A 269,739-nucleotide genomic window follows, 5' to 3' on the forward strand; every position below is an offset into this window, starting at 1 on the left:
ATGTAGGGTCTATTGATTGGAGTTACAGTTTTTCAACGTTAGAGTTATCGTGTCTCGCTTACATATTTCATATGGAGATTAGAAAAAACATGGGCTGTTAAAAACACACTCACGTCAACATCTTATAGAATGAGATATGACGTACTGTTTAGCTGAGTGCCAAGTTGAAAACATGTTATTAAGAGCTCTAAAATAACAGGGAAAACATACTACGCCATCTTTAGTGTGTCCGCCATTTTGGAGTACGGTAACTGCAGTTACCTTTCACACTGGTCCTCGTGTGAATTAAAGGACCTCTATGACATCAACATCTTATAGAATGAGATATGACGTACTGTTTGGCTGAGTGCCAAGTGGAAAATATATTACCGTATTCGACGTAATAAGCGCCCAGGGTGCTCTCAAAATTAGAAATAGGGGGCTCTTATTAGAATATTATTTTGGTGAAAAACAACAGAGTTGAAAGATAAATTTCGTGGTTTATGCTGACAGCCTGAAATGTTTATATACGACATATATATTTTTCCAGAATTTAATTGCCTATAATTAAGGGTGCACATAACACACGAGTGCGTATTATACGCGAATAAATAAGTCTTGTGTACATTGATCAATCCGAAGGGGTGCTAATTAATTGGGATTGTTCACTAGTCAATATATTAGCAAATATATTAGAGCGGGGCGCTTATTACGTCGAATACGGTATTAAGAGCTCTGAAATAGCAGAAAAAGAAGACTAAACTCTCGCTATCTTTCCTGTGCCTGTCATTTTGGAGTACTGCTGTTCTCACTGCCCCCCGTGTGCAGCTGATATCGACATTTTATTTATGACCCCCCCCCCCCCCCCCCCCCATGATTCAGTCCTGATACTACAGGTACATATTACGCTTTATTGCATCCATGTATTCGATGTGTTTACATATGTAGCATATGTTCACTTGTATCGTTTCAGTGTTTTTATGTCACGCCAGCTGGGCAGCCTGGCACTCATCACGTGTGGGAGCATGTGACGTCGAACTCTCCTCAGCGCTCATAATAACTGAGGGTCAATCGACCAATCAAAACATACCACATGACAGTCATATGACACAAAAGTGTGACCCATTTTCCTTGTATATAAAGATCCGCTATCTCAGGGCTGAAGATCAGAAGTGAGGATCAGATTGAAAGGTTGTGTGAAGTTTACTTAACATATTAAGAATTTAACACTTATATTGGTGCACATTTCGTTGTACAAACACGCTTGCCAGTTACTAAATAACACTTATAGCTTAGTTTTACTTCCGCCTTTTGCTTACTACGTATATATCAACATTTAGGAATGTTTTCGTTCTTTTTACGCTGCACTCAACAATATTCCAGCTATATGACGGTGATCTGTTAATAATCGGGTCCCGGCCAGACAATCCAGTGATTTACAACATGTGCATCGATCCACGCATTTGCCTGACCACTCGATCCATTTTGTTGCCTCTACCTGGAAACCCCGCGGTTGTTTAAGCGTTACATAACACATCGCTAGATAACAGTCGATACCGCTGTCCGTCTCAAGATTCGCTGTTAGGAATTGCCGATTAAGTAATCAGTGCTTTGTTTCCGATTGGGCGAATATATGAAACGCGTCTCGCGTATATGCTAATATCACATTGTGAAAAGGGTGTCTTTCTGTAAAAACGATTTTAGCGAATAAACATTAATCTTATAGTTTAGGTGTTAAATCGAATATTTTCTGGGAATATATTCTTAAGTGAGTCGGGCCGTTTCTCCCTAACAAAATATTATTATTATATCATGTGGTCGTTTTAGGATCTGATTCTTGACAAAAGCTGATATTGTATATGTGGCTTGTTTATTATTAATTTACTATTGCCAAGAGAAAAGGAAAATATATCTCATAGTAAAAGAATCTTCTCAATTTTGACAAAAATTAAGAAAAAAATAGTAAATACTGTTTTGGATCCGCACCTGTGTAACATTCAACACTTGCTTCACGTCTAAATTCCATATTGTTCTAAGATTACAAGAAACAGTGTAAATCTATACTAATTGACTGAGTCTTTCAATAGTAAGAAGAAATGTCTTCAGATTTGATCAGTAATGTTGGAGTACACAGTGTTGTCTTCAGCTGGTCGTGGAGTGTATTATCTCAGTGATGGTGTGGTACAGTCTTTGGCCTCAATAGGCTGTCAGATAGACAGGTTATGCAGGACATGTATTATCATAGATAATGTGGGACTATATCACAAGACAGACACTATCTACATGATGCAAACCTTAACATATGACCAACCTCATGGCCACACCAATGACCGATTTTAGGGTCTGGTATTAAACTCGGACACTTTAGGGTAAAGTGGTGTCCAGGTTTTAACTCATTAACACACACCCCGTGGAGTCTCTTGTGGGGATGCCATGGAGTCTCCTGTGGGGATGCCATGGAGTCTCCTGTGGGGATGCCATGGAGTCTCCTGTGGGGATGTCATGGGGTCTCCTGTGGGGATGCCATGGGGTCTCCTGTGGGGATGCCATGGAGTCTCCTGTGGGGATGCCATTGAGTTACTTGTGGGGATGCCATGGAGTCTCCTGTTGGGATGCTATGGGGTCACAACAAACACACATCTCAAGCAGTTTCTTCACAACAAACACATCTCAAGCAGTTTCCTTACAACAAAGACACATCTCAATCAGTTCCTTCAGAACAAAAACATCTCAAGCAGTTTCCTAAAAAAAACCACATCTCAATCAATTCCCTTAAGGTACAAACACGAGATAACTTTCCCACCGGATTGAGATAATGAATTTCCTCACAACAAACACACATTTCATAATAAATACTTGTCAGAACCTTAACAAAGAATCTGTTACAGTTGAACTGAAACAGACGTTTTGAACACCAAAGGTAAGAAATAAAATCTACTCTGTATCCTGGATTTGGATATTATTTTATTTTGGAAAGCAAGACTTCATCCAATCGAAGATACTGCCTCCGTAGCGAGTCGATAGAGCGACTGTCCGGAGATCGGAAGGTCGGTGGTTCGATATCCGGTCTCGTCATGCCAACTTGTTAGAGTTGTTGTTACCCTGCCTTGTGCTCAGCGGGGGAAAAAACAAGGACTTTTCGTCTCAGTCAGTATACTGTGTGGGGTATCCATGTAAAACTGCGCCATGGTAACCCGGTGGGCAAGCACTCTAAAAACGACATTAGTCTGGACTGGTACAAACATTTCAACCCCCATACACATGTTAAACGCCAATTTCACCCCACCTCTAGTCAAAGCTGAGTTGACGGACACCATCCTTGATAATGTGAACTATCCTGTATGTTTCAGATGAAGGTTTTCCTGGTTGTGTGTTGTTTGGCTGTGGCTGCCATGGCGGCACCTGAATACTATCAGATAAACACAGAAGAGGTCATGATTGAAAGAATCAACACAATGCAGAGGACATGGAAGGTCGGTTTTTAATGGTGCAGCTGGCCGTTAATTTCAGACACTATCTCGATACATCAGGGCCAAGTTCCACAAAGCGATCTTTACGCTTAAATGATCGTAACTCCCAATACCCTAACATATATTTATGATAGTCGTAGCACTAAGATAGCTCCGTGGAACGGGTCCAGAGTACCATCACAAAGGCCACAGACAAGTGAAATATTGGCAACGAACTGATTCTGGTGTGGTTGACAGTTCGGAGTCCATCACAAAACAATAACAGGGAAGCCCGACTGATTCCAAACAGCTGGCGTGTAGGGCAAGGGCGGCCTTTCGGGATCACGCTTATTCCTATTTAAATAAGAATAACAAATCTGCATTTTATATCGTCATGTATCAAGATACAGGTCCATATGTATCATGTATCAGACCGAAGGCCACTGTTTGTGGCGCATCGGAGTTTCAGTGTATTGTTTCACCCTTAGCTGACATCTGAGAATCAGGATTCACGTCATCGCATCCCAATTGCGTGGATCGATGCTAATGATGTAAATCACTGGATTGTCTGGTCCAGACTCGATTATTTACATACCGCCGTCATATAGCTGGAATTTTGCTGGGTGCGGCGTTAAACAACAACCATATCAAACCAAGGTGGAATCCTTTATGGAAAAAAACATTTATTTGATTATGAGTGAACTGATACCATGCAGTTTTATCTTATAACATATTCTCATTTTAACAAGGGATAGTGGGCCATCTCAGCTATTTCAGCGCAGCTTGACTATATTTATTTCAGGCTGGTAGAAACTTCCATCCCTCCCTGCCCCAGTCCTACTTCAAGCGTCTGTTGGGCGTGTACGACATCAATGGTGAGAGTCAGAGACTGAACAATATCCTGCCCAAAAAGACACACGACCTGTCCGTGATCAGCCTGCCAGAGAACTTTGATGCTCGTACCCAGTGGGCCAACTGCCCGTCCCTGAAGGAAGTCCGTGATCAGTCCAACTGTGGGTCTTGCTGGGTAAGACTTAGTAATTGCTCAGTGTAGCAATTGTCTGAACTGTTGGTCAAACTTGCTGGGTAATACATCTGTGTTGTGGTAAAAGATCAACATGCTACATTTCAGAAACATATTTTCCTCAAGTATAGCCAGGCAAGTGAAATAAAGAATGTTTGTTTTGAAAGATAAAGTCAAGAATTATTTCCATTACCATGATGACCTTCCAAACACCAAAGGCTGTTTACTTTTTTGTTTACTATGGTCAATGTTCTCGCATGAGCTATATACTTAAGGCAGATGTGTGGTGTTTTTGGAAACCTGCAGTATATCAATGCAAGAGATACGAATGTGATTAGTTTCCCCCTCATGTTCATCTATCAGCTAGATTTTTTAAATGGTATCTATACGAATTCCTACCAAGGCATGATGGCATAACCTGTTGTCATCTTTGTTATAACGATTTTCTTTTGGCTACAATTTTAATTTACCCATGATGCAGGCTTTTGGTGCTGTGGAGGCAATGACCGACAGAATCTGTATCTTGTCTAAAGGAGCTAAGAATTTCCACATCTCAGCAGAGAACCTGCTGACCTGCTGCAAGACATGTGGAAATGGGTAGGTACCAGGAGCAGTAGCCAAATTTCAACACTTTTATCAAAATATACATCTCCTTTCTTAATTTTTGTCATTTTCCAAGGACTGATAAGAGTCATTTGTCTGGATTGAAGATGTAGGTCGCCTTGACCAATAGGAATGTCATCATTTGTTGATAGATGTGACGGTGGTTTCCCAACAGCAGCATGGAAGTACTATGAGGAAGAAGGCATCGTCACTGGCGGTCAGTTCGATTCCAAGGAGGTCAGTGAAGCTTCAAAGCATTTTCTCAATTGAACTTAAGTTCTTCTTAGCAATTTCCATGAACTGATGTACATTCAATCAATGAGAGAATATCTTAGCATTGAAGAGTGTTGTGAACAAAAAAGGGACTACCGTGAAAACATTCTTGCTGCAATAAAATCGTCATAATATCTCTGCAATGTCTGTAAGATTTATGACTGAATATTTTCACAGGTGTGTGTGTGTGTGTGTGTGTGTGTGTGTGTGTGTGTGTGTTTGTGTGTGTTTGTGTGTGTGATGTAAATAAACATCTCTGTACTTTGCAAAGAGTGATCAGTAACATTGCTGTGTGTCAGGGATGCCAACCCTACCTGCTGGCCAAGTGCGACCACCATGTTCCCGGCAAGTACAAGCCTTGCACCGGAGACTCCAAGACCCCCAAGTGTGAAAAGAAGTGTGAGGCGGGCTACAATATCACCTATGAAAATGACAAACACTATGGTAAGTTATTATTAAAAAAAAACAAAACAATACAGAAATTAATAATTGGTGTAGTGGTGAAGTTACACTGTGTGGACCTGGGTTGGTCCTAAGCTTTTTACTTGTAAAGGATTCACCGAATTTTGATTGGGTGGTCAGGTGACTTTGGTTGATTGCGTGTCATCGGCAATGGTTTGTCTGGCCCAGACTCAATTATTTACAGGCCACCATGATAAAGCCTTCATACAGTTGGAATATGGCTGACAGCAGCATAAAACAAAAACAAACAAACAAGTCATGTAGGGACAGTGTCCTTTGTCGCAGTCAATGTTGACACCTGCACTGTTCTACAAATAGGTAAAAATCCCTCACGGTTAATTCATTGTGTCATCAGAAAATGTGAGAAAATGCTCAGTGGTTGTCTCCCTTCTGCAGGGTCCCGATCCTACTCTGTGCGTGGCGTGGACCAGATCATGGCAGAGATCTACAAGAACGGACCAGTGGAAGCAGCCTTCACTGTGTACAGCGACTTCCCCACATACAAATCTGGTGGGTGGATATACCAATTCATCATATAGATCCATCATTTCATAACATGGAATTGTAGTTGACTGAGGTTTGAGCCATGTTGTGGGCTTGATGATGTGTGGTTGCCTGGTGGTGGTATTGTTGTCTGGTGGTGGTGTGGTTACCTGGTGGTGGTGTGGTTACCTGGTGGTGGTGTGTTTGCCTAGTGGTGGTGTGGTTGCCTGGTGGTGGGTTGGTTACCTGTTGGTTGTGTGGTTGCCTAGTGGTGGTATGGTTGCCAAGTGGGGTTGTGGTTGCCTGGTGGTGGTGTGGTTGCCTAGTGGTGGTATGGTTGCCAAGTGGGGTTGTGGTTGCCTGGTGGTGGTGTGGTTGCCTAGTGGTGGTTCGGTTGCCAGTTGGTGGTGCGGTTGCCTGTTGGTGGTGCGGTTGCCTGTTGGTGGTATGGTTGCCAAGTGGTGGTGTGGTTGCATGGTGGTGGTGTGATGGTATGGTGGCAGTGTGGTTGCCTAGTGGTGGTGTGGTTGCCTGTTGGTGGTGCGGTTGCCTGTTGGTGGTGTGGTTGCATGGTGGTGGTGTGGGTGTATGGTGGCAGTGTGGTTGCCTAGTGGTGGTGCGGTTGCCTGTTGGTGGTGCGGTTGCCTGTTGGTGGTGTGGTTGCCTGGTGGTGGTATGGTTGCCAAGTGGTGGTGTGGTTGCATGTTGGTGGTGTGGGTGTATGGTGGCAGTGTGGTTGCCAAGTGGTGGTGTGGTTGCCTGGTAGCAGTGTGGTTGCCTTGTGGTTGTGCACCAGTAGATTGCAAAGTGGGCTTGTGTGTTGTGTATGTTTTTCTTATTCAGATATGTGTTCAACGTCTGCCTTAATACGTCCACAATTTGGACTCCCTCATGACCCTGTCACTCTGTCCCTATCCTGCTGCAGTATGGACTCCCTTGTGATCATGTTACTCTGTGATGCAGGCGTGTACAGCCACACCTCCGGCCAGGCTCTTGGAGGACATGCTGTGAAGATCCTTGGCTGGGGCGTCGAGAACGGAGAACAGTACTGGCTGGTAGCCAACTCCTGGAACGCCGACTGGGGCATGGGAGGTAGTGTACATTCTATGTGTTTCAGTGATAATGAAGTGGCCTTAACTTGCTGTCATTGCATTGCACCACCTGTTTCCACCCCCTCACGAGCAGTCAACAATGGCTGGCCTTAACTTGCAGTTATTGGACTGCACCACCTGTGTCCACACCCTCACGAGCACACAGTCAACAATGGCTGATCTGAACTTGCTGTTATTGCATGCAACTTGAGATGTACTGTCTGTTTAATAATAACAATAATACTTTTTTCTGTTCCAGGATTCTTTAAGATCAAGAGAGGCAATGGTGAATGTGGCATCGAGTCACAGATTGTCGCTGGAGACCCCAAACTGTAAATTCAAACCTGTATTCTGTATTACATAAACCCTTTGGCCTTACATCTGAACATATCTTGATGCTGTTTCATTGTTATTCAACGACTAACGTACTTACATCAAAACTGTATACAGAGCTTGTCTTTCTTATTTTCATACTGTCCAGTTGACACCCTTTTTTATTGAGTTTAAATTTTGATGTTCAATTTACATGAACCAAGCATTTAAATGTAATAAAACATATTTTAAATAATGTGTTGATATTTGTCTTGTATGACTATACAGTAAATCTTCTTAGATTCAGGACCGCCTCCGTGGTCTTGTGGTAGAGCGTCCGCCCGGAGAGCCGAAGGTCCAGGGTTCGATCCCGGGCCGCGTCATACAAAAAGACGTTAAAAGATTGTACTTGTTGTTACCCTGTCTGGCGCTCGGCATTAAGGGGCTAAAACAAGGACTGGTCGGCTCGGAGTCAGTATACTGTGTCTGAGTGGGGTATTCATGTTAAACTGCGGCATGGTATCTCAGTGTGCTAGCACTATAAATCGGCATCAGTCCGGACTAGTACAAGCAGCCACACACACACATACACGTGCATGCACGTCGCTATATAAGTGCAATAATCTTGGACGCGACGTTAAACTCAATTTCACCTCTTAGATTCAGACATGTTTTGAAACCACGCCTACAATTATACACATATATACATATATACATACTCCATAGCAGTGATTTCGTGAATCAAGAATTATTTTCACCCAGGAGATTGCACTGGGAACTGTATGTCCCAGGATCCCGATACGCAAAGAGATCTTAGCGCTACGCCTGGAATAATTATGTCATAGTCTACACACTGAGGAGTGACGGATACCGGAAGGCGGAAAGCCATCATATCATGTGAGGTTCTATTTTGTTTGGCTTCAACTGGTGCCACACATAATGTTGCGTAAGCTTACACAGACCTAATATCCAGATAAAGTATTTTATCAAAACCATATGTGAACCAATCAGATCCCATCATTCTGACATGGAGGTTTGATAAGATGTTTTTTGTGTCCAACTGTTTTACAATTAGGTGAAATGGAAAACAAACAATGTTTTGACCGTCGTCCATAAGAAATGGTGAACAATACGTACAAAGTTATTTATTCTGACAAAACCAAACCTCATCTATCTTTCAGTATCTTGCATTGTTAAAATGTGTTTGTTTTCCATTCATTAGCAGCACTACTAATCTGGAACGTGAAAATATGCTCTTCTTATTCGACCACCTTTATTGAACTTTTGGCTAATTGTTTTGTGAATCAACTCATGAGAGGGAAAAGAAACAATATTGCATCAATTGTTCTTGCAACTTAGGATATCACTGGATATCTGCATTAAGATTGTGTCTTCCAGGAACACACCATTCGACCACTGAGCATTCCTTCTGTGATTTTACTTGTAAAGTTTTGTTTGTTTGTTGTTTACCGCCGCACTCAGCAATATCCCAACTTAGTTACGGCTGTCTGTAAATAATCATGTTTCGACCAGACATGTGACCTCGAGCTCTCTTCAGCGCACGTGATGACTGTGAGTCAAGGGACCAATCAAAACATATCACATGACAGTCACATGACACAAAAGTGTGACCTATTTTCCGTATTGTATATATAAAGGAAGATTGGGGTAAATCGTCCATCTCAGGGCTGAAGATCAGATTCAAAGGTCAGTGTATTCCTGTTGTCCGTAATATTATGAACTGTTATTTTGTGGTGGCTAGTTTAGTTGACGTCTTGTGAACATAATACATTTCATTGTACATAAACGCTTCGGCTGAGCGTAACTCGGCCTTAGACAAAAACAATTATTTTTCTTCTTTGCTGATAGCTATCTAGGCCTACAGTGACATGACAGCCAATCGTAGTTAATATCAGTCATAGGTTGTTATGCTGTTGCATGCTGACCGACCTGCCACTTGTCGCTTATCCGCAAAATATCGGCCCGGGTCCACCATCGGTCTTCATAACACAGTAACCACTGTCAACAATGGTCATCGGAAGTTTCGAGCCGAAGCACACATGAGCTTGGGGTCAAATCAAGGGAAGCTGGGGTGGGTGTTCAGATTGCCGATAAAAACAAAATTCCCGAGAAAATATAATGTTTAATCTTTCATTTAAGCTATCACAAGTTATTTTAAAGAAAATAGACACAGGCCGAACAGCCCATTTGAACATTATTTAGAGGCTTTTATATGGCAGTTTTCATATCATATCCCATATCAACCCGAGACCTCCATATCAGCCCTAGAGGGTTCATATGGGGGTATGACATGAACACTTCCCTATAATAACCTTTTTATCATATACCATAACACCAATTGTAAAGTGTTTCTATACCTAAAACATTTCTAAATGCCGGTTATGCCGTAAACCCATGTTCACCTTGATGCAAGCCGAGCAGACGACGCACCAAGGGACGTAACGCTAATTTCTTACCACCGGCTTGGTATCGATCGCCCAATCAGCCATATCAGCTCGGCCGGGGTTGTAATACGGGTCTGGTTACTACACCCCCCTGTCATATGACCGTCTCCATGTTGGCTCTACAGCACATGCAAAATATCATTGAGGTTGTTTGGAGAATTTTTTAAAATTAAAACTATATGAATGATCCTTAATATGTTTTTTAAGTTAAACACAAGTTCTTTTTTTTTCAACAGTCTGATGCAGAATTAGTATTTTCAAGAATTTTCTGGGGCAATTTTTTATCTATAAAATCCCATTATTGCTAAATATTGATAAAAGTGTCATTAAAATTTACAGTCTCACTCACTCAAGACTTGACAGTTTTCCAGTTAGATTCACAGTAAGGAGTTGCTGATTAAGTGAGTGAGTGGGGTTTTACGCCGCTTTTAGCAATATTCCAGCAATATCACGGCGGGGGACACCAGAAATGGGCTTCACACATTGTACCCATGTCGGGAATCGAACCCGGCTTGTCTTCGGTGTGACAAGCGAACGCTTTAACCACTAGGCTACCCGACCGCCCTGCTGATTAAGTAATCCATGCTTGTTTCAAGTAGGTGACTAGCCACATGAAACTGCCAATTATGTCCTTCTGTCACAAGGATGTGTTTCAGTGAAAATGATTTTATCAAATAGACATTATATCTGATAATTTAAAATGAATGAAGCATTACAGATGAACCTGATCATTGATTGTTAATGGGAATTATCTCTATTTTAGCTATGTTTATAATGTTGTGTTTGTGACATGTATGACCGCTGATTTAATTATCAATGATATTTAATAAATGATTGAAATATAGAGTGGTAAGGTTAAACTCATAATTTTCAATTCAAAAACAGATCTCATAGTAAAAATATCTATCTCGATATTTGACAAAATTTCAGAAACCAATAGTAAATAATTTGTTGCATCCTCACCTGTTTAACATTCAACACTTGCTTCACGTCTTACAGTCCATACTGTTCTAAGATTACAAGAAACAGTGTAAATCTATACTAACTGACTGGGTCTTTCAATGGTAAGAAGAAATGCCTTCAGATTTGATCAGTAATGTTGGAGTACACAGTGTTGTCTTCAGCTGGTCCTGGAGTGTATTATCTCAGTGATGGTGTGGTACAGTCTTTGGCCTCAATAGGCTGTCAGATAGACAGGTTATGCAGGACATGTATTATCATAGATAATGTGGGACTATATCACAAGGCAGACACTATCTACAGATGACCGACCTCGTGACAGATAACAAACCTCGTGGCCATATTCTGCCCTACTTCAGGGGCTGGTATTTAACTCGATCACATTAGGGTTTGGGAAAGTGGGGTTGTCCAGCTTAACTCATTAACCTCCCTGCCAGAAAGGGATACCTTGATAGTGACCCACATTAGGCTGTTCTGTTTGACTTTGTAATATTGATACAGCCATAGGGTCTCCTTTTGGGATGCCATGGAGTCACTGGTGGGGGTGCCATGGAGTCTACTGTGGGGATGCCATGGAGTCTCCTGTGGGGTTGTCATGGGGTCTCCTGTGGGGATGCCATGGAGTCTCCTGTGGGGTTGCCATGGAACCCCAGTGGGGATGCCATGGAGTCTCCTGTGGGGTTGCCATGTAGTCTCCTGTGGGGATGCCATGGAGTCTCCTGTGGGGATGCCATGGAGTCTCCAGTGGGGATGCCATGGAGTCTCTTGTGGGGATGCCATGGAGTCTCCTGTGGGGTTGCCATGGAGTCTCCATTGGGGATGCCATGGAGTCTCTTGTGGGGATGCCATGGAGTCTCCTGTGGGGATGCCATGGAGTCTCCTGTGGGGATGCCATGGAATCTCCTGTGGGGTTGCCATGGAGTCTCCTCGCCACAAACACACATCGCAAGCAGTTTCCTCACCACAAACACACATCCACAAGCAGTTTCCTCGCCACAAACACACATCACAATCCGTTTCCTCACCACAAACACACATCACAATCCATTTCCTCGCCACAAACACACATCACAAGCAGTTTCCTCGCCACAAACACACATCACAAGCAGGTTCCTCACCACAAACACACATCACAATCCCTTTCCTCGCCACAAACACACATCACAAGCCCTTTCCTCGCCACAAACACACATCCATAAGCAGTTTCCTCGCCACAAACACACATACACAAGCAGTTTCCTCTCAACAAACACATCACAAGCAGTTTCCTCGCCACAAACACACATCACAAGCAGTTTCCTCGCCACAAACACACATACACAAGCAGTTTCCTCTCAACAAACACATCACAAGCAGTTTCCTCGCCACAAACACACATCACAAGCAGTTTCCTCGCCACAAACACACATCCACAAGCAGTTTCCTCGCCACAAACACACATCCACAAGCAGTTTCCTCGCCACAAACACACATACACAAGCAGTTTCCTCTCAACAAACACATCACAAGCAGTTTCCTCGCCACAAACACACATCACAAGCAGTTTCATTGCCACAAACACACATCACAAGCAGTTTCCTCGCCACAAACACATATCACAAGCAGTTTCCTCACCACAAACACACATCACAAGCAGTTTCCTCGCCACAAACACATATCACAAGCAGTTTCCTCGCCACAAACACACATCACAAGCAGTTTCCTCGCCACAAACACACATTACAAGCAGTTTCCTCACCACAAACACACATCACAAGCAGTTTCCTCGCCACAAACACACATCACAAGCAGTTTCCTCGCCACAAACACACATCACAAGCAGTTTCCTCACCACAAACACACATCACAAGCAGTTTCATTGCCACAAACACACATCCACAAGCAGTTTCCTCACCACAAACACACATCACAAGCAGTTTCCTCGCCACAAACACACATTACAAGCAGTTTCCTCTCAACAAACACACATCACAAGTAGTTTCCTCTCAACAAATAGTATTTACCCTAAAAATGTATTTGATTACAGTGAAATGTGACAAATATAATACCAACAAAAATAAGGGAACTGATGAGGTGATAGTGAAGATGTACTGACATCAATGCTTGTAAAATTAATTTTGGGTGTGAAGATCAATATCTGGTGTGTCACCCACGTTGGCACGACACCTTGATGGTCTACTGATGGCCATTTTGTCTTTTCATTGAGATGCCGTCTTGAAGGCATTTTTAAACACATGCTTAACTGAATTGCATTGGAGATTGTGAGTTCCCTGTAGGCACACACTTTGGCTTTTGTGTGCACCTGTGGGGCAGTCGGGTAGCCTAGTGGTTAAAGCATTCGCTTGTCACACCGGTACAATGTGTGAAGCCCATTTTTGGTGTCCCCCGCCGTGATATTTCTGGAATATTGCTAAAAGCAGCGAAAAATCAAACTTACTCACTCACTGTGTGCACGTACATCACATGCTGTTCATGCATGATGAAAATTTTCATTGTAATTAGATGTTGGGTTCAGATGCAAAGTATACCCCTTGACAATAAATACGTTCAAAGAATAAAATACGTTGTTATTTGTCGGTAGTTTATTTGTCAGAACCTCAACAAAGAAACTGCTACAACGGAAACAGGGCTTTTGAACACCAAAGACGGGAAATAAAACCAAGACATCTCCCAGTCAAAGTTGAGTTGATGGACACCATCTTTGATTATATGAACTATCCTGTATGTTTCAGATGAAGGTTTTCCTGGTTGTGTGTTGTTTGGCTGTGGCTGCCATGGCGGCACCTGAATACTATCAGATGAACACAGATGCCATGATTGACAAAATCAACTCTATGCAGAGGACATGGAAGGTCAGTTATAAATGTTGAAGCCGACCGTTAATTGCAGACACTAGGAGTGCAACAATATGGAAGGCCTCAATACAATATGTATCTTGATACACCAAGGCCAAGTTCCACAAAGTGATCCGTGCACTAAAATTATCGTAACTCCCAAATACTTTAGCATATTCTTATGAAAGTCGTAGCACTAAGATATAGCTTTGTGGAACAGGTCCAGAATCCCATCACAAAAAGTACCACTGATCCGAAACTCCTGCCTGATGTGGAGGACATTGGTGGCCTTTCAAGCTCACATTTATCCCTATTTAGATATATATATTCTCTTGTTAAGCAAGATAAAACTGTCCAGAAAAGTAAATTGTCCCATAAAATAATAAATAAATAATTCTGCTTCATACTTTTGAAAATAAACAACCCAACTGTCTGCCACAAAAAAGTCATTGTTCCAAGATGTTGGTTTTTTTTGTTAAAAATATTTAGGCTCATAGTTTTAAGTAAAAAGATATCTGGTTTTGTAGCTTTCGCTGAATAAAATACCTATTCTCGATACAGGATCCCAGGCACCTTGTAAGGTATTCTCAGTTTAACAAGGGATAGTTGGACATTTCTGCTATTTCAGCGCAGCTTGACTATATTTATTTCAGGCTGGTAGAAACTTCCATCCCTCCCTGCCCCAGTCCTACTTCAAGCGTCTGTTGGGCGTGTACGACATCAATGGTGAGAGTCAGAGACTGAACAATATCCTGCCCAAAAAGACACACGACCTGTCCGTGATCAGCCTGCCAGAGAACTTTGATGCTCGTACCCAGTGGGCCAACTGCCCGTCCCTGAAGGAAGTCCGTGATCAGTCCAACTGTGGGTCTTGCTGGGTAAGACTTTGTTAATTGCTCAGTGTAGCAATTGTCTGAACTGTTGGTCAGTCTCATTAAATCAGATCCTAGTTCTCTCTACCACTATTCAAAGATCTGAGGACATCCCATTACGCATAATGTCAGAACAACCTTTCATCCAACCAATCAGAGTGTTGATTACCAGATCAGCAAAGTGACAGTTGGAATGTGTTTTCTGATCATGCAAACTTCTGATCAATATATACGGTCAGTACGATTCAATCCTACAGCCTCTCGCTTCACTGTGATGAACATTTGAACGGAAGAGACTGTGCATTGCCCTTGGAAAGTACTGCCATATGATCTAGGCCATCTAATAGACATTCCAGTGTGTACTTTTGTTCTGTTTTCCAATTTTTGAATCGAGAACTATATTTCAAAGCGTAGTCTGGAATGGAAGTTGTCAGTTTGAAACTAGTGCTGTTTAGCTTGATGTCAGCTTTTTGTTAGTCATTTCATTGGTTAGTCAAAGTTCATGCAACATTATTCTGACATGACGTGTAATGGGATGTCCTCAAATCTTTGTTCAGCGGTAGTGAGAACTGAAGTCTGATTTTAATGAGATTGAACTGTTGGTCCGACTGTGGGTCTTGTTCGGTAATACATATGGTTTGTGGTCAAAACATAGATATAACATTTCAGAAACATGTTTCCAAAGACTATAGTCAGCCAAGTGAAATAAAGAAAGTTTGTTTTTCAAAGATTAAGTCAAGGATTAATTCCAATACCATGTTGACCTTCCAAACACTGAGGAGAAAACGACTGTTCTCATTTTAAAATTTTTGCCTCATTTATATAAAAACGTGTGTTGGTGGATCCCAAGCCAAATGCCCAAAATTAAAACTGAAACACCTACCGGGATGTTTATATGATCAGTTTTATGGTCAATGTTCTTGCATGTGCTATATACTTAAGGCAGATGTGAGGTGTTTTTGGAAACCTGCAGTATGTAAATTCAGAGATACAAATGATTATCTTTCAGCAAGACGTTTGACTTTTGAAGTGTTCTCTGTACGAATTCTAACCTTGTGTGACCCTTGGCTTGTCACAATATCCAAACTCAATTTAGTATATTGATACAAAGCAATTCCGTCTTTGGCTACAATTTTAATTTACCCATGATGCAGGCTTTTGGTGCTGCGGAGGCAATGACCGACAGAATCTGTATCTTGTCTAAAGGAGCTAAGAATTTCCACATCTCAGCAGAGAACCTGATGACCTGCTGCAAGACATGTGGATTTGGGTAGGTACCATCGCATACCATCACATACTTCACAGAGAACTACAAGTAGCAGGAGAAGTGGCCAAATTTCAACACTTGTATCATTATTATTTTACTTTTTGTATGGACTGATGGAGAAAATACTCTGGATTGAAGGTGTAGGTCATCTTGACTGACAGGAATGTCATCATTTGTTGATAGATGTAATGGTGGCTTCCCAGCAGCAGCATGGAAGTTCTTTGAGGAAGAGGGCCTTGTCACCGGCGGTCAGTACGGCTCCAAGCAGGTAAATGAAACTTCTAATCACTTTTTAGATTAAAGTGTAGTTTCTATACGTAATCTCCATAATTCTTACCTGAGTAATGAAGGAATATTTATCCTTGAACGGCGTTATGAACAAAACTAGTGATGGTGGAAAGTCTGCATCCGAAAACATTACAAACTACAGTAAACTACGGTTATAACGAACACGCTTATAATGAACTGACGGATATAAAGAACTTACTTTTTTGGTCCCGACTATTTGCTGTAATTATGCTGTATATATGCTTATAACAAACTACGGTTATAACGAACTAAAATTAGTAGTCCCTTTGAGTTCGTTATAACCGTACTTTACTGTACTGTGAAAACCTTCCTATAACACAATTGTCATAATATCTTTGCAATGTCTATAAGATTTTTGACAAAATATTTTCACTGAAAGGTGTATAAATACGATGTTAAAAACACCTCAAGCTCTGTACTTTGCAAAGAGTGATCAGTAACATTGCTGTGTGTCAGGGATGCCAACCCTACCTGCTGGCCAAGTGCGACCACCATGTTCCCGGCAAGTACGGGCCTTGCACTGGAGACTCCAAGACCCCCAAGTGTGAGAAGAAGTGTGAGGCAGGTTACAATATCACCTATGAAAAGGACAAACACTATGGTAAGTGTGTCATTAAAAATTAATATTTAAAAAAACAATACAGAAATTATGAATTGGTGTAGTGGTGAAGTTACACCGTGTGGACCTGGGTTGGTCCCAAGAACTCTATTACCCCTGTCAGTGAAGATTTTGTTGTTGTAAGGTTTCACCTAAATTGGACAGGGTGTTCGGTGACTTGGCTGATTGCATGAAATCGTACCTTGACACTGTGGGACCTTGCCAGTAATTTCAACCAATGTATTTTTATGGCCCAGACTCAATGTGGGACCTTAGGACTCAATTATTTACAGGTCACCATAATATGGCCTTCATACAGACAAACAAACACATGACACCTGCACTGTTCAACAGATAGGACAAAAATCCCTCAAGGTTAATTCATTGTGTCATCAGAAAATTTGAGAAAATGCTCAGTGGTTGGCTCCCTTCTGCAGGGTCCCGATCCTACTCTGTGCGTGGCGTGGACCAGATCATGGCAGAGATCTACAAGAACGGACCAGTGGAAGCAGCCTTCACTGTGTACAGCGACTTCCCCACATACAAATCTGGTGGGTGGATATACCAATTCATCATATAGATCCATCATTTCATAACATGGAATTGTAGTTGACTGAGGTTTGAGCCATGTTGTGGGCTTGATGATGTGTGGTTGCCTGGTGGTGGTATGGTTGTCTGGTGGATGTGTGGTTACCTGGTGGTGGTGTGGTTACCTGTTGGTGGTGTGATTGCCTAGTGGGGGTGTGGTTGCCTAGTGGTGTTGTGGTTGCCTGGTGGTGGTGTGGTTGCCTAGTGGGGGTGTGGTTACCTGTTGGTGGTGTGATTGCCTAGTGGGGGTGTGGTTACCTGTTGGTGGTGTGATTGCCTAGTGGGGGTGTGGTTACCTGTTGGTTGTGTGGTTGCCTAGTGGGGGTGTGGTTGCCTAGTGGTGTTGTGGTTACCTGTTGGTGGTGTGGTTGCCTAGTGGTGGTGTGGTTACCTGTTAGTGGTGTGGTTGCCTAGTGGGGGTGTGGTTGCCTAGTGGTGGTGTGGTTGCCTAGTGGTGGTGTGGTTGCCAAGTGAATGTATGATTGCCTGGTGGTGGTGTGGTTACCCAGTTAAGGTGTGGTTGCCTGGTGGTGGTGTGGTTGCCTAGTGGTGGTGTGGTTGCCTAGTGGTGGTGTGGTTGCCTAGTGGTGGTGTGGTTACCTGTTGGTGGTGTGGTTTCCAAGTGAATGTATGATTGCCTGGTGGTGGTGTGGTTACCAAGTTAAGGTGTGGTTGCCTGGTGGTGGTGTGGTTGCCTAGTGGTGGTGTGGTTACCTGTTAGTGGTGTGGTTGCCTAGTGGGGGTGTGGTTGCCTAGTGGTGGTGTGGTTGCCTAGTGGTGGTGTGGTTACCTGTTGGTGGTGTGGTTGCCAAGTGAATGTATGATTGCCTGGTGGTGGTGTGGTTACCCAGTTAAGGTGTGGTTGCCTGGTGGTGGTGTGGTTGCCTAGTGGTGGTGTGGTTGCCTAGTGGTGGTGTGGTTGCCTGGTGGTAGTGTGGTTACCTGTTGGTGGTGTGGTTGCCTAGTGGTAGTGTGGTTACCTGTTAGTGGTGTGGTTGCCTAGTGGGGGTGTGGTTGCCTAGTGGTGGTGTGGTTGCCTAGTGGTGGTGTGGTTGCCTAGTGGTGGTGTGGTTGCCTGGTGGTGGTGTGGTTACCTGTTGGTGGTGTGGTTGCCAAGTGGTAGTGTGGTTACCTGTTAGTGGTGTGGTTGCCTAGTGGGGGTGTGGTTGCCTAGTGGGGGTGTGGTTGCCTACTGGTGGTGCCTAGTGGGGGTGTGGTTGCCTAGTGGTGGTGTGGTTGCCTAGTGGTGGTGTGGTTGCCAAGTGAATGTATGATTGCCTGGTGGTGGTGTGGTTACCCAGTTAAGGTGTGGTTGCCTGGTGGTGGTGTGGTTGCCTGGTGGTGGTGTGGTTGCCTGGAGGTGGTGTGGTTGCCTAGTGATTGTGTGGTTGCCTAGTGGTGGTGTGGTTCCCTGGTGGTGGTGTGGTTGGCTCGTGGTGGTGTGGTTGTCTGATAGACTTGTGAGCTATTCATTCATCTGGTGGTGGAATGAGAGACTTGTCAGTAGTGTTGTGCACCAGTAGATTGTAGAGTGAGCTTGTCAGCTGTGTAATAATTCCTTATATTTAGATATTATGTGTTGTGACCTCTGCCATGATACAATTTGGACTCCCTCAAGACCTTGTCACTCTGTCCCTATCCTGCTGCAGTATGGACTCCCTTGTGATCATGTTACTCTGTAATGCAGGCGTGTACAGCCACACCTCCGGCCAGGCTCTTGGAGGACATGCTGTGAAGATCCTTGGCTGGGGCGTTGAGAGCGGAGAACAGTACTGGCTGGTAGCCAACTCCTGGAACGCCGACTGGGGCATGGAAGGTAGTGTACCACCACTGTGTATAAGTGATAGCAAAGTAGGTGGATGAATGTTGTTTTACACTTCCACAACAATTTTCCAGCTCTATCATTGCAGCAGTATACACTGTGGACCAGGGAAACCAGTGACTGAGAGCATGGCCAACAACCCTTGCCATCAGAACACAGTGACTGAAAAGCATGGCCAACAACCCTTGCCATCAGAACAGTGTGACTGAGAGCATGGCCAACAATCCTTGCCATCAGAACACAGTAACTGAGAGCATGGCTAACAATCCTTGCCATCAGAACACAGTGACTGAAAGCATGGCCAACAACCCTTGCCATCAGAACAGTGTGACTGAGAGCATGGCCAACAATCCTTGCCATCAGAACACAGTGACTGAAAAGCATGGCCAACAACCCTTGCCATCAGAACAGTGTGACTGAGAGCATGGCCAACAATCCTTGCCATCAGAACACAGTAACTGAGAGCATGGCTAACAATCCTTGCCATCAGAACACACTGACTGAGAGCATGGCCAACAATCCTTGCCATCAGAACACACTGACTGAGAGCATGGCCAACAATCCTTGCCATCAGAACACTGTGACTGAAAGCATGGCCAACAACCCTTGCCATCAGAACAGTGTGACTGAGAGCATGGCCAACAATCCTTGCCATCAGAACACAGTGACTGAGAGCATGGCCAACAACCCTTGCCATCAGAACACATTGACTGAAAGCATGGCCAACAACCCTTGCCATCAGAACAGTGTGACTGAGAGCATGGCCAACAATCCTTGCCATCAGAACACATTGACTGAAAGCATGGCCAACAATCCTTGCCATCAGAACACAGGGACTGAAAGCATGGCCAACAACCCTTGCCATCAGAACACATTGACTGAAAGCATGGCCAACAACCCTTGCCATCAGAACACATTGACTGAAAGCATGGCCAACAACCCTTGCCATCAGAACACAGTGACTGAAAGCATGGCCAACAATCCTTGCCATCAGAACACAGTGACTGAAAGCATGGCCAACAACCCTTGCCATCAGAACACATTGACTGAAAGCATGGCCAACAACCCTTGCCATCAGAACACATTGACTGAAAGCATGGCCAACAATCCTTGCCATCAGAACACAGTGACTGAAAGCATGGCCAACAACCCTTGTCATCAGAACACAGTGACTGAAAGCATGGCCAACAATCCTTGTCATCAGAACACAGTGACTGAAAGCATGGCCAACAATCCTTGCCATCCGAACACAGTGACTGAAAGCATGGCCAACAATCCTTGCCATCAGAACACAGTGACTGAAAGCATGGCCAACAACCCTTGCCATCTGAACACAGTGACTGAAAGCATGGCCAACAACCCTTGCCATCTGAACACAGTGACTGAGAGCATGGCCAACAATCCTTGCCATCAGAACACAGTGACTGAAAGCATGGCCAACAATGCTTGCCATCAGAACACAGTGACTGAAAGCATTAGTGTTAATGTAAGGGAGGCCCTACCTGGTGATGCTGACACTTTGATGCCATCACTGCAGTACAGTGTGTGAGTTGTTTTCATGCCACTTTTCATATGATTCATCATTCATGTATATCTTCGTGTGGCCACAGGATCACTTGGATCACAGATAGTATATAATTGGTGGTTCATGTATGGTCCTGAGAAACCAGGGACCATCATCAAATGAAATATCTGGGATGCAGATCAAGGATCAGTGGGCTGAAAGGGATGCAAACCTTCACTGTGAATTTCAGCCTATGAGACCACTGAGCTATCTTGTGTCCAACCCCTCACTAGCACAGTCAAATATGTCCGGCCATAACTTGCTGTTATTGCACTGTACCACCTGTGTCCACACCCTCATGAGAACAGTCAACATCTGGCCATAACTCGCTGTTATTGCATGCAACTTGAGATGTACTGTCTGTTTCATAATAACAAAAATACTTTTTTTCTGTTCCAGGATTCTTTAAGATCAAGAGAGGCACTGATGAATGTGGCATCGAGTCACAGATTGTCGCTGGAGACCCCAAACTGTAAATTCGAACCTGTGCTGTAATTTAGCATTACATAAACCGTCTGGCCTTACATCAAAACAAATCTTGATGCTACTGCAGGGTGAACAACAACTGACATACTTACATCAAAACTGTATAGTAATATCTTTAATAACCAAGCTGTCTTTCCTATTTTTGATACTGTTTGTAATCTGACACCCTTTGTATATTGAGATTGAATTTTGAATGTTCAGTTTACATGAACCAAGCATTTACGTGCAATAAAAGTATTTTACATAATCTGTTGATATTCGTCTTGCATGTCTGTACAGTAAATCCTCTTAGACCAGGGGTCATGGGTGGCTTAGTCGTCTTAGGCGCAGCAATTCGCTTTGCAGAGTTCTGTCCATTGGGCATGCAACCCTATAATTCTGGGTTTGAATACCGGTTTGCCCATGCGACAAACTCCCCAGTGCATCAATTCGGGCTTGCCTTCCACATCAAGGTGACACAACGTGATATGACTGGAATACTGTTAAAAGCCTGTGAAGATCAGGGGTAGAATAGGTCTTCGGCAACCCAAAAGGCGACTATCCTTTTTGTAAGAGATGACTAACGGGATCGGGTGGTCAGACTCGCTGACTTGGTTGCGTTGATCGATGCTCATGTCAATCACTGGATTGTCTTGTCCAGACTCCATTATTTACAGACCACCGTCATATGGCTGGAATATTGCTGAGTGCGGCGTTAAACAACAAACAAACAAAAAATGTTGAAAGTGGGGTCAACACTACACTCACACACTTTTAAGTCCAGGCCATGTTTGTAGGAAATCACACCTACAATTTTACACTTATGACATATAAGGTACTATACGGTACTACTCAATTTTATATACTATTCAAAAGAAGTTAAAGATGACCTGATTCTTTTATGGCGTGACAGATTGACGGTGGTAATATGAAATAATTGGGTGGTCTTTAACTTCTCTTGAGTTGCATGCATTACTCCAGAGCAGTGATTTCATAAACCTAGAAACTTGTTAGTCCCGGAGAGAGATTAGATCAGGTTAGTCAACAAAGTTAAGTCAGTGAGATCTTGGTGAGATGATGAGTTTGAGGCAAGTTGGCAATATCATAGCTATCATGACTTAATTCAATCGGGATCTGACTATTTTGGATGACTTGTTCAATTACACACAATAAACCACTTCAAAAATTGCCAAATAATCTCAATTAATTGTCAAATAATCTTCTATAGTATGTATCATAATCTACATACTGAGCGGGCGTGACATAAATGAAAACCAAAAAATACAATGTATGTCAAGTTATGTGTAATTTAAATTGATGGTACCACTCATAATGTTACGAAAGTTGATAAATATAAATATTTTTAGTTTGTTTAGGAGACTGACCGAAGAATACTTTTGGACATTATTTCTTGGGCTCGATTCTGCTTTATGACAAGGTGTAATACAAAACACAATGTAACACGGCTGTTTGTGACAAAAAATATATTATACCGTGTTCGAGGTAATAAGCTCCCGTGGCAATATTTGCTAATGTATTGGCTCGTGGTTTGCACAAAAATATTTATTATAACAAAATAAATCATTTATTTTTCTGTATCTTGCCCTATGAAAACTAGATTGTTTTTCATTCATTTGTAGCAGTCCTAATATGGAAGCCATTACTTTTGTAAATTAACTTATAAACAAAATGAGAAGGCATAATGTTGGGTGTGTCTCTACATGTACAGCAGTACAATTTCTGTTACATATTATCCATATAGAAGACAACGCTGTGATGATTATGATGAGAAGTGAGGTTGGGGAGGAAGAATATTGGATCAATTGGTTGTTGCAATAGATGACTGAAACCGCACTGGATACCTGAATTGAGATTGTGCCTTTCAGAAAACACACGAGTATGCAACTAAGCATTTCTTCTGTAATTTTGCTTGAAAGGAAATGGTTCAGTTTGATTATACTTGTTTTACGCAGTTAGCTATATTTGTGTTACACAAAATGATCTCTTCTGAGCCAGACAAACCAGTGATGGATAATATCATTAACATTCAAAACCATTTAATAGGGTATAAAGATGACATGCATCAATCACGTCACGAGTCCCATCCATTTAGTCGCCTCGTACCACAAGCATGGGTCGAAAAGGATTGTAATTGAATGTAAATCCTTTCGAGACCTACGTTAAGGATCTAATTAAATCTATTTTATGCCAGAAACTTATCACTTCATCAACTACTGTGACATATAACACAGATACTAAGTAGGCCTTGTTCAGAAAGGTGCTTTCGACATTAATATTGAACTTCATAATGAGTCTGAAACTCAAAATAGTTTAGTTTTTTGCACAGTACTTCAGTTGGTAGCCTAATGGTTACAGTGTTCACTCGTTGGGTCGAAGGCCAGGGTTTTATTCCCAGTATTGGCAAATTTAGTATTCTGGCGTTCCTCACCTTACTGTTGATGATATATGTTAAAAGTGGCATGAAACAAGCTCACTCGCACATTGGTGTGTGTTTCAATATTATTTCTGTTCGTTTGGACGAGGTATGGAAAAAGAGGTCAACATGACTTTAGAAATAAGGAAACAGGAAGTCATTCTGAATGTTTCACTCTGGTGGTCATATCAATGAAAGTTAAAGTTAGATCCTGTATACGTTTTCAACACTTGTATGTTTTGGATTATCTTGGTAAAGTTAAATACGTCAAAAATAGAAACAAACTCCGACTTCCATTGACCACAATGGCATGCCTGTCCACCCCTTTTGCCAAACACAGTCTGTGACACTAGATTCTTCCCATTCCCATTCCACTCAAAACAAAAGCAACTCCAAATGTCTGGTGTAATATCAAAGAAACAATTATTAGTTCAAAAGTCAATTACTTCAAAAGTGGAATAGAACTTCCCAGAACAATGTCGAAGCAAACGGGTGGAAGTTCTACATGTTTAACGGAACAGAACACAGGCTTCAAAGACGATACTTCAACCAATTGCCACGTTGAAGACTCAACAACCAATTAGGTCATTTCTGAGACTGAACAGCAGATGAGGCCCTGTCTGGGTCTCAACAGCCCATAAGGCCATGTCTTGGGCTCAACAGCCCATAAGGCCACGTCTGGGTCTCAACAGCCCATAAGACCTTGTCTAAAACTGCATAGCGAATAAGGCTGCGACTGCCACTAAACAACCCCAAAAGCCGTGTATGTCACTAGATAGGCAGTACTGTTATCAGGACACAACAACACACGGGTGTAAAGGAAACGCTAACTCTCCATGCACTAGTAAGCAATGCCATGCATACATATCTCTATCTGGGTGTGTAGACTTTGTACGTATCATTGTGCAGAACAAGTTATCTGTGGGCAAATATAGAGCCCATGACTATAGGACGTGATTGCTGTGTGAAAGGCCTTATAAGGACGTCAAGCAAACTTGGTAAGGGAGCAAATAAACGTCAGATATTAATTCCTTTATTTTCAGACCACCGCCCCCCCCCCCCCCCCCCCCTTCTCTCTACAAACACGCGCACGCGAGCACGCACGCACGCACGCACAAACACACACACACACACACACACACACACACACACACACACACACACTAAAACTTTGATTGTGAAAATGTTGACACCCTCAAAGAGATTCTTACGATATTGATACTCTGCAGTGTAGCGATTTTGACTAATGTGAACTATACAATCCCTGATTTTGTCTTTTGGAATACTTGAAATACGGCTACCTCTCAAGCTCTCACCACCTCCAAACTTACCAAAGGGCCTAAGAATTGTATCCGACACAGAACGTTTGAACTGGCCCCTCTGGCGTTAAGTGAGTGAGTATGGTTTTACGCCGCTTTTAGCACTATTCCAGCAATATCACGGCGGGGGACACCAGAAATGGGCTTCACACATTGTACCCATGTCGGGAATCGAACCCGGGTCTTCGGCGTGACGAGCGAACGATTTAACCACCAGGCTACCCGACCGACCCTCTGGCGTTATGAAGTAACTTCATCGCCATCAAGACACCAACATGTACTGAATTTAGTTTACATAATATTTATGAAGGAGATTAAATATTTTGTGTTAGCATTTACAGATATCTGCAGAAAACAAATAAAACAATCAAACAAAAGGTAACTCTACACTTTCTTAATAATAATTGATCATATGTCTCTGGTCATAGCAATCAAATAGAATTCTGAAATAAGTTTTGTAAAACATCAGTAATACATTCCCACCCAATAGGAAGCTGTACAGCACGAACAGGCTGATGCGGAGCTGTTTTGCTGTATTCCCATCCTTATGTATTGCTGACGTGGAGCATTTTCAAAGAACATGGTATGAACATGACAGGGGACAAAAAATGACACAATCTTTATGACTGAAACCTAATATACATCGTTGCAAGATGCTTATCTTCATATATTTACATAATATTATATAAGCCACATAAGCCATTGTCTAAGATGCAGGCTTCAGTTGGAACTGTATTGCCTGTTGTCACTGGCCGACTGACAAATCATGATTAGGAAATGCTTGGGAGATACAGAGACCATATAATAGATTATCTATTATATGGTCTCTGGGATAGATGAGAACAGGTTTTTCGACGACAGAATTTAGGTATGACATTATACGATTAAGAGGTTATAACGTTTGTGTTTGTTTTGGAGGATGATATCCCGGATTAGAAATACTAGTGCAGCTGTTTTGTGACAAATCGTGCACTTTGTGATAAAAAACATGAAACTTGGCACAGTTGTAGGTAACGACATTCCAAATATTTTCAGATATGAGACCATCCAAAAACAACCAATATGGCAGCCAATCCGATATGGCTTCCACGGAGCAATGACATTCTAGTATGAACAGTATCTCGTGTGAACATGACCCATAACCTGAATATATACTGAACAACAAAAGTTCCTGTGACATTGAATAAGATTTAATGCAAAGTTATGTTTTTTACCAAATCTGAAACAATTTCGGTTTGCAACAGATAAAAGACTCCTGTAAGTGTTCAAATGGTTTAATTCTAAATGCCTATCAAAGAAGTAATGGTTTAATTTGCCATACTGACTTAAGAAAATGCGTGATTTCATAAAAAAAACCCCATGAACATGCCAAAATGTCAATGTACAAATCAATAGCGTGTGTGTCCACCTCTGGTTGCAATGCAAGCAACACATCTTCGTCTCATGGAATGGACCAGGCGTCGCACAAAGTCCTGTGGGATATCTGTCCACATCTGCTGGAGCATGTTTCGAAGTTCCTGGAGTGTCTGTGGAACACGTGGTTGACGTCGAAGGCGCAGATCCATCTCTTCCCAAATGTGCTCGATTGGTGAGAGATCAGGGGAGCGAGCCGGCCAGGGGATGACAATCACGTTGTTTTGTTGAAGAGAATCCTGAACAAGTCAAGTAATATGAGGCCGCGCGTTGTCATGTTGAAAGGTAATGCCTGGGCCATGACGACGCAAAAACGGTAGAACAACTGGGCCGATGATCTCGTCGCGGTAGCGCTGCCCATTGAGATTTCCCTCTTCCACTATCAAACGGGTCCTCTGTCTTGCTGTAAGCCCACCCCATACCATAACGCTGCAGCCCCCGATACGATCTTCTCCCATGACACAATGATTGACGTAACGTTCACCTCGACGTCGGTACACTCGAATCCGTCCATCGCTGTGGCTGAGGTGAAAACGAGACTCGTCAGTGAATAGAACTTGTCCCCACTGCATGGCCGTCCAGCGTAGACGCTATCTGCACCACTGTAGACGTGCTTGACGGTGGTTTCCTGTCAAAATGGGACGTCTGGTGGGTTTTCTGGCGACAACCCTTGCACATCTGAGGCGGCGACGTGCGGTTTGTGAAGATATTCGTCGAAGGCTTCTTGCAGTCATTGTTGCTGGCTGGAATCGATTTCGTAGGTGTGTTGTTCGAATCCAGTTGTCTTGTCGATTATTGGTTACGCGTGGCCTGCCACTCCGAGGATGGTCTCTGACTGCATTCGTCTGTTGCCAACGTTGCCATAAACACCAAATGGTGTTTCTGTGGACGTTAAATTGTCTTGCAACATCACGTTGACTCGATTTTGCTCCAAGCATACCAATGGCTCGCAGACGCCCATTTTCGGACAGGCTTGGCATTTCTTAATGTTGAATAATTGCGTAATTTTGTTGTTTTTTCTGAGTGGTTGTTGTCAGCACGATGCTAAACAGTGCATATGGAATCCCGTTAATGCATGGGGTTTGCATAAAAGTCAACTTTTGCATGGAATGCATGCTTTTCTGAAGCAGTTGCATTTTTGTGACTTGATTCCATACATGTACTACAATATTGAAAACCAAACTTCACTTGCTTGAAAAATACACTAAAATATTGGTGTCACAGGAACTTTTGTTGTTGAGTTTATTATAAAAAAGGATAATTTTGGAAAGTATTAACCTAACACTACACCTGTAAAGACAAAAACTATATTTTAGTAGAATACTTGTTTTGAGTTGGTGTAAAAAAATGAAAAATGTGTGCATTTCTTTCTTCTACGGCACATCTTTTAGTTATACACCATACAAGCCAATTAATTATACCAATATTGTAAACTCATATCGTAAATAACAGATTATTTAAAGTACAAAATTTGTATTTCTTGGATTATGCTTGTACATGACTGACGGTTTGGTTGCTTGTGTATATGATCACATTTACAAAGTGGTGCACTGATCCAATGTGGCGCACCACAGCCACACCTTGATCTGCACCCCCTCTCAGGCTTACAACTACATCTCAGAAGCTCTTTGCGTGACTCAGACGCTTGTGTTGGTGTAATCCACAAAGGCTCGTAGCCGTGTGGTACTCATGTTACCCATCCTCTCTCAGTTGGTGTAGAAAGGTCTGTTTCGGCCTCTAGATTTAGTCCCCAACAATGGCCACCTTGAAATGGGCTCTTCTGACATGTTGGTACAAAGAAGCTGATGTGGAAGGAAAGGAATTAATTTCTCTACCTTTCTTAGTGTATTATTCTTTACGTGTCTCATCAACTCATGTACATATACTGGCCCATACACGAAGACGCAGAATGACTGGCATCATGTTCTTCACATTCTGTTCGGTTTGTACATCTACTATGAGATTTAACGCCCCGGTTGCTTCATCATACAAACTCCATGTTTCCCACACTATCTTTTTGCATTTCCCCTCCAGAAGGATGTCTGGTCACGGCCAGTAATTGCTAGAAATGCTCGAAGTGAACAGGCTTTCTCTGGTCCAAGGAGTCCGACAAGGACATTAACAGCCAAATATGTGAATTGTTTGCCAGTTCCAAAAGCTACCCAGAGGTGAGACATATCTATTCTGTCAAACAATGCAATGGTCAGGGCAATGACATCAGTATCAACTATTTGAATCAAAATCCTATCATGACTCTGTCTGGCAGCATTTGACGTGTGCAAAAAGAGTCTTTCTGTGACGGATGCCGATCATTGACAACATCTGACCCTTTGTTGCACAGAACCTGTTTGCTGAAAGTGCTTATAATTTGTTCATCCCCGTGCACATTCTAATGGAATAACATTTTCAGCCAAGAACTTAAACAATTCTATCTTGTTCTCAGCAATTCTCAGCAATGCCTCCCATTTCTGTTTGGCTGAATGCGACATTGACTTCTTTTCCTCGTTTGCTTCTTGCTGTTGATTGGAGACGTACTCAGAGGTGTACTCATCCCAAACAATGTCAACTGTGAACACCTGTCATGCCTGTTCTACAAGGCCTCTGCATGTTCACTATTGCCGCGCCATCTAAGGGTAGTGCTTAACCTCTGGCCGTATTCGTACATCTTGAGAATGTTTCTAAACATGTTGTGAAATCACTTTTATTGCCAGAAGAAATTTTGCCAACTTTGAGAGTTATGGGGGAAAGGTTTAGCTTTCATGGGTTTACAGCCCTCAAGCTTGACACTGCTTGCTTGACGGCCTATTTCTTGTTTTGTTTTAGCAGTGACTCTTGGATGTGGGCAAGAAAACAGAGAAAGTTTGTTCTTTGAGATTGGTTCATAAGGGCTCCTTGTTTTCTGATGGAGATGTTCCTCTCCAAAGTTGTTTAACTGTGTTGCTCCACATTTGTCTACCTTTGAATTGTGTCTACTGTAGTATTGGTAACGATGTCTTACATATCTAACACCAGTAGCTTATGGCTTTCCTCCAGAGATGGGCTACTCATATCCTCAAATACATCACAAAGTAATTGGACCTGTATTTTGGAAGTTTGTTGAACACTTTTGCTCTGTTCATGATGCCTGACATTTGGTTCTGATTTCTTTCTCAGTCAGTCTCCCAACATCTCTGGGCTTATTCAACGGCATTGCGTGTAGAGATGTTAGATCATTGAGAGGAGCTTTCGCTCGTCAGATACCACAACTATTTACTCGTTTCATAAAAGTGGTATTACACGGGAGGTTATTGAACGGCGTGTCGTGCCTTATGTGTTATTGGTTTGAGAAAAGGATATGGGGATGAATTATCGTTGAAAAGACGTAAACAAAATTATAAAAGAAACATTTTCTTTGTCTCATATGTCTCGTATGTCTTCACGAGTTATTACCATGCAAGAACTGATACTCATCACTTTGTCTTGTAATCTGTTTTGTCAGCGATCATTTCGGGAACGATTTTATGATTTTTAAAACTAGTAGGCGCTAATCAATAAGAATCCGAAATTGACTTTGTAAAGGGAAATTACTCTTCCTACATTACGGATTGAATCACTCATAAAATCCTGATGTGACCGATCGCCCCATTGACCCCTATGATATGTACTTATTCCCCCCCAAAATCCCCCCCCCCCCCCCCCCCCCCCCACACACACACACACGCACAATTTGTACTCGTAACCACTGCTGAAGAAACCCTGATGGGTAGAAAATGAACTACTTAACGGGTTTTCTGGTTAACCAACTACCCTCGCCGCCTATGATTTAATCATCTACTTCCCACGTTCTTTATGCATTGTTACACACACGTACACTGATATGCGACACACATAAAAACTTAAATAATAGACATGAAGTTTACAATCTGTACTTCATGTTTACAATTAATCCTGCATAAACATTAAATAAGTTTAATCATCTCCTCTCCTGAACACATGTTTATTACCTCGTTACGCTGACGACAACTCATTATGGACTCAATGTCAACTCATGATGTCAATCACTGGATTGTCTGGTCCAGACTTGATTATTTACAGACCGCCATCATATAGCTGGAACATTGCTGAGTACGACGTTAAGCAAAAAACAAACCAACATTTACTGTGTAATATGTCTCTGGCCAAGTAAATATATCCAGATGACCTGTTTGTCAATGTAACAGTGTGTTCTACTTAGCGAGAATACACTGTGAACAACAAACAAACATACTTCTGTGGTCTACATGACTTATCATCGATGTTTATTATTTATATAAAGATCCGGGGTTATCTTGCATTTCATGCAGCCGAGTGATTGATCAGTGAAGATAGGTTATAACTAATTCCATTTGTTGAGATGTTAAATACAGACGGATACTTTCAATGTTTATTTATCAAGAATACAATATATATTTGTGGCTATATTTGATTACATTTTTACATTTTGAATTAAAAATTTGGCATCACAGTCACTAACTGTTTTTAACAATAAAAGAATCGAATATTGTAGTTTGATTGTGTTAGGATTAATTTCTAACGCCTAGATCTAGTATCTCTAACAAATACTGTTACCTTTATAAGGGACATAACCGAGTCTCTGCAAAGGAACTTTAGCGCGCGACTGCCAGTTCTAAAAATAACTACTACGAGCCTCGTTTTGACGATAAAGGGATTCCCCTTTCTGGACAGGCGGGAGTGATATCATACATGTCGGTCGATTAAGTCTGAATCGAAAGTGTATATATTTCACAACAAGGCAGTGTCGGCACCAAAGAAGCGCTTGAAGTAAACAACTCCTTGTCAATTACACATTAGCCTATGTCAGGGGCGTATTGCATGTTTTAATCGTAGGTAAGTTTAGATGTTTCCAAGTAGATCTATTCATGTTTGATTAGGCCTTGTCATTTTAATAGTGGTCCATGAGTGCAGAGATAGCCATGACGGTAGTTTAATGCTAGTAACGAGGCAGTAGAGTTAGAATTGTTGACAATGTTGATATGTGAACGTGGAGCATACACGTAGCATGCCCGCATGTACTACTTTTGTACATTAGATCTAAATGGCAGTACACAAACACAAGTTAGGTAGGCTAGCCTACTTGTCAAATCTTGGACAGTCGGCAGTAAGGACATATCTCTATCCCTATTGACCGAAACTAACAGCTGATGACAGGTCGAAAATATATGGTGTTGTAAAGTTCACATTGGAACCATCTCAACACAATAAACATTTCAATATTCCCAGTATTATTATTCAGGGTTGATCATGGTTTAGACAAACAGAAGAGACAGAAACTAAAAAGCTTCAAAAGCCCTTAGATATCCTAGCTTATCCCATCCTATAGAGTTGGTGAGTTAATGGATTCTTTTTTACATCATTAGCATAGTCAGCAAAGTGTCACAGTTGTGTCTGGACCAGAAAACCAGTGGTTGATAACATAAGCATAGATTCACTGTATTATGGGTATTATGACACACAGTCAGTGTGTGCCCACACTTTGGACTAGCACAGAGATGTGGGATCCCTGTGTCCATGGAGGTTTCATGCCACTGTCTGAAATACACTCACTCACGTTAATCACATATTCACAAAATCGGTGTCAGTTAATAATTAAGATCCTGCTTTACATTTCTGACATAATTATAACAGCCCCAGAGGTAGATCCCAGTAGTGCCTGGGTAAACCACCAAAGCAGCACCTTTGGGTACTTTCAGCAGCTCCTTGAGTGGATCTCAACACTACTGGGTAGATCTCCCCAGCAGCCGCAGGAGTAGATCCCAGGATGTCTGACAGTGAGGCTGACAGTGATGTGGATGAGAAGAATCTCCCTTCCAGGGAGGAGTGCGAGGAGAGATGTCAGATGTTCGCCCAAGTGACCGGCACCGACACTGCTCTAGCCATGTTCTTTCTTCAAGATAGGGAATGGAACGTAGAGGTTGGTTAAACAACTGTTCTGTGCTGTTGGTGTCAATTTGCTGACAGTACAATTCTGATTTCTGATTTTAAGCCAATATTTATATATCAATAATTATGTTAATATGGAGTATGTCTGTCATGTATATTTAGTATGATACCTATTTGAATATTTCATGCTGTTATTATGTGAATCTTTGGATGTCTTATGTCTCCTTTAGAACTACACCATTTAAGAAGCTGAAATTTTGTGTTGGCGAACCTAGCTGTTATAAAGCTTGTACTCTTACCAAGATTTATTTATATGGCCATTTTGTTTAAAAGTTTCATTTGGGTCTATATTTGTTTGTTTGTTTTGACTAATGCACTGTTTGACATGAAGTCAGTGTGTCTTATGTGTGTAAGCTTATCTAAATACAGTGTTGTTTGTGTGTCTGTGTTTTTATTCCTGTTTGACCATCACATTACCCTTTTGGTCCAGTTTTAATCATGGCCACCATGACAGCCATATTGGAAGTATGATTTTACCTATTTTCACAGAGCTTTTTCACATGAACTGTTATGAAATAGTAGTTATGAATGACTTATTTACAATTTGATGTTCATTTACAATATATCTAAAAAAGAGCAGCGTTTCATGTAGCTTTTTGCTTGTTTCAGACGGCACTGAATGCTTATTTCGCAGAGACAGGGGGTGAACCAGTGGGGTCAGGTCAGAGCACCATCGTTGGCACCAACACACATAGCAGAACACAAACAGTGAGAGCTGGACCGTAAGTGACTGTCATTATATCTCTTTCCGATAAACTTGTTCTCATTAAAACTTTCGGGATCCTGGGTGAGACTGGACCTCAGTACCTCATGCTTGCACTAAGAGTGTACTACCAAGGCTAGGTAATTAAGCCCAGGATTTGTCTAGGAAACAAGTTAAATGCCATTAGCAGGCAAATTGGGAAGACAATGGGTTTGGGGGCAATCTCATTAAAATCAGGTATTGGTTCTTGCTACTGCAAAACAAATATCTTAGGACATTCTAGTACAGGTTACGTCAGAATGACCTTTCATCCGACCAATCAGATGGTCTCTTACCAGATTGGGAAAGTGACAGTCAGAATGTGCTTTCAAATCATGCAACCTCGAAAAGATTGACACCGGGTATTCCAAACGACTGTTACGGGCTGTACGGCTGAATCTATCAAAATCATCTTTATCTCTCTCTTCAATTACTTAAGCATTTCAATGGCAGAGACTTTGCATACCGGTAACCCATTGAAAGTTGCCATACAAATTCGGCCATCCATTATAAAACTCCAGGATGTACTTTTTTCGGTTTTTAAATCGAGATGTTTGTGAAAATATTTTTCAAAGCATAGTCTGGAATGGAAGTCGCCAGTTTGAAACTAGTGATTTAAATCTTGAGATAGCTGCTTTCTGATTGCTCATCTTCTTAATTGTCATTTCTTTGGTCAGTCAAAGTTCATGAAAGGTCGTTCTGATGTGACCTGTTAAGCAATAGCGAGAACTAACTTTAGAAGTATGTTAGCATTGCATTAAAGCTTCTTCCTGTAGAAAACACCTCTACATTAACATAGCTATGACCATATCAACATCAGTTGGAACATTTTAAGGGAGTACTGGGATAGGGCTTTCTGCCAGCTGGGGCTTATCACCTGTTGTGAGTCAGTTTACTTGGGACATGCAGGTCTAGTTATGAAAACGTGTGAGGTGGATGGTGATGATGATAACTTCCATTTGGGCTACAGAGCCTTGTGGCTCTCTTTCTCTTTGACTGCTCCATGAGGCATGTGTTTTGTGAAGTGTTTTCTACAATGTTTCAGACAGGTGTTTCCTACAGTGTTTCAGTAAGGTGTTTCCTACAATGTTTCAGACAGGTGTTTCCTACAATGTTTCTGACAGGTGTTTCCTACAACGTTTCAGTCAGGTGTTTTCTAGAATGTTTCAGTCAGGTGTTTGCTACAATGTTTCAGACAGGTGTTTCCTACAATATTTCCGTAAGGTGTTTCCTACAATGTTTTAGACAGGTGTTTCCTACAATGTTTCAGTGAGATGTTATCTACAATGTTTCAGACAGGTGTTTCCTACAATGTTTCAGACAGGTGTTTTCTACAATGTTTTAGTAAGGTGTTTCCTACAATGTTTCAGACAGGTGTTTCCTACAATGTTTCAGTAAGGTGTTTCCTACAATGTTTCAGACAGGTGTTTCCTACAATGTTTATGAAAGGTGTTTTCTACATTGTTTCAGACAGATGGTTTCTTCAATATTTCAGATAAGTGTTTTCTACTGTGTTTCAGTCAGATGTGTTCTGCATTGTTTCAGTGAGATGTTATCTACAATGTTTCAGACAAGTGTTTTCTACAAAATTTCAGGGAAGGACCTGATCCAGAGCCTCACCGTATCCGCCTCTTGTCCTGGAACCTGGATGGCCTTGACCCTGGGAGCATCAAGTCCAGGATGCAAGCTGTTTGTGACATCATTAACAAGTAAATAATTATTTATTCAAAAAGGCAAGATTATTGATTTGTTAGCTCACCTGAGCAAAGTACTTGCTGTCCCATTGCAAACCTTCAACAGCAATGCTGGCATACATGATGTTAAGTCAAATCATATCACATACATTTGAAAGTGAATATTGTTCCAGGGAGAAGCCCCATGTAGTGTTCCTCCAGGAAGTGACCCCCCTCACCCTCCCTATCCTGGAGGATGGGTGTGGCATGTACCAGGTGATCCCAGGGGGAGACAACCACTACTTCACTGCTGTCATGCTGCGGGTTGGACATGTACAGTTTGAAGATGCTGTGGTTACATCCTTCCCAACCAGCAAGATGTTGAGAAACATTATAACAATCAAAGTAAGGCTGATGTTAGCTTAATTGAGTCCTTCATCAGAAGTCCTCAGCAGTGTGTGTCTGTAATACCCCATGTTTGTTGTGGGAGCTGACTAAATGTGGGAACTGAATTGCATCACCCTCGATTATCCAGGGTCTGGTATCGCCATTCTATGATGGTAAATCAGGTTTCTAGACAGGCTCATGCTTACCAATTGTCCCCAAGTATGTAGCAAATTTCAGTAAAATTTCAAAGTTGAAATAAAACATTCCCAGTTACTGTTATTATAGTGAAATAGAAATATAAAATGCCCAGTTACTGTTTTTCTAGTTAACTTGTATTTCAAAGATTACAGGATCAAGGAAGAGGAAGTGACTATACTACATGCCCACACATTAGTGCATTGAATGCAGTGTTAAAACCCATGAAGATCCGGGGTAGAATAGGTCTTCAGCAACCCATGCTTGCAGTAAAAGGCGACTGTGCTTGTTGTATGAGATGACTAACGGGATCGGGTGGTCAGACTCGCTGACTTGGTTGATGCAAGTCATCGATCTTAATTGCGTGGATTGATGTTCTTGATGTCAGTCACTGGATTGTCTGGTCCAGACTCGATTATTTACAGACCGCTCTCATATAGCTGGAATATAGCTAACAACAAACAAACAAACATCACTCTGACACTGAGTCAATCCCATCAATGCGGTCATTCAACATGTAAAGTATGTTACCTATTACAAGTTAAGGCTTTAAATAGTGGAGACATCCCACACGTTTCATTACTGATGAAAGTTTATTGTATTTTTTTAAATTAATGAAATAGAGCAAACAAATAGAAACTAACACTATGTATGAGTTATACTTATAGCTACGGCAAACAAACAAAAGCGATGTTCGCCCCTATAGTCTGGAAGGTAATTTAAGGTACTGACGTTTACTACAATATCTGAAAAACTATCGGACCTACTCCAGACAAAGTTGGTATGAGATTATTAAACAGTCATACATAACTGGATATTACATTTAAAGACAATCGGTGCATGAATAAAAAAATCAGTCAGTATGGTTTTACGCCGCTTTTAGCAATATTCCAGCAATATCACGGCGGGGGACACCAGAAATGGGCTTCACACATTATACCCATGTCGGGAATCGAACCCGGGTCTTCGGCGTGACGAGCTAACGCTTTAACCACTAGGCTACCCGACCGCCCCTTTTCAGTGATAAACATTGGACACCTTCATAACTCTTCCACCCACATCAAGCTTACAGACCGCATCTGTGGAACAGTGGATAGAGCATCTGCCTGGAGATCACGCAATGATCATGCGCACACACATCGTCATATAATTACAATAATGCAATGTTATGCCACATTTCACCTCACCTGAAGCTTACATGCTGTTATATCACTGAACGTGGAGTTAATCCCATCTCCCTGTTTCCATCTCTCGTCATTCAGCAGTTGCATGATGAGATCCCGAGTAACCATGGTGACTATTTTTGCAGTGTCATGTGAAGGGCATCAGCTTCCAGGTGATGACGTCCCACCTGGAGAGTACGGCTGCGCACAGTGATGAAAGGAAGAGGCAGCTGGTACGGGCATTCGAGGCGATGAAACACGCAGATCCTGACAGAACTGTCATATTTGGTGGTGATACTAACCTGAGAGACAAGGAGGTAACTTGAGACTTAGGTTATAGAAGCGGTAGAAACTAACAGTTTTCGTCCACTGGCCCTTATAATGATAACATATAGCAAAACCCTTAAAAAAGGCAAATTTCTAATAGTCCTTATGATACCTTAACTATTGGGCAGTTTGTCAAGGGCTACAGGACTACAGGAGTATATCATGTTGGCATCCCTAGCTTTTCAGTGTATCATGTTGGCACCCCTAGCTTTTCAGTGTATCATGTTGGCATCACTAGTGTTTCTGTATATCATGTTGGCATCCCTAGTGCTTTGGTGTATCATGTTGGCATCCCTAGTGCTTTGGTGTATCATGTTGGCATCCCTAGTGCTTTAGTGTATCATGTTGGCATCACTAGTGTTTCTGTATATCATGTTGGCATCACTAGTGTTTCAGTATATCATGTTGGCATCCCTAGTGTTTCAGTGTATCATGTTGGCATCACTAGTGTTTCAGTATATCATGTTGGCATCACTAGTGTTTCAGTATATCATGTTTGCATCCCTAGTGCTTTAGTGTATCATATTGGCATCACTAGTGTTTCTGTATATCATGTTGGCATCACTAGTGTTTCAGTATATCATGTTGGCATCCCTAGTGTTTCAGTGTATCATGTTGGCATCACTAGTGTTTCAGTATATCATGTTGGCATCACTAGTGTTTCAGTATATCATGTTGGCATCCCTAGTGCCTTAGTGTATCATGTTGGCATCACTAGTGTTTCTGTATATCATGTTGGCATCACTAGTGTTTCAGTATATCATGTTGGCATCCCTAGTGTTTCAGTGTATCATGTTGGCATCACTAGTGTTTCAGTATATCATGTTGGCATCACTAGTGTTTCAGTATATCATGGTGGCATCACTTGTGTTTCAGTCTATCATGGTGGCATCACTTGTGTTTCAGTCTATCATGGTGGCATCACTAGTGTTTCTGTATATCATGTTGGCATCCCTAGTGCTTTCGTGTATCATGTTGGCATCACTAGTGTTTCTGTATATCATGTTGGCATCACTAGTGTTTCAGTATATCATGTTGGCATCACTAGTGTTTCAGTGTATCATGTTGGCATCACTAGTGTTTCAGTATATCATGTTGGCATCACTAGTGTTTCAGTATATCATGTTGGCATCCCTAGTGCTTTAGTGTATCATGTTGGCATCACTAGTGTTTCAGTATATCATGTTGGCATCACTAGTGTTTCAGTATATCATGTTGGCATCACTAGTGTTTCAGTGTATCATGTTGGCATCACTAGTGTTTCAGTATATCATGTTGGCATCCCTAGTGTTTCAGTATATCATGTTTGTGTCACTGTAGTGTTTCAGTATATCATGTTGGCATCACTAGTGTTTCAGTATTATCATGTTGGCATCACTGGTGTTTCAGAATATCATGTTGGCATCCCTAGTGTTTCAGTGTATCATGTTGGTGTCACTAGTGTTTCAGTATATCATGTTGGCATCACTAGTGTTTCAGTATATCATGTTGGTGTCACTGTAGTATTTTAGTATATCATGTTGGCATCACTAGTGTTTCAGTATATCATGTTGGCATCCCTAGTGTTTCAGTATATCATGTTGGTGTCACTGTAGTGTTTTAGTATAACATGTTGGCATCCCTAGTGTTTCAGTGTATCATGTTGGTGTCACTAGTGTTTGAGTATATCATGTTGGCATCACTTGTGTTTCAGTATATCATGTTGGCATCACTAGTGTTTCTGTATATCATGTTGGCATCACTAGTGTTTCAGTATATCGTGTTGGCATCACTAGTGTTTCAGTGTATCATGTTGGTGTCACTGTAGTGTTTTAGTATATCATGTTGGCATCACTAGTGTTTCAGTATATCATGTTGGCATCCCTAATGTTTCAGTATATCATGTTGGCATCACTAGTGTTTCTGTATATCATGCTGGCATCACTAGTGTGTCAGTATATCATGTTGGCATCACTAGTGTTTCAGTATATCATGTTGGCATCCCTAGTGTTTCAGTGTATCATGTTGGTGTCACTGTAGTGTTTTAGTATATCATGTTGGCATCACTAGTGTTTCAGTATATCATGTTGGCATCACTAGTGTTTCAGTATATCATGTTGGCATCACTAGTGTTTCAGTATTTCATGTTGGTGCCACTGTAGTGTTTCAGTATATCATGTTGGCATCACTAGTGTTTCAGTATATCATGTTGGCATCACTAGTGTTTCAGTGTATCATGTTGGCATCACTAGTGTTTCAGTATATCATGTTGGCATCACTGGTGTTTCAGTGTTTCATGTTGGTGCCACTGTAGTGTTTCAGTATATCATGTTGGCATCACTAGTGTTTCAGTATATCATGTTGGCATCACTAGTGTTTCAGTGTATCATGTTGGCATCACTAGTGTTTCAGTATATCTTGTTGGCATCACTGGTGTTTCAGTGTTTCATGTTGGTGCCACTGTAGTGTTTTAGTATATCATGTTGGCATCACTAGTGTTTCAGTTTATAAAGTTGAAACTGAGTTGTGTTTTTCTTCAGGTTGCTCAGGTTGGAGGTATCCCGGAAGCTATCTACGACATATGGGAGATGACGGGCCAGCGTCCAGAGGCCAAGTTCACCTGGGACATGAGGAGAAATGACAACCATGAATACCCAGGATACAAATCATTCCTGAGACTGGACCGACTTTACATCCGCCATTGTAAGCCCAGATCCCAAGTGACCCCCGTGTACTTCGAACTGGCTGGCCTCGCTCGTCTCCCCAGCCACAAGTTCCCCAGCGATCACTGGGGGCTTCTGGCACACTTTGACATCAATGGCGTTTCCAAGCCAACCTGTGCGTCAGTCTAGCCATTCACATCACACACCTTGGCGTCCTTGTTGATTATCATTGTCTATGTGTGAAAAGTAATCAGCATTTCCAAATTAGATTAATTGTTATGTCAAGCATTTGATCAGAATGTATCATTGCCTCCAGGATAGAAATGTTTAAAGATCATTGGATTGATCAGAGAATCATTTTTGCAAAATATTTGTTTGTTGAAAAAGTGGACAGTTCATTTGCCATGTGGAGATATAGTCTTGTTTCTGCTGTTGAGATTTCAACATTGTCTACTTACTTTCGCTGAGAGTAAAACACCTGATTTGATTGTTGTCAATGATATTCATGACTGGGATATTTACCCTTTCATAAGAAAATGAATCTCATTGACAGATTGTATGATTATTGTGCTATCATCAGGGGTGAGAATCTTCCGCGGATCCTTGAATTTCCGTGAATTTTAGTGACCACAAATTTTGTTAAAATCTGATGGCTTGAAGGTCAAAGCCCCCTTATGCCCCATAAACACCCCAAAATTATGGACCATGCTTCATTGAATTTTCAGCTGAAAAGGAAAATATCCATTCTCATCCCTGTATCTTAGAGAAGGAAAATAGGGTTGGAAAACAAGCACTTGTTTCTGTGGCAACCTATGACTGTAAGTTGCTTTGTGTGCGTAGAAGGGAGGTTGTCACAATGCTAAAATTTATGCTGCATTGTTGACAGAAGTTTATCAATTTTTATCTTCAAATGCAAACACAACAGTGTGTTCAATCATTGTCACATTCATACCATATACCAGTGTCATTTATTGTCAAATTGTAATTCACAGTTTTCATGTCACATAAACTATATTCATATTCCATTGTCTTCTCGTCTCACTTAGAAAATATGTTATGAATCTTGAACAGAACAAGACTTACATGACTAATAGGCTGGTAATAAATCTGCACTTGTATTGAACGTGTGCAACATATAAGATAACGCTGAGCAGCATACCTGTGGGTGTCCTGGCTGAATAATGTCTGTTCGCCTTTTGGGTGTCCTGGCTGGATAAATGTCTGTCACCTTTGGGTGTCCTGGCTGAATAATGTCTGTCGTCTGTTGGGTGTCCTGGCTGGATAAATGTCTGTCACCTTTGGGTGTCCTGGCTGAATAATGTCTGTCGTCTGTTGGGTGTCCTGGCTGAATAAATGTCTGTTGCCTTTTGGGTGTCCTGGCTGGATAATGTCTCTTGCCTGTTGGGTGTCCTGGCTGGATAAATGTCTGTTGCCTTTGGGTGTCCTGGCTGGATAAATGTCTGTTGCCTGTTGGGTGTCCTGGCTGGATAAATGTCTGTTGCCTTTGGGTGTCCTGGTTGGATAAATGTCTGTCGCCTGTTGGGTGTCCTGGCTGGATAAATGTCTGTTGCCTTTTGGGTGTCCTGGATGGATAAATGTCTGTTGCCCTTTGGGTGTCCTGGCTGGATAAATGTCTGTTGCCCTTTGGGTGTCCTGGATGGATAAATGTCTGTTGCCGTTGGGTGTCCTGGATGGATAAATGTTTATTGCCTTTGGGTGTCCTGGATGGATAAATGTCTGTCGTCTTTGGGTGTCCTGGTGAATAAATGTCTGTCGCTGTTGGGTGTCCTGGCGGGATGAATGTCTTTTGCCTTTCGGGTGTCCTGAATGGATAAATGTCTGCCGCCTGTTGGATGTCCTGGCTTGATGAATGTCTGTCGCGCTTTGGGTGTCCTGATTGATAATGTCTGTCGCCTGTTGGGTGTCCTGGTGGATAAATGTCTGTCGTCTTTGGGTGTCCTGGTGGATAAATGTCTGTCACCTTTGGGTGTCCTGGCTTGATAATGTCTGTCGCCTTTTTGGGTGTCCTAGCTGAATAATGTCTGTTGCCTTTTGGTTGTCCTGGTTGGATAAATGTCTGTTGCCTTTGGGGGTATTGGTTTAATAAATGTCTGTCGCCTGTGGGTGTCCTGGCTGAATTAATGTCTGTCAACTTTGGGAGTCCTGACTAAATAAATGTCTGTCGCCTTTGGGTGTCCTGGCTGGATAATGTCTGTCGCCTTTTGGGTTGTCCTGGCTGGATAATGTCTGTCGCCTGTTGGGTGTCCTGGCTGGATAAATGTCTGTCGCCTTTGGGTGTCCTGGTGAATAAATGTCTGTCGCCTTTGGGTGTCCTGGTTTAATAAATGTCTGTCGACTTTGGGTGTCCTGACTAAATAAATGTCTGTCGCCTTTGGGTGTCCTTGCTGGATACATCTTCCCGAGGCAAGTGAGTTAACTGACTATAAAAGTCCAGTTTCCACCCTTGCCGAACTAGGCTAGTATTATGGAGTTACAATTTGGCTGGACTAACGAGTCTATGCATAGTCCAATCCAAATCGCGCACCGAAATCGAATTCCGGTTCGTTAACTGTCGTGCAGATTTCGGTCGATTGCAGGATTTGCAAAACATGTGCACCGCCAACTCGTTGTCAGCAGATATTTTCCAAATCATTTCATGTTTTTAATCAAGGTGCTCACGTGATTTGATGTATTTTGCGATGTAAGACCTGTTTTATCACAATATAGATCTTGATTATCGATCAGATCGTCCTGACTGGGCGCCACCATTTTGGGTGAAAAAAACGCAAGTGATACGAGAGGTGGAATCTCATTGGTCCATCAGAGAGGCTTAGAGGGGACATAACTGGTAATAGCCACTGGTGGCGATATGATCGAGTCCAGTAATTCTAGCCTCGTTCGGCAAGGGTGGAAACTGGAAGTTAGTTTACTCTCTTGCTTCGGGAAGATGGGCTGGATAATGTCTGTCGCCTTTGGGTGTCCTGGCCGGATAAATGTCTGTCGCCTTTGGGTGTCCTGGTTGATAAATGTCTGTCGCCTTTGGGTATCCTGGTTGATAAATGTCTGTCGCCTTTGGGTGTCCTGGCTGAGTAATATCTGTCGCCCTTCGGTGTCCTGGTGGATATATCCTGACTGGATGTATGTGTGTAGCCTACTGGAAATATTAGTGTAGAGCTGCTACATATTTAATAGCTTATTTTGTTATTATCCTGTTTTCCATACATTAGACACTATTTACAAAGGTGGGGGATATAATACAGTTCTCAGACCCATCTCATCGTCGGGCGACGATACATAAGGAAGACTTCCTGCTAGTTCACACGAAGATATATTATTCTGGTTAGATTCTATTTCTATGAACGTATTACAGTTCAACGCATTTTAATGGTGATGGATACAATGCAACTGCAGGCTTTTGCAGCGTGCCCTCGTGCTATGGTCTTACCTGGAGTTTAAGCTAGGAAGCAATAACGATCTTTAAACTTAAGAACACTCAACTACTCATATACGAGACTAACAAGCTCCTCACCTTGGTTCTCAACCTAGGCATGTTTATGTACCCATCACGACCCGTGAACATCATGGTCGGAATCGGACTTCAGCAATCCATGCTTGCCGTGACTATGCTTGTCGTGAGAGGCGACTAACGGGATCAGGTGGTCGCTGACTTGGTTGATGCATGTCATCGTATCCAATTTGCGTGGATCGATGTTCATGATGTCAGTCGCTGGATTGTCTGGTCCAGACTCGAATATTTACAGACCGCCGTCATATAACTTGAATATTGCTGAATTCGGCGTTAAACAACAAACAAACAAACAAACATCACTGTGACAATCAATAGTCAACCAACACGTGCAGCATGCGATTACCTATTACAAATTAAAGCTTTAAATAGTGAAGACATTCCACACGTTTACTGATCAAAGTTTTTTTGAATTATTGAAATAAATAGAGCAAACAATTTTTTATATAAATCATACATAGTGTTAGTTTCTTAACACTATGTATGATTTATATTTGTAGTTGTTTCATGTCCTTTTGATGTTTTCATGTGGCTCTATTGGGTTTTGGGGCACAGGGGCTTAAAACGCAAGAAATATATCCAGTGTCAGTATACTATATACTGACACTGGGTGTGACCATATATCTTGTAGCTGCTATGTTTTTGCGTTACAAGCCCCAGTGTTTTCGGGTGTGGTCCCTGAGGGTGTCTTTGGCTCTGTAATGATCGAGAGTGTATTGACGTATGGCTCTTTTGACTCGTTTCCCTTCAGCACGACCTCTGACATCAAATTTATTTCGTTTTGTTTGTTTGTATAGGGCCCCGTTATGACCAATGTGATTGTCGGGGTATACAAGCGGCTATTTCCTTTTGGAGTTTAAACTGTCACCGGGTAATCCCGTTGTGCGTGGTATGGAAGGTAACTGCGACGAGGATCTCTAAAAATAGTCACTTCTAAAAATAACTTTTGTGAGCCTCGTTTTGGCGACAAAGGAATTTCTCAGAAGTATACGAGGCGTGGCGATCTATCCTTCGAATAGTCTGAATAAAACGACGGTGTCATGTCACAACAATATATTAGTGTCTGCACAACACTCACACTTGCAGTAAGCAACGTCTGTCCACGGACCTACTACGTACCAGAGACCATATACCGATCTCTGTACGTACATAACAGTAAACATCTGGATTGTCGGTGAGTTTCGAGATTTTCAGTTGGTAGTTTAACATTCTCGCCAGAGAATTTAACATTGTACAAAACGTAAAAGGTTTCTTCTTTAAACGACCGACCGAAATGTTGTCTAAGATAGTAAGAAAACTAGGTGTGAACTCATAGCTGTGTACTGCTCTGTAGGCCCCGATCGTCGCTGCGACACAGCAATGACTCGTCCAATGTTCAGTCACTCGCGGGAGGATTTGGTTTAAACCGCCTCGGCTGCTGTCACTCAGCTCAGCTGTTGTCGTATTTCTTCAATTAAACGCCCGGGTGTATTTTTCTTTCAGACCGTCTTTACCCCCTGGCGTTTAATCACAAAATAGTATTAGGGGGAATTCCGAGCATTAAAACTACCTGGCGTCTAATCGAGGCCCCGTATTAAATCGAAACCATCCATGTTTTTATTCGGGGTACGGCGTTTATTCGAGGAAATACGGTACTATGTTTCGGGCACACAGACAGTTCTTCACGCCCCCTTCATGTTTGCAGGTTCATAACGTTTGACAAAATACATTTGACATTTTAAACGAACTGCAAAATGCCACCGACTGACGAGTATATGCCCCACTCGGTTTGCCATTGCTGCGAACTACGAATGTAGTGTAATATAATTTACAACCAGGAAATGAATTCTGATGATAGACCGGAAAACTCAATCTCTTCTTCGTTTTAAATAAGACACCATCGGTACAAATGGCTCAGCATCTTTGATATTAAACCATACTTTACCACATTCACGTTGCAGCATGTAAACACGAGTAATGATGATATATATTAGGGGAAATAACAGCCATTGTCAGTTTTGTTTGTTTGTTTGTTTGTTTGTTTGTTTGTTGTTTAACGCCTCACTCAGCAATATTCCAGCTATATGACCGCGCTCTGTAAATAATCGAGTCTAGACTAGACATTCCAGTGATTGACATGAGCATCGATCCTCGCAAATGGGATATGATGACGTACATCTACCAAGTCAGCGAGCCTGACCACCCGATTCCGTTAGTCGCCTCTTACGACAAGCATAATCGCCTTTTACGGCAAGCATTGGTTGCTGAAGACCTCTTCTACTACCCCGGGTCGTCAATGGTCAGTAAGGTATATTAAGTATAAAATACTTTTGTAAATTCGGGTTTAATTGTGTTAATGCTGAGGGAAACACTTTGTTATAGTCATAGTTGAAAACGAAACATATGCGTAAAACGTATTCAATAAATGTTAGATATACGAGGGGTGGGCGAAAAGTCAAGTGCCTAACTACAATGGACTGTGCGGGTGGAGTGGCTTGCTTGTCGTTTTCAACATTATACCCTCTGAGATATACGCACTTCGGTTAATGACGCTCGAGTGTCAGGGTTCCTCCTGGTGGTGTAGACGGGCCTCCACAGCGGAAGTGACTTCATAATCGTGCTTGCCTCCTGGTGGTGTAGACGGGCCTCCACAGCGGAAGTGACTTCATCATCATGCTTGCCCAAACAGTTCTTTCTTGAAGTTTGGGAAGAGGTCGAAATCTCACGATGCCAAATCTGGTGAATATAGGGTTCAATGAGTTCATGTATTGTAGCGCTAAAGCCATGGTACCAACAGACTGGTGCGCAGGTGAATGTCATGGTGGATCAACGCACCTTGAGTGAATTTTCCACGATATTTAGATTCGATATTCATATTGTTTGTTTTTGACTGCTGTTCAGTCTCTGTCTGACAGTGGGGAACTGTGTCTGCTGCAAAACGGTGTAGATTCTAACGAGAGTTAGAATCTGATCAGAAGTTAGAAGCATTGAACCCAGCGTGTGTGTGTGTGTCTCTCTCTCTCTCTCTCTCTCTCTCTCTCTCTCTCTCTCTCTCTCTCTCTCTCTCTCTCTCTGTGTCTCTCTCTGTGTCTCTCTCTCTCTCTTTCTCAGGTGGAACACGGTAGCCTAATCTGTCCATTTTCATTAACAGAGAATACCAGGTCTCTTACACAGTGCCGACCACAATCGCGTTAATTCAAAATGTCATGGCGTACCCTATTTTCAAACAATTGAGATAGCATAGTTAATGTCTTAAACACAAGAATTCAGTTACATTCCCAAAAGAAAAAAAACTCGATAAAAGGCGGGACTTCCATTATCTTGTTGTAACTCGAGAGAGTTTTGGCGCACAGTTCATAACATATGTTTTGGGCAAGACGGCATTAAAGCTCAAAATTTCATTGAAAATTTGAATCCTATTTACAAAATGTGAATGTTTGTCAGTGATAGTGTTCACACTATTTTACTCTTCCTGGACATCATGACACGGGCCTTTGATGACGTGACATCTCTCGTTTCAACGAGGCAAATCATTATCAATGTGGCTGTTCGAAAATACACCGTCGGGGTACTAACAACACAGCCTGGCATCCAACACATGTATTTCCACCGATCCTCGGAAGGCTCCTTTTGTCTAGAGTCCATTTTCTGTCTAGGTCTGTAATAGACATCTAATTAATGACGTGTGCATCTCAGACATAATGTATAGATAATGGAGATGAACTGCTAGTAGGCATATACCCAAAGTGGTGTTTGAACGAACTGAATAGAATTTGCTTGGACTGCCAATTTGCCCAGACTAAGTCTCCCTTTAAGCCTGGCAACTGTACAATCTCATTAAAATAAGATCTTAGTTCTCGTTATCGCTAAACAAAGATCTGAGGACATCCGATTACGGGTCACGTCAGAACGACCTTTCACCCGACCAATCAAAGCGTCGCTTACCAGATCATGAAAGTGACGGTCGGAATGAGTTGTCTAATCATGCAACCTCGAAAACGTTAATACGGGGTATTCCGAACGACAGTTACGGCCCGTACGACTGATTCCGTCAAAATAATCGTCTATCTCCCTCTTCCGTGGGATAAACATTTGAACGGAGGAGGCGTTGCACAGTACGTGGGAAGCACTGCCATACAATGTCTACCATTTATTAGACATTCCGGAATGTTCGTTTGTTCAGTTTTCAAAATTTTAATCGAGAACTTTGTCAACATATTTCTCAAGCGTAGTCTGAAATGGAAGTCCCCAGGTTGAACGGGTGCCGTAAAGCTCGAGAAAGCTGCTTTCTAATTGGCTGATGCCGACTTCTTGTTATTCGTTTCAGTGGTCGGTCTAAGTTCGCGAAAGGTCGTTCTGCCGTGACCCGTAATGGGATGTCCTCAGATCTTTGTTAAGCGGTAGCGAGAACTCAGATCTGATTTTAATGAGATTGGGCAACTGTAATGACTGTTTGCTTACAGGGTGAGGATCATACGCTAGAGTCTATGTTTCAGACCGCTGAATCTCAGAGACAACGGCTGAGCCAATGGGAGCGAAACAAAGCAACAGAGCTGACACAAAGGACCACAGACCGCAGCAAGCCAGACGTGAAGTCAAGTCGTACAGCAGAACAAAAGCAGTCAGAGCGGAGATGTAGGTAGAAAGGACTCTGTATATATGACGGAACCTTCCACTTGAGTGAGTGAGTGAGTGAGTTAGGTTTAACGCCGCTTTTAACAGTATTCCAGTTATATCACGGCGTGTCAGCTTAATGTGGGAGGAAAGCCCGAAGTGATGCAGGTCACAGACGTTTACCACTTCAGTGAAACCCACGAGCACGGGTATGGTGCTGACAAACCTAGAAACATAATCGGGGCGAACCGGGATTCGAACCCACAATCATAGGTTTCTGGCGTGCCCAAGGGACGCAACTCTGCACAGCAAATCGCGGCGCCTTAGACGACTTGGCCACCCGTGCCCCCACCTTCCACTTGAAGGAGAGCTCGTCCTGAATCCACGTCCAGGTACCCCCATAGCTGTGGTACAGTCGGCTCGAATCTGAACACCTTTTGCAGATTGTTAGTTGTCCAGTTAGACCATATTTTAAACGTTATAATCACCCTGGCATTCGCGCCTGTTAGCACTCTACAGGTTACTAAATCGAATACTGTATGTATCATTAACGATAGTTTACCTTGAATTCAAGATTTTCTAATGTGCGTATTTAATACATTATCATATAAACTGACACAACTGGATATTACTGAAACGCTTTTCAATGTGGTGGCGTTGAACCCAGCTCACTCACTGCAGACTCCTAGAGAGGCACCTTAAACTGCTTTGTTGATAACAAAGTATAAATATTAATATGGGTGGTTTTTTATTTGTTTCAGACAGGTGTATTGTGAGGTGAGGTGAGGTGAAATTAGGTTTAACGTCGCGTCCAAGACGTGCATGCACGTGTGTGTGTATGTGTGTGAGAGAGAGAGTGTGTGTGTGCGTGCGTGCGTGCGCGTGTGTTTGTGTGTGTGCCTTACTAGACTGGACTGATGCCGATTTATAGTGCTAGCTCATTGAGATACCATGCCGCAGTTTAACATGAATTCCCCCTTTGAGACACAGTATATTGACTCCGAGCCGACCAGTCCTTGTTTTATCCCCTTATTGCCGAGCGCCAGACAGGGTATCAACAAGTACCATCCTTGAACGTCTATGACGCGGCCGGGGATCGAACCCCGGGGTGTATTGTGAAGTGTTTCAGACAGGTGTTTTCAGTAATGTTTCAGGGAAGGTCATGACTGTGTTTCCTGTAATGTTTCAGGGAAGGTCCTGACTCTGAGCCTCACCGCATCCGCCTTCTGTGCTGGAACCTTGATGGCCTAGACCGGCGAAGTATCGAGGACAGGATGCATGCTGTTTGTGACACCATTAATAAGTGAGCAGTTTCGCTTTGTAACAAAAGAGGTCGTCTAAGGCTCCGCAATTAGCCATGAAGAGTTGCGTCCCTTGGACACACCAGAAACCTATGATCGCGGGTTCAAATCTCGGTTCGATCCATTAATATTTCTAGGTTTGTCAACATCATGCTCGTTGGTTTCACCAAAGAGGTAAACGTTGAAAGACCTGCATCACCACAGGCTTTCCTCCCACATCAGGGGCGGTCGGGTAGCCTAGTGGTTAAAGCGTTCGCTCGTTAAGCCGAAGACCCGGGTTCGATTCCCGACATGGGTACAATGTGTGAAGCCCATTTCTGGTGACCCCCGCCGTGATATTGCTGGAATATTGCTAAAGGCGGCGTAAAACCATACTCACTCACTCACTCCTCCCACATCAAGCTGTCACGCAGTGATACATACTCGAAAACTGATCAAAGGGGGACCCAACTTACTCACTCTTTAAATTGATCATCATTTAAGGCATTGTTTGCCTAAAACTATATAAATCAACACTGAATCAAAGACAGGCATAGAGAATAGACGTACTATTACAGCGAAATGGAACAAAATCAAAATCTCAACTCAGTAAAATAGCTCTTAATGTTTAAAAAAAATGATATTTATTTGTAAAGTGTATGTAAAATTCTCACTTCAGGGAGAAGCCCCACGTAGTGTTCCTCCAGGAAGTGATACCCCTCACCCTCCCTATCCTGTCGGAGGGGTGCGGCATGTACCAGGTGATCCCAGGGGGAGACAACCACTACTTCACTGCTATCATGCTGCGGGTTGGGCATGTACAGTTTGAGGAAAGCTCTGTGACTCCTTTCCCCACTAGCATGATGCTGAGGAACCTTTTGTCAGTCAAGGTAAGACATGTTGGTGCAGCATTGAAAAGTCGTCTTCTGATTTCAGCAACATTTAAGACTGATTCATCTTCGTATTTCTTTTGAAACAAAACTACAAAGACACATTGCCAACCTGCTTGTACAAATCATGGTGTAATTACAGAGGTGCCAAATTTGGCAGCAAATAAGTTGTTCTAAAAACAACCAGAGAAAAATGACGACAGGTTCTACCTCCGAAAATATATTTTTCGGTCGACATATTTCATGTCGTTCACCAAATATGTGTTATGGAACTTGTTTGGCATCTTCCCGAGGCAAGGGCGTTAACTGACTATAAAACTCCAGTTTCCACCCTTGCCGAACTAGCCTGGAATTTCCAGGCTCGATCGTAGCGCCATCAGTGGCTATTACGAGTTATGTCCCTTCTAAGTCCCTCCTACATACCAATCAGATTCCATCTCTCATATCACTTGCATTTGTTTCAAACGAAATGGCGACGCCCAGTCAAGTCGATCTGATTGATAATCAAGATCTTAATTGAAGTAAAACCGGTCTTTCCCCGCGAAGTGAATCAAATCACTTGAGCACCTTGATTAAAAACAAGAAAAAAATTGCAAAATATCTGTCGACGCCCAGTTGGATGTACACTTGCTTTGCAAATCCTGCAATCGACCGAAATCTGCACGTTGAAATCCATGTTGTTCGTTACGCGATTTGGATTGGACTATGCATAGACTCGTTACTCCAGCCAAAATGCAACTCCACAATCTCAGCCTAGTTCGGCAAGGGTGGAAACTGGACTTTTATAGTCAGTTAACGCCTTTGCCCAGGGACGATGCTTGTTTGGCTGCTTCCTACTCAGAAATAAATATGTGTTTCAAACACGTACACCCTACTATATAGAAAATTGAATGGTTGCGCTAGAAGAACGTATCTTCTTTATTCCGGGATACACTGTGTTATGAACGGAAGTCTTGCTGAAGCATTTATAAAAAAAAATCCCTCTTAGAGAGATGGCTCTACGATTTGATGATGGATAATAATAGACCTTTATGTTGTGTCTCTGCAGTGTCGTGTGAAGGGCATCAGGTTTCAGATGATGACGTCCCACCTGGAGAGTCCAGTTGGTGCGTCCAACTACAATGACGAGAGGAAGAGCCAGCAGGTGAAAGCATTTGAGGCGATGAAAGAAGCAGATCACGACAGAACTGTACTATTTGGCGGGGATACAAACATGATAGATGAGGAGGTAAAGGCATTACATACACATTTCTCTAATAAGTGCAATTGCCCATTGACATTTTTGGAGTAAGTGCGAAAGGTAAATCACATTGTGTCACCGCCCTCAACATTATTCCATGTATATGACGGCGTTCTGGAAATAATCGAGTCTGGACCAGAAAAATAACCAGTCATTACTATTGTGGGCAACGACCCCTGCAATCGAGATACGATTTCACAGTCAAACAATTCGAACCACTCGATCCTGTAAGTCGCCTCTTCACGTGTGCTTTTTCGTACTCGAAATTTTTAGGTTTTTTTAACAGACTTTAACCCATAGAGTGAACCCACGACAAGAGGCCGATCTGTCTGTATAAAGTGATACAGTGTTGCAAAATGGATATTCTTTTGGTACAGACAGACAGATATTTTAGTTTCGTCTCACCGCTGTACATCATTAAAAACCTACATAAAATAGACGTTAATGAATAAAAATAAAAATAATAATACAGCGCCACTTATGAGAGACGATAGTTATGAGAGACGATACACAAAACTGGATGATGTATACATATACAAATGTTTTACCCATTTAGCAATAGCTTGCTGCGTTGTGATATTAAAAAAAGCAGGTTTGGCAGTACACCTTCACCAACCATGTGTATCGCTTGCTGTCCTCAACGGTTCAGTACTCTCCACACACTGTCCACAGATGGTCATTGTGTCTCGATTATTACCTTCGGTCGTTTATACTTTGAAATACTCTTTAGTCCAGGGGCTTGGTAAATGGCCACCTCAAAGACCTTGAGATTGACCCAAGCATTGTATTCTTCAAAGGTCAGGTGTGAAGTAATTAACAATGTTAATTGGTGAATACAATTATCGTGCAGAATATTTCAGATTTTTACACATTTTAAGAGTGACCCTGTATGTTACTGAAACCCATCTTCCCAAGAGGGAAGAGACGTAACTGACTAGAAAAGTCCAGTTTCCACTTTTAAAGTCTCTTGCTTCGTGAAGATGCTGAAACCCTAACCAAACCTCAATGTATTGTCGTTTACCACATGTTTTCTTTGTCCGAGTACAACCATCCAATGACTGTAAATAAGTTCTCTCTTGTCTGTGATCCAGGTTGGTACCTTGCCAGAAGATATCTTCGACTTGTGGGAGACAACTGGCCAACGTGCAGATGCCAAGTACACCTATGACAAGAGGACAAATGACAACCGAGCGATTCCAGGATACAAACAGTTCATGAGGCTAGACCGACTTTACATACGGCATAGTACGCCCATGTCACAAGTAACACAAGTAGATTTTGAACTCGCTGGTACTGATAGACTACCATGTAACAGGTTCCCAAGTGACCACTGGGGGATTCAGGCCCATTTCAACATCAACGGTGTTCCCAAGCCGACATGAGTGCCATAGTGCTCAACAACTGCTGAACTTGTAAACATTCCAAAAATGTGTATTGACTTGTGCGACTGTACTTACATTTATTTTACAAAAAAATAAGTTAGAGAAAAAGGTTGTCTTTACTCATCAAATTGTTGACAATTGATGCCCGTTTTCACACAATTGTTAGATAAACGCATATATTTTACATGTGCGTATACATTATTTTTTGTGTTTGGCAAAGCGAGCGCCTATGTATTATGTTTACTTCAAGTGTTAAGGGAAACATTACTAAAGGATACACAGTCTTTGGACTTTTGCACACGGCACTTCCTACTCATATGGGACTGTGGGTAGCCTAGTGGTTAAAGCGTTCGCTCGTCACGCCGAAGGCCTTGGTTCGATTCCCCACATGGATGCAAAATTTGAAGCCCATTGCTAGTGTCCCGCGCTGGAATATTGCTTAAAGCGGCGTCTCACTCACTCACCCACTCACTCGCTGCACATGGCACCACCTACTCACATAATAATTATGACGCCGAGTAGGACAAATTTCTTGAGTATAGAAGCCGTGATTGTTTATGCTATACTGTAATTAGCAGAATCATTGTCCAGTACAAGATATCAGTTTGAATGAACCTGTTTCTCAATAAGCCCATGTTTAACAGTTTTCCACTCATTTTTTAAGTTGGGTAACGAGTGAATCCTTACATATATATTATATGCATATCTGACACTATTTAACATATAACAAGGCATGCACTTCGTGAACCAGGAAGGTCTACTTGTGTACACTACATCCCGTGTTATTGACAGCATGCATGATATAAGCCTGTCTACCCAACCGTAGAGGGAACTTGAAGTTGAGTATAGATGCATGTATTTTTATAAGATTTTACAGATTAAAATAAATAAACACACAAAAAGGTTTGGGTGATCCTGGCACAGTCAGGCTGATAAGGTTCGTCAGCTCAAGGCCCTTGCCCCCTACACGCAGCCACGACAGCGAATGGGACTTCTCCAAAGTAGCGCTGCCTAAACTAACCTACCAAGAGATTCTTGGAGAATGTGAAGATACCTTAACGCTTCAGCCTTCTGCATTATCCATATTGTCAGAAGGGCTGTGTTCCTGGCAGCAAACCCCCAATGTCAGTCAACAGATTGGGAGGTACCAAACTGAATGCTCCGAGAGTCGGACAACTTGGAGCTTGGGATGCAAGTAGCTGTGGTGACCGTGTCTTTGTGTTGTTCCCTATAAACGCTTTCATATCAACTTGTCGCCACACAGAGCTACGGACTGCCCACAGTGTTGCCTCAATAGACTCTCGATCCAAATCTGCATCTGACGACAAATGCAACATGATTGAAACTTCCTAAGAACGTTGCCTTCAAATACGAATACATGCATTTTAGAATGCTCAACAATATATCTACATTTTGGAAACCGGACAGTTAGGATGTTTCGCGCGTTATTGCGCTTAGCAATGGCACCCAATATCTGTACCATCTTGATGTTTCGAATCCTATCAGTACACATAAAGTTGCATTATCGAAAATATAAGTATACACATTTGAAGGCAATTGTTTTAGGAAGCGAATCTTTTTGCCGTTTTCGTTGGATTACGATTCATAATAGCAGGGCTTTTAGCGCGGTATGTTCTGAATCGGGAATCTGTTGGGAAAACACAAACCGCAGCTCTGTGAAGCGATAAGTAAAAATCAAAGTCGTTTATACGTTGGGAGCAGCACAGGGATAGCCGCAGCTAGGCTGGGGGCCAACAAACAGTGGTGTTAGGATTGGCCAGTAGAAAGATTGTTATTTACATGTAGTTGTCTGAAGTCAATACAAAGAATCTGAAAAGATGATGAACTTTTCTAATTTTCTCGTTTGGTTTGACAGATGAAAGCCAGTTAAAAAAACAAACAACTTTGGCCCCGGGGGTGAGAAATTACCTACTATAGGGATTTGGGAGTGAATGAAACTTGGAATAATACTTGGGGGATTATATTCTTGTTTTTTAAACAAGTGAATGTGTGTCTGACTGTTTTAAGTGAGTGAGAATGGGATCTACTTTTGGCATTCAGCAAGAAGACAGAAGCTGATATTTTGATATGACCGTGCGAGCAATTGTAGTTGAAGTGGCGGAACCATAGTATGCCACATTGTTTCATACGGCGTGTATATGGGAGGTTTCACCAGCCTACACTGACACTTACACCGACACTGACACTTCAATGACACTTGTACTGAAACTGACACTGACAATGACAGTTGCACTGGCACTGGCACTTGCACTTGCTATTGGACTTGTACTGACACTTGTACTTGCACTTGTACTTGCATTTGCACTTGCACTCGCACTCGCACTCGCACTCGCACTCGCACTTGCACTGACACTGACACTGACACTTGAACTGACACTTGCACTGACACTGACACTGACACTTACACTTGCACTGACACTTTCACTTGCACTGACACTTGCACTGACACTTACACTGACACTGACACTTGCACTGACACTTACACTTGCACTGACACTTACACTGACACTTACACTGACACTTGCACTGACACTTGCACTGACACTGACACTGACACTTATTGTCTACAGAAAGGTCTCTTTAAGCTCCCAGGGGGTCCCTGTCGTTTATAAGGCGACAGTAGCCTGGAGTCAGGAGCCAGTAGCCTGGAGTCAGGAGCCAGGAGCCAGGAGCCAGGAGCCAGTAGCCAGGAGCCTGGAGCCAGGAGCCAGGAGCCAGTAGCCAGGAGCCAGGAGCCAGGAGCCAGTAGCCAGGAGCCAGTAGCCAGGAGCCAGGAGCCAGTAGCCAGGAGCCAGGAGCCAGTAGCCAGGAGCCAGGAGTCAGGAGCCAGGAGTCAGGAGCCAGGAGCCAGGAGTCAGGAGCCAGGAGCCAGGAGCCAGTAGCCAGGAGCCAGGAGCCAGTAGCCAGGAGCCAGGAATTTCATTTGACCTCTGTCTCACATATACTGAACCGCAAAAGAAACGTCACCCTAAGTAACATTCCATGAAAAGTTCTTAGTTCGGTAAACCAGAGCTCTAGCCACGAGTTCATGGATATCAGTCTCAGTAGAACAAGTGGGTCTCACAGAAAACCTTTACCAGTTTTTACTTGCGTGACGTCCAACCGGACCTAGAGGGCATATATTTCCTTAGTCCCATTGTCGCAGCGCAAACTATCATCCACCAATAGTTTTCCTACTTCTGTTGAAGGCGAGGATACGACACCAGCAGCATCAGAGGGTACCCTTGATTATGCTGTCTTTTAGAATTAGGATGGATTAGAACATATTGAGTATCAACTGCCTCCAGTGGACCGGAATTGAGATCATAACCGGAAGTGACGTCGGCACCGGAAATAGCAGTACAAGGTTCATCTTATCAGGAAATGACGGTAGAAATAGACATTGAGAGCCTAATAAAAGGGAAGTGACAAACCGGAAGTGACGTCATTACCGGAAGTGAGTCAGCACCGGCAGAAGTGTCACAAATCCAAATTTAACAAGAAATGACGTCATTAAGCAGGAATAGATTAGAAATGACATCATTATTACGAACAAGATCAGCAAATATAACGGTAATTCTATTGAAAGTATCACATATTTGACTAATTGTTTATACATTTATGAATTTCAAGTCCTCAGGGGGAATTTCAGAGGAAATTATCTCGAGTTAGGATTAGAATAAGTTAATACACTCTTCAAAAAAAGAAAGGCACAGGTATTTTTTGTAAATTTATTGTACCTAGAAAAGTCGATATATTTAATATCATAGATACAAATATGAAATTTTGGAACTCGATAGTCACACGTTGTCGTTGTACAGATGCATTGAAAACTGTTTATTGTCATGTCACATAAGGCCACAAGGTTGCGCTGAACTCATTACGGCTCTGCGTCTCCTTGGTACTGACTGGATAAGTGTACGAATTTTGTCCTGCGGATTTCTGCGCCATTCCGCTTGTAACGCGTTGGCCAGTTGTGGGAGTGTCTGTGGCGTGTTCTGACATTGACGTACACGTCGATCGAGTTGCTGTCAAATTTCCCTGAACCACAACCAAGTCAGATCACGTGGTGTAGGATATGACCCCCCACACCATGACACTACCGCCACCGAAATTGTCGAATTCACGTAGACAATGTGGGGTGAAACGCTCATTTCGACGACGATAAACACGTTGTCTTCAATCTCCCCGGTGAAGAAGAAATCGGTATTCATCGCTAAAACACACTCGTCTACAGTTTATCAAATTCCAAGGCTGTAAGGTAAGGCACCAACGCAAGCGTCGATAACTGGCCTTGACAGTCTGGTCCGATATCCTCCTCAAACCAGGGATGCGTCCTGCAGTCTCCATAGCTGTGGCATTGCGATGACGTAGGTGGAGCAGTCGAATGTAATGATCCTGTGCAGGGGTGGAAACTCTTGGTCGGCCGGTTCCCGGACGGTCTGCAGTGGAATTGAACTGCGTGTATCGGTCACAAAGGCGGCAAATGGTGCTGTGGTGGACGTTGAAGAGGCGTGCAACAGAAGACTGTGATTCCCCTCTTTGGATACGATCCTATGGCAATAACTTGCACGTGCACTTTGCCTTACTGTTTTCCTCCATGACATTTTTGAATGTGAGAAAAAATGCCGTTTAAGACATTGCAAATCGACAATGGCTGCGTTTTGACGCATCGTTTGTCGAATATCAGGCCACCAACATTTTCCAAAAACATACATTAAATTTATATACCGGATGTTTTGTGAAGTCAAATCAATGAACTACATACTACCTGTGCGTTTCGTTTTTGGAAGAGTGTAATGGTGTCCAGAAGAGGCTTACAGTCAGTTACACAGGGAGTTACTAGAGGCACCGGGTCCCTCTGGTATATTCTAGCAGAGATGTAATAGAGTTAGAGATTTCGTAAGAATGATCGAACATTAGTTATCATTGTTAATAATTCTAAGAATGCTACCTCTATTACACCCGAAGTACTCCCACCCACCTCCCCAATGCATCTACCTCTAGTAGTTAGATGTGGGGAAAAAGTGAGGTTCCCACCATTGCATACGTCATAGCCTGGGTGGTTACGATGCTACTTGGGAACAACTAATTGTGTGTGATTAACAGTGAAGAGGACGTCTGTTGAAAAATACAGGATTTATGGCAGAAATGTAATAGAGGTAGTATTCTTAGAATTATTAACAATGATAACTATTGTTCGATAATTCACTGAATTTACGAATGCATTGATAATCCCCTGAGGATGGTCGTAGATGATGAGTCCGGGTGTGGCTTTATGATGAAGGGACGGTCGGGTAGCCTAGTGGTTGGAGCGTTTGATCGTCACCCCGAAGACCCGGGTTCGATTCCAGACATGGGTACAATGTGTGAGGCCCATTTCTGGTGTCCCCCGCTGTGATATTGCTGGAATATTGCTAAAAGCGGCGTTAAACCACACTCACTCACTCACTCACTTAATGATGAACGATTTGAAAATAGCGTCCGTGGGTGGTCCTATCATCATAAATGTCTCTTGTTCAAATTTCCTCCATCCAAAGTTTAACTGGATTTATTTCCATGGCAACGGTTTTGGCGTTGGTTCTCTACCTACGCAGGATATTTGGCGATATGCATGGATGTGTAGCCAAAGTGCAATGTTGCTTAGCATATAGCTAACGCACTGTTATCGTTACAGTGACACTCTGAGCTGTTGGTTATGTCCTGAGAAATGTGGTTGAGTGATAGTTGTTTGCCTTCCCCGTCAGCAATATATCAGCTACTTTAGGGAGATTGCAAATAATATGATCTTGTTGACAGCCTGAGAGACGATCCTGTTCATTTTGGCAAAATGTCACAATCAGACAGACAAATTGTAACCACACTTTTCCAAATTGTGTGGTATCTTACCTTAAGGTTATAACCGGAGAGGCCTTTTGACTCATACTTCCGGTAGATCATGAGAACAAAGCTCACGGCTCATTTTATTCTATCTACTTTTGAGTTATTTCGTGCTGTATGGTCTCTGTTCATGAGTCATCATTACCAATTTATATTTAAAGAATATGACTTCATAAAAACAATCAAACTTGTTATTTCAGAAATGATACATAAAATCATATTGCCATGGTATTGTTTCGCTTTACTTCGGGAAATAATGGTTTATTTCAAACAAACACGTATAATCAAAGGATTACTATCGATATAGATGTGTTTCCTTTTCGCATTGTCGTTGAATTCTATAATATCGTTTTAAGATACTTCTTTCAGAGTCCTTGTTCAGAGTGTATAACGACACACCGTTCGCATCAAAGGTCACAGTTTCGCCCCTTCGCTCAAGGAAATAAGATAGCTCACAAGGCGGCGTCGATAGTGCTTGACCATACTTCCCCTTTGTGACACGCCAATAAAACATTCTATCAATCGTCTTGATGATCATTTCGCTGCCATCGGGTGATATGTCCCCAGAGACGGGCCCATCACTCAATGAGGTAAAGTTGAATTCCCCAACAATAACAGTGAGTGAAAGACTTCCACTTGTTTCAATTTTATGCAGCCTTGCGACGCGCGTATTATCGACGTAGAGTCCGTATTCAATTAGAAAGATGTCCCTGAAAGGGGACACCATAATTGTTCTAGACTCCGGTGAATCTGTTCTGCAATAGAGATAATTGTCTCTGTTATAAGTCATACATTGAACGAACAACATGATGTGTCAAGTGCTATTTTATAAGGGCATCCTTTTACATTCGTTCTTAGTAAGACTAGGGGCGGTCGGGTAGCCTAGTGGTTAAAGCGTTCGCTCGTCACGCCGAAGACCCGGGTTCGATTCCCGACATGGGTACAATGTGTGAAGCCCATTTCTGGTGTCCCCCGCCGTGATATTGCTGGAATATTGCTAAAAGCGGCGTAAAACCATACTCACTCACTCACTCACACACTTAGTAAGACTCCTACCATAACATGTTGGTCACAATACGATATGAATATATTGTTTATAACCATACTCAAAATGACACGGTACCTGATTGATAATTTAATAGATAATATAATATGTTTGTGAGTTTAGCTAAAGTTTGAACTATTTTCTATCTGGTATGTGAAACCGCATGGAAGTGGCTTTGTCCTGAACGGGTTCTTAACAATTTGTTTGTGGTTCAACGCCACACTCAGCATTAGTCTCAATTGTATGATGGCGGTCTGTAAATAGTCGTGTGTAGACCATACATTCCAGTGATTGACATCACAAGCATCGATATACGCAATTGGGATACGATTAAGTGCATCAGCGAAGCCACCGATCCTGTGACTCGCCTCTTACAAGGTCAAGGACGGAAGTGAGGGACGTTATTCTTTGATCGAACTGCATACATTCAGCATTCAAGATAAGCGAACAAGTCTTATGTATATTTGGATAGTTTGACAATACTGCTTATTTTGTGGACACCAAAAGTCACGTTACTTGTGAAGACACCAACAATACACCTTGAGACACAATAAATTAAAGTTATTCAGGAAAGGGCGCACTCTTTGATGTGTGATAACGTACGTGTTAATTTTATTTTTGTTATTTCATATCCAGTTTTTTATATGTTGCAGCTGTTTGTCATGAACTTAAAAATTGGCCAGTTGTATTATCCATATCGCGACCGTATACATAGTTTTATCCCTTTTATTATTGTTTTAAATAAAGCATAGCTTTTAAATCGATGTGGTTTAAATTTTGTTGAAGAGCGACATAACTACGTCTTCACCCGAACGCTGTTTAATGAAGGTCGGCAGTCGAACATCATTCCAACGGGTCATTTTCTTGGCCCAAAGTATAGATATTTGGCTGGAAACCCCTAAATGGTCTTAAGTTTGAAGTCTTGAGTAAATCTAATTATTTAACATAAAACTTAATATCTTAATTAGACATCAATTAATCTTTTAAATATTGAATACAAAATGTAATGATAATTTTGATAATAAAAAAGTATTTTTATTTCATAATTGATGAGAAAATTTCACTCAAGTATAAATTACTACGAGAAAAGTGGAATTTAAAAACAAAACAATTTTAGGCAAATTGGAAAATATATTATTTTGTAACGACCAATGCAATCCCAAACGAGCAAGGGGGTCAACCTTATTGTTTTTTCATTTTTGAAATCGCTTTAATCATAAATAATTGTAATTTCTTTTAGAGAATTCAAATGCATGCATAGGATCTGTCCTTCACGTGAAATATTAAACTGGACACCTTTCAATACCGTAAATAACTCACATATATGTCACAACATCTGCAGAGGGCACTTCATATGTAGAAATGGAGAGAGGGTCTTCAGGCTCGGGCACCTTGATGTACTGGTGTGCCCCATATCCGTCATCCTGTATGTAGATACAGTAGTCAGCAGACCCGGAGTCACAGGGTCCCACGGCCAGATCCTCCCATTCATCGTTGGTTACGCCACTCAGGTAAAGTTCTCCGACGTTCAAGCCGTTTTTTGAGTCAATGATGTAAACCGTGGTGTCGCCGTAACTGTCAACAACATACAGTAATCCTGGGTACCTTCTACTTGCAGCCATGGCTCCTGATTGCAGATATAAGTCTGAAACATCCCCAATTACCTGTCCATAGGTAAATATTTGATCTGTAAAAGAAAGTTGTAGTAATTATAAAAATAGATAAGTATGACATTTCTGACCTCTTTCATGCTTTTGATACTTACATAAGTGTCGTTGTCTTTAATAAATGTTTGGTTCGTGTGTTTTATCCTTTAACCAAGAGTGAGTGAGTGAGTGAGTGGGGTTTAACGCCGCTTTTAACAGTATTCCAGTTATATCACGGCGTGTCAGCTTAATGTGGGAGGGAAGGCCGAAGTGATGCAGGTCTCAGACGTTTACCACTTCGGTGAAACCCACGACCACGGGTATGGTGCTGACAAACCTAGAAACATAATCAGGGCGAACCGGGATTCATATTCTACATATTCTACATACACTACATTGACACCATTTCTATTGTAGGATAAAGTGTTATTTCAAAATATATCATGTGTGATAACATGGACAAAAAACTCTAGCCTTTAGCCTTTTGATTCCTTGCACTGAACTGCAGACGGGCAGGTTGTAACTCCTCAGAAATAAAAAAGCCAGATCCATCAGCCGCCCACGTGATGCTTGTTCCATCGAATTGAGGTTTTGAAGGTAGTATTATCTGTTCTTTCAGGAGAGAATTCCTAAAATCACCATCTTCAATCAGAAAGTAGTAAATGTTGTCGTCCATCTTAACAAGAAGTTCGCATCCATCCTTTGATAAATCTGCGGCACCAGGTCCTGTAGAGCGACTTGTAAGATCTAGTGCCACAACTGCCTCGGCAATGCGTCTGTCACTTCCGTCATCAATTATCCTGAACAGTTTTACACTTAAACCAGAGGATTCATCGTTGAATAGATATAGATCTCCTTGTGGGGTTACAAATATAGCATCGGAGTTATCAGATTCACCCACAAAGCTGAAAAAGAAAGGTTGATGTTACGCTCATGATAGTGTTTGGGTGTAAATAGCAATGCGTAGATTCAATATTAAAGGGTTTGCCTCATGGAGATAATCATTAAGAGGCCAACGTGATATAACTGGATTATTGCTGACCCCATCGTTAACAACATTCACTCAGGTTGCTTTCCTGTAAACAGAGGAATAGCGTTTTGGTTGAAGCATTTGAACAATTAAAAGCAACAAATGCCTTTCCATAATCATAATCTTCTAAGAGCAGACTATCATGAACACGTGTTTATGAATTGCTATGAAATAGTGATGAAACCAGGTGTTTGCGAAAAGCTGAGCGTGTCCTGCCCTACAGGTGGCACCCATTACAAATACATGCAAAGGCAAATCAATTATTCACCTGAAAAAACAACAACCCGGGGAACGTATGGCGCAAATCAAAATTGGTTATTGCATCGGATATCCACATATTTATCATAAAACCTTTCAGAAGCTTTACTAAGGCCTTGAACGTTGTAACCCTGATCAAACATCTGTTGAGCAAGAGTGGTGTGACGCTCTTTGAATTCGTCGTAGAAAGAGCATGTTCGATTGTACCTCAAAAGTTGTGAAATGTAGACACCAATAGCTGAAGCTGCTGAAATACTGATCGACAAATAGGTAACGTTAACTGTTGGAAATTTGAAGTCATTCCTCTTGTGGAGAGTGTGTTGTCACTCTGAATGCATAGATCTAAATATGATACAGACGAGGCGGTCTCACTGGTCTTCTTTTTTCCAGTTCCGGTGGGTAAGGGAATTGGCTATTTGATTATTATTGGACATATATCAGATCATCGATATACCTGAAGCCTGTTTTAACTTTGCCAATCCGAGCAGGAATTTCGATTCATATGCATAATAAAAAAAACAGATCCACAAGAAGAGGAGGACAATTGGTGCCCATGGGGATGCCTACTTCTTGCCTAAATGTCTCACACTCAAATTGTACGTAGATGTTATCAAATACACAGAAACTGTTCAATGTATATATGAGTTTTCAACATTCTGTAATATAAAAAAATGTTCGATAATATCAACGAAAATGGCCATGATAGCAGATAAATATCTTTTAACCTCTGTGGATAAAAAATTACCAATACACTTTCAGATTTGACAGATTGTTCATACCAAACATTTCCAAAGATACTTTTGAATAGCATTTTTTTCACATCAGTTACCCAGGTGTTCTTTCTATTCGTATCATATAACATCATCATATTGTAACATTTCTTAGGGTATCTCGATAAATTCATTTTAAGGAGTTTCAGTCAATACATTTTAACCCATAGCTGTGAATATATAAATAGAGGCAATATTCGCCATAAACCATTGCGCTAGATGTGTCGGTGTTTACACCAAGAAACATTTTACATGTATACAAATGAACCTTTTCGATATCATTGAATTGTTTTAAACACCGAAAAAGAAAGTAAAGTAAAGTAAAAATTGGGTTAATAGTAAGATATATTTAAACGTCGCGTCCAAGATTATTGCACTTATATAGCGAGTTTATAGACATCATATGCATTATGACGCCTTAAATACTACTGTTGTGCGTCGCCTAGGACTACAATGTAAGTATAAGTTTTCATTACACCTGAAGAGCCGTTGAACGGCGGAAGATCTTGTGTACATAAAGGAGTTTTGACAGGCACGAATATCTGGACTCTGTTTTTGTGAATATTTAATACTTATACACCTGATGAAATCACATATATTATATATAATGTATATATACTGAACCGCAAAAAAACCCGTCACCCCAAGTAACATTGCATGAAAAGTAGTCATGTAAATACCTGGGTATTTTGTGTCTAAGTTTTTAAATGTAACATTACCTTCGCCGGAAAAATGAAATTTGATGATAAAAAAACAAAGCAGATGACAATAAAACCGATCGCCCAAACGCATCACGGCAACGGCCATCGTAATCCGATGCACGTGAGTTCCGTGCAAATTGAAATGCACATGCGTTCCCCCATTTCTTGCCCTATAAAAATCCACCCAGATCGGATAACATTCATTCGTTATTGAATTGCTACCACATGCCAAGATTGACAAGAAATCGGCGACAGCAAGCCCTTGGACGATTGCAAGCTGGGCATACCGCCCAGCAAGTAGCCAATGCATTTCAAGTCCACGTAAGGACCATATACAGGCTCCAGCAACGCTACCAGACCACCAACACTACAATTGACCGACCATGTAGTGTAAGACCAAGGATCACCACCCGACGTCATGATCGTCAGATTGTGCGACAGTATCTTCCAGATCGCTTTGTTACTGCTGCGGAAACTGCTCGCCAGAACATGGGGACACACCAGCGACCCATTAGTGCGGACACCGTGCGTCGACGATGGACGAGCAGACACCTCCACTGTCACAGGTCACACCGAGGAACCCATCTGACACCACTTCATCGCCGGGACCGTCTTCAGTGGGCAACACAGCACCAGCATTGGCGCCACCAGCAGTGGAGAGACGCTGTGGGAAACTTTATTCGGATGCTTGTGTTGTTGAGAGAGACTTGTGGGGTGGTCCAAGCATCACGTTGTGGGGTGGAATTGGTCTTGCACAGATTGTCGGCCCTGTGGTCTTCCAGAACATCGGTCCAGGGAGAAGCAACAAGAGACTTCCTCCATCAGAATGGTATCAGAACAATGCAGTGGCCTGACCTCAGTCCCGATTTAAATCCCACTGAGCACCTGTGGGACGAGATTCAAAGGCGGCTGAATGACGTCCGACCAAGGCCGACAACTGCAGCTGAACTGCGTCAGGCGTTCCTCAGAGTGTCGGCTCAAGTGGCTATGGCCTTCATCAACCGCCGGGGCGGTCGGGTAGCCTAGTGGTAAAGCGTTCGCTCGTCACGCCGAAGACCCGGGTTCGATTCCCGACATGGGCACAATGTGTGAAGCCCATTTCTGGTGTCCCCGCCGTGATATTGCAGGAATATCGCTAAAAGCGGCACAAAATCATACTCACTCACTCACTCACTCATCAACCGCCTCATTCATTCCATGTATCGACGTTGCACGGCAGTCATCAATGCAAATGGCGGACACACGAGATACTGACTTGTGATGCCATTTTCTAAGAGACTAGTGTTGTGTTTCACTTTTAGAACATTTGACACTATAATTTTAAACTTGATGATCAGTTTTGCCAAGTTTCATCTATTTAATATGTATCAAAGTATGTTTACAAGTGTTTGGACAAATAAGGTTTCTCATATACCTATCCATGGTGACGTTTCTTTTGCGGTTCAGTATATATATATATCAGACAGATGTGACATCGATAAATCGATACTTCGAGTATTGACCCTCATCGAACTTTTAGACTAACTCATAGGCGTATTGATCAACTGTTGAAGTTGTAGTCTGTTTCCTGGGGTCGGTTGGTTCCTCTATGATGTACACACGTTCGGTTCCGCTACGATCTACTATGTAGAGACAGGACTTGCTGGAGTCACCTGGGCACACACCACCCGCCATGTCCTCCCAGTCTCTATTCGTGGCATCCGTAATGGTGACGGAGCCTTTGAAAAGAAAATATATGAACAGTTCTTTTAATTGGCACATTTTCAGATCACCAAATTTCAATTAAACCAACTTAATACGTTTCCTACGTAAACGTATACCTAAAATAAATATCGACATGGCATTGAATATTTCTTTACGGACCAATGAATGGCACACTTAATATTTGTTTCAAAACTAAATATAGTCACTGCAGTTACCCGAAAAGGATGTTTTCTCATGATAACTTGAGTGATTGCTTAACGACACATTATATGATATTCAAACGCCCTGTAAATAATTGGCTCAGTCAAGCGAGTGACTGAATGCATGGGTGAGTGAGTGAGTGAGTGAGTGAGTTTGGGTTAACGCCGCTTTTAACAGTATTCCAGTTATACCACGGCGTGTCAGCTTAATGTGGGAGGAAAGCCTGAAGTGATGCAGGTCTCAGACGTTTACCACTTCGGTGAAACCCACGACCACGGGTATGGTGCTGACAAACCTAGAAACATAATCGGGGCGAACCGGGATTCGAACCCACAACCATAGGTTTCTGGCATGCCCAAGGGACGCAACTCTGCACAGCGAATCGCGGCGCCTTAGACGACTGGGCCACCCGTGCCCCCCTGAATGCATGGGCGTACATTCACATCGTCGGACACGTTGAAAGCAATCTGCAACTTAACTAACTGCAAAATCGTAGCTATGTACTGTTCCGACTTTACAGTCTGCCATTGTAATACATAGCTACCAGTCCTTCCTGAATGAACGTTCTCATCAGGTCTGAATCTGATATTGCACTGTGGTGGTAGAATCGGTTTTTTTATCACCCAAAACTGGCTCACACAGGAGATATCGCTTGGTTGAGATTCTCCAGCTCCTTTTGTGACCAACTATTTCAGTTGAATATGTATATCAATGATCAGTGACGTTATCTCACGGTCGCTGTATTCTTCAATTAACCGCAACAGAGGCAAACAATGATTAATTTACTTTTTTTAATAAGTGAAAAGATATAACCAACCTCCTTAAAGTATGAAATTAACTGAATTTTGTAAAGTCTATGATGAGGAGAGTGGAAACTCTTTGCAAATGATAAAGTCAGTAACTTGTTGAATGTCACAAAGGATAAAGGTAAAAGTCATTAGATATAAGATGCCCACAAACGTATGCAATTTCTCAAAATCCAATCGTATCATATAACTTCTTCAGAATTGGGTTTTACTGTGAAAACGATCAAGATCTCTATTCAGGTTAATATAAAGCATTAATGTGGACATTCAGCAACATCTGCAGATGGTGCGTATTTGAAATTCAGGAATAACGTATTGAGAGGCAAACCTATGCATGACGTCATGGGTAAAAAAAGATTCAGGCCACAACCTTTGTTATTTTGCAAAGAAGCAATTAGACGTTCGACCAAGGACCATTTCTAAAGGTTGAAGTGGAATATTGGGAAAAGGAACACTCTTTCTGGAACCAGTGCCCTCAACCACCAGACTCCGGTTCTCCATCGACACAGGGTCGCAACCCATGGACTACAGGAGGCCCAAGTCGGTCACCCTTGATTACCCTTTCTACTTCGGGAGCGAAGCTGGCTCGCTTAGCTAACAGACTTGACCCTTGTGTGGACAGTGAGTGAGTGAGTGAGTGAGTGAGGGAGGGAGGGAGGGAGGGAGGGAGGGAGGTTTTACGCTGCTTTTAGCAATATTCCACCAATATCACGGCGGGAATAATGTTAAAATTACAAGTGCCAGCGCATGACATGCTTATAAACAAAAGTGCCAATCTTGGAGGAACTATGTCTCCAAAATTAATTCACGCACACCCATATCCTAGGTGTGGAACGCAGTTGAAATAATATAAGGCAAAGGTTCACAATCGTCTGTACACCATCTTTAAGATGATGATAAATTAAGAACGGTTAAAACTGACAAGGCAAATAAACTTGGCGAAACTCTTGCCTAAAATTCTTCAGCATCAGGTTATGTTCCTAAGTGTCCGAGATATCAGATACAACAAGAACAGAAAAAAGTTTATTTTGATTCTAATAATGGTGAAGATTACAATGAAGCACTTTCATTGCATGAGCTACATATTACTCCTGGGCATGTTCGTGATACTGCAGCAGAGGATGATAATATCTAGTATAAGTTATTGAAACATTTGCCTGAATAATTTCTTGCGACATTTTTAGATATTTTGACCAAATATGGACTTCAGGAACGTTTCCTCCCTCGTGGCATAATTCCATTGTAGTCCCTATACCAAAACCTGGTCGGGATCATACAGATCCCTACAATGACCGTCCTATCTCTTTAACCAGTTGTGTTTGCCAAACCATGGAACAAATGATAAATAATAGATTACTTTGGAAACCAATAATTTTATTACAAATATTCAATGCAAAAATAGTATTGATCATTTACTACGATTTTAATCCTGTGTCAAAAATGCTATCGTTAGTAACAACACTTAATATGAGTTTTCAAGCATACTACCTGGAAGGGTGTAATTGTAAAGGTTTTACATGATGTTGGTTTTAGAGGTGTGTAGTTTTAACAGAGAGGCAATTTCATGCCCGTGTGGGTTCCACCATGCCTGATCATTATAACCTGGATCAGGTTGTCCAGCAAGGCAGTATTTTTTCCGTCACTTTATTCATTTTACAAATAAATACTCTTTTAAAGGTTTTTAGTTATTCAGTTGATGGTTCACTTTTTCGTGGATGATTTAAATATTTCTTGATGTTAAAAAATGCATATAATAGAGAGCAAGTTGCAAATCTAGACCTAGAACTATTATTGAATGACACCCCTTGGGGACTTATCTTCGATAGCTATGTAACCTTTTAACTGCAGTTTAAATAACTTAAAGCTAAATGCCTGAAGGCTTTTCATTTGTTGAAAGTTGTTTCAAATTCAAAATGGGGAGGGGATCTGAAGACCTTCTTGCAGTTGTACAGGTAACCGGTCCGCTGTAAACTTGATTACACCTACATCGTCTATGGTGGAGCCTGTAAAAGTATTTCACAAAAACTAGATACTGTCCATCATCTCGGGCTGAGGCTTTGCTTAAGCGTTGGAGCTTTCAGAACATCTCCCATTAATAATCTGTATGTGGAGTCCCTTAAGCAACACTGTCTAAAATTGTCCGAACAATATATTACAAAACTATTTTCAAATCAATCCAATTCAACTTTTGACTGTGTTTCGGCAGCAAATCTAGGCAGGTTATTCTCTAACGTTGACTATTTATATTTAACCCTCATAGTGAAGAACACTAACAATAAAAATTCATCTCTTATTCCACCTCTTGGAATAAGAATACAATCATATATTTCTGCTGCTAAAATATATCTAGCCCCATCTCAGCTTTTGTCTTCACCACCAGGACAGGTAGTAAAACCAGAGGTGGACCTAGCCTTAACTAAATTATAGAAACAAGTCAACTAATTTATCAACACGAATGTAATCAATTAAGACCCTTATACAGTACCTACAAATCTATATTTACAGATGGATCCAAGAATGGTGACGCTGTTGCTAGCGCCACTGCCATACGGTCCAGGACTATATCACAACGACTCTTCTGCCAGTGGCATGTTAATCCATTATCAATCAAAGTATATATGATGATTTTGTGTCTATTTAAAATCGGTAGCATAACGTACATCCACAAAGTGATGGCATACATCTTGCTGGGGAATCATGCAGGAAATCACACTAGAATCTAGATACAGTAACTTCCTCACCACTGCTTACATTAAATAAAACCACATTCCAGACAACTAATCATTGTCCAAATACAAAGTAATGAGCTTCTACTGAATCTGAACAGGAACACTGTATACAACAAATTACACTGCCATATAGCACTATGATCATCAAGTTTACTGGCAAATGCCCAATGGATGAAAGAATGAAGTTGAGCCTTATGTTTGTCGTCTGGGATAGTGGGGTACAAAGTGGAAAAATAAAATGTTTTGACTTAATTTAAAATGGTTCTTTTCTGATATTACAAGAGCTTTTGAGAAACCACATGACATTATCAAGGTCTAGTGTGGAGCGTCCGCCCGGAGAGGGTTCCAAAAACCGTCAAAAGAGGGGACTTGTTGCTCCGCTGGCGCTTGACATTAAGGGGCTAAAACAAGGACTGGTTGGCTTGGAGTCAGTATACTGTGTCCGAGTGGGGTATTCATGTTAAACTGCCGCATGGTATCTAAGTGAGCGAGCACTGTGACATTGGCATCAGTCCGGACTAGTACAAGCAGCCCCTCCACCACCGACACACCCACACGCGATATAGAAGTGCGATGCATATGTAAAGAGAGTTTAGACAAAACACCCTCAAGGCACAACTACATGAAAGTTTGTACAGCTGTAAATGTGCGAACATGTCATAATATAAATAGCGGTGGCGGTTAATTTTAGTGAACGACCTTTTAATAAGATTTGGTGGCCTGGGATGTTTGTTACAGACCGACATAGAAATTTCGTTCGATGATTTAGGGCGAAGACGGACAATGTTGTAATTGGATACAGCATAGCGAGCATGATCAGCGACCTAATCCTATAACTTTATAAAGCCTGAGACCAAATTGTTTTGTGCAAAACTCCAGAATATCAAATGATCTATCCCTTAGTAGAAATACTTACCAACAATATCAGCAGTAGAGGTGTCGACACAGAAGACTACCGGTTCATTGGATCCATCGCCGTCAGACACAAAGTAGAGAATACCCTCGTGTATTGCGCTGGAAGCAATTCCGGCGGGGCTTATGTCCCCAAAAGGAGGATTTGTTATAAGGCCAACTTGCTTGGGTACATCAAATCCAAGGACGCCTGAAATAAACTGAGAAACTAGAAAACATATTAAGACATAATCCCCAACAGGACGACTTATTTCAATAACTACAGAGCTGCTTCACTTTGTAAGGAAGACATGCCCAGGAATATGTTTGGTAAAGCATATGTATGTTCTGTTTCATGAACTAGGGTTTGTAATGGCCACTCTAATCCTGACCTAATAGGCCATTCATTGTGACCGTGGCATTTATGGTACTTTCTGAAAAGTGAGGACCTCGGTTTCTATTGGTCTGATGTTTTAGGTCCCAGGTTCATGCTGATCTGCAATGATCGTGTCTGTTACTGGCAAACCAGTTTGTAATGGAGCTAATGTATAATACCGTCACGTCGAAGACCCGGGTTCTATTTCCGACATGGGTACAATGTGTGAATCCCATTTCTGGTGTCCCCCGCCGTGATATTGCTGGAATATTGCTAAAATCGGCGTAAAACCACACTCACTCACTGTTGATCAAAACTAATGCTGTATCCATTTCGCCGAATCGCACGTTTTATTCAAGTGTGTAACTGAGAAAAATATATTCTTCAAGACAAATACTGACACGCAATGAAAAGTTCGAAGCATTTTTTAATCCACCTTGACTCCCATTAACAACGTTGTGTTGCAACTAATTGCACTCCCATTAATTTTACATTGTGATGAATGACGAATTAATGTGCATGTAATCCAAGGTACTCTCTGAATCGACGTGTGGTTAGTTCAAGTATATTATTCCTTTTCAATTGTTCTGGAGAATAAGTTGTTCACGAAATCAAATAAACATTACAGATGTTGTGGACATAGTTACCTTTATAACTCCTCCGGTACAAGTTGGTACCTAGAAATAAAGAACATATACATTCATGTATACAGTCACAGTTTGAAAAGGGTTGTCACATAGCGCAAGGAAGAAGCTCCTTAAGATCCATGGGTATATCTGTCAAACGAGTTTACAGGCGAGCAAGCACTCATGTCGTGATGCAATCTCATTAAAATCAGATTTAGTTTTCGCTACCGCTAAACAAAGATCTGAGGACATCCCATTACGGGTCACGTCAGAACGACCTTTCGCGAATTTTGACCGACCAATGAAATGACTGACAAGAAATCGACATGAGCCAATCAGAAGGCAGCTTTCTCGAACTTTACGACACTAGTTTCAAACTGGCGACTACTCTTCGAAACATATTTTGACGTATTCTCGATTAAAAATTTAAAGCTGATAAGAATAACATTCTGGAATGGCTTATAAATGGCCTAAATTGTAATGGATATAATCATAAAACCCGTAACTGTCGTTCGGAATACCCCATGTTAAATATTATTTGGTTGCATGATTTGAAAAGACATTCCGACTGTTACTTTCATGATCTGGTAAGCGACGCTCTGATTGGTTAGATGAAAGGTCGTTCTGACGTGACCCGTAATGGGATGTCCTCAGATCTTTGCTTAGAGATAGCGAGAACTAAGATCTGATTTTAATGAGATTGGTCGTTACATACCCATTCCTGTTCAATGTCTTGGTTATATACAATTAGAAAGTTCTAAGATTAACAGAAATACTACATGTTGTAGTATGCATACTTTTATAAATATTTGTTTAATATATTTTAAAGCATCAACATTTTTTGAGGTACAGGAAAGTCCGACTTTGGAAAGAACACTGAGAACTAGTGGATGGGTTAATATTTGATGTCGCATCAGCAATATCTCAGCCACATGAGGACATCCCATTACGGGTCACGTCAGAACGACCTTTCATCTAACCAATCAGAGCGTCGGCGGTGATAAAATCAATCAATAAACGATGTAAACGAATCATGTGTTGCACGGTATATCAAATATTTTAGTTTAGGGAAACTGCACCAAATGTCAAACGCTGAAGGCTGTAAAAAGGTTAAAGCTGCGACAAATAGCATTGACATAATGAAAGGCTTAACACACAAAAAGACCTACTCTCCTCGTATTTGAGTTGTTTCCAGAGAAGATCAATAGCCCGAAATGAAGCAACAAATTTAATTTCCCTTTAATCTTTATATAAACACCTGCACCAAACAGCCATGTCAACCAATATTAAATGACAAAACATCAGGGAAACAGCTCTCTGATAAAAATTAACGCATCGCTTAAATAAACGCCGAAGCAAAAGATCTTCTGTAACAAATACACGCACGATGACTCAAGGAGAGGCTGTCTGAACAACCACTGCATCGCCTTTATGTTTATGCAGTGTGTTGAGAAGTTCAGCAACCCTGAAGAATCCTTCGCTTGGATGAAGTCGGCTGGCCTAAAATGTCACTTTCCACTCGAAACCGTCAATGTGTGAATTTGCATCAAAATGTAAATTTGAAATGTAGATTATGTAAGAATTTAATGACACTGTCCAACACATTGTCAGTGAATGCCCAGCTTAGAGCTTCAGGCTAAGCAAAGCCAACAAATCTAATCTTATTCTTTTTGATAAATCCAATGAAATAATTTATATCATTGAATTTTCTTTCCCTTTTGACACTTATGTGATTGACAAAATTCAGGAACAACATGGCAAATATGCGGAACTCGCTTTCGAAATGTCACGCTTGCATCCCAAATTCCCACTTGTCCGACTCCTCATTGTTCTCCCAGAAACACAGCCCTTCTGAAAATCTGGGTAATGCAGAAGGCTTCAGTATTGGGGAGTCTTCACATTCTCCGAGACATTCTTGGGTGGGTTTGACTAGACAGTGCTGAGCTGATGGTCGGCCGAACCAGCTGACTGTGCCAGGACCACCCTCTTTGTCGCATTTGTATTTTAATCTGTACATAATAATACATTCCTTAATGGCTAGCAAAGCACACTAGTTTACACGCGGACTTGCAGAGCATACCAAGTTTCTAAAATCAATATCGACCGGTATATTACTCATGTTAAGGAAACGAAACATGGACTTCTAATGTACATTTAGTTCCTTGCGGCATATACGTCCCTGTCAATATACTCCATGTTTGGAAACACGGGTGGCCGCGACTCGCTGTACACAGTTGCGTCCATTCGGCACGCAAGAAACCTATGATTGTGGGTTCGAATCCCGGTTCGCCCCGATTATGTTTCTAGGTTTGTCAGCACAATACCCGTGCTCGTGGGTTTTACCGAAGTGGTAAACGTCTGAGACCTGCATCACTTCGGCCTTTCCTCCCACATTAAGCTGACACGCCGCGATATAACTGGAATACTGTTAGAAGCGGCGTTAAACCCAACTCACTCACCCACTATTCCATATCTGGAACCGCTATCATCGCGAAACTTTTAACTAAATTATTGAAATAAATCAATGCTGCAAGCGTCTCTATTTCCAAGTAGAATGTTTATATCCATGAAATAATGCGCCTATAAATCATTCGACCCTGCCTCTATCGTCAAAGTGATTGTTGCTGTGGCTTATACGTAAAAATGTTAGAAGATTGAGTCCTGCTAAACCTTTTTGCGCTATTTTCCCCTTAACGGTGAACGAATGTGAAAGTTTGCACGAATCATACCTTCGATAGTGTCTATCAATGTTGTTACAAGTAAATACCTGGCTTGTCTGGTCCAGACTCAATTATTTACAGACCACCGTCATATAGCTGTAATATTGCTGAGTGCGGCGTTTAACAACAAATAATAGAATACAATACAAAATAAAGTTAGCCTTTTCTCTTAGTGGAATCCGTTTCGGCGGATAATCGAGACAGGTTACCTAACGAAATCTAAAAAAAAAGATCGTAAGTCGAATCCAAAATGGCCGCCCCCAAAAGACACTTTTGAACAATTTAAGAGATAGCCTTGGTGTTCTGATATAATTTGCAGAGTGGGAGGGTATATTTTGATTTGTACTTTCAGAGGAGAAGAGTTGGGAAGACATGTCTCTAAAAAACTCAAAATAAACGTATATGGTTGCAAAAGTATACTACCTATGACCTTAATCAAAGAACAAAAATACTGGCAGTTACTGGCTTAAGAGCTGAGAAGCAGGCGGGTAAACTGTAAATGAAATTTAATTTTGAATTATCCGTCCTTAGTTTCGAGACCTATGAGTCGTTTGTGAAGATTATGCTTTTCAGGGACGCTCAATTTCAACCAATCACATGTTTAAATACACTCTTAAAAAAAGAAACGCATAGTTAAAAAATAAGGATATTTATTAAGCGGGTGTAAAAGTGTCTACACAGAATATGCGCGAACACAATCAAATGAAATTAGACACAATTGTCGTCATTGTCAGCATTAATTCAGTTCAGTCATTGCACATGTGTAGCCACATGGGGCGTCATGGTCAGTACCTGGTCACACCACATCCTGCAGGCGTCACTGCTCGACCCCTTCCTTGGCACAGATTACGCAAGTCTTCGGATTTTTTCGTGGGGAATTCTTCGCCATTCCTCCTGTAAGGCGTTGGCGAGTTGTGCCAGTGTGTGGGGAGCAGCTCCCTCTGGCGGTCCAAAGTTGGGAGGAGGTGAGGACGCTGAATTTGGTCGATGTATCGGTTTGCTGTTAGGCTGCCCTGGACAACCACTAACTGTGATCTACCCGTGTAGGATATGGCTCCCCACACTATGACACTCCCTCCACCAAAACGGTCCACCTGTCGAACGCAGTTCGGCGCAAAACGTTCATGTCGACGTCGGTATACACGTTGTCTTCCATCCCGTCGTTGAAGAAGAAAACGTGGACAGTGTCTCTACTCTTGTTTCCAACACTTTGCACGTTGGTGAAAATTGGTCTGCATTGTGCTGAAAACTTTTTCTGTAAGCAATTTCCGTGCATCCTTTGCATTTTTGCTGATAAACGTTTACAAAACACATTTTGAGATGTGTTTGCGCGCAATGCACAACAAACATGACATGATTAACGGGAATCAAACATAAGAATTGTCTTTATGACGATTGCTGGGGGAAAAAATCTAATTGGAATTCTCAAAACACCTATGCGTTTCTTTTTTTGAAGAGTGTATTTCTAGCTAAATCATGGTTCACTTAATCAAGTTATGCGAACACAGGGACCTGGATCAGTACAAGAAAATGAACTGTCTTATGAATTACCATAATATCAGACCATAAGCACTTCTTGGATTATCATGAAATGAACGTATTTTGATTCTGAGAGAGAATGAATTTCATATCATTATGCTTCTTTCTCATAGCAATTCGGTCATTGTGTTCTATTTATGCAAACATAAGGCTGCCATCAATATCCATACATAAGTATTAAAAATATAACCACGCTATATTTTAAAATATCTATGAAAAATTGCTATCTAAATGACAAAAATACTTTTGTCACTCACGCCGTTTTCCGACCTCGACCCCGCCCTAAGGATGACTAGTACCAAGTTCCTTTGGCATACAAGAAATATTTCTACACTTTTGCCTCAAACAAACTATTATAAAACGCAGAGGAAGGCCATGGCCCTTGACAGACATGTAAATGTATCAAAAACATTTCCAAGTGCTGATAAATAGAAATTGATGATATCATTGCGCAGAAATGTCAAGCACCGCGTGGATATATAAACGGAGATGTTTTGATGTCAAAATCTGACATATCCCTAAAGCATTCCCCATTCGTATGGGGCTGATTAATAACCAAAAATACTCACCCTGGATTCCCGTCACCAGAGCCAAAAACAATACTAAACGAAACTCTCTCATCCTGACGGTTTCACAACCTGCTCGCAAGTAGGTGGTAATTGCCTAACTATTTGCTTTATTTGTCATTTGGCCACGCCTTCTTATCATGAAGGCCACAATACACGGCACATTTGTTCTTCGGATTTCGTACCTACTCTAGTCGTCCCTGGGGCGTCCTATGTTTTTCAAATGATGTCAATGGTTGAGTAACTTGCTACGTTTCTTTTGGTAAACGCAAATGCTTCAAAATTGATGGGACGCAAATGATTCAATTATTTCTTTCATGTTTTTTTGTTTTGTTCAACGCAACAGAAGCTGAAAACTGAAAAAAGCATAACATCTACTTGACACCAGTGTGTTTGCAACGTAGTAATGTATGTGAGTGAGTGAGTATGGTTTTGCGCCGCTTTTAGCAATATTCCAGCAATATCACGGCAGGGGACACAAGAAATGTGCTTCACACATTGTACCCATGTCGGGAATCGAACCCGGGTCTTCGGCGTGAGGAGCGAACGCTTTAACCACTAGGCTAAACGACCGCCCCGTAATGTATGTATGTGCCTATATGTGGTAACATATCGTGGTCAGAAAATCCTTGTTTTAATATTTTAGAAGATTTCGAAGTTTCAACTTGGTATTACCTTAAGGAGTTTAGTAGATCTACTCAGGCGTTCATCTGTCAATCATGTCCACACATAGACTAATTAAAAACGCTTCATACATTTCCATGTTTGTTCGAAATTGTAAATGGTGAACTCTCCTACTTATTGTTTTCATAAAGTTTAGAATTAACCAGCATTGCCTAGAATTGTTTAGAATTAAACCAGGTACGATGTTTAACCAACACCAACATGATGTTTATATTTAGTGTGGTAGCCAGCAATTCTTAGAACTAAATTTCAGGCGTTTCTACATCAATGATAACAGAAAACTTGTACAGATTAATCGTAATCGACATGATTTATGATTCATATGTATTAATGGTTATGGTATTATTAGGGAAAATATTGTAAAAAGTCGGCACCCTAAATTTAAGACCTTCAGTAAATGTTCAATATCGTACCCCTGCAATATTCCACTGAGTCAAACGGCCCGGTTTCATATGGCTGACTGAAACAAAATGTGAGAAGTCAAATATATTGTCTATAATTACAAGAGATGATAGATCATGTATCAAAGCGAAGTACTTCCTCCTGAGCCTTACGTCATCTGATATGTCGATACGTCCTACTAATGGGGTACAATGGTGCCACACACCGAAGTGTTTTGCTGCAACATTCATGTATGTCCCACTTCGTCGGATGCCAGGTAACAATAGTCTGCAATTAAAAAGAAATCAGGCAACAATAACCAATTGCCTTCAGTTAACATTGATAATGTTACGTCATTTGCATCATGACATGTATCGCATATGTACAAACGTGTAAACGCTGTGTTGAGAACAGCCATTCCTATATTGCAATTTCACAGAAACAGACCGATAAAAAATCACGTCAAAGCATAATTTTGAATTGTTAATAAATTTTTGTAAGTCGCCTTTCCGTATGTTTTAAGAAGCTGTACCATAATATGGAGCAGATAAAGAAATATCTACATGTACCTTAAGTTATTTCCTCTTGACATCGAGTATTTATTGATTGAACGTACTGCGCAAGGCAAAGCAATTAATCCAATAAACACTGGAGTTAAACAATAACCATCCTAAGATCATTCGTGTATTTCGCAGCGTATTAGTTCACCAGAATCGAAGATGTCCTTGTCCGTCGTCCTTGGAGTTTCCGTGCTTGAAATACGTGAATGATGTCCTGCACCAAAATGAAACTGAGATTTGTCGTTAAATTATAGTTTCCTTTTATATACCTATAAGAACCAAATGTGATTAAGGTTATTACGTTTGAGTTAAATAAATCCAAAATATTTTTATAAAACGAACACAATGTAAAGATGATAAGATCATTATGTTATTTGAATATGTAGTACTGCTCTGAGGCGTCTGGCAGCAAACGGGGCGGTCGGGTAGCCTGGTGGTTAAAGCGTTCGCTCGTCACGCCGAAGACCCGGGTTCGATTCCCGACATGGGTACAATGTGTGAAGCCCATTTCTGGTGTCCCCCGCCGTGATATTGCTGGAATATTGCTAAAAGCGGCGTAAAACTATACTCACTCACTCACTCACTCTGGCAGCAAACGCTTACTTGGTTCTGCACATTGTGGCGGGTGCTACCGGTAGGGTAGGACATGCTTGCCCTTTTCGCGAACACCTGGTGTCATCACTGATTTTCAGTGATCAGTTCATATAATTGTCACCGCAGTTTTGTCTTTTGCGGTCGGTGGAATCAGTTTCGTCGGACGACTGTGGCTGGTTGGTCTCTGGCTTTGACGTTTTACATTTACATGGCGTGGAATCTATTATTGTTGATGCTGCTAAATAGTCATAATTGTGGACGTTGGGTTTCATTCTTCACACAAAATAAAAGGTTCAGAGAGCTGAAATGCTGCTGGAATGTGTATCACTATAATGGGTTTCACATTTAATAATAACACTTAGTGTTTTTTAAAACTCAGCTATTAAGCTTAAACTTGAGTTTCTTCTAAGCACGGTTATCTAACAATAGAATTCAGTATTAAACGTATCTGACCTTTGGATTTCCTCCCACACTCATGTGATACTCTGTAATATTCTACCAAGTTATGTTAAACTCCATTCTACCCTACTACAAACATAACAACCGCTGTTTTAAGTGTAAACATCTCTAACTTTGTTTGTTTGTTTGTTGTTTTACGCAGCACTCAGCAATAGTCCAGCTATATGACGGCGGTGTGTAAATAATCGAGTCTGGACCAGACATTCCAGTGATTGATGTCATGAGCATCAATCCACGCAATTGGGATCGATGACATGCTTCAACCAAGTCAGCGAGCCTGACCACCCGATCCCGTTAGTCGCCTCCTACAACAAGCATAGTCGCCTTTTACGGCAAGCATGGGTTGCTGAAGACCTATTCTACCCCCGGGTCTTCACGGGTCAAACATCTTTCAGGATCCCTTCAGGCTTCAGTATACCATACGCGTGATAAGGTCCAAACAGTAATATGTCTTGTTTATTGAATATGATATTAAAACACAATACAGCTGAAATATTGTCGATATGAATTAAATCTTAACTCACTATTAACGCCCTTTTCATTTACGCATTTGGAAAAATGAAAAAGGCCGTTGGTTTCTGTATGATATAAGCATATAATGGTATCATCTTTCATTGTATCAACCTTTCTTCACTGTAAATACTCCCGGGCGTAAGACATAATGTCTTTGTTATCATGATGGATAATGGGAATAACAAACAATGATTTTTCTATTTTGGATGGTCATAAAAACTTTTCATAGGCCATGCGTAAGTGAAGATAAGAAAACTTTAGGATGTTGCTCTTAGGCATATTTGATACTAAACGTCGACATTATTTTGTCGAATGGTGTTCCTGAAGGTCTTTATCAGTTGCTGAAACAGAGAAGATGATGGGGAGAGAATTTTTGCTTTTTCTCTCAATGCTGTCATTAGTCCAAGGTAAGTCCCCGCAAAACCCGACAGGGACAGACATAATAACAAGTCACGCTGCAGGAACATGGTACTGAGTTCGTAAGAATGGTTTATCTGTCCTGAATGAGTGCTGGTGGTCGTGGTTGTGCAAACATCTATTCTCTATACGTATATCTGATGACATTTAAATAATTGATCCCCATTGCAATTCCGGGATGGAATGGATCCTGGTAACCAATACATACCCAAAGAGTTCTCGAAACTTTATCTGGAGACCAGGCGCTGCTTATGGCTTGTCTGGTAGAGCAAAACAGTTTGCCGTATTATAGTTGGACTATTTCTGACTTCAATTTTTCAATAGTCAACTTCATCTTTATGTCGAGCAATAGTCCTGCAGCTCCAGCCCTCAGTGGCTACATTTCCGACGTGCTCGTTCAAACAAGATTTCAAAGACCACCATAAGACTCTTGCTGTTTGGTCAAGTTTAAAACCTTCAAGGCCATGGCAACGTTTCATGGTAACATGTTGAGGACATTTCCAAATTTGACGCATCAGTGACAAAAATGATGTCCGATGTAATTCGGAATCCCTATTTTGTCTTGTACCATATGAACAATTGCCTTGCCTTTGCATGCGTTTGTGATGGGTGCCACCAGTGGGGCAGGATACGCTCACCTGTTCGCGAACACCTGGTATCATCACTTTTGATAGTGACCAATAAACACTTGGTCGGAATCGTAAAATCGACTCTGATCTTGGCAGAGATTTCTTTTGAATATCGAAAGGATTTTGTCGGTTTTTTAATTGTGAATATTTTATTCATAATAAGCCTTTGCTACAAGCACAACTGTATACAGTATGACTCACTCTGTGACAATGCCTGCAAGAACAGAACTTCTAAACTCATTTTTCATGTTCTCACTTTCTCGCTTTCGGTCTCCTCATGTAAGGCAGAGAACCCCAGTGCTTAAGATGTTGGCTTCTTGTTATTATATTACAAGCATCCTTAAACTGTGCCTTTCACCTAGTTTTCTCTTGAGGTGCAAGTTGTCTACTTTTATGTGCTTTATGTCATCATGACTAGTCTGTTATATAGTTTTGAGTGAGTGAATGAGTGTGAGTGAGTGAGTGAGTGAGTGAGTGAGTGAGTGAGTGAGTGAGTTTGTTTAACGCCTCTTTAAACAATACTCCATTTATATCACGGCGCGTCAGCTCAATGTTGAAGGAAACTGTAAGACGTTTACCACTTTTGGTGAAACCCACGAACACGAGTATCATGCTGACAAGCCTAGAAGCATAATTAGGCGCACCGGGATTCGAACCCACAATAATATGTTTCTGGAAGGTCCAAGATGCGTAACTCTGCACAGCGAATTTCGGCGTCTAAGACGACTGGGACACCTGTGTCCCAATATAGTTTTGAACTATTAACCGTAGAGCGGTCACCCTGCATAGCAAACCAGTAATAAACCGCATGATACAATAGAGGAAATAGGTGAACATTATCTCATAGACCTCCTGAACCCTATACCACATGTATATATAGTAATTGTAATTTTGATGTAAAATGTTCACATGTGACTTTTCTTGCTTGTGTAATGATGTCTGTATACTTCCCAGGTATTTCCCCGAGATTGAAGATAAAAGACTATTTCGACCCAACGTATCCAAGTAAGTAAAATGAGTGATGTTTCTAAATCCAAGTTGCAGACGGGAAGAAGGATAATATGAACAAGGTGAAATCTGTGTTGAGATCGTAGTTTGTTTGTTTGTTGTTTAACGCAGCACTCAGCAATATTCCAGCTATATGACGGCGGTCTGTAAATATTCGAGTCTGGACCAGGCAATCCAGTGATTAAAATCATGAGCATCGATCCACGCAATTGGGATCGATGACATGCATCAACCAGGTCAGCGAGCCTGACCACCCGATCCCGTTAGTCGCCTGTTACGACAAGCATAGTCACCTTTTACGTCAAGCATAGTCGCCTTTTACGTTAAGCATGGGTTGCTGAAGACCTATTCTACTCCGGATCGTCACGGGTCTTGAGATCGTAGTATACTGTAGCACCTATTGACTGACAAGCATATAAAAGAAATAAGATGTTGGCTTAGTCGGAGACCACCATCATCTGCTTACAATTGCACTTATACCGGTTGCTTTTGCATTGGTAATTAAATACGCTGACAATAAAACACATACTTGGTGGTGGTGTTTTGTAATTCATAAAGTGCTATATTCTCTCACATTTGGATTTCGCGGGGATTCCGCTGAAAGCTTAACGCATACTTGGTGTTTTCGGTTGTTGTAATTCCTAAAATGTTCTCCTATTCTCTGACGGTTGTTTCGTGGAGATTAGGTGTTGGAATCGGTCCCCTACGCCTACGCTTGTCGTGCCAGGCATCCAAATGGATCGGGCGGTCAGACACGGTGACTTGATAATGTGTCAATGTACATCGACGACGTGGGCGTTACCGTTTTGTGGAATCTGTCCAAACTCGATCAATAACGGCCATCGTGATATATCTGGAATATTGCCTAATACGGTGTTAAACCACAAACTTAACCCATCCCTCTTGAAATGGGATGTAAATATTATAAGCAGGAAAAGCGACGTAAGGCATATTCAAATGCGATAGATCACAGCAACTGACGACATTTTTTGTCTGAAGGTTTGAAGTGTTGTTACACGATATTTTGAATGTAAATATGCCATCATAGTATTTATTCACGGATCATCACCATATCTGCTATTTTAGTACTGGGTGGATGTGCTGTGTCTTGTCTTTAATTGTAAGATTAGTTGACAAGTTGCAAACAACAAAGATGCCACGCCTCTACGTCATAAACCTATGGAAACAAACGGTGACCAGAATTGAAGAACGGTGAAAAATTCAAGTCTCGTGGCATAAGCCTAACATGATTATTTATAAGTAAATCTTTTCCATTTCATAAACATTCACACACTTGATATATTGTTACATGTGACCATTGTTTTGATTTTACAGTAGTTACACTCGACAGTCTACATGTCGATCCGACGATTATGCTTGTCGTAAGAGGCGACTAACGGGATCGGGTGGTCAGGCTCGCTGACTTGGTTGATGCATGTCATCGATCCCAATTGCCATGCTCATGGTGTCAGTCACTGGATTGTCTGGTTCAGACTCGATTATTTACAGACCGCCGTCATATAACTGGAATATTGCTGAGTCTGGCGTTAAACAACAAACAAACAAAAACATGTGGATCCATAAATGCATGGCTGCCGATAACCCATCAGAACTGCATACGTTGTCCTTAACCCTGATTGGGCTGATTGGACTCTTAACGAAGGCAAATCGTTTGCATACAGATGATAATGTTCATAAAACATATTGGGACGGTTACGGTGATTCACTCATTGAAACAAACGATAAAAAATGTAAATTAAAACATAAGAATATTTAAAAAACAAACTTTATTCATGACGTTTGATTGTTAACAAACATTTTTGTGACCGATAGTTATCAGCATCTCCGTCAACCGATAACGCTAGGATTTGGCAGAAGGGAATTTGAAAGTGAACGTCATTCTTCTCGTGTCCAGGTCGAGTGTGTTTGGTGGGAGTTTGGCACACAGTGATGTCCAAAATATACTGCGTTGATATTCATGATTCAAATCAGACGAAACCAAGCATATTTCCTCTTTAAAAAGATGGGACACTCGGAAATAACTTAAAATTTCCACAATTGTAATAGAATTTTTTTTCTAGTAATAGTTGTATGATACTGATTTACGCACACATTACAACCGGAAGAGAAATATGACAGTATATGTTATGATCGCCAACGATCCTGAAGGACAATATGGGTAAGATGGAAAATGTCGACGTTTTTGGATCCGTGGTGTGTAATAGCGCCACGATTTGTCAAACATTCATTCACTCGACGAGGCAGCCTGTGTCTGAGACTCCCAATGGCGATCTTGGGAGAGTCACTCATCCACTCATCCTGCAGCGCCTGACCAAGTTCAGCCCACGTGGTTGGGTCCTGTGACGTTGATGTAAACGGCTCCCTATCATGTCTCAGAGGTGAGACCCGTGAAGATCCGGAGTAGAATAGGTCTTCAGCAACCCATGCTTGTCGTAAAAGGCGACTAACGGGATCGGGTGGTCAGGCTCGGCGACTTGGTTGATGCATGTCATCAATCCCAATTGCGTGGATCGATGCTTATGATGTCAGTCACTGGATTGTCTGGTCCAGACTCAATTATTTACAGACCGCCGTCATATAGCTGGAATATTGCTGAGTGTGGCGTTAAACAACCAAACAACCAACCAACCAACCCAGAGGTGTTAAAGGGGAAATACGTCTGGGCTCATTGCTGGTCATGGAATACTATGTATATTGTTGCTGCTGGTGGTGCCCGATTCGAACACGGGCGTTGTCGTCCTGAAATACCAAACGTCGACCCACACGCTAAACGGGACAACAAAGGGTGTCAGTTTGTTGCCCCGATAGTACTGTCCAGTGACCCTTCCTTGCACAATATGGAGTAGGGTTCGGTCAGTCACAACCTTGGACCAAAATTCTGTACGGCATTATGGAAAACGAATGTTGACCTATTTCCAGTAAACGTATTGCTAGGTAATCCCACTTAATGGTTTGGCATTGTGACAAGTGCCACGGGAGGGGCAGGATACGCTCACCTTTACTCGAACACCTGGTATCATCGCTATTTGATGGTGATTCATGTTCGGAGTTGTACGATCGATATAGAATAGGGTTGGTCGTTTTTGTTTGGTTAAGAGAACTTGAAATGCATACATTAAGATCATTGTCAAGTTAGGGAATGAGTGCTGTGGCCATCGAACCCCACACTGATATGACCATGATGAGATGTCAAACAACAGACCGCCTCCGTGGTCTAGTGGTAGAGCGTCCGCCCGGAGAGCGGAAGGTCCGGGGTTCGATCCCCGACCGCGTCATACCAAAAGACGTTAAAAGATGGTACTTGTTGTTACCCTGTCTGGTGCTCGGCATTAAGGGGCTAAAACAAGGACTTGTCGCCTCGTAGTCAGTATACTGTGTCTGAGTTGGGTATTCATGTTAAACTGCGGCATGGTATCTCAGTGAGCTAGCACTATAAATCGGCATCAGTCCGGACTAGTACAAACAACCACACAAACACACACACGTAATTGCACGTCGCTATATAAGTGCAATAATCTTGGACGCGACGTTAAACCCCATTTCACCTCACCTCACCTCAAACAACAAGGATATGTTTTTTTCTGAAGTCTAACCTTTCTTCCTGTAGGGTTCGGTTTGCTAAAGCAGATTGCTACAGTAGACGTCGACGCGGCAGTCGGCGGAGCATTCGAAGTCACCGGTATCGCTGCAAGTAGACTCCATGACAATGTTCTCTACTACATCGGCCGTAACATTAACGTGGTTCTGGCTGCTGACAGCACGACGGGCACCATTTTAGCCAAGTTCACTCTCACCGATGCTGTCAATGATGACTGGGAAGGTATTGCCGTAGGACCCTGCGACGAGGGGAGTACAGACACATGCGTCTACGTTCAGGACGCAGGGGTGGGAGGAGATACCAGTCAGACCGAAGTGTACAAGTTCAGGGAGCCCACTGATGTTACGACTGATGCCTCTTTCACATCTGATCTCACCATCCAGTACTCGTAAGTTACTAAGTCATTACACAAATATATATTTTACAGTACATCTCAGTACAAACTAATTATGTTAGGGGCATAAACATTTTAGGTACATATACTGACACAATGATTGGTTGGTGTGTTGTTTTACGCCGCTCTCAGCTATATTCCAGCTATATATGACGGCGGTCTGTAAATAATCGAGTCTGGACCAGACAATCCAGTAATTAATATCATGAGCATCGATCCACGCTTTTGGGATTGATGACATGCTTCAACCAAGTCAGTGAGCCTGACCACCCGATCCCGTTAGTCGCCTCTTACGACAAGCATAGTCGCCTTTTACGGTAAGCATGGGATGCTGAAGACCTATTCTACCCCGGATCGTCACGGGTCCACTGACACAATAAAAACGAATGATCAACTTTAACTCGGAATGTATGAAACGAAAACGATTTTAGCTGTAAATATGTATTCGCATGACAAAGAATGATGACAGAATTAGTGCACAGGAGGCACTGGACGATGGCAATTCCAGCAGAAAAATGCAGGAGTTTTATAACCCAAGATCAATAGGTCTGTATCTGAAGTCACAAAGATGGGTTGTTCCTTTATTCATGAATCTGGACGGAACGTCATGGACTTGACGTTGACGTCAGCGCTTACGCTGTCCTAGCTCCTCCAACATGTGTTCTGTCGGATTTAGATCAGGGGAAAATAAGGGCCATGCCATCACATTAATGCCGGCCTATTGAAGGAATTGCAGTGTATCGGGGAACGTTATGACTACATTGTCCACATTACGTTGTGCAAGTTGCCGTTCATGACAACGCGATCACTCCTTGAAATGTACATTAATTACGCCTCAAACCTTCTCCAATACGGCCACGGTACGAACACAAGCGTCAACAAGTCTCAAGTGTCGTCTTCTGTGTATGCGTTCTGTTCCATCCATCAACCCAGAAGCTAAAAACGATCCTTCCAAAGAATTGCATTTGTCTGCGGCCATACTGATGACAAAACTAAATTCTCTGCAACCAATGGTGATGACGCATGATGTTACCCTGATAAAGTCGACGGCGACCTGGTCCACAAGGTCAGGTCAGGTCAGGTCAGGTCAGGTTTTCCCGAAGGTGGTTTGGGTTACATTGTAAAAGCCAAAAGATCTAAAACATGGACATAATAGTTGGATCAATATTTAAATGTTTTATTTATCTTCTAGCGTTGACCTCAGAATCTAGGAGACACTAATTCTGACACATGACCAAGAGACGCGCGGGTTCCGTTCACTGTGACTGTGGTCGGTTTACAAAGAAATCAGCCACCCATTTAATTAGGTTGGAGTTTACGCTGACATTTTGAAGTTTTTGACTCAGCAGATGAGGCTGAATGGTATTAAATGCCGAGGAAAAAATAAACAAAAACTAGGACTCCTAAATGTGTCAGGATATTATGTTACAGTTAGTGTTGCATCTTCGACACTGTCAAATGACATAGCCTGGTCTTTCATGGACGCTACCTGTTTTCCGATAACGTGTCAAAAGTCGAGCAATGGTCATTTGATACACTGTAAATGGGTGTAACATCTGTCTGCGTGAAACCAGCCAGTGAGATTACTCTCTTCTAAGCGGGGCATGTTTATGAAGCGGGGCATGTTTATGACGTGTGGTGTTAACCTTGCTATTTATGTATCCACATTCAAGGCACGACGTGCAAAACGAGACGTATGAAATGTCACGTTCTTCATCACGTATAACATCGGATGAGATTCGAACCCGAACGACTATAGTGCTGTGTTTTTTATCTCAAGCCCAAATACCCCAAACACATTAATTAGACATTTGTGGCAATTTTGCCAAATATAATTACAAAATATAATCGAATATGCGTTGCCAAATTGTGTCAGTATAGTTTAATGACTTGGTTGATGCATGTCATCGAACCCAATTGCGTGGATTGATGTTCATGATATTAATCACTGGATTGTCTGGTCCAGACTCGATTATTTACAGAACGCCGTCATATAACTGGCACATTGCTAATTGTGGCGTAAACAACAAACAAACAAACAGTATAGTTTCGAAATCGCTGAATATTTATTGGAACCCAAAACAGCCAATGTAATATTAATTGGACTGTAGCGTATTTGCAGATATGTTGCGTTTATTAAATCACAACACGCAATATAGTCAAACTTTTAATTTTGCTAAAATAACACGGTCCTGTGCATTATCTGTTCAAAAGTCAATTTATGACTTGCTTTAAACCCCTTTTTTAAGACAATATGATCTCTGCATGTCAATATCTGGACCAGCCAAACCAATGATATGAATTATGAGTACGCCTTTCTGGTACGACACGCAACCAATCAAGGTATCACGCCAGACTACCCGCTCCATATTGCTGCACATTACGAAGTGCATTGGTTGGAGGGGACCTGTTCTAATCCCTAATCACCACATGGTACCATACATTGTGCCCGCAATGGTGTTGCTTCATTTATAAATGTTGAAGTGTCTCAAGTGATGGTTCTCTGTCAGCGAAAGAATGAAAAATAAAGCGAAGAATTTCATTGCCGTTTATAACTGACTTAAAACCCCACGTGCACGGGTATGAGTCAACCACACAAAGGATCAGAATATTGGTTTCGAACTTGCCATCAGTGCATCTTCGCAGCTAAAGGACGCAGCTCGGAACAGTACCAAATTGTTCCTAATAAACCGTTGCAAATGTTCATTTGTTTGGCGTTACAATCCTTTTCCGGTTCTTTGCTACACTAAGCTGATTCGTATTTTTATTGACTGGTTTGTAATGCGTATTGTTTCTGAAGTTTTATTCTCGCAACTCATTTTAATGGTTTAAACATTTTCTTTTAGATCGCCAAAATCGCGTGGGTCGTCAGCAATTATTGTAAACAGTCATGCAGAGATATTCTTCTTCTCCTCCGGCTCTCCTCCCGGTTCGTCGGAGTTGAGAAAACTGGTGATGGACGGTGATTCAGTCACAACAAAGAAGCTGAAGCAGTTCCATGTTCCATCCATTGCCTTTGGTCAAACGGTCATTCTGGCTGCAGACATTTCATGTGACGACTCAAAGATTCTTATTCAAACGGTTGACCACATATATCTTTTCCGCATAAACGGTACTGATTTCGACAGCCTAGACTGCCCTATTCCCCTTCCGTTCATCGCTGGCAACCAAGTCCGCGGAATCACGTGGATTCCAAATGGAGAAGGTTTCTATGTGTCACTCCAAGAGAGCCCATCACCTTTAATGCTTAGTATGATGTGGACACGTGTTCCAGGTAGGACCTAAGTTCCACGACTGCCATTGGTGTATGTTAAGGTGTGACACTTATAATTGCGACCATCAGCAAAACAGGCCCACCAATAAAAACCAGAAGAGAACAACCAAACTATGGAACACAATTTGAATAGACATAGCCACACACATTCTAAACAGGACACAAGCTCCATAATGTGTGCATACCTTCAACGGAGACCGCGACAAACCGAACGCGTGCGGTCTGCTAATTTAGTGTGTTTGTTTCCAATTGCAGGTTTTAATCATTACGATGCACACTTTATGGGGATTGTGTTTTGTTTGGAATTTGTGTGGCTATTTCTATTCAAAGTATGTACATATTCCATAGTTTGGTTGCTCTCAGCTGGTTTCCATTGGTAGACCTGCAAAAGCTTAAAGATAATGAACGCATGGTGTATATTTTGCCATACTCGATCTTAGTAATGGTATTTATACACAACAAATATAATGATACTTTACATATTACAAATTGGCTTCAATTCTAATTAACATAATCTTTTGTCAACGCAACGATCACAACTATCTGTACACACAGCAAATATATACTCTTTTAGAAATGGAATTCATAATACCATCGCATGTTAATGCGAATAATCCTTCCAGAGCCAATTTCATGCTAATCAAGAGTTGAGTTTATTCCTTTGCTAATGTATATTTAAATACTAGTATAATGATACACATAAATGTAATTATTACAAGAAATATACCCCTGTTTGGCCATTGCAAAGGTGAAAAACATTTTTCTAAAAATAGAACATATTCCATGAGGTTTACAGGACGAATGTTGAAACTACTCTTACCACTCAAATTGTAATATGTTTTAACAAAGATACGTACGTACTCGTCTCCCTGGATGTTTATGTTGTTTGAGAAACTTTGTAACAACCTGAAAAAAATAGTAGAAAACGTGCATAGGAGACCTTTAGAAAGTCATACGTTGCCCCCAGCACAATATTCCCCCAGTTCCTCCCGATGGCATTTTCAAATTGCCGCCATTATTTTATAATATGATATGGAATTTTCTAGTTTTATATTCAAGAAATCATGCAAAACATCAAATGAAAGCTCTTCGTATGATCTTTCCAAAAAAACTGGCTTATTAGCATTTAAGAAACAATTTTTTATAATTTTATTTAGTTTTACTGTAAGGTTGGTTTGAAACCTTTATTACTCACTGCTTTACATCTTAACTATAATTTGCATTTTTATCCACCTCCACAAAGTGGGTCGGGGGATATAGGAAAGGAGTCCGTCCGTCAGCTTCTCAAATGGGACAAATCTTATACATTGATGAAGATGGTCATGATCTTAAATGAAGTCGAAAATTGGTGAATTAAATTCCTTTTTTACAAGGTTATTGTCCTTGCTCCATGCTTTTAAACTTTTCTGCTGCACATAGTATGTGCAATGGGGACACGTTTGCTTAGAACCTACTGTAGTTACATGAAGGAAAGTTTGCATGCTTAACTAAACTAAACCTGTCCAGGCAACTGAACAAGATTTAAAGCGATTGCTGGAGATCTCTAGATGTATTGCATGTGATGAATAACAGACAGCACAATCGCCAAGTGGGTGCATGCCATGCCCCGATGCATTCCAATATGTGATTCCGTGGAAAAGACCACAGGGAAAGCAAGACTGACTAGTATGTATAACGAGCGGTGTTGTTGCTGGCAAATGTGCTAATGTGCAAGCAATTTCACTTGGTATCCAGTCAGCTACAGCTATGACTAGTCACACATATGCAGATATAAAGTTGAAGAGGAACGTTCGAATGACCAGCATCAGTTGTGAAAAGAACCAGATCACTTTGCGTGGGGTAGAGGTAGAAGTGAACTCAACTGTATTATCCATGAAGGTCACATGTATGGTAAAGGGTATCTCTGAAATGGAATTCCATCTTCTTCACGAGTTTGCCAAACTACCACCCTCCTCATGTCCACGATCCACGATCTTCTTACTCATGCTTCATCCTTGACGATGATTCATGCTTCATCCTTGACAATGGTTCATGCTTCATCCTTGACGATGGTTCATGCTTCATCCTTGACGATGGTTCATGCTTCATCCTTGACGATGGTTCATGATTCATCCTTGACGGTGGTTCATGCTTCATCCTTGACGATGGTTCATGCTTCAACCTTGACGATGGTTCATGATTCATCCTTGACGGTGGTTCATGCTTTATCCTTGACGGTGGTTCATTCTTCATCCTCGACGATGGTTCATGCTTCATCCTTGACGATGGTTCATGCTTCATCCGTGACGATGGTTCATGCTTCATCCTTGACGATGGTTCATTCTTCATCCTTGACGATGGTTCATGCTTCATCCTTGACAATGGTTCATGTTTCATCCTTGACGGTGGTTCATGCTTCATCCTTGACGATGGTTCATGCTTCATCCATGACGGTGGTTCATGCTTCATCCTTGACGATGGTTCATGCTTCATCCATGACGGTGGTTCATGCTTCATCTTTGACGATGGTTCATGCTTCATCCATGACGGTGGTTCATGCTTCATCCTTGACGATGGTTCATGCTTCATCTTTGACGATGGTTCATGCTTCATCCTTGACGGTGGTTCATGCTTCATTCTTGACGATGGTTCATGCTTCATCCTTGACGATGGTTCATGCTTCATCTTTGACGATGGTTCATGCTTCATCCATGACGGTGGTTCATGCTTCATCCTTGACGATGGTTCATGTTTCATCTTTGACGATGGTTCATGCTTCTACCTTGACGGTGGTTCATGCTTCATTCTTGACGATGGTTCATGCTTCATCCTTGACCGTGGCCACCTGCTCCGAAGCTTGCCCTGGCCTGTTGATGCCACCTACGGCCAGTTGTGTGACCACAATGTGTCCTATGTTCGTGATCACTACTGACCAGAGACCCTTGTGGTGTTGGATAATATGACAATACTTCCTCAACAAAAGCTGCTGAACAGTGGGGAAGGGCACAGAAATTGTCTGCTTGTGCCAAACCGATGTTGCTTTTGACATGAAACCACTACATCATGGACGTTATTTCTGGCAAATTTTCAAAAATAAGGATAGACCAATTAAATAACTCAACAAATTTGAAATCGGAGGACTGACTAGCAAGCAAAGCACTGCAGATGGGGACTGGTCAGTAGCACCAACTGCAATGGATACTGTACAAACACAGCACTTGTTGTTGTTTTTGATACAGGCATATATTTGCTGGTACTGGTCACACAAGCCACTCCTAGAACGTATCTCCATATGATGTTTGTACGGAACCCATTACAAAGTGTACAGTATCTCTGAAATCCAGGTACCTTTTCACATCATCAAGCTGCACCTCCTGTTTGTACATGCAATCACTGGATGTGCTATTGTCGCTCTACAATAAAGGGAATTGGCACTGTTTGATGGAACCAACAAATGGGACTGCTTGAATGTCGTCCTTCGATCTGATAGTTCCCACTATGAGATCATACAAGTTGGAGAGATGTTTCTTCTGAAGCTGTATTGAACTGTTGGGTCAAAGTCACTGTTCAAACATCGCTAAAAGATATACTTCAAATCAATACATTGAGCATCGTAATCTTCATCTGGATTTGATTATCTGTAAAATGTATTTTCTTTACATCACTGCGTTATTTTTGAGAAATAAACACTGTTCACCATGGCGGATAGGAGCTTCCGTAGCGGATGGACAGTGGAAAATGTGGACGCTCTTAGTTCCCTTGAAACTGATAACATATCATACAAGATAACTTTGAGCTAGAGGATCAACACGGCGCAAATAGTTTTTACTAAATACCTATTGATGCAAACACATATACTGCCATAAAGCGCACATAAGTAAACCAAAAGATAAAAAATGTAAATTGCATGTTGTACCTTCAGAATTAGGAATGAGAAAATGGCACATTTGAGTTTAGATATTTATGTAATATGAAAGTAGAAGACAAACATATTATGAAAACAATCTAGTGTTATTGTTTCTAAGGAAGAAAAGGTATGAAGGTGACACAATCATTGTGTTATACATGATACAGTTGACATTAATATACATAAAATGGTAAAGTTATTATTATCTGTTCATAATTCATCTCCTCATAGTAATAGCTATAGTAATATTATTTTATAATGTGAGTGAGTTATTATTTAACGTCACATGGGCAATATTTCAGCCATATCGTGACGAGTATTTTATAATGAACTAGATGAGTGGAGACATGGAGATATTGTTAAAACTGAAACCCACAATGCTGTGAGCGCGTTTCTTATATTTGACTATTGACCAGACGACCTCCCAAATTATTACCTCATGAATGGTAATATGTTTTCGCCTGTAGCCTGACACGTCAGTTATTCATACTGTCCAAAAGTGCTAACATCTCGCTACACGGAAACTGGGTCATCATTTCCCGCGTAGCGATATGCTATAGGATTGTCCCCGTCCCCTCTCGACAGACAGATCTTGAACGCGACGTTAAATCCAATTTCACCTAACCTCACCTCGACAGGCAGACCCGCTTCATGGAAACACGTCAACGTTTCACCGCAGTGAAATCCCTGCCCTTCACTCCTTAGCGGCTGCAGGCGAGGAGCGCAAGCGCGCTAGGGCAGATAAACTAGTCTAGGACAGGGTATGCCTCACTCCTATATTGCCAAATAACATAATCATGTTTAGTGTAATAATTTAAAGTTAGGAATGTTTATTTTTATGTATTTCCTATGTACGCATCTCATAGCACATATTCGAGACAAATATATAGTTTATTTTACAAATGTGGTTACATCTTTCCAAATATCACTTATCCCCATGTAACATTCTCGAACCAAAAACAGACATGATCTAGTTTGGAAATTGAAAAAGTTATTTCCTTGAATTGATCTGTATTATACTTTTCAGATGCGAAGTTTACGTTTGGTAGGACTGTTGGTTTGAATGATAATGTATACAGTTCGGGCTTTGCCGCTAGCCGGGACACCCCCGGCCTTCTTTATACAGCCCAAGAAGATTCTACCTTCATCAATGTCATACAAACTCAAAATGCAAAGCGTATTTCCAACCTGAGGATACGTGATGTTTCGACTACTGTGTGGAACGACGTAGCTGTTGGGCGGTGTAATATAGGCTCGACCAACAACTGCGTCTACCTACTTGATGGTGGCGAGGGCTACAACAGGTTCCCAGAGCCAGCTGATGCAAGGCAAATTGACTCAGTGCCGGCCGACGTCTTTACGTTCAGGTAAGATGTACACACGGGTAATTACCATATGACATGACACCTTGTTTGTTTGTTTGTTGTTTAACGCCGCACTCAGCAATATTCCAGCTATATGACCGCGGTCTGTAAAGAATCGAGTCTGGACCAGACAATCCAGTGATTTACATCATGAGCATCGATCCACGTAATTGGGATCGATGACATGTATCAATCAAGTCAGCGAGCCTGACCACCTGATCCCGTTAATCGCCTTTTACGACAAGCATAGTCACCTTTTACGGCAAGTATGGCTTGCTGAAGACCTATTCTACCCCGGAATCTTCATGGGTCCATGACACCTTGACTCACCAATGTCATAACCTCACAACAATTCGTGAGTGCGGGTTCTTCAAATGTCATTTCTATTACCCGGGTCAGGTAAACATTGTCACATTATTATATGTTACGCTTTAATTTGGGTAGGGATGGTGTGGTGTTGGACCTGATACCCTATTTTCTTTGGGTTTATGAAAATGAATAACGATAAGGCGTAGACGGCGTTGAGTCAATGACAGTAAACGAAAGTCATCTTTGAGCGTAGTTCATGATATATAGAAGTGTATTGTATAAGAACTGAATTCTTTTCCGTTTATGTAGGTATAATCGTAAAAACAACGTAGCGGGTTTACGCAAAGTATGCATACCGGTGTCTACGTTGATACATTCATAAACGCAAAAAACATATTTAAGTGCCATCGATATTCTCTGCACAAAATGTGACATTCCAATCAGAAACCGTGTACGTTTTCCGTAAATGTAGAGTAAGCATGTTTAACTTTACAGTTTACCAGGTGGTGTTCCCGCAACTAGCATCATGGTGGACCCCGAGGCCAATGTCTACGTGATCAGCAGCGGGCTCGGCGGTGTACTGTACCGTCTAGATGGCGCATCGGCCGCAAAAACCCCTGTTGCACTAGGAGCGTTTAATTCTTTACACTTACCGTTACCAATAACGTCAGCAGATATATCAGCAGATGGTTCGGAACTACTGGTTAAAACGATCACGAATATACTTCTCTACAAGTGAGTGTTCTATATTTTCAATTGTTGATCGATTTTTGTCGATGGTGTAAGATATTTTGGGAAACCACGTCTATTTACACATGTTTTTAAGGAAATATAAAACCTCAACGCAAGGGAACGACAGTTTCCGTTGAAACAGATTCCATTGGGCGTAAAAGGCAAAACAAAATAGCAGTGAAAGAATGGAACTCATCTTGGTAATATGTTTATATCTTCCCCTTGATCCGCTTAATGTTAGTCGACCGCCTCCGTGGTCTAGTGGTAGAGCGTCCGCCCGGAGAGCGGAAGGTCCGGGGTTCGATCCCCGGCCGCGTCATGCCAAAAGACGTTAAAAGATGGTACTTGTTGTTACCCTGTCTGGCGCTCGGCATTAAGGGGCTTAAACAAGAACTGGTTAGCTCGGAGTCAGTATACTGTGTCTGAGTGGGGTATTCATGTTAAACTGCGGCGTGGTATTTCAGTGTGCTAGCACTATAAATCGGCATCAGTCCGGACTAGTACAAGCAGCCACACACACACACATACACGTGCATGCACGTCGCTACATAAGTTCAATAATACTGGACGCGACGTTAAACCCAATTTCACCTCGCCTCACCTTGACATTGAGATACACCGTCCCACATGGCATGCAGGTGTTCACTCTCTCAGCTCGACGCTCACATATCCCGATCCACGACACATGCAGGCTTTGCATAGAACTTTGTACCTCACCTCACCTCACCATAATGTTAGTCAATAAAATATTCCCATTAACATCTGGCATGAGACCACAAAAGTGAATAGACGGGTTATCCAAGTTTTTGGAGAATCGAATCTCCATCAAGTTTGTACGTTCTTGGTGTGATACTTAAAGAGGGAGTTGACCCTCACTTACACTGGACGAATGTTTAGCACCCCCGTAGATTGAAACATTCCTTGGTTTAAAAAGACAACAGTAAGTGCGTTATCGTGCTGTTGAATTTTCTGGTCATTAAGTTGACTGGTTTGATTACACGCCGCCCTCACGTGGCTTTAGTATTGCTATGTAGCGTCAGGCGACACTTACTTGTTTACCAAGTGTGTGGTAGGGCTGGACATTCTTACCATTTTTGCGAACACTTTCTCCGCAAGTTAGACTCTGTTTCGGTGGATTATCGTGACTGGTTATTCTCTGGGGTAGACTTTTATATTTGAGTCCAAACGAAAACATCCAAATTTCTAGTTATTACTTCTCTTCTGTTGGAGTGAGTGAGGGAGTTGTGTTTAACGCCGCTATATCACGGCGTGTCAGCTTAATGTGGGAGGAAAGCCCAAAGTGATGTAGGTCTCAGACGTTTACCATTTCAAAACCAACGAGCATGGGTATGGTGCTGACAAACCTAGAAACATAATCGGGGCGAACCGGGATTCGAACCCACAATCATAGGTTTCTGGCGAATACAAGGGACGCAACTCTGCACAGCGAATTACGGCGACTTTGACGACTTGGCCACCCGTGCCCCCTCTTCTGTTGGAGCAAAAGAACGTCCACATTCACAACCAAACATCGGTCGTTTCATTGATGACGGCATATCATGAATACGTCACACAACCAGGCAACAGCGTTGTGGCATGTTTCTTTAAGAAGGGTTTAGTCGTTGATCAAACTATTGTTCCTTATTGGTAAACCGATGACAATACGTCGATATCATAAATGTAAACTGTGAAAGTTGAAAATAGGCAACGGAAATAGGTTATAGATAATTTCAAGCTAAAGAAGTAAATGCCAAAAATACGCTAAAACAACAGGGCTTGCTGCAGTATATATAGTTTATGATTCCTTTTACATATAAAAATGACCAGCTTCTTGTTTAACGTCGTAGACAATCCAGGTTGACACCAAGAACATCGATCTATGCGACCCGTGAAGATCCGGGGTAGAATAGGTCTTCAGCAACCCATGCTTGCCATAAAAGGCGACTATGCTGGCCGTAAGAGGCGTCTAACGGGATCGGGTGGTCAGGCTCGCTGACTTGGTTGATGCAAGTCATCGATCTCGATTGCGTGGATCGATGCTCGTGATGTCAATCACAGGATTGTCTGGTCAAGACTCGATTTTTTACAGACCGCCGTCATATAGCTGACATATTGCTGAGTGCGGCGTTAAACAAAAAAAACCAAACAAACAAAAATTAATTACATTAAATCAACCAAGACACCGAGCCTGACCACTCTATCTATTTAGTCGTCTTTCGACAAGCATAATTTGCAGGGGACATATTCTTTTACCCGGAATCTCTACTGGGGTCGGGGTCTTTGGCCTCATGTCGAATAAAGGCAGAATATTATGAGAAGGTAAATCTGACAGCCATACTTTCTCAGTGCTACTGCATGCGATGTATATTATAACATTTTTATCATTTCAGCGTAGACAATTTCAACTACGGAGCAGCTATTTTGGGAGAGCCATGTGTTATTCCTTTTGTCGAGACCCGAGCACCTGCAGCGTCTATTGCGTTTGGGCCTGAAGGAAAGTGCTTCTTCACCCTATCTGGAACTGGATATGCGCCTCTCCGTCGACACGACAGAATACCTGAGTGTCAAGATGGATGTGTACAGCGACATCAGTACTGGCAATGAACAGCATGTACAAACGTATGCCGAGAAATAAAGAAATAAAGCTAGAAATACTCGTTGCCTATGTTTTATTTGGTTTTTGTAAACCCAAGTATGACTTATATGTCAGCCCCGTAATTGTGGCCTTCCAAAGTCTTCCGTACTGATGAACCCGAACTATGACCAGTCCTGAGTGAGTGAGTACGGTTTTACGCCGCTTTTAGCAATATTCCAGCAATATCACGGCGGGGGACACCAGAATTTGGCTTCACACATTGTACCGGGAATCGAACCCGGGTCTTCGGCGTGACGAGCGAACGCTTTAACCACTAGGCTACCCGAACGCCCCTGATCAGCCCTGAAACGTGTTATTACAAGGGTCGTGATAGACAATGCATCAACTCTTCATAATAAGACTACACCAAATAATTCTTTCTATTTTGGAAATACATCTTCTATACCTTCCAAACAAGTGAATTAGCAATGCTATTTTTGAATAGACTCTTTTGAGTGAGTGAGTTGGTATCAGCCTAATGTGCGAGGAAAGACCGAAGTGATGCAGGTCTCAGACGTTTTCCACTTTGGTGAAACCCACGAGCACGTGTATGGTGCTGATAAAACTAGAAACATAATCTGGGCAAACCGGGATTCGAACCCACAAGTTTCTAGGGTGGACAAGGGACGCAACTTTGCACAGCAAATCATCAACCAGGCCACATACGTCGCTAATGTTAACCTTAGACGGGTTTCGTCAACCAGGCCACAGACCTCGCTGATGTCAACCTTATACGGGTTTCGTCAACCAGGACTCAGACCTCGCTGATGTCAACCTTAGACGGGTTCCGTCAATCAGGACATAGACCTCGCTGATGTCAACCTTAGACGGGTTCCGTCAACCAAGACACAGACCTCGCTGATGTCAACCTAAGACGGGTTCCGTCAACCAGGCCACAGACCTCGCTGATGTCAACCTTAGACGGGTTCCGTCAACCAGGCCACAGACCTCGCTGATGTCAACCTTAGACGGGGTCCGTCAACCAGGACACATACCTTGCTGATGTCAACCTTAGACGGGTTTCGTCAACCAGGACACAGACCTCGCTGATGTCAACCTTAGACGGGTTTCGTCAAGCAAGACACAGACCTCGCTGATGTCAACCATAGACGTGTTTCGTCAACCAGGACACAGACCTCGCTGATTTCAACCTTAGACGGGTTTCGTCAACCAGGACACAGACCTCGCTGATGTCAACCTTAGACGGGTTTCGTCAACCAGGACACAGACCTTGCTGATGTCAACCTTAGACGTGTTTCGTCAACCAGGACACCGACCTCGCTGATGTCAACCTTAGACGGGTTTCGTCAACCAGGACACAGACCTCGCTGATGTCAACCTTAGACGGGTTTCGTCAACCAGGACACAGACCTTGCTGATGTCAACCTTAGACGGGTTTCGTCAATCAGGACACCGACCTTGCTGATGTCAACCTTAGACGGGTTTCGTCAACCAGGACACAGACCTCGCTGATGTCAACCTTAGACGGGTTTCGTCAACCAGGACACAGACCTCGCTGATGTCAACCTTAGACGGGTTCCGTCAACCAGGACACAGACCTCGCTGATGTCAACCTTAGACGGGTTTCGTCAACCAGGACACAGACCTTGCTGATGTCAACCTTAGACGTGTTTCGTCAACCAGGACACAGACCTCGCTGATGTCAACCTTAGACGTGTTTCGTCAACCAGGACACAGACCTCGCTGATGTCAACCTTAGACGGTTTTGTCAACCAGGACACAGACCTCGCTGATGTCAACCTTAGACGGGTTTCGTCAACCAGGACACAGACCTCGCTGATGTCAACCTTAGACGGGTTCCGTCAACCAGGACACCGACCTCGCTGATGTTACTGGTTATTACACATATTTCACTTGTTACATAACTAATAATGCCAATTGTAACTCCTCATTGAAGTTACAATTCCTGCTTGTTCCAGTCACAACTTCACGATTGTTAGTTATCTTGTTTCGAGTGAATCGTGAACAAAGGAACTTAGGATATCAAGTTCCTCTCAGCAGTAGATCAACTGATAGTTACGAATGTAGTATGCACTGCAAGTGAACTTGGCAGCAATAGGGACAAGGTCAGTGTTCTTCAGTTGGAAAAATATTTCTGGTTCTTCATTTTGGAAATCTTTTTGTAAATGCTTTGATCATTTTATACATGTTTTCAAGCATTTACTGTAACATGATCAATTGATTATTAATGTGACTTGAATGGATTAAGGTCCCTGCCATCACAATGAAAGCTATCTCTGTAGAAGACAAGTAACACAGTGTGTGACAGGGAGTAGGCTGACTGTAAACAACATATATCCTTACGTTGGTCATTTACCTGACACCTACATATACCCCACGATTTCTAAATATTTGTGTCGAAAGGACGGTTAACTTTGTAATTATTAGGAGTGTTTTTCATAGTATGTGCATTTATCGAAGGATACCCAATCTTATACAATTTGTGACTGTTATGTTTCGATACAACCACCCCCACCCCCCAAAAAAAATAAAAATAAAAAAATAATAAAAATAAAATTAAAATAAAAAATGAAATAAAATAAGATTAAATAAAAAAAAAAAAATAAAAAAATAAATAAATGAATATATATATAGTTAAAATAATCCTGAAGAACAGCGTGATCATGGTTGTATGCGGTTATAACTATAAACAATCAATTGCTTCGCCTTTTTGTCGGTTTACCAGCCTCAAATTTAAACGTGGAAGCAATCATTTCTGCGCATGATAAAAGTAACAAACTTGCTACCGAAATGTAATGCCCTCCTTATCGAACCACACCAAACAGTTAAACCTTCAGAGCGCTTATGAACGCTACTGATATGGAATCATAGAAGGGATATTGTCACATTGCCATTCTAACAGACATGGCTTTACTCCTTTTTCAACTCCAATAGCCCAAGACACGAGTGATTCCAAAACATTTAACGTATCAATGACAAAATGGATAGCTTTTCTTAAAATGTTATCATTTCATATATCTTTATTGTCTGTTTCGTTTTCATGACACCAGGAAACAATATGGAATATGTATTTCTACTTCATATAATGGGATCCGCCGTCTCTTTGTACTCACTTGCCAAACATATCAAACATGCCATGACCCTGAGAGGCAGAATACGCTAACCGTTTCGCGAACACCTGGTATCATCACTATATGATAGTGATTCATAAACACATGCTCAGGATATGGTTGCCAAGTTGTCTAAGGCGCAGCAATTTGCGTCCCTTAAGCCTTCAGAAACCTATGATCGTTGGTTCGAATCCTGGTTCGCCCCGATGGTTTCTCTATGTTTGTTAGCACCACATCCGTGCTCGTGGGCTTCACCAAAGTGGTAAACGTCTAAGACCCGCATCACTTCGGGCGATCCTCCCACATTACGCTGGTATGCCGTGATATAACTGGAGTACTGTTGAAAGCGGCGATAAACTCACTCACTAAATCCGATGTTACTTTCTGCAGGTCAAATGGTGGGAAAGGTTATAGTTGTGACTGGCTTTGGGCGTCTTTCTTTGAGGTTGAAGGTCCTGCAGCCATCAAGACGGCCCGAAGATAAGAAACATAGTCAGAAGAGAAAGACGAGAGCTTTGTCTATAATTTTAAAGACCCTCACAGGTGGGGAAAAATCGAATAATTATTATTTTTACAATATGTTCCGGTTTAATTCAGAGGAAAATTGGAAAATCTCAATGTCCTGAAAATCACAAAGCTCGCTACCCTCTGTCAAATAATCTGGTACCATAGAAACACTGTTTATCATGAAAAATTACCACATTTCTAAATTTATACTCATACATATTTTTATGTGTAAACAATATGTTACGAAAAATGTTAAAATCATATTGGTTTGATGGAGTTAATATATCTATTCTTGATTCTTTTCACTATATATTTTTACACTTTGTGTTGATACTGTAAATTATTGCATTAAATTAAGTTGAATTAACTTCAAAATGATGTAAACATATTATATTGCTTACGAGATGCCATGCCTGACACTGTTCAAAAGTATAAACAAAGTATCATTTTAATTTTTTTAATATTAAATGGGAGCAATTTGAAAGGTGATCCAGTGACAGATGGCAGCGAATACCGAATACCAGCTAGTGGAAATGAATCGAGATATTTTGCAGACAGAAGCTGTCGACAACCACGACTACTCCGACATACACACATTGTGGTTAGAATCTTGGGGAAGTATTCCATTTACCCTTTGAGTACTTTATTATTTACAGTAATACTCATGATGGTATCAATTCAAAATGCTGCACGTATAATCACTTCTCGTGGACACCATTGTCCCGATTACTTGGAACAGTGAGTGAGTGAGTTGGGTTTAACGCCGCTTTTGAAAGTATTCCAGTTATATCGCGGCGTGTCAGCTTCATGTGGGAGGAAAGCCCGAAGTGATGCAGGTCCCAGACGTTTACACTTCGGTGAAACCCACGAGCACGGGTAGGGTGCTGACAAACCTAGAAACATAATCGGGGCGAACCGGGATTCGAACTCACAATCATAGGTTTCTGGCGTGCCCAAGGGACGCAAGTCTGTACAGCGAATCGCGGCGCCTTAGACGACGTTGGTTTTAGCAGTGAGGTCAAGCTCTGGGAGCATTCATCTATAGTTTGTTACATTTTGAGAATGTACGATAAGATATATAAGTGAGATAATGCGATAACGCGACAGTTTGACATATCAGACATGAAATATCGAAGTTCAGGTCCTAACGATAAAACACTCCAGTCGTTAATGCACTTCGTAGTTTACGTCTCAAGAAAGTGGGAGAGATATGTCTTACACTGCGTGTTCCACCAGTGCCACGATACCCATAGATTGTACCCTTTGAAATTAAACCCACACACCAACCCCCAACCCCTGATCATGTGTGCAAAGCTGTTTAGGGACCGACCAGTTTATATTCTGGGATGGAGCTGGAATTTTATCGAAAGAAATTGTTCCCGAAGATTCTAGAATAATACGACTATGCTTCAGACTTTTGAAAACAGTTATTGCCTGAGACAAATATGAAATTGTTGCAACGTGTATTTCTTAAAATAAAATCCATGCTCCCAGGTTTAAATAAAAAGAATATGATACAATACCCCAGCCCCGTCGCCACCCGCATCTCCCCCGGCGTCTTCGTTGAAGTTTAATGACAATATTTGCAGGCAAGAGGCCGCTTTAGGTAGCTTTCATTAATGATCTATATCTTATCGTGATTCACGGGTCATTATCTCGGAGCAACGCTAATTGAAGCTCCAAAACTTAAGAATCCAGTCTACAAAAATACACAAAAGGAACACCCATTAAATTACTGACAGCTCAGCACCTTCGATATTTGCACCACTCAACAAGCAACGTATCACAAAATGAAATATTATGTGACTTACATCATGTAACATTAAACTATAATAAGAACCATTTCTTTCTTCATATCAATGTTGATATTAGTTTCACTGACAGTAAGAATAATATATATTTGCCAAAAATGTGACATAAACATTATGTCTTATTGACCATACATAATGTCTAAATCACTGCAAGTTTTCCCCCTACACGGAGCAGGCACACGCCATGATATAACTGTACATACGGTTGAAGCTGTTAATCTTTAAACCCCGTGCCTAGAGGCCTACCACATGGAACGTCTAATTATGTTGAAAGTACACAGTTCTGTTACCGAAAACCTACTCAAAACATTGGCTCCAAACTGTGGTACGTTTCAAATTAACTAAATGTAACACTTGACACATTGAACGTTCACAACAGCACTATCCTAACAATAAAAACCGCCTCCGTTGTGTAGTGGATAGAAAATCTACCCAGAGAGCGGAAGATCGGCGGTTCGATCATTCCTAAAGACGTTAAAGATGGTGATTGTTGTTACCCTGCCTGGCGCTCGGCATGAAGGGGATAAAACAAGGACCGGTATACTGTGTCTTACTGAAAAGTCACTCATGTTAAGGCTGCGGCATGATATATCAGTGGGCTAGCTCTTTAATTAAACCCTTTCCATATTCATAAGAAATCGTCAAAAGTCGGCATTAGTCAAGACTAGTACAAGCATCGTCCTATGTAAGGGCAATACTATTGAACACGAAGTTAAACCACCTTTCACCTCATCTCACCTGACATTAACAACAATCTTTGCAAGCACACCGCCTCCATAATCTAATCCTCTTCTTAAATATGCTGAACAGCATTGAAAACGCACCAGCAATAAATCTTGAAATATTACAAAAACAACTTGAGCAATGACCGATGTTGATTAGAACAGACATAGACGGATTATTAAGAAAGACGACAAAGGAAACAGGAATACCACTCAGTAATTAACCATTCAAACCTGTATCATATCCTGCGGGTAGAGACAGCACGCAGTCCGTATAGCGGCACACCGCGAACTAGATCAAGGATCAGTGTGAATAAACGTATGTCATGAACTTTAAAATACAATATAAAATATAATAAACGGTGGGGTATCAAAACATGTCTTCATTGGAGTTAAAGCTTGGTATGTTATAGTTTGAAAACGGTAAGACTTGAATCTGAGGCAGAGAAACCGCTTCGGTAATGAAAGGTTCTGAGAAATTTTGTTGGACTTGAATTTGCCATCTTCTGCTTAAATGGGCAAGCAAAACATGACCCCCCAAAAAATGTCCCCGAAAATTATCGAAAAAAAATAATTTTGATTCAGACTTTTGAAACAAAAGAAATCGCTTGCCACGATAATTACATTGTTGCAAAGCGTATTTATTTAAAAGAAATTCAAGCTCGTGGTTTTAAATTTAAAAAAGTATCCAGTTTTTTAGCTGTAGCTGAAGATATATCTAATCTAGCCCTTAGACTTACCAACGAATGCTATTTTCAATTTAAAACACCGAAACTTCACACAACACGGGCTCATTCCATAAAACATCACCCGTCGATCTTTCTCACACACCTTCAAAACCATCTACCATTATAGGATTTGTGATGTGAGAGGGTCTTCGTGACCGTGGGCCCCCTTAGGGGTACTCTCTCCTATGCTTAGACTCACACAGTCGTGTAACGAGGGGCATCATTCATCATGACTTTGATAATTCAATCGTGTATATCTTTCGCTGTACATCTTTCCTTGACATACTACTACTACTACTACTACTACTACTACTACTACTACTGCTACTAAGCCTTTCACATGGATAAAGTCGGCTGGCCTGAAAAGTCATACAGAACGCTTTCGATTGCCAACTCGAACCTGGCAATGTGTGATTTTGCATCAAAATGTAAATATGAAATGTAGATTATTCGATTTAATGAGACGACCAGCCTTGGCACAAACACAGTACACCTATCTCGGCCCAAAAACTGATCTTGTCCTGTTTTGATAATTCCAATGAAATCATATATATCATTGGATTTTCTGTCCCTTTTGACACTAATGTGATTGACAGGATTCGAGAAAAACACGGCAAATATGCGGACCTCGTTTCCAAATGTCTTGCTTGCATCCCAAGTACCAAGTTGACCGACTCGCCATTGTTTTCCGGTGCCGGATTTTCATCGGGTTCTGCGGCAGGCTGAAGTGTTAGGGAGTCTTCAATTCTCCGAAAGGTTCTGGGTGGGTTTGACTATGCAGCGCTTCCTGGGAGAAGTCCCATTCGCTGTCTGTGCTGCCTACCGAGGGAGCAAAGGCCCCGAGCTGATGGTGAGCCTAGCCAGCCTGACTGTGCCAGGATCACACAAACCCTCTTTGCTGAATTTATTATCTATAATATCTATAAATACTAATAACAAATATAGCTGGACGAAGCAGTGGCGGGCTCTAAATGATATGCACGCACAAACGTACGCAAAAACGTTTCAAAAACCGTACGCATGGCCGTGGAATTTTTTTGGTATCAGGAACTCAACGGTCAACATACGCATACTAAATTTGAACATAATTGGGCAACTGAGAAGCGGTGCTTTCACAATGGTTTGACAGTTCCATCACCACTAGCGCCAAGCGAATGAGCTTCAGTGACTGACTGAATGAATGGAGTAAACTGTCGTACCTGCGGAAACTGCTGTGCTCAGGACGGTTGTGCCGACTCGGCTTGGGTTAAGTTCGGTGCACTGAGTGAGTGAGTTAAAAATTAACGTCCATAAGACGCATGGACAGGCTTGGTTTGTTTGTTCGAACGCCGTCAAAGGTGATCGGAGTGTCCCAGGGTGTTCCAAACCATTTCCGGACGTCAGGACGACCTTTCATCCAACCAATCAGAGCGTCGCTTACCAGATCATGAAAGTGACAGTCGGAATGTGATTTCGAATCATGCAACCTCGAAAACTTTAACACGGGATATTCAGAACGATATTTTAACGACTGAATCCGTACAATCTAGACTATCTATTAGCCATTCCACAATGTTCTTTTGTTCAGGTTTCAAATTTTAAATCGAGAATTTGTCAAAATGTTTCGAAGCGTAGTCGCCAATTTGAAATTAGTGCCGTAAAGCACGAGAAAGCTGTCTTCTGATTGGTCATACCATTGGTCGGTCAAAGTTCGCGCAAGGTCGGTCTGACATGACCCGTAATAGGATGTCCTCAGATCTTTGTTTAGCGGTAGCGAGAACTAAGACCTGGTTTTAATGAGATTAATATATTGTGTGTGTACTAGAGGTTATGCTCTATGGTAGTTCCGAGAATCATTTAGCGCGAATTACAAGTAGGGCCGTAGCCAAATTTATCTAAAAGTTAAAAAAGTGATATTAAGTATTTGAATGGATCACTGAAAAACAGTGATTGCACCAGGTGTTCGTCAAAAGGATAAGCATCTCTTGCTATATCGCCAGCTCCCGCTACTCACTCAATTTGCACGAAAAAGCGATCTGACCAGACAATCCAGCGACACAATAACACGTTGACTGATTTTATCAAAACCAAAAACAATGTTAACTTTGAATGATACTATTTCTTTTGCAGAGTTTAAGCAATGTATTACTCTATTTACATGACAAAAGCTCAACATGCTGACAGCTTGACTGTAAAGAATGAAAATTACTTCTTAACTAGCCTTAGGCTATGAGATGACCCAGGTATAATTTGTATATCTCTACAAAATCGTAATTCCCTCTATCCTTAATCTCTACTGGGACTTCATCGCACTTCTCTACCCTTAATCAGAAAACTAACTATGGCTTTAGGGTTAAGGTGTGATATAAAACGGCGTGAACGTTATCAGACCCAGTGACTGAGTAAGTACAGTGTGCCAAGATGTTTTCAATGGCCATTGCACTTGGCCTGCTGGCTACCTGCGCTTGTAAGTATTGAAATCAGATATTCAATTGTATATTTTGGTGATCTTTCAACTTGTGACTGGTTACCAACATTGGTGCCAGCTAAAGACAAGTTTGTTGGCTATATTTTGCTACACATATTCCTATAATCATAGTATTTGAGACCCGAAAGAATTTGGGGTTAGAATAACTAATGCAGGCGAAAGAGGCGACTGAATAGAAGGGGTGGTCAGGCTCAGTGACGTGACTGATTGTATATTATCGTACACCGATGGCGTTGGTCTTTGCTCTTTAATTATTAACTGGCTTGTCTGGTACAAATTCGATTATTTACAGGCCGTTGTCACATAACAAAATGTGTAAGGTTTCTAGTATCTCTTCTTGCGCAGATGTTTCTGATGTCGAGGTAGGATTGACACAACGCCAACGCAGGCTTGAAATAGGGCACATGAACCAAGAACATAATGAAGGAACATGATATATTCCATAGAATTAATTAGAGGATCGTTCGAGTTATCATTTGAATTCTCATTCAGAGACATTGGTCATTTGATAATCCAACGCATTTTTCACATTTGAACTTAAGACATATTTACTTGCATTTGTATTACTATGCTTCGTACATATCACCCTGGAGATATAGAAAAGAAACACTTGCATGTTTTAGATGGATCTCAGAAGCCCGAAACCTGTGCAAGAGTAGGTAAGTAATATTTCAGGGCTACTTTAAAGGCAGTTCTTAAACAGGTACTGGAACAGCATAACATAAAGAATGTGCACAATGGAAAATTGTTAGTTCGTGAATAAATATATTGCATGCCGCCGCATGAGCAATATTGCAACTATTAACATATGCGATTAACAAACCCTGTGACCAAGCCCTTGTTCTGCGGCAATGTGTGAAACTGAAATATTGCTAAAAGCGGCGTAAAATCATACTCACTCACTCACTGTTCTACAGCGTGATGTGCTGGGAATTTCCCGAGCGACGAAGCAATATATGGATGAAAGTAGAGAAAATTGCGACCGTGATTAAGTATAAAAACGTCACTGGAAGAGAACAGCCCGTCTCGATTATCTGCCGAAACAGATTCCATTTGGTGTAAAAGCAAAAATAGCGAATATTATAATAAATGGATCAAATCAAGCGAAAATATATTATGATTATGTGTGTGAGATACACAGTAGTTTAATATTCTGTAATTTTTTTGCCGTAAGAAATAAATATCTCAACACGATTCTTTTCTTTTGTCATGATGTGACTTGCTATGCTAAATGGATCAAACATTCGTTTGACGCCTTGACAGGAGTAAATGTGATTGTCCAACTGTATAGCTGCCCAATCTCATTAAAATCAGATCTTAGTTTTCGCTACCGCTAAACAACAGATGTGACAACAGATGGCTGTATCTCTACTGGCTGCTGAACAACCGCATCACCTTACTTTCTGTCTGTGAAGCGCATATTTCATCATTTTACACTAAGGTTAATGTTTCAGGATTTTTATCTACCCTTGAAGATCCGGGTTAGAATTGGCCTTCAGCAACCCATGCTTGGAGTAAGAAGCGACTAACGTGATCGGGTGGTCAGGCTCGCTGACTTGCTCCATGCATGTCATCATATCCCAATTGCGTAGACAGATGCGCATGCTATCAATCACTGGACAGTCTGGTCCAAGCGCGATTATTTACTGACCATCGACCTAGAGCTGGAAAATGGCTGAGTGCGGCGTTTAGCAACAAAAAAATAATTTTTTATTTATTTTTTAAATGCAATTTTGGCAGACGTTTCATTTCTAAATTCATTTGACCTAATCGGTGACTTAATCGGCCCTATAGTGAGATTCCCGAAAAAGACTTTGATATCTCACAAATTTGCAATATTTATTTTGAAAATAAAAACAATTCTGTGACATAAAATACACTTCATAAATACTGATGTATACATTTTTGTTCATACTTCAAACTTAGTTATTGGTATAGCAAGTATTGACCCAGTGTGAAAAGAATCTATGCAGTGGTTTTCAAGTTGCACGTCGTACACAATATGTCCTCGAAAGGACGGGTGGAAAAGCATGAAAATAGCGATATGATTGTCAGGGAAAAAAAACACTTATCGAAATCAAACTTTGCTCTGCTCCTCTTCTATTAGTATGAAAAAAGTTTGAAAATTTTGAAAAGGTTCGCTAAATACTATGTTTATTCATAATACAGGATATATTATGTTCCCAAACACTCTCCTACTGGTATTGAAACTGTACCCCTAATTGGAAAAGAATCCATAAAGCCGTTTTCAAGTAAAAGGTCTCACAAATGTTGAAGTAAACAATAATAAGTTCAAAACATGACATAAATCACATCTTTTCGGAAACTACACCCATCACATATCAAACTTTGCATTGCATTATTAGTATAGAAAGTGTTCCTTAAATTTGAAAAGTATGCATGTTGTAGTTGTGCGTAGGATAAGTATTGAAGTAAAAAAAAAATAAACGCAACAAAAATAATTGAACATGAAAAAAATCTTGGATGGCGTAAGACGTTTGGTAAACCTTTTTTAAATTCAAAACTTGCATGCAGAGCTACAAAGCGGTTGGTTTATGTACGGTATTCGTCTTTAAATCACCAGTTAAAGTTTGTAAAGCATTTAACATTGAAAAAGTAATTAAATTCGTAACCAAGTTCCAATGCTGTTTTTATGACAAAATGTTCTACAACGATTGTTCCCTGAAACCACAACGATGGTAAAGACGATGACGAACATCATATTCCACTAATACGATCTGGTCCCTTGACACAAAATACTAGTCTGTACATGTTAAAGTTAAATGCAGTACGTTCAACAACTAGAGTTTGATAAAAAAAAAACCTGTTTACTATAATTACTTCAACATATGAAAAAGGCACTGGCCATTTCCACTGATATTGTATATTCATTATTTAATTTATTAATGAATATTTGCATCTGCATTTCCAGCTTGTTGCAAATTGGTTCTGTTAACAGGTTCTGCTTCATTTGCCACATAAATAAAAGAGTAGGTCAGTAAAAATTGTCGTAGATTTTTACCATGTAGTTGTAATATTTTACTTGTCTCAAGAAAGAAAGCAAAACACGAAGCGGAAGCCTGGTTCAAGTGATAATGAATAACAGTGTTAATCTTGCCGAAAAAATTAAATGTGTACTGAATATTTAGATGAGTATTATTGCTTTAAGCAACTCAAACCCAAATATAAAAATATAAACCCTGATATGCCAGTCCACGTGGCAATGTACAGGGACATGTAAAATCGTGGACAATCAACATGAATAAATGAAGTCAAAAAAAAAGAAAAAAGAAAAAAAGAAAATTGATAATGACAGATACCGTAGTTTGAAATGCATTGATGTATGAACAGTGACTATTGTGTGGCACCTATCATTTTACTTATTAGAGAAGTTAAGTGAGAAATGCTATATAACACACATATTATATCTGTTAAAGGTAAAGTACAATTTTTTACTCTATTACTCCTAATAGGTAAACCAGCGTTTGGCGGCCCGCGCGATATTGCTACGATAAGCAGCTCTGACGAGAACGTTCTTGTAGCTCCAACTGGATTAGCTTCAAGCGGGGTCTATGTGGATGTCCTCTACTACATCAATGCCGACACAGAAACCGAATACTACAACAGGGTGTATGCCATTAACGCGCATACAGGGGAGGTAGTTGGAGCTATCACCATTACAAATGCTATGACAGGCTCTAGTCAGAATTGGCAGGGCTTGGCAGTCCAAGTCTGTCCGGAGCCAATGGATGGATCTTGTATCTTCGTCCATGATGTTGGACTTAACATCGTCTACATCGTACAAGAAGAATCTAATCCGGCTTCTTTCACCATGAAAGATGCTGCTAAGATAATCATGTATACCTACAAGTGAGTATCCATGCGATGCTTGAACATAAGGCTAATTTGCATTCTAGTTCAGTCGCGAAATCTAAGCATTTCCTAGCTCTCGGAACAAAGTCTCAACAACTTCGCTACAAACAATTCAACAGTATTGTTTACGTGACGCTTTTTAATGGATAGCAACCTCTTTTATTCGTTGTACGACGTTTCAGAGCTACTTCTTGCTCCTTCGTCAGGTGAACGATGAATGATAAAGGGGCAAGAAGTAGCTCTGAAACGTCGTACAAAGATTAAAAGAGGTTTCTATCTATAAAAAGGCGGCATGCATTCATGTTCTCCCAACTTCTAAATGCTTATCAAAGACTTAACTGCATTGTTTATTTTACATATTATATTTTTCTAACAATATCCAATGTTTCAAAAGGGATGAAGGCACCGTACCTACTACCAGCAGAAGCATCTTCGTCGACTGTCAGGGTGGCATCTATTTCTTAAGCGCTGCTTTTCGGGGACGTGGTGTGCGACTTTACCGCATTATTGAAAACGATGACAGTACGTACACCGCAGAGCCTAAATTACAGCTCGATATCCCAACGGCATCCTTTGGTCCAACGGCTGCTAGTCTGTCCCGGGACTGTTGCGAGCTGGTTGTGAGGACGGAGGATAAGATTTACTATTACCCCTGGGTCGACATGATGCTCCAACAGGATGATGCACGCCTTCTGCCTGCTGTAATCAACCCTTATGGTTCATCCATTGCTTGGGCGTTAGACGGGAGTGGATTCTACACAGCTTTGGAATCTGCACCTATGACGCTTGCCTTCAGTCCAAGAAACAAACAGGTTCCAGGTAAAAAGAACTTAAAATTCTTTTATGGTTGACTTAAATGGTTGCCCAGTCATCTAAGGCGCCGCAATTCGCTGTGCACGGTTGCGTCCTTTTGATGTATAAAAAATATACCTGAAACCTATGATTGCGGATACCAATGCCAGATGATCGCCTACATGTTGTTGTAGTTTGTAGCGTCCTCCTGGAGATCGGAAGGCTTGTAATACGATCCCTGACCGCGTCATATCCAAAGACGTTAAAATAAAGTACTTGTTGTTACCCTACCTGCCGCTCGGCATCAAGGGGAGATAACGTCTCTATACATCCGTCTTACCCCGGACTAGTAAAGTCACGCAGACCCACGCATATTAATGCTACCACGGAACGTATGGCCCTGTCATACTACAACGGTTTAGAGTAACTTGCACCTAGCGTGTAAAAGACAGTTAGTACGCTGTCATACGTCGAGCTTTCATCGAAAAACCATGATTTTGGCGTATCCATAGCGTATACATAACGACAGTTTAGCGTATATGTAACACATGTCTAACGTATTAGTAGCGTATCACTGACTTATACATAACTTATGACAGCGTATAAAAGCGTATTGTCAGCGTGTACCTGGCGTGTTCAACGTATGGTCAGCGTATGCCTAGCGTATGAGTATGACTAGCGCTTAGCGTAGGAGAAAGGTGCCTAAAACGGGCCGTATGGGTAACGTATATCTGGCGTATGTAAACTAGTGTAGAGCGTACCTCTAACGTATGACTAACGTATAATTCATACCTTCATACGTTCCCATACGCCGAAAATGTTTTTTATGCCTCGGCGTACTACAACGTATACCAGCGTGCTTTTAACGTATACAACTTACACCTAACGTATCCATAGCGTGTTTCAGCGTTGCCGGCGTTGTGGCAAAACAATCTCAAACGTCGCCATACGTTACTGCTATACTTTGTAGTGTGACAGAGCCATTAGGTGAATTTTGCACTTGATGTTGAAAGCAAGTTCGTGATGACAACCTTATCTCACTGTCAAGCATGAGCAAGTGTTAGTCAACATCAGCTAGTGTCGGTATATGTAAAGCTAGATTAGATTTCTAAGATTAGGATATTGTTTAATGCCGACAAAGAATAGGATGTATGTATCCACTTAAAAAGAGAAAATCGATCCCCGGGCGCGTCATACCAAAAGACGTTAAAATATGGTGCTTATTGTTATCTTGCCAGGCGGATACAATATAAGTATACTGCGCCTGAGCGAGATATTCATGTTATACTGCGGCATGGTATATCCGTGTAAGCGCAATAATCTTAACAACACGCGAAACCTCTTTTCACCTCAACTCACATCTTCACGACATGCCACATGGGGTAATTACGAATGATCACAATATACAAACACACCTACTTACTCTCGGTATATCAGATATGCCGTATTCGACGTAATAAGCGCCCCGCTCTATTAAGCGCCCACGGCGATATTTGCTAATATTTTGCCATTGAACAATCCCAATTAGCCCCCCTTCCGATTTATCAATGTACACAAGACTTATTTATTCGTGTATAATACGCACTCGTGTGTTATATGCACCCTTAATTATGGGCAATTAAATGCTGGAAAAATGTATCTGTCGTAAATAAACAGTTCAGACTGTCAGCATAAACCACGAAATTTATCTTTCAACTCTGTTTTTTCCACCAAAGTAATATTCTGATAAGAGCCCCCTATTTCTAATTTTCGTATTACGTCGAATACGTCAGCAACAGTATTATTTGTCAAGTCGGCCTGAAGCACCCAGGCTCGCTGACTTGGTTGATGCATGTCACCGATCCCAATTGCGTTGATCAATTCTTATGATATTAATCACTGGATTGTCTGGTCCAGACTCGATTACAGACTGCCGTCACATATCTGGAATATTGCTGAGTGCGGCGTTTAACAGCCAACCAACCTGAAACACCGTTCCTCCAATTTATACGTTACGTCCTGTCGCTTTCAATTAAAGGGAACTACATGTATTTCAGTTGCGGTAAAAGTATTTATCTGGTTTTATGTTACTTTGATAACATGAAGTCACACTTCTCTTGAACATTCTCTCTTGAGTGGCACATTATATAGTACAATAAAATGATTTTGGCTGCCCGTTCCACTTTCTCCATCTTCCCGAGGCAAGAGAGTTAACTGACTCTAAAAGTCCAGTTTCCATCCACAGGCAGGATAGTGATATAACTGAAACAGTGGACCCATATATATAAATAGACAAGGTACGTCACTCGCCATCTTGTCCGTAGTTGAAATCGGCTGTATCGTTTAAATTAAATGGAAATGTGTGCATGTCATGTTCACAATACCTCCCCACAGCCCTCCAAATACGACCTGCATGCCACAAACCTTCATTTTTGACAATTTATTACCTATATCGGGTGATTTTATCGAAATATTGGCTCAGTCGCGGCTGTGGGTCACGGAAGTATACAAAAATCTCCGCACTCAATGTCCCTGAGCGCTCTGATTGGTAAATATTCCCATGTGTGTTTGTTATGGTTGGAGCGCGGACAAATCACAGCACTCGACGCCATTGAGCGCGGAGATTTTTTTTTTACTTCTGTGACGTTCCGTGACGTACCTGTGTTTCCACCCTTGCCGAACAAAGCTGGTATTATGGAGTTACATTTTGGCTGAACTAATGAGTCAATGCCTAGTCCAATCAAAATCGCTCACCGAAATCGAAATCCGGTTCGTAAACGGTCGTGCAGATTTCGGTCGATTGCAGGATTTGCAAAGCATGGGCACAGCCAACAGATATTTTCCATTTTTTTCATGTTTTTAATCAAAGTACTCACGTGGTTTGATACATTTCACGATGTAAGACCCGTTTTATCACAATATAGATCTTGATTATCGATCACATCGTCCCGATTGGGCGCAACCATTTTGTGTGAAGCAAACGCAAGTGATACGAGAGGTGGAATCTGATTGGTCCACAGGAGAGGCTTAGAAGGGACAGAACTGGTAATAGCCACTGGTGGCGCTACGATCGAGCCCAGTAATAGCAGCCTAGTTCGGCAAGGGTGGAAACTGGACTTTTAAAGGCAGTTAACTCTCTTGCCTCGGGAAGATGGGATGGTAGCAATATGAACACACATCACAGTTCTCTTATTGTAACTGTCATACGTTATTTTTACAGAATCCAAGTTTACTCTGGGTAGAGTTATAGGAGGCGTTGCCAAGGAACCATTTGTGGAAATAGCGGGTATTGCTGCAAGCAGAGAACATCCGGGCATCCTCTATATGATGTCGGACGAGCAAACAACTGATATCCTAGTTGTGCAGATGAATGAGGTAAACCGAAACGTTTTCCAAATAGACCTATAAACCTATACATATATCTATAAACGGCATGTTTAATAACGCTTTACACAATAACAATTCCTCAGCAGCATTTGGAAAGGTTTCCGGAACATTTGTCATCGTTTATAACTGGGAGAAGAATACTTAGGTCTGATTCGCGAAGATGTCGAAAGGGAAACGTAATCGAGAAAGGATCTAAAAGCAGTAAGAATTGTCAGAACTTTGTTGGATGTAACGCACATGAATTACGTTGCCAGCATTGTCAGCATTTCGATGTAGTGATTTTAAAGCGAGTGTGCATGATCGCAGTAAATATTTTAAAGTCTTTGCAGGGCTTTTATAAGTAGTAAGACAATGAATACATGGAACTTATTATGGATAGGAACTCCTTTTATATTTTGTCACAACGTTCCAGATTGAATGCACTGACTCAGCACATAATATGTGATAATGTCAGGTGTTCGCTGAAAGTTATCTTGCCCTGGTGGCACCCGTCACAAACACATCCAATGGCAAGTCAAGCGTACACTTAAACAAACACTGAAAAAATATGGTACAAGTCTAAAAATGAAATTGCGTCGGACATATTTTGGTCATCGATGCGTCACTTCGAAAATGTCGAAAACAAGTGACCGATTCAAACAACTTCGGGTTCAAGATGATTCCATGAATCACATATATAGCAAAATGTGTGTGTCTATCTGATTGTACTAGTCCGGACTGATGGCGATTTTATAGTGTTAGCAAACTGAGATACCTTGCCGCAGTGTAATGGGATACTCCAATCAGACAGAATCCGATCCGACCAGTCCTTGTTTTATCCGACAGGCTAGGAAATAACAAGTACCCTTTCTTTTAATGGAAACACTCTAGTGGCAGACTTAGTTTTCATATTCTCTAGACCATGTAGGCGGGACCGACATAAAGGGAAAGTTGACTGATGGAAAGTTGATGTAACCTCTCTTGTAGATACTGTATTGCCACTGTATGCATACATCTAACTTTGGAACAGATGAGGTGGTTTTACTGGTGTCTTTTACCTCCAGTTCAGGTAGGTTAATCAGTGGAAGGAAATGGTTTATTTGATCGTTCTTGAACACCATCAAATCATCGACATACCTTAAGCTCAAGTTAAGGACGAAGTTAAACAGCAAGGAGGGCACAGTTAGTGCCAATGCAAACGCCGGAAAGGAATAGCCAAAATAAGAAATGAAAGGCAAAGCCAAAACCAGGATCGATGATCACCTTTGACGTTCAAAACACATCAATATACTGTGCGAACTTGCTCATAAATAATATAGGTTTCGGTAGTAGCATTGGAATATCAACAATTTAGAATTAGACCGCAAATATGTTGTGACAAAGGGGGAAACTATTTGCAAACCGATCATGTGATGTGTGATATCAATCATTAACATGGATAATATATTCTTTAAAACAGTTGGAGATCCTTAAAATTTGTTGTAAAGCTGAAAGAGATATTATTTCTTGCATAGGATGTTTGTCGTCAACACTCATCTTGGTTCAATATTTTGTACATATAACAGCATTGGAATATAGGCAACTTAGACGTAAAATACGTCGTGACAAAGTCCTTGTCATGTGTGATATCAATCATTAATATGGATAATATTTTTTAACCTCACTCCATAAGCCTTAAAGTCTAACAATGATGACTATATGATGACAGCAACCCATTACAGTTGTCGAAAGAAGTATATAATCAATTCCTGGAACTAATTTGTGTCCACGTGTGTTCCTCAGGGTCAAGTTGTCTCGACCTATTCATCAGGATTTTCCTTCCCGACTATAGACTGGGAAGACGTTGCTGTTGGACCTTCTTTTGATGGGACGCCGGGCAGAAGCAGTATCTACATCAACGATGGTGGTGCAGATTTTGGTGGTCCTGTGAATCGTATCTACGTCATCCCCGAGACTGAAACGCCCTACGTTAACACTGCTTATGAAACGTTCAACCTTTTACTTTACAGGTATATAGGAAACTTAGGGACTTAGTTGTCTTAAATAACACAAGAAAATTGTGCGAATATGTATATATATATAAGTATGCTGGAACATTAGGACTTTAAATACGCAAAACAATTAAGACACAAAATAAAGTTGGATACGTAATTTAATCTCATGAAGCATGTGTACGTGAAAGGTATCAGGAAAATGTTGAGTTATTGTGAACTATGATATTATCTGGAATTGTTAAATATTAGCCTCCTCACGTGTTGACGGCTATACCTCCGTCCCGATGGTCCAGTATCCTTCTAATGCCTTCTCGTTCATGTTAGTTGAACCATATATGAATTTCATTACCCAACTGGTTAGGACTGTCAATTCAAGCTCGTGGAGAATCTGTTTACGAAAATAGATTCCAGCCTTCTCTAATTGCCGTACGAGGTGACCAAATGATGTCATGCGCTCTGACATTATACCAATTGCATGGATCAGTGAACATGATCTTAATGACTGGATTGTCTGCTTCAGATTCTGTTATGTACAAGCTTCCGTCATATAGCAAGAATAACAAACAACAGTTAATTCAAAGCATGAACTTTTCTCTGTTTTTCTCTAACTATTAATTATCAAACACATTTAGAAATAATATGCATTCTTTTTCACCAGCTATCTCGGTAACAATATCGAAACACACGCTTTGATGGTGGGCTGTGATGGAGAAATCTACGTGTTTGGCTATGCGCAGAACTTTGGTGATCCTATCAATGTCTACAAACTGATAAAAACAAGTGTCTCCGTCTACGCCGCCGTAGTGATTGCTACCATCCCAAATCCGTCGCTTAGAGCTGGTCCAGAAGCGGCTGACATCTCAGCATGTTGTGACGAGATTCTCGTGAAGTACACTGATGGCGTTTTCAAATACAGTTTGACAAACAACGACGTTGCAAGTGCCTTCCTTAGAGATCCGACCAGTCTACCCTACATCCCAGAGACAAAAGGAGCTTCTATTGCCATCACGGCTGACTGCAAGGCATACCTTACCACTGAAGATCAGGACACTTCGTTCCCAGCTCCTCTCAAGAAGTACGAGAGGATTTCTTGCTGCAAGAATGAAATATATAATTATTAAATGCTCATTAATGTTGGTGATCTGCTGATATGCTTGTGTTATCATTTACTTTATATTGAGGGTTATCCATATGTTTTATAAAAGCACGACCAATACAGTGAGGTGAGGTGAGGTGAGGTGAGGTGAGGTGAAATTGGGTTTAACGTGTGTGTGTGTGTGTGTGTGTGTGTGTGTGTGTGTGGCTGCTTGTACTAGTTCGGAATGATGCCGATTTATAGTGCTAGCACACTGAGATATCATGCCGCAGTTTAACATGAATACCCCACTCAGACACAGCATACTGACTCCGAGCCGACCAGTCCTTGTTTTAGCCCCTTAATGCAGAGCGCCAGACAGGGTAACATCAAGTACCATCTTTTAACGTCTTTTGGTATGACGCTCTCCGGGCGGACGCTCTACCACTAGACCACGGAGGCGGTCCCCAAATACAGTGATGATCACCAACGACGTCAGTAGAAAACGCGCAATAATGCTGAACCCAGTGTCCTACTCAATCATGTCCCTTGTGTCTTCAGTTATGACTCTTAGTCTTCGTACATGGAATGCACATTGTCTATTATATGGTATACATGATACAAAATAGTGTAAATCCAAACTCAGTGGACACACTGGCTATTCAGGAACATTGACTTTCGCCAAATTGTGATTATATATTTAATGATTTGTCAGATTTTTTACTTATTATCTATTCATACAATTCACAATAACGTTCGGCTAGAGGCTCTGGTCGCACGGCTATTCTATGTAATGATACATCCATGTGGAGTGCTTAGTCGCAACAAACTAACTCTCGTTTTTTTTGTAGCTGCTACTATTAATGCTTAGGGTTATAATGATGTCTTCGTTATATGTTGCCGTCTTCCCTCAACTAACGTCTTACATTCAGTGTTAACGTATTAGGTGAACTCATTGACATGTATGATACTTTAAGTGCCAACGGTGACACTGTCATATCAAGTTATTTGAATTCTGATATTCACAGAATAAACATGTCTCCTCGTGATAAACTGCTTTAAAAGGTAATAGATCATAGGCACCTAGTTAGTGTAACTCATAACTTATGCAACACAGGTCCCGGATATACGTACAGAAGGAAAGACAATGTTAATACATCACTTATTGACTATGCCCTCATACCATCCAACATGAGTAACTGCATCATCCACTGTAGCATAATGTCAGTACGATACTTAGGACCACTTGCCTGGCCTTGTCTGCTTACAATGTACTCATCAAACTCGCCCCAATGTGGAAAAAACACATGTTCTAAAGTGGCACACAACATACGAATTATAAATCGTTTGATAGGCATTACTTAGAAGTTGACGGATGACAAGGTAGACACAATTTTTATGGATAACAACTTCTTTAATACTGAGAAAAGCGACGTTTCGGTATAGATCCTTATACCGTTGTCAAGCAAGACTGAATGAGGGACATAGTTTATTGGCTTCATGTCCCTATTGGCTTCCACCTATGTGTTCTCTGTCCATCGTGTTGTGACAGCATCATCCCTTTGTTGTCAACACCTACCAATGTTATCCCACTCATGTATACTATTGTTGTTACTGTTAATCTTCTACTGTTAATCCTCCACCTACTATATATATTCTGCACTATGTCCCTCATTCAGTCTTGCTTCACTGACGAGTCTCGTTTTCACCTCAGCCACAGCGATAGACGGATTCGAGTGTACCGACGTCGAGGTGAACGTTACGTCAATCATTTTGTCATGGAATAAGAACGGTTCGGGTGCGGCCGCGTTATGGTATGGGGTGGGATTACAGCAAGACAGAGGACTCGTTTGATAGTGGTAGAGGGAAATCTCAGTCGACAGCGCTACCGCGACGAGATCATCGGCCCTGTTGTTCTACCGTTTTTTGCGTCGTCATGGCCCAGGCATTACCTTTCAACATGACAACGCCCGGCCTCATATTGCTCGACTTGTTCAGGATCGGCGGCGCCTTCGACGGCAACCACGTGTTCCACAGACAGTCCAGGAACTTCGAAATATGCTTCAGCAGATATGGACAGATATCCCACAGGACTTTGTGCGACGCCGGGTCGATTCCATGAGACGAAGATGTGTTGCTTGCATCGCAACCAGAGGTGGACACACACGCTATTGATTTGTAAATTGACATTTTGGCATGTTCATGATTTTTATAAAATCACGCATTTTCTGAAGTAAGTATGGCAATTTAAAGCATTTGAACACTTACAGGAATCTTTTATCTGTTGCAAACCAAAATTGTTTCAGATTTGGTAAAAAACATAACTTTGCATATTAAATCTTATTCAATGTCACAGGATTTTTTGTTGTTCAGTATATGTAAACTGTGGGGTGACTATTATTCATGTGGCAGAGTAATATTTTGTACATACAAGTTAGGTTTTAATTCTATTTTAGCTATAGTTTTATACACATTCTATTTCATATTTGAATTAAGTAGTACAGAGTTTATTTACCTGTCTTACTTTTGCCATATAATTTTATTTCAGTTTAAACATTAATACCACAGCTTATCTGTTTCATTCAGTCTATTATTTATCCAGCCTTGACTAACCATACCACTGCATGCTTTTCACCCACAGCACTTAGTATCCCACCCCGCGCATAGAGTACTCTATTGTTCTCTGTGGTCACTCACAGCTGACCACAGGTATACCTTTGTTTGCTTGTTATCTGAGGCAGTTGCCAGATTACACTTGACATATGTACTCCATAGTCATTTTGTATATATTTTGAATGGATCTTGTATTCATGGATCGAATAGATGTGATTATTTCATGGATTTGAAGGTTAGTCATAGTATATTTCTTGTGTGATACCTTATATGTATTTGTGTATTTCTAATTCTTAAAGTTAGAAATAAGTTGTGCTTGGTTTATTGCTAATCAGGTTGTGTATTGAATCCACAGTTAGTGTATTCTGATCATGATTATTTTATATGATAAAGTATTATAAAGCAGTTTCTTTAATTGATAAATAGCTAATATATCCTAGGCTATTATCATTTTAACTTGAACATTAACTAAATAAAACTAAACCCTAAATAAACTGTAGTAATTCTATACCTCATATCACATTAAGGTAATTGTGTTAATTGTGTATAAGAATGTATGCGTATGTGTGAAAGTGCATTATTTAAGTAATTTGATCAATCCTTATTTTAAATACCTATTTTACTTACGTGTTGTGTATAATTAAAGTGTAAATAGTATCTGCATTAGTTTATACCTTGTCAATGCAGATGTAACTGGCACTATCTTAGAAGCTTTGGTGACACGGCACAGGTTTCACCAGTCTGGTATGTATTGTTTATGTGTTACTCATGAATGTATAAATGTATGTATCTATATATATGCTGACGTATATCTTTGTAATTATCATGTAGTATTGTACTTGTCTAGTGTTATGACAGTAGACATGGTTTATGTTTAGTTTAAACTGATTATAGAGTCATAAGCAGATATAATATATATATCATTGTACAGGTTACTTCCTACATGAGTAACATTGGTTTCTTGCTAATTGAATGTCCCTTAGATGTAAGGCCATTATGTATATTATATCAATGTCAAGGTTCTATGTCTTGTATGCAGTATGTATTATTATTTATACATTGTTGCAGGCCGTATTTATTCACCATTCTCTTCTAAGAGAATAAACAGCCATCAGCTCACACCCTGTAGCCGTTTGTTGTGTTTACCACCCCGACAACTACCGCTACTACATTGGAGCCCCCAGTGAGGATTTGATGGGACCATGAGGAAACTGATGTACACATGAGACCAACCACGGCGTTATGTGACGTCACACTTGAGGATCGTTCCGCCATTATGACATCATGTGATCTGCGATGTGTGTTGACACAAGACCGGTAGATATGTGATTACATGTGACTTGAGTATTGATGAGACATTGAACATTATTATTGTTGTAATCATATATACTCTTACTCAACGTTGAGCATTTCTGAATTGATCATGATCATGACACTCTACGCTTGTGATAATTGTGACACTTTGTGTGTATATTAACCTGGATCCAGCAGTGAAAGTAATTGACAATTTATCATCATAAACTTTTTACACACAGCCGAGTTGAACTGACAACTGCGAGTGTGTGAAACTTCTGGATATTGCTTCACTTATCTCTTGTGAATACCATGTCGTATTTCTGTGTTCTTTTGTATACCATAGTGATGGCAATGCTATGCTGTACTTGTCATGTGACATATTTGACATGTTGTCTTCCGGAATGACTTCTCACTTACATGTTTTGCCATGCAATGAATTATATGTATGATTCATGCTATATTTGTGTTGGATGTGTATGATTAAAATCTGTCCTATAATCTGTGTGTTTATGCATATGTTGTTTGCAATATACATGTATTATACTATGGCCATTTTCAGGAGCGCTCCGACCATACCTATTATTCATGCCAGTCTTATGCTTCATGTATTTTTGTTTGGTATCTAAGCACTGTATGATTGGTCTGTGTGTGTTTGTGGCTAGGTAGTTAGTAAAATCAACTACTTAACTAACATAAATCATATAGCTATTACTTTAATTCCTAAATAGAGTGATAGGTTCATTTTGAGGTTAGCTCACTACATGTAGTTCATTAGCAGTTGTTGTCTTGCTAGTTTGCTACACTCAGGGAATTGTTGCTTGCTTTTCTAGTGTTGTCTTTGGTGTTGGTTTGCACTTGGTGTTCACTTAGTTTTGTACTCGGTTACATTCAGTGTTCTACATCGTGCAACTAAGGGTCATTGTCTTTGCTTAATCATGTAGAATCAGTTGTTTATACTTGACCCAATATCTGCGCGCGCAATAGTACACTCTGCACTGATGCACATTGCATTCTAATACTTAGATAGTATTACGTGATGTGGTAAGTCATCATAAGCATGTACTGAAGACAAGCTTTAGTAAGTAGCTTGTGGGGTACCTGTGCACTACTTATCAACATACTTAGATTACATAGCAATTCCATTGACCTTGCCAATTATTTCTTATAATACACATGTAATGGGTATATTATCGTAGAATTCCTACACTGCGTGACATCATTGTACTTTGATTTTACGTGTGTGCAGTTAAGCACATTCATTTAGCTAACTGTGTAGTTTCTCTCCTGTGTGATTACATTGCACTCCAAGATCACACATCCCAATTTTTTTGGTTAGTTTATTTAAGTCTCTTTCAGCCTTTTGTTTTTTTGTTTTGTTTTTCACTTTGCATTTCGCCCACACGTCACAATGGCAGAAGGAGGACTTTCTGAGGAAGAGGTGCAGAAATTAATTTCTTCTTTTCAAAAACTAAAACTTCACCCTAAAGCTGACACACCAGAAGACTTGTTGAAGTGGATATCCGAAGTCGGTCAGGTAAAGCAGGAACATGGTCAACATGGTCAAGCACAAGCAGGTTCAGAAGGTTCTTTCGTGCCTACTACTGTCACCCTGGCCCACACTCCACAGCTTCCATACTTTTCTGGTGACAGGAAGGGGGATGCCGATTTCGATCAATGGAGACACGAGTATACTTGTATGTCTACTCGTTACTCTTCAAAGATCGTTGCTGAAGCTGTTCGGCGCTCGTTACGTGGTAGAGCTGCTAGAGTGGCTATGCATGTAGACAAGGATGCCCCATTGAAGACAATCATCTCCAAGCTTGCTAGCGTGTTTGGTGATGTTCACACGGAACACAACATTATGTCACAGTTCTACACAGCCAAGCAAGGGGATGAAGAAAGTGTAGCAGAGTGGTCATGCCGACTAGAGGATATTTTGAGCCAAGGAGTCACACTTGGAAAAGTACAGCCTGGACAAACAGAAGATTTACTAAGGACTACCTTGTGGACTGGACTTAGATCACAACTGAGGGACCTCACAAGTCACAAGTTTGATCAAGGTGGACCATTTGAAGACTTTCTTCGTTACCTCAGGCAGGTGGAAGCCGACTTAAAGGAGAGGAACCCAGTGTCTAAGAAGAGGCCTGATGCCACCAGTAAGGCCACATTCACTCAGGATTCAGAGCTTAAAGAAATCCGGGGAATCCTGAAGTCCATGTCAACAGAGATTGCTGCTCTCAAGAAACAGAATAAGGACGCCAAGGAATCAGACTCTTCACAGGCAAACACAGGAGCAGCAAGGTATAACCAAGGTCAAGGTCAATCATGGCAGATACCACCTAGACAGTGGATACGTCCACAACAGCCTAGAGAAAATCCGCAGTTTGGACGTGGTGGCCAACATAGATTCCAAGGACCACAGACCTTTTCTGATATTCCGGTTTGTTACCGATGCGGACAACCTGGACACATTAGGAGAGGATGTAGAGCCAGGATAGACAATGGTCCTTTAAACTTCAATCGGCCTATGGGGAGAGGCGGACCATGGGCCTAGACACACAGCATGTCAGCAGTCAACAGCAGTTGGTTGCAGAATTAGTTGGTAAGCCTACTGAGACTAATATCATGGTCAATGGTGTTAGTTCCAGGGCTTTACTTGACACAGGAGCGACCATTTCTTCTATTTCCGAGTCTTACTACCAACAGAATTTCAGTGAGATTCCTATTGAGCCACTTAAACACATCCTTAACATCGAGTGTGCAGATGGAGAGTTTTTACAGTATAGTGGATACATTGTTGTGGACATTCAGGGAACAGGAAGTGCTCTATCCAAAGTCCGATGTTTACTTCTTGTAGTTCCTGACAGTTGTTACAACCAGACAGTTCCAATTACTCTAGGTACCAACGTTCTCTCTGTCTACATGCTCCAGTGCAAGGAGGAGTTCGGGGAAAGATTCCTTCAGAAAGCAGACCTCCATACTCCTTGGTATTTGGCTCTTCGTTCCATGTCCCTTCAGGAGAGAGAACTTGTCAAGAACAATTATTCCATAGGACGAATTAGAAGTTCAGAGCCAGGTCGCAAGATAATTCCAGCTAATTCTGAAATTGTTATTCGTGGACATGTGATACAGCCCCTACCTTACAGATCCACTTGCGCCATTATTCAGCCTACAAGAGGATCAGTCATCCCAGACGACCTTGACATTGAACCAACTTTAGTATCATATGATGGAAGAGGACAGAAGATGTTTGTGGACATACATGTATCAAACCTCACAACTCGTTCTGTTTCCATTCCAAGTCGTGCTCTCTTATGCGAACTACAAGTTGTTAGCACAGAAGATGTACCCGAGATTCATCTTTTTACTCCAAGTAAGGACACAGATATTATGAATCTTATGGACTTTAAGGAAGCCAGTGTAACAGACAAGGAACTTCAACAAGGGAAACAAGTTATTTCCGACTACATCGACATCTTTTCAACAGGAGACACAGATGTTGGTCACACTTCTTCAGTGCAACATAGGATCGACTTAGTAGATGACACGCCATTTAAACAGCGACATCGTCGAGTCCCACCAGCCATGTATCAGGAAGTTAAGGATCACTTGCATCATCTACTCCTTGCTGGTGTCATAAGACGTTCTCACTCTCCATGGTCATCCAATGTTGTGCTTGTGCGCAAGAAGTCAGGAAAATTAAGGCTATGTGTAGATTTTCGACAACTGAACCAGAAGACGATCCGAGACAACTACGCAATTCCGAGGATAGAAGAGATGTTCGAAGCCCTCTCAGGAACAAGACTTTACAGTACCTTGGACAGGAAGAGTGGTTATCACCAAGTAGAGATAGAGGAAACACACAAGGAAAGAACAGCCTTCACCGTTGGACCCTTGGGATTTTACGAATACAACCGTATGCCCTTCGGATTATGTAACAGCCCAGCGACATACCAACGGCTTATGAATGAATGTTTTGAAGGTCTTCACTTGAAGATATGTCTCATCTACTTGGATGACATCATCGTCTACTCCCAGTCAGTCAGCGAACATCTCATCAGGCTCAGTCAAGTATTCCAGAGGATCAGAGATACAGGTCTTAAATTATCTCCAGAGAAGTGTTCCTTCTTCAAGAAGAAAATCAAGTTCCTTGGCCATGTGGTGACTGAAGAAGGAATTACAACTGATCCTGATAAAGTGGACAAGATATTGAACTGGCCTCAACCAACCAACCCAAGTGATGTCAGAAAGTTCCTCGGTTTCGCCGGATATTACCGCAAGTTTGTTAAGGACTTTGCCAAGATTGCTAAGCCTCTGTCATCACTGATGCCCCATGGTAAATCTGGAAAGTCCAAGAAGAAGGTAATGGAACAGCCTTGGACTTGGGGAGCTGAACAAGAACACGCCTTTGAGAAACTGAAGACACTGCTAGCTTCACCACCCATCCTTGGATATCCAAACTATGGAACACCATTTGAGCTCCACACCGATGCCAGCGGTCAAGGACTTGGTGCAGTATTATATCAGGAACAGGATGGTGTGAAGAGAGTCATCAGCTATGCCAGTAGAGCACTCACCAAGTCAGAAGCAAACTATTCAGCTCATCGTTTGGAATTCCTTGCACTCAAGTGGGCGGTTTGTGAGAAATTCCATGACTACCTGTATGGAGCAAAGTTTACAGTTCTCACAGACAACAACCCCTTGACATACGTGCTCACCAGTGCAAAGTTGGATGCCACAGGTCACAGGTGGTTGGCAGCCCTTGCAGCATATGACTTTGATGTTCAGTACCGGCCAGGATTGAAGAATACAGACGCGGACACCTTGTCAAGGCTTCCGGAACTAAGTAGCAACGCCCCCACAGAACAACTTTCCATGGAATCTGTGAAAGCCATTTGTGGAGTTCTACACACTCAGCCATACGTAGAGTCTTTGTGCCTTTCTACAGCTGCAGTTGATGAGGAATTGCACCAAGAAGGGAAGGATCTGCAAGGAATGACAGACCGGGATTGGCGTATGACACAGGCTGCTGACGCAACCCTGTACCCATGGATCCAAGCAGTAAGAGCCAAGAGGAAACCCAGGAGACAAGACTATCCGCATACCCCCGCTGACACATCATTACATCGATGCTTCGACAACCTCACTCTCCAGCGTGGGATTCTATATCGCCAGATCAAGTCTGAAGGAGAGACAAAGTATCAGCTGGTGTTGCCATCCCGATTTATCTCTGATGCATTACAAGGCTTGCACAACGAGATTGGACATCCAGGACGTGACCGAACACTATCACTCCTACGTGACAGGTTCTATTGGCCAGGGATGCAAGCTGACACAGAAGACTGGATCAGGAATTGCAACAGATGTTTGAAAAGGAAGACACCAACAAATGCACGTGCTCCTCTCGTTAGTATCACAAGTACCCAGCCTTTGGAATTAGTCTGTATGGACTTCCTTACTCTGGAGACTTCAAAGGGAGGATACCAACATCTGCTTGTGATAACTGACCACTTCACACGATACGCCCAGGCAATACCTACTCGGAACTTAACTGCCAAGACAACAGCAGAGGCGTTCTACAACAATTTTGTTATGCATTATGGGATGCCCATGCGGATCCACAGTGACCAGGGTGCAAACTTTGAAAGTAGACTTATGAAGGAGGTTTGTGACATTCTAGGCCTATCTAAGTCAAGGACCACACCGTACCATCCAATGGGGAATGGCATGACAGAAAGGTTTAACCGGACACTGCTTGACATGCTTGGTACTCTGCAGCCAAGTCAGAAGAAGGATTGGAAATCACACGTGAGACCCTTAGTTCATGCCTACAATGCTACCAGGCACGAGTCGACTGGCTACACTCCTTTCTACTTGATGTATGGAAGAGAGCCTCGCCTACCTATTGATCTTGCATTTGGAATCGAAACGACCAGGGACAAGCACACTCTTACATCTTATGCTGAAGCCCTTAGACAGCGACTAGAACAGTCTTACAAGATTGCTTCTAAAGCATCAAGAACAGCCCAAGGTCAACAGAAAGCAGGCTATGACTTGAAGATCAGAGGTGCTATTGTGCAACCCGGAGAGAGAGTCCTTGTCAAGATTCTAGCCTTTGAAGGCAAGCATAAGCTTTCGGACAAATGGGAGGAGGACCCTTACATCGTTACTTCTCAGCCAAACATGGGCATTCCAGTGTTTGTTGTGCAGAAGGAAAACGGAGAAGGCAGAACACGTACTCTGCACAGGAATCACCTCCTTCCTATAGGATCTTTGCCAAGGACAGATGAGCCAGACAAGCCAGCCAGACCAATTCCAACTCCGAGACCACGTCGCAGGAAAGGACAAACATTGCCAGCCAAGGAGACAACAGAAGTGTCGGACCAGGATGAAATCAAGTCGGTTAGTACAGAGAGCTTGACAGCTGGAGTACCCATAGTGGCTGATGACATCACAATCATCAGTGAAGATTTTATGGAAGATGGCGCTATCTCACAGTCTGAAGGTGACGACCCGACGACTGGAGGGGTAGACAGTGCAACTTCTGATGGTGACGGCCATACACTGCAGGACGGAGATCCCCTCAGTACAGAAGTTGATGCTGGAGATGTAAGAACTGAAGAACAGGATCAGGAACCAGACTTACCTAGAGGAGCTCCCACCTCTTTGACACCTGATGTCCGACCAAAATCAAAACCACCACCAAGAACCTCTACCCGACAGAGAAGACCACCGGAATGGCAGCGCTCAGGGGACTATGTCATGAACCAGGCTACTGCAGAGGATTGGAGACGAAAGGCCAAACTCCTAGAGCAACTGGCAGAGGTTGGAGTCTTCCAGCAACTTGGTGGAGCCATGTCACAAATGATTGTATCCCTACTGGATAAACCCGGCAAATGACGGGACGTCATTTGTGTGGAGGGGGAAGTATGTGGCAGAGTAATATTTTGTACATACAAGTTAGGTTTTAATTCTATTTTAGCTATAGTTTTATACACATTCTATTTCATATTTGAATTAAGTAGTACAGAGTTTATTTACCTGTCTTACTTTTGCCATATAATTTTATTTCAGTTTAAACATTAATACCACAGCTTATCTGTTTCATTCAGTCTATTATTTATCCAGCCTTGACTAACCATACCACTGCATGCTTTTCACCCACAGCACTTAGTATCCCACCCCGCGCATAGAGTACTCTATTGTTCTCTGTGGTCACTCACAGCTGACCACAGGTATACCTTTGTTTGCTTGTTATCTGAGGCAGTTGCCAGATTACACTTGACATATGTACTCCATAGTCATTTTGTATATATTTTGAATGGATCTTGTATTCATGGATCGAATAGATGTGATTATTTCATGGATTTGAAGGTTAGTCATAGTATATTTCTTGTGTGATACCTTATATGTATTTGTGTATTTCTAATTCTTAAAGTTAGAAATAAGTTGTGCTTGGTTTATTGCTAATCAGGTTGTGTATTGAATCCACAGTTAGTGTATTCTGATCATGATTATTTTATATGATAAAGTATTATAAAGCAGTTTCTTTAATTGATAAATAGCTAATATATCCTAGGCTATTATCATTTTAACTTGAACATTAACTAAATAAAACTAAACCCTAAATAAACTGTAGTAATTCTATACCTCATATCACATTAAGGTAATTGTGTTAATTGTGTATAAGAATGTATGCGTATGTGTGAAAGTGCATTATTTAAGTAATTTGATCAATCCTTATTTTAAATACCTATTTTACTTACGTGTTGTGTATAATTAAAGTGTAAATAGTATCTGCATTAGTTTATACCTTGTCAATGCAGATGTAACTGGCACTATCTTAGAAGCTTTGGTGACACGGCACAGGTTTCACCAGTCTGGTATGTATTGTTTATGTGTTACTCATGAATGTATAAATGTATGTATCTATATATATGCTGACGTATATCTTTGTAATTATCATGTAGTATTGTACTTGTCTAGTGTTATGACAGTAGACATGGTTTATGTTTAGTTTAAACTGATTATAGAGTCATAAGCAGATATAATATATATATCATTGTACAGGTTACTTCCTACATGAGTAACATTGGTTTCTTGCTAATTGAATGTCCCTTAGATGTAAGGCCATTATGTATATTATATCAATGTCAATGTTCTATGTCTTGTATGCAGTATGTATTATTATTTATACATTGTTGCAGGCCGTATTTATTCACCATTCTCTTCTAAGAGAATAAACAGCCATCAGCTCACACCCTGTAGCCGTTTGTTGTGTTTACCACCCCGACAACTACCGCTACTACATTCAGAATTGGCAAAACCTCACCACTCTGATGATTATGACGAAAACTTTAATCTGCACCCAGTTGCGTGTGTCAATATGTTGAAAAGAATGATGTACAAGCTTTTATGGATGTGACTTGTTACCAGCCTTATACGGTAAAGAACTTGAAATGGTTGATTGTACACAACGCTAATTTTCTCGCCATACACAAGGGTTTGGTAAAAGACATCCAACCGATTCGTCTATTTCTTACTTGGGAATGTGGTCAATGAATGGTTACATTGATAAATGTAGACTACAATTATTACGAAGGTTCTATATTAACGATTGTAACAATAACAAAAAATCAAAATTGTGCTCACATTGCTACCAATGCTATTGTCAATATTAGCCGTCCAGTAAGCATATGCCGCATCATTCTATAACCTGCTACAAAACATCATTTAGATAATTATACTGAACCGCAAGAGAAACGTCACCCCAAGTAACATTGCATGAAAATTTGTCATTTAAATATCTGGGTAATTTTTGTCTAAGTGTCTAAAATTTAACATCACCTTGTTCGTAAAAATGAAATTTGATGATAGAAAAACAAAGCAGATGACAATAAAACCAATCGCCCAAATGCATCACGGCAACGGCAATGGTTACCCAATGCACGTGAGTTCCGTGCAAATTGAAATGCACAAGCGTTCCTGTAATGGATCCTGTTTCGTTTACAGATTCGAGTTTTGTATGTATTGTTGATTTGAGATTGCCGGACCAAGTTTTTGGTACTGACCGTCACATGGCTGAAGTAAAGTTGGCTCGTATTGAGCTCGAGTTGTGTCATTAATACAGAGGTATTACATGGTGTCAGAAGTCATGGCAGGTCGAATTGACATTTCGCCCATGAATTTCGATGCCGCTAATGTGGCAGAAAGTTGGAAAAAGTGGAAACAGACGATAGAATTGCTGTTCAGTGGACCACTAGCGGCGAAAGATTAAAAGGAAAAGTGTAGCTATTTTCTGTTGTACATTGGTCAGGAGGGCCGAGATGTATTTAATACTTGGACATTGACAAATGAAGAAAAGGATAAATTGCAACCTCTGTACACAAAATTTGAAAACTATTGTATTCCTAAAACGAATGTGACAATCATGCGCTTTCGCTTTAATACACGTGTTCAGGGCCAAAATGAGACAGTGGATTCATATGTGACAGAAATCAAAACCCTCGCGAAAGATTGTGCCTTTGGTGCGATTGCTGATGACATGGTTCGTGATAGAATAGTTTGTGGAACGAGTAACAAACAAGTACAAGAAAGACTGTTACAAGAAGCAGATTTGACAGTAAATAAGGCCCTTGAAATAGCGAGAAGTTTTGAAGTGAGTAAAAAACAGATGAAAGAAATTCAGTCAGAGGCAGTTTGTAGCATTCAGAAGAGAAGTGGTGGTTATACTCATCAGAGAAAGTTAGGGGACAGTAGTCAGAAGCGATCAGCAAGTGCACAGGCTAGTGTGAAAACAAGTAGTGATATGTGTGAAAGATGTGGAAAATCACATTCAAAGAATGACATGTGTCCTGCAAGAAGTGCTGAGTGTTTGAAGTGTCACAAATTTGGACATTATGCATCAGTTTGTAGGTCCAGAACAGTAGCGAGGAATCCACCTAAAACACAGAACTCAAGAGGGTCCGGAAGATGGAAACAAGGTCAAAGCAACTCAAAAGTCCACAGTTTAGAGACTGATGAACTCTTTATTGGGACAATAGAGGATAGAAAGGGTGAAAGTGGTGAAGACTATTCAGAACAATATGCAGATATCCTAGTGAACAAGAAGTTCATAGTAGCTATGAAGATAGATACAGGAGCACAAGTTAATGCTATGTCAGAGAGAGACTTTCTAAAAGTCTGCAAGTTTGCAGGTCCTCTTGAGAAACCGGACACAAGGCTTTACGGCTATGGACAGAAGTGGTTGAAAATTGCAGGTATGACTTACCTGGATTGTAGTTACAGAAATGTGTCTGTACGCCTAAAGTTCTATATAGTGCAAGAAGAGGCACCCTCAGTGTTAGGACTTCGAGCCTGTGAGGACTTAAACCTGATAAAAGTCCTGTTGAACATTGAACGCCTGATTACTGATGCAAGTAGTTCTGAGAAAATACTCAGGATGTTTCCAGATATCTTCCAAGGCTTAGGATGTCTTGAAGACAAGTACAGTATTCAGCTTGACCCAGAAGTGAAACCAGTAGTACATGCTCCACGGAAAGTTCCGATTGCCCTACATGAGAAAGTTCAAGTGGAACTTCAGCGAATGGAGGACTTGGGAGTGATCATGAAAGTGGAAGAGCCCACTGAGAGGGTAAATTCTATGGTGGTCGTCCCTAAAGCCAGTGGTGAAATTAGGTTGTGCCTTGACCCAGCTGACCTAAATAAGGCGATACAACGTGAGCACTACAGAATGCCCACGATACAAGATGTGACCTCAAAGATTGCTGACCACAAGTACTTCACAGTTCTAGATGCGAAATCGTCATACTGGCAAGTACAACTTGACCACGACTCCTCCATGTTAACCACGTTCAACACTCCATGTGGTAGATATAGGTTCTTACGTCTTCCATTTGGAATTAAAAGTGCCAGTGAAGTGTTCCAAAAGCGCATGGACAAAATCTTCGAAAAACTGAACTATACTCACCCAATAGTAGATGATATTCTCATCAGTGGCAGAACCATTGAGGAACATAACAAGAACCTCATGGACACTCTTGAGACTGCAAAAGGAAGTGGTATCAAGTTAAATGCAGACAAGACTCAACTGTGTTCGCAGGAAGTGAAATTCTTTGGTGAAATACTTACCTCTGATGGCATGAAACCAGACCCGGATAAAGTTGAAGCAGTACGCACAATGACAACTCCAACAAGCAAGAAGGAGCTTGAAGGTTATCTGGGAATGTTCACTTATCTTGCACAGTATTCCCCTTGTCTTTCTGAGAGAACTCACATCCTGCGTGATCTGATTAAGTAAGACAGTCAGTGGAATTGGACTCCAAACCATGAACAAACGTTCCAAGAGATCAAGGATCTCATCGCAAGATCACCAGGTCCTGTTCTGCGATATTTTGATTCCCAGAAAGAAGTCGTTCTGCAAGTGGATGCATCCCAGAATGGTGTTGGGGCTGTTCTGTTACAGGAAGGACACCCTGTAGCATTTGCATCCAAGTCTATGACGTCATGTCAGCGCAAAGACTGCAAAGGTATGATGTTGTTGTCAAGTACATTCCAGGAAAAGACATTCCTGTGGCTGATATGCTGTCCAGACACTTTATAGAAGAAAAGCTGACAGACTTGAACTCATTTGATGAGGAAGTTAGCGCATATGTTCATATGGTGACAACAGACTTACCTATTTCAGATAGGAAGATGTCTGAGATAAAATCCGCTACAGTTGAAGATGAACAGCTGCAGGCAGTGATTAGTGCAGTGCAAAATGGTTGGGCAGCTACACACGTAGACTGTTCCGCTCAAGTCAAGGACTTTTGGACATTTCGAGAGGAAATCTCCTGTGTTGATGGAATTGTGTACAAGGGGAGTAAAGTAGTCATTCCCTCGAAACTCAGAGTTGAAATGCTTCAATGCATTCATAGTGGTCATCAAGGCATGACCAAGTCGAAAGAAAGAGCTAGAGAGATTCTCTTTTGGCCGTGTATGAACAAAGATATTGAGAGAACAGTAGAGCAGTGTGCAGTATGTCAAGAGCACAGGAAAAGTCCTTGCAAGGAACCCATGATCTCCAGTGAAGTACCTACCCTCCCGTGGCAAGTAGTAGCCACAGATCTATTCCATATGGATGGAAGAGAGTATTTAGTAGTAGTAGACTACTACAGCAGGTATTTTGAAGTAGCCCTGTTAACCAACACAAAGGCTTCTACAGTCATCACACATATCAAGTCCATCTTTGGACGACATGGCGTGCCTATGCGTGTTGTCTCTGATAATGGGCCACAGTATGCCTGCGCTGAGTTTAAGACCTTTAGTGACAAGTGGAAGTTTGAACACATAACGTCGTCACCACTGTATCCACAGGCCAATGGTCTTGCTGAAAAGACAGTCCAAACTCTCAAACAGCTGTTACGAAAGTCTAGGCAGAGTCATGCAGATCCATATCTGGCAATGTTGGCTTATAGGAATACGCCTATAAATGGACTCGCCTCACCAGCGCAACTGCTGATGGGACGCAGGTTGAGAAGTGACTTACCGGTGCAATGTGCAATGCTCAGACCTGAAGTTGTTGACTGTGATGTAGTGAAACAAGCAATCTCACAGTCACGAGAGACCCAGAAAGTCTACTATGATCAGAGAGCTCATCCAAGACCACCAATACAGGTGAATGACAGTGTGCGATTGAGGCAAGGGAAGGACTGGATCCCAGCTAAATATGCAAGCACTCCACGTTCTTTGGTAGTAAGAACTCAAGGTGGCTCAGAGTACCGACGGAACAAGCATAACCTGATTCCAACAAAGGAAAATCTTCCTGACGACTGCAGTATTATCCAAAGTCCTGATGGAACCACTCAAGGAGCAACTAATGCTACTCCAGAGAATGTTCCTGTACAGTCTCCAGACACTCCTCCAGACATGAATGTGTCGCAAAGCCTTGTTCCATCGAGGAACCCCATTGCATTCTCATCCAGTGGTCGACCAATCTTCAGACCACAGCGATTCTCTGAGTGACTCTAAAATTGCAATAATGGTTTTATTTGTGATAAAGTTATTGTGCTCAGAGAGACAGACATTTCATTTAACAGTGTGACACTTAAAGTAGTGTTATCTTTATTTTTAGCTTATGGAAAAAAGGGGATGTAATGGATCCTGTTTCGTTTACAGATTCGAGTTTTGTATGTATTGTTGATTTGAGATTGCCGGACCAAGTTTTTGGTACTGACCGTCACATGGCTGAAGTAAAGTTGGCTCGTATTGAGCTCGAGTTGTGTCATTAATACAAAGGTATTACAGTTCCCCCATTTCTTGCCCTATAAAATCCACCCAGATCGGATAATATTCGTTATTGAATTGCTACCACATGCCAAGATTGACAAGAAATCAGCGACACCAAGCCCTTGGACGATTGCAAGCTAGACAAACCGCCCGGCAAGTAGCCAATGCATTTAAACTCCACGTAAGGACAGTATGCAGGCTCCAGCAACGGTACCAGGCCACCAACACTGCAGATGACCGACCATGTAGTGTAAGACCAAGGGTCACCGCCAAACGTCAGGATCGTCAGATTGTGCGACAGCATCTTCAAGATCACTTTGTTACTGCTGCGGAAACTGCTCGACATACCATGGGGACACACCAGCGACACATAGTGCGGACACCGTGCGTCGACGATTGATGAAAAGACACCTCCACTGTCACAGGTCCCACAGGTGGAATTGGTCTTGCACAGAGGATCGCCCCTGTGGTCTTCAAGAACATCGGTCCAGGGAGAGGCAATGGTGTCAAAGCAGCTCGGTACATTGATCAAGTCTTGAGACCACACGCCATACCTCATTGTGCACGTCGTCGCAACCACGAGTTTCAGCATGATAACGCCCGTGCCCACACTGCGAGAGCAACAAGAGACAAGAGTCAGAATGGTATCAGAACCATGCAGTGGCCTGCCCTCAGTCCCGATTTAAATCCCACTGAGCACCTGTGGGACGAGATTCAAAGACGGCTGAATGACGTCCGACCAAGGCCGAAAACTGCAGCTGAACTGCGTCAGGCTTTCCTCAGAATGTGGGCGCAAGTGCCTATGGCCTTCATCAACCACCTCATCCATTCCATGTATCGACGTTGCACGGCAGTCATCAATGCACATGGCGGACACACGAGATACTGTCTTGTGATGCCATTTTCTCAGAGACTAGTGTTGTGTTTCATTTTAAGAACATTTGACACTTTCATTTCAACCTTGATGATCAGTTTTGCCAAGTTTCATCTTTTTAAAATGTCTCAAAGTATGTTTACAGGCGAGCTCTTGTAATCAGACGTCTATCAGAGAATGAACAGTACAATTGGAGAGGGAGGCAAGCACATAGGCCAGATCTTCCAGGTTACCATTAAATTCATAAACGGTTACAAATGCATGTTCTTTACAATGTGATGCATCTCTATCCACATTTAAAACAACCCCTGCACAATCGGATCATGAGCAAAAGTGTCGAAAGAATGTAACCATTGTAAAAGAAATTGGCGGCTTGCTATGACTATGAATGCCATTTATTTTGCACTGTGATTTTTTTATGCCTGACAGAAATCATGTCTTCTCATGCCTGATTGAGAAACTTGATGTAGATGTATATGTGAAAATAGATATGCTTAACGACGATGATATGCTTTCATTCTTTTTCGGTGCAGATGTTCATGACTTGACTGACGAACTTGATTACGATACTTACAAAGCATCATACTGTCCTACTGCCACTTTTTATGGCATTTGAAAAAATACCTTATGTATATCAACTAAATATCCTTCTGCTCACAAAAAATGCACATTGTAATTTGTTTATTCATAGCACTGTATGACATGATTCCATTGTATATAGTCAAGTAATCTCATTGATATATTGTAAATAAGGTATTTGACTGTGTAACATCTTAGGATTCATCTCCGGAGGAAATAAAGAAATACATTCATTCATTCATTCTATCGATAGGACGCCGGGCAGAAGCAGAATCTACATCAATGACGATGGTGCAGATTTTGGTGGTCCTGTGAATTTTATCTACGTCATGCACGAGACTGAAAAACCCACGTTAACACTGCTTATGGAACGTTCAACCTTTTAGTTTACAGGTATATTAGGGAACTTAGCTATCTTTAATCACACAAGAAAATTTATATTATAAGTATGCTGGAACATTAGGACTTTAAACACAAAACAAAGTTAGATACGTATTTTAATCTCATGAAGCATGTGTACGTGAAAGGTATCAGGAAAATGTTGAGTTATTGTAAACTATGAAATTATCTGGAATTGTTAAATGTTAACTGTACCCCCGTCCCGATGGTCCAGTGTCCTTTTGATGCCTTCTCGTTCATGTTAGTTGAACCATATATGATATTCATTACCAAACCGTTTAGAACTGTCAGTTCAAACCCGTGAAACTGATAAAAACAGATGTCTCCATCTACACCGTAGTGATTGCTACCATCCCAAATCCGTCCCTTAGAGCTGGTCCAGAAGCTGCTGATTTCTCAGCATGTTGTGACGAGATTCTTGTGAAGTACACTGATGACGTTTTCCAATACAGTTTGACAAACAACGACGTTGCAAGTGCCATCTTAGAGTGAGTGAGTGAGTATGATTTTACGCCGCTTTTATTCCAGCAATATCACGGCGGGAGACACCGGAAAATGGGCTTCACACATTGTACCCATGTAGGGGACTTACTTAGAGATCCGGCCAGTCTACCCTACATCCCAGGGACAGAAGGAGCTTCTATTGCCATCACGGCTGACTGCAAGGCATACCTTACCATTAAACATCAGGGCCCACTTGCACAAAGCGATCTTATCGCTACAACTATTGCAAGCCTATGTTAACGAATGGCAGTAACGATCATCTTAGTGCAAAGATCGCTTTGAGCAAGTGGGCCCTGGACACTTTCTCCCCAGCTCCCCTCAAGAAGTACGAGAGGATTTCTTGCTGCAAGAATGAAACATATTATTATTAAATACTCAATAAAAATTGGTGATCTGCTGATATGTATGTGTTATCATTTAATATAATTTGAGTGTGTCCTTTTTTACGGTTGAAATTGGCCTGCAAGCCAACAGTTTACTCTCTCCACGAATGAAGATTTTACAACCTATAATTGATTTCGTTTGGGTTGTGTGTTGTTTAAGGTCGCATATTTCAGGTTCGTGGTGATGGCCTAGAAATAATCGAGTCTGGACCAGACAAACCGGTGATTGAGCGATCCAGGCAGTCAGGGTCCGACGACACACAATCAGCCAAGGATGACCACCGATCACCTATTACGATAAACATAATGGGGACCTATTCTAACCCGGCAACCCCATAAAGAGTCTATGACCCACAAGCATCTAGGACCAGAAATGTCTCAACAGACCATGACGACGGACCACTTTCGAAGTGGTGCATCAACTGAACTCGTCGTCTGACAGAACTATCAATAGATTAAACCTTTTTAAAATATTCTGCAGAGTCAAGACCTAACCTAACAACGGATATTATCTAATTGACCGAACTTATAAGTTTCAAATTTCCTTTTCACACACGATAAATCAATAGATAGCTTGTATACTGAACAACAAAAGTTCCTGTGACATTGAATAAGATTTAATATGCAAAGTTATGTTTTTTATTGTTCTAAAACAATTTCGGTTTGCAACAGATAAAAGACTCCTGTCAGTGTTTAAATGGTTTAATTGGCCATACTGACTTCAGAAAATGCGTGATTTCATAAAAAAAACATGAACATGCCAAAATGTCAATTTACAAATCAATAGCGTGTGTGTCCACCTCTGGTTGCGATGCAAGCAACACATCTTCGTCTCATGGAATGGACCAGGCGTCGCACAAAGTCCTGTGGGATATCTGTCCATATCTGCTGGAGCATGTTTCGAAGTTCCTCGAGTGCCTGTTGAACACGTGGTTGACGTCGAAGGCGCCGATCCATCTCATCTCACATGTGCTCGATTGGTGAGAGATCAGGGGAGCGAGCCGGCCAGGGGATGATATTCACGTTGTTTTGTTGAAGAGAATCCTGAACAAGTCGAGCAATATGAGGCCGGGCGTTGTCATGTTGAAAGGTAATGCCTGGGCCATGACGACGCAAAAACGGTAGAACAATAGGGCCGATGATCTCGTCGCGGTAGCGCTGTCCATTAAGATTTCCCATCACTGTAGAAGTGCTTGACGGTGGTTTCCTGTCAAAATGGGACGTCTGGCGGGTCTTCTTTCGACAATCCCTGCACATCTGAGGTTTGTGAAGATATTCGTCGAAGTCCAGGGATGCTTCTTGCAGTCACTGTTTGCTGGAATCGATTTCGTAGGTGTGTTGTTCGAATCCAGTTGTCTTGTCGATTATTGGTGACGCGTGGCTTGCCACTCCGAGGATGGTCTCTGATGGCTCGCAGACGCTCATTTTCGGACATGCGTGGCATTTCGTAATGTTGAATAATTGCGTAATTTTGTTGTTTTTCTGAGTGGTTGTTGTCAGCACGTTGCTAAACAATGCATATGGAATCCCGTCAACGCACATGTTTTTATACCCATTCTTGGGTAGTGAAATGCATGGGGCTTGCATAAAAGTCAACTTTTGTATTATGGAATGCATGCTTTTCTGTAGCAGTTGCGTTTTTGTGACTTGATTCCATACATGTACTACAATATTGAAAACCAAACTTGTTTGAAAAATACACTAAAATATTGGTGTCGCAGGAACTTTTGTTGTTGAGTATATTTACTTTCATGAATTGTCTAGGACTTTGTTGGGTATATTATAATAGCCTGATGGTTGATTACACTCACTCCTTGTGCCACGTGTGTCGCATGTGATGAGTAATTGTGACACTGTAAACACAGTCTCTTGCACAGTCGATTCTAATGCACTCATGCTGGTTCACAAAGGAAATCTCCCTACAAAAAGGTGCCCCCCAAGGCATCTCGTCAAGTATCTGGTCTGTCACAGACGGGTGGCCCAGTCGTCTAAGGCGCCCTAGACTATGAATACCGGTTCGCCCCGAATATGTTTTTTGGTGTGTCTGCACCAAACCCATGCACAAGGGTTTCATCAAAGAGAAAAAACCCCGTCTAAAACGTGCATCACTTCGGGCTTTTCTTCCACACAAGGCTGACACGACGTGATATAACTAGAATTATTACTTGCCCGTGAAGAGAGCACCCGTTTAATAAACATACAGCTTTATTACACATTGTGTAATACCAAAACGCGTGCTTATGTACTCTCGGAACACGTTTCACGAACAAATATTGAAAGCTCTCAACATCCCTTGGCTTATTCAACGACATTGCGTGTGGAGTTGATAGATCACTGAGAGGAGCTTATGCACACTCGATGACCCCAGCAACCTTGTTGCTAGGCTGACGTCACATGGCATTGTTTCGCCGATGGATCTTGCATCAAAATTCCACAAATTACGTCATCGGGTATTGTGACGTTATTGAAAACTTTGAGGTGCAAGGCCCGTTCCACAAGGCGATCGTATTGTAGCCCAACGACAGTCGTTGGTCTAAGTTAAAGTATGTGAGATGCGACCCGTTGTATGGTATAAAATTCATACGTTTCAACTTTTGACGTGTTTGAAGTATTATTCTGTTAAACTCAATTGGACTATGTCGTGGATCATGTAGGTGTCAGCCTATTCATACTCAACAGTATAATTCAAAAAACGTTATAAATTGCAAGTAATAAATAAAATACTAAACTCGCTCCCCTGTAAAACCAATTTTATGAAACTCGTGAATAGTTGTGGTATCTGACTCGCTTTCGCTCGTCAGATACCACAACTATTCACTCGTTTCATAAAATTGGTATTACACGGGAGCTCGTTTAGTATTCTATATTGCTCTTAAAAGCGGCGTTTAACCCAACTCACTCACTCTAAAAAAATAACTATATTCGGGAAAACAAGTTCTTCCTAAACGGTCCTTTTCATCAATGGTGTCACATTAAAAAAAGTGTGTTTGATTTAAAAGATGGCAGTGGAATATATAAAGGAGAAATAACCAAAGCATATGTGACCAACTTTTTATATTAGACATATATCAACGGTAGGGCCATCGCTAACTAGAGAGATGGGAGAAACAACCCGCTGGAGCATCATAAACTCGTGACTAGCTTGGTTCGTTTGTAGCCTACAGACCCATGTCACTTTGTGCATATAATGATTAGTTCCTCTCGTTACTAGTTTCATATCGACATTTTCTGACTTTGTTTAATTGCACATAGTTCTTTTCTCTCCTAAAAGAATTACAGATAGCTGGAAGGTTTAAAGCATGCAGTATAAAGGCATGCATGGCATGCGCTGTGAGTTACATCACTAGTGGGCTCCATGATGCTGTCAGCACTCTGTGCATTTGGCCTTATTGCAGTGTGTGTGTGTAAGTATTGAGAGCTAATTGTACCATGCCTATTTTGCTTACAAACTGTACATATCGTAGTTGTTGGTACCTCGGTACCATCTGTTTTCTGGATACCTAAATTTTTCTGTCAGGATGTGTATCACCGTGTGTATCGTTGTATATATGTACAGTATCTACAGTTCTAGAGTCGCCAAATAGCCGGAATATTGCTAAGCGTTACACAACAAGCACACAAATCATAGGGACATCATTTTTAACTATTGTAATAAACTTGACATATCATGCACTGTCGTTTCCCCGCAATTTCCTCAACCAGACGGAAACCTTAACTGATGATTACTCATATATATCATACATACAATTATAAATTCTGTTATTCTTATGTAAAAGACCGCCTCCGTGGTCTAGCGGTAGAGCGTCCTCCCGGAGAGCGGAAGGTCCGGGGTTCGATCCCCGGCCGCGTCATACCAAAAGACGTTAAAAGATGGTACTTGTTGTTACCCTGTCTGGCGCTCGGCATTAAGGGGCTAAAACAAGGACTGGTCGGCTCGGAGTCAGTATACTGTGTCTGAGTGGGGTATCCATGTTAAACTGCGGCATGGTATCTCAGTGAGCTAGCACTATAAATCGGCATCAGTCCGGACTAGTACAAACAGCCACACACCACATACACGTACATGCACGTCGCTATATAAGTGCAATAATCTTGGACGCGACGTTAAACCCAATTTCACCTCACCTCTTATGTAAAAATAGGTATCTTAACACTTAACACTTAATACTTAAAGCTAAAACCATGGACCCTTTTGTCTTTGACCGTGCATTAACTGACTGAACTGTCAGCTCCACACAACTTGGCAGTGACACAAGTTCTATTTCCGTCTATCATATCCCTTGATGGTCAACAATTTCACGAAACATTGTGTGTCACCAGCGGGATTCGATCCCGTGGAGTCAGCATCGAAGACTTGTAGTCTTCTGTCACGGCAACATGGAAGACACTTTACTAACAACTCAATATTTACTTACTAATAGTTTGTCCGTTTATGAACGGTGAAATGTGTTTCATGCAGTAAGTTTTCAGGGTTTTCTTTGCATTGTACGAACGTGTGATTTGGCAGTTTTTCGTTCAAAGAAAACGTTGAAAATATCTGTTAAAATACTGTTTTCAAAACAATGTTGTTAAAACATTTTAGGTGTTAGGGTTCTTTGAATGTCGGCAATGCTTTAAGCAGGTTAGGTCACTCGGACCCTGGTTTTAAATCGATTAAATGGTTGTTCACTACACAGCGCACGTGGTCAAACTAACCTTTTCAACGATTATACTACGTGTCCTCGTGATCCAATCCACACATAATTCATGTTCACTAAAACTTTGCATTCCTGAATATCATCCTTGGGGTAGAGTAAAAATGTGCTTGTATGTTTATTTCAGACGGAATTCCAAAGACCGAACAATGTTCACTTCGTAAGTAGATCACTAAGTGCAGTCTAATGCGTGACTTTATATTGGGACATCATAGAATGCAGTATGTACAAAATGGAGTGAAGCTCCCTGGATATTCTATTTGGCCTTTTGATGTGCAAAACGATGAATAACATTTACATTTTCATCTTTTGGACACATCTTACACTCCTTTCATGGTAGGCCTGTTGCATGTTTCAACACACAACACAATGTTGAGCTCTTGTTTGTTTGCATTGACAATTACATTCGATAAAAGTACATGATAAATACATAGGCAAATAGTTTTATAACCTACCCGCCTCTACATTTTAAACTTTTTAAGCGCTGTTACTATACTATTTTGTCGTTTTGGCGCCGGATTCCAACCTTGCGTTCACCAATGTCATTGATAAAATTTCAAATTCAAAGGGGAAATTAGCAGCTGTCACCATTGCCTCGCAAACTTCTCTTTTTTATTGTTCAACATTTATGACCTATTAAAGAAATGAATTAATAAATATAAGCATCACTCTTCCCAGTAAGTTTTGAATCAAAATATTGAAAACTATTTTACAAAGAATAGTCTTAGAGTGACATATATACGTTTAGTCCATTTTGGCAGAGTGAGTGAGTATGGTTTTACGCCGTTTTTTAGCATCATTCCAGCAATATGACGGCGGGGAATACCAGAAATGGGCTTCACACATTGTACCCATGTCGGGAATGGAACCCGGGTCTTCGGCGTGACGAGCGAACGCTTTAACCTCCAGGTTACCCGACCGCCCCTCATTTTGACAGAAACAGCATGTGAATGACACGATCAAATATGTAAAATTGGGCATTTTAGACACCCGTAAGGTTAAAAATATGACCTGCTACCAATCCCATCCATTGCTGTTCAAATCTGTGATGTTGTGTTCTAAATATGTTCCCTTGTCTTGGTGATGATGTAATCATCTCAATAGATGCAGCATGACTTGTTCGGAAGTGCCTGTAGAAGGATTAACATAAAGTTATTTAGAATACATTTATGTACGAACAGTAAACATCCTTCTGGGTCATTTGTTGTTACAACATAAAAAAATAATTATTCAAAAATACATTTAATATATTGGAAAAGGAAACCTTCAATTTTCTCCTATTTTCTTTTGAAAGGTAAACCATCGTTTGGCCGCCCACGCGACATTGCTACGATAAAGGATTTTGACGTGACTCCAGCTGGAATAACGTCCAGTGGAATCTATGTAGACGTCCTATACGCCAGTAATGCCGGAGGCGCCGTTGCCAGCAACATAATCTATGCCATTAACGCCTGTACAGGCGACGTTATTGGGGGTATCACCATCACAGGTGCAACGAATGGTGCCTGGGATGATCTGGCTGTCCAAGCCTGTCCTCATCCAATGAGTGGAACCTGTATTTTCGTCCATGATGTTATCACTCAGACTGTGTATATCGTTCAAGAAGAATCCAATCCAGCTTCTTTCATCAGCAAACCAGCTGATAAAACAATTGTGTACACCTACAAGTAAGTGTATATGGGATGAATGTCAGGTGATAAATCCGTGTTGTCAAACTGAGTTTAAGTAATATCAAACAATAGTTTCCTGGGTTCCACAAAATATAAATCAATTTAGCAATTAACTAATTTGATGTACTCATATCACTTATTATATATTCATCAGGGCCGGAGACCCAGGAACTACTGAAAGCAGAAGCATCTTCGTTGATTGTCAGTGCGACATCTACTTCTTTAGCAGGAATAAATTGGGAAATGCTGTGAGACTTTACCGCATTGTTGAAAATGATGACGGTACATACACAGCAAAGCCACAACTACAGCTTGATATCCCGACCGCAGGCACAGGTCCTAAGGGTGCTAGTCTGTCCCGGGACTGTTGCGAGCTGCTTGTGAAGATGGAGGATAAGATTTACTATTACCCCTGGGTCAACAACGAGCTCCAGAAGAACCATGCACTCCTTCTGCCTTCTATAACGTCACCTGTTAGTGACTCCATTGCTTGGGCGTTAGACGGGAGTGGATTCTACACAGCCTTAGAATCTGCACCTTCGACTCTTGCTTTCAGTCCAAGAAATGAACATGTTCCAGGTAAGGCGAACTGACGAACAGTTGCTTGACTTAACCGTTACCATGATAGGAAATGCCATGAATCCATTATTCCAAAAGGCAGCTCTTTTCCAACTGTTGTTTAGGAAGTAGGGAAGCTAGCATTTAAAGGGGTAGCATAGGTAACTTGGAACATTTAAAGGGGTAGTAACAGGTAACTTGGAACCACCACACAAGGTATACCAGATATTGATGGTATTGATTTTCCTTAATGCTGTTACGGAATATGAAATGGTTGGTTAACTAATAAACGTCTTACATCTTACGTATTTAGGATATCAACTGATTTTATTTCAGTCATATATCAATTATAGTTTGACTGTCATTCCGCCTTTGCGAACTGATGCAAAGGTAATTTGGGAAGCAAAATCGAAGGATGTCTTCTTTTATATCAGCTATAAGTTTACAATGCATATATTATTTTGGATACTGGATGAATGAATGAATCCCAAAGATAATTTGCGAAACAACTGACTTCATTTAGTCGATTCGTTGAAATCATATAAAAAAACTGATCATGATATATTATATGTTTCGTCGCTTCAAAAATGGGGCTGCGCATCTCTCTCCATCAGCCCATCCCCCTTTTGGAACCGCGCAAACACATGCCAATCACCATTAATGACATTTCTAACGTGAACCTGTCTTTCCAGACTCCAAGTTCAGCCTTGGGAAAGTTATTGGTGGAGTTGCCAAAGCTGGCTTTTCTGAAATATCTGGTATTGCAGCAAGCAGAGACAACCCTGGCTTCCTGTATATCATCTCGGACACGTCATGCACGGATATTCTAGTTGTGCAGAAGTGGCAGGTAAACTGAAACGTTTTTAAATGGACGTATCCAGGAACGAAAGTTCAATTACACCTTATGCAGTAACAATTAATCAGCTCTATTTAGGAAGTTTTTCAGAACATGTGTTATCGTTCATATCTGGATAGACAGGGATGACATTCGCGACGATTTCAAAAGCAAAATATAAATGAGAACTCAAAACAGTCAACATTGTCCGGTATAACGCGCATGAATGTCGTTGCTAGTAGTGCCAGCAGAAACAAAGATTTTGTTAGATTATTTCAATGTAGTTATACTTAAAATGCAGCTTTTTGGAAAATGGATTAACAATCTTGTATAATTCTCAGTAGACACTGACATCCTCGTGCATGTTTTTGAACAACCTGACTTTGTAATTTGAGAATTCCAAAATGATTCTCATCCGTCAGATATCAAAAAGGTTATATTTTGACGTTTGTTCCGACCCCTTCTCCTTTCCAAAGTCACAACAAAATGTGACCGCCTCCGTGGTCTTGTGGTAGAGCGTCCGCCCGGAGAGCGGAAGGTCCAGGGTTCGATCCCGGGCCGCGTCATACAAAAAGACGTTAAAAGATTGTACTTGTTGTTACCCTGTCTGGCGCTCGGCATTAAGGGGCTAAAACAAGGACTGGTCGGCTCGGAGTCAGTATACTGTGTCTGAGTGGGGTATTCATGTTAAACTGCGGCATGGTATCTCAGTGAGCTAGCACTATAAATCGGCATCAGTCCGGACTAGTACAAGCAGCCACACACACACATACACGTGCATGCACGTCGCTATATAAGTGCAATAATCTTGGACGCGACGTTAAACCCAATTTCACCTCACCTCACCTCACAACAAAATGTCGCTTCATTTAGTACTTATCGATCGCAAAATCATGTGTTCATCCAAAGAATAACTAGAAATGATATACCAGTATGTTACCCTATTCAGGGTCAAGTCGTCTCCACCTATGATGGTAGTAGAAGGCATGTGGTCAACGTAGACTGGGAAGATGTTGCTGTTGGACCCGGTGTGCGCATGCCCGGCGACAAGGGCATGCCTGGAAACGCGATCTTCATTAATGATGGTGGTGCAGACAATGGCGGTCCTGCTAATAACATCTACGTCTTTCCCGAGGTGGAACATCCGTTTGTAAACAGAACCGCTACTTCGGTAAAGAGGCTGCCGTACAGGTATGTATGCTTCATTGATGCCGGTGTCACCCCAAAACATACACTGCAGTTGTATCGGAGTTTTTCCAAATCGGATTGGTCATAAGGGGATTACGTGTGGTTGAGTTAACATCGATTTGAACTGTAAGTAAGCTTATTTATTTGTTTGTTGTTTAACGACGCACTCAGCAATATTCCAGCTATATGACGGCGGTCTGTAAATAATCGAGTCCGGACCAGACAATACAGTGATTGACATCATGCGCATCGATCCACGCAATTGGGATACGATGACATGCATCAACCAAGTCAGCGAACCTGACCACCCGATCCCGTTAGTCGCCTTTTACGACAAGCATAGTCGCCTTTTACGGCAAGCATGGGTTGCTGAAGACCTATTCTACCCCGGATCTTCACGGGTCATGTAAGTAAGTAATGTCCGAGCCTGGTCGTAAAAGAAACAATCCTGCACATATATTCATTTACCTTTCTTTCTTGGCATAGGTATCTTGGAAAAAAGTTTGTGTCACATGCTGTGATGGTAGCCTGTGATGGCACAATCTACGTGTTCGACTATGTACAGAACTTTGGTGATCCCGTCAATGTCTACCGACTGATAAGTACGGGTCGATACAGGTACGCCGCCGTAGTGGTTGCTACCTTCCCAAGTCCGTCTCTGGTAGCTGGTCCAGAGGCTGCCGACATCTCGGCATGTTGTGACGAGATTCTCGTGAAGTTCCGTGATGATGTTTACCTTTACACTATGAAAAACAACGACGTTTCTGCTGCCTTTCTGAACGACCCGTGCCCTTTGCCCTACATCCCAGAGGACGATGGAGCTTCTGTTGCCTTCACGGTCGACTGCAAGGCATACCTTACAATCGAAGACCAGGACTCCTCCCCCGCTCCCTTGAAGGAGTACGCAAGGCTACAATGCTGCAGGAGGAGAGAATACTACTATTAATTATTCAATAAAGTTAGTGATCTGCAGACATATTCGTGTCATCATTTACCTGTATTGTTTATTGGATTACGTAATTACGGAATAAGTATATAGATTATATCTATTTCACGGGCAACATATTTCTAAATATCAAGCATGGATTGAATATCTGTATAACAATAAATTAAAATACACAAGTAATGGATACTGGTCGACAGAGTCTGTCCCGAGCCGAGAAAGAGGAAACGGAGACAATAAGTTGAAGAATAACCAGAGATTAATCAATCAATGTAACAGTGTGGGTGTAACGACTATCTGAATGGCAGATATCGAGCACCACTTTAGATTTCTAAAGGTGTCTTTTCACCTGGGTGACACTTCGGACAAGTTGACTTCTGTGAGTCGCTCTTAGTCACACCCAGTGGATGTTTTGGTTAGGCTATAAAACACGAGGTGGCGCATCGCATATCCATATTTTTTAGATGGCATGTTTGGTTGTCTGAGGAACGAGAAGCGTAAGGTTCACTAAAGACTTAGTGGGATCATAGCAATTAGCAACATAATCGGAATCCATTGTCAAAGTATGCGTGAATACATTTATCGTGTATTGGACCGTTTACTTACCCTGCACAAAGATATGAGCTAATTATATTGCAGAATAGCCGACCCTCTCTTCCAACTAATTGTCTTAGAATGAATGTCAAATCGACATATACCAGATGAAGTTGTAAACGAAAATGGGAGTTATTAACTTATGGATTTGGTTTAGAAACCCATCAAGAACGTTTAAAAACAGACCAAACCGTTTGCGATTATTTCTAAATATTAACCCTGATGAATATATGTATTTAGAACAATTAGACAAATACACTGACGTCATCAGCTGGAACTTGTTCATGCTCTACAATGACGTCATAATCTATACCTGCTACATCCGTTACACTGTCGACCTCGCCTACATCTGGTTCATCCCCTCCATGTACACTTACGATTTCCCCTACATCTGGTTCATCCCTGACACAGACGATCTCACCTACGACTGGTTCATCCCTTAGACAGACGTTCTCCCCTACATCTGGTTCATCCCTTAAACAGACGATCTCACCTACATCTGGTTCATCCCTAAGACAGACGATCTCACCTACGTCTGGTTCATCCCTTACACAGATGATTTCACCTACGTCTGGTTCATCCCTTACACAGATGATCTCACCTACGTCTGGTTCCTGCCTTAAACAGACGATCTCACCTATATCTGGTTCATCCCTTACACAGATGATCTCACCTACATCTGGTTCCTCCCTTAGACAGACGTTCTCCCCTACATCTGGTTCATCCCTTAAACAGACGATCTCACCTACATCTGGTTCATCCCTAAGACAGACGATCTCACCTACGTCTGGTTCATCCCTTACACAGATGATTTCACCTACGTCTGGTTCATCCCTTACACAGATGATCTCACCTACGTCTGGTTCCTGCCTTAAACAGACGATCTCACCTATATCTGGTTCATCCCTTACACAGATGATCTCACCTACATCTGGTTCCTCCCTTAAACAGACGATCTCACCTACATCTGGTTCCTCCCTTACACAGATGATCTCACCTACATCTGGTTCATCCCTTACACAGATGATCTCACCTACGTCTGGTTCATCCCTTACACAGACGATCTAACCTACATCTGGTTCATCCCTTAAACAGATGATCTGACCTACGTCTGGTTCCTCCCTTACACAGATGATCTCACCTACATCTGGTTCCTCCCTTAAACAGACGATCTCACCTACATCTGGTTCCTCCCTCACACAGATGATCTCACCTACGTCTGGTTCATCCCTTACACAGATGATCTCACCTACGACTGGTTCATCCCTTACACAGACGATCTCACCTATGTCTGGTTCATCCCTTACACAGACGATCTCACCTACATCTGGTTCATCCCTTAAACAGACAATCTCACCTACATCAGGTTCCTCCCTTACACAGACGATCTCACCTACGTCTGGTTCCTCCCTTAAACAAACGATCTCCCCTACATAGGGTTCATCCCTAAGACAGACGATCTCCCCTACATCTGGTTCCTCCCTTACACAGATGATCTCACCTACATCTGGTTCATCCCTTACACAGACGATCTCACCTACATCTGGTTCATCCCTTACACAGACGATCTGACCTATGTCTGGTTCATCCCTTAAACAGATGATCTGACCTACGTCTGGTTCCTCCCTTACACAGATGATCTCACCTACATATGGTTCCTCCCTTAAACAGACGATCTCACCTACATATGGTTCCTCCCTCACACAGATGATCTCACCTACGTCTGGTTCATCCCTTACACAGATGATCTCCCCTACATCTGGTTCATCCCTTAAACAGACGATTTAACCTACATCTGGTTCATCCCTAAGACCGACGATCTCCCCTATATCTGGTTCATCCCTTAAACAGACAATCTCACCTACATCTGGTTCATCCCTTAAACAGACGATCTCTACTACATCTGGTTCATCCCTTACACAGATGATCTCACCTACGTCTGGTTCCTCCCTTACACAGATGATCTCACCTACGTCTGGTTCCTCCCTTACACAGATGATCTCACCTACGTCTGGTTCATCCCTTACACAGACGATCTCACCTACGTCTGGTTCATCCCTAACACAGACGATCTCACCTACATCTGGTTCATCCCTTACACAGACGATCTGACCTATGTCTGGTTCATCCCTTAAACAGACGATCTCACCTATATCTGGTTCATCCCTTAAACAGACGATCTCACCTACATCTGGTTCATCCCTAAGACAGACGATCTCCCCTACATCGGGTTCATCCCTAAGACAGACGATCTCCCCTACATCTGGTTCCTCCCTTACACAGATGATCTCACCTACATCTGGTTCATCCCTTACACAGACGATCTCACCTATGTCTGGTTCATCCCTTACACAGACGATCTCCCCTACATCTGGTTCCTCCCTTACACAGATGATCTCACCTACATCTGGTTCATCCCTTACACAGACGATCTGACCTATGTCTGGTTCATCCCTTACACAGACGATCTCACCTACTTCTGGTTCATCCCTTAAACAAACGATCTCCCCTACATCTGGTTCATCCCTTAAACAGACGATCTCACCTACATCTGGTTCATCCCTTACACAGATGATCTCACCTACGTCTGGTTCCTCCCTTACACAGATGATCTCACCTACGTCTGGTTCATCCCTTACACAGACGATCTCACCTACATCTGGTTCATCCCTAAGACAGACGATCTCCCCTACATCTGGTTCATCCCTTAAACAGACGATTTAACCTACATCTGGTTCATCCCTTAAACAGACGATCTCTACTACATCTGGTTCATCCCTTACACAGATGATCTCACCTACGTCTGGTTCCTCCCTTACACAGATGATCTCACCTACGTCTGGTTCCTCCCTTACACAGATGATCTGACCTACGTCTGGTTCATCCCTTACACAGACGATCTGACCTACATCTGGTTCATCCCTAACACAGACGATCTCACCTACGTCTGGTTCATCCCTTACACAGACGATCTGACCTACGTCTGGTTCATCCCTTACACAGACGATCTCACCTACATCTGGTTCATCCCTTAAACAGACGATCTCACCTACATCTGGTTCATCCCTTAAACAGACAATCTCCCCTACATCGGGTTCATCCCTAAGACAGACGATCTCACCTACATCTGGTTCCTCCCTTACACAGATGATCTCACCTACATCTGGTTCATCCCTTACACAGACGATCTGACCTACGTCTGGTTCATCCCTTACACAGACGATCTCACCTACATCTGGTTCATCCCTTAAACAGACGATCTCACCTACATCTGGTTCATCCCTAAGACAGACGATCTCCCCTACATCGGGTTCATCCCTAAGACAGACGATCTCCCCTACATCTGGTTCCTCCCTTACACAGATGATCTCACCTACATCTGGTTCATCCCTTGCACAGACGATCTCACCTATGTCTGGTTCATCCCTTAAACAGACGATCTCACCTACATCTGGTTCATCCCTTAAACAGACAATCTCACCTACATCTGGTTCCTCCCTTACACAGATGATCTCACCTACGTCTGGTTCATCCCTTACACAGATGATCTCACCTACGTCTGGTTCATCCCTTACACAGACGATCTCACCTACGTCTGGTTCATCACTTAAACAAACGATCTCCCCTACATCTGGTTCATCCCTTAAACAGACGATCTCACCTACATCTGGTTCCTCCCTTACACAGATGATCTCACCTACGTCTGGTTCCTCCCTTACACAGATGATCTCACCTACGTCTGGTTCATCCCTTACACAGACGATCTCACCTACATCTGGTTCATCCCTCACACAGACGATCTCACCTACATCTGGTTCCTCCCTTACACAGATGATCTCACCTACGTCTGGTTCCTCCCTTAAACAGACAATCTCACCTATATCTGGTTCCTCCCTGACACAGATGATCTCACCTACATCTGGTTCCTTCCTTAAACAGATGATCTCACCTACATCTGGTTCCTCCCTTACATAGATGATCTCAACTACGTCTGGTTCATCCCTTACACAGATGATCTGACCTGTCTGGTTCCTCCCTTACACAGATGATCTCCCCTACGTCTGGTTCATCCCTTACACAGACGATCTCCCCTACGTCTGGTTCATCCCTTAGACAGACGGTCTCCCCTACGTCTGGTTCATCCCTTAAACAAACGATCTCCCCTACGTCTAGTTCATCCCTTACACCGACGATCTCACTTATATCTGGTTCATCTCTTACACTAACGATCTCACTTACATCTGTTTTATCCCTTATTCTAACGATCTCACTTATATCTGGTTCATTCCTTACACTAACAAGTGAGTGAGTGAGTCAGTTGGGTTTAACGGCGCTTTTAACATCATTCGAGTTATATCACGGCGTGTCAGCTTAATGTGGGAGGAAAGCCCGAAGTGATGCAGGTCTCAGACGCTTACCACTTCGGTGAAACCCACGAGCACGGGTATGGTGCTGACACACCTAGAAACATAATCGGGGCGAATCGGGATTCGAACCCACAATCATCGGTTTCTGGCGTGCCCAAGGAACGCATCTCTGCACAGCAAATCACGGCGCCTTAGATAACTGGCCCACCCGTGCCCCCCCTTACACTAACAATCTCACTTATAGATTTTTTATCGCTTACACTAACGATCTCACTTATATCTGGTTCATCCCTTACACTAACAATCTCACTTATATCTGGGTTATCCCTTATACTAACGATTTCACTTATATCTGGGTTATCCCTTATACTAACGATCTCACTTACATCTGGTTCATTCCTTACCCTGGGGATCTCACGTATATCTGGTTCATCCCTTACACTAACGATCTCACTTACATCTGGTTCATCCCTTACACTAACAATCTCAATTATATCTGGTTCATCCCTTACACTAACAATCTCGTCTACATCTGGTTCATTCCTTATACTAACGAGCTCACTTACATCTGGTTCATCCCTTACACTAACGATCTCACTTACATCTGGTTCATCCCTTACACTAACGATCTCGTCTACATCTGGTTCATTCCTTATACTAACGAGCTCACTTACATCTGGTTTATCCCTTACACTAACAATCTCACTTATATCTGGTTCATCCCTTACACTAACAATCTCACTTATATCTGGTTCATCCCTTACACTAACGATCTCACTTACATCTGGTTTATCCCTTACACTAACGATCTCACTTACATCTGGTTCATTCCTTACCCTGGTGATCTCACTTACATCTGGTTTATCCCTTACACAGATGATCTCACTTATATCTGGTTCATCCCTTACACTAACGATCTCACGTATATCTTGTTCTTCCCTTACACTAACGATCTCGTCTACATCTGGTTCATTCCTTATACTAACGAGCTCACTTACATCTGGTTTATCCCTTACACTAACGATCTCACTTGTATCTGGTTTATCTCTCACACTGACGATCTCTTCTACATCTGGTTCATTCCTTACCCTGACGATCTAACGTATATGTGGTTCATCCCTTATACTGACGATCTCACTTACATCTGGTTCATCCCTTATACTGATGATCTCACTTTCATCTTGTTCTTCCCTTACACTAACAATCTCAGTTACATCTGGTTCATACCTTACTTATACTGACGATATCACTTATATCTCGTTTATTATCCCCTACACTGACGATCTCGTCTACATCGTAGCAATAATGTGCTCACTTTCGTCTGATTAATCCCTAACACTGGTACAAAACACTTCTTTCACAGTCTTCTAGAAAATTTTCAACAATCAAATAATAACTACAGATTTATATAGCGCTGGTATCCAGTAAGAAGAACTGCTCAAAAGTATACACAAGTATCGAAAAAGGCAACAATTTGGCATTTTGAAATGCTTACTTCACTTCAAGATGCACCATATGAATTTTGTTAATACACTGTCTACTGTAACATATGGAACATAGACAAGTGACACCCCAAGGCAATAATATGCAAAGTTAGAAAGCCACAAATGAGTTTATAATTATGAAAGATAAAGTATGGTAAGAAAATGCGACAAACCTATCAAGTAATTTGCATCAAACATCCCCCCGAAGGCAGATGGGCCACTTGATAACCCTGCCTTATCTTTCAAGATAAATAAGCTTATAACCAACAACAAAGTGTTAAATAAGCTATTTGTATCTCTTCAGAAATTTATAGCAAACAACAGAAAACATAATATGTTTGAGGGTCATGAGTGCACTGAGCACACTGGGTGACAGCACTGACAATACTGGACAACATTTCTGGTATTTGAGAGCCTCAATAGTTCAGTCTAGGCCCAAATATTGTAAGGACTACATTACTTGAATTGAGACAAGTACATTACTTGAATAATTTATTGCCAGTGCTCTAGAAACCCAAGTTAAGGACTTGTCTAGTGTGGGATGGCATGAGATGGTTCAGACTGACTGTTGACCTGATTGACTTGTCAAGTGTGGGAGGGCATGAGTTGGTTCAAACTGAGTGTCGACATAGAGGCCTGATTGACTTGTCAAGTGTGGGAGGGCATGAGTTGGTTCAAACTGAGTGTCGACATAGAGGCCTGATTGACTTGTCAAGTGTGGGAGGGCATGCGATGGTTCAGACTGACTGTTGACATGGTGGCCTGATTGACTTGTCAAGTGTGGGAGAGCATGCAATGGTTCAGACTGACTGTTGACATGGTGGCCTGATTGACTTGTCAGGTGTGAGAGGGCATGAGATGGTTCAGACTGACTGTTGACATGGAGGCCTGATTGACTTGTCAAGTGTGGGAGAGCATGCAATGGTTGAGACTGACTGTCGACATGGAGGCCTGATTGACTTGTCAAGTGTGGGAGAGCATGCGATGGTTGAGACTGACTGTTGACATGGTGGCCTGATTGACTTGTCAAGTGTGGGAGAGCATGCGATGGTTGAGACTGACTGTCGACATGGTGGCCTGATTGACTTGTCAAGTGTGGGAGAGCATGCGATGGTTTAGACTGACTGTTGACATGGTGGCCTGATTGACTTGTCAAGAGTGGGAGAGCATGCAATGGTTCAGACTGACTGTTGACGTGGTGGCCTGATTGACTTGTCAGGTGTGAGAGGGCATGAGATGGTTCAGACTGACTGTTGACATGGAGGCCTGATTGACTTGTCAAGTGTGGGAGAGCATGCAATGGTTGAGACTGACTGTCGACATGGAGGCCTGATTGACTTGTCAAGTGTGGGAGAGCATGCGATGGTTCAGACTGACTGTTGACATGGTGGCCTGATTGACTTGTCAAGTGTGGGAGAGCATGCGATGGTTCAGACTGACTGTTGACATGGTGGCCTGATTGACTTGTCAAGAGTGGGAGAGCATGCAATGGTTCAGACTGACTGTTGACATGGTGGCCTGATTGACTTGTCAAGTGTGGGAGAGCATGCGATGGTTCAGACTGACTGTTGACGTGGTGGCCTGATTGACTTGTCAAGTGTGGGAGAGCATGCGATGGTTCAGACTGACTGTTGACATGGTGGCCTGATTGACTTGTCAAGAGTGGGAGAGCATGCAATGGTTCAGACTGACTGTTGACGTGGTGGCCTGATTGACTTGTCAAGTGTGGGAGAGCATGCGATGGTTCAGACTGACTGTTGACATGGAGGCCTGATTGACTTGTCAAGTGTGGGAGAGCATGCAATGGTTGAGACTGACTGTCGACATGGAGGCCTGATTGACTTGTCAAGTGTGGGAGAGCATGCGATGGTTGAGACTGACTGTTGACATGGTGGCCTGATTGACTTGTCAAGTGTGGGAGAGCATGCGATGGTTGAGACTGACTGTCGACATGGTGGCCTGATTGACTTGTCAAGTGTGGGAGAGCATGCGATGGTTTAGACTGACTGTTGACATGGTGGCCTGATTGACTTGTCAAGAGTGGGAGAGCATGCAATGGTTGAGACTGACTGTTGACGTGGTGGCCTGATTGACTTGTCAGGTGTGAGAGGGCATGAGATGGTTCAGACTGACTGTTGACATGGAGGCCTGATTGACTTGTCAAGTGTGGGAGAGCATGCAATGGTTGAGACTGACTGTCGACATGGAGGCCTGATTGACTTGTCAAGTGTGGGAGAGCATGCGATGGTTCAGACTGACTGTTGACATGGTGGCCTGATTGACTTGTCAAGTGTGGGAGAGCATGCGATGGTTCAGACTGACTGTTGACATGGTGGCCTGATTGACTTGTCAAGAGTGGGAGAGCATGCAATGGTTCAGACTGACTGTTGACATGGTGGCCTGATTGACTTGTCAAGTGTGGGAGAGCATGCGATGGTTCAGACTGACTGTTGACGTGGTGGCCTGATTGACTTGTCAAGTGTGGGAGAGCATGCGATGGTTCAGACTGACTGTTGACATGGTGGCCTGATTGACTTGTCAAGAGTGGGAGAGCATGCAATGGTTCAGACTGACTGTTGACGTGGTGGCCTGATTGACTTGTCAAGTGTGGGAGAGCATGCGATGGTTCAGACTGACTGTTGACATGGAGGCCTTATTGACTTGTCAAGTGTGGGAGGGCATGAGATGGTTCAGACTGACTGTTGACATGGAGGCCTGATTGACTTGTCAAGTGTGGGAGAGCATGCGATGGTTCAGACTGACTGTTGACATGGAGGCCTTATTGACTTGTCAAGTGTGGGAGGGCATGAGATGGTTCAGACTGACTGTCGACATGGTTGCCTGATTGACTTGTCAAGTGTGGGAGAGCATGCGATGGTTCAGACTGACTGTTGACATGGTGGCCTTATTGACTTGTCAAGAGTGGGAGAGCATGCAATGGTTCAGACTGACTGTTGACATGGTGGCCTGATTGACTTGTCAAGTGTGGGAGAGCATGCGATGGTTCAGACTGACTGTTGACATGGAGGCCTTATTGACTTGTCAAGAGTGGGAGAGCATGCAATGGTTCAGACTGACTGTTGACATGGTGGCCTGATTGACTTGTCAAGTGTGGGAGAGCATGCAATGGTTCAGACTGACTGTCGACATGGTTGCCTGATTGACTTGTCAAGTGTGGGAGGGCATGAGATGGTTCAGACTGACTGTCGACATGGTTGCCTGATTGACTTGTCAAGTGTGGGAGAGCATGCGATGGTTCAGACTGACTGTTGACATGGTGGCCTGATTGACTTGTCAAGTGTGGGAGAGCATGCAATGGTTCAGACTGACTGTTGACATGGTGGCCTGATTGACTTGTCAAGTGTGGGAGAGCATGCGATGGTTCAGACTGACTGTTGACATGGTGGCCTGATTGACTTGTCAAGTGTGGGAGAGCATGCGATGGTTGAGACTGACTGTCGACATGGTGGCCTGATTGACTTGTCAAGTGTGGGAGAGCATGCGATGGTTCAGACTGACTGTTGACATGGTGGCCTGATTGACTTGTCAAGTGTGGGAGAGCATGCGATGGTTCAGACTGACTGTTGACATGGTGGCCTGATTGACTTGTCAAGTGTGGGAGAGCATGCAATGGTTGAGACTGACTGTTGACGTGGTGGCCTGATTGACTTGTCAGGTGTGAGAGGGCATGAGATGGTTCAGACTGACTGTTGACATGGAGGCCTGATTGACTTGTCAAGTGTGGGAGAGCATGCAATGGTTGAGACTGACTGTCGACATGGAGGCCTGATTGACTTGTCAAGTGTGGGAGAGCATGCGATGGTTCAGACTGACTGTTGACATGGTGGCCTGATTGACTTGTCAAGTGTGGGAGAGCATGCGATGGTTCAGACTGACTGTTGACATGGTGGCCTGATTGACTTGTCAAGAGTGGGAGAGCATGCAATGGTTCAGACTGACTGTTGACATGGTGGCCTGATTGACTTGTCAAGTGTGGGAGAGCATGCGATGGTTCAGACTGACTGTTGACGTGGTGGCCTGATTGACTTGTCAAGTGTGGGAGAGCATGCGATGGTTCAGACTGACTGTTGACATGGTGGCCTGATTGACTTGTCAAGAGTGGGAGAGCATGCAATGGTTCAGACTGACTGTTGACGTGGTGGCCTGATTGACTTGTCAAGTGTGGGAGAGCATGCGATGGTTCAGACTGACTGTTGACATGGAGGCCTTATTGACTTGTCAAGTGTGGGAGGGCATGAGATGGTTCAGACTGACTGTCGACATGGTTGCCTGATTGACTTGTCAAGTGTGGGAGAGCATGCGATGGTTCAGACTGACTGTTGACATGGTGGCCTGATTGACTTGTCAAGTGTGGGAGAGCATGCAATGGTTCAGACTGACTGTCGACATGGTTGCCTGATTGACTTGTCAAGTGTGGGAGGGCATGAGATGGTTCAGACTGACTGTTGACATGGTTGCCTGATTGACTTGTCAAGTGTGGGAGAGCATGCGATGGTTCAGACTGACTGTTGACATGGTGGCCTGATTGACTTGTCAAGTGTGGGAGAGCATGCAATGGTTCAGACTGACTGTTGACATGGTGGCCTGATTGACTTGTCAAGTGTGGGAGAGCATGCGATGGTTCAGACTGACTGTTGACATGGTGGCCTGATTGACTTGTCAAGTGTGGGAGAGCATGCGATGGTTCAGACTGACTGTTGACATGGTTGCCTGATTGACTTGTCAAGTGTGGGAGAGCATGCGATGGTTCAGACTGACTGTTGACATGGTGGCCTGATTGACTTGTCAAGTGTGGGAGAGCATGCGATGGTTCAGACTGACTGTTGACATGGTGGCCTGATTGACTTGTCAAGTGTGGGAGAGCATGCGATGGTTCAGACTGACTGTCGACATGGTGGCCTGATTGACTTGTCAGGTGTGGGAGGGCATGCGATGGTTCAGACTGACTGTTGACATGGTGGCCTGATTGACTTGTCAGGTGTGAGAGGGCATGAGATGGTTCAGACTGACTGTTGACATGGAGGCCTTATTGACTTGTCAGGTGTGAGAGGGCATGAGATGGTTCAGACTGACTGTTGACATGGTGGCCTGATTGACTTGTCAAGTGTGGGAGAGCATGCGATGGTTCAGACTGACTGTTGACATGGTGGCCTGATTGACTTTTCAGGTGTGTGATGGTATGAGTTGGGTCAGACTGGTGTCACACTTAGTTCTTTTACATACAGATTTCTTGGTTAACATAGTGTTTCAATTTGGGAATCATGACATAACATCTCATAGGAATCCTGTGATTGGAACCTGCTTGGAAGTTTTACAATTGAATAGTATAAACAGCCTTTCATTATGCATTTTATGTTGATTTTTGAGTGGTTATAAGCCACAATGTTTTTCACATGTAAATACCATGACATGAATTGAACCTGGAGCCTCACATATCATTTTTAGCACTGGGGCAGGTGATGAAAGGGTGTTTAATTTTACATGTCATGACTTGTTGTCTCTCATTCTCACGCCCGCGTCATCATATTCATTTTATGCAACAAATACTGTATTGTTTCACTATAAGGCATCCTGATGTTTTCTTATTTTTCTCTGGTATTTCTTGCATTTAGACAGTTCATAAGTTCGTTAAAACACTCCTCAGTTTTGGTTGAAAAAATAAAACCTTGAGAAAATTCCTCTGGCTTTCGGCCCTAGGGTTTTAAGTTCGCTCAATATTTTACATTTCAAACCAAAAACACAGAGTTTCAACACATAAAAAATCTAGTGCAAAGAACATCCATGACTAACGATTCTGAATATATGGACAGTGTTCCCGTTTGCTTTTGAAACTGCTAGTCCTTGTGGACTGGAAACTCTAAAAATTACCTGCCCCCCCCTTATTTTTGCCTGTCCTAACTTTCAACAAATAAAAAACCGTAAGAAAATTATTTGCTTTTAATTCTTTCAACATGATGTTCAGTGCAAAGATGTCATCTCTGAAGTAACTTAGTTAGATCTATTTGTCATTCACACAAACTTCAGTCACAATTTTCTTTTCTTTTTTCTCAAAATATTTTGAGATGAAGTCGCTACAAATGGATATTTAACCTATGAATGGACAAGGGGAAACCCTGATTGTAACAAACAATCTGACTTTGTTTGAATGTACTTATATGAATATCACTGATGTTTTGTTCAACAACAAAGATTTATAAGGTACTTTATTTGCAGGTCCACAGGGACTGGCAGTTACATGAATTACCGGTCCAAGCCTTATTTTACGGGTAAAACCTTGTAATTACCAGTAAACGGGAACGCCGATGGACCCCACATCCTTCAGATACACATTTAAAAAATTACATGTATCAAATATTTGCTACAAATAATCATACATAGGGTACACTTAAATCATGTAAATAGCTGCATCTTTTATTCACTAAGCAATGACTTTCTTATACATTCCAAAACCCACTGAACATGGGATTTTAATACCACACTCTCGTATCCAGAATTAGCCAGGGAGATTAAAGTTTGAAAAAAAGGAGATAACTCTTGTTTTTTCAAAGGCTTGTCAGTCAGCTTCACGAGGTATTGTTGAAGATGTGTGTCATTGCTAACTGCTGTTTGTCCTCCACTAGTAAGATTCGTTTTTATTTTGTGAATTTTACCTTTGACTATATCAATATTGAGGTCAAGGTCAACCTTTTGTCCATCAATGACTTTAGTGTAGGACTTGATGATTGAGAATGGAGGTGTTTTTGCAAAAATCCAATCCCAGTTTTTCAATTCTTCGATTTTTGTGGAAACTCCTGGAAAATCTGAATCTGTGATTGTATCGATGTGCCGTATGGAACAGTTTCCCTGAAAGAAAATACATGAATTTAAATACAAAGACTCAGAAACCCTTCACAAAAACAAAGTCAATTCATCAACAAGTAAATGAGTGTTGTTTTACGAAGCAGCCAGCAATTTACAGCTATTGTAAATCTTGACATTAAAGCGAAAAATATGAATGTCCCTTGTTTGCATTAATGAAGGGAGCCATTTTCATCACAACATTTTAGAGGTTTTTCTCATTTTAGGTTCACTGCTGAGCATGGTCGGAAACATTCATAACATTCATAAACAATTTAACTGAGAGCTAGATTTAGTGCTTCCCACGGAGATCAGTGTCAAGTGTGGTCAGTTTGTTAATACTTGCTGATTAGGCAGTTATGACAGTCGCCAACCGTATATAATTGTGTCTCCATTCTTGGTAACCTTGTCAAATAATCTTATTATTAATAGTAACTCACCACTCACCCATAGTGTATATGTCTATATAGTAACAGCGGTCAGTGTAAATACGTAAGACTGCTCATATACGATCAAAGGATTGCACTAACTCGAGTAACACCACTTGAAATATGTACAATCTTCATCGGTGACCTGACTGACCTATCTCATTTGAATATGACATATTTGGAACATATATTGCTTTTGATTTCATGGAAGTTCGATCACATGTCAAGCAGTTGAAGTTAAGTTTGTTATGATATTATTCATTCGAACTGCTATTACACAATACTAAATCTTGGAATTTTTAAGTCTACAGTCTTGATGTCATCGTTTGCAGATTAGTGTTATATGTTCAAAGGTAAGGCTTCTCACACTCATTCCATGACTTACAGTCTATGAGGGTGACCTGTAATTAATCCTATCTGTACCTGGGCAACCACTGACTGAATGCATGAGCAACAAACATAATAACATAGGTCACACACATCAACAACAGAGTCTAACCTACCCAATTTTTTGTCAGCTCTTTTGACAAACAAGGTATTCTTGGGAACCTTTCCTGACCTTAAATGAGAACAAAGTGACGTTTCACGAAATACAATGTCATGTTCTTTGGTCTGGGAGCTTCTCTGTGTGTCTCTCAACTTGCCCCTGCACCACACACCTGGTGAGAAGATGCTGGGTACAGCAGTCCCGGTCATAATTGGTGTTTGTCGTAAAAGACATTCAATTGGATTTGATGGTTCGGCTCCATATGATGACTGTTTCTATGTTATCATGTCGAAATGGCATGGACCCAGACTGTTTGTGGGTAGACCCAGGCTGTTTGTGGGTAGACCCAGACTGTTTGTGGGTGGACCCAGACTGTTTGTGGGTAGACCCAGGCTGTTTGTGGGTGGACCCAGACTGTTTGTGGGTGGACCCAGACTGTTTGTGGGTGGACCCAGGCTGTTTGTGGGTGGACCCAGACTGTTTGTGGGTGGACCCAGGCTGTTTGTGGGTGGGCCCAGACTGTTTGTGGGTGGGCCCAGACTGTTTGTGGGTGGACCCAGACTGTTTGTGGGTGGACCCAGGCTGTTTGTGGGCCCAGACTGTTTGTGGGTAGACCCAGACTGTTTGTGGGTAGAAACAGACTGTTTGTGGTTAGAAACAGACTGCTTGTGGGTAGACCCAGACTGTTTGTGGGTAGAAACAGACTGCTTGTGGGTAGACCAAGACTGTTTGTGGGTAGACCCAGATTGTTTGTGGGTAGACCCAGACTGTTTGTGGGTAGACCCAGACTTGTTTGTGGGTAGAAACAGACTGCTTGTGGGTAGACCCAGACTGTTTGTGGGTAGAATCAGACTGTTTGTGGGTAGACCCAGACTGTTTGTGGGTAGACCCAGACAGTTTGTAGATAGACCCAGACTGTTTGTGGGTAGACCCAGATTGTTTGTGGGTAGACCCAGACTGTTTGTGGGTAGACCCAGACTGTTTGTGGGTAGAAACAGACTGCTTGTGGGTAGACCCAGACTGTTTGTGGGTAGAATCAGACTGTTTGTGGGTAGACCCAGACTGTTTGTGGGTAGACCCAGACTGTTTGTGGGTGGACCCAGGCTGTTTGTGGGTAGAATCAGACTATGGGCAGACCCAGACTGATTGTGGATAGAATCAGACTGTGGGTAGACCCAGACTGATTGTGGGTAGGCACAGACTGTTTGTAGATAGATGATGCAGACTGTTCGTGGGAAGACCCAGACTGTTTGTGGGTAGAATCAGACTGCTTGTGGGTAAACCCAGGCTGTTTGTGGGTAGACCCAGGCTGTTTGTGGGTAGACCCAGACTGTTTGTGGGTGGACCCAGACTGTTTGTGGGTAGACCCAGGCTGTTTGTGGGTGGACCCAGACTGTTTGTGGGTGGACCCAGACTGTTTGTGGGTGGACCCAGGCTGTTTGTGGGTGGACCCAGACTGTTTGTGGGTGGACCCAGGCTGTTTGTGGGTGGGCCCAGACTGTTTGTGGGTGGACCCAGACTGTTTGTGGGTGGACCCAGGCTGTTTGTGGGCCCAGACTGTTTGTGGGTAGACCCAGACTGTTTGTGGGTAGAAACAGACTGTTTGTGGTTAGAAACAGACTGCTTGTGGGTAGACCCAGACTGTTTGTGGGTAGAAACAGACTGCTTGTGGGTAGACCCAGACTGTTTGTGGGTAGACCCAGATTGTTTGTGGGTAGACCCAGACTGTTTGTGGGTAGACCCAGACTTGTTTGTGGGTAGAAACAGACTGCTTGTGGGTAGACCCAGACTGTTTGTGGGTAGAATCAGACTGTTTGTGGGTAGACCCAGACTGTTTGTGGGTAGACCCAGACAGTTTGTAGATAGACCCAGACTCTTTGTGGGTAGACCCAGATTGTTTGTGGGTAGACCCAGACTGTTTGTGGGTAGACCCAGACTGTTTGTGGGTAGAAACAGACTGCTTGTGGGTAGACTCAGACTGTTTGTGGGTAGAATCAGACTGTTTGTGGGTAGACCCAGACTGTTTGTGGGTGGACCCAGGCTGTTTGTGGGTAGAATCAGACTATGGGCAGACCCAGACTGATTGTGGATAGAATCAGACTGTGGGTAGACCCAGACTGATTGTGGGTAGGCACAGACTGTTTGTAGATAGATGATGCAGACTGTTCGTGGGAAGACCCAGACTGTTTGTGGGTAGAATCAGACTGCTTGTGGGTAAACCCAGGCTGTTTGTGGGTAGACCCAGACTGCTTGTGGATAGAAACAGACTGCTTGTGGATAGAAACAGACTGTTTGTGGGTAGAAACAGACTGCTTGTGGATAGAAACAGACTGCTTGTGGATAGAAACAGACTGTTTGTGGGTAGAAACAGACTGCTTGTGGGTAGACTCAGACTGTTTGTGGGTAGAATCAGACTGTTTGTGGGTAGACCCAGACTGTTTGTGGGTAGACCCAGACTGTTTGTGGGTGGACCCAGGCTGTTTGTGGGTAGAATCAGACTATGGGCAGACCCAGACTGATTGTGGATAGAATCAGACTGTGGGTAGACCCAGACTGATTGTGGGTAGGCACAGACTGTTTGTAGATAGATGATGCAGACTGTTCGTGGGAAGACCCAGACTGTTTGTGGGTAGAATCAGACTGCTTGTGGGTAAACCCAGGCTGTTTGTGGGTAGACCCAGACTGCTTGTGGATAGAAACAGACTGCTTGTGGATAGAAACAGACTGTTTGTGGGTAGAAACAGACTGCTTGTGGATAGAAACAGACTGCTTGTGGATAGAAACAGACTGTTTGTGGGTAGAAACAGACTGCTTGTGGGTAGAAACAGACTGCTTGTGGGTAGACCCAGACTGCTTGTGGGTAGACACAGGATAACATGCATACTTTGTCAAATGCTTCCTGCCTCACTCTTTTTCAAAAGCTGGATGAGAATCAGGTTAATTTTTTATGCCCTCATGTATGACAACAAAACTTTATAGAAATTCTTAAAAAATATACATATAATACAGTAAAGTTGATAAGACATTATTTTTGTATAGAAACCAAAGCAATTTGGTTCACTGATTTCCTAATTAGTTCTGATCAAAGTTTCCATTTTTACTCTTTTGAAAATGAGTGAATTCTTTGATCAAATTTAACAGAGAACGTAGTCCAAACATTGTATCTTTAAAATGAACATCTAAACAAGACAATTATAACTTGAAATAATTGATGGTTTGATCAAAATTCGCAAAGAATCAGAAAGAAACTGTAAACATATTTTTCATCCCAGCTGCATGCACAAAATAATGGTCAAATGTTAAAATCCACTTTTAGTTAATCATAACAATGTTTAACCGAGTTACATGAACTGTAAGATGTAGCAAAATGAAGTGTGGTCGAGAAAAAGTAACTAGGTAATAATTTTAGTGATACTTTCTGATGGACATCCTTTACAAAACACCCAAATAAGTAACGAAATAAATTATGCCAAGACATAGAAATATAATAAATCTTCCGATTGACTCCAGTAACTAAGTTCTTTGTTTCATATTTAATAAAGTCATTTGTACTGGAAAATGGATAAATTGTGAATTTCATGCACACCGCTATTTTCTTTTTGTATCATAGAACAATGGGATGTGGTCGTTAATTCACAAGTGTGTTAACATATACAAACAGGTACTTACATGTAATAAATGTTGTTTGTCAAACAAGAAAACAAACATAACTCAACATTAATAAATATGTAAAGGGTTGGACAACTGATTTTTCTTTGCAGTGAATTCCCTGCAGGTAAATCTTTGAATCTCGCATAATCTCGTGAATAAGTGCCGCTTGATCTTGCACGCCAGTGATAATCACCCAACTAGCTCCAAAGCCCGTCTCTCGATATATCACCCTTGGGTAGACCCAGGCTGTTTGTGGGTGACCCAGACTGCCATTGTGTTGAGATGAGATGAAATTGGGTTTAACGTCGCGTCCAAGATTATTGCACTTATATAGCGACGTGCATGCACGTGTGTGTGTGTGGCTGCTTGTACTAGTCCGGACTCATGCCGATTTATAGTGCTAGCTCACTGAGATACCATGCTGCAGTTTAACATGAATACCCCACTCAGACACAGTATACTGACTCCGAGCCGACCAGTCCTTGTTTTAGCCCCTTAATGTTGAGCGCCAGACAGGGTAACAACAAGTACCATCTCTTAACGTCTTTTGGTATGACGCGGCCGGGGATCGAACCCCGGACCTTCCGCTTTCCGGGCAGACGCTCTACCACAAGACCACGGAGGCGGCGCCATTGTGTTGAGACCAGACTGCTTGTGTGTAGCCGCAGACTGTTAACTGATACCCCAAACATGTCCCAGTTCAAATGTCCCCCTGTAGCTCTTCTCCTTACCTGTGGTGTGTTATGATGGAGAAACTTGTCCCCAACACATTGCAAAATTGATGGGATGTTTATGGATGGTGCAGACACAACCAAGTTGCGAACATTTGCTGGAACACTCTCTGTTGATTTGCTTTTAACACCAATCTGTTCCAAAATAAAACACAACATAAAGTGAATGAGTACAAGTACATTTCAACAACACAACAAAAACTTGCTCTGGTATATATTCAGTCCGAAACAACACATCTGACACTCGTAAGGTAGATTCTGCTTAACTGGGAAAATACTGGATAAGGCTTAAAAAAGTAATAGTCTTGGTTCTCAGGCACCGCCATCTTCCCGAGGCAAGAGAGTTAACTGCCTTTAAAAGTCCAGTTTCCACCCTTGCTGAACATGGCTGGAATTACTGGGCTCGATCGTAGCGCCACCAGTGGCTATTACCAGTTATGTCCCCTCTAAGCCTCTCCTATGGACCAATGAGACTCCACCTCTAGTATCACTTGCGTTTGCTTCACCCAAAATGGAGGCGCCCAGTCAAGACGATCTGATCGATAATCAAGATCTATATTGTGATAAAATGGGTCTTACATCGCGAAATGCATCAAATCACGTGAGCACCTTGATTAAAAACATGAAAAGATTTGGAAAATATCTGTTGACATATCTGTTGACGGTGCACATGCTCTGCAAATCCTGCAGTCAACCAAAATCTGCATGACACTTTACGAACCGGATTTCGATTTCAGTGCGCGATTTTGATTGGGCTATGCATAGTCTCGTTAGTCCAGCCAAAACGTAACTCCATAATACCAGCCTAGTTCGGCAAGGGTGGAAACTGGACTTTTATAGTCAGTTAACTCATTTGCCTCGGGAAGATGAGGCACCGCATGCATCATCATAAAATTAGCCTCATGTTTCATTTTTATTTCCATTTTTAAATAAAAATAAAAATTCTTTATATACTTAAAAACAATTGGATCCAATACAGCACACAGTTACTTCCCTTTACGGCGCATCTCATGTTCTGGTCATGGCAGCAATAGGAGTTTGTATGCTTGTTTATTTGGTTACATGCTAGTTTGAACAAAAAAATCCCCACAAAACACCGCCCGCACTATATTTACAAAAGTCATTGCCTGAGAACCAATTCTTTTATTTTTTTAGACCTAACTAGGTGTTCTTGTTGGGATACAATCAAGACCACCTTTATCTATTCCAGGTAACTAGATCTGTTAAAGTAGACATTCAGTATAACTAGTTGTCATGAATATCATATTAATATTTGTGATGATTGAAACCACTTTAATCAGCATAGCCTAGTCAAGAAAAACTTGAAAAACAGTTCATTCCACCCTAATTCTGATGAATGTTTTTTTTATAATGGAATTTGATGAGAGGAGAAAAGCAAATTTTCTCTTGTCTTGGGACCAGTTTCTAACCCTGCTTGTAAAAGTCATTGTGACAGTGAGTAACTGATCCAAGTACCAACCATGGGCGACTGTAGCAAGGTAGCGAGTCGCTCCACATCCACATCCACCAGGAGAGTAAAATGGTGGTATGTCCGATGACCTCCCAACTTGGCTGCTGTACCGGACACCTGAACAAATACAACACTGAACTTAAAATGTATTTTTACTCATAAACACAGATGTCTCCCCCATCCCTTTTTTTTAAATACATTAGTTCAAGTTGTTACTATAAGTGTGCTTGCAAATTGGAAAAGCAATGATAGCCAATTATTTGGTTTCAAGCAGAAATATTCATTAGCTGTAGAGTTCTGACGGGAAACAAACGCTATTAGTTTGAGACTAAGTCCAATTTTTTTCTGTGGAAACACAAGAAATTAAGAACCATAAACATTGATAAATATGTAAAGGCAATAGTTGAGCATGTGGTCGTTGCATGTACAGTTTCAAGCAAAAATATTCATTAGTTTGAGAGTTAAATGGGCCAGAAATGAAGATTAGAGTTGTTTGAGACTAAGTCTAATTGTTTCCATAAAATTTTGAACGTTTGAAAATATCAAAGTCACCAGTTAGGATGATGAGCAATGCATATGCCAAGTTTTATTGACCGGAAACAAATCCTACCCTTGTTTAAGGCTAAGTCTAAATTGTTTCAATAAAAACTGAAAACAATAAACTTTCCAAATTTTTAAATATCAGAAGCTATCAATTAAGATGATGAGCAGAGAGAGACATAATAACAAACAAAACATGGACTCCTATTTCAGAACCGCAATATTCCAAAAACAGGTAGCAAGCATGGAGTCACTCCTCAGGTGAATTCCTTACCTTGTCATCTTGCTTTAATGGCTACCCTTTGTGGTTATGTGGACAAGGTGTTCAACCTGTGATGATCAGGACACGTCTGTGGTTCAAATCCCACAGAAATGATAAAATATATGAGTCCCATGATATGATTCAAACCACGCATCTTCTGATCCAGGGTCGGATGCCTTGCCCATATGACCAAAGAGGTTAACCCAATCAACAAGTTGTCATGGACTCCACACCCTGCTACACACTACCCCGTCATCAAAAAGGCATGTTCCGAGCAGCATAGTAGGGTATGGAGAAAATTGATACAGGATTGCTCAGCCCCACGTTAGGCGCCAACGTAGCGGACATAAATATCCAAGTCCTGTTATTGGATTCGAACCATGGACCTTTTGGTCCGAGGACAGACGCCTTGTCCACATGATCAAAGAGGTTAACAGTGTCAGTGCATCTGTGGGATGAATCCACGCCTTACTACAGCAGCTACAGACAATGGCAGGTAATACATAAGCTCAAAACCAGAATCATGATTAAGAGAGTCAAACTGAACAAAAACGTTTCATTTACCTGTTCATGTAAGAATAACAACCTCATTCTGTGTTAACTAACCTTAAAAAACCCATCTAGTATTAGGTCCTCTCTGCAGTTGATTGAAAGATCAATATCCCACATGGATACTAGTGCGCTCTTCACTAACTCCAAGTTCTCTTTCCTGTTGTACCTCCGTCGACTCTTGATAAAGCTGAGGTTGAGGTTCCCCGTGTCGTGATACACTGTCCCCCCACCACTCTTCCGTCGGGCCAGATCAACCTTCTCAGCCAGGATCCTAGCCACATTGCACTCCATCCATGTATTCTGGTGCAGACCTGTCACAACAGCAGGCCCATTACTCCACATCAGCAAGTAGCTCTTATTTTCTAAATCTCCATTTTCGTAAATCCAATCCTCCAAGGCAAGATTTTCAAAAATGTTTTTGGATCTTGAAACATACGCAACATGTTCAGGAGCTGCTGTTGTATATTGTCTTGAGAAATGTCGACTGACATGGGAGTGTTCAAGGTCATATGCCCGAGTACACTCTTTCAAAACAGAGCGTAGAAATAGTCTTGATTTTTTAGGACAACAAAGTAGCTTATGAATCAACATTTCAATGAGGGGCTAACTGCTGGGTCGATGGGATCCTTTGCGAATTAAATCTGTAACAAAAAACAAGATTAAAACTTACAATTATTCAAAGTTCCAACTATACTCTTATATGACAGCAGAGACCATATAATAATCTATTATATGGTCTCTGATGACAGTGTATTTTATTGTTTAACAATGATTGTAACTGTGTAACTGCCTAGCCCCACCCTGGAGGCTTGACCACTGTCGGCGCTGGGTAAATATAACATTATTATCATTGACTTTTGCTATCACCACTGTACTTTTTGTATTTGATACTGACCACTGCCATTATATTATGTATTGCCATTGAATATCATGAATATTGTACTACCATCCTATTATTTGCTGCCATCATAATTGCTATGCAGTAATTTGTATTGATTTGTAAACTTGGTGAATTTGGAAATAAATTTGTTGATTGTATACTATTTGTTGGTTGTTTGTTGGTTTCACACTAAGTTCTTTTACGTACAGATTTTTTTGGTAAACATATTGTTTCAATTTGGCTATTGACACGTAACAATAGTGACTGATTTGATTTTGATAAATCAACTCGCAGAAAAAAATGGACTGACACCTAAATCAATTTGGATATTTCATTGGCCTTTTCAGGCGACTCCACCCCTGTAGCCTTCATCCCACTAGTCTTCTTACTTACTTACTTACTTACTTACTTACTTACTTACTTTGGAGATTTAACGTGCGCTTTCCGACTGATGCTCATTTCGCACATGGGAACTAGTCTTCTCTTGTTACAGGGCTTTTATTGTATACCAGTAATCCCTAATCAGGCTGTGCTGTTCCATGGGATCACCCCCTCTGCTCATAAGACTCAAGATTGGCTGAAAGTCCTGAAGATTGATGCAAGAAGAAGAAGAAGTTCTAAATCACACTCACTAAACCTATGGATAACAGCAGAGTTTAACAAATACACCAGTCCACTAGACAAATGCTAGTGATCAGAACAATCAATTGTAAACTCTAGGTAGTGTAACTTGTACAATATCAAGTCACATTTTCAGAATGAAAGGACTGAAATTGGTTGAATGTGTGATATGAAAGAAGATTTACTCTGATATTTTGTACCTGTTTATTTTGCAGTAAGAGTGTTTCTGTTTTCTAGCTGAATTATACTTCTTTATTACAATTAGTGCGACGTTTCGGGGTAGATCCTAACACCTTTATCAAGCAAGTGATTGATAAAGGTGTTGGGATCTACACCGAAACGTCGCACTAATTGTAATAAAGAAGTTGTTCATCCATAGAACTTGTCTTACTTCATCACTACAACTTCTAAATGCCACTTAAAGAAGTGAGTTATACTTGTTGAACCCTGAAAGACATAAACCTGACATATGCATTTGGCTTTAGGGTGACGACCTGAGGCAATAGGCGCAGATGGTCACCCCTATGCTCTGTGTTTTAAATTGATTAAACAAGTGCGTGTTACGTTGGCAATAAGTTATTTACACATCCACAGCCACATTTTCATGTGGAACTCATGTACAAATTGTAGCAGTGTCTGTTTGATTCTTTTATTTGCGCTTCTTTGGATTTTGTTTTTGGGTTAAATCAGTTAGACTACGGAAATAGAGTTACCTGTCCAACGAGTCACAGGTGCATCGGTTTCCTTTGAGAGTAATTAACACATACTAATACCTATCTATGACAAGCACCTGTCTGTTGTACCTAGTATCACTATAGAACGTCCACCACACCAAAAGTTGGAACAACTTCAGTCATCTCTCAGCGAAGCAGCCAAGAAGGAGGCTAACCCTGAAAATACGAATATATTTTGCGAACCTACTTAAAATTTTTCGATTTTTCGATTTAACAAATGCAAATACAACATGTCATTGTCATGAATAAAAAGACGCATATTTTACTTTAGTTACTTTTGTTATTCCCGTGTCAACGTTTTCTACCATTAGTAACATTGCGGTCGTTACTTTTCGCTTTTGAGTTTCACTTTTACATTCATTCAAAATGGCAGCCTCCGTAAGTCCATACGAGGAGTGGTTGGCACAGAAATTGATTTCATTAAACCCAGATGTGGATGGAGAAGTGTTTGTAACATACATTTCCGGAATCCTAGACACAGATACGTCGAATGAAGAGAAAAAGGAGAGCTTGGAGGGAATAATTGCAGAAGTAGTGGTCTGTATTCATATTTTGATAGATTGTTCAGATTTCGATCATTGAACAAGATGCAACTAGTACTGAACTAGCTGTAAACGCGTGGTTATTCTTGGCTATGATAGGTGCGGAGTTCCCATGTTTGTCGTAATGTATTCAAAATCTAGTATACAGGGATCACACTGACATCGGGTGTCTATCCTGACATGCATGCAGACTACAATCTGACACAATCTCATTAAAATCAGTACTGAGTTCTTGCTGCCGCTATACAAAGATCTGAGGACATCCCATTACGGGTCACGTCAGAATGACCGATCACTGAAATGACTAACGAGAAGTCGACATCAGCCAATTAGAAAGCAGTTTGCTCGAGCTTTACAGGACTTGCTTCAACGTGGCTACTTCCATTTTAGACTACGCTTAAAAAATATGTTGACACAGTTCTGAAAACTGAACAAATGAACATACCGGAATATCTCATATATGGTTGAGATTGTATGGCAGTGCTTCCCACGTACTGTGAAATGCCTCCTCTGTTCAAATGTTTATCCCACAGGAGCGAGAGAAAGACGATAATTTTGACAGTATCGGTTGTACGGGCTGTAACTGTCTTTCTGAATAGCCGTGTTAAGGTTTTTTGAGGTTGCATGATTAGAAAACACAATCTGACTGTCACTTTCATGATCTGGTAAGTAATGCTTTGATTGGTCGGATGAAAGGTTGTTCTGACGTGACCCGTAATATGGGATGTCCTCAGATCTTTGTTTAGCAATAGCGAGAACTAAGATATGATTTTAATAAGATTGATTGTGACATGTCTGACTTCAGAGCAATCTCCATATTATCAGCCGATGAACTCTGAGATAGGAAACTCATTAACATACATTGGGTTATATCTGAGGAAACTAGACGATTCGTACCCAGTGAAAATGGCTGACCCGTACCAGAGACCATGTACCAAAGGGCAAGCCTCAGCAGTAGATTATCATTAACGATCACTGCAGTGCCGATGAGTGTAATTGATACATCGGGACGACCTGCTGCTTGCCTGCTGGCAGCGGCCAAGATGTACGACACATGTCCTTATCTGAGGACTTCCGTTATCTAGTAAACAATCTTACGTAATACTTGAAAGCTGAGAGTTAATTCCCATACCCTCAAACGCACATGCTGATATCACACTGTTATTTTGAGTATTAATCTAAACGCTATAAAAAAATACATCATATTTCTCCAGCTGAAAGAACAGAAGATCTATAACAAACTTGGTCAATGAAAATCTGAAAATCATGATAAAACATCACTTGAAATGATTTACCATTTCAGTTATGTTTCCTGTTCCACTAGGCATGCTAGGTGTTGTTTTCTATGCAGAGATTAAGATTACCGTGCATATTTGTCTCGTTAACTGAGCCAGGAATAGCAATCACCTGTACACACATTTTCTCCAGGATCTACTGGTGACTCGGTTAAAAAATACCCAATCGTATATAACTTAAAGGTATTTTATGCAATGATCGAAAGAAATTGTCCCGATCGTGTCGTGTAATTATTTTGTGAATTTCTTTACATATGTGCTATTGTACACCAGTGAATCTCACCACTTCATGTATAACGTGTCAACCTGATGTGTTTCCAGAGTGATGGTACTGAGGCTGTATGTGAAGAGCTGATTGAGAAATGGGAAGAAATTAAAGGCAAACAGAATTCAGGGGCTGAAGATAAAAGTAAGTGTACAGGTTTGATGATACCATTTCACCCTGTGTTCATCGTTCATTTATCACCCAAAGATGGTTCCCATAGGAGATATGCTTGGGTGAGACCACTGTGACGTCATTGGTTACGATGACGTCACAGTCAAATGACATCCCTAATGGCTCTACTACTGAAGCTGTCAGCAGTACTTTTTACACTTAGGACACTGGTTATTGCCGTCTACAAAATGAAAAAAGTAGGAAGACTGATGTTGGATGATAAATACAATCTCACCCTTGTGTCTTTTGATATCAATTATGATAAAAGTGGAAAAACTCTTTGGCAAGCCTCAGATTTTTTCCATTTTTATCAAGCCGTGTTGATATATATTTGTTATCAAAAGACACTCAGGTGAGATTCTCTGTATGGCTATGTTATAGGAGTTTTTAGGATGTTCATGTGCCACTTTTAGCTATAACACAATGGGGACACCAAACAAATCACCGAACATTGTTCCCATGTGGGGAATTAACTCATGTCTTCAGCTTCATGAGGAAGGGGGCGGTCGGGTAGCCTAGTGGTTAAAGCGTTGGCTCGTCACGCCGAAGACCCGGATTCGATTCCCGACATGGGTACAATGTGTGAAGCCCATTTCTGGTGTCCTCCGCCGTGATATTGCTGGAATATTGCTAAAAGCGGCGTAAAACCAAACTCACTCACTCACTCACTCATGAGGAAGGAACCCGCAAGCGACTATATCACAATGTAAGAGGTGATTGATGGGATTGGGTGGTCAGGCTCGCTGACTTGGTTGATGCATGTCTTCGTAGCCCAAATGTCTATATTGAGGCTCATGATGTCAATCGCTGGACTGTCTGGTCCAGACTTGATTATTTAAAGACCACTGTCATATTGCTGGACTTGTTGAGTGCTGTGTGAAACAATCCAATAAACAACATCACAAATGCATGTATAATTTCATACAAATGTAACATGGGTTTGTCTTGTTTACTTTTTAAGTATAGAAACAGTGTATTCCCACATAAAGATCTAAAGGTCTGAAGCTTTTGTCTCTCGCTGTTTGCAGTCTTGATCATTGAGATGATTAATCTTGGTTAAAATATCCTTTTTAGGGCTGGGATGGATAACTCTGGGTACTGAGCAGGACCCTGGTACTCACAGGACTACCTGGACCCGTGTTTAGTCATGTGATATTGTATTGTTGAATGACAAAAATTACCTAGAACTCTATGGTTACACTACAAGTCACTGATGTTCACATTTCTTTCTGACTTTGCACCATTCCCTCTGACCTTTATAGGTTTGAATTAAGATAAAACTTAAGTCAACTTCAGTGTATGCATGACCAGATTGTTTTATACGTGTATCTAAATACATTTTGCCAGAGCTACGGTCAAACTATTCCCAATCGGACATTTTGTACCCAACTCTTGAGACCTACAGTGGGTACCTGGGTAGGGTTGGGTAATAGCGGGGTGGGTACCGGGGTAGTAAATCTGGACACGTCCCAGTGCTAACACTTATCTTCTGTTTACACCCCCTTGGGGATTCTGGGTTAGAATAGGCCCACAACAATCTATGTTTGTAACACAATTGGGCTTGTTGACTAGGTGGAACTGTGGTCAGGCTTGGTGGCTTGGTGTGTAATATCAATCACTGGCTTGTCTGGTCCAGACTTGATTATTTTCATCTAGCTGTCATCGTGGTCATGAGGCTGGGATATTGATAAGTATGATGTTTAACAACAAACAATTAAATTTACCCCATTAAAAGTTCTGAGTGAGTGAGTTAATATTTCAAATGTCATTGGCAGTAGGGGCAGTCGGGTAGCCTAGAGGTTAAAGCGTTCGCTCGTCATGCTGAAGACCAGGTTTCAATTCCCCACATGGGTACAATGTGTGAAGCCCATTTCTGGTTTCCCCCGCTGTGATATTGCATGGAATGTTGCTAAAAGTGGCGTAAAACCCTACTCACTCACTCAATTGCAGTACGCCAGTCACATAGTGACTACAACAAGTTAGATGTTAATAAGAAATCAATTTTGAAAGCATTCTGAGAGTGAGAGAAGGCAGATATTAGTGTTATACAGAGACTACATCACCTGCTTATTGATAGTTTTAAGATGCACAATTATTACTTCGTCCACCCAGTCCACCAGGATATAGTTGAATAGTGATGCTGCATAAACACGGCAAACAGGGTCCTTGTCTGTCTATTCTGGCAGTGTTATGACTTTTCACTTACCAATGCATTGCAATGGTCCATGTTTCAATAGAAATTTGGAATTTCAGATGTTAACACTGATGCAACCCAATGCTTCCCTTAACCTAACATCTTCCAAACCTCAGTCTCTCTCAGTTTCACTCAGTCTCACCCAGTCTCACCCAGTCTCACCCAGTCTCTCTCAGTCCCTCTCAGTCTCACCCAGTCTCACCCAGTCCCTCTCAGTCTCACCCAGTCTCACCCAGTCCCTCTCAGTCTCACTCAGTCTCTCTCAGTCTCACTGTCTCTCTCAGTCTCACTGTCTCACTGAATCTCACTGTCTCTCCCAATCTCACTGTCACTCCCAATCTCACTGTCACTCCCAGTCTCACTGTCTCAGTCAATCTCACTGTCTCTTTCAGTCTCACTGTCTCTCTCAGTCTCTCTCAGTCTCACTGTCTCTCTCAGTCTCACTGTCTCTCTCAGTCTCACTGTCTCTCTCAGTCTCACTGTATCTCTGTCTCACTGTCTCTCTCAGTCTCACTGTCTCTCTCAGTCTCACTGTCTCACTCAGTCTCACCGTCTCACTCAGTCTCACTGTCTCTCTCAGTCTCACTGTCTCTCTCAGTCTCACTGTCTCTCTCAGTCTCACGGTCTCTCTCAGTCTCACTGTATCTCTCAGTCTCACTGTCTCTCTCAGTCTCAGTGTCTCTCTCAGTCTCACTGTCTCTCTCAGTCTCACTCAGTCTCACTGTCTCTCTCAGTCTCACTGTCTCTCTCAGTATCTCTCAGTCCCACTGTCTCTCTCAGTCTCACTGTCTCTCTCAGTCTCACTGTCTCTCCCAGTCTCACTGTCTCTCCCAGTCTCTCTCAGTCTCACTGTCTCTCTCAGTCTCTCTCAGTCTCACTGTCTCTCTCAGTCTCACTGTCTCACTCAGTCTCACTGTCTCTCTCAGTCTCACTGTCTCTCTCAGTCTCTCTCAGTCTCACTGTCTCTCTCAGTCTCACTGTCTCACTCAGTCTCACTGTCTCACTCAGTCTCACTGTCTCTCTCAGTCTCTCAGTCTCACTGTCTCTCTCACTCTCACTGTCTCTCTCAGTCTCACTGTCTCACTCAGTCTCACTGTCTCTCTCAGTCTCACTGTCTCACTCAGTCTCACTGTCTCTCTCAGTCTCACTGTCTCTCTCAGTCTCACTGTCTCTCTCAGTCTCACTGTCTCTCTCAGTCTCACTGTCTCACTCAGTCTCACTGTCTCTCTCAGTCTCACTGTATCTCTCAGTCTCACTGTCTCTCACTGTCTCACTCAGTCTCACTGTCTCTCTCAGTGCCCACTATACCCGTGTTCGTGGGTTTCACCAAAGTGGTAAACGTCTGAGACCTGCATCACTTTGGACTTTTCTCCCATATTAAGCTGACATGCTGTGATATAATGGAATACTGTTTAAAGCAGCGTTAAACCCAACTCACTCACTCACTCACTCACTCTCAGTGTTTCCATCTCACTTTAGTTTCAACTGTAAGAACTTTAGAAACATACCACTCTTATGTCACTGGTGTGGATGACTATTTGTCAATGTGCCTGAAGGACATACACATGTTGTCATGGTAATTGCCATTGACTTATTCATAATGTTCTTTGTTTCTGTTGACAACTAGTTAGTGTCGAAGACCAGCTCTCGAAGATCTTGAGTACCCAGAAATTGACTGTGACCAAAGGGAGAGAACTCACAGCAGAAGAGAAGGCAAGAAAGGCTGCTATACTGGCACAATACAGTCAGGTTTCAGAAGGAGCGTATCCTTTCAAGCATGAACACAATAGACAGGATTTGATTCATATTTGTACTATAAATCAAAACATGTACAGTATTCTGCAGTGATTTACCTGATTAGTTTTATTTCAATATTTACACCATTGTACACATTGTTTTAATAATTAATTGTCATGAATATTGCTGGAATATTGCTGAATGCAGCATTACGCTGCAAACAAAGAAACAGTATGTTTTTCATGGTATGATAACTATAGTAGTATTCTTTAGTCTTAATTAGTGATGTCTCTAACCACTTTTAAAAATAGTGTTTCTCACAATGATGTACAAGACAATGTTTTGTCGCCTGTTTCTGGAGCTATTTTCCTGACCACTTCCTAGTGATGACTCTGACTCGAGCGACGACCCAGGGGGAGCTGCAGGGGGTCCTGCCGGAGATGCTGACCGTATCCTTCATTGTGTTCACTAGGGATGTGTATCGGCCCAAAAATTGTTTTGCAATATATTGCGATACAGGTATCTGTATTGCGTTACATATTGCGATACATATTGTGACATATTGCGACATATTGGCAACTAGAGTGTTTGGCAGTTATTGACAACGATTTCTATATTTTAGAACAATGTCAAGTCACCATGGTCACTCACCCTCATTTTGTAGTCATGGATGCTGGGGAGATGACAACGTGAGAGAAAAATCACGTCTGTGTTCATTTCCACCATTTTGTCAATCAGTTTCATCGGGAAACATAATTTGGAAATGAATTTCTGTGATTTTAGGTAACATGATGCAAATAATAATGAAACTTGTTATCTCTTTTGAACCCATTCCTCCTGAACACAGAAACAAGGACTGCAATATGTCTAGTGTGAAACGTGTATTGCAGTGCACCGGTATGTTGATAATACCGTGTGGTCTTAGTGTTCACCTCCCCATCTTCCTGTAGGACCTGCTTCAGGGACTGCTTGCAGATCTCACCTACAGCTATTAAGATCCGGGTTGAGAATAGGTCTACAGCAACCCATGCTTGTCGTAAGTGCTGACTGTGCTTGTCGTAAGAGGCAACAAGGATTGATTAATGAATATCATTGTATCACAGTTGCATGATATCAGTCACTGGATTGTATGGTTCAGACTCGATTATTTACAGACCGTCGTCATATAGCTGGAATATTGCTGAGTGCTGTGTGAACAACAAACAAAAAACTAGAACTGTTGGTGTGTTAAAGTATGGGAGGGATATGTGATTCCTGGGTGCTGTGTTAACAACAAACTAGAACTGTTGGTGTGTTAAAGTATGGGAGGGATATGTGATTCCTGGGTGCTGTGTTAACAACAAACTAGAACTGTTGGTGTGTTAAAGTATGGGAGGGATATGTGATTGCTGTGTGCTGTGTGCTGTGTGCTGTGTTAACAACAAACTAGAACTGTTGGTGTGTTAAAGTATGGGAGGGGCACGTGATTCCTTGGTGCTGTGTTAACAACAAACTAGAACTGTTGGTGTGTTAACAGTATGGGAGGGGTATTTGATTGCTGTGTGCTGTGTTAACAACCAACTAGAACTGTTGGTGTGTTAAAGTATGGGAGGGGTATTTGATTGCTGTGTGCTGTGTGCTGTGTGCTGTGTGCTGTGTTAACAACAAACTAGAACTATTGGTGTGTTAAAGTATGGGAGGGGTATGTGATTGCTGCGTGCTGTGTTAACAACAAACTAGAACTGTTGGTGTGTTAAAGTATGGGAGGGGTATGTGATTGCTGCGTGCTGTGTTAACAACAAACTAGAACTGTTGGTGTGTTAAAGTATGGGAGGGGTATGTGATTGCTGTGTGCTGTGTTAACAACAAACTAGAACTGTTGGTGTGTTAAAGTATGGGAGGGGTATTTGATTGCTGTGTGCTGTGTTAACAACAAACTAGAACTATTGGTGTGTTAAAGTATGGGAGGGGTATGTGATTGCTGCGTGCTGTGTTAACAACAAACTAGAACTGTTGGTGTGTTAAAGTATGGGAGGGGTATTTGATTGCTGTGTGCTGTGTTAACAACAAACTAGAACTGTTGGTGTGTTAAAGTATGGGAGGGGTATGTGATTGCTGCGTGCTGTGTTAACAACAAACTAGAACTGTTGGTGTGTTAAAGTATGGGAGGGGTATGTGATTGCTGTGTGCTGTGTTAACAACAAACTAGAACTGTTGGTGTGTTAAAGTATGGGAGGGGTATGTGATTGCTGTGTGCTGTGTTAACAACAAACTAGAACTGTTGGTGTGTTAAAGTATGGGAGGGGTATTTGATTGCTGTGTGCTGTGTTAACAACAAACTAGAACTGTTGGTGTGTTAAAGTATGGGAGGGGTATGTGATTGCTGCGTGCTGTGTTAACAACAAACTAGAACTGTTGGTGTGTTAAAGTATGGGAGGGGTATGTGATTGCTGTGTGCTGTGTTAACAACAAACTAGAACTATTGGTGTGTTAAAGTATGGGAGGGGTATTTGATTGCTGTGTGCTGTGTGCTGTGTGCTGTGTGCTGTGTTAACAACAAACTAGAACTGTTGGTGTGTTAACAGTATGGGAGGGGCAAGTGTGCAAGTGGGACCTGGGCACCGTTCCACAAAGTGATCGTAGAGCTACAACTGTCATAAACCTATGCTAAAGTGTAGGAGTTACGGTCATCTTAGCGCTACGATCGCTGTGTGGAACGGGGCCCTGGGTGCCACCGTTCACTGTGCAGGGTATCCTCCAGTATAGGCTCTTTGTTCTGACTGGTGTGCATGATCACCACACTTGGATGGTTCAGCAATATGATCACTTGGGTGGAGTAGGTGTTGAGATGAACTGTCCTTTGACATTTGGCACCCCAAATGTATCACAGCTTACATCATTAAATGTCAGTGAAAGGATTGATTTGTACATGTATAATACGTTGAAACATGATATGGTGGTAAAGGCTCCTCACACTACAGACGGGGGTTCAATTCCCAACATGAAAAAATGTTTAAATCCCTTTCTTGATGTCACCTACTATGGTGTGGGTGGAATATTGTCAAATTGGCACAAAAATCCATCTCACTTGCACTTTCGTCTGAGCTATATCCCTTGACAGTCACAGAACTGATGTTCCGGAACACCAACAAGACAGACGTGGACAAATCGGAGCGTGATAAACGAGATAAAGCGAAGAAGGATTCGGATGAGAAGCGTGAGAAGGACAAGCAGGACCGCGAGGCCCAGAAGGCTAAGGCCCAGGACAGGAAGGACACAGAGAAGAAGCGCACTCAGAAAGGGGAGCGGAGGCGGTAACGCTGGCTGGACTTAGGGAATTCACTATTTTTGTACACATCTTTTGACTTGGAAACAGCATTATGAATATGAAAGAAAAGTTTCCAGATTGCAGGAACATTTGAGTAAGACAGACATTGTTACCATGATAACAGACAAATATGATTTACGTCATGAAGCTGGAAAAATCAGATCCATTTTGTTCTTGGGCAATGACTTTTGAAGAGCCAGTGCAGTTGGGTATCTATAGTGATCTACATGTGCCGCCCTTGGCACAGATTTGATATTGGACTGAGAGCCAGAATGAGTTGAATTCATGCTGGAAATCGTTGCCATGGTTTTTGACAAACTGTTTCATGAGAACCAATAAGTACTGGTATCACATTTTGTGGCCTAAAACAGTCATGATTGGCAGTATAGTTGAGAAGTATTTTATCTTTTTAGTGTGATCAGTATGAAGGATTTTGACCAAGTTCAGACAACCTCAATGGGACTGCCTCTTCACGTTTGCCATAAAGAAGAGAGACTGAATATGCTAAAGATAAAATGTTTAGGCTCATCTTCCCGAGGCAAAGGCGTTAGCTGACTTTAAAAGTCCAGTTTCCATCCTTGCCAAACTAGGCTGGAATTTCTGGGCTCGATCGTTGCCCCACCAGTGGCGATTAAAAGTTATGTCCCTTCTATGACCCTCCTATTGACTAATCAGATTCCACCTTCATATCACTTGCACTTGCTCCAAACAAGATGGCGGCACCCACTATCTGACTGATAATCCAAATCTGTATATTAATAAAACGGGTCTTTCTTCACGAAGTGCATCAAATCACGTGAGCACATTTATTAGAAACATGGAAAGATTTGGAATATATCTGTTGATGCTGAGCGGGTGGTACACATGCTTTGCAAATCTTGCAGTCGACAAAAATCTGCACTGGGCTTTTTCGAACCGGATATCGATTTCGTTTGGACTATGCATAAACTCATTAGACCAGCCAAAATATAACTTCATAAGCCCAGCCTAGTTTAGTAAGGGTGGAAACTTGACTTTCATAGTCAGTTAATTCCCTTGCCTCAGGAAGATTGTTTAAGCTGTGCAAATGTCAGGTTTATGTGAACATGAAAATCTAGTTAACTTTTGATTGTTGGACATCGCTGACACATTAGTCTGTCCTCTGTCTCTTGCTTTCAAACAAAGGAAAGTAAATTGTAGACACCATTTGCTTATTACTTTGGTATATTCTGGGGTAAAGATTGCCCAACCAACCTGTGTTGTTCATGTGAGGAGATTAATGGATTGGGCTGTCAGACTTACTGACCTGGTAGATAGTGTGTCATCATACCCCATTGGTGTGGAATGTTACTTAGCATTTGAGATCACAGGATTGTCTGGTCCTGATTTGATTATTTATTGTCGGCTGTCATTTAGCAGGAATGTTGCTGAGTGCAGCATGCATGGAGTCATGCATGCACACACATGCACACATGAGCACACACGCACGCACGCACACGCACACAGCACTACCTTATAACCATGACAACATGAGATTAGAGTTTTTGCATAATTTGGAGGGATGTGAGAAGATGTGGTCAAATTTGTAGCAAAACCATACTTACATACAGTGACACTCTGTTTGTCTGATGGGGGCAAGGGTGGCCCAGTCGTCTAAGGCGCCGCGATTCGCTGTGCAGAGTTGTGTCCCTTAGGCACGCTAGAAACCTATGATTGTGGGTTCGAATCCCGGTTCGCCCCGTTTATGTTTCTAGGTTTTTCAGCACCATACCTGTGCTCGTGGGTTTCACCTAAGTGGTAAATGTCTTAGACCTGCATCACTTCGGGCTTTCCTCCCACATTAAGCTGACACGCCGCGATATAACTGGAATACTGTTAAAAGCGGCGTCTGACCCATCAATCCGAAACCTGCTTCTATGAAAGGCGAAACCTGCAGATATACCAGGTGGTACTGTCAGGGTGTACAAGATCAGTGTATGCACACTTCTCTTTTTGTCACTTGGGCGGTCGGGTAGCCTAGTGGCTAAAGCGTACGCTCGTCATGCCGAAGACCCAGGTTCGATTCCCAACATAGGTACAATGTTTCATACATTACCAATTACCGGGATGTTGCTGGAATATTGCAAAAAGCGGCGTAAAACCATACTCACTCACTCACTTTTTGTCACTTAGCCCATAGGCTTACTGTACATGACACTGTGCAAAGGCAGAACACCTGATGGCATGGCAGATTAACTGAAGCAATATGAAAGAATCAAATGTTCCTTGATCTCTTTGTAAATGAATTCCCATCCCTCTTGGTAAAGGTTCAAACGAATGATGGTTATCCAATGATTATTAAATTTGCATTTTCAATTTGATTTTGAGAATAACATTTTCAATTATTGTACTTTTCTTTCAGTAGAAGTCATTGATTTCAAAAGTGTGGCTTGTTTCCCACATGGACATTTTATGGAGGCATTAAATATATATGGATTGCGTCACAGGTTGTGGACACTGTCAGCACTCTGTCTCTTTAAGTACACTAAAAAGTCTCTTAATAGTGTATCATTTTAGTCAGACCTTGAAAAACTGACATATGTGGAGAATCTGTGAGTGAGAAAGCATGTATACATTTATTTAGTTTTGAGGATGCGTTTGTTTTCTGTAAATATGTGTGACCTTTATCACACAAATGAATTGTTTGATAGGCATTACTTCGACAGATGACGGATGACAAAGTAGACACAATTTAAGGATACCAACTTCTTTAATACTGAAAAGGCGACGTTTCTGTATAGATCCTTATACCGTTGTCAAGCTGACAGGATAAGGATCTATACCGATAAAAGTGATAAAAGCAGACACAATTTATTGATAACAACTTCTTTAATACTGGCAGCTTGACAATGGTATAAGGATCTATACTGAAACGTCGTCTTGACAGTATTAAAGAAGTTGTTATCAATAAATTGTGTCTACTTTTATCACTCAAGTTGCTTAAACTATTGGGGATAGACATCATGAGTTTATTCAGCTAGTCAACAGCTCATTTTGGATTAGATTTGGGAAGGTAAAGCCCTCCGGGTTATCACTAGTCTTTGCATTAGTGGCCATGTCTAAATGATCTTAACCAGTGAATGGATACCAGCAACAGAATTACATCTACTTCAATCTGTTTATTTGTTAAAGTAGTCTTCTGTCGAAGAGTGTGTGAGTATGGTTTTACACCGCTTGTTGCAATTTTCCAGCAATATCACTGCAGGGGACACCAGCAATGAGCTTTGCACATTGTACCCATGTTGGGAATCGAACCCGGGCCTTCGTCATGACCAGCGTATGCTGCAGTGACAATGGCCTGCAGAGAATAGGATTATGAACATGAAGGGTTTGTTGATATCAGAAGGTTTTCCCTTTTCACACCTTTGCAGGTTATCTCCACTTTTATGTTTTAATTTATTTCGGTCTAATGAAAACTCTTGTTTTTTTATTTTGTTCGTAACCGTATTTCCCCGATTAAACACTGGGGAACGAAGTATCTGAACACAATAAAAGCTGGGTAGTTATTATGCATGGAATTCTCTCAATTATTATTGATCAATCCCAAATAATTTCATAAGGCATACCATTTTGTATTTGGACAACAATATGTGTACATCACATTGTTCCACTAAATACACTAAACAGACCTTTCAAACTATGGTACCGAAGATGGGTCTGAGTAAATCCTTAGTCGGAAATTGAAATGATTAACTCTGGGCCTAGATTAAACACCGGGCCTCCATTAAACATGAGCGGTAAAGAATGTTTGAAAGAAGCATATGCCCAGACATTTAATCGAAGAAATAGGGTAGTGGACATTGTTGTTTTGCGTGCACCACACCGTGGATACTGATAGTATGTGATAATATGTCTCCTTGTGAAAAAGACGCATGCGTGGTCTATTGTTCTTTACCTTCTCCCAGCTGGAAGGGTAAGTTTACCAGCCCTCATTTATTGTGTAGAATGTAATGCAGGGGGTCTATTTAATGTAGGACTTTTTGAAATATTTTCCTGGATTGTTTGTAGTATGTGCATAAAGAATATACAAAAATACATCCACGTTGTTTCTCTTTCTTCATGTTCTTACCATGCTAATTTGTTTTGAGGTTGGTGTATTCAAAGGATTCTTGTTTTGTGTCTGGTGAGGCAGCTCAATGACTATATACAGTATATTTCCCCTGTGAAGCAGTCCCACAGCTACTGTTCTGTGCCTGGTGAGGCAGCCCATCGATAATATGGTTATATTTCCCCTGTGAAGCAGTCCCACAGCTACTGTTCTGTGCCTGGTGAGGCAGCCCATCGATAATATGGTTATATTTCCCCTGTGAAGCAGTCCCACAGCTACTGTTCTGTGCCTGGTGAGGCAGCCCATCGATAATATGGTTATATTTCCCCTGCGAAGCAGTCCCACAGCTTCTGTTCTGTGCCTGGTGAGGCAGCCCATCGACAATATGATAATATTTCCCCTGTGAAGCAGTCCCACAGCTTCTGTTCTGTGCCTGGTGTGGCAGCCCATCGACAATATGATAATATTTCCCCAGTGAAGCAGCCCCACAGCTACAGAATTGCTGATATCTTAAATTTGATTGATATGAATAAAAGATACATGAGTAATTCAATTTCAGATATATTGCAATTATAAACAGATATCCTCATATTCTGTATTGATATCTGAATTTGTGGCTGTCATCAAGATTAATAAACACTTCCGCTTATTTATTGATATCTTCCTGTATTTCCATGTAGGTAATGTTTCTATTCCTGGCGGGCTGTGCTAACACTTCTCAACAGGTTCGACCGCCTCTGTGGTCTAGTGGTAGAGCATCCGCCCGGAGAGCGGAAGGTCCACGGTTCGATTCCTGGCGGCGTCATACAAAAAGACTTTAAAAGATGGTACTTGCTGTTTCCCTGTCTGTCGCTCGGCATTAAGGGGCTAAAATAAGGACTGGTCGGCTCGGGGTCGGTATGCTGTGTTTCAGTGGGGTATACACTGTTAAACTGCGCCATGGTATCTCAGTGGGCAGGCACTATAAATCGTCAGTCCGAACTAGTACAAGCAGCTACACACCCCCACGTACGTGCATGCACGTCGCTGTATAAGTGCAATAATATTGGACGCGACGTTAAACCCCTTTTCGCCTCACCCCAGGTTCTTGTCGGTATTCATTTCACAATGTGTGTTGACTGAAAGTGTCAATGTTTCGTGAGCTCAACAACACCCTCCGACTTCAAACAATTTACATCGTATATCGTTGGTTGTTGATGGTTAGTTTTACGTCTGCTAAGTTAACTTGGGATCACTAACAGACAGCGACATCAACTATCATCAGCCGATGAGGGGATTCGAACCTGGGTCTTCTGCCTAGCGATTGAGCACGCAATCGCCTGAGCTACCCCTCCGCCCATACAACTCGTTCATGATTTATACACTGAACAACGGATTTGCTGAAATAAATGATAATTGTTTCGTTTTATTCATTATAAACTGAGGGGAAAAAGAAAGTATAAACGGTTTGTGGTTTATGTAATTGAAAATAGAAAAAAGGAAGAGCTGTTGTTTAGTTTGATTATTATCTAATAAACCATCACTCATTCCTTCAGCAGTTTGTAAACAGTAATGAACTCTACTCAGCCTATCAGTATCACTCTTATGCTTGTCGTAAAAGGCGACTAACGGGATCGGGTGGTCAGGCTCGCTGACTTGGTTGATGCAGGTAATCGATCCCAATTGCGTGGATCGATCTTCATGATGTCAATCACTGTATTGTCTGGTCCAGACTCGTTTATTTACAGACCGCCGTCATATAGCTGGAATATTGCTGAGTGCGGCGTAAAACAACAAACCAAACCAGTATCACTCTCCCCAGTATTTATATTGGGTGTCTGAGACTGCAGTCCCGAGAACTGGAACTTCGGGTAAAAATTATTTACCAAAATACGAGGAAATAACAACTTGTTTATTGTCAACCAGCTGACGATTTTAGATTTGATTCTAAGTACTGAAACTGCATGGTCCAATTTTTGCAGCTCTTCCGCCAATTGCTTGGCGTGTTGTACAGAATGTTCGTGCGCAAGTTGTGCGTCATTTGGAACCGGAGGAATTTAAGGATAATTATGTATTTGAAGATATCTGTAAAACATATCCTGCCCTTTTGAGGACCGGAATAATTCATTTGACGTTCCTTCATGTTACTTAAATTAAATAACAGATATCAACAGTTGATATAAATATATCTTCAAAATTAATAATGTTATCTTTAATTTGATTTTTGATATCAGTAATTCTTACATACCCGTGGGTGAGAAACCAATTTGAGATAACTGGTATCAAACATATGTGAGATCGAATTCCAGGCCCGTGATTGGCTACTCCATGGTGATGACCTGAGGTCAGATGATGACGGACTACTTTCCTGAGTGTAAGTCACACACTCCGGCGCAGTGGTGACTCAGCATAACACCACTGCTACAGGCTAATTTGCATATCACGTGATCGGACTTTTCTCTTGTTTGTAAACAAACGCGCTTTTTCAGAAATCAGTATAAATCGGACCAATGCAAGTAGTTGGGGGCGCTTTACATATTGTTTTGCATAATTATATAGATACTACAACTGCGACAGAGAGTTGCATGGCAATATATATTTATACATCAAAGTGACCGTATCGCTAGCTCTCCGTGGGGCTTCGATGACAGCACGTGGAGCCGTACAACCAATGTAAACAAAGGATAACTACGCAAAAACAAGTCGATTTTCACGTATTAGGATACTTTCTTAATGAACCGTAACCATTCTTTGACATTTGCTAACGCTTTCGGGTCTCGAGATGAATTTCCAAGATGCAAATACTCGATAAAATCCCGGAAATAGACACACATATAGTATTTATCTTCTAAATGCGACCCGTGAAGACTCCGGGGTAGAATAGGTCTTCATGCAGAAACCCATGCTTGCCGTAAAAGGTGACTATGCTTGTCGTAAAATACGGGATCGGGTGGTCAGGCTCGCTGACTTGGTTGATGCATGTCATTGATCCCAATTGCGTGGCTCGATGCTCATGACATTAATCGCTGGATTGTCTGGTCCAGACTCGATTATTTACACAGACCGCCGTCATATAGCTGGAATATTGCTGAGTGCGGCGTTAAACAACAAACCAACCAACCAAATGTATTAATGCGCTACTGCGATCATGAGAATAGACAAAATGCATCGATTCGATGCTTTAAAGGTGCGATTTAAGGGTGTGTAAGAAACAGATTACTGCACTCGTGCCTGTCAGATACCATTGATCTTACAACTCGTTGTTACAAAGCGTATCTAACTCGCTTTCGCTCGTTAGACACGTTTTGAAACAACTCGTTGTAAGATCAATGGTATCTAACAGACACTCGTGTAGTAATCGAGAATTGATGATATCTTGAATTTAATTAAAGATATCTCAAATTGAATTAAAAATATTTTCAACGAATTAATGATACCTGTAAAGCGTCGTGGATATGTATAAATTGTACATGTTCCTTTGTCGAAGAGATCCCTAGCTAATTACATCGACTAGCAGACATGTTAATACCACATCGCCACCTGGTGAGTGTTCGGGCGATAATGAGGAGAGCGGATATATACGATATGATCGAGCCATGAATGTTATTGTGGCTATGTCGGCTTCATCGTTGCCTTAATTAAACACCTTGTTACATTGACGTTGCGTTTAGGCGGTCTGTTCATGTATTCCTGTACGCAGCAAATCGTCAACATCTTAAATCTTAAATGGTCATGTGGCTCTTTACTCACATTAGAATAAGGAACTAAGCCTACATACTTAGGAACCGACCATTTACGATGGATTTTGTATGTAGAGGTTTTTTCATCTACATCTGCAAAACCAGATAGTTCTTTAATTTGAACTATGAGCCTAAATATTATTATTCTTACCAAAAAAAAAGGCCTTGTAACCATATATTTTTATTGTCAGACAATCGTAGTTATTATAATCAAGGTTTTGTCTAGGACAATTTATTTTTTCCGATAAAATCCCAGCTCCCACTAAATATCATGTTTTATATCAAACATGATATATCAGTTATGAACGGGGACATGGACATTATTAATTCGTTTCGCCTAAACGCAACTATTGACTGACGACGCGACCCCGAGATATGCGCTTCACATCGTCATTACAACTGGGAATGCTGACAAGGTATGTATCGTTTACTTTGACGAAAATGTTGCAGTGTTATTTGTGCATATACCAAATCCTTCCAGCTGAATATTACGGTCACATTTTTTAATAAGGACATCAAAATGATATACTGATTTTCGGGTGGAGAAACAATTCCATATTGGGATCAGTTGAATGTATAAATGCATTGCCTTGATTATAACTAACGATCCTGTTTATTTCCTAAAATATGTCAAGAGTTTCAGAGGGGCGACATCTAGCTGCTCACCCCGACTGTATATTTTTCATGTTTCATTTATCAGTGAATCAAAGCTGGTTATATTCTCGGTAAGACCCCCCAAAAACTGTTTTGTACTCACATCACTTTATTGCCCATACCATCTTGTGAACAAAGGTGTTTTTGTGTAAAACTTGAGGCAAAATAAGTATTTTCTCCCAATATTGCCTGGAACAAATTCCATGATGTTCTCACCTTTCTCATTTGCCCTCCACTGGCATTCAGTGTGAACTCTTGGAAGGAGGACAGATTCCCTGTCTTGAGTTACACACCGAATTCCATGTCAAATTAATGTTTCCATCAGATGTGTTGACGCAATGATCTCAGTAAATATATTGGGGACCAGTCATCTATTGCACCGCAGTTCGCCGTACAGAGATGGGGGATGCCTAATTCTTGCTTAAATGCCCCCCCCCCCCCCCCCCAAAAAAAAAAAAATCCCCCCCAAAACCACCCAACAACAACAACAACAACAAAACAAAAAAAACAACCAAAAACCCAAAAAACTTTCACATAGATGTAATCTGTGGCGAGGTCAAGCATTTCACATATTGTTTTCTAAGTACACTTCAGATGACATTTGCTTTTAATTTGACACTTTATCTTCAACCTTTATGAGAAATGGGGTAACAAAACCTATGGTCACGACGTTCAGTGACAAGTGCCCCTAATTTTGTCATATGGAATAGTGTACAAAGGTTTGACATGATTGGCGTTGGTTCTTTTTCTGAAATTGCAAATCGTTTAGTTTTTGAGAATGATTTATTATCCACATAATGTTTATTCTACTTGTCTCAAAGGATAATCGTGTTTCGGTGATGTGTTGAAACATTTCATTTAGTAGTATTTCTTAAAAGCTCATAAATCCTTATGTTCTGCAGTTTTGGACAAATTGTCATATAACTGGTTTCCGAGAGACCTGGGCAAAAGCAGTGACGATCTCCCGGATGTACGTGTTTCCAGTCGGTGAGTAAGAAACAGAATCGCGCTGGAAGATATAGTGGGTGTGTGTCGGTCTTTGGGCATGATCATTCCTCACGCGTATTAAAACATGTACACAGGGACTGGTTGTTAATATATATATTATTTTGTGTTTTGTTCTGTATAAGAACTGAATCGCAGGAACACTTTAATGGTATAGAAATATTAGAAAATATGCTGGACACGGGTGGCCCAGTCGTCTAAGGCGCCGCAGTTCGCTGTGCAGAGTTGCGTTCCTTGGACACGCCAGAAACCTATGATAGTGGGTTCGAATCCCGGTTCGCCCCGATTATGTTTCTAGGTTGGTCAGCACCCGTGCTCGTGGGTTTCACCGAAGTGGTAAACGTCTAAGACCTGCATCACTTCGGCTTTCCTCTCACATTAAGCTGACACGCTGTGATATAACTGGAATACTGTTAAAAGCGGGGTTAAACCCAACTAACTCACTTACTCTTATAGAAGACTTCAGAATTATGCAAACAGATTGATATCCATATTTTGTAGTGCTTCCATTGACTTTACCTGTATAGGTCATAATGGTTGCAGTACACTACATAATATGTCGCAGTCACTTTTCCAATATACCGAATATTTTACTGTTATATCCAATACAATGTCTGACGGTCTGCCTATTTCAGTTATGTTAGGACAATTGTAGAATTGTACAATTGTATTCCTACCTCTGTTGAATCCGAAAGTGCTACACCAGGTTAAAATAATGGTGGAAAGATGGTGCCAGAGATGAAGTGTGAAGCGCCGACCATCCGATAAATGCATTTTAATATAAAAGTATATGTACGTATTGATACTGGTGTTGATGAACTGTTAATACATAAAGAGTACATGGTGGACCGTGCAAATGTACATCTTCACAGGTATATAACAAAAATAGTAAATATGTGGTTTGATTTGGAATGTGAAATTTTGAAAAGAGGAAAGTATTGTAAGTTGTATTTATTTCGTAAATGTTCTACGAACTTTAGCTTCTTGTTATCTAAAGAAGCCAAAAAACCAGTTGAAGCATCTTTGTCATTTGCAACTGCTGTTATTACGAATTAATGTTTGCAACGATTTATCTAAGGCTGCTGTGGAAGGAGACTATAAAAGATGTTGGGGATTGATTAAGAGGTTCTCCAATAGAAAGTTTACAAAAAACAACATAGCTCAATATATGGGAGAATTATTCTAACAATTTATACAATGGTGAAAACCAAGAAGAAGTGTCTAGTCCTAATTTTTCCGAAGAAGTGGATTACTATCTTACAAATCACAACCCAGAGTTTTGTGAGACAAGTTCAGAACAACCTGACAATCTTTGTAGTGTTTTACGGAATCTGAATCTGAAGTTTAAAAAACAAAAGAAAAACCAAACCCAGGTAAAGCTCCAGGCAGCGATGGTATTCCCGCAGAGTATGTGACTGTATTAAAACTTCCTTAGTTCCATATTTAACTATTTTCTTAAAATCAGATGTATCCAGCCCCAAGAATTGGAGGTTTGATTCACCTATCTCTAAAAAGGGATCTTCATATCTGAAGAAATGTTTAATATCCAAACATAATTATTTGCAGATGATCGAATTGTAGTGGTAGCAGCTGCAAAATAGACTAGATTTGCCATATACGTAGTCGTTAAATGGGGAAAGGAAATTAACATGGATGAATCAGATATAAACATGGTGACCATTTCTCGGTTTGTATAATGGTAATGCCATAACTGTTGACAATGATTAAAATGTCTAGGTTTAATGATTACTCCAAAAGTTGTCTGGACTATAGAACAACAAGGATCCTTTCCGAACAGGCTAGTAAATACTTATTTCTTTAAAGTAAATGATAAGAAAATACATCCCGCTTAAAGTTAGTTTCGAAATGTTTGATAAAAAGGTTGTATCTCTCTTAACTTATGGAAATGAAATTTGGGGTTTTACGGCGCGAAAATCAATCGAATGTTTACACATTAAATTGGTAAATTTCTTTTAAAAATGAGTTATAAATTATCAAAAAGTGTCACATATGGTGTAACGTATACATATTCATATCAGTGGTATTTAATGTTTAAGAAAACATGCTGCAGACGCTACAGCAACTGGCCAACACATGTTAAAGGTTTGCTCTTTCGATATGGATTTGGAATAGTATGGATGTCACAAGAGGTGATAGATGTTAGATCATTCTTCAACATATTCAAACGAAGGTTGAATGGTTGTTTTTCCCAAGATTGGCAATGTATACTTGTTACATCAAAACCATTAGAATTTTATTCTTCTTTTAAATCTTTGCTTGAATGTGAATTATACATGGACATATCACTAACCTACACGAAAGAAAGATAATAAGAAAATAATAAAGCGTCTTTAATTAATGTCGTAGAGATGATATAAACAATCTAGAAGTCATGTATCCAGTGTGTTTAGTACCTGAAGAGGAATAACGTACTACTAGTTGCCCCTGGGCGGTCGGGTAGCCTAGTGGTTAAAGCGTTCGCTCGTCACACCGAGGACCCGGGTTCGATTCCCGACATGGGTACAATGTGTGAAGCCCATTTCTATGGTGGCCGAGAGGGGACATCGCTTTCTCGCTTTCTCGCTCTATCACTTTCTCGCTTTCTCGCTCTATTGCTCTATCGCTTTCTTGTTCTATCGCTTTCTCGCTCTATCGCTTTCTCGCTCTATCGCTTTCTAGCTCTATCGCTTTTTCGCTTTTTCGCTTTATCGCTCTATCGCTTTCTCGCTTTCTCGCGGTTTAGCAATATCCCCTCTTGACCACTACAGGGGCCGCATGTGATATCTGCTGCAATTGGGAGGTAATGTTGAAACTTTCTCACTATTTACTTAAAACATAATTTAACTGTACAGACGTAGGTTATTTTAAATTAAAACAATCCACCGATTTTTGCGTAAAATGTAATTGATTTATTTATGGCCCTATTCAGTTGTATCTGACCATCACGCCGAAAGCGCGTGGAAGATCATGGCAATACGCTCTAAATAAATCAGGTTAAAATCTAAATATATACTTTTCAAAAGAAGTTAAGAAGACTATGGTTAATTAGTCATGGCTGATTGTTTTGCAAAAATACAATCTTATAATTGTGGGTGTTCTATAACTTGTTTTCGGTAGTATATGATGTTACAGTGTGTCATAAGTGTGTCCGTAAATGTTCTTTTTGACATTTGATGTATGTTTAACTTGAATTGTGTTTCTTGTCTTATGCAAATCTACAAATATATGTACTTGCATATAGTAATTTGATAAGTGAGTGAGTGAGTGAGTGAGTGAGTGAGTGAGAATGGTTTCACGTCGCTTTTAACAATAATCCAGTAATATCACGGGTAACACCAGAAATGGGCTTCACACATTGTACCCATGTGGGGAATCGAACTGGGTCTTCGGCTTGACGATCGAACGCTTTAACCACTAGGCTACCCCACTGCCCCCATCGCTGTGGCGTTACCACAGTTGATATGTGTACTTGTGTAAACTACACATATGGAGAGACATAATTAGTGTGGCCACATAGTTAAGGTTGATAACAATATGAAATGCATTACTATGATTATCTATAACATATATTAAAACAGCTATCATTGTAATATGTTATGTATATCTTAAGTATAGTTTTGTCAAAGTTATGTATGTGTGTGTGTGTGTGTGTCCGACTCATTGTCTGTGTAATAAAGTAGTAGATAACAACATAACTCACATCAGAACGCACAATTGTTAACCATACAGTTTAAATGGATAGAGAATTGTTACATAAATATGTATATTCCTGCCTGAGCCTATGCTATAATTGGATATCTAGTTTCTCCTGTCGGGAAAGTTAAACTTTATTTTACAAGCACTTTAGCATTAAATTTAATTCCCGAAGACAGTTTGATCGAAAGTCATTATAAGAAACGAGTTGTTTTTAAAACATATTTACAACGCATTTCATTTCTATTGTCCAAGGAATGGGGTTACGGGTTAATGACGCTCTCGAAAGTCGTACATGTGACTTACGGTAGAGACATATATCTTATAATTCATCTGTATTTTGTAAGGGAAACATAACTGTGTACATGCAGTTTCTAATTACCGAAAAAAATAATTCTTTGGACGTTGCAAACAATACAAACTGGCTAATAAAACTGACAATTATTTGTCAATATATGATCTCCTTTTTATCAGTTTTAAGATTGATAGAGGAATTACACTACAAGAAAATATACAAGCTAAACGAGAAAAAATTACGTGTGTATTTTGTAACATATTTATCTACTACAAGATGTTTAAAAAATCTAATCATAAGAGGCAAAATAGCGGTGAGAATTACAGGAATGGATAACTAAATATCAGCAAAAACCGTTTTAATGTACGGCATTATGGGAAATGTCGCTTTCTCGCTCTATCGCTTCATCTAATGACTAACCATAGTCAAATGAAGGAATCGGGTGTTCTTTAACTTCTTTTGAATAGTATGTACTGTAAATCTTGAAATTAACGTTAGAGTTAATTATAAATGCACAAAAATTAGCGTAGACTTAATTACCGTATTCGACGTAATAAGCACCCAGGGCGCTCTCTAAATTAGAATATTATTTTGGTGGAAAAGAAATTGAGTTGAAAGATAAATTTCGTGGTTTATGCTGACAGCCTGAAATGTTTATGTACGACAGATATATTTTTCCCGAATTTAATTGCCCATTATTAAGTGTGCATATAACGTGTGCGTATTATACGCGAATAAATAAGTCTTGTGTACATTAAACAATCGGAAGGGGTGCTAATTGGGATTGTTCACCAGCCAATATATTAGCAAATATCGCCGTTGGCGTTTATTAGAGCGGGGCGCTTATTACGTCGAATACGGTAATTATACTTTGCATTTATGTCTCATAAATGACTGTTGATAAGACGGCCTCACTGAACACGTTGAATAGCGGAAATACCAACTTGAATATAAAACCAATCAACTATCTATTTCCACATTACGGTTACTGAGAACAATATGTCATCCAAAAACTAGAAATTACATAATGGACATCCGGTAGTATTACCATTGCTTGGGTGAGGACTTCCACTTTGATGACATCTACTCCGCAAACAGAATAAACATTGATATAAGCGTTGATTTTAGGAAAACACTATTGCTTTTTAGGAAGTACGTACTACTCAGCGCTATTGAGCGGTGTGATTTGCTATTTGTTTTGATAACTTGGCCTGGGGGTGGGGGATCCAATAGCTAAACAGGGCCATAAATCAATCAAATTCTTTTTTTTTACGCAGAAATACGTGGATTGTTATAAAAGCACATATGTCTGTACTGTTAAATTATATTTAAGTAGATGGTGAGAAAATTTCAACATTCCGTCCATATGTATAATTTGAAATGCGACTGGAAAAATCTCAGCTCTCTTTTATGATAAAACCCACATCACCACCACCTCGAGAAAGCGAGAAAGCGATGTCCCCTCTCGGCCACCATACATTTCCGGTGTCCCCCGCCGTGATATTGCTGGAATATTGCTAAAAGCGGCGTAAAACCATACTCACTCACTCACTCACTCACTCACTCACTAATTGCCCCTTGTATGAAATAGAACGTAGGAAGTTAATTTGCATAGGAAGCAGAGTTGAGGTGGGTTCTTTTATTATCATGTTTGAAGTATCATAATTTGTGCATACTATATTACATTCTAGAGGAAATATGTAAAAGTTGAATGTACCGCTGGATAACAAAACTCCGGGTCCATGGGGTAGCCGTGATTAATGCGTCACTCGTACCACCGAAGTATGAAGTCCATTTCTGGTTGTTGGTCGCCGTGATGTTGCTGGAATAGTGCTAAAAGCGGCGTAAACCATACTCATTCACTATCTCTTAATTCAGAATACACCTTCAGGTAACTGTTCGGGTGGATGATTTCGCTTGTGAACAATCACATTAAAACCCGATCTTAGTTCTCGCTACCGCTAAACAAAGATCTGAGGTCATCCCATTACGGGTCATGTCAGACCGACCTTGCGCGAACTTTGACCGACCAATGGTATGACCAATCAGAAGACAGCTTTCTCGTGCTTTACGGCACGAATTTCAAATTGGTGACTACGCTTCGAAACCTATTTTGACAAATTCTCGATTTAAAATTTGAAACCTGAACAAAAGAACATTGTGAATGGCTAATAGATAGTCCAGATTGTATGGATTCAGTCGTTAAGCCCGTAACTATCGTTCGGAATACCCCGTGTTAAAGTTTTCGAGGTTGCATGATTAGAAATCACATTCCGACTATCACTTTCATGATCTGATTGGTTGGATGAAAGGTCTTTCTGACGTGACCCCTAATGGGATGTCCTCAGATCTTTGTTTAGCGGTAGCGAGAACTAAGGTCTGATTTTAATGAAATTGGCTTGTGAAATACTAAGAAACATAATAACTTCAGTATCTCCTTTTATGCAGGTCGTGTTAGTTGTTTTTTATATAATTATCGGAAGAAATACAATAGATATAACAATATTGTGTTTGACCGGGTACGACATATAAACCGGAGTTAAAGTCCACACATGGATACATATGAATGCGGCATATTTCTTCTTCAGGCAGTGTTAACATGGCTAAGTCACAGTCTCCTTCACTCATTTTTCCTAACAGGTGCCGCAATGGATCTTTTCAAAAGGAGCAACCCGACAGGCATCTTTAGTTCTCGTGTTCGGAAAGATAGAAGTGTAGAGGAGGGTGTCGGCAACACCACTGAGTCGCGCTCTCCGAGTCGACATCGACGGATATCAAACATAGACCCTTCACTCACAACGCGTGAAAGAGACATGCACCAACGACGCCGAGAGCCCAGCGTCTCCTGTCTCCGACTCCCGCCCATAAATCCTGACAAAATGTGCCTCGTTGCTTCGAGTAGCTCACAAAACCTGCTTCTTGGATACCCACCACGAAAACAGCAAGGTAACAGAAAGTACAGCTCCAGACCGGAAGTCCGCGGCGAGACCAGTAACGGCAGGACCAACGCGGGGAGACGAACCCTCAGACAGACTGAAAAGACCGACCTCCTTCTGAGCAGTTATCTGGGACCTGTGTTGAATTCGGGGAATGTCCATTACACACACATCCTTCCTCCCATTGGCGAAACGTACACAATCCGGGCAAAACAATACTATTCAAGCCTTGGCGAGGAGACAAGTCATTCCCCGGGTTCGAACGACTCTGAGTTCGATGAATTTGAAGATGGTTTGCAAGGAGGGCAGTGGATGGAAGATTTCTTTGAGAAAATGAGGAGGACATTCACCTCCCAAGATGACGTTTTGAGAAACTTTCTGTGCTCAAAAAATTCTCATCGCCGGTGTGCCATGTGTTACGAGCTAGATTATTACAATGAAACTGTAGGCGCTGTGGATTACATGCGCCACAAGGTCCTCAGCGACATTCTGGCTGCATATTGTTTCTGATTGTGATGGCTGGGTGGAAAGTTTAACTTAACTGCGGGGCAACAGAAATTATACACTTGAAACTTAGACTTGACCAAACGTCATCAAATCTTTACTGGACTGAAAACAGTTGCCGAAACACTGCAAACTTAAGGCTCAACCCACACCTGTGATACCCGTATGAAATACATCACCATCGAATTACCGTTTCTCGTTGGTTTCATTTTCAGCAACCACCAGACATGGGTGTGTACTTTCTTTTACTCGGAAGTTTGTATTGTTATTAATAACACTGCTACTTCTTATGTAGGAATGAATATATTTGAGGCCAGACGCGGGTAAACAGGCCTGGTCTTTTTATTTTGGGGGTTAGGTTGTGGTTCTCGAATTGTTTTCTGTCTGTGTTTATGTTTCTACCATGCTGACTCCACGTGATATATGGTGGAAGCTGTTGTTTGGGATGAAGTACGAGAATTACACAAAGAAACTTTCTGCAGGGACAGCTGTAATACATATGTATGGAATGGGACTGGGGACATTAACATTGACAAGGGCCACGGAAGGTCGATGGTTCGATGGTACCCTGCCTGGCGCGCGACATTAAGGGGATGAAACAAAAGACTGGTTCGGAGACGGTATGCTGTGTCTGAGTGGTGTATCCAAGTGAAACTGCGGCATGGTGAACTTGAAATCAGCATTAGTCCGGACTAGTACAAATGCACACGCAGATTCACAGTCCCAGGCACACTCCTCCCCTCCCTCCCATAACACCCACCACCCCCATCCCGGCCCATTTCGTCCGACCCAGGTGCGGTTGGGTAGCCTAGTGGTTAAAACGTTCGCTCGTCACGCCGAAGACCCGGGTTCGATTCCCGACATGGGTACAATGTGTGAAGCCCATTTCTGGTGTTCCCCGCAGTGATATTGCTGGAATATTGCTAAAAGCGGCGTAAAACCATACTCACTCACTCACTCACACGTCTGACCCATCCTGGATAGAATAACAACTGTGTAATGGCATTTCTTTGAGGTCATTCAATGAGGGTGTTCAGGGCACTAAGTTGCGGTCATTCTGTGAGGGTTTTCTTGAGGTCATTGTCAGGCAGGCCAGGGGCACCCCGTCGAGGCCATTTTGTCCGAGATTCTACTCCGTTGTGGCCATTTTGTGAGGGCTTTCAGAGCACTCCGTTCCGATCACTGTGCGGGTTTTCGGGTCTACTCCTATGATCGTGGATTCGAATCCCGGTCCGCTCCGATTATGTTTCTAGGTTTGTCAGCAAAATACCCGTGTTCGTGGGTTTCACCAAAGTTGTAGAAATTTGGAACTTGCATTACTTTGGGCTTTCCTACCACATTAAGCTGACACGCCGTGACATATACTCGGAATACTGTTCAAAGTGGTATTAAACCACATTTAATTAAAATTAAATGTGCATTACAGAAAACGGTGGTAACGATGTCTCCTGGGAAACGAAATAAGTGGATGTTGCCGGACCTCTATGGTGTAGAACGTTCACACTATCGACGACTGGTTGGTCAGATCCTTTTAGTACAAAAGCCGTAGATAACGACAGTTTAAATACAAACTACATGACAGTTACTTATCTTTGATAAGGCATATTACAATATGTTGATGTTTTATTTCTTACAAAAATGAATACAAATACAGGTAAATGCACAGAGTCCTCCATTTTGTTTTTTTCACGAAAAAAGATAATTTGCTTAAATGTGTTAAAATAAACAACCAGCACACAAACAATTCTCATACAGTTAAGCCCCGTTAATCCGTACGGTGTCGTTACCAATAAGAACGTCTGGGTGATAAAATATGTGGAATAACGACAATTACCTATGCAAACGGCATAGACAAACAGGGCTTCACTGTATTCTTCACTCAGATCTCTCAATCATGACATAAGTTTCAAGCACTAAAACAAAATACAGATCATTCAACATTTTTTACATCAAACATATACACATAAATCTCGCTGTATCCAGCGCAGTGATAAGCGCTTTCACTGCTATAGTAGTCAGTCTACTGTCCTCACTGCGACTGTTTCCGCTGTTCTTTTGTCAGAAACACTCATTAGGTCCTCGCCAGAAGCATCATCAGCTGGTACTGTTGTCAGCAACATTCGACAATACTACCGGCCTTTATTAGACATCCGCTGTGAAGCACAATATCTTACGCGTACAGCGTCTGAACACCAAGATGGTTAGATCCATCATTTATAATTGGGCGTCATTCACACCGTCAATTGTCTGATGTTGACGTCATACACTTTCCAATACCCTGTCATCCCAATCCGGCCAATACTTGTCTTTTATTCTCACGCAGTATCGTCTCAGGTTGGCGTATTTTTCTGGAAAGAGAGTGGTGTGTCTCATTAGTTAAGTTCCATTAAAATCGAGGACAATCGTGTCGGTGTGGTAGCTTCGTGGTAAAACGGTTCCCCAGCGGTAGAAACTAACAGTTTCAGTCCACTAGTCCTTGTAATGTTAACCCGCCGTGATATTGCTGGAATATTGCTAAAAGCGGCGTAAAACCATATTCACTCACTCACTGTAATGTTAACACTGACTGAGTATGGTTTTACGCCGCTTTTAGCAATATTCCAGCAATATCACGGCGGGGGACACCAGAAATGGGTTTCACACATTGTACCCATGGTAATGTTAACATATAGCAAAACACTCAAAAAGGGCAAATGTCTACTAGTCCTTATGATACCTTAACTATTGGGCAGTTTGGCAAGGCTATAGGACAAGTGCCAGTTTCTAACGCTGTTCCCTCGGCACGACGAACGCCCGCGGTCAATTCCCCGAACTGGTCCGATGTGTGACGTATATTATTGATGTCTGCCGCCGTGATACAGCAGTACTATTGCTTAAAGCGGTGTAAATCAATATTTACTCAGCCTTATCGAAACAGTTTACTAAGGTAACAAGTTTACGTGTTGCCCGTGTTAGTAGGTGTATAGCCATTAGAATAGCGTCGAGTCGGAATTTCAGATACAGAGAATACTTTCTAAGTATTCGCCTTCGATTTGTCAGATATCCTATAAAGTTCACGAGTTTCGTGAAAATGGTATCTAACGAAAATGAGTGTGGTATTTTATTTATTACCCTCGTTAAATATGTATTTATTATTATTTAAGTGTAAATGCAAAACAACTTTCGTTCGTTGTCAGACCAAACTGAAACCGATTGCAAAAAACTGATTGTGCATGAATATTGATATATGCCCAAATATGGGCATTGTTGACATTTTAATGCATACGCATAAACAATATGTTTTTGCTGTTGTTTGTGCAAACATAACAGCACCGACGCTCAAGGTCCTTTTTTAAAGCTATTCTTCAATTTATGGTAATTCTAGCGCATTCTTGTTTGTGCGCAGGACATTTATAAGAAAATTTAAAAAATCAATCAGCGCCGCACTATGAGCATCGGACCGAGTCGGTCATTCGCACCGCGGGGGTTCCGGCTGTTCAATCAAAATGGTTCGATTTCCTTAATCTATCATCTGAATTTATATCATGCCCGTACACTTTGGAAGAGGGAAATCAGAGTGTACTCCAAAGACATTCATGTTAACTGAACGACCCTAAATACTGAGGAGGTTAAAATCAACAAACTCAGGTCTGCTTGCATGTCAGTGACAGCTTAGAACAAAGGGCAAGGTCACCATCGGAATAAGGAAAGACAACCGTGATCCACCCACTGGGGTTTTACGCTAGAAGTAGGGAATGTTATTGTTTACATTTGGGATGTTTTGGGCCAAAAAAATAAGAAGTCAGGCAAACTTCCAAGGATTTTTCGAAGGATTTGTATTGGAACTGTTCACTTTTACTGATCTGGTCGTGCAGTCGTGTACGTTCATTCATGAACAACCCTCACGAACAGCGCCACGAAATACGCTTCGAAGGGGACACTGATGGCACAACCAGAGCATACACCGTAAGTGAAGATATCTGTCCAGATAGTTTAGATTGACATCATTTCACCACGCTTGTCCTTTTACGTTAAATCAAATTGGAAGTCGCGAAAGTGGTCGGGTGCGTCGCGCTTACAGGGACTCTCGATCTATCGATCGGTAGTCGTACATTGCAAATGGATGTAGCTAGATTATATAATGTCTGTTGTACCTCTATGCAATACTAATATAGAATGCAAAGCGAATTTGATGCTTGTGACTATCGTCTTTGGTTTAATAAAGTGTTGTAAATGTTTCATTTTCATGAGATTCCTTCAGTTCTGTCTCGTAAAGATTTGTGAAAGTGAATGACGTCTCGGTTTTTTTATGATTGAAAAAATATAGTTCCGGTGTGACAGAGGTCACGGTTATCCAATCAAAACGAATAAAACGAGAACAACCTTGTACGCACGCGTGTCAAGCACGGATTTAGTATCTCACCACCTATATGATCACCGAGTGGGTAATAAGATCATTTTTTACCTACGAGGGCAAACATATCGGTGTTCATAATAATCATATGTGCCCTAGCTTGGGTCACATCACGTCACGAGAGAACAGTGTATTGTTTCCGTCATCCGGACGGCATTGTTGACGTCATTCGAATCTTATGGTGACGTGAGGTCGGAATGACGTCACATTAGAAACGACGTCATAGCTGAAGATTTGTTGACGTCATCATACAAATTATAATTCCGCTGCTGTTGCGATTGAATTCTAAAATTCGTCTCTGTATAGACATCTTCTTCGGTAATAAATAGAACATTATAAGAGTGTTCATGTCATACACTCGTGTCGTAAACATAGTATGACATGAACACTCATATAATATCCTCTATTTATGCTGGAGGGGGCACGGGTGGCCCAGTCGTCTAAGGCGCCGCGATTCGCTGTGCAGAGTTGCGTCCCTTGGGCACGCCAGAAACCTATGATTGTGGGTTCGAATCCCGGTTCGCCCCGATTATTTTTCTAGGTTTGTCAGCACCATACCCGTGCTCGTGGGTTTCACCGAAGTGGTAAACGTCTGAGGCCTGCATCACTTCGGGCTTTCCTCCCACATTAAGCTGACACGCCGCGATATAACTTGAATACTGTTAAAAGCGGCGTTAAACCCTACTCACTCACTCACCTTTTATGCTGGATCACCACAGTTGAGATACGAGTATTCTCTTTTCCGAATGTAGTAAAACATACACAATGATTTGTTCGACATCTATTGCAGGTATAATAGACACGCAAGGTCTTATAAAAATATCGTTACTTGGCCTTTGCCAACATTAAGTCAAACACATACTTTCGACGGTAATCAGTATTTCTTGTGGATGCAAGGTCAGAGTATAGCTTTTCATTAAATAGCGAATCGGGTGATTACGAATGTTATGAAAACAGATAGCATTGGATAAAGGAGGTTGTACACGCTGACATGCTTGCTGTGTATGTGTTACCGTTAACTGCTCTCTCTCCGTCTGATCCGGGCATCTGCCACACCACCTGGGCCAGGATCCCGAACACTGCACAGTCCTCCTGGCACGGGGTGTCTCCGAGTAGGAACCTTTTGTCACCTGTAAGACATGCAGAGTGAGTGAGTGATGATACATGTCATCGTATCCAAATTGCGTGGATCGATGCTCATGATGTCAATCACTGGATTGTCTGGTCCAGACTCGATTATTTACAGAACGCCGTCATATAGTTGGAATATTGCTGAGTGTGGCGTTAAACAACAAACATACAAACAAACAAAGCACCAATGACCATGGATGAATGGTGGTCCAACACGGACCGGATACCAGCATACTTGACTCACCTATGAAGTCGGACAGAGCCTTCAAGTCTCCAACTGCAATGTGCGTCACTTCCGTCTCTGAGTGCCGTCCTATCCCATGATGCCATGCGCTCGTCAACGCCTTCCGCTCTAATATTTTTCTTATCAGCCATCTTAGACCAAGCCGAGAGAATATAGTCCTGTGCCTATCATACACACATCTTGAAAGACCAATATACCTGAATAAAAGATGAGAAAACATATATAATTTCTATTTCCGGGTTACTTCTGACACATATCCTCAGAAAAAAATCAATGTGAAAAGAATTGTGCACGACAAACAAATTGTGGTAGCACTTGTCTTTCTTAGACAATAACCGCCATCGTCTTGTAATTGGACTGTAACTGCCACTTTTCTTGCACTTCATGTTTTTACCGCCGTGGTATCCAGTCAATATCATTGCTGCGATTTGGAACACGCGGAAATAGAATTTGTTTCTATAAGTATCTAGCCAGGTCATTGCCTTGACTTGTTTTAGAACACTGCAGGCAATATCAATACCTTTAAACAATAAATTACGACTATCGAAACTACTGTTAAAATACATTATGTTAAACGTACCAATAGACATCTTCCTCTGCCAGTTTTCGGAACGCTCTACCTATGGCTCTGTCTGATTGGCTAAATTTGGAGTTCAGATCCACATTAAACTTGGCATTGAGGTATTCTATACAGAATTCGGAGTCTGGGACTTGCTCTCCGTTGTATTCAATCCAGGGAGTTTTCCCTTTGCTGGACATTTTTTTGTCGAACAGATTCTGAAATGTAGAACGTTGGAATAATAAAGAACGTCATGATCATATCACATAATTCATTCCCAACATCCAGTTGTATCCCTTCCTACTGACGGGGCACGGGTGGCCCAGTCGTCTAGGGCGCCGCGATTCGCTGTGCAGAGTTGCGTCCCCTGGACACGCCAGAAACCTATGTTTGTGGGTTCGAATCCCAGTTCACCCCTATTATGTTTCTAGGTTTGTCAGCACCATACCCGTGCTCGTGGGTTTCACCGAAGTGGTAAAGGTCTAAGACTTGCATCACTTCGGGCTTTCCTCCCACATTAAGCTGACACGCCGCGATATAACTGGAATAATGTTAAAAAAGCGGCGTTAAACCCAACTCACTCACTCATTTTCCTACTGACGAACTAGTCCCTTATTATTGGGGTTGGGTTGCCAACATGGGAGGTGCGTTTTTCGTAATACGAATATTCAACGTGTGTGACGGCCATCTGTAAATAATCGTGTCTGGACCAGTCAATCTAGTGATTGACATCATGGGCATCGATCTTCGCATTTGGGATACGATTACATCAGAGACCATATACTCTGATTACATGCATCAACCAAGTCAGCGAGCCTGACGTCCCGATTCCGTTAGTCGCCTCTTACGACAAGCATGGGTTGCTGAAGACCCATCTGTAATCTTGACCTCTACGCGTCACGTGTACATTTAGAACCTTCCTACCTTGTATGGTATGTTGGACATCCTGAGGTATGTCTCGAGTTTGAGGACGAAGGGGCTGATGCTAGGGGCGTGGACGCCTTTACCCAGCTGGTGCAGCATCACGGTATCCCGGGGGTGGGGCTCCGCAGGGCTAGGGAATATTGAATAGAAACAATCAGTATGTCTTGCAGTCGGCGTACATTGATTCAGTAGGACATGAGTTTCACTAGATTTTTAGATGCGAAGCTCTTCTCCAACAAAAACGTCTGTATGTTCCAAAAATAATTCTTCATGTGGCCAAATATTTGTAAACTCTGTAGAACAGTATCACCCCAAAGGCTAAAAGATATAACAAATTTGTCCAGATATATAGTATGTTTATGTAAGTTAATTAGAACGAACCGTTGACCCTGATTCCTTGAGAATAAACTGAATCTGAACCTGATTGGGTGCGATACAACCGTTTAAACCACATTAAACCTAGCAATACAGGAGTATCGTCATAGTTACGTTGATTGTCTGATGAACGTTGAAAGAGGAAACGGAAGTTGTGTGTGGTGGGTTACTAAAAGTGATTGATTGATTGTTTGACTGATTTCAATCATTCTTCTAAAGCGTTGTCTCATTCATTCGTTCTTTTTAATAATGTTCGTTAGTTCGTTAAAGAACATATTTATATATTTTATTTTTTTAATTTTTGTGCTTGTTTCCTTTTGTGTTCTTTTAATTATTTCATCCCTGGAACAGCTCCAGTTCTGTTTATGTAGCCTTTGTGATGTGAGACATTATGAAGCCATACGGAGGCAGGCCGCCAGGTCGCTCAGTGCATGATTCATCACGATATTCTTCAGGAAATATGATCAGCCCAACAATCACGTTGAGAAAACACGACACTTGGTCAAGACATAATGCGCATGTCGTGATGCTGGAACACAAGAGTATGGTCATAATAAATCTGATATATACGCGTGTGCGTTTCACATAACAAGCACATACCTACTTGCGTGGGTTGAGGAGGTGTACAGTGGGGTTTACAGACATACAGTATCCCGTCATCTCTGGTGTACAGTGGTGTTTACAGACATACAGTATCACGACATCACTGGTGTACAGTGGGGTTTACAGACATACAGCATCACGTCACCACTGGTGTACAGTGGGGTTTACAGACATACAGTATCACGTCATGACGGGTGTACAGTGGTGTTTACAGACATACAGTATCACGTCATAACGGGTGTACAGTGGGGTTTACAGACATACAGCATCACGTCATGACGGGTGTACAGTGGGGTTTACATACATACAGTATCACGACATCACTGGTGTACAGTCGGGTTTACATACATACAGTATCACGTCATGACGGGTCTATAGTGGGGTTTACAGACAAACAGTATCACGCCATCACTGATGTACAGTGGGGTTTACTTACATACAGTATCACGTCATGACGGGTGTACAGTGGGGTTTACAGACATACAGTATCACGTCATGACGGGTGTACAGTGGGGTTTACAGACATACAGTATCAAGTCATGACGGGTGTACAGTGGGGTTTACATACATACAGTATCACGCCGGGACGGGTCTAAAGTGCTGTTTACATGCATAGAGTATCACGACATCACTGGTGTACATTGGAGTTTAAATACATACAGTATCACGTCATGACGGGTGTACAGTGGGGTTTACAGACATACAGCATCACGACATCACTGGTGTACAGTGGGGTTTACATACATACAGTATCACGTCATGACGGGTGTACAGTGGGGTTTATATACATACAGTATCACGACATCACTGGTGTACGGTTGGGTTTACATACATACAGTATCAAGTCATGACGGGTGTACAGTGGGGTTTACAGACATACAGTATCACGTCATGACGGGTCTAAGTGGGGTTTACGTACATACAGTATCACGACATCACTGGTGTACATTGAAGTTTAAATACATACAGTATCACGTCATGGCGGTTGTACAGTGGGGTTTACAGACATACAGTATCACGTCATGACGGGTTTACAGTGGGGTTTACAGACATACAGTATCACGACATCACTGGTGTACATTGAAGTTTAAATACATACAGTATCACGACATCACTGGTGTACAGTGGGGTTTACAGACATGTAGTATCACGCCATGACGGGTGTACAGTGGTGTTTACAGACATACAGTATCACGTCATGACGGGTGTACAGTGGTGTTTACAGACATACAGTATCACGTCATGACGGGTGTACAGTGGTGTTTACAGACATACAGTATCACGTCATGACGGGTGTACAGTGGGGTTTACAGACATACAGTATCACGTCATGGCGGGTGTAGAATGGGGTTTACAGACATACAGTATCACGCCATGACGCGTGTACAGTGGTGTTGACATACATACATTATCACGCCATGACGGGTGTACAGTGGTGTTTACATAATTACAGTATCACGTCATGACGGGTGTATAGTGGGGTTTACAGTCATACAGTATCCAGTCATGACGGGTGTACAGTGGGGTTTACAGACATACGGTATCACGTCATGGCGGGTGTAGAGTGGTGTTGACATACATACAGTATCACGCTATGACGGGTGTACAGTGGTGTTTACATACATACAGTATCACGTCATGGCGAGTGTACAGTGGGGTTTACAGACATACAGTATCGCTTCATCTCTGGTGTACAGCGGGGTTTTAAAACACAGTATCACGTGGTGATGAGTCTAAAGTGGTGTTTACATACATACAGTATCACGTCATGACGGTCGTACAGTGGGGTTTACATAATTACGGTATCACGTCATGACGGTTTTACAGTGGTGTTTACATACATACAGTATCACGACATCACTGGTGTACACTGGAGTTTAAATACATACAGTATCACGTCATGACGGGTGTACAGTGGGGTTTACAGACATACAGTATCAAGTCATGACGGGTGTACAGTGGGGTTTACATACATACAGTATCACGCCGGGACGGGTCTAAAGTGCTGTTTACATGCATAGAGTATCACGACATCACTGGTGTACATTGGAGTTTAAATACATACAGTATCACGTCATGACGGGTGTACAGTGGGGTTTACAGACATACAGCATCACGACATCACTGGTGTACAGTGGGGTTTACATACATACAGTATCACGTCATGACGGGTGTACAGTGGGGTTTATATACATACAGTATCACGACATCACTGGTGTACGGTTGGGTTTACATACATACAGTATCAAGTCATGACGGGTGTACAGTGGGGTTTACAGACATACAGTATCACGTCATGACGGGTCTAAGTGGGGTTTACGTACATACAGTATCACGACATCACTGGTGTACATTGAAGTTTAAATACATACAGTATCACGTCATGGCGGTTGTACAGTGGGGTTTACAGACATACAGTATCACGTCATGACGGGTTTACAGTGGGGTTTACAGACATACAGTATCACGACATCACTGGTGTACATTGAAGTTTAAATACATACAGTATCACGACATCACTGGTGTACAGTGGGGTTTACAGACATGTAGTATCACGCCATGACGGGTGTACAGTGGTGTTTACAGACATACAGTATCACGTCATGACGGGTGTACAGTGGTGTTTACAGACATACAGTATCACGCCATGACGGGTGTACAGTGGTGTTTACAGACATACAGTATCACGTCATGACGGGTGTACAGTGGGGTTTACAGACATACAGTATCACGTCATGGCGGGTGTAGAATGGGGTTTACAGACATACAGTATCACGCCATGACGCGTGTACAGTGGTGTTGACATACATACATTATCACGCCATGACGGGTGTACAGTGGTGTTTACATAATTACAGTATCACGTCATGACGGGTGTATAGTGGGGTTTACAGTCATACAGTATCCAGTCATGACGGGTGTACAGTGGGGTTTACAGACATACGGTATCACGTCATGGCGGGTGTAGAGTGGTGTTGACATACATACAGTATCACGCTATGACGGGTGTACAGTGGTGTTTACATACATACAGTATCACGTCATGGCGAGTGTACAGTGGGGTTTACAGACATACAGTATCGCTTCATCTCTGGTGTACAGCGGGGTTTTAAAACACAGTATCACGTGGTGATGAGTCTAAAGTGGTGTTTACATACATACAGTATCACGTCATGACGGTCGTACAGTGGGGTTAACATAATGACGGTATCACGTCATGACGGTTTTACAGTGGTGTTTACATACATACAGTATCACGACATCACTGGTGTACACTGGAGTTTAAATACATACAGTATGATGTCATGATGGGTCTAAAGTGGGGTTTACATGCATACAGTATCACGTCATGACGGGTGTACATTGGGGTTTACAGACATGCAGTATCACGTCATGACGGGTTTACAGTGGGGTTTACAGACATACAGTATCACGACATCACTGGTGTACATTGAAGTTTAAATTCATACAGTATCACGACATCACTGGTGTACAGTGGGGTTTACAGACATGCAGTATCACGCCATGACGGGTGTACAGTGGTGTTTACAGACATACAGTATCACGTCATGACGGGTGTACAGTGGTGTTTACAGACATACAGTATCACGTCATGACGGGTGTACAGTGGTGTTTACAGACATAGAGTATCACGTCATGACGGGTGTAGAGTGGGGTTTACAGACATACAGTATCACGCCATGACGCGTGTACAGTGGTGTTGACATACATACATTATCACGCCATGACGGGTGTACAGTGGTGTTTACATAATTACAGTATCACGTCATGACGGATGTATAGTGGGGTTTACAGTCATACAGTATCACGTCATGACGGGTGTACAGTGGGGTTTACAGACATACGGTATCACGTCATGGCGGGTGTAGAGTGGTGTTGACATACATACAGTATCACGCTATGACGGGTGTACAGTGGTGTTTACAGACATACAGTATCACGTCATGGCGAGTGTACAGTGGGGTTTACAGACATACAGTATCGCTTCATCTCTGGTGTACAGCGGGGTTTTAAAACACACAGTATCACGTGGTGATGAGTCTAAAGTGGTGTTTACATGCATACAGTATCACGTCATGACGGGTGTACAGTGGGGTTTACATAATTACGGTATCACGTCATGACGGTTTTACAGTGGTGTTTACATACATACAGTATCACGACATCACTGGTGTACACTGGAGTTTAAATACATACAGTATGATGTCATGATGGGTCTAAAGTGGGGTTTACATGCATACAGTATCACGTCATGACGGGTGTACATTGGGGTTTACAGACATACAGTATCACGTCATGACGGGTGTACAGTGGGGTTTACAGACATACAGTATCACGTCATGACGGGTGTACAGTGGGGTTTACAGACATACAGTATCACGCCATGACGGGTGTACAGTGGTGTTTACAGACATACAGTATCACGTCATGGCGAGTGTACAGTGGGGTTTACATACATACAGTATCACGTCATGACGGGTGTACAGTGGGATTTACAGACATACAGTATCACGTCATAACGGGTTTACAGTGGTGTTTACATACATACAGTATCACATGATGACGCGTCTAAAGTGGTGTTTACATGCATACAGTATCAAGTCATGGCGGTTTACAGTGGGGTTTCATGCATACAGTATCACGCCATGACGGATGTACAGTGGGGTTAACATACATACAGTATCACGACATCACTGGTGTACATTGGAGTTTAAATACATACAGTATCACGTCATGCCGGATCTACAGTGGCGTTAACGTACATACATTATGACATCGTGAGGCCAAGACCCGTGTTCTGACACCGCCTTGTCTCCTCCACCGTAATATTGCTTAATGTGGAGTAAAATCTCATGTACTCGCTCACCCACTCAGTGACTACTCCATCATATATGTCAAGCATGGGAAATATTCAGTAGTGTTCAAACTGCAACTGGCTGTTCATTCATAAATGGTTCTGTGTCCCCGTCATACACGAGAGACTCTTGACACGCGTCTATAAGAAAAGTTTAAAGTCACGACATGAGGAAATCCTACATGCATTAAGTTGTCCTCAGTTTTGATTTTTTTTAAACACCCACGTACACATATTTCAGGACAATCATTGTGAAAAGTGTCGCACAGCTTGCAGCACATCAACATGTAGATGTCATTAATATCCCACGATGTCGCTTACAGCATACAGGAGAAACCCACTGGCCCTTTGGCGACCTTGCATACACACCCAGGTACTACGCACCGGAAGCATGCAGAGGTACAGATATCGCAATTGTCACGTGGCGTTTCTCTATTGGCTATGTTCACTGGGCGGTGACGTTGTTTTATGAAAACAATATCACGTGGTACTTGTCTATTGACAATGTTCACTCATCGATGAATGTGATTTTTTAACATTGTCGCTTGGTGATTATCTTTTGACATGAAACTTTGCCATGTATTCATGTTAACAGACTGGTGTTTATCGTTTGACTATCTTCATTCAGCGACATGGTTTAAATATAGGCGTGAATGTTATCGGGTGCGGGGGGTTAGTACGTACAGTCTAGCGGAAATATGTTGTAGAATCAGAATAAAGATATGTATCAGTGATTTCTTTTAAAGAATTGGGCATTAAAGAAGTGAAGTTATTTGTACAGGAAAGAAGTGAAGTAACTTACATAATCACCTGACCCGATCACCTGACCCGCTTTACCTCGCCACCTTTCTTATCTGCGTTCATAAATAATCCAATGTATTATATATCTTGAAGTCAATGGGCCTCTAAGTTTAAAAATATGTCTGCATTCCTAAAGCAGGATGATCCCTTGTTAGATTATATGTGATCTTAGACACACTGCTCCATGACGAAGAGAGGTCGGTTGGTTTTGTAGCGATAAAGCTGAGCAAATTAGCCTCGAGAACGGCATACCTTTACATAACATTTTGATGGCATATAGCAGTAGCAAAACATATTGATGGCTGCTTTCAGCTTACGTCGAAATCAGCAGAATGAGTCTCAGTGTGAATTAGTGAGTGGGTTTAATGCCGCTTTGAGCAGTATTTCAGTTCTATTACGGCGTGTGAGCTTCATGTGGGAGGAAAGCCCAGTCTGATGGAGATCTCAACAAGCTACAATGTCCATGAAGTTATATGCTGTGACGTCAGCATATGTGATGTGAGTGCGCACAACGACAACAACGATAGTTTCATGTTTTCTCCCTAAGTCACAGACTTTTTATATCCCGAAGCATGCGGATAAAATAAAATAAAAACATCTACAAAGTGCCTATACAACCCATGGCATGCTCGGAGAGTTTCTTTATACCTATTGCCGAGTTTCCTGCATGTTACGATAACAACTAACGAATACATCCATCACTTTGACACATATACTAATGAAATAAGAAATACTAATAGACATTCTGTTTTAACTAAACCGAAAGAAAACATCACGTTTTATGTAAACAAAATAGCGGCTGCATCACTTGCCATTTAGAACATTGTGTTGAGGTATTATATCAAGAAAATGTAATAATAGGAAAGAATGACGTGGAAGACATGAACACGGCAACATTGGTTTACTAAATAAATAACAACTCATCAATACATGACGGTATTAGCAGGGGACCTACAGCTAACATTGGGGTTCACAGACATACAGTATCACGACATCACTGGCGTACAGTGGGGTTCACAGACATACAGTATCACGACATCACTGGCGTACAGTGGGGTTCACAGACATACAGTATCACGACATCACTGGCGTACAGTGGGGTTCACAGACATACAGTATCACGACATCACTGGCGTACAGTGGGGTTCACAGACATACAGTATCACGACATCACTGGCGTACAGTGGGGTTTACAGACATACAGTATCACGACATCACTGGCGTACAGTGGGGTTTACAGACATACAGTATCACGACATCACTGGCGTACAGTGGGGTTCACAGACATACAGTATCACGTCATGACGGTGTACAGTGGGGTTCACAGACATACAGTATCACGACATCACTGGCGTACAGTGGGGTTCACAGACATACAGTATCACGTCATGACGGTGTACAGTGGGGTTCACAGACATACAGTATCACGACATCACTGGCGTACAGTGGGGTTCACAGACATACAGTATCACGTCATGACGGTGTACAGTGGGGTTTACAAACATACAGTATCACGTCATGACGGGTGTACAGTGGGGTTTACAGACATACAGTATCACGTCATGACGGGTGCACAGTGGGGTTTACAGAAATACAGTATCACGACATCACTGGCGTACAGTGGGGTTACAGACATACAGTATCACGTCATGGCGGGTGTACAGTGGGGTTTACAGACATACAGTATCACGTCATGACGGGTGTACAGTGGGGTTTACAGACATACAGTATCACGTCATGGCGGGTGTACAGTGGGGTTTACAGACATACAGTATCACGTCATGACGGGTGTACAGTGGGGTTTACAGACATACAGTATCACGTCATGGCGGGTGTACAGTGGGGTTTACAGACATACAGTATCACGTCATGACGGGTGTACCGTGGGGTTTACAGACATACAGTATCACGACATCACTGGCGTACAGTGGGGTTTACAGACATACAGTATCACGACATCACTGGCGTACAGTGGGGTTCACAGACATACAGTATCACGTCATGACGGGTGTACAGTGGGGTTCACAGACATACAGTATCACGACATCACTGGCGTACAGTGGGGTTCACAGACATACAGTATCACGTCATGACGGTGTACAGTGGGGTTTACAGACATACAGTATCACGTCATGACGGGTGTACAGTGGGGTTTACAGACATACAGTATCACGTCATGACGGGTGCACAGTGGGGTTCACAGACATACAGTATCACGACATCACTGGCGTACAGTGGGGTTACAGACATACAGTATCACGTCATGGCGGGTGTACAGTGGGGTTTACAGACATACAGTATCACGTCATGACGGGTGTACAGTGGGGTTTACAGACATACAGTATCACGTCATGGCGGGTGTACAGTGGGGTTTACAGACATACAGTATCACGTCATGACGGGTGTACAGTGGGGTTTACAGACATACAGTATCACGTCATGGCGGGTGTACAGTGGGGTTTACAGACATACAGTATCACGTCATGACGGGTGTACAGTGGGGTTTACAGACATACAGTATCACGACATCACTGGCGTACAGTGGGGTTTACAGACATACAGTATCACGTCATGGCGGGTGTACAGTGGGGTTTACAGACATACAGTATCACGTCATGACGGGTGTACAGTGGGGTTTACAGACATACAGTATCACGACATCACTGGCGTACAGTGGGGTTTACAGACATACAGTATCACGTCATGACGGTGTACAGTGGGGTTCACAGACATACAGTATCACGTCATGACGGTGTACAGTGGGGTTAACAGACATACAGTATCACGACATGACGGGTGTACAGTGGGGTTTACAGACATACAGTATCACGTCATGACGGGTGCACAGTGGGGTTCACAGACATACAGTATCACGACATCACTGGCGTACAGTGGGGTTTACAGACATACAGTATCACGTCATGGCGGGTGTACAGTGGGGTTTACAGACATACAGTATCACGTCATGACGGGTGTACAGTGGGGTTTACAGACATACAGTATCACGTCATGACGGGTGTACAGTGGGGTTTACAGACATACAGTATCACGTCATGACGGGTGTACAGTGGGGTTTACAAACATACAGTATCACGTCATGACGGGTGTACAGTGGGGTTTACAGACATACAGTATCACGACGTCACTGGCGTACAGTGGGGTTTACAGACATACAGTATCACGTCATGGCGGGTGTACAGTGGGGTTTACAGACATACAGTATCACGTCATGACGGGTGTACAGTGGGGTTTACAGACATACAGTATCACGTCATGGCGGGTGTACAGTGGGGTTTACAGACATACAGTATCACGTCATGACGGGTGTACAGTGGGGTTTACAGACATACAGTATCACGACATCACTGGCGTATAGTGGGGTTACAGACATACAGTATCACGTCATGACGGGGGTACAATGGGGTTTACAGACATACAGTATCACGTCATGACGGGTGTACAGTGGGGTTTACAGACATACAGTATCACGACATCACTGGCGTACAGTGGGGTTTACAGACATACAGTATCACGTCATGACGGGTGTACAGTGGGGTTTACAGACATACAGTATCACGACATCACTGGCGTACAGTGGGGTTTACAGACATACAGTATCACGACATCACTGGCGTACAGTGGGGTTCACAGACATACAGTATCACGTCATGACGGGTGTACAGTGGGGTTCACAGACATACAGTATCACGACATCACTGGCGTACAGTGGGGTTCACAGACATACAGTATCACGTCATGACGGTGTACAGTGGGGTTTACAGACATACAGTATCACGTCATGACGGGTGTACAGTGGGGTTTACAGACATACAGTATCACGTCATGACGGGTGCACAGTGGGGTTCACAGACATACAGTATCACGACATCACTGGCGTACAGTGGGGTTACAGACATACAGTATCACGTCATGGCGGGTGTACAGTGGGGTTTACAGACATACAGTATCACGTCATGACGGGTGTACAGTGGGGTTTACAGACATACAGTATCACGTCATGGCGGGTGTACAGTGGGGTTTACAGACATACAGTATCACGTCATGACGGGTGTACAGTGGGGTTTACAGACATACAGTATCACGTCATGGCGGGTGTACAGTGGGGTTTACAGACATACAGTATCACGTCATGACGGGTGTACAGTGGGGTTTACAGACATACAGTATCACGACATCACTGGCGTACAGTGGGGTTTACAGACATACAGTATCACGTCATGGCGGGTGTACAGTGGGGTTTACAGACATACAGTATCACGTCATGACGGGTGTACAGTGGGGTTTACAGACATACAGTATCACGACATCACTGGCGTACAGTGGGGTTTACAGACATACAGTATCACGTCATGACGGTGTACAGTGGGGTTTACAGACATACAGTATCACGTCATGACGGTGTACAGTGGGGTTAACAGACATACAGTATCACGACATGACGGGTGTACAGTGGGGTTTACAGACATACAGTATCACGTCATGACGGGTGCACAGTGGGGTTCACAGACATACAGTATCACGACATCACTGGCGTACAGTGGGGTTTACAGACATACAGTATCACGTCATGGCGGGTGTACAGTGGGGTTTACAGACATACAGTATCACGTCATGACGGGTGTACAGTGGGGTTTACAGACATACAGTATCACGTCATGACGGGTGTACAGTGGGGTTTACAGACATACAGTATCACGTCATGGCGGGTGTACAGTGGGGTTTACAAACATACAGTATCACGTCATGACGGGTGTACAGTGGGGTTTACAGACATACAGTATCACGACGTCACTGGCGTACAGTGGGGTTTACAGACATACAGTATCACGTCATGGCGGGTGTACAGTGGGGTTTACAGACATACAGTATCACGTCATGACGGGTGTACAGTGGGGTTTACAGACATACAGTATCACGTCATGGCGGGTGTACAGTGGGGTTTACAGACATACAGTATCACGTCATGACGGGTGTACAGTGGGGTTTACAGACATACAGTATCACGACATCACTGGCGTATAGTGGGGTTACAGACATACAGTATCACGTCATGACGGGGGTACAATGGGGTTTACAGACATACAGTATCACGTCATGACGGGTGTACAGTGGGGTTTACAGACATACAGTATCACGACATCACTGGCGTACAGTGGGGTTTACAGACATACAGTATCACGTCATGACGGGTGTACAGTGGGGTTTACAGACATACAGTATCACGACATCACTGGCGTACAGTGGGGTTTACAGACATACAGTATCACGTCATGACGGGTGTGCAGTGGGGTTTACAGACATACAGTATCACGTCATGACGGGTGTACAGTGGGGTTTACAGACATACAGTATCACGACATCACTGGCGTACAGTGGGGTTTACAGACATACAGTATCACGTCATGACGGGTGTGCAGTGGGGTTTACGGACATACAGTATCACGTCATGACGGGTGTACAGTGGGGTTTACAGACATACAGTATCACGTCATGACGGGTGTGCAGTGGGGTTTACAGACATACAGTATCACGTCATGACGGGTGTACAGTGGGGTTTACAGACATACAGTATCACGTCATGACGGGTGTACAGTGGGGTTTACAGACATACAGCATCACAAAATCAAATGTGTTCAGCCTTCCAAACAAGGGATAATGAAGAATATGCAGCTTCCAAACCAAGGTAAAGTAATCAAAATCAGTTGCATGTAGTAAGCTTACATCGCTGTTTTCATTCAGCGTGATGTGTAATTATAGGCTTTGAACTTTGATACTGTTACTGTTAGATGGTCAAGTAAGGGTCAGTATCAAAAGTGTTATTTCAAAATATTCATTCATGATAAATCCTCACGAGGTTTCGTCGACCTGTGCTGTCCCACCTAGAAACTGCACAATTCACATACATTGTCCTGACTCTAAGGAAGTGTGTCCTACTTGTTGATATGAACCGTAGAATGTTCCTGAACTAAACAAACACCTCGGGGCAAATACACGCCCACAAAATGCACAAATATGTTCAGTTGAACAGTGTACTGAAACCACAACGGATGTCATGCTTACTGTTCCGATATTATCGTAAATTGACTAAGCCTCTTCGTCCGAGAGTTAAGAGTAGAAGAGGAGTATTGCTAATAATTTTAATCCAAAAACACATGCTGCAGTCCATAAGAAATAAACATATCTTGCTAAATGAATGTGGTGCGAAAACAAGCAGTTAAGCAAACATAAGGGTAAAGGTCTCCATCAACCGACACGTATATCCAGACTTTGTGTTGTATGTCTAGTCAGGGTCGATCGACGTTTGCACACATGGGTCGTATCTTAGGACAGAGTGGCAACGCGTGGCTCCACGCGTGGTGACTACATCGGTATTGGTATCTGTGACGATGTATCGATATGACAGACGGTGGCAAGACATGGCTCCATGGTGACTACATCGGTATTGGTATCTGTGATGATGTATCGATATGACAGACGGTGGCAAGACATGGCTCCATGGTGACTACATCGGTATTGGTATCTGTGACGATGTATCGATATGACAGACGGTGGCAAGACATGGCTCCATGGTAACTACATCGGTATTGGTATCTGTGACGATGTATCGATATGACAGACGGTGGCAAGACATGGCTCCATGGTGACTACATCGGTATTGGTATCTGTGATGATGTATCGATATGACAGACGGTGGCAAGACATGGCTCCATGGTGACTACATCGGTATTGGTATCTGTGACGATGTATCGATATGACAGACGGTGGCAAGACATGGCTCCATGGTAACTACATCGGTATTGGTATCTGTGACGATGTATCGATATGACAGACGGTGGCAAGACATGGCTCCATGGCGACTACATCGTTGTTGGTATTAGTGACGATGTATCGATATAACAGACGGTGGCAAGACATGGCTCCATGGTGACTACATCGGTATTGGTATCTATGATGATGTATCGATATGACAGAGAGAATTTTAGAACTGTTACTACCATACAATATCATGTGTTGTGTTAGTTGAACACACAGACCAGATGTTCCAACTCGGACAGATCAGTTTACACACGTGAACAGCTGGTTACAAGCAGGTTGTTTGATTGTTTGTTGTTTAACGCGGCACTAAGAAATATTCTAGCTATATGACGGCGGTCTGTAACTAACTGAGTCTGGATCGGCAATCTAGTGATTGACATCATGAGCATCGATCTACGCAATGGGGATAGGATGAAATGCATCAACCAAGTCGGCGAGCTTGATGCATGCGTGGTTTCGGCTTTGAAAATATATAACGTTAGCGAGTGAGTGAGCGAGTGAGGGAGTTGACGCCACTTTTATCAATATTCGCGCAATATCACGGCGTGGACACCAGAAATGGGCTTCACACATTGTACCCACATGGGAAATCGAACCAGGGCCTTTGCCGTGATAAGCGTACGCTTTTGCCACTAGGCTATCCCACTCCCCCTCAGTCGAAATAGATTCAATTGGGAGTCAAAGGCAAAATAGCGGTGAAAATTATATGAATGGATCACTGAAAATCAGTGATGACACCAGGTGTTAGCTAAAAAGGGAAGCATGTCCTGCTATACTGGAAATACCCACCAGTCACACAAATACAGGAATGTCATAAAACCTGGTCCACATATCAAGCTGTATGTAAGTTGGTAGGCTAAATCCAAACAGACTGTAACATATTTGGTTGATAGCATAAACACGACAAAAAACAACACACGAAGTCATACATTTAAACCACCCGATTATATTGTTAATCGGTCGGCAAATAAGCAGGATATGATTTAAATATTTATCACAACATATCCTTTCGGAATAGAAAGGCAATCTCCATAACTTGTAAACGGTAAAGTGAAAATAGAGTAGCAAGACCATATGTACATCATACACGTTTTCTGGAATATTTGCGACATTACACTGCAAAGGTCACACTTAAATGTCAGCCAGGTCGGCAAATATAAATGATATCTTTTTCGTTCTTATTGAGCATAAACGTCAGAGCGCAGATTATAGAGGCATTGTTGGAATCAAATACACACACTGTTAACTCCATGAACGAAGAGGTGTCAGAGGAGGTGTTCCAAATGTTATACATCCAGACGCACGAGGGAACTGTGTGTGGAAGGTCTTACTACAATGTTAAACGCAAAAGGGTAATCGTCAAAATGACATTTTCAACATTGATCACACTGATTCAAAACATTTGGCAGTTTTAGGGACACCAATGATGGACCATTTTTTTCTGAATGAAAAGAACTGTTTCAGAGGGAAGAATATTTCGAAAAATGTGAACTTAGCTATTGATCCAGTTTAGGCATTCATTCTTCAAGATGGGTCTCCATAACAGGGAAGCATATGGGAGGATCCTAAATAATATAATGTTTACTCTAATTAACAAAATCAACATTTATTGTGCAGTGGACTACCTCATCATTTGTAGAATGTCCTGGTTTCCATTAGCTGTCAAAAGTAAGTTGCAAATTTACATTGTTCTTCGCCTGAAGCATGTGTTTTGAGTGTGGAGTGTTCGGGAATATGGAGGATTGCGTTAAGTGGTTTTAATGGAAACTATTTAAACCAAACATGCCAACTTTCGCCTTGAATATTGGTTTGATGTATAAGATTTATCGAGGGTTGAAAGAGGTGGACAGTGTTACAAGCAGTTCCAGATGCACCCTGCTCTACGAACATCACAGCTCACAACACGTGGTTCTTGTACAAAACAGGTGTGTGTGATTACGTATGCACCAACGCCCGAGCATAGTCCTTCCCTGGCCTTAAGAAGGGTCATTTATACACGCGGAATACAAAATATCAAATGAGTAAATGCTGCCATGCTACACGATGTATCCAGTGTGCCTTCCTGGGATTGGCTTGTTTAACGAATTGCACCCTCATGATATAGCTGGAGTGCATAATAGGTTTTAAGCCCTCGATTGATGTGTTAATATGCCTAAGAAAACGATAGCCCTAGACTCCTCTAAATTCTGTTTGAGTGGGTTTTGTTTCGAAATCTTTCCAAACAGGAAATGGCACCGTTTTGTACATCATGATTGATTGCAGTGATGCTGTTTCAGATTTAGCAACTGGTTCGCATACTGTCTGCTACATATGTTATGTTATGTTAACTTATCCATACACTCTCACAGCCTCTTATCAATGCACTCATGTCGACGATGTACAGTGCGACCTTGCGCATGGTGAACTATCACGAAAACATTGAATGCACTATAGCCGTTCAGTGCAACCTTACTCCGTAAAACAGCATAATAAAACTTTGCACACTACCTGAAGATTTTGTATTCACTAGAAGAATTAACCAAACTATAATTATCATTTATTTCATTGTAAAAGCAACTTTACCTCAGTAATGAGTGAGTGACGTAATGGTCGAAATAAGCAATAGTATAATGATATCAAGATGGATTGTAAATCAATGGTTGATAGCATGAGCCACACTGTCGGGCTATGCTGACACACCCTAGTCCTACTCCATATCCCTGACACACCCTAGTCCCACTCCATATCCCTGACACATCCTAGTCCCACTCCATATCCCTGACACACCCTAGTCATCGATCTACGCAATGGGGATAGGATGAAATGCATCAACCAAGTCGGCGAGCTTGATGCATGCGTGGTTTCGGCTTTGAAAATATATAACGTTAGCGAGTGAGTGAGCGAGTGAGGGAGTTGACGCCACTTTTATCAATATTCGCGCAATATCACGGCGTGGACACCAGAAATGGGCTTCACACATTGTACCCACATGGGAAATCGAACCAGGGCCTTTGGCGTGATAAGCGTACGCTTTTGCCACTAGGCTATCCCACTCCCCCTCAGTCGAAATAGATTCAATTGGGAGTCAAAGGCAAAATAGCGGTGAAAATTATATGAATGGATCACTGAAAATCAGTGATGACACCAGGTGTTAGCTAAAAAGGGAAGCATGTCCTGCTATACTGGAAATACCCACCAGTCACACAAATACAAGAATGTCATAAAACCTGGTCCACATATCAAGCTGTATGTAAGTTGGTAGGCTAAATCCAAACAGACTGTAACATATTTGGTTGATAGCATAAACACGACAAAAAACAACACACGAAGTCATACATTTAAACCACCCGATTATATTGTTAATCGGTCGGCAAATAAGCAGGATATGATTTAAATATTTATCACAACATATCCTTTCGGAATAGAAAGGCAATCTCCATAACTTGTAAACGGTAAAGTGAAAATAGAGTAGCAAGACCATATGTACATCATACACGTTTTCTGGAATATTTGCGACATTACGCTACAAAGGTCACAATGAAATGTCAGCCAGGTCGGCAAATATAAATGATATCTTTTTCGTTCTTATTGAGCATAAACGTCAGAGCGCAGATTATAGAGGCATTGTTGGAATCAAATACACACACTGTTAACTCCATGAACGAAGAGGTGTCAGAGGAGGTGTTCCAAATGTTATACATCCAGACGCACGAGGGAACTGTGTGTGGAAGGTCTTACTACAATGTTACACGCAAAAGGGTAATCGTCAAAATGACATTTTCAACATTGATCACACTGATTCAAAACATTTGGCAGTTTTAGGGACACCAATGATAGACTATTTTTTTCTGAATGAAAAGTACTGTTTCAGAGGGAAGGATATTTCGAAAAATGTGAACTTAGCTATTGATCCAGTTTAGGCATTCATTCTTCAAGATGGGTCTCCATAACAGGGAAGCATATGGGAGGATCCTAAATAATATAATGTTTACTCTAATTAACAAAATCAACATTTATTGTGCAGTGGACTGCCTCATCATTTGTAGAATGTCCTGGTTTCCATTAGCTGTCAAAAGTAAGTTGCAAATTTACATTGTTCTTCACTTGAAGCATGTGTTTTGAGTGTGGAGTGTTCGGGCATATGGAGGATGGTGTTAAGTGGTTTTAATGGAAACTATTTAAACCAAACATGCCAACTTTCGCCTTGAATATTGGTTTGATGTATAAGATTTATCGAGGGTTGAAAGAGGTGGACAGTGTTACAAGCAGTTCCAGATGCACCCTGCTCTACGAACATCACAGCTCACAACACGTGGTTCTTGTACAAAACAGGTGTGTGTGATTACGTATGCACCAACGCCCGAGCATAGTCCTTCCCTGGCCTTAAGAAGGGTCATTTATACACGCGGAATACAAAATATCAAATGAGTAAATGCTGCCATGCTACACGATGTATCCAGTGTGCCTTCCTGGGATTAGCTTGTTTAACGAATTGCACCCTCATGATATAGCTGGAGTGCATAATAGGTTTTAAGCCCTCGATTGATGTGTTAATATGCCTAAGAAAACGATAGCCCTAGACTCCTCTAAATTCTGTTTGAGTTGGTTTTGTTTCGAAATTTTTCCAAACAGGAAATGGCACCGTTTTGTACATCATGATTGATTGCAGTGATGCTGTTTCAGATTTAGCAACTGGTTCATATACATATATGTCTGCTACATATGTTATGTTATGTTAACTTATCCATACACTCTCCCAGCCTCTTATCAATGCACTCATGTCGACGATGTACAGTGCGACCTTGCGCATGGTGAACTATCACGAAAACATTGAATGCACTATAGCCGTTCAGTGCAACCTTACTCCGTAAAACAGCATAATAAAACTTTGCACACAACCTGAAGATTTTGTATTCACTAGAAGAATTAACCAAACTATAATTATCATTTATTTCATTGTAAAAGCAACTTTACTTAAGTAAAGAGTGAGTGACGTAATTGTCGAAATAAGCAATAGTATAATGATATCAAGATGGATTGTAAATCAGTGGTTGATCGCATGAGCCACTCTGTCGGGCTATGCTGACACACCCTAGTCCCACTCCATATCCCTGACACACCCTAGTCCCACTCCATATCCCTGACACACCCTAGTCACACTCCATATCCCTGACGCACCCTAGTCCCACTCCATATCCCTGACACACCCTAGTCCTACTCCATATCCCTGACACACCCTAGTCCCACTCCATATCCCTGACACACCCTAGTCCTACTCCATATCCCTGACACACCCTAGTCCCACTCCATATCCCTGACGCACCCTAGTCCTACTCCATATCCCTGACACACCCTAGTCCCACTCCATATCCCTGACGCACCCTAGTCCCACTCCATATCCCTGACACACCCTAGTCCTACTCCATATCCCTGACACAACCTAGTCCCACTCCATATCCCTGACACACCCTAGTCCCACTCCATATCCCTGACACACCCTAGTCCCACTCCATATCCCTGACACACCCTAGTCCCACTCCATATCCCTGACACACCCTTGTCCCACTCCCTATCCCTGACTCACCCTAGTCCCACTCCATATCCCTGACACACCCTCGTCACGCTCCATATCCCTGACACACCCTCGTCACACTCCATATCCCTGACACACCCTTGTCACACTCCATATCCCTGACACACCCTTGTCACACTCCATATCCCTGACACACCCTAGTCACACTCCATATCCCTGACACACCCTCGTCACACTCCATATCCCTGACACACCCTTGTCACACTCCATATCCCTGAAACACCCTAGTCCCACTCTATATCCCTGACACACCCTTGTCACACTCCATATCCCTGACACACCCTAGTCCTACTCCATATCCCTGACACACCCTAGTCCCACTCCATATCCCTGACACACCCTAGTCCCACTCCATATCCCTGACACACCCTTGTCCCACTCCATATCCCTGACTCACCCTAGTCCCACTCCATATCCCTGACACACCCTCGTCACACTCCATATCCCTGACACACCCTCGTCACACTCCATATCCCTGACACACCCTTGTCACACTCCATATCCCTGACACACCCTTGTCCCACTCCATATCCCTGACACACCCTAGTCACACTCCATATCCCTGACACACCCTAGTCACACTCCATATCCCTGACACACCCTTGTCACACTCCATATCCCTGAAACACCCTAGTCCCACTCTATATCCCTGACACACCCTTGTCACACTCCATATCCCTGACACACCCTTGTCCCACTTCATATCCCTACAGAGAGACAGACATTGGGGTACAAGCTAGGAGTGAGTGAGTGAGTATGGTTTTACGCCGCTTTTAGCAATATTCCAGCAATATTACGGCGGGGGACACCACACAATGTACCCACGTCGGGAATCGAACCCGGGTCTTCGGCGTGACGAGCGAACGCTTTAACCACTAGGCTACCCGACCGCCCCTACAAGCTAGGACCCAGCCCTGACGGAAACTATAAGGATCTGTTCTGCCCCGGGAACAAACGGGACCGTGTTGGGTAAAGCTAAGGTACAGACACCATCAGCCATTGATCAGCTTGGTGGGTTTCCCTCTTGCTGATTAGTCATGTGTGAATGTTGAAATACACAGTGTGCCATGGTATGTTAATAATGTATCCGCTGTTACAGTTGATTGATAATGTATATGTGACCTCTCCTTGCCACGAAGATGTTTCCCTGTACTGGGACAACCACTACAAGTCTATTTGTGCACGTATCGTTTTAACACCAGATAATGAGGTCCTTATTGAAACATTAAATCACACTATATGTCGACAAAAGGGGCCACGGCTCAACGTAGACAACAGGGCTGTTCCTTATACAATCGCATACTGGCTATGGGGAGATCAAGGGTTTGAATCAATCACCAGGAACCGGTTTGATGGTCGTGAGAGGCGACTCTGTGGATCGGGTGGTCAGAAACGGTGACTTTGTTGTTTTTGTGTCAGCTTATCCAAACCGCTTAGGGTATTGCTCTTTATTTCAATCACTGGATTGTCTGGTCCAGCCTCGATTATGTACATGCGCCGCCGTCGTATTGCTGGAATATTGCTGCGTGTGACAGACCACTGGACCTGGTGCCATGTGTTGAATGGTTTGTGGTAGTTTATTTAAACATGGGTGAAATGTTTGTATATAAGATAAATATATATAATTAATAGCAATTGTATAAGCTCAATATCTAAAGATCAGAAATTGCCATATTACGATATCACGTATAACACAGTTATTCCAGTGTCAATTTTAAGAACAGTCAATCCAATGTCAATTTTATGAACAGTTATTCCCATGTCAGTGAACGGTTATTCCGATGTCACTTGTAAGAACAGTTATTTCGATGTCACGTATAACAAATGTTATTCCTGTGCAAATTTTAAGGGCAGTTATTACCTTGTCACGTTTAGGAACAGTTATTCCCTTGTCACGTTTAGGAACAGTTATTCCCTTGTCACGTTTAGAAACAGTTATCCCTTGTCACGTTTAGGAACAGTTATTCCCTTGTCACGTTTAGAAACAGTTATTCCCTTGTCACGTTTAGGAACAGTTATTCCCTTGTCACGTTTAGAAACAGTTATTCCCTTGTCACGTTTAGGAACAGTTATCCCTTGTCACGTTTAGGAACAGTTATTCCCTTGTCACGTTTAGAAACAGTTATTCCCTTGTCACGTTTAGGAACAGTTATCCCTTGTCACGTTTAGGAACAGTTATGCCCTTGTCACGTTTAGGAACAGTTATCCCTTGTCACGTTTAGGAACAGTTATTCCCTTGTCACGTTTAGAAACAGTTATTCCCTTGTCACGTTTAGGAACAGTTATTCCCTTGTCACGTTTAGGAACAGTTATTCCCTTGTCACGTTTAGGAACAGTTATTCCCTTGTCACGTTTAGAAACAGTTATTCCCTTGTCACGTTTAGGAACAGTTATGCCCTTGTCACGTTTAGGAACAGTTATGCCCTTGTCACGTTTAGGAACAGTTATCCCTTGTCACGTTTAGAAACAGTTATTCCCTTGTCACGTTTAGGAACAGTTATGCCCTTGTCACGTTTAGGAACAGTTATTCCCTTGTCACGTTTAGGAACAGTTATCCCTTGTCACGTTTAGGAACAGTTATTCCCTTGTCACGTTTAGGAACAGTTATCCCTTGTCACGTTTAGGAACAGTTATTCCCTTGTCACGTTTAGAAACAGTTATTCCCTTGTCACGTTTAGGAACAGTTATCCCTTGTCACGTTTAGGAACAGTTATGCCCTTGTCACGTTTAGGAACAGTTATCCCTTGTCACGTTTAGGAACAGTTATTCCCTTGTCACGTTTAGGAACAGTTATTCCCTTGTCACGTTTAGGAACAGTTATTCCCTTGTCACGTTTAGGAACAGTTATTCCCTTGTCACGTTTGGGAACAGTTATTCACATGTCACGTTTAACAGTACTGATTAGAAAAGCGGTCACCAGGATAAATTAAAAGTATTAGCTTTTTCCTCAATAGCCATGTGTACTGCACAAACATGTTGTTATCTTTTTTCCTCATAGTTGTAACATGAAACTATACGAGTGACAGTAGATACACCAGAGCGCTGACAATAGCTACGTTCCAATCCTCTACTCCCGTGTGTTTTATGTGGGTTTTAACATAAATAACACTGCCCAAGTAGTGTTTTCTCACAGCTGATTTCATATTAAAAGATTGAACATAGACGACAATGCGTGATGTCTCTGTAATCATCATCTTCTTCACATTTACTGAACACAGAATGTGGATTTTGTTTGAACCAGGACAAAGTTTGAATGAGTCGATGTGGTACATCGCCACATTCCAGCAATATCACGGCTGTTGATAATTAGAGGGTGCTATAAACAGTGGAGAGTGGAGAATCGAACTGACGTGATGAGTAAACGCTTAAACCATTTGCCTACCCAACTACTGACAAAGACAAAGATATGAATCCATATATATAATATAACACAAGCCAAGAGTCTTTACTTGAATACGAACGGCTAAATATTAAGTGCCCAACTAATGTAGCTAAGGGGGGTGTAGGGGAGGGGGTGGCCGGTAAGAATAAGGGGTTGTCGGGTGGGGAGTCATGACAAAAAAAAAGAATATATTTTTTCAAAGTTTTTCAAAGTTATAAATTAGAACACTGTTTAGAGACTGTTCATTTTAGAGACTGTTCATTTAGTAATCGGGGGGGGGGGGGGGGGGGGGGGGGGGAACATGGACTGGGGCGGTGTGTGTGGGAGGGGGGTGGATGCTCGAAAATGTTACATTAAGTTCGGGGATCAGCAAAGTATGATACCGACCAATTCCGCCATCCCCCACCCCACTTCTTATAATAAATGGCCAGCCACTTAGCACTACTTAATTAGCACTGACGTCCGGGTATAAACACTGGCCCCAGACCTGGCCGCTACCTACACAATCAAAGTAACAGAATTAGCATAAAGAGATCTGTGTGTTTACTGCGGTAAAACTATATTCTGTCTGTTATACAATGTCAGGTAAGATGGGATATTTACCTGCTCTTTGCTCGGCGTATGTACAACAGTAGTACTGTGACGGTGACAACGCCGGTGGCGATATATAGAGAAACACAGCTTCCCGTCGTCTCAGCCATAGTGCTTGATCCACACACGTGCACTGCGGTTTGCACATGTATCGCCAGCGCTTGCTTTATATCAGAGAGTTGCACTGATTAATAACCGCTAGAGATTGACACGCCCACATTTTTGTCCATCATTGAAACTCCTTAAATTGTCGTCACTATTCGATGTCGTGAGCTGACGAGGAAGACCAGGCCTATTCTCCCCACGTTCAGAGAAACACTTAGCTTATTGTGCACACAGAGACTGAGTGATTCTCTCACCCCTCACGATTGACTCGTCTACCTGGTGTTGCCCTAGGGCTTAACGCTGTGAATTAACGTAGATCGGGCTAATAGGATTTGTGTGGGTAGGTAGGGTGTACGGCAGTTGGATAAAGGTGACACATGTTTTAGCCAATCACTTAATTGAATTATGTGACGTCACTTGACGCTTCGTTTATGACAGTGAGCTATGATCTAACTCTCACCAACCAATGGGATACCCACCTTTTGTTCCGCTCAAGAGTCAAATATTATTTCGGGAGTCCTACCTCAGTTACCTCCCCTGTCTATCACGTTAAATGGACGTTCGATATAAATTGTTTTCATAGCTCGCGGTGAAGCAGTTTAGCTTCTTCAAATACACGTGTATGAAAGGCGGGAGTGGTTCACATAGCAGCGTTATTAGGGCGGGTAAGATCTGCGCCAGTTACGGGTAGGCTGGGTTCTGAGAGGCTGAAAGAAATCTATCTGGAAAGAAAACACACTCCTTAGGTCGTATATACTGAGTTGTCTCAGATAAGATAACGGGGCCTTTAACACGATTAAGGAGAAAACTGAAAATCCATAGATCTTCCTTTTAAAATGAAATTTAATACATTGACAGAGGCACCTATATATATTGATATGGCATATGACTATAACGTTGACGTGAGGGAAGTAGGAGTGAAACCGCGTTATTCTGAACCCCGAGAATCCGGAAACCCTTATGTGACATTCCTTTATTCAACGTATTATTCAATGTAAATATTATATAATATAAAACCATAATAGGGTATAACTTAGACTGGCATAAAGTCTCTTAAATGAATATATTTAAAGATGTGTTGGTCGTTGTCTTTAATATAAAACATAAACAGAGCCAAGAGAATTCCGCCAGTTACAGTTCAAGCATTGTAGCCTTGCTTTGAAGCATGGTAGCTCTGTATTGGACTAACATTAGTCTCTGAAATCTTATATTACACAATATCCTTCTTAACTTAAATAAAATAAATCCCTATGCTGATTTCATATGGAATAGAAGAGCTAGCTAGAGCTGGCTAGACTTGCTTGCGTTTCTAGATTTTTTAAATAAAATAAATATATTCCACAGTCATGGTGCAGGACTAGCTCTGTATGTGTGATTCGTTAATCCAGACACTGGCTGATCGGAATTCACACGGAGATGATGATGTTTGGGTGAAATAGTGTCGAATGTTGTGTGAATAATTTAATGGATAGTCAAACACCACATACTATGTGGCACTGTATACGCTCATAAGTCTCATCAGGGTAACACATGGTGTATTTATTTACTCTACTACGTGTACCTCGTTGAAATTATATGTTGTGAAAATTATTTTTCACATTGATTTCGAGTTTAGCCAACCTTTGTCAACCGGGCGATGGGACTCGCGATACATTAATGTATCTTTGAATCATGATATTTCGTATCTGCTATTTCCCTTGAGGCTGGTGACGAAAAAATGAATTGTTTTAGAAACGGCACTGTAGTGAAGGGTACGCAAGTGATAACCCCCAAAGTTGATGCCCCGCACTAACAGATGCGTGTTGGTATCGCTTCAAACCTGCTAACCTGCTTTACTGTCTATAATACAGTAAACTACGTTTATAACGAACACGCTTATAACGAACTGACGGATATAACGAACATATTTTTTGTCTTGACCATGTGCTATATATATGGTGCAAATATGCTTATGCTCTCCCAGTTACCAGTCAGAAGTTTCATCCTGGATATTTCTGCTCATGTATATTTCTCGGTATTCATTCTGTTAAACAGTTGGGTAATAAGCAGTTCAAGGGATTTATACCACAAAGAATATTTGTCAAGCAGCAAATAACATTTAAGCCTGAAATAAAGCAGCATAGTGTTAAAATGTTTCCGAGACCATAATATATTTTCCAGTAATTAGATGTCCATGTGTTGAACACCGATTATCATAAGCTCATAATACCACTGACGCGAAAAGTAAGGAGAGCATTTCATTTCATATTATACCCATTTTTATTTATGAAAACCTTAAATAACTGAGTTGAATTTACGAGTGGAAATACCCAGAGTGAGGCGAGAGTTGGGCGAGATACTAAGAGGTATGCCTTACCAATTTTGTTGAGGTCGAAACAAAAATGATTAATGCACAAGAAATGTTAACAGCAAATATTTCAATGGAAGCCGACATCTGTCCTTTTCAGTTTCTTTGAGAAGCCACAATGCAGCAACAGCTATTATAGTGTTGTTTCGCAATGACTATAGTGCAGTGGTAACGTACCGTGAGGGTCGTGAATTGTATCTCTCTGACAGCTGAATGTGCTGTTATAGGACCTGTCTTAACACAGAAAGTTTCACCATTGACAGTGGTTACCATATTCATTTCTAAAGTAGGGAGTCATTTTCTCCTCTGTCATATCTTTAGTCACTGATCACAATGTCAGTAAAGCGGGACATACTTTAACAACAATATTCCCGAGTGTCAAATACATGGAGGGATTTCTTGGAGAACTTCCACAACAGTCCACAATACCTTGCCTAGTCTTCCTCACAGTCCCCGAACAATATTATTTTCCCTAACGCCCAGCCCTTACTATAATGTTATAGTCCTAAATGAAGAAAGTCTAGATTTTCTACAGGTTCACTAGGGCTCTTTTACAACTTAAATGTAGCTGTTTGTTTCTATCAAAATTATATATTTTCAGAGACAAAGCGTTAGTCTATACTTGGTCTATCAGTGCCGCCAGGGGAAAGTATTAGTTATCAATAACCATGTTATATCCCATACCGCGATGTTACATCTTACATCATGAATAGCCTTAGCAAGGATGCTGCATTTACAGGTAGGTACATGGATATCTGCAGTACAGGTAGGTACATGGATATCTGCAGTACAGGTAGGTACATGGATATCTGCAGTACAGGTAGGTACATGGATATCTGCAGTACAGGTAGGTACATGGATATCTGCAGTACAGGTAGGTACATGGATATCTGCAGTACAGGTAGGTACATGGATATCTGCATTTCAGGTAGGTACATGGATATCTGCATTTCAGGTAGGTACATGGATATCTGCAGTACAGGTAGGTACATGGATATCTCCAGTACAGGTAGGTACATGGATATCTCCAGTACAGGTAGGTACACGGATATCTGCAGTGTAACTGACATTCTCTGCAGGATCACATGAACTAACCGTGATTGTCTTTCTAATAATCATATTAGGAGGTTGAGAAGCATATTTATCGCCTTCTCTTCTTTAACGATTTGAAAGATCGTTTCCTCTTTAAAGACCAAAGATTATATTTTCTTAAACAAAATATTGCAACTTATGTCTAGATGTTTATGTGTTTATTACACAAGTTCTGGGAAATGTCTGGCTATTTAAAATCAGTGTTGAGATGTGCATAAGTTTGAAAGGAACAGTTTTAGGTGTGATTTTTTAAAACTTTTGGCTTCAGTGAATGTCATTTATAAAGCTTATTGTTTGTCAGCACGATATATAAATGAACATTACTATGCCCACTGTTATTAATATAAACACACAAAGATCATGCACTTCTTATATGTTTGGTTGATAATGCAGTGAAAACTATTCACGTATGCTGTGTGAACAATCTAATACGGGCGTCTGTTTTCATCTTCACGAGTTTATCCCGGTACGTTTCCAAACATATTTGGTTTGAAAATATTTACCAGGTGCAATATGTATCAGACACACAGATGAAGTTGAAGATGAAAAGTAAAAGTATACTTTTGTCAGGAAGACTGTGAGTTGTCGATACTTTTGAAAATATATATAAGTTCGCACATATTTGTATTGTCGTGTGTTCGTGTTTAGTGAGTGAGTGAGTGAATATGGTTTTACGCCGCTTTTAGCAATATTCCAGCAATATCACGGCGGAGGACACCAGAAATGGGCTTCACACATTGTACCCATGTCGGGAATCGAACCCGGGTCTTCGGCGTGACGAGCGAACGCTTTAACCACTAGGCTACCCGACCGCCCCTGTTCGTGTTTAAGTCAGACGTGTCAAAACTCATCTGCGACATACAGTGACAAGTAGAATGAGAGAGTGACGGGGAGCTCGCAGGGGAGCCGAGAGAGCGTTGTGTACACCTGCGTGTAGACGATCTCCGGCGAACTCTCTGGAATGTCACATGCCTGTGACACGACGGTTGCATGAATGCAGCAGACTGCTTCGGAGATGCTGTAGCGGTGTGTCACATTCCTTCGTATATATCATCATATTTCGTCACGCTTATTGCCATCTATTTGGTTACAGCGTGTGTGTATCACACCATCAGTCACATTTTCACAAAAGTATTTCAGAGGATGCTACCACCATAGCCATATGATGTATTTCTTTACCAAAATGTATCATCTATAAGAGCACGTGTATAAAAGAAATGATTGCACAAATCATACCCACTCTACGAAAATTCAACTACGAGGCATTATTATTATCATTATCATTATTATTATTATTATTATTATTATTATTATTATTATTATTATTTACAGATTAAAATAAATAAATGCAGCAAAGAGGGTTTAGGTGATCCCTGCACAGTCAGGCCGGTTAGGCTCATCATCAGCTCAGGGCCCTTGCCCCCACGCAGCCCAGACAGCGAAAAGGTCTTCTCCCAGAAAGCGTTGCCTAGTCGAACTCAACCAGAACGTTTCGGAGAATGTGGAGACTCCCCTAACCTGCAGCCTGCTGCATTACCCAGATTGTCAAAGGGCTGTAATCGTGACAGCAAATCCGGGTACTCTCCTAATGTCAGACAACAGATTGGGAGGTACCAAACCTAAGGCACCAAGAACAATGGGGAGTCGGACAACTTGGTACTTTTGGTGCAAGAGTGACATTTCGAAAGCGAGGTCCGCATATTTGCCATGTTTTTCCAGTATCTTGTGTTAATCACATTCGCGTCAAACGGGACAGAAAATAATATAAATAATTTCATTGGATTTATCAAAAAGGACAAGATCAGGTTTGTTGGCCTTGATACGTCTGAGACTGTATACGGGCCTATTCCAAAGAAGTTTGTATTTATCATTTTCCATGACACCCTCTACATATTCTGGGTCGTCCCACTGATGGACCTCTGTGTCAAAACCACAAACATGGCGAAGACAGTAATAAAAGGATAGAGCCACTCCATCATGTCGCTTAAGATATTGTGTTTGTGCCAAAGCTGGGCCTTAACTGACAATGTGTTAGACAGTCTCTATAAATTCATTGCAAAATCAACATTTCGTATTTACATTTAGATGCAAAATCACAAATTGGCGGTTTCGTGTGGGAAGTGACTGGTCATGAGCATCAAACAGCCATCTGTTTCACTTTTCAGGCCAGCCAACTACATCCAAACGAAGTACTCTGCAGGGTTGCTGTTTTTGTCAACACACTGCACATAGACTCGATGAAAGTGGTAGTTCAGATTGCCTTTCCTTGAGATAGCATTTCGCTTGGTTGACACTCATTTCTGTACCGTCCATCAACAAAATCCACATCTCCGAGGTCACCACCTGCTCTTGCGAATACATCCCAAATTGAGTTGACCAGCAATTCACAAACGACTTGAGTAAATCTTCAAAATCCATTCGTGAGGCATAGAATCATAAGTGTTTCTGTAAAGTAGACGCAATTTATGGATAACAACTATCTGTTATTATTGTAAAGACGACGTTTCGGTTGATCCTTACACCGTTATCAAGCAAGACTCTCTTGCTTGACAAAGGTGTAAGGATCTATACCGAAACGTCCCCTTTACGGTAATTACAGTAGTTGGTATCCATAAATTGTGTCTACTTTGTCATCCGTCAACTTCTAATTAATGCCTATCAAACAATTCAGCTTTTCTGTAGTATATCCAGCACATTGAGAGGTTACGGTGGTACTTTTTAGCCTCTTCAGGGATCATTATTTTAACCAGCAACACCCTTACAACCCCAACATCCCTTTCTGGCTCCTTTCTGCTCCATGTAAATAATGACATTGGAAGCGCAGTACGATGACACAATATCTGTAAGACATCCTGTAAATATTTTGTGTTGTGTATTCAGACAAGGAATAGGGCGGAAGTTTTTGGAATCACTCAAATCACCTTTCTTTGGGAAATGTTACTGTATTGTTCGGCCAGAACCAGAACCAAGGCGGAACATCCCCTGTATCCACAAGAGAATTTAAACAGTGAAGTAATGGTTTTTGAATACAAGTAAACACTTTCCAATGCCGGTTTCGAATACCATCAGGCCCTTGCGCCGTATTAGATTTGAAGTTTTTGATTACATTTTTCAGGCACTCAGGTGTAATGAAACACAACTATGGTGATCATATTTTTCATGCACATTGTAATCCTCTACCCATGGTTCCTCGAGGTAACAGTTGCCGTGTATAGATCACAACTGTTTGCAAAACCTTTCACTGGAATCCATGGTACATGTAGGTCTGTTCTTAGCACTACCATTGGTTGCATTTAATTGCCTGTAAAAATGGTTTTCATTAGATTTTAACAGTTTATTTGGTTTTATGAGCTTGGTTTTCTTTTGTCCCACTTTCTTTTTCATTCTGTCCAAACCTTTAACTTTGCCTTCAGAGAATCAAGAATTTGATATGGAATTTATTTTTGTTGTCTTGTACTTTGTTTATTTATTTTTCCAAATTGATTTTTGGCGTTTTGACATTGATTGCCCTGAAGAACGTAATTTCAAGCAAAGTTCTATCCAGGATATATCTTTCCTTATTTCAGTTAGTTTTTTTTGGAGCCCGTTTTTCTTTTGAGAATATGATAGGCATTAATGACATAGAGCAACCCATACTTACTGTTATAAAAGGCGATTATGCTTGTCGTAAGAGGCGACTAACGGGATCGGTTGGTCAAGTTCGCTGACTTGGTTGATGCATGTCATCGTATCCCAATAGCGTGGATGTCAATCGCTGGATTGTCTGGTCCAGACTCGATTATTTACAGACCTCCGTCATATAGCTGAAATATTGCTGAGTGCAGCGTTAAACAAAAAACCCCAAACCCAAACAAACAAACATAGAGCTTACTACACGATAGACTACCTGATACTATATTAAAACGAATTGTGTCAAGACGTATCTAACGAGCGTATCTTATCAATGAATTAATAATCAGGAACGAAGTCAGTCATAATCTGACAGAAGGTCATCACCATGGTTTAGCCAATCACGGAACTGAAATTAGATCTTGTGTTTGATACCAGTTATCTCACATAGGTTTCTCTACAGGTGTGGAAGAAAGTGAGTAGGGGAGTATGGTTTCAAGTCGCTTTTAGCAATATTCCAGCAATATCACGGCTGGGGACACCAGAAATAGGCTTCATACATTGTACACATGTCGGGAATCGAACCCGGGTCTTCAGCGTGACGAGCGAACGCTTTAACCACTAGGCTACCCGACCGCCCCTGTGGAAGAAAGGCATTAATGAGATACCATTACTCTCCTCCGACATTAAACTGAAACAGTGTCATATCCCCATTTAAGTTTATACACTATTATGCATTTAATAAAATCCGTTTTGTTTACGCTCCTTCATTGACATCTTTTTTTTCAAAGTAGGTGGGCTGGTACAGTGCAGGTCGGGGCAGCCGGAAATCGCCACTCTAGATATCTCTGCGAGCTGCTCCAGGATGCAAAAGCCGACAGATCCGGTACGGGAGTGTCTTTCACCATTGCTACGCTATCCTCAAGTCAAAGCCATGTCGGATTACCCCCTCACTGTCCAACACAGGCCATTGTTCATTTTAACCATACACCTGTTACCAGACAGTCTTGAAAAAAGCATTCGCTCGTAGTGGCGTTGATACTTCAGAGTTCTTGTCACATTGCTCTAATTTCTAATATTCGCCTTCCGCATTAGAAATTATTTCATAACTTAACCATATTTTCTCTTTCTACCCTATGAATGCTTTAATGTTACAATGTGGATAGTGGGATCCATGGCAGTAATCACCCACCTCGGATCTAACGACCTGGGCCCCGTTCCACAAAGCGATCATAGCGATACGACCGTCGTATGCCAATGTTAGAGTATGGGAGCTACGGTCGTGTTAGCGCTACGATCGCTTTTAAGAACGGGGCCCAGCTACAGATCTGCTCGTCTCTCCTCCAGACGGCTGCTGATGGAAGCCTTTGACCACAATCATCTGATCCAACATGGTGCCGAGGAGGCAGTTGATGGGGGCGCGTTCCTACTCAACCAACGATAAGGCCAGGTCGAGTGAAGGACCTCGGGACAATGCAGATACATCAGCCGGCCATACGGGCCATATATGGTGATACGGTACATTTGGGATGGTGTCCACTTTTCCAGCTTGTTTGTTTGTTTGTTCGGCCAGCGTCACTTTGTCCTCAACCTCATGTCATCTCTCAAGTTATTTACTTAGATAACTTTCGCGTTTTGGCAGGGTAGGGTGCTTATTTCAGGTTTGTCTTTGGTCTTGGCCGGTTATGCGCGTTCGTACTTGACAGAGTACTTGTGGGCTAAATTAATTGATGCTATATTTTACATTTTATTTTAGTCACCAAATTTATAGGTGCTTATCAGCGGTTGGGAATCCATCTTTTTGCCATATTCTATTTCTGTCAGCTTTTAAGCAGAATATATTAGTTTCTTAATTATTATTGCTTTTGCTGTTGGCGAAACTAGTCGCCAATCACTGCTGCTACTGGCAACACCATTTGCCCATTCAAATACCTTTGCTTGATGCACCTACAAGTTCAAACAGTGTCAAACCAAAACAATCATCAAGTCACTATCGTTACCAGTATAGTAGGAATGTATACTAGTATTTCACAAAATAGTATATCGTTATTACATATACAGTCGTTTCATTTCCTTAATATAAATTTCAGGGGCGGTCGGGTAGCCTTGTGGTTAAAGGGTTCGCTCGTCACGCCAAAGACCCGGGTTCGATTCCCGACATGGATGCAATGTGTGAAGCCATTTCTGGTGTCCCCCGCCGTCATATTACTGGAATATTGCCAAAAATGGCGTAAAACCGTACTCACTCACTTATATATTTCATCGGCAAGATATTTAAACATTATTTAGAGGTTATCAGATGGCAAGGTTACATAAGTTAATTTATGCCAGTTTTCATATCATACCCGATATCAACCCGAGACCCCTATATCAGCTTGAGGGCCGAAGGCCAGTGAGCTGATATGGAGGCCGAGGGTTGATATGATGTGATATGGGGTATGACATGAAAACTGCCATAAAATAGCCTTTTTATCATATACCATAACATCAAATTTAAAATGTATCCATTCATGAAACATCCCTCGTGTATGTCCGTAAAATACTAAGAAAAGATATGTTCACCTTGTTTAGAAGATATTGTCACGGGAAAGCTAACCGAGCAGACGACGCTCCAAGGGAGGTAACTCTAATTTCTTACCACTCGGGCTGATGTCGATCGCCATTTCAAAATGCATTGACAAGCCATATATCAGCCCGGGCGGGGTGTAATACGGGTCTGGTTATGACACCGCCTGTGATATGACCGTCTCCATATTGGTTAAATCGCATATTAAATATGGCTCATGCCCCATGATTATGAGTTTTATTAACCGTTTGTAATTCTTGCTCGTGAAAAATAATGATTTGAAAGGCCGTTCGCATTGTAGACAAGTTCGATCATCCGTGACAGCTCGACAAGAGTTTCAGACCCTTATGTATAGCTAGTTGCTATTTTGCGTTGTCATTCCACTGTTCACATTCTCAAGCCATGTGCATATGTTGATGAGCATGGGTTCTCGTAAATCCACTTCCTAAACGAAAGCAGAGTACAGACTTCTTGTCTGACCTACTTGGTTTGTTTACTTAATGGATTAGGTGTGTTTGAGTTCGAGCCTCTAGGTAAACAGTCTGGGTTCTGCCACTTCCATGTCTTCCTGTGTGCGTGGTCGTTGTGGGCGTTGATTGATGTGGGCGTTGATTGATGTGTGTTGATGATTCGGATAAACACCAGCCAGAATTGTTTTCTGAATCAAAGATGGAGGTTTGGAACATTCACGTATTGTATATACATGTATCTGATAACTAATTAGTTCTTTCTTATTTATGGGAAAGCAAGCGTCGCCATTTAATTACGTAAGAGATGGACGAGTATGTATATGTACATTGATGTAAGCGTGGATTATTAATATAAAGTTAAACCCGGATAATTCAAATGGATTAACGTCAGGATTACGGTTGGCCAACAGGATCTAATCATTTCAGATATGAGTAAAACTTTTCAAAGTCGTTATGAATGTAATCAGTGCATTAAGGCATCAGACGTCAGTATGTCTGTTTTGAGGTGAGGTGAGGTGAGATTGGGTTTAACGTCGCGTCCAAGATTTTTGCACTTACATAGCGACGTGCATGCACGTGTATGTGTGTGTGCGGCTGCTTGTACTAGTCCGGACTGATGCCGATTTATAGTGCTTGCTCACTGAGATACCATGCCGCAGTTTAACATGAATACCCCACTCAGGCACAGTATACTGACTCCGAGCCGACCAGTCCGGGCGGACGCTCTACCACAAGACCACGGAGGCGGTCATGTCTGTTTTGAAATTATAACAACATCATATGTATAGGTAAGACTATGCTGTTTAAAAAAATCTGATTTTAGAAGTTTTGGGGAACAAAATTCTTCACGAACTTGCTCATTGTTTTCTCTTTAGGTCTGCAAAATCAACCCTATAATCATGTTAGCCATACTCATGGACTCAACACGTCAGAGGTAAGAAGGAAAAAAGCTACTTTTAAACATGTATGATAGTTTTCAAGTCTTAATGGTTTTTTTCAAAATGTATTAACTTTAATGTAACATTTTCAGTCGGCCAAAATAGGCCCTTATCCTTCCTAATTCCTCCCGGGGAAAAACGTATGGGATAATGTTCCCTTATGCATCTTTTGACGATCCCAGGAGGTGTTCTGATTAGCGGGGTCCAGAGTAACGAGGTTTCACTGTATTTGATTCCAGTGTGTGTCAATCAGGGGAATCACGTGTCTACACACCTGTACATTGACAAGACAAATGGTTTACTCGACGAGTAGATAGCTTGAGGCGAGTGGATGAATAAGTTCACTGTGTATCTGTCACCAGCGACAAGGATGTAAAATACGCACGCCACTCACATGTCCCATCTTCCTGTATGTGCGAGCTGTGTATATGTAGACATATATAAAATCAACATTAACCGAAACACAGCGTTTGACCCAAGACAGGAATATGGTTGAACTAAGGTCTGTAGATACTCGAGTTCAGACAAGACAATCCTGTGACTGACATCTTGAGCCTCAATCATCTTGAAACCTCCAAGCCTGACAACCTGATCCATTTAGTCGGGTCCTACGGCGAGCATAGGTTGCTGTGGACCTATATTGTTACCCGGAATCACCACGTCTCAGTGTCTACCAGCTGACAGCACATGACATCTGCTTTCTTGGAAGTTAAAAGCTCTTGTACGCAAAGCTCAACTGTCGGTGATTCTCCAGTGTTCTGACAGATGGAATAAAACGTTTCGTCTTCAACACCGTAATGTATGACAGACATTTCGAAAAAACAAAAAAAACAAACATGCAACCATTCTTATGAAACGATTAATTTTACTTTGCAGTAACCATCAGTGAAGAAAATCACCAAATTGATTACAGAAGTAATTTTAAAGGACGTTTGTGAATCTGATGTGCCTTGCCCGCGACCACGAGAGGACGTGGGGATATTTCTGTTTCTCACAGCAGTCTTTGACACAGCATCTCTGCAAATTCTGAAACCAAGCAACAAGATGTTCGAGAAACGATTCTTAAATCCAGTGTGAATGATGTGAAAGAGAAGGTGAATTGCGGGCAAGGGATACGGGAATGGTTGGGATAACGACATGAATTGCCATGCAGTCTAATACATGGATATAGTAATATTCTGTATATTGGAAGGCGTAGGTAGATACTCATCATACCTTCATATTTTATTTTGTTTCCAGGGTGTATTTTGACAGCGCTCAGTCCCGTCTCTACCTCATTCTCCGTCAGCCTCTCCCCTACCATCATCACCACCTGCTTCAACATGGACACTTCAATCATCCCGTCCCTGTTGACGTCCAGCACCGCCAGGGCCTCCTTCAGGTGCCGCAGCTCCTGCTCCATGGCGCCGACATGATGCGACATCAACACGGCGTACTCGTCAAACTCAATGTAGCCACTGTCTGCGGGAAAACGTCATCATCAACGCCATCATATAATTATCTGTATTGTTGTATTTTCTTTCCCATACGATTATATAATTCGTCTGTGTGTGATCTTGTATGTGGTTCTTACTGACTTCTTTATGTATTCCTAAACTTCATTATGTCTTCATTCCCTACTTTATCATTTTAACCCTGCTTTTATCATGTTAATCCCAACTTCAGCATGTTATCAATGACTTTATCATTTATCTCTGACTTTGTCATGTTATTCCCAACTTCGGCAAGTTTTAACTGACTTTATCATTTATCTGCTTTTATCATGTTATTCCCAACTTCAGCATGTTATCTCTGACTTTAGCATTTGTCTCTGACTTTATTATGTTATTCCCTACTTCAGCATGTTATCACTGACTTTATCATTTATTTCTGTCTTTATCATGTTATTCCAACGTCAGGATGTTATCTGACTTTATCATTTATTCACTGACTTTATCCCTTTATCCTGACTTTATCATTTATTCATGTTTTCGCTGACTTTATCATGTTTTCTCCAACACTTTAGGGGCGGTTGGGTAGCCTAGCGGTTGAAGCGTTCGCTCGTCACGCCGAAGACCCGGGTTCGAATCCCGACATGGGTACAATGTGTGAAGCCCATTTCTGGTGTCCCCCGCCGTGATATTGCTGGAATATTGCTAAAAGCGGCGTAAAACCATACTCACTCACTCACTCACTCCAACACTTTATCCCGTCTTTATCATGATAGCCCTTCTTTACATAGTGTTTTCCTGGCTTCAGCGTGATTTTCCTGAATGCGTTGAGTGAACTTCATTATAATTTCCCTGATTCCACTATACTGACGTTTTCAATCCATGACATCCTTCTGTTATCCCTGATATACCACTTGAGAAGCCGATGCATAACTAGTCGTGTGTATGAGTAAATGCCCCTGTAAGAGTTCTAAATGCATTAAGTGAAATACATAAATGGGTAAATGTGAGTAAACTAACATGCACTGTCTGATTATATGCGTTTAGGAGTTTTAGAGGTTAATGATAACTGCTACTTGTGAGAACACAATACAATCCCTGTTAATACTTAAACCACAAATGTCAACATTACAAATGAACGAATAGCTTCATGAACATTCGCCAACTTAAACATTTTTGTTTACGTTTTCTGACGTTTCATGGAATACCATTTCCGAAAAATGCAATTTACAGCATTCTTTGACAAGTGTGTTCTTGAATGTTGCCTCTAAAATTTCTGTTAATGTACAAAGAGACATATTCATATACCGTATATCTTAATTCTGTTAGATTGTTATTAAACGTAAGGCTAATAGTTCCATCAGAAACTACAAATGTTTACATACTAGTAGTTTGATGGGGTTGCCATGTAAGAATGTTCATAATCATACACATATGTACACATGTTCTGATCTATATATTCGCTTCAAAGAGTCTTGCTGTACTAAAGTATTTTTAAGGTAGGGGAAGTAACTCTTACTGTCTTCGTCCACTTCTTTTATCATTGCCTCAGCGTCCTGAAGCGTCGGGTTCATACCCAGTAGGCGAGATGCTCTCAGCAGTTCGTGTGACGAAATGCGTCCATCTCCATTTTCATCGATAAGGGAAAACGATTTCTTTATCTCTGTCAACATGAATATCATGTTAAAAAGACATTAACCTCCATACTGAACATCTATCAAGTACTTCATGGTATCTCTTCCAAGGAGGCATACGGTTGGGCTCCCCCTTTACTGTGACCTAGGATCGCCTCAGCTGTTACACCGGGTACATGTGGCACACACCTTGACCTAGGATCGCCTCAACTGTTACACCGGGTACATGTGGCACACACAGTGACCTAGAATCGCCTCAGCTGTTACACCGGGTACATGTGGCACACACCTTGACCTAGGATCGCCTCAGCTGTTACACCGGGTACACGTGGCACAAACAGTGACCTAGGATCGCCTCAGCTGTTACACCGGGTACACGTGGCACAAACAGTGACCTAGAATCGCCTCAGCTGTTACACCGGGTACATGTGGCACACACCTTGACCTAGGATCGCCTCAGCTGTTACACCGGGTACACGTGGCACAAACAGTGACCTAGGATCGCCTCAGCTGTTACACCGGGTACACGTGGCACAAACAGTGACCTAGAATCGCCTCAGCTGTTACACCGGGTACATGTGGCACAAACAGTGACCTAGGATCGCCTCAGCTGTTACACCGGGTACACGTGGCACAAACAGTGACCTAGAATCGCCTCAGCTGTTACACCGGGTACATGTGGCACACACCTTGACCTAGGATCGCCTCAGCTGTTACACCGGGTACACGTGGCACAAACAGTGACCTAGGATCGCCTCAGCTGTTACACCGGGTACACGTGGCACAAACAGTGACCTAGAATCGCCTCAGCTGTTACACCGGGTACATGTGGCACACACCTTGACCTAGGATCGCCTCAGCTGTTACACCGGGTACACGTGGCACAAACAGTGACCTAGGATCGCCTCAGCTGTTACACCGGGTACATGTGGCACACACAGTGACCTAGGATCGCCTCAGCCGCCACACAGGGTACATGTGGCACACACAGTGACCTAGGCTCGCCTCAGCTGTTACACAGGGTACATGTGGCACACACAGTGACCTAGAATCGCCTCAGCTGTTACACCGGGTACATGTGGCACACACAGTGCCCTAGGATCGCCTCAGCTGTTACTCCGGGTAAGTGTGACACACACAGTAAAATAAACTCCGGGAACTTGTGACACACATTGACCTAGACTCGACCTAGCCGTTACTCCAGGTACATGTGATACACACAGTGGCCTAGACTCCGGGTTATGTGTGGCACAAAAAGTGACCTAGAATGGAGCTAGCCGTTCCTCAGGGTACAGGGCGGTCGGGTAGCTTAGTGGTTAAAGCGTTCGCTCGTCACGCCGAAGACCCGGGTTCGATTCGCGACATGGGTACAATGTGTGAAGTCCATTTCTGGTATCCTCCGCCGTTATATTGCTGGAATATTGCGAAAAGCGGCGTAAAATCAAATTCACTCACTCGCACACCTCCGGGTTCGTGTGGCAGGCACAGTAAGCTACGGGGCAGGATGTACCCGGCCGTTACTCTGTGAACCTGTGAAGTTATAAATACTTCATCAAACACGTATTCCATAGTTTGGATCCATTAATGTTGGTGTTGAATGGCACCACAGGTCTAGTCAGACAAAGACATGCATGCAACTACAATGTATAAATAAATATGCATAGCTCTTGTGAGACTTCGTGTAAAGAGTAGGTGACAAACCCTTAATCTGTGCCGGCGTCATATCTTCCATCGTGTCTGAAAGGAAACATAACCTGATCGTAGTGACATTCCTACAGATATTCGTGCGTAATTCATTCTTTGAATTGTTTAAAACTAATTGTGGGGAAACTGTAGCATGCTATTACAAGAAACATTGACTACCCATCCGCGTCTGTACATGAAACTATTTACGATTGGCATAGTTCCCGCCCTCCCGATAGAGAGATGGGTTTGGTCTCATGCAGTCGATGGGAGATAGACATTGTATCAGAATATTTAAAAAATGTTCATCTTTAATCAAGATTTAACTATCCTCAATTAAAATTCGTTACAGAAGAAAAGTTTAAAGAAAGGAAAGTTTACGCACGCACCACGGTTTCATTATATTTAAATGAAAGAACATTAAAGCTATATATATTACGTATTGGGAATAAAATACAATATATAAACCTGTAAATCAAACCCATTACCTTGTAGTGTAGGGCATTAAAACCAGGCGATACAGTAGGGCTCAGTAGCAGTTATAGCTGGCCTTCGCGCATGCGTCGTGCAGCTGTAAAGTCAGGGGTCGCAATAGTTAGAGTCCGGCAATCGGATTGTAATAGTAAAGGTCCGGCAATCGGATTATTATTGTTATTTTGAGCTGATCCGTCTTCCCAGACACAGATTACAGTATGACTTATACCACCTGGAAACGCAAAGGTGAAATTGAATGGCAGAGTATGAACCTGAGGAAGTGGTCATATGTTCAGGAGTTCACGATAAATCCATGTGTTGTGATGCGCGATGGATGTCCATCTTTCTCCCATGGAGGTACGACCGCAATAATGTGATGTGATGTGCAACACGTGTCTCTAGAATCTGTTACTAAACAAGATTCTATAGCAGTAAACTACGGTTATAACGAACACGCTTATAACGAACTGGCGGATATAACGAACTTATTTTTGAGTCCAGACTATGTGCTGTAGTTATGCTGTATATATGCTTATAACGAACTACGGTTATAACGAACTAAAAATAGTAGCCCCTTTGAATTCGTTATAAACGTAGTTTACTGTTTGGAATATCATTGTGGTTTGGGGACATCGTTCACTTTCGTGATCTCATCGTGAGGATACGTCTCTCGGACGAGACTTTCTGAACATTTTGCGCCAAGCCATAGATGCAGTTTACACCACACTACATTTCAACAAATATGGCTGTGACCTGGGCTAACTTGCACAAAGCGATCTTAGCGCTAAGATGATCCCAACTCCCATACTTTAACATAGGCTTACTATAGTGGTAGCGCTAAGATCGCTTTGTGCAAGTGGGCCCTGGACTCGACCAGGTTGTTACTCCGGGAACATAATACATACACCCGCACTTTAATTACTCCAGGAAAGTGTATCATGCATATACGATTTTCATAAGGAACTGGACAATCCCATCTTCACAAGGCAAGGGAGTTTACTGACTGTAAAAGTCGAGTTTCCACCCATGCCAAACTAGGCTGCAATTATGGAGTTATACTTTGGCTGGACTAACGAGTCTATGCATAGTCCAATCAAAATCGTATACGAAATCGACATCCGGTTCGTAACCAACACGGATTTCAACGTGCAGGTTTTGGTGGACTGCAGGATTTGCAAAGGATGTGTACCGTCAACTTGGCGTCAACAGATATTTTCCAATTCCTTAAATGTGCTCACGTGATTTAATGCACTTCGCGAGGTACGACCCGTTTTATTGCAATATATACATCTTGATCATGGATCAGATCGTCATGTCTGGGCGTCGCCATTTTTTTTAAAGCAAATGCAAGTTAAATGAGGTGTGGAATCTGATTGTTTAATGGGAGGCGCATAGAAGCGACGTAACTCGTAATAGACATTGGTGGCGCTACAGTCGAACCCAGATATTCCAGGGTTGAAACCGGACATTTACAGTCATTTAACTCTCTTGCCTCGGGAAGATGGACAATCTGTACCAACGGTGGGTACGGATCGTACATAGTATTCTTTTCATACCATTTAGCGCTACACTTAGTTGCATATTTCACCACACAACACGGCGATGAGCGGTTTACTTTAACTTTGGCTCTGTTTTTGTTTGTGCCTGCAACATTCGGCAGTTTAACCTCTCGATGCCACTGCAATGCGCGTAAATTTGGTTCAACGCCGCTTTGAACACTATTTCAGTCATATCACGGCGTGTCAGCTTAATGTGGAAGGAAAGCCCCAAGTGATGCATGTCTCGGACGTTTACCACTTTGAGAAACCCACAAGCACGGGTATGGTGCTGACAAGTTAGAAGCAATCTCGGGGCTAATCTGGCATTCGAACCCAGGATAATAGATTACTTAGAACACCCAAGAGCACACTGCGACGTCTTGGTCATGCAATTAAAATATCAAAGGACTTCACAGTGTTACACGCGTGTCCGTTTCTGTTTTCAGCAATACATTACGTAAAGTAAAATAGATTTCCAGGCAAGTGTGAGTGAGTGAGTTGGGTTTAACGCCGCTTTTAACAGTATTCCAGTTATATCACTACGTGTCAGCTTAATGTCGGAGGGAAAGCCCGAAGTGATGCAGGTCTCGGACGTTTACGACTTCGGTGAAACCCACTAGCACGGGTATGGTGCTGACAAACTAAGAAACATAATTGGGGCGAACCGGGATTCGAACCCACAACCATAGGTTTCTGACGTGCCCAAGGGACGGAACTCTGCACAGCGAATCGCGGCGCCTTGGACGACTGGGCCACCCGCGCCACCTCCAAGCAAGAAAATGTAATATGAATTGATTGACAGTATCCTAAACGTCACAGCATTACTAATCAGACCTTTACCACTTTGGTGACACCCACAAACATGGGTAAGGTGCTGACAAACCTAGAAACATAATCCGGGCGAAACGAGATCCACACCTATCAGCATAAGCTTCTGACGTGCCCAAGCAAGTTATGTTTCGAAACAAAACAACACGTGGCACTAAGTAATTTGACATTTATTCAAATGCAAGAGCAGAACCATTTCACACGTATCGTGGTTGGTCACGTGGTGGTTCATGTGATTAGTAGCCAGTAGGATACCGCGGTTGGGAAGGTACTCGGTAAGGTAGCCGGTAGCGTGGTATGTCGCGAGGTCGCTGGAGCGGTTTTGGACACTCTGCAATGGCATCATATCGCTTCAGCTTTTTTGGCTGCGCATTACTTAGGGTATAGTAGCTGTTTTTATCTGGGGCTATGGCAACAGAATATCCATTCATCTCAGCGACGTAGGGGAGGCGAATGGCGTCGCAGCTTGTGATGGCGTTGGCAAAGGCGTGGTCGGTGACCGGAAAAAACAAGACGCTGTCGCTATTCTTCAGGAGGAGGAAACTGTCGTCTGAAGCGACGTCTAGCCCCTCGGGGCCGTCCTGGGAAGATTTATGGGGGAAGGAGCCAATTGGGACAGGCAGTCGGCTTGGAGCGCCCACTTCAACTAGCTGGTACAACGTCACAGCCTCATCGTAGGTATCCTGGTAGTTGGTGATGAAGATACGACCGCTGCTGGTCACAGTGAGAGCATGGCTCTCGCCCACCGCCCTGAAGAGAGAAAGTGTTGGACACAAATCAGTGATAAAACTCATATCCAAGTAAATTCTTAGAAATAAAATGTTTCACAGTCTGCTTATTTAATTATTAACACAAACAACTGCAGACATCAATACAAATGAGTGACAGATACAATAGTCCGTTAGCGTTGGTGTAGGGAAACAGCAAATCATATGTCCGCAGATGTTAAGATGCCGTGTAGGTTTTGACATTGTGCTAAGGAGATGTTTGTTTGTTTGTTGTTCAACGCCTCACTCAGCTATATTCCAGATATATGACGGCGGTCTGTAAATAATCGAGTCTGGACCAGACAATCCAGTGATTGACATCATGAGCATCGATCTACGCATTTGGGATACGATGGCATGAATCAACCAAGTCAGCGAACCTGACCACCCTATCCCGTTAGTCGTCTCTTTCGACAAGCATGGGTTGCTGAAGACCTATTCTACCTCGGATCTTAAAGGGGTGTACAAAGGAAGCCAACCAACCAATGACAGTGTATGTGAATGTAAGTAAATATGTAATATATCATACAGCATGTCATCTATTGGTATATGTCACACAGTGCATGCAGCGGGTGACGTATCACAAAATTTATGCAAGGTGTACTCTTGTTGTGTCACCATGAATAAGGCCACATTTCAACACTACGTGTCAGCTTACTGTGGGAGGAAGTCCGAGGTGATGCAGACATTACGATAACCACTTTTCGTGAAACCACCTAGCACGGGTATGGTGTTGACAGATCAGGATCAGATCAGGGTGAATCAATTCTAACCCAAGATCAAAGGATCCTGGCACACTCAGGGGACGCCACTCTGCACAGTGAATACTGTTGCCCAGTGCGTTAACGATCTTGGTGAAACCTACGGGCACGGGTATGGTGCTGACACACCTAGAAACATTATCGGGGTGGATCGGAATTCGATCCCACGACAACAGATTTCTGGCGTGCCCAAGAAACGCAATTTCTGCACAGCGACTTTCGGCAGTTAAATGATTTAGACACCTGATGACGTGGTTTATTAATGTCATCGTATCTGAATTACATAGGTCGATGTGTATGACGTCAGCAAATGGATTGTCTGATCCAGACTCGATTTTTTACAGACCGCTGTCATCTAGTTTGAAACTATAGTGCGGCGTTTACAACAAACAAAAACAGACAGGCAAAACGTGTTGCATATTGGAAATAGCCCGACACAATAGAGATACTGTGCACGTGCATTCCGTGTGATACAACTGGATGTGGATGTTACCTACATGTACATGTAAATATACACACTGAGAGGGGGTGTAGGGGTGTAGGAATGCGCGACCACGTTTCTGAATCATACAAAACATTACAATGCGAGTTACGTATATACACAAAGAAAAAACGTTAAGCACACCCCTATTTCTGAACCATGACAAATGGCAAAAATCATGGCATAGGGTGACTGACCACAGGAGCTAGGCGATACCAATGTCATCGGATAGAACAAACATTTGACAACAAATAAAGAAGCTATTGGTGAGTTGTGATTGAAATGTACTGACAAAAACATGGTAACACAGGTACTGTTTTTGACCTTAGACAATACCTAAAATACCTAAAGTTTGGAGCTGCAGGATTAAGTAAACGAGTTTGATGTTTCATGTGAAATTTTCCTTAAAGTCTCTACTTGACATGACACGTGAAACAGATCAGTAGCGGGTATAACCGCCACGTGCCCGGATGACGCATTCGACCCTAGTCTCATGACGTTGGATCTGTTGATGGGTCTGAGCCCCTGTTAAGTTGCCCCTTATGGTGACCAAATCCAACCTGCAATTATGAGAGATACAACCCCAAACCATTACCGAGTCCCCGGCGTATGCAACAGTCGGTTTAATGTTCCTGGGGGTATAGGCCGTGTTCCGGTGCCTCCAAACTCTCTTTCTTCCATTAGCGACGTGGAGCAGAAAGCGACTTTCGTCTGACGAATGTATCCGTCTCCAAGTTCTCAGATTCCAGTTCTGTCGCGCAATACACCATGCTAAACGAGCAGCTTTGTGGTGATCTCTCAACAAGGGACGCGTTATGACTCGTCTAGCCCTCAGTCCTGCTGCTTTCAGCCGGTTCCTGGCGGTTCTAGTGCTGAAACGACGATTGGGCAACAACAGCTGTTTCAGACGAGTACTTGTTAAAAATGGGTCTCGGCGTATGAGACAAAGAAGGTTCCTGTCTTCGCGATGTGTCGTCACAGGAGGTCTTCCGGATCTGGGACGGTCCTGTACATCACCGGTCTGAACATGTGTCTCGACTGAACGGCTTACGACAGTGTGATGATACCCCAAATTCCGACCAATGGCATTACAAGATATTCCTGCGTCATGCATGCCGATTATTTGCCATCTTGTGGCGTTTGATAATCGCCTTCGTGCCATGGTCACACAATGACATGGAATAACTGTTTAAAACCGAGCTTAAGAAAGCAATTTTAACGCTTGGATATACTGCTTTTAGACATACTCACGCATGGCACGTGAGCTTTCGTCACGCATGACTGATTACATCATCTCGAGAAAACATAATTCTTCCCGTAATTATATCTTTCATGACTGTTACAAATATTGGGACCAAACAATAATGAAATATATTAGGGGGTGCTTAACTTTTTTCTTTGTGCATAGGTAATCGAGTAAACTCGTTATAACGGTATAACAAAACCGTTTTGTGATATTACATCTGAACCGTATCCGATGGGCGCAAAAGACAGAGTTATGGGGAAAAGCATATGAATGGATCACTGATCATCACCGATGACACCAGGTGTTTGCGCAAAGCATTCGCAACTCACACAATGTGCATAGAAAAGTAAGAGTTTGTTGCCCAACGTCACGCCCAGTAGTACTGCTGCCATACGAAGACTGCCTCTAAACAATTGAGTCTGGACCAAATGCTGTATCTGTTACATCGCCAATACATTATAATAACTTGGTTTATAGATCCACAAACTTTCAAATGAGGAACGTCTGATAACACTCTTATTTTTCTCAATTCTTTAACTCATTTACCCAACAATTAAAAACTTCAAAGGAGAACAATACACAACTCTCTTATATTTCTTAATATGTCAACTCACTTACCCATTATTTAAAAAAGTTGACTTGAGTTTTGATACAAACACATACATCTATTTTATGAGATGACTTAAAGTGCCCTTGGCCTTATTGTTGTCACAATTTGATTATCATGTTTGATTATCATGCTGCCGGTAGGGTAGGACATACTGACCCTTTTGCGAACACCTGGTGTCATCACTGATTTTCAGTCATCCATTCGCTTACTTTTCAACGCTGTTATGTATTTTACACCCATGGAAATCTTTCTGTTTTCGGATAATCGTGATTGGTTAATCTCAGAAGTTGACATTTTATATTTAATTTTTAAAAACCCAACTGTGTTGAATAAGATCATGACCATGAATTTTCCAAATGTGAAACATACAGAAGCAAAGAATAGCTTTGTGGACAAGTCATCACACTGTTTCATTGAGGTGTAGGTGTATGTATCTTTTGAGTCTTGCAGCCACAAATAGCTACTCAATTGCTGATGCGGCTAAATTAATCATCACTCACGACATCTTACATGTCGTAAAGGAATATGTCAGCTGGGTTGATGTCGATGACCTCGGAGAGGTAGACGTTGTCGGGTTCCGGCAGGGTGATGATGGCTCGAGCTGGGCCACCGTTAGCAGCTCCTGGAGAAGACAGGAATATGTAGCATAATACGGCGGATCACAATGTACGACCATCAGGCTATTCAAGACATACTTTTGACATCACTCTTTTGTTTGAACACACTATTGTTTTCCACGACTGGACACCTCGCTGCCAAGCATTACTCACGCGGGGTAAACAGAACTTGTTTTGAATTTTACACTCAAAGAAAGGATTTTAAATTTTGACAGAAAACATGTGTGGCCACCTGACCTCGAACCCGTATCCTATAAGTTGAGAACTATTTATGTTTGTATAATCATTAACAGCTCTATAAATAATACGTTAATTGTTAAGTTACATTAATAATATATGACCCACTCACGGCGGGACATGGCACGCGTGCATCATGATAATAATCACATTACAGGTTCAGTAGGTAAGGGCGACTAGTACAGCATACATTTCTGGTATATTGTTTCAAAGAAAACCTAAATGTGGGGGTGTATTTTAAGTTTGAGAAAGCAGGTTAGTGTATAAAGTTAGTGAACTTGCTCGTAACTTCGGATCGTAAATAAGAAGTACCTATGCCCTGTATGGTTCGACGAGTCTTACTCACGATCAGACAGTTACGAGTGTGTTGTTCTGAACCATGTTCAAACATGTGCTTAGTGTTCCCTGCTAGGATATTGCTGGGGTAATGCTGCAGCGCTGCTAATAATTAGGACTAGGACATGCTGCTGCAGTAGTTATCATAACATACATGTGTATATATAGTCTGGTCATATCTTAAACGTACATACTCATTTTGACGCATTGGGGATCCGAAAAAGAAATGACTTTCATGCTTTATCAAGCGAGTCCAGACCACATACATTTCATTGTAGTCCCTTTCTTAATCAGACAGACGAAACAGGTGCCGAAATAAAAATAATGACACTTCAAAAACATATTCATAATCTCTAAAAACCGTTGATCGGTTGAAAAAAAGAAAACTGTTTGATAAATATAATCAGTGAACACAATACCTTTTCGTATTTGGCGTTCTTTTTTGTACTGAAATAAGTTAAGAGATTTGGTAGGGGAACGGCATCTTATTCTCTTCTATTTCATATTCTGAAATTCTGGGTCGGCGAATCCGTAAAACAAACAAATATATAACCACAAGCTCAACATGGAACCCGAAGATCAAAGTGGCAACGGAAATTGTTCCACTACATGTGATGACTGAGTGTATTTCACAGATCACCTGTTTATAGGATCCAGTATTGATGAGATGCTTCAAGGACAAATGTCGTCTGAAATGTACTGAGAAATGTTGGACTTCCTCACAGATAGCCGCTATGGGAGATTTGAGGATAAGACATTTGGCAAGAAGTTAGCATCCCTACAGGCACCAACTGAGCTTCCTTCCTCGCTGGTCTGTTTCTTCTTCTTAAGACTGAAGTACATCGATTATCTGATATCGATCAATGATGGTCAAATAACCAATTCCCTTCCACTGATTTACCCACTTGAGAGAGACCAGGGCCCACTTGCACAAAGCGATCTTAGCGCTAAGATGATCGTAACTCCCATACTTTAGCATAGGCTTACAATAGTCTTAGCGCTAAGATCGCTTTGTGCAAGTGGGCCCAGACCAGTGAAACCGCCTCATCTGTTTCACATCTAGATCCATATGCATAAAGAGTGAAAAAGAAACTATCCTCAAGACTATGTCAAGAGGGCTGGCTTCAACACCAAGTATCATCCAAATGGAAATGGTCGTGTCGCTTTTATTTCCCAGTGGTAATGCTGATTTAAAGTTATACTGTTTTTCACTAATTAATAACCACAATATGTCTTGCTACGAAAACTAAATGTCATAGTTGAACGTATATTTAATGTGATGTACCTCCGTCCAGAATGTAGATGTAGTTCTGTCCCCCTGACGTCTTTGGCCCCACGGCGATGTCCTGCCAGTCAGTGTTAGTGACGGAGCTCAAAACAAACGTGCTGACGTGGAAGCCATTGGAAGCCTGGATGACAAAGATTGCCGTTGATGCACTGGCCCCAGTGATGACAGCATAGATGAAATCGGGGTTGTTTTTGCTGAAGGCGAGTCCCGTCACACTACCCGACGCAATATAGTCCATCTGTCCAACAACCTTGCCGTAGTTGAACCGTGCAGCTGAAAGCAGTGACGAAAAATCAGTACGACAGTCTGAGTTCATGATAAAGGTGAGGTGAGGTGAAATGGGATTGAACATCGCGTTCAAGATCATTGCACTTATTTACATAGCGACGTGCCTGCACGCGTGTGTTTGACAGCTTGTACTAGTCCGGACTAATGCCGGTTGTATAGTCCTAACCCTCTCAGATACCATTCCGCAGTTTAACATGGGTACCCGACTCAGGCATAGCATAGTGACCCCAAGCCGACCAGTACTTGTAATTAGTCACGTTTTAGCCCCTCTATGCCGAGCGTCAGGAAGGGTAACAACAAGCACCATCTTTTAATGCCTTTTGGTAAGACGCGGCCGGGGATCGAACCACCGACCGTCAGCTCTATTCATACGCTCTATCCAGTAGACCATACAGGCGGTCTTATAATTAAGGAACATAGTACACACAATTGAGCAGTTCAAAATGCATCTAACATTGACCTACTTTAAAGCCATTTGATCAAAGGAGGGCACAGGAGGACCAGTGGTCTAAGGCTCCGTAACTGGCTGTTCAGAGGTATATTCATGCCATACTACACATGCCACTTTCCGAAGGTTGGGGTTCGAATCTGGTATCTCTGCGTTGTCAGTCTCACAACCGTGGATGCGAGTTTCATTATGAGATTAGTATTGCGATATGATTCACATAGATCAATACTGTTCAAAATGGCTATACGAAACACAGAACTGAAAGAACGTTGAGTGAGTGAGTTTGGTTTTACGGCGTTTTTAACAGGTTGACAGTAACATGACTGCGTGTCAGCTCGATGTGGGGGATGCGCGCGTGTGTGTGTGTGTGGTGATGCAGGTCTCAGGCCGTTTACCACTTTGAAATCCACGATCACGTTAAGGTTTTTCTGTGACATGAAACATTGTAGCAAGAACAAAGCCTCCTTGTCGTTTATCACGAACTCTAAGGGAGGGATAGGAACAATTCATTCTTATATATATTATATAACTTACTTGGGACCTCATTCGGTCCATAAGACGTTTGGATGAACTGACGTGAAACTAGTTATAACCAAAATATTTGAACATATATAAACATATGATCTATATCAACTCTCTCTTGTATAATATATATACAAGAGTAGCGATTCCATTATGCGTGAAATGATATACTATAACAAGAACAAAATCACCGTTAGCTCTTACAGCCAAGAATTGCTAACCATAATATATAAGAGTACAAATGTTACAGACGTACCTTGCGAGGCATCAGCACCATTTCTGTCACTGAATCGAAGAACAGGGTTATCTTCCTCAGTGGACGTATAATACCCACATTCATCCGAAGCCCAAGCGATACCGGTTCCACTGGGATCGGGCACGTAGGGGAGGATATTTGCGGCGTTCGCCAACGCCGCCTTTACGTTGTTGTTTTCGACAAGGAAGTGGTAGACGGTGTCGTGAAAGAGGACGAGGAGTTCCTTCCCGCTCGGGGATAGATCGGCACCATCCGGACCTGCGCGGAGATGCAATAAATGCGGCATTAAATGTTCACACATAAACTTAACAAACTCAGTGAACAATTAAAACATGCTACAATCGTGTTCATGGACCCATTGGCATCTGGTTTTGTCTCTTTACAGTTGACCTTTCTGGTTGTATTCACTTCTCAACGTTGATAATGAGACAAATAATGGAACTCTTACTTAGAAAGGTATTTTGATGGGAGGATGACAGATGTCTTCGGTACCTTTTGCTGGATGGAAGGATGACTGTCGTGTGTTGTTTATGTGAGATGAGTATGTTGCTGGATGGAAGGATGACTGTTGTGTGTTGTTTATGTGAGATGAGTATGTTGCTGGATGGAAGGATGACTGTCGTGTGTTGTTTATGTGAGATGAGTATGTTGCTGGATGGAAGGATGACTGTCGTGTGTTGTTTATGCGAGATGAGTATGTTGCTGGATGGAAGGATGACTGTCGTGTGTTGTTTATGTGAGATGAGTATGTTGTTGGATGGAAGGATGACTGTCGTGTGTTGTTTATGTGAGATGAGTATGTTGTTGGATGGAAGGATGACTGTCGTGTGTTGTTTATGTGAGATGAGTATGTTGCTGGATGGAAGGATGACTGTCGTGTGTTGTTTATGTGAGATGAGTATGTTGCTGGATGGAAGGATGACTGTCGTGTGTTGTTTATGTGAGATGAGTATGTTGCTGGATGGAAGGATGACTGTCGTGTGTTGTTTATGTGAGATGAGTATGTTGCTGGATGGAAGGATGACTGTCGTGTGTTGTTTATGTGAGATGAGTATGTTGCTGGATGGAAGGATGACTGTCGTGTGTTGTTTATGTGAGATGAGTATGTTGTTGGATGGAAGGATGACTGTTTTGTGTTGTTTATGTGAGATGGGTATGTTGCTGGATGGAAGGATGACTGTCGTGTGTTGTTTATGTGAGATGAGCATGTTGCTGGATGGAAGGATGACTGTCGTGTGTTGTTTATGTGAGATGAGTATGTTGCTGGATGGAAGGATGACTGTCGTGTGTTGTTTATGTGAGATGAGTATGTTGCTGGATGGAAGGATGACTGTCGTGTGTTGTTTATGTGAGATGAGTATGTTGCTGGATGGAAGGATGACTGTCGTGTGTTGTTTATGTGAGATGAGTATGTTGCTGGATGGAAGGATGACTGTCGTGTGTTGTTTATGTGAGATGAGTATGTTGCTGGATGGAAGGATGACTGTCGTGTGTTGTTTATGTGAGATGAGTATGTTGCTGGATGGAAGGATGACTGTTGTGTGTTGTTTATGTGAGATGAGCATGTTGCTGGATGGAAGGATGACTGTGGTGTGTTGTTTATGTGAGATGAGGATGTTTTCTGGATGGAAGGATGACTGTCGTGTGTTGTTTATGTGAGATGAGTATGTTGCTGGGTGGAAGGATGACTGTCGTGTGTTGTTTATGTGAGATGAGTATGTTGCTGGATGGAAGGATGACTGTTGTGTGTTGTTTATGTGAGATGAGTATGTTGCTGGATGGAAGGATGACTGTCGTGTGTTGTTTATGTGAGATGAGTATGTTGCTGGATGGAAGGATGACTGTTTTGTGTTGTTTATGTGAGATGAGTATGTTGCTGGATGGAAGGATGACTGTCGTGTGTTGTTTATGTGAGATGAGCATGTTGCTGGATGGAAGGATGACTGTCGTGTGTTGTTTATGTGAGATGAGTATGTTGCTGGATGGAAGGATGACTGTCGTGTGTTGTTTATGTGAGATGAGTATGTTGCTGGATGGAAGGATGACTGTCGTGTGTTGTTTATGTGAGATGAGTATGTTGCTGGATGGTAGGATGACTGTCGTGTGTTGTTTATGTGAGATGAGTATGTTGCTGGATGGAAGGATGACTGTCGTGTGTTGTTTATGTGAGATGAGTATGTTGTTGGATGGAAGGATGACTGTCGTGTGTTGTTTATGTGAGATGAGTTTGTTGCTGGATGGAAGGATGACTGTTGTGTGTTGTTTATGTGAGATAAGCATGTTGCTGGATGGAAGGATGACTGTGGTGTGTTGTTTATGTGAGATGAGGATGTTTTCTGGATGGAAGGATGACGGTCGTGTGTTGTTTATGTGAGATGAGTATGTTGCTGGGTGGAAGGATGACTGTCGTGTGTTGTTTATGTGAGATGAGTATGTTGCTGGATGGAAGGATGACTGTTGTGTGTTGTTTATGTGAGATGAGTATGTTGTTGGATGGAAGGATGACTGTCGTGTGTTGTTTATGTGAGATGAGTATGTTGCTGGATGGAAGGATGACTGTCGTGTGTTGTTTATGTGAGATGAGTATGTTGCTGGGTGGAAGGATGACTGTCGTGTGTTGTTTATGTGAGATGGGTATGTTGCTGGGTGGAAGGATGACTGTCGTGTGTTGTTTATGTGAGATGGGTATGTTGCTGGGTGTAAGGATGACTGTCGTGTGTTGTTAATGTGAGATGAGTATGTTGCTGGGTGGAAGATGACTGTCGTATGTTGTTTATGTGAGATGAGTATGTTGCTGGATGGAAGATGACTGTCGTGTGTTGTTTATGTGAGATGAGTATGTTGCTGGATGGAAGGATGACTGTCGTGTGTTGTTTATGTGAGATGAGTATGTTGCTGGATGGAAGGATGACTGTTCGAAGGAAGGATAATTGTTGTATTTTGTTTTTACATGAAGGTGGGCATTGGTTACCTGTGTTGGTCGAATAGAGGGTTATTGTTATATGTTGTTTATATGAGGATGGGCATTGGTCACCTGTGTTGGACGAAGGAAGGGTAATTGTTGTATGTATGAGGGTTGGCATTGGTTACCTGCGTAGGTGGAATGGAGGTTTATTGTTGTGTGTTGTTTATATGAGGGTGGGCATTGGTTACCTGTGTTGGTTGAAGGGAGGGTAATTGTTGTATGTATGAGGGTGGGCATTGGTTACCTGCGTAGCTTGAATGGAGGGTAAATGTTATATGTTGTTTATAAGAGGGTGGGCATTGGCTAGGTGTGTTGGTCGAAGGAAGGGTAATTGTTGTATGTTGTTTATAAGAGGGTGGGCATTGGTCACCTGTATTGGTCGAAGGAAGGATAATTGTTGTATGTATGAGGGTGGGCATTGGTTACCTGCGTAGCTGGAATGGAGGGTTATTGTTGTGTGTTGTTTATATGAGGGTGGGCATTGGTTACCTGTGTTGGTCGAATGGAGGGTTATTGTTATATGTTGTTTATATGAGGGTGGGCATTGGTTACCTGCGTAGCTGGAATGGAGGGTTATTGTTGTGTGTTGTTTATATGAGGGTGGGCATTGGTTACCTGCGTAGCTGGAATGGAGGGTTATTGTTGTGTGTTGTTTATATGAGGGTGGGCATTGGTTACCTGCGTAGGTGGAAGGAAGGGTAATGTTGTGTGTTCTTTATATAAGGTTGTCATTGGTTATCTGTGTTGTTCGAAGGAAGGGTAATTGTTATATGTTGTTCATATGAGGGTGGGCATTGGTTACCTGTGTTGGTCGAATGGAGGGTTATTGTTATATGTTGTTTATATGAGGGTGGGCATTGGTTACCTGTGTTGGTCGATTGGAGGGTTATTGTTATATGTTGTTCATATAAGGGTGGGCATTGGTCACCTGTGTTGGACGAAGGAAGGGTAATTGTTGTATGTATGAGGGTTGGTATTAGTTACCTGCGTAGCTGGAATGGAGGGTTATTTTTGTGTGTTGTTTATATGAGGGTTGGCATTGGTTACCTGCGTAGCTGGAATGGAGGGTTATTGTTGTGTGTTGTTTATATGAGGGTGGGCATTGGTTACCTGTGGTGGTGGAAGGAAGGGTAATTGTTGTCTGTATCTGTGTGCCCCAGATACCACCATCATTGACGACTTTGTACAATTCGATGTCGACCCCTTGGGGCTCGATGCTGAAGAGGTACATGTTGGCGTCTGGATCAACAAACAACGTCTCCGTGCAGAAGCCGCCAGCATTCCAACCACTGTATACAAGAAAATGTCAATTTGGGTTCAAGAAAATATTCTGTTGAAGGGCAATTTTCATATGACAATTTAGAACATTCTCCTAGCCCTTGAGAAGGATGAGCCCGCTTTTGAAGCATAATATGTGATCTATATTCAGGGTGTAACATATTGAATATATTTCCCTTTTAAAGACCTTTCACTTGAATTATCACATTACGAAAGTCCAGTGATTGTCATCACGATCTACGCAATTGCGATGCGATGACGTGCATCAACCAAGTCAGCAAGCTAGATCATCCATCCACTTTCTCGCCTCTTACAATAATAATATATAAAAGAACCGATAATTTCACACAACGTAACCTCGGGCTACCTTCTCTGAATGGCCTCGTGTTTTGTTGTATACGAAGACATAAAAATAACGACTGCAAAGTATTATATCACATTCATTTCGCCTATAACTACGATTTCGGTCAAATTCGTTTCTAATAGTTTTTTCCACATTTAACTGGGCAACTTAGAGCCTTTTCGGTTAAGAATCGTTCAAATGGTGACACAAGCAACACAATTTGCATGAACAGTCTATAGGGGTTACTTGCCCAGGGAAAACGCGTTGGTCACGCGAAAATCCAAAATTACTAGTACTGCCATTATTTCCAAATGGCCGCCAATGATAGACTGAATTGATATTCACCTCTTAGAAAGTGACACAATCATCTGATTGTATAGATCTAAGTGTATCTAAAAGTATATAAACCTACACTTAGATCTATATATATATACTTATTTTGCAAAGGTTAATACAGTTAAACAGATTTGTCCCTTGATTCTTTGTTGTTTAAATGAAACAATACGTAATTACTGATTTAAAATTAACAAACGAAGTCCGCAACTGTCAATATTAAGCAGTTAGATAACATTTGATTAGAAAGCAGCACCTGAACTGACAGGATGTGCCAGCGGGTCATGCCAAGGATGACAGAGCTTCAGTCATCCGGATAATGTACACAACGCACGATGACACTGGATAAACGATCGGAAAAAGGTGTAGAGAAGTTGAACCTAGTTGTTTCCCATACTTGAAAGTGTATCAGGTGAAAAGTGGCAAAATAATAAATCCTCGGGCCTCTCCTCTCAAACCTGGCATCTAAATGGCAAACTGGTTGGAACAAATGTTGCCTTTGTCAACAACACAGTTTTCATCGCCACATGAACAATATCGAACAGGGTGGTTTCAGCATATATTGTTAGTGATAATTAGCCTTATCTGTACTGTATTATCTTTATGAGATATTACGACATTGGATACACTGCTTAGTAACAATCAGATTGTACCAAATGTATAATTAATGTAAATATGCTGAGTGTGAACTCCATACAGAACCTGATGATGTGCATTGCTTATGAAACCTACCGAGAAAAAATATAGTAAGAGAGAAAAAAGAACGAAATTTAACATATGCTTCGGGTATATATGACATCGTTGAATAATGGTCAAATCGCTAATTCCTTTCCACAGATTTACCCATCTGAACTAGAAATAAAAGAGACCAGTGAAACTGACTCACCTGTTTCATATTTATATATGTGCATTAAGATTGAGAATGACTAAAAGCTGTCAACAAGAATGTATGACAATGGAAATGACTTCAAAAGTCAACTTTCCTTTATGTCCAGCAATTAATACACACTTTGGTGTCTACGTTTCACAAACTTTGAGGTACAATCGAGCATGCCTTTTCTATGAAGACGTCAAAGAGCATCACGCGACTTGTTTGATCAGGCTTACAACATCCAATGTCTTAGGATAGTTTTCGCAAGGTTTTATAGTAAATGACAAACGATTGCTTTGCCATGTATTTGTGACGGGTTCCACCAGTGGGGCAGGATGGGCTTACCTTTTTGCGAACACCGGGTATCGTCACTTACTGATAGTTTTTCGTAAACAAATGCTCATGATATAGTCGGTATGCTTCAAAGGACTCTGCTTTTAACAGAGGTTTCTCATGATCTTATGATTATGAAAAGGGTTGTGACGCTTTTAGTTACATGAAATGATTGTATACAATTCAAACGTGATTCCGGCATTATAATTTGTGTTTTCTTCCTATGACATCTTTTTTATGATGTATATGATACTATACACAGGTCTCAGACGTTTACCACTTCGGTGAAACCCACGAGCACGGGTATGGTGCTGACAAACCTAGAAACATAATCGGGGCGAACCGGGATTCGAACCCACAATCATAGGTTTCTGGCCTGCCCAAGGGACGCAACTCTGCACAGCGAATCGCGGCGCCTTAGACGACTGGGCCACCCGTGCCCCGTTGTATTTGTAACTTAAACGAGCAGCTGTTTGAGAGGATCGACCATCTTATTTGTAAGAGTAGTATTTCAAACAAAAAAATGTGAATACGACAGAAAATAATATTCGAAAAGAAACTGTTTTTATCTTACCCGAAAGTAATCACCATGTCATAATTGACCACCTGTGTCCCAGTGATAACATCCGGCTCCTCCACTATGTAGATGACGTTGGCTGGGGTGACTGTACCAGCATCCAAAATGTACAGACATGTCTTCGAGGTGTCAAAGACGCAGTTACCGACTGCAGCGTCCTCCCAATTGGCGTTGGCGGCATTGGAAATGGTTATGTCCCCAACAACTACCCCCTTAATGTTCAATACTCTCACGACATTCGCTGCGCCCACGTCGGTGATAGCATATATGTAACCAGAATGCCTTCTGCTGACGCCTAGACCGGAAACTCTACCCCCAGAGGAGACGTCGCCCGCTTTAGTGGGTAACCCAAATTTGGTAACACCGTCTGAAAAGAGAAGCCAATGTTTATGTGACTGTTGTGTGACTGTTATGTGACTGTTATGTCCTAATGCCCATACAACGGACATAATACATGCTGAGTTTGATTACTTCTTTATGTAACTTTGGTTGATTTACTCAATTACAAATTGTGGAATTAGTCTTTAACCGCAGATGTAGATGTGTGAGTAAAGAAAATGCTTTGTAAGTAGCACTGAGAATGTTCGAAGGACAGGCCTTATTTGAACACTTACTATAAGTACATATTGTGAACTGTTAACAATGAATTTAACATAAATATTAGCAGAAATGTCCTTGGACTGTGGGTCGTTTAATCATTTGAAGTATATAATAATTTGTGAATGTCGGTCTCTATAAATTGATAGCTTGCCTTTCGTTTGGACTGTTTCATGTGACAGAGAAAACACTATGTAATCCCCAAGGCTCTGACATTTTGATTTGCAACGAATAGCGATTATGCCGGGGGCGCAACACTTTGTGTTTGTCACTATTAAAACTACACATACCACACAATCCAAGTTCCTTCCACATTGCTGGATTATAAATATACTACTCAACTCGTGATAACGACACTGGTTTATGGTTGATTGAAATGAAGCTTAACAAGTGTAAGTGCCACGCCTAAACCGCATCCTAAACATCCAGGCAAATGTGTCCCCCATCGGAACGCTGAGAATACCCTTATCAATGTTGAACAGTTATTTAAGTATAAAGGCCTACTACAGTAAAATATGTGTTTTACAAACAAAGTGGTGGTAAAATAACAAGAATTAGGAAGTCCAGTTAAAGAACTATGATATAAGGAAGAACGTAAAGATTGGGTATCTTTAATGTATTTGGCACATAATGACAAGGTTTCAGTGTTAGAAGTTTGTACTGAAGCTCTGAGAGTAAGGAAAGTTCTTACGCTACCACTGCGGCTTAATCATCAACTCAAATGCTCAGATTATATAATCAAACACTGTATCAGAAAAGAATATATCACGTTAAAGATCTATGCAACTCACAAGAACCATTTACCGAAGTTACAAATGTGTATGATATAAAGGATGCTATACTAGATTATAATCGAATATATTTTTTACTTTAAGTGTACGCGATATGCGGCTTTTCCATTGGACGAGAGGTAGGTCACATGACGGCGAAATTTGACGTTCATACGTTTTTCACGAGACCGTGTTCTTGAAATGACGTAAAGACTGACGGACTACTTCCACATTCCTTGGGGAACCCCTGTGAATTCTCAAGCACAAATACATACAGAAGCGTTCTATCTGATCATTAAGACCCTTTAATCTTGAACTCAGCGTTTTAGTATGCATTGAGAAACGTCAGAGGGTTTGACTGCATGATCGTTAACGAATATCCTCGCTACGACCCATCCCAGTGAACAAAACGAAGAAACAATACAATACAAGGCTTCAACGCCAAATGGGGAAATGTTACTGACATATGAAATCCCTTTGCATAACCCCTTATACCTATAGGGGGCACGGGTGGCCCAGTCGTCTAAAGGCGCCGCGATTCGCTGTGCAGAATTGCGTCCCTTGGGCTCGCCAGATACCTATGATTGTGGGTTCGAATTGCGGTTCGCCCCGATTATATTTCTAGGTTTGTCAGCACCATAACCGTGCTCGTGGGTTTCACCGAAGTGGTAAACGTCTGAGACCTGCATCACTTCGGGCTTTCCTCACACATTAAGCTGACATGCCGTGATATGACTGGAATACTGTTAAAAACGGCGTTAAACCCAACTCACTCACTCACTCACTTATACCTATATGTTCATATTTAAGAAATCCAAATCGGGTTCCTCATGTTACTATGTCATAGTTATTACATTGACTGATGTTAAAGTTTGATGCTGTACATATATAATGCGAACATATTGCCTGTATGATTATGTGAACATATTGCCTGTATGATTATGTGAACATATTGCCTGGATGTTAGTTTCCCATATGGTTATATACTTTATATATTAAAATCAACGTTTCGTAAGTCTTAACTAAAAGTTGTTTTTTCCACAGGAATAGCTGAACTTGTGAGATCCGGGTTAATATTCTGTAGATAAGCTCTGATTCTAAAGTTCCAGTTCTTTCTTGTTGATTTATCCGCCCACATAAATATTCGTTTGTTAATTCTCCTCTCAGAGGTGTTCTTCATTCTTTCCCAATGTCCAGCAACGCTTGACCACTGACGGACCTCAGGTAGAATGATTCTCCATTCACCGCTAGATTCGGGGTATACTTTCATAGTCCAAGATGAAAACGTATTGCCCTGCGGTGAACAGTATTGGCGGAAGAATGTATTGTCGTTCCCCATATTGCTGAGCCATAGCTAATGACTGGCCAGACCATTGTGTCATAGAGTTTAGTGTATGCATTAAAAGGCAGTCCACCAAATCCTTTACACTTAGCGATTAGCAATATCAGTGCTCTGCTCGCTGATTTCGCCATCAGTATTACTCCCAGATAATGGTAAGAATCAATGAAATCCAGTACAATATCACCACATGAAAATACTACATTGGTTCTTAAAACTGACTGTCCCCTGAAGTGGACCACTTTGGATTTATTCTGGTTAATAATCATCCTGTAGTGTTTACACCATTGGTCAAGACCAATTGTAAGTTGTTCGGGTTTCTCCTAACAAAACGTAGTCGTCTGTATAGGCTAAAATGCTTATAGTTCATTATTAATATTGATATCGACTTCCATAGCATTGATAGTTTTCACAAAATCGTTAATATACAAGTTGAAAAACAGTGGGTGATAATATGAAGCCTTGCTTGAGTCCTCTACTGACACTGAACCATGATGTCTGTAACTCGAACTGCACACTGGACATGCTGATATAAAGATTTTATAGCTTAAATCATCCTTCACTTTAATGCCACATTCTTGTAGTCTCTCCCACAACTAGGTTCTATCTATACCATCGTAGGCTTTTCTGAAGTCTATGAAGGCAGCAAAAGTAGACTTTCTCATTAATTTCCTCGTCTCGATTAAGCTGGTAACAGATCCAACGTGGTCCATAGCAGAACGCCTACGGCGAAGGCCATTCTACTCATCATAAAGATTGTCATTTCTTTCCAACCATGTATACAAACGTTCATTCAAAACGCTACACTTCAACATGTAAACTGCAGGCACCAGAGTTATTTCCTTATTTCAAGGATAAGGGTCTTAAATATCTTAAAAACCCGAGGGGGAGTGTTTTATCTAACTTATAAACCTAAAAAAACTTAAACAACATTTATCAACATTTTTATGTTTCAAAAAATACTTTTCATAAACCTTAGGAAACGGACGTAAAATATATTTTGCTGAAGGTTCTTGAAAAAGACATATTCTAAAAAGCATTGCGATTTATCAGCATCCCTGTAGCCTGGTGGTACACTCGCTGGGCTTCAGATACAAAGGTTCGATCCTCGGGAATATAAAGAAAACATTTTACATTTGAATTGACATTTCATTACATGTTACAGGTTGAATTAATAGGTGAGGTGCGGTGAAATGGGGTTTAACGTCGCGTCCAAGATTATTGCCCTTACATAGCGACGTGCATGTACGTGTGTGTGTTTGTGTGGCTGCTTGTACTAGTCCGGACTGATGCCGATTTATAGTGCTAGCTCACTGAGATACCATGCCGCAGTTTAACATGAATATCCCACTCAGACACAGTATACTGACTCCGAGCCGACCAGTCCTTGTTTTAGCCCCTTAATGCCGAGCGCCAGACAGGGTAACAAGAAGTACCATCTTTTAACGTCTTTTGGTATGACGCGGCCGGGGATCGAACCCCGTACCTTCCGCTCTCCGGGCGGACGCTCTACCACTAGACCACGGAGGTATTATGATACACTACATAGCAAATAAGCCTGGAGTATCCTATAAAATCCCGGGGACATCACAACATCCCTGTTTATGAGATTTATACCGACTGGAGAACAATAGGATGACATCACTGGAGGTTTATGATAGCAGACATCAAGTTGGCTTAAACTGTTTACAAGATCTCACCGGTAGCAGAGCAGGGCGTCATCTTTCTGTTCTTATCATCATCTTTCTCCGGCTGTCTTCTGTAGTAATACTGGGAACCTGAAACTGATTTCAAATTTGGTTCATAACAAAACATGCAACGTGCCTATAGTATGAAGGAACCGCCACTTAATTTCCCCCGCTCCCACCGCCATTGACAATTACAGACAAGGGTGTTCACGTCTTACGTTTTGCATGACTATCGTAACAGGAGATGCTGGCCCTGAACTACGTCCAAACCGCCTCATCAATTTGATCCTTAGCATGATATTGGAACATGTCCACTAGTTTGTAAAAGTCCCTTATTTCACAATGTATGTAATTTTTCACTGCACCAAATCGCTAATACACCGCTGAGCGGCAAAATAAAGTATAAAGAGTTTTTATGTATGAGAAAATAGAAAATAGAAAAAGATGTTAAATTTGATTATGTCCATTTAACTATTAGTCATTCCTGCAACAGTTTGTAAAAAGTAATATCTGTGGATGGGTAATGTTGTTTAAAAATAAATAAGTTCCATGAAGACTGGGTTAAGACATGAACTTGCAAACCACATGACACCTGCCATGTTTGAAATTTCGTACAATTGTTGCACAAAAATACATATATATTGATGTGTAAAATACCCATCAGCAGTTGTGTATTATGCGAAATTGTTATTTTTCAAGATTTTAGCCAAAGAATAATTCTTCTTTTAAAAATGTAGAAGTATTCTTTGAGTGTTGACTATGCATCAGTACAGCATCAATCAACCAAATGATAAAATCAACTGAAAGGTATAGTTTATTTTGCTCTGCAGCTTAGAACTAAATTTATGTCCACTTTTCCCACTATTTATATATATACAATTCACCTAGAAACAGTAAATCTTCATTCTTTCTTCATGACCATGTGTACCTTTTGACAATATCTTCATATTGATAGTAAACCCACTTTCAAAATTGTCTGTGCTACAACTTGTACTTGTACAAGAACATTGCCACCAGATGGTCAGAAGTACGGAGTCATATCATATGATGAAAAGCAGTAGAGGAGGCACTAGAAGTGGAAGTCGAATACGTACTGCAATACAACAGTCAAACCAAAACGTAATTAGATCATCGATAAAAGTGTCTGTATATGAGTATTCACAATGTTATAGTGTTTCGTCAGAACATTGACACAGGATACAATTTCAGGGAACCGCTATTTTGCATTGAAATATTGTGTAAGCGGTGCTTAATTTTTTCCAGGAGCGAAAATATGAATAATAAAAAAATAGAGAATATATAGAACAGAGGAGTCGTCCTATTTCGTGTATAGAGAGCCAGGGCACTTATCAACTTCATTGATCGTTTATGCAATATTTGTATTGAATGATCATTTTTAGCATATTTCGTTTATACGTAATGAAGTAACACTTTGAAGATTTGTCAAATATGTTCTATGACTTAATTCAACATTTATATCATAAAATATTTTTTTCAAAAACAAATTTACAATCGAATAGATTAATACATTTAAAAATATTTCATCACTGTACATGATCTTATTTGAGCTTATGGTAAGACATAACCAGCGAAGATCCGGGTGAGAATACGTCTTCAGCAACCTATGCATGCTGTAAGGGGCGACCAACGGGGTCGGGTGGTCAGGTTTGCTGACTTGGTTGATGAATGTCATCGTATCTCAATTGGGAGGATCGATGCTCATGTATTAGTTACCAGATTGTCTGGTCCGAACTCGATTATTTACAAACCGCCGTCATAGAGCTAGAATATTGCTGAGTGCAACGTTAAACAACAAACAAAAAAAGAAGAGTAAGATATACAAACCTTTTTTCCAAGTGAAACACCATATTAATGTGTAAACATGGTTACCACAAACGAATAAATTGTCTGTTTCAGCGGAACATATATGCTATTATTTTGTTGGCTATGTTAAATCAAGCAGCTAGCCCTCTCGTTATATAATGTGAATACTTAAAGTCATATCCTTTCTAAATTACTGAGAAAGTGAAGTAAATACGATTTTAGACAGCTATATTTTGGCGCCATAGACCAGACAAACTAATGCTTGGCAGCATGCGCCACGACCCACATCATCGGTCACACGTAATTGCCATCCAATCCTGGGGAAGCTTGTTTAAAGCTCTGTTCTGAATTAACGGTACCATCTTGAGAAAAGACATCAGTTGACCATAGTTTAACGCGCGGTTCATTGTTATGATGTGATGTTGGTTGGTTTGTTGTTTAACGCCGCACTCAGCAATATTCCAGCTATATGACGGCGGTCTGTAAATAATCGAGTCTGGACCAGACAATCCAGTGATTAATATCATGAGCATCGATCCACGCATTTGGGATCGATGACATGTATCAACCAAGTCAGAGAGTCTGACCACCCGATCACGTTAGTCGCCTTTTACGAGATGTACAATAGCAATAGATGTACACCTGACACTGTAGACCAAAACACAACACCAAATTAAAAATACACTCTGATTGTAGGTGTAGACACATTGAAAAGTAGCCAGCTGAAGAAAAAGTAGAAGAAAACCATCTTTAAAAATTAAAGTTAATAATTTACTTACTATAAGCTACGGTTACGAGTAAAAGAGAGGCAGTCGCAATCAACCTTCCGAGCGCCATCTTCTTTCCTTGGTATGGCACAACATCTGACAATATCTACACTTGAATCATCAGAACCAGCTCAGGTGGAATAATTCGTCTTTAGTTCTTACACCTGGGGCACATGGTAGTCATCTTTCAACTCTCATTATTTTCTACCTTTATTTATATGTCATCTAACGTTGATCTTAATATTGATTACTTGCACTGATGTGTGAATGATATGTTTTTAACTCGCACATTTAATCGTGAATTGATTGAGTTTTGCAGATGATGGATGGATTGTTTGTTGTTTAACGCCGCACTCAGAAATATTCCAGCTATTTGATGGTGGTCTGTATATAATCGAGTCTGGACCAGGCAATCCAGTGATTAATATCATGAGCAACGATCTACGCAATTGTGATCGATGACATGCATCAACCAAGTCAGCGAGCCTGACCACCCGATCCCGTTAGTCACCTTTTACGGCAAGCATGGGTTGCTGAAGACCTATTCTACCCCGGATCTTCACGGGTCTTTTGCAGATGAACCCTAATCACACATAAATAGTATTATTGATAACCATCCGTTTACTTGGCTAGTAGTGAAGCAGTCTGGTTCCCCGGGTATGCAGCGCTGGCGCTACACATATAATACCCAGGGAAGGAGTGGCTATTATATATTATTACAATCAAACGTCATTGTTAACAACGTTATGAACTAGTGAGGCCACGTATAGAATCTGATGCAGCTGGCTGTTGACATCAAGAGAGTAATCATGCTCCGTGGTCTCGAGGCCACCTCGTTGGCGTTGCAATAAGTGTCCTGTGTGCAAACTGGTGTACTGTTTCTCAGTTTTTAGGATAATCAGTAACTGCTAAATTGATGTTCATTATAAAACTTAGCTGAAAGGTTAATAAGGGATTTCAATGATTTGAATCAAATGTCCAATTGGCCCGATCGTATTCCTCCTATACCCAATACTTTAAGTAATCAAATTATACAACGAGAGGGCTAGCTGCTTGATTTCACATAGCCGACAAAATAATAGCATATCTGTTCCGCTGAAATAGACAAATTTATTCGTTTGTGGTAACTATGTTTACATATTAATGTTGTGTACTACTGGCAAAAAAAGGTTTGTCTTTTTTACTCATCTCTCTTTGTTTGTTGTTTAACGTTGCACTCATCAATATTCCAGTCATATGACGGCGGACTGAAAATATTCGAGTTTGGACCAAACAACCCACTGATTGACTCATTGAGCATCGATCTACAGAATAGGGATACGGTGACATGAATCAACCACGTCAGCTTACTTACTTACTTACTTTTGAGATTTAACGTGCGCTTTCCGAC

At 41.8% G+C, this 269,739-nt stretch overlaps 14 protein-coding genes and 2 long non-coding RNA genes across 28 annotated transcripts; 11 read left to right on the plus strand and 5 right to left on the minus strand.

Annotated features, from left to right (window-relative positions):
• The first annotated feature begins 1,016 nt into the window (after positions 1-1,016).
• LOC124131582 (cathepsin B-like) lies at positions 1,017-7,932 on the plus strand. The gene is made up of 9 exons (XM_046494936.2): positions 1,017-1,170; positions 3,330-3,452; positions 4,231-4,455; positions 4,934-5,049; positions 5,208-5,292; positions 5,628-5,772; positions 6,187-6,300; positions 7,237-7,365; positions 7,624-7,932. Exons 2-9 carry the CDS (start codon positions 3,330-3,332, stop codon positions 7,698-7,700), a joined length of 1,014 nt encoding a protein of 337 aa, XP_046350892.2. The 5' UTR covers positions 1,017-1,170; the 3' UTR covers positions 7,701-7,932.
• A 1,347-nt stretch (positions 7,933-9,279) lies between these two features.
• On the plus strand, positions 9,280-21,688 carry LOC124131581 (cathepsin B-like). The gene is made up of 9 exons (XM_046494935.2): positions 9,280-9,383; positions 13,834-13,953; positions 14,589-14,813; positions 15,962-16,077; positions 16,258-16,342; positions 16,840-16,984; positions 17,419-17,532; positions 19,257-19,385; positions 21,355-21,688. The coding sequence occupies exons 2-9, from the start codon at positions 13,834-13,836 to the stop codon at positions 21,429-21,431; spliced, it is 1,011 nt and encodes a 336-aa protein (XP_046350891.1). The 5' UTR covers positions 9,280-9,383; the 3' UTR covers positions 21,432-21,688.
• Positions 21,689-31,261: 9,573 nt separating this feature from the next.
• Positions 31,262-53,495, plus strand: LOC124131583 (tyrosyl-DNA phosphodiesterase 2-like). 9 transcript variants are annotated; one of them, XM_048393385.1, is made up of 7 exons: positions 31,262-31,452; positions 32,316-32,536; positions 33,175-33,287; positions 34,903-35,016; positions 49,773-49,983; positions 51,032-51,211; positions 52,315-53,476. In XM_048393385.1, exons 2-7 carry the CDS (start codon positions 32,384-32,386, stop codon positions 52,603-52,605), a joined length of 1,062 nt encoding a protein of 353 aa, XP_048249342.1. In that variant the 5' UTR covers positions 31,262-31,452; positions 32,316-32,383; the 3' UTR covers positions 52,606-53,476. The 9 variants fall into 9 exon arrangements, with proteins under 9 accessions (XP_048249342.1, XP_048249331.1, XP_046350895.2 ...); XM_048393374.1 differs by lacking the exons at positions 49,773-49,983; positions 51,032-51,211; positions 52,315-53,476 and adding exons at positions 35,175-35,385; positions 36,872-37,042; positions 39,572-40,717 and having other exon boundaries at positions 31,263-31,452; positions 32,257-32,536; XM_046494939.2 differs by lacking the exons at positions 49,773-49,983; positions 51,032-51,211; positions 52,315-53,476 and adding exons at positions 35,175-35,385; positions 36,872-37,042; positions 39,572-40,717 and having other exon boundaries at positions 31,263-31,452.
• Positions 53,496-58,715: 5,220 nt separating this feature from the next.
• LOC124131711 lies at positions 58,716-76,158 on the minus strand. The gene is made up of 7 exons (XM_046495178.2): positions 76,097-76,158; positions 71,290-71,319; positions 70,292-70,477; positions 65,461-65,653; positions 61,651-62,081; positions 60,851-61,217; positions 58,716-59,240 (listed from the first exon to the last, which is right to left on the minus strand). Exons 1-7 carry the CDS (start codon positions 76,146-76,148, stop codon positions 58,781-58,783), a joined length of 1,719 nt encoding a protein of 572 aa, XP_046351134.2. The 5' UTR covers positions 76,149-76,158; the 3' UTR covers positions 58,716-58,780.
• Positions 76,159-79,638: 3,480 nt separating this feature from the next.
• On the plus strand, positions 79,639-97,556 carry LOC124131712. Its single transcript, XM_046495179.2, has 7 exons — positions 79,639-79,691; positions 81,285-81,335; positions 84,967-85,345; positions 88,198-88,625; positions 93,539-93,878; positions 94,680-94,919; positions 97,307-97,556. The coding sequence occupies exons 1-7, from the start codon at positions 79,640-79,642 to the stop codon at positions 97,518-97,520; spliced, it is 1,704 nt and encodes a 567-aa protein (XP_046351135.2). The 5' UTR covers position 79,639; the 3' UTR covers positions 97,521-97,556.
• Positions 97,557-106,741: 9,185 nt separating this feature from the next.
• On the plus strand, positions 106,742-118,033 carry LOC124131713. Its single transcript, XM_046495180.2, has 7 exons — positions 106,742-106,857; positions 107,502-107,537; positions 110,352-110,748; positions 111,146-111,570; positions 114,743-114,897; positions 116,671-116,897; positions 117,541-118,033. The coding sequence occupies exons 1-7, from the start codon at positions 106,812-106,814 to the stop codon at positions 118,001-118,003; spliced, it is 1,749 nt and encodes a 582-aa protein (XP_046351136.2). The 5' UTR covers positions 106,742-106,811; the 3' UTR covers positions 118,004-118,033.
• A 2,471-nt stretch (positions 118,034-120,504) lies between these two features.
• On the plus strand, positions 120,505-122,364 carry LOC125378226. Its single transcript, XR_007220110.1, has 2 exons — positions 120,505-121,314; positions 121,639-122,364. It is a non-coding gene; the product is annotated as an uncharacterized LOC125378226 (long non-coding RNA).
• A 6,575-nt stretch (positions 122,365-128,939) lies between these two features.
• On the plus strand, positions 128,940-130,126 carry LOC125378227. Its single transcript, XR_007220111.1, has 2 exons — positions 128,940-129,749; positions 130,074-130,126. It is a non-coding gene; the product is annotated as an uncharacterized LOC125378227 (long non-coding RNA).
• Positions 130,127-131,539: 1,413 nt separating this feature from the next.
• LOC124131730 (uncharacterized protein K02A2.6-like) lies at positions 131,540-134,871 on the plus strand. Its single transcript, XM_048403890.1, has 3 exons — positions 131,540-133,079; positions 133,212-133,394; positions 133,553-134,871. The coding sequence occupies exons 1-3, from the start codon at positions 131,540-131,542 to the stop codon at positions 134,869-134,871; spliced, it is 3,042 nt and encodes a 1,013-aa protein (XP_048259847.1).
• A 6,317-nt stretch (positions 134,872-141,188) lies between these two features.
• On the plus strand, positions 141,189-147,778 carry LOC124131731. The gene is made up of 6 exons (XM_046495201.2): positions 141,189-141,204; positions 143,863-144,235; positions 144,393-144,817; positions 145,489-145,643; positions 146,581-146,822; positions 147,306-147,778. The coding sequence occupies exons 1-6, from the start codon at positions 141,189-141,191 to the stop codon at positions 147,763-147,765; spliced, it is 1,671 nt and encodes a 556-aa protein (XP_046351157.2). The 3' UTR covers positions 147,766-147,778.
• Positions 147,779-160,623: 12,845 nt separating this feature from the next.
• Positions 160,624-171,588, minus strand: LOC124131586 (lipoyltransferase 1, mitochondrial-like). Of its 4 annotated transcripts, none has more exons than XM_046494952.2 (5): positions 171,492-171,588; positions 169,242-169,828; positions 167,843-167,950; positions 166,363-166,497; positions 160,624-161,071 (listed from the first exon to the last, which is right to left on the minus strand). In XM_046494952.2, the coding sequence occupies exons 2-5, from the start codon at positions 169,776-169,778 to the stop codon at positions 160,640-160,642; spliced, it is 1,212 nt and encodes a 403-aa protein (XP_046350908.1). In that variant the 5' UTR covers positions 169,779-169,828; positions 171,492-171,588; the 3' UTR covers positions 160,624-160,639. The 4 variants fall into 4 exon arrangements, with proteins under 4 accessions (XP_046350908.1, XP_046350907.1, XP_046350906.1 ...); XM_046494951.2 differs by having other exon boundaries at positions 171,462-171,572; XM_046494950.2 differs by having other exon boundaries at positions 171,402-171,566.
• A 198-nt stretch (positions 171,589-171,786) lies between these two features.
• On the plus strand, positions 171,787-184,986 carry LOC124131587 (coiled-coil domain-containing protein 43-like). Its single transcript, XM_046494954.2, has 5 exons — positions 171,787-171,959; positions 173,581-173,668; positions 177,517-177,652; positions 178,011-178,075; positions 180,733-184,986. The coding sequence occupies exons 1-5, from the start codon at positions 171,789-171,791 to the stop codon at positions 180,921-180,923; spliced, it is 651 nt and encodes a 216-aa protein (XP_046350910.1). The 5' UTR covers positions 171,787-171,788; the 3' UTR covers positions 180,924-184,986.
• A 4,049-nt stretch (positions 184,987-189,035) lies between these two features.
• Positions 189,036-198,402, plus strand: LOC124131714. 2 transcript variants are annotated; one of them, XM_046495181.2, is made up of 3 exons: positions 189,036-189,134; positions 190,275-190,359; positions 197,006-198,402. In XM_046495181.2, the coding sequence occupies exons 2-3, from the start codon at positions 190,341-190,343 to the stop codon at positions 197,809-197,811; spliced, it is 825 nt and encodes a 274-aa protein (XP_046351137.2). In that variant the 5' UTR covers positions 189,036-189,134; positions 190,275-190,340; the 3' UTR covers positions 197,812-198,402. The 2 variants fall into 2 exon arrangements, with proteins under 2 accessions (XP_046351137.2, XP_048237791.1); XM_048381834.1 differs by lacking the exon at positions 189,036-189,134 and having other exon boundaries at positions 189,895-190,359.
• A 989-nt stretch (positions 198,403-199,391) lies between these two features.
• LOC124131588 (failed axon connections homolog) lies at positions 199,392-228,512 on the minus strand. The gene is made up of 6 exons (XM_046494955.2): positions 228,106-228,512; positions 205,057-205,186; positions 204,154-204,350; positions 203,574-203,770; positions 203,212-203,328; positions 199,392-200,153 (listed from the first exon to the last, which is right to left on the minus strand). The coding sequence occupies exons 1-6, from the start codon at positions 228,201-228,203 to the stop codon at positions 200,065-200,067; spliced, it is 828 nt and encodes a 275-aa protein (XP_046350911.1). The 5' UTR covers positions 228,204-228,512; the 3' UTR covers positions 199,392-200,064.
• An 11,550-nt stretch (positions 228,513-240,062) lies between these two features.
• LOC124131715 (calmodulin-beta-like) lies at positions 240,063-244,551 on the minus strand. Its single transcript, XM_046495182.2, has 5 exons — positions 244,456-244,551; positions 243,986-244,021; positions 242,170-242,313; positions 240,436-240,681; positions 240,063-240,246 (listed from the first exon to the last, which is right to left on the minus strand). The coding sequence occupies exons 2-5, from the start codon at positions 244,014-244,016 to the stop codon at positions 240,212-240,214; spliced, it is 456 nt and encodes a 151-aa protein (XP_046351138.2). The 5' UTR covers positions 244,017-244,021; positions 244,456-244,551; the 3' UTR covers positions 240,063-240,211.
• A 2,410-nt stretch (positions 244,552-246,961) lies between these two features.
• On the minus strand, positions 246,962-268,510 carry LOC124131716. Its single transcript, XM_046495185.2, has 8 exons — positions 268,362-268,510; positions 265,771-265,854; positions 261,362-261,731; positions 258,740-258,918; positions 254,665-254,922; positions 253,148-253,423; positions 251,183-251,294; positions 246,962-247,557 (listed from the first exon to the last, which is right to left on the minus strand). The coding sequence occupies exons 1-8, from the start codon at positions 268,417-268,419 to the stop codon at positions 247,044-247,046; spliced, it is 1,851 nt and encodes a 616-aa protein (XP_046351141.2). The 5' UTR covers positions 268,420-268,510; the 3' UTR covers positions 246,962-247,043.
• Between the last annotated feature and the right edge of the window lie 1,229 nt (positions 268,511-269,739).

This window comes from Haliotis rufescens, unplaced genomic scaffold (assembly GCF_023055435.1).
Source record: "Haliotis rufescens isolate VD_foot unplaced genomic scaffold, xgHalRufe1.0.p SCAF_1, whole genome shotgun sequence".
Lineage (NCBI taxonomy): Eukaryota > Metazoa > Mollusca > Gastropoda > Lepetellida > Haliotidae > Haliotis > Haliotis rufescens.

Excerpts from the sequence above, each read along its gene's own strand:
- LOC124131730 (XM_048403890.1), top strand. The coding sequence starts at position 131,540 with ATGAAAGAAATTCAGTCAGAGGCAGTTTGTAGCATTCAGAAGAGAAGT. Across the intron at positions 133,080-133,211 it reads AAGCAAGAAGGAGCTTGAAG|AGATCAAGGATCTCATCGCA; the intron begins GTTATCTGGGAA and ends AAACGTTCCAAG. Across the intron at positions 133,395-133,552 it reads TCAGCGCAAAGACTGCAAAG|ATAGGAAGATGTCTGAGATA; the intron begins GTATGATGTTGT and ends TACCTATTTCAG.
- LOC124131712 (XM_046495179.2), top strand. The coding sequence starts at position 79,640 with ATGATGGGGAGAGAATTTTTGCTTTTTCTCTCAATGCTGTCATTAGTC. Across the intron at positions 79,692-81,284 it reads AATGCTGTCATTAGTCCAAG|GTATTTCCCCGAGATTGAAG; the intron begins GTAAGTCCCCGC and ends TATACTTCCCAG. Across the intron at positions 93,879-94,679 it reads GCCGACGTCTTTACGTTCAG|TTTACCAGGTGGTGTTCCCG; the intron begins GTAAGATGTACA and ends TTAACTTTACAG.
- LOC124131731 (XM_046495201.2), top strand. Across the intron at positions 145,644-146,580 it reads TAGTTGTGCAGAAGTGGCAG|GGTCAAGTCGTCTCCACCTA; the intron begins GTAAACTGAAAC and ends TACCCTATTCAG. Across the intron at positions 146,823-147,305 it reads GTAAAGAGGCTGCCGTACAG|GTATCTTGGAAAAAAGTTTG; the intron begins GTATGTATGCTT and ends TTCTTGGCATAG.
- LOC124131582 (XM_046494936.2), top strand. The coding sequence starts at position 3,330 with ATGAAGGTTTTCCTGGTTGTGTGTTGTTTGGCTGTGGCTGCCATGGCG. Across the intron at positions 3,453-4,230 it reads CAATGCAGAGGACATGGAAG|GCTGGTAGAAACTTCCATCC; the intron begins GTCGGTTTTTAA and ends TATTTATTTCAG. Across the intron at positions 5,050-5,207 it reads TGCAAGACATGTGGAAATGG|ATGTGACGGTGGTTTCCCAA; the intron begins GTAGGTACCAGG and ends ATTTGTTGATAG.
- LOC124131715 (XM_046495182.2), bottom strand. The coding sequence starts at position 244,016 with ATGGAAGATATGACGCCGGCACAGATTAAGG. Across the intron at positions 242,314-243,985 it reads GACGCCGGCACAGATTAAGG|AGATAAAGAAATCGTTTTCC; the intron begins GTTTGTCACCTA and ends TCATGTTGACAG. Across the intron at positions 240,247-240,435 it reads AAACAAAATAAAATATGAAG|AATTTGCAGAGATGCTGTGT; the intron begins GTATGATGAGTA and ends GCTTGGTTTCAG.
- LOC124131713 (XM_046495180.2), top strand. The coding sequence starts at position 106,812 with ATGTTTTCAATGGCCATTGCACTTGGCCTGCTGGCTACCTGCGCTT. Across the intron at positions 110,749-111,145 it reads ATAATCATGTATACCTACAA|GGATGAAGGCACCGTACCTA; the intron begins GTGAGTATCCAT and ends ATGTTTCAAAAG. Across the intron at positions 114,898-116,670 it reads TAGTTGTGCAGATGAATGAG|GGTCAAGTTGTCTCGACCTA; the intron begins GTAAACCGAAAC and ends TGTGTTCCTCAG.
- LOC124131586 (XM_046494952.2), bottom strand. The coding sequence starts at position 169,778 with ATGTTGATTCATAAGCTACTTTGTTGTCCTAAAAAATCAAGACTATTT. Across the intron at positions 167,951-169,241 it reads TACTAGATGGGTTTTTTAAG|GTGTCCGGTACAGCAGCCAA; the intron begins GTTAGTTAACAC and ends GTATTTGTTCAG. Across the intron at positions 161,072-166,362 it reads TCCATCATAACACACCACAG|GGAAACTGTTCCATACGGCA; the intron begins GTAAGGAGAAGA and ends ATTTTCTTTCAG.
- LOC124131583 (XM_048393374.1), top strand. The coding sequence starts at position 32,384 with ATGTCTGACAGTGAGGCTGACAGTGATGTGGATGAGAAGAATCTCCCT. Across the intron at positions 35,386-36,871 it reads GAAACATTATAACAATCAAA|TGTCATGTGAAGGGCATCAG; the intron begins GTAAGGCTGATG and ends CTATTTTTGCAG. Across the intron at positions 37,043-39,571 it reads CTAACCTGAGAGACAAGGAG|GTTGCTCAGGTTGGAGGTAT; the intron begins GTAACTTGAGAC and ends GTTTTTCTTCAG.
- LOC124131581 (XM_046494935.2), top strand. The coding sequence starts at position 13,834 with ATGAAGGTTTTCCTGGTTGTGTGTTGTTTGGCTGTGGCTGCCATGGCG. Across the intron at positions 16,985-17,418 it reads TGAAAAGGACAAACACTATG|GGTCCCGATCCTACTCTGTG; the intron begins GTAAGTGTGTCA and ends TCCCTTCTGCAG. Across the intron at positions 19,386-21,354 it reads CGCCGACTGGGGCATGGAAG|GATTCTTTAAGATCAAGAGA; the intron begins GTAGTGTACCAC and ends TTTCTGTTCCAG.
- LOC124131588 (XM_046494955.2), bottom strand. The coding sequence starts at position 228,203 with ATGGCTGAGACGACGGGAAGCTGTGTTTCTCTATATATCGCCACCGGC. Across the intron at positions 205,187-228,105 it reads ATACGCCGAGCAAAGAGCAG|CCCTGCGGAGCCCCACCCCC; the intron begins GTAAATATCCCA and ends AATATTCCCTAG. Across the intron at positions 200,154-203,211 it reads CGGAGAGAGAGCAGTTAACG|AAAAATACGCCAACCTGAGA; the intron begins GTAACACATACA and ends CTCTCTTTCCAG.
- LOC124131716 (XM_046495185.2), bottom strand. The coding sequence starts at position 268,419 with ATGGCGCTCGGAAGGTTGATTGCGACTGCCTCTCTTTTACTCGTAACC. Across the intron at positions 254,923-258,739 it reads CCTTCCTTCCACCACCACAG|GTCCGGATGGTGCCGATCTA; the intron begins GTAACCAATGCC and ends ATCTCCGCGCAG. Across the intron at positions 251,295-253,147 it reads CATCTACATTCTGGACGGAG|GAGCTGCTAACGGTGGCCCA; the intron begins GTACATCACATT and ends TGTCTTCTCCAG.
- LOC124131587 (XM_046494954.2), top strand. The coding sequence starts at position 171,789 with ATGGCAGCCTCCGTAAGTCCATACGAGGAGTGGTTGGCACAGAAATTG. Across the intron at positions 171,960-173,580 it reads GAATAATTGCAGAAGTAGTG|AGTGATGGTACTGAGGCTGT; the intron begins GTCTGTATTCAT and ends ATGTGTTTCCAG. Across the intron at positions 173,669-177,516 it reads TTCAGGGGCTGAAGATAAAA|TTAGTGTCGAAGACCAGCTC; the intron begins GTAAGTGTACAG and ends GTTGACAACTAG.
- LOC124131711 (XM_046495178.2), bottom strand. The coding sequence starts at position 76,148 with ATGAGAGAGTTTCGTTTAGTATTGTTTTTGGCTCTGGTGACGGGAATC. Across the intron at positions 70,478-71,289 it reads GTACCGGAGGAGTTATAAAG|GCGTCCTTGGATTTGATGTA; the intron begins GTAACTATGTCC and ends AGTTTATTTCAG. Across the intron at positions 62,082-65,460 it reads GTTGATCAATACGCCTATGA|CTTTGTGGGTGAATCTGATA; the intron begins GTTAGTCTAAAA and ends TTTCTTTTTCAG.